This window comes from Saccopteryx leptura, chromosome 3 (assembly GCF_036850995.1).
Source record: "Saccopteryx leptura isolate mSacLep1 chromosome 3, mSacLep1_pri_phased_curated, whole genome shotgun sequence".
In the NCBI taxonomy this organism is placed as follows: domain Eukaryota; kingdom Metazoa; phylum Chordata; class Mammalia; order Chiroptera; family Emballonuridae; genus Saccopteryx; species Saccopteryx leptura.
This window is the reverse complement of record NC_089505.1, coordinates 73,172,568-73,428,734: the sequence shown is the minus strand read 5'-3', so window position 1 is coordinate 73,428,734 and position 256,167 is coordinate 73,172,568. Positions and strand designations below refer to the sequence as shown.

The window sequence follows — 256,167 nt, the reverse complement described above, 5'->3', positions numbered from 1 at the left end:
AACCCTGGGCTTGCCTGGTCAAGGCACATATGGGAGTTGATGCTTCCAGCTCCTCCCCCCTTCTCTCTCTCCTCTCTCTCCCTTTCTGTCTTTCTCTCTCTCCTCTCTAAAAATGAATAAATAAAATAAAAATAAAATTCATAATTGTAGGTTGATGGGCCGGCAATCTGTCCCTGTCCTGAACCCTTGCTGGACCAGAAAGGTAAGGAGTTTCTCTCTTCCCTTTCCGGGATGGCTTTAATCAACCCATAAATCCCTAATCCATCATCGGACAGCTTTCTCCGGTCAGCCTCACATTTTGAGGGGTTTGCCATTTTTCTGTCTCAGGAGACAGCACATTCCAAAAGTCTAAGCGCTTAGCCAAAGCCTTCCACACTCTCTTTGAGCTCCTTCTTGGGTGGTGACGACCCCTAAGTAGGACGACTTCACATTCCCAGGAGAACTTTCTCCTTTGAGATTGTGATTGGAGGTGGGGACGCCCTCTCTAGATCACTAATCTCCACAATGGGCTCTTTGGAGTCAAAGCCATCTGACCAAATCCCGTTGGGCTGTCTTCTAAAAAATCTTACTAAATTAAGTCTGTCTGACCTCAAGCCAAAGAAACTCATTTTTCTTTGCAACACAGCCTGGCCTCAATATAGACTCAACAATGACTCCCATTGGCCTGAAAATGGGACCTTTGATTTCAACATACTGAGAGAGCTAGGGTTTCTGAAATCCCTTACGTGCAGGCTTCCTTTTACTTTTGCTCCTGTCCTTAATTTCTGTGCTGCCTGTTCTACACGCAGGCCTTTTTTGGCCTGAAACCTCCACTCCAAATCTTTCCTTCTCCACGGACTCCCAACTCTCTCCCCCTCCTGCCTGACCCCTGGGGGCACCCCTTTCTCGGGTCCCTCTTTGGTCCCTCTGCAAATCTTTTCCATTTGAGTCTCTTCCCTCCAGAAAGCCCCCTCCCTTCACAAAATCCTGTTTCTCATTCACCTGCAAATACCAGTCTCCCTTTCTCCTCCCCTGCTGGCTAGGGGCCCCTCCCTTCTCCACTGTGTTCTTAAACCCCTTCTCCCTCCTTACAGATGGGCTGTCTCTTTTTCTTCTTTGACTCATCCCCCCCACCCCACCGGCTTCAGCTGTCTCTTTTTCTTCTTCGACCCATCCTTCCCCCTCCTCAGAGACTGACTGTGCCTTCCACTACCCCTCATCCTCTCCCCTCTCCTAAGAGCTCTAAATCTTTTGACTCCTCTGACCACGTGATGCCACCACCAGCATTTAAATTTTCTCCTCCTCCTCCTCCTCCTCCTCCTCCTGCAGATTCTGACCCTCCTTCTTTCCATCCACTGTTCACACTCCATCCATCTGCTTTTTCTCTTCCTCCCCTCTATGCTGACAACTCCCTGCCATCTTGAAAAGCTTAAAAAAGCAGAGCTGTCTATTGAGCTGTATGAGTGAGTAATCTGTTTTGTTTCTTTGTTTGTTAGAAAATATCTCTAGTATAATTTTAATTGAAACAAATAAAGCACACTCATTTAAATTCCTTAATTCATAATTTCTATGTGAAATCTTTTTTTTTTTTTTTTTTTTGCATTTTTCTGAAGCTGGAAACAGGGAGAGACAGTCAGACAGACTCCCGCATGCGCCCGACCGGGATCCACCCGGCATGCCCACCAGGGGGCGATGCTCTGCCCATCCTGGGGGTCGCCATGTTGCGACCAGAGCCACTCTAGCGCCTGAGGCAGAGGCCACAGAGCCATCCCCAGCGCCCGGGCCATCTTTGCTCCAATGGAGCCTTGGCTGCGGGAGGGGAAGAGAGAGACAGAGAGGAAGGCGCGGCGGAGGGGTGGAGAAGCAAATGAGCGCTTCTCCTGTGTGCCCTGGCCGGGAATCGAACCCCGGTCCTCCGCACGCTAGGCCGACGCTCTACCGCTGAGCCAACTGGCCAGGGCGAAATCTTTGTTTAACGTGTAACTGTGTCTGTTTCTAAGGCCTTAAACCAATAATTAGTTGCCTCTTAAACCAGGCTTACTCATCCTCACAGACTCTCTCTGCAATACCCCCATCTTTCCTGTTCCAAAACCTTCAGGGGCTTATCGCCTCATACAAGCCTTACACCTAATCAATGAGGCAGTAATTCCCCTGTTGGGCAGATAAAATATATTATGCTCACTTTGTTAAAGATGGTGCTGCCCACGTGGAAGCCCATCGCCCAGGTGATATTAATGTGTGTTGGGGGCGGGATGTGGGCAGGCAGGATCCTTGTAGCTTGGGGCTTGGTTTTAGGACTAAGCCTTTCCCACCCTTTTTTTTTTTTTTCATTTTTCTGAAGCTGGAAACAGGGAGAGACAGTCAGACAGACTCCCGCATGCGCCCGACCGGGATCCACCCGGCACACCCACCATGGGGCAACGCTCTGCCCACCAGGGGGGCGATGCTCTGCCCATCCTGGGTGTCGCCATATTGCGACCAGAGCCACTCTAGTGCCTGAGGCAGAGGCCACAGAGCCATGCCCAGCGCCCGGGCCATCTTTGCTCCAATGGAGCCTTGGCTGCGGGAGGGGAAGAGAGAGACAGAGAGGAAAGCACAGCGGAGGGGTGGAGAAGCAAATGGGCGCTTCTCCTGTGTGCCCTGGCTGGGAATCGAACCCGGGTCCTCCGCACGCTAGGCCGACGCTCTACCGCTGAGCCAACCGGCCAGGGCCAACCTTTCCCACCCTTTTTGTGGGGTAGTGCAATCCCATCATGCCTCAGATAAGTGACTTTGTATTAGAGACTTCTCTATTTTGTATATTGGATTAAAGTTTTTGATTTCTGCACTATAAAGTGGGGCAGACCAGGAGCTTGCTCTCTCAGTTCCTGAGATTAGCATTAGAACAGAGAGCAGGTTGGAGAGCAAAGAAAGGCCATGTGGAGGAGGCCAGAAGAAGCAGCCAAGATGGTGGAGTGTGGAGTGAGAAGCCAGTTTGTGCAGAGTTTGTTCAGGGAAAAGGAAGGACATAGGGAACAGAGGTGAATAAGGCTGGTGAGCTAGAAACCTTTGATTCTAGGAAACTTGGATAAGTCATAGCTTTGTGAGCACTGAATGAGTAGGTTTTGGAACCCAGTGTGTGTTTTTACTTGCCTGCTGGGTGCAAGCTAGGATTAAAGGTGATGGCCCACCAGTTCTTGGCTCCATTGTTTCATTACCATCTGTCTGAATCCAATGCGAACCTGCATGGGCCAGCAGCTGTGATGGTGGCCATGGCTACTGGGTTACATCCCCTCCATTCAGTAATCCCTAATCCCTACAGGTTACTGTCACATATCCCCTCAAACACCACTCACTTCATGGTTCTAGACCTCAAGAATGCCTTCCTTACCATTTCTCTACACCCTACTCTTATTTTGTGTTTGCCTTTACCCAGACACTAATGCAGCCCAGCAATTTAAGAGGACTGTCTTACCCCAGGGGTTCAAAAACAGCCCACACCTATTTGGGCAGGCACTAGCTCAAGATTCAGCAGCATGCAATCTCAAAACTAGTACTCTCTTATAATCTTTATTATATGCGGCTTAAATGTCTGTTTGTCGCTGATAGCTTATTGGTTGCTTGCGTAACTGTACTAGCCAATGGGGTGAAGTTGCCATGGCATTCAAATAGTCCTGCCTTCTGGCATGCCACCTCACAAATTGAGGTTAAAGATTGGAGCAATTGCCCTGGCCGGTTGGCTCAGCGGTAGAGCGTCGGCCTAGCGTACGGAGGACCCGGGTTCAATTCCCGGCCAGGGCACACAGGAGAAGTGCCCATTTGCTTCTCCACCCCTCCGCCGCGCTTTCCTCTCTGTCTCTCTCTTCCCCTCCCGCAGCCAAGGCTCCATTGGAGCAAAGATGGCCCAGGCGCTGGGCATGGCTCTGTGGCCTCTGCCTCAGGCGCTAGAGTGGCTCTGGTCGCAACATGGCAACGCCCAGGATGGGCAGAGCATCGCCCCCTGGTGGGCAGAGCGTCGCCCCTGGTGGGCGTGCCGGGTGGATCCCGGTCGGGCGCATGCGGGAGTCTGTCTGACTGTCTCTCCCTGTTTCCAGCTTCAGAAAAATGAAAAAAAAAAAGAAAGAAAGAAAGAAAGATTGGAGCAATTATTATGCTGTTAAGAAATCTTAACACCAGAAGGGGTCTTTGCAATGGTACAAGACTAGAGGTTCTCCAATTGAAAAATAATGTCATAGTAGCTAAGTCTTTGACTGGCTCCTCTAAAGGTGAAATACATGTCATTCCAAGAATTGATTTGGCTCCATCTCAAACAGGGTTGCCCTTTCAATTGAGACGTAGACAATTTCCTGTAAAACTTGCCTTTGCTATGACCATCAATAAGTCTCAGGGCCAAATACTTAAGCATGTTGGCATTTTTTTACCTGAGCTTGCATTTAGACACGGTCAACTTTATGTTGCCTGTTCAAGAGTTCATGAAAGAATGGACGTAAAATTAAAAATAATTGATGGTCCTCTGCAAGGCGAGCTTAAAAATGATGGAAAGATCTACACAAGAAATGTTGTGTACAAAGAGATCTTTGACATGTGAATTAACATTTTATTATTTAAATCACCTTTATTTATTGAGCTAGCGGTGGCTCTTAAGAAATGTACCACCAGTGGTTTCATTCATTGCACTCTACTTTAAGCAATTAAGCAAGTAGAAGGGGGAAACCCCGTGGGGCAATAAGCAAAGAGGCGTCCTCGCTGCCTGCCCTGGGTAATTCAGTTTGAATTAGCAGACACCTTTGCACAAATCATTTTAATTACAATTTATAATATCTAGAACAGTGGTCATTTTGTATGACCGCCGGGCTTTCTAGTATGTAAATGACCTACTCCTCTGCAGACCCTCCCTGCCTGCCTCAAGGAGACACCGCCACCCTTCTTAACTTCCTTGCTATGAAGTGATATCGTGTCTTCTCTGCTAAGGCTCAACTTAACTCTTAGTCTGTAGTCTATCTGAGCGTCACCTTAACCCCCACCATCTGGGGTCTCACCCTAGACCAAACTCAGACCCTCCGCAGTTTCCAACCACCTACCACTGCAAATCAAATCCTTTCTTTCCTCAGTCTAATAGGCTTCTTTAGACACTGGATTCCCAATTTTGCTCTCTTAGTCAAGCGCCTCAGTGAGATCTTCTGAGCATGGCTTTTAAGGTCTATAATGGCCAAGGAAGTAACAGAAAAGGCAATTAAGGCCCCAAAAGAAGTCAGGAAATATCAGCTTTTGGCATACACTCTTAAAGGCTCCAGCACCCTAAAGGGCTTCATATGATTCCATCAGGGCCCTGCTCCAGAGTGGAAAGAAAGGTCATTGAACTGAATGAAGCCTGCCAGGCTTCTCAGCCCCACCAAGGGACACATCTCTGCTGTGGAAAGAGGGACACAAGAATGTAAGCTGCCCCCTTGCTCCATGGAGGGAGTGTTCAGTCTCTTCTAGCCCTGCTCCAGTGACCTGTGACCTGACCTTGCCCAGTATGCTGGGAATTGCCACTGAAGGCCCAAGGACATCCTTCATGAGCCTTAGGTATTTCTTCCAAGTAGCAGATAAACTGATCTCATTTCTTAGAAACACAAGGGCCATCTACTATGCCTTGCCTGAATATTTGAATTTTATTTATCCCTTGAAGATCTCTACTGTGGGTATTGACAGTGTGATTTTGTTGCTTTATTTAATGTATAGTATCTCCTTTATTTCTCTTGTCTCAATGCCCCATGCCTATTGTAGGCTAGGACCTGCTGCTAATTTCAGGTAGAAGCAGTGGTCACTAGGACTTAAACTCTAATTGCAAAGTGTAGAAATGTAACCACCCTTTCCCTAAGTACTTACAGGATTTACAGGTTACTCATCAAACTGTTCAAAGACTGTCCAAGAGGCGCTTCCAGCATTACATCACCTAAGGACTGACTTTCAGGTGGACAGGCCCACACTCGGTGATCCTGAAAACTCCCACTGCTGCTAAAGTAGAAAAACAGCATGCCTTACTCCAACCACAAACCAGAAGCTGGTTGGTCTATGTATGGCAAATATATGAAGAAACTAAGTACTCTTTTAATCAGACTTTGGGAAAAGGGAAACTAGGGTAAAAAGAAAGTCAACTTAATTGTCACTAAAAGTTAAAGATTTTTAAATCAAGAATTCTGACTAGAAAGGAATTGTATGGTTTTTGTTTTTTTTAATTTTATTTTATTTATTCATTTTTAGAGAGGAGAGAGAGAGAGACAGAGAGGGAGAGAGAGGAGAGAGAGAAGGGGGAGGAGCAGGAAGCATCAACTTGACCAGGCAAGCCCAGGGTTTTGAACCGGCGACCTCAGCATTTCCAGGTCGACGCTTTATCCACTGCGCCACCACAGGTCAGGCCAGGAATTGTATGGTTTTGATAATAGAAGGTATAAGGTATGGAAATACTTTTGAAAGAAAAAGGAAAAAGCAAGTTGTTATGAAGGCCAGTTATTTCTGTATAAAAAAGTGCATGAAAGCTGAAGGTTTATGTAAATTGTAGAAGGTTTGTGGAGATTGTAGAAGGTTTGTACCGAGAAAAAAGAATTTGAAAAGTCAGAAAACTGGTTTTCAAAGATGTTTAATTAGTCACCCTAACTAACAATCCTCTACTCTCCCCACTTATTTGGGCGACTCTTTCCTTCACCTTGACCATATGGAGCTCAGAAACAGAGCAATAAATTGACTCCTTGTCCTTCTATTCTCTATTCAACTCTCAGCCTGCCTCACCCAATCAAGGACTTTCTACTTGTGTGGGACTAACACCTATATGTGTCTCCCTACTAATTAGACAGAAACCTGTACCCTAATCTATCTCACCCCAAATATCAACCTAGTGCCACCCCATGAGCCTCTTTCAATTCCTAGTACACTACCCATCAATCTAAGGACCAAACGAGCTGTACAAGTAATCCCTCTTCTTGTTGCTTTAGGAATCTCTATAAAAATAGGTCTAGGAGCAGGGGGACTGGCCACTTCCCTGTCTTATTTCCACTCTTTCTCTCTGAAGTCCAGCAAATTTGTAAAGAACAAACGAAGTCATGGAATTAGTGGTTTTGCACAAACTGGGTGTCTTAACTATTGCCTTTCATTGGTCCACACACTCTCATATTTATTTTTCTAACTTTTGAACCCTGCCTCTTACGTTTGTTCACTAGTTTCTTACAGAACCATATGCAGACCTTCACCAATCAGAAAATTGGGAAAATCTACCTAACCCTACACACCAACCCTGAAACATGCCCTCGTGAAACAGAATAATCTGGAACCCTATAAAAACACCCCTACTCCAAACAATGGTGGGAAAAAAACCTTATTCTCGATGCTAGCACCAATTATAGGACCAATCCTAATTTTGTACTTAATTTTTTTTTTTTTTTTGTATTTTTCTGAAGCCGGAAACGGGGAGGCAGTCAGACAGACTCCCGCATGCACCCAACTGGGATCCACCCGGCATGCCCACCAGGGGGCGATGCTATGCCCATCTGGGGCGTCACTCTGTCGCAACCAGAGCCATCCTCAGCGCCTGGGCCAACTTTGCTCCAATGGAGCCTTGGCTGCGGGAGAGGAAGAGAGAGACAGAGAGGAAGAAGAGGGGGAGGGGTGGAGAAGCAGATGGGCGGTTCTCCTCTGTGCCCTGGCTGGGAATCGAATCCGGGACTCCTGCACGCCAGGCAACGCTCTACCACTAAGCCAACCGGCCAGGGTTTGTACCTAATTTTAATGCTTGCCTCTTTCTTTACCAAGTTCCCACAGGCTCGAGTGAGAGAAATCTCCAGGATTACCTACAATCAAATGCTTTTACAACCCCTACTCCAACTACCCCAAGGGGGGGTTCATGAAGGAAGCCCCCAATAAGGATAACAGCAGGAAGTAGCTCCAGAAGATGGCCGGTCTGAAACAAACTTTCCTGAACCCCATACCCTTTTCTTCCCCCCACCTCTTTTATTTTTTATCATACCCTAGAGTTGATGAATGATGGACATATGAAATTCCAACTGCCCTTTTGTTGTTCCACCTGGCTGCCTGACCTCACCCTTACTTACTGGACAATTGCCCCTGAGGCAAAATTCCAGAAAGCTGAAATCGTAAAACCATAAAAGGGAACATACCAGAACTTTTGACTCAGTACCCCTCTAGCTCTCCCACACCCTATAAAATTCTCCCTAGTCTGTAACTGATGCCCTTCTCCCCAGAGAAGTTCCCGGCAGGGTTCCTTTCTTCCTTTCAATAAAGCCTGTTACTCTGGTCTTTTCGGACTCCCATGGATTCCAACACTAAGTGTCTTAAAAGGCATTTTATAATTTAGGCTATGCATACAGACAGATTTTTGTAAATATGATTTTTATACTTGTGTGTGATTTACACCAGCTCAAGATGGCCATCATATTCCTGCTTAGGAAGGGCTATTATATTGTAAATGGAGAGGTTTTGTACTAGGTTTTGAATGGAATGAGGAAGGAGACTTGGATCCCCTCCTTTCCCTACACCTGTGGGGAAGGAGGTAAATAGCTAGCCAAGTGTGGGGAGGAGGGGGAGGGAAGAAAGATTATGCAGACCTTTCTTCTTTCCCTTTTCTTTCTCCTTAATGGGCAATTTACAAACGCTTATCCTCTGACATCATGTAAGCCCCACACACACCCTGAAGTCGTGTGATTGATGTATGTACCTCTAAAATAAAGGGATGGCAGATAAATACTAAAAGGTTTGAAAATGTCTTTTAATATGTAAAACAACATTTTTTTGCTATTGTGTTACTTTATAAGCTTTAATATATAAGAATGTTTTTTTATAAATCCTATAAACAAATATTTTAAGCTTGTTAATGATTGTGTCATCTTCCCCTCCTCCTCCTTTTCCTGCTAACCTGTATGTATATAACCTGTATATAACCAGCCTCAGAGCTATATTGGGAATGGCACGATTTGGGTCAGCTATATCCCGTGTTTGTCATATGCAGCCGGCTTATTAATAAATCTCCTACTATTAATAAAACTCCTTAAAAATTCATTTGGACTTAATGTCTCTACATAAACCCAGCAAAACGCTACTTTACAACACTCTTCACATGGAGTTCTCCCCATTTTATAATAACACCATTGTAAGGTACCAAAAGGCTGAATATTGATATTGATATTCTGGGAGGAAAGGTCAGGCTTTCCTGTCCCATTCCTCCTTTGGGGAGGGGAGAGGAGGGAGAAGAATGTAGAAGTTTCTGGCTTGCAAGAACAATGGGTCATTTATTTTTAAATCTAAAATAAAGGTTAACCTAGAAACTTCTTCTCTTTCAATAGGAGACAGAATTTACATACCACCTTACATTGATTGTAGTTCCTCCCCCTCCCTGGAATCTTGAGAGTAAAATACCTCTAGGCTAGTGAGGGAAGATGGCCCCTAAAAGATTTGTAAACATCTTTGATTGTGTTACCTTGAAAGTCTTAATGTTTCTGTGTATCCCCTGAACAAATGTTGTCAGCTTGTGCCATGATGTCATGCTCTCCCCCGCCCATGCGTGATTAAGGGTATATAAACAGCTCCTGAACTATTTTTGGGGCTCACACACAATTTGGGTCTGTTGCCCTGTGTCAGCCATATGCGGCCAGCATATTTAATAAATCTCCTTTAATAAATCTCTTCAAAACTCAATCTGGCTTGGTGTCTCTACGAGAACCCGCGGAATTGAGGATTGGGCACTTTATAACAACACCAGGTATTTGAATTAGCTGGGCCTTATCTCAGTCAGCTAGTGCCACTATAACACAATTGTCCCTAAGGATAAACAACAAAAATTTTAAAAGACTTTATTCATTTTAGAGAAGAGAGAGAGAGAAAGAGAAGGCAACTATGGCCTATAAACACCTCGTCTCCAGGTACTTCCTTGGTCGTCCACGGCCTCCACAGGACTTGAACCCCGCCTCTCGGCTGTGGTAACTGCACTTCCTGCAATATGGCCGCCCCCATGGGCTCCTCAGGAAGGGATCATGGGTGCCGCCATATTCCCGTTTTCCCAAAACCCAAATAGACTACAGTCCGGTCCACCTTGGCCTTGGACAGGCTCCAGCCTCTGAACACACTTATCCAGCACAGTGTTGTTGACAAACGAGGAGACGACCACGTGCCCAAAAGCTGATTTCAATTTCTACCGCCTGCACTGAGACGTGAATGCCCTCTTGGCTGCCTGGTTCGGGTCTGGGAGGTGGGCGTGGCCGTGTGACGTCATAGAGCCACGTCCCGAACATGGAACATCCCGAAGCGTCGCTAGCGACAGCCAGAGAGAAGATTTGGTAGCCCGTCATGGGGGTTGTTCTGCGAGTGAGTCTTCCTGCTAGTGAAGAACCCTTGGATAGCGGCGGGAGTCTTGAGATCTCAGCATCAGATGGGTCGGGGTCTGTGCGGGGCTGCGGCCGGGGCTTGTGAGGCGAGAGAAGGCGGTTCGGTGACGTTTGGTCCCGTCGCTGGGGAGGGTTGGCTTTAGTGACCGGCCCTTGCCGGTCAGTGTTACGAAGAGCGTGAAGACGGCTCCGACTGTCGGGGTTTGTTGTCGGTGGGTGATGTCGTGGGGCTCCGTGACTGAGAACTGGAGCGGTAGGTGAGTGCCCGTGGGTGCGATGTCTCTGCCAGAATGGCGATTTCCTGGGGGCTCGGATACGGAAAAGCCCAGCGTGGGAGTGGCGGGTGGGGGCCGTGTTAATGATTGGGGTTTCTGGTTCAGGTTTTAGATTTAACTTGGAGTCAGGTTTTTGTTTTCCCTTTGCGGGGGGGAGTGCATTGTATGTCAGTGGAGACAGACGAGGCTGCAGCTTTGCAGACCCTTGACCCTGGACAGAAGGTAGGTTGAGGCTCAGAGGTTGACTGCTGGGAACAGAACAGAGGACACCTTCATCCAGCTGACCTGAATTGAGTACATTCCTTCCTCAACATACTAACCAAAAACTCTTTATCTTCTCGTGTAAATACTCTAGTTATGATCTTCCTAACAAGCAGTTATATATGATCTAGTGTGTGTCATAAAAGATGGCCTTTGCTTTTTGCCTCTAGGTTTCCTCCACAGTTGTTTTGGATATTTCTTGTCATGTTTATTCTACACAAGTTCAAAACATCTCCATTACCCTCAGCTCTGATCAGTGAAAACTATTGTGTGTGCGTGTGTTTTTTAAGAGTCTTTTTTGTGCTTTCTTCACAAAGCGAATGATCTGTATAACATAGATATCTTTTGATTTTATCATTTAATCTCTAATTATAAAAATTTCTATAGCATAAAATGATTACAGTTTTCCCTAATAGCTGCAATATTGTCACATACATTGGGTGAACTGGGGACAAGGTGAGTAGAATCACATTCATAGTGTACATTAATTTGACTTATATATTCATTATATTTTTCTGTAACACAGCGTGAGTCTCTGGTCATCCAAGTTCTCCCACCCACCTCTAGGTTGTGTTTAGCCTGACCTGTGGTGGCACAGTGGATGTGGTGTCAACCTGCAATGCTGAGGACACCAATTCCGAGCCCCGGCTTCTCCAGTTCGGGCACATATAAGAAGCAATTGCCAGTTAATACTTCCTGCTTTTTTTTTTTTTTTAAGGTTTGCTGTTTCTAATCAAGGTTTATATGATGATGTGTTTTTTGACAAAGGTGCATAGAAAGTTTTTCTTTATTATTTATGATTTTAATTTATTGTGTTTACATAGGTTCAAGTGTCCCACCGAATATATCTCCCCTTACCCCCGTTCTTTTGTTTTAAAATTTTTAATTCATTTTAGAGAGAGAGAGAGAGAGAGAGAAAGAGAAAGGGGGGAGGAACAGGAAGCATCAACTTCCGTATGTGCCTTGGCCAGGCAAGCCCAGGGTTTCGAACCGGTGACCTCAGCATTTCCAGGTTGACGCTTTATCCACTGCGCCACCACAGGTCAGGCCAATGTTTCCTGCTGTTATTACTGTCTTTCTCTCTCATTCCTCTCTCTAAACAACAAATTTTAAAATCTTTTTAAGAATAATGATAACAAAATAAAATAAAAATTTCCAGCTTTTAAATTTTATTCTCTAATAGAGAAATTGAATTGTTCTTGATATTAGCGAAAGTGAGCATTTCAGTGGATTTCTTTACATTTCCTAGTTGAGCAGTCTTATTATTTGCAAAAAGTGTTGGCTTAAGTGTTAGTGTCTTGCCCTGGCTAGACAGCTCGGTTGGTTAGAGCATCATCCCAAAGTGCAGAGGTTGCAGGTTCGGATCCCTCATCAAGACATGTATAGGAACAGCTGAATCTCTCTCTCTCTCTCTCTCTCTCTCTCTCCTTCTCTCTCCCCCTCTCTCCCTTTCTCTCTCCCTGAAATCAATAAATGAAAATTTTTTAAAAAGTAAGTGGCCTAAACAAATCTTTTTTGTGGCAACATAATCCAGCCTTTATTGGGCATTCTCCCTGTGTGCTTATGTCCCTTCAGATTTCTCTATAAGAACACTAGCCATTTGAATTAGGGGCCCACCTTAGCCCAGAAAGATTTTGTCTTTACTAGTTCTATTTGAAGTATTTCCAATAAGAACACGTTGTGACATAGTGGAAGTAGAGACTTCAACAAAGTAACATCAACAGCACTCTTCATCATGTGACAGAAGCACTATATTGATTCCAGAAAAAGGGCATATTCTTCAAATGTGGTTTTTCAAGATAATGTGAAAGATGCCTAGAGAACAGGAAAGAAGGGAAAATGTTTTTCTCATATACAGATTCTTTGTCATATGCTGTGACCTCACTCTTCCTGAAATGCCATTTTATGTAATTTGAATCTTCATTTGTCTAATTCTGAGATATTGAGTCAAGAGCAGAATATGTTAGTTTTATGTGTTTGTTTGTGTGTGTATAGTTCTACTTCAGATACAATTTCAGATCCATTCTCAGACTGCATTAGAAATAAGATAGACTGCCTGATCTGTGGTGGTGCAGTGGATAAAGCATCGATCTGGAACACTGAGGTTGCGGGTTCGAAACCCTGGACTTGCCTGGTCAAGGTACTTATGGGAGTTGATGCTTCCTGCTCCTCACCACCCTTCTCTCTCTCTCTCTTCTTCACTCTCCCTCCCTCCCTCTCTCTCTCCTCTATGAAATGAATAAATAAAATCTAAAAAAATAGGATAGACCTCAGCAATAAAAATTGTTACATCTGAAGTTTAAAATTTATTGGTCTTGGGTAATTCATGAAGACTTTGACCTTATATAATTGCTTCTTTTTTTTTTTCTTTTTTCTTTTTTTTTTTAATTCAGTGAGAGGAGGGGAGGCAGAGACAGACTCCTGCATGAGCCCAGACAGGGATCCACCCGGCAAGCCCATTAGGGGCAAGGCTGTGCCAATCTGGGGCCATTGCTCCGTTGTTCCAACTGAGCTTTTCTTAGCACCTGAGACGGAGGCCATGGAGCCATCCTCAGTGTCTGGGGCCAACTTGCTCCAATCAAGCCATGGCTGCAGGAAGGGGTAAAGATTGGGGGGGGGGGAGAGAGAGAGAGAGAGAGAGAGGGAGAGGTAGAGAGAGAGAAACGAGAAGGGGAGGGGTGGAGAAACAGATGGGCGCTTCTCTTGTGTGCCCTGACTGGAAACCGAATCCGGTACATCTACACACCGGACCAATGCTCCACCACTGAGCCAACTGGTCAGGGCCTATAATTGTTTAAAAATTTACTTTTAAATTTGTTCTCATATATTACTTTCATTATACTGATATACCAAAATACCAGATGTGAGGGCGATCTGGCTGCAACAGCTGTCACCCCATTGATCGCCAGGATTGATTCAGCTGATCTGGCTGGCTAGGCGGGTGTCCCCTTCCTCCCTCACTGCTCCATGTGCATCCCTCCCGAAGCTGCACTCTCAATCAAAGAGCACGGGCCTGACCTGTGGTGGCGCAGTGGATAAAGCGTCGACCTGGAAATGCTGAGGTCACCGGTTCGAAACCCTGGGCTTGCCTGGTCAAGGCACATATGGGAGTTGATGCTTCCAGCTCATCCCCCATCTCTCTCTCTCTCCTCTCTCTCTCTCTCTCTCCCCCTTCTCTCTCCTCTCTAAAATGAATTAAAAAAAAAAAAAAAGAGCACGGCCTTCCCCGACAGAGGAGAGGACCATTCTTCAGTCAAGGGTGCACGAGTAGCTGCTCCCCTGCTAGAACCTCCAAACAAGTCTCAAGCTCCAAAATACCACAAATTTAGCAGATGAATACAACACCCATTTTATTTTTAAAATTTTTATTTATTGATTTTTAGTAAGAGAGGAAGGGGGAGTGAGACACACAGAAAGAGAGATACAGGAACATCAATCTCTTCCTGTATGCGGCCTAACCTGGGATCGGACTGCCAACCTCTGCACTTTGGGATGATGCTCTCACCAACTGAGCTATCTGGCCAGGGCAACACCCATTTTATTTTCTTGTATTTCTTATATTGAAAATCTGGGTGTCTTGGCAGTCTTCCGATGAGCGTGTCACAAACCTACCTGCACCAGCCTGGGCTCTATTTTTGAAAATCTAGGAAGAATCCACTTCCAATATTTTAAAAATTTGAGCAGAACCCATTTCTTTCTTAATTTCCTCATGTGCCCACCCATGTCCCATCCTCAAAGCCAAATGATGTGTAAATTCTTTGTCATTTTTCAAATATCTACTCTTTTACCCTAATTGCCTTTTTTCTGCTCTTGTAATATGAGGGAGCCACCAGATAACAGAGAACAATTGGCCTATTTTAAGTTCAGCTGATTAGTAATATTAGTTTTAACCGAAAAATTCCTTTACTGTGTAAATATAACCACCCAGCTAGCGTCACACTTGCAGTTGGAGATTTGTCTATAGTATTATAAGATCAGTAAAGTTTTTGCAGTAAAAAATATTTTTAAACTATCAATATATCTGTTAAACTGTTAGCTTGGTTTAATTAACCCTTTTGATGTTTTCTTCTGTGAAAAAAGCAAAGGGTACTATATCCTTAAATTTTTTAGTTGTTTCATTATGTTTTTCATGGTAAAATTTATAAGCTATAATCAGAAGAACACATTAAGGTTAAAATAAAGTGTGATATTATAGCCATTCTACAATAAAGATATTTTCATCATGTTGGTCTTTGTGCACAAAAATCCTTATGGCACTAAAGTATTTCTGTGCATAAGATGGCATTTTGGCCCTGGCCGGTTGGCTCAGCGGTAGAGTGTTAGCCTGGTGTGTGAAAGTCCCGGGTTCGATTCCTGGTCAGGGCACACAGGAGAAGCGCCCATCTGTTTCTCCACCCCTCCCCCCTCTCCTCTCTCTCTCTCTCTCTCTCTCTCTCTCTCTCTCTCTCTCTTCCCCTCCTACAGCTAAGGCTCCATTGGAACAAAGTTGGCCCAGTGCTGAGGACAGCTCCATGGCCTCTGCCTCAGGCACTAGAATGCGTCGGCTGCAGCGGAGCAAAACCCCAGATGGGCAGAGCATCGCCCCCTAGTGGGCATGCCGGGTGGATCCTAGTCAGGCACATGCAGGAGTCTGTTTGACTGCCTCCCCGTTTCTAACTTCGGAAAAATACAAAAAAAAACACCGCAAAATGATAGTGTTTCAAACGGACAGACTGGCATCACTTCTGAGACTGCACACTGGACACTAGTGAACAGCATCTCCTGCCAGACTCTCTGTGTTTCATCCTGTAGTGTACACAGTACCCGAAAGAAAGAAAATACTATTGTTCACCGCACATTTTATCTGCTCTCCTTACTGTCAATTCAATTTAAGGGGTATACACAAGCATGTTATCTGAGCAAGATTGTTCCCTTGAACTGCAATCAAAAACCAAAGGGCCCTCAATTGTATGCCACAGTGGACTGAGCATTGGTCCCGGAACACTGAGGGCTCCTGTTGAAACCTCAAGGTTGCGGCTAGAGGTCAGGCTCCTCAGCTAGAGTGTGGGGTTGCCAGTTTGAGCTCAGGATCATTAACATGATCCCAAGGTCACTGGCTTGAGCAAGGGTCACTTGCTCACCTTGAGCCCCCCATCCCCTGTCAAGACACTATGAAAAGCAATCAATAAACAACTAAAGTAAAGCAACTATGAGTCAATGTCTCTCATCTTTCTACTCCCCCCTTTCTGTGTCTCTTTCTAAAAAGAACTATAGAAAATGAAACAGGTTATTGAAGCATTTCTGTACCCCTACATTCATTGCAGTATGATTTACAATAGCCAAATATGGAAACAACCTAAGTGTTTGTCAACACATGAACAGATATAGAAGATGTGAGATCCATAATGGGTTATTATTCACTCATGAGAAGGAAGGAAATTCTGTTACTTGTGCCTTGGCTGGTTGGCTCAGTTGAAGAGCATTGGCCTGGTGTGTGGATGTCTGGTTTGATTCCAGGTCAGGGCACAGAGGGGAAGTGACCATCTCTCTCTCTCTCTCTCTCCTGGAGCCATGGCTTGATTCGTTCAAGCGCATTGGCCCTGGGCACTGAGGATGGCTCCATAGAGCCTCCACCTCAGGTGCTAAAATAGCTCAGTTGCGAGCATGGCCCCAGATGGGCAGAGCATTGGCCCCAGATTGGGGTTACTGGGTAGATCCCAGTTGCGGCACATGTGGGAGTGGGAGTCTGTCTATCTCTCCTCCTCTTACTTGGGAAAGAAGGAAAAAAACCTTAATAAATATTTATATTTTCTGAAATTAGTAATGATTTTGATTGTAGTGTACACCGTTTATCAGGCATCAGTGTTTTCTATCGTTCTTGTGACTCATGTAGTTATACTTTTGTTCCTGGATAAAAACATAATGAGTATTTCTATGGCTGTCTTAACGGGCCTCATGAACTTGTGAGGGATAAATACTGCACGTGTGTCTTTGATAGCAATGATTCATATTTTGAAAGTGTTTTTTTTTTAAGTGAGAGGTGCGGAGATGTGAGACAGATTCCCTCATGCGCCCTGGCAACCCCTATCTGGGGTCGATGCTTAAATACAAGCTATTCTTAGTGCATAAGGCTGATGCTCAAACCAAAAAGGTATCCTCAGCACCCAGGGCCAACACTTGAATCAGTCAAGCCACTGGCTGCAGGAGAGTAAGAGGAAGAGAAGGGCAAGAGAGGCAGATGGTCATTTCTTTTGTGTGCCCTGACTGGGAACCGAACTCAGGACATCCATACATGAAGCCAAATCTCTCTCCACTGAGCCAACCAGCCAGGGCCAAGGTGTTTTTTATGGGTTACACATTCAACCCTTGGAAGCCACTAAATGGCAGAAGAACTTTGTCAGTAGTATTTCAGTAAAACTGTTGGTAAGTAGAGAATATTGGGGTTCAACTAACATGATGTTTGTGGCTTATGTCTCATATTCCCATGCAGGGTCCTCTGTAGCTCAGAAGAAAATATCATTTACTGGGAAATGACAGGCTGGCCACCAGGGATTTGGCAGTAGGAATGATCTTACTACAGACTACAACCGGAGTCCTGGGGAATTTCTCTCTGCTCTACCGTTTCCTATTCCTTTATTTTACTGGTTGGAGGCTGATTCCCTTAGATTTGACTATCAACAACCTGATTGTGGCCCCTTCTCAGTTCTATTTTCTAGTGGACTCACCTATACCATGTTATATTTTGGCTATGATGTTTTCACTGATTTTGGATGCAAATTTTTCTTGTACGTGGCGTGGGCAGGGAGGGGTGCGTCCATTGGCACCGCCTGCTTCCTGAGTGTCTTCCAGGCGCTCACCATCAGCCCCATGAACTCCAGGTGGGCAGAGCTTAAACTGAAGTCTCCCAAGTACTTCATCCCTTCAATTTTTCTGTACTGGCTCCTGCAAATGCTGGTAAGTGTCATTTTTCTAATGTGTATGTCTAGCAATTTGAGCAAAAAAAACATCACAAATATAAAATCTTTTGCATTCTGTTCTGTTTGTCATGACAAAACCAGTCCCTCATTACATGCAGTGTTAACATCCCCTGATTTTTATTTTTTACTTTTTATTTTAATTTTAATTTACTGATTTCAGTGAGAGAGGAAAGGAGAGAGAGAGAAACAGGAACATCAAGCTGTTCCTGTATGTGCCCTGACAAGGGATCAAACTGGCAACCTCTGTGCTTTGGGACGACGTTCTAACCAACTGAGCCATCCGGCCAGGGCTCCCCGGATGTTTTATGTTTCATACTCATGCTCTGGGCCAGCAGCTCCATGGTCTTCCTCCTGTACAGACACAACCGGGGGTCCAACACATTCACCGGACCCCAGTCTCTTCCCAGTCCTCCCCCGAGTCCAGAGCTACCCAATCCCTTCTTCTCCTGTTGAGCACCTTTGTCTTTTTAAATCTCCTCTCTTGCATCTTTCATATTCTAGCTGTTTTTTGTTTTGTTTTGTTTTGTGACAGAGACAGAGAGAGGGACAGATAGGGACAGACAGGAAGGGAGAGAGATGAGAAGCATCAATTATTCTTTGTGGCACCTTAGTTGTTCATTGATTACTTTCTCATATGTGCCTTGACCGTGGGGCTGCAGCAGACCAAGTGACCCCTTGCTCAAGCCAGTGACCTTGGGTCCAAGCTGGTGAGCCTTGCTCAAACCAGATGAGCCCACGCCCAAGCCAGTGACCTTGGGGTTTCGAACCTGGGTCTTCTACATCCCAGTACGATGCTCAATCCACTGCACCACCACCTGGGCAGGCTCTAGCTGTTTTTAATAATCCTAACTGGTTCATCTTGAACACCAGTTCCGTAATCAGTCTCTGTTTCCCAGCTGTCAGTCCCTTTCTCATCTTGAGCCACAAGACCAGTGTCTCCAGGTTCAGCTTTGCCTGGATAAGGAATACAAAATCCCCTAATCTCAGCAGAAATATGTAAATTGTGTTTGTCCACAATGTTCATTTGCTAATTCACTCATCCCCCACGGAGTCCTGACAATGATTATGAGTGGCCATGCAGCACGGTGAGCATCTTCTTCAAAGTAAACAATAAGTTTTAATAGTAATTGTATTGAAATATCAGATAGCCTGACCAGATGGTGGCACAGTGGATAGAGCGTCGGACTGGGATGTGGAAGGACCCAGGTTCGAGACCCCGAGGTCACCAGCTTGAGCGCGGGCTCATCTGGTTTGAGCAAGGCTCACCAGCTTGAGCCCAAGGTCGCTGGCTCAAGCAAGGGGTTACTCGGTCTGCTGAAGGTCCGCAGTCAAGGCACATATGAGAAAGCAATCAATGAACAACTAAGGTGTTGCAACACGCAACGAAAAACTAATAATTGATGCTTCTCATCTCTCCGTTCCTGTCTGTCTGTCCCTATTTAGCCCTCTCTCTGACTCTCTCTCTGTGTCTCTGTAAAAAAAAAAAAAAAAAAAGAGCTTAAAAAAAAAAGAAATATCAGATAACTGCCCTAGAAATACTTATGTAATTGAAGTGTTCCTAAGTGTTTGCCATGGAGGAGTTCAGAATGTGTGCAATAGTAAACATCAAGTCCTGAAAGAATCAATGTTATGGAGAAATTGTCGTTGTAATTTTTTTTTTAGATTTTATTTATTCATTTTTTAGAGGGAGAGAGACAGAGAGAAGGAGGGAGGAGCAGAAAGCATCAACTCCCATATGTGCCTTGACCAGGCGAGCCCAGGGTTTCAAACCAGTGACCTCAGTGTTACAGGTTGATGCGTTTACCCACTGAGCCACTGCAGGTCAGGCCAAGTTGCAATTTAAATATATCCTAGTATGTTTCTAGAAATGAACGAGGTATGGAATTGTAAGAAGAAGTGCATGGATGATGATCAGCATGGGGCAGGCCACTGCTGAACCTGAAGACGGTAGTGCTGGGGGGAAACTCAGTCCCCGAGGAAAGCTGTGGGAGCCAATTATGATCTCATACATGACACCCCTGGGGAGGTAGTGTTCATTTAGTTAAAATACTCTTATGAAGGGAGATGAGCCTGTTCAATACATCTTCAGGTAGAAATGGCCAGATTTATTTGGAATTGGGGCAGAGGAGAGCATAAGATTATATTTTACCTGCTTTTTCTACCACATGAGCTGAGTGTGACCATTTCAAAAGATGTGAACTGCATGGAATTGGAACCTGTAGGAGAAAGATGTTTTTCTTTGTTATGAAGAGGGTTTGGGCACACTGGTCAGAAGGAGACCTGGAGGTGCACCCTCTTGTCCCTAACGGATGATAACAGTTCATGGGGTGGGGGGATTTCCATTAAATCTGGAGCACTGTAGACAGAGCCATTTGAAAGAAAAGATGAGACCTGGCTGGGTAGATCAGTTGGTTGGAGTGTTGTCCTAATGCAACAAAGTTGTGGGTTCAATTCCCTGTCAGCAACATACAAGAATCAACCAGTGAATGCATAGATAAGTGGAACAACAAATTAATGTTTCTCTCTTTCTCTCCCCCTTCTGGTTGCTCTAAAATCAATCAATAAAAAATATACATCTTTTTAAATGGAAGACAGGTATTTGTCCTGTGTATATGGAGTTTGTGGTTCATTGATTTTCAAGAGGCGAAGTAGATCTCCCTTAATTCTAGTAGAGGTTTTCAGATAGTTTTCTCTATGTACATTTTGAAGCTGACAGAAAGTATTGAGAATTCAACATATTGAATTCTCATATAGAGCCCTAGCTGGTTCCCTCAGTGGATAGAGTGTCAGCCTGGTGTGCAGATGTCCTGGGTTCAAACCTCAGTCCAGGTACATATGAGAAGTGACCATCTGCTTCTCTTCCTCTCCCCCTTTTCTCTTTCTTCCCCTTTTTCAGCCAGTGGCTCAGTTGGTCTGACCATTGGCCCCAGATGGGGGTTGCCAGGTGCATCCTGGTAAGGGTGCATGTGGGAGTCTCTCTATCTCTCCTCCTCTCATTTAAAAAAAAAAAAAAAAGAAGTGAACATCTGCTTCTCTCTGCCGCCTTCTCCCCACTTCTCTCCCTCTTCATCTCCCGCAGCCAGTGGCTCAGTTGGTTCGAATGTGGCCCCAGGTGCTGAGGATAACTCAGTTGGTCCAAGCATTGGCCCTAGACAGGGTTGCTGGGCAAATCCTGGTCTAGGCGCATGCAGGAGTCTGCCTCACTATCTCCCCTCCTCTCACCTAAAAAGAAAAAGAAAGAAAAAAAATTATTTTAACCTAACAGGTGTATATATTGAATTTTTTAACACAATAAAAACCCTGTATTTTCAGCTTGTATGAAATACTGCACTACTTACATCACAAAGGAAGAAGAGGAAAAAGTTGTATAGAGATACACATACTTACAATTGTGTGTACAATATGTACATATGTGTAAATAAGCCTTGTGTGGTCTGTCTGTATGTATGTGCTATAAATACACATATACATATAAAGTCATTCAATATATTGGAAAGTTGTACATTAATAAAAATTTTATATTGTACTAATTAATACAATAATTTCAAATCTTAAAGTGTTAGTAACCTAATATGTCTATTGCTATTCTAGTTATTTAAATTTTGAAATTACATAAATAGTACTTAATTCTATTACTTGGCCGTATTCCTTGAAAAGAAATTTATAAACATAGTAAAAACAGTTTGATTTTTAAAGGAGTAATTTGTCTATTTAAATTTAATATAATATTTGATGCATTTTGGTATTGAGATCATTTTCTTATGTTTTATTTTTTTTATTTTTTGACAGAGACAGAGAGTCAGAGAGAGACAGACAGGAAAGGAGAGAGATGAGAAGCATCAATTTTTCATTGTGGTTTTTTACTCATTCATTGATTGGTTTCTCACATGTGCCTTGACCTGGGTGTTACAGCAGTACGAGTGACCCCTTGCTCAAGCCAGTGATCAGGGGTCATGTGTGATCCCATGCTCAAGCCAGCAACCCCGCATTCAATCTGGTGAGCTCGTGCTTAAGCTGGATGAGCCTGCGCTCAAGCTAGCGACTTTGGGGTTTCAAACCTGGGTCCTCCACATCCCAGTCCAATGCTCTATCCACTGTGCCACCACCTGGTCAGGCGAGATAATTTTCTTATTTTAAAATATATTTTGTAATTCTACCTTATAATTCTAAATTATAATTTATCATTTTTTTCCAAGTTGCATACTCATTTTTATTAGTTTCTAACCAGAAATTTTAGCATATACTCAAAAGCTAATTATGGTGTCATTTCATTTAATCTTATTAAATGCCACCTTTACATGAGGACATTACAACACTAATGTACTCACAAATCCCATCCTTAATATTTGTGATACATATTTAAAAATTTAAAGAATCACACACAAGTCATAAGCACACATCCGAATGACAGTTCAGAGTGAGCACATTCCCGTGCTGAGTACCGGATCAATGAATTGAATTTGGTCAGACCCCGAGAGTCCTCTGTGCTCTCTCCCTGTCCCTCCTCCTAAGCAGTCAGGGCATATGTCACTTCCCCATTCTGCACTTTATAAAGGAAATCAAAGCGCATTAACTCTTTTATATTTGTTATCTCTCAATCCTTATATTGTTGTTGTGATCATTCCATTGCATTGCTATACAGGATTCTATTGTGCGCATATCAAATTTAATCATTTTTCTATTCATTGGCTTATGGGTGATTTTCAGTGTGAGACTATTAAGAATAGTGCTGGTATATAAATTAGGGGCATGCTTTGATGACACAACACATTTTTGTCGGCGATATATGTGGTAGTGGAATTGCTGGGTGACAGGTTTATATCTCTCAGCTCTATGAGATAATGCCAGAAAGGTATAGAAAGTGTTTGTACCAGTTTCTCCATCAAACAGCAGTATAAGATATTTGGTTATTTGCATCCTTGTCAACACTTTTTAAAAATATATTTGTGATAGCCAAATTTTTACTTTATTGTATTTTTTAAAGATTTTATTTATTGATTAGAGAGAGAGAGACAGAAAGAGAGAAAGGGGTGGGGGAAAGCAGGAAGCATCAACTCATAGCAGTTGCTTCTCGTATGTGCCCTGGCCGGGCAAGCCCAGGGTTTTGAATCTGTGACTTCAGCATTCCAGGTAGGTGCTCTATCCTCTGTGCCACTACAGACAAGCCACACTTTTTTTTTCAGCTGTGAGATAGCACAGCCTCTACGCCAGGGGTCCCCAAACTACGGCCCCGCGGGCCGCATGCGGCCCCCTGAGGCCATTTATCCGGCCCCCACCGCACTTCCAGAAGGGGCACCTCTTTCATTGGTGGTCAGTGAGAGGAGCATAGTCCCCATTGAAATACTGGTCAGTTTGTTGATTTAAATTTACTTGTTATTTATTTTAAATATTGTATTTGTTCCCGTTTTGTTTTTTTACTTTAAAATAAGGTATGTGTAGTGTGCATAGGGATTTGTTCATAGTTTTTTTTATAGTCCGGCCCTCCAATGGTCTGAGGGACAGTGAACTGGCCCCCTGTGTAAAAAGTTTGGGGACCCCTGCTTTATGCTGTACCTCCGTGGTTAGTGAAGGGTGGTGATTGCCTTGGCCCATACCAAGATCAGCAGAGGCAATTGTCAGCTTTGTCACAATGACAAAAGTGCTCATGTGTGATTGGCTCAGGCATTTTTATTTTTTATTGAATTTATTGGGGTGACATTGGGTAATATTAGGTTTCAGGTGTACAGTTCTGTAATACATCATCTGTACATTGCGTGGTATGTTCACAATACAATGAAATTTTATTTCATTTTCATTTTAGACTTCTGGTTTGTGTGTGATGGTACCAAGTAATGCTTTTAATTGTATTTTTTTATTGTTATAAAATTTGAACTTATTTTCACATATTTATTAGACATTAAGCAACGTCTTTTTGAATGTTAGTTTACTGTGTTCATTTTTTATTGCTTTGTCTTTTATTTTTTGTCTGTTAGTTCTGTGTATCTGCTGACATGATTTTTTTCTTGGTCCTCATGCTTTTTCTCTGTGTGTGTGTGTGTGTGTGTGTGTGTGTGTGTGTGTGTGTGTGTGTGTGTGTTAATAAGGAGGATGTCTTCATTTTAACATAATTTGATATATCTTTTTCAAAATAATATCATTCTGTTTAAGAATTATTTCCCTACTGTAAGACTAAAGAAATATTCTCCTTTGTTTTATTATTTTAGAAATTATAGAGCTTTAGGCCTGACCTGTGGTGGCACAGTGGATAAAGTGTCAACCTAGAACTCTGAGGTCGCTGGTTCCAAACCTTAGGCTTGCTCGGTTCAAGGCACATATGGGAGTTGATGCTTCCTGCTCCGCCTCCCTTCTCTCTCTCTCTCTCTCTCTCTTTAAAATGAATAAATAAAATCTTTTAAAGAAAAGAAATTATAGAGCTTTCAAATTGAGATCAGCAATCCACCCAGAATTGATTTATTGTATCTGTGGATAGAGAACTCTGCTTTTTTCTGATAAAGTATCACATTTCAATCCATGGACAATATGTGATTATTCTGTCACTTTTTTTGGAGGGGGGATAAAATTATTTTAATGGAAAACAAATATACAACTTAGAATGCATCTGAAATGTCCTGGCTGGATAGCTTGTTTGGTTAGAGCACTGTCCTGAGGAGCAGGGGTTGCCAGTTTGATCCCTAGTCAGGGCACATACAGGAGCAGATCAATGTTCCTCTCTCTCTTTCTCTTTCTCTCTCTCTCAGTGTGTGTGTATGTTTTTTCTTTTTTAATTTAGTGAGAGGATGGGGAAGCCTGTGCCGGGACCAGATCCACCCAGCAAGCCCACCAGGGGACGATGCTCTGCCCATGTGGGCCCTTGCTCTGTTGAAACTGGAGCCTTTTTGTTTTTTAGCACCTGTGGCAGAGGCCATACAGCATCCTCAGCACCTGGGGCCAACTCAGTACAGTAGAGCCATGGCTGCAGGAGGGGAGAAGAGAGACAGAGAAAGAGATAGGGAGGAGCAAGATGGGGAGATAAAGAAGCAGATGGGCACTTCTCCTGTCTGCCCTGACCAGGAATCGAACCCAGCACATGCACACACAGGGCCATGCTCTACCACTGAGCCAACTGGCCAGAGCCTCTCTATCTAAAAAAAAAGAAAGAAAAAGAAAAGAACGCATCTGAGGCAAATTGTTCCACAAGCAGAGTTTTTTAAGTGGCTAAATAAAGTTTAAAAAGCACATAATAGTAAAAGAAAATGCTTCTGCTACAGGACCAGCAATACAAAAATAGTGTACTAGTATCTGGATAATACACCCATTTTTGCAATAGTGCAAATTTTAACTAAATTTTAACTACATGTTGTTGACTGTCCATTGTCCATGCAGAGCTACAACTCCACCCTTCAACAACAAATACTGATAGTTCCCGAAGAAAACTACTTCAGAAAAAGCATACCTGGATGTTCCCTCATTTAACCAAATCCATCGAAGTTTGGTGTGCATAAGGGCTTAGAAATATCCAGAGTAAGTCACATGCAACATGTTACTTGATCAATTTTCCAAAATAAAGAATGAGGACAATAACAGTATGATAAGGGAAGAAAACATGGAGGAATGAAGTCCTTATTACTATACATGCATATACAGCTAGTGCTTGACTTACAACCATGATTGGTTCCGACAGACCGGTTGTAACACGATTTGGTCGTAAGTTGAGTAGGCTACATGTACAGTACTGTGAAATGATGTTATAAAAATCTTTAAGTCATGCCTGACCAGGCAGTGGTGCAGTGGATAGAACATCGGACTGGGATGCAGAGGGCCCAGGTTCAAGACCCCAAGGTCGCCAGCTTGAACGCAGGCTCATCTGGTTTGAGCGAAAGCCCACCAGCTTGAACCCAAGGTCACTGGCTCCAGCAAGGGGTTACTTGGTCTCCTGAAGGCCTGCGGTCAAGGCACATATGAGAAAGCAATCAATGAACAACTAAGGTGTTGCAACGCGCAATGAAAAACTAATGATTGATGCTTCTCATCTCTCTCTGTTCCTGTCTGTCTGTCCCTGTCTATCCCTCTCTCTGACTCACTCTCTGTCTCTGTAAAAAATAAATAAAATTTAAAAAAAATCTTTAAGTCATATTTTATCATAATTTTCTTTCATTATTGTTATATATCATAATTTTCTTTGTTCATTTTATGTCATTTGTATCATCTCTACACCATTTTGTTTCTTATTTTTACATTCGTCAGGTTTAAGTAAAACACTGCATTACCAGTTCAACTGGTTTAATATTTGCAAAACATACAAAATTACAAAATACAAGTGCATACAAAAATACAGGTGTAAAAAATACCATAGGAAACATTTTCCCAGTTGCAAAACATATAAAAATATAATGTACGAAACATTTTATTGGCCGCTGGTGCTTGGCTGTGGATTGTTGATATCGTCATCTGACGCAGCAGTTGGGGTTACCAGAGTTGGCTTTTTTTTTTTTTTTCAGAGTTGTTTTTTTCATAAACGTGGTGAGCTTTGTCTGAATTGTATGTTTCTTTTTTTCTTCATAAATTTCACGATATGGACGAAACACATCGTGCGCCATCCATTCAATCTTTGCAAATCGTTTGATGTTTGGGTCCATTGCTTCAAAATGTATAAGAAGTGTATTCAGTAAAGATAAACCTTCTGATAATCCCTTAGTGAATTTTCTTTCTGGCTTCTCCTCTTCTTTCTCTGCTTTCAACATTGGAAATCTGTTCTGCTAGATATCCCTCATCTGTAATTAATTCATCCAAACTATCAACAAACTTACGCACTCCTTCCTCATACACACTCACTGCTTCTCCAGTCACTCGAACACTATGCATTTGGAATCTTTTCTTAAATCTCTGGAACCAGCCAGTGCTTGCTACAAATTCTTAACTGTAATCTTCCCCAGCACGCTCCTTCAGAGTCTGAAATAGACTTGTTGCCTTCATCTGCACAATAAAAAGACTTAATGGTACCCATTTTTGAATTTGATCTTCCATCCAAATATATAGCAATTTCTCCATTTCGTGGATGAGCCCGCTTCGTTGCTTTATTATAACTGTTGATCGCATGGGTGCAGAACCTTTCACAGCTTCACGAATTCTTTATCTTTCAAAATCGTCGACACAGTCTGCAGTCGAGTGTGATAACTTCATATCACATGCGATCACATTCACTTTCCTCCTTCGTACTGCTTAATTACCTTCATTTTCGTGTCGAGATCCTTTCTTCTTGGCAAGCTGAGGCATAGACAAAGACAATTTCCTCTTGGTAGACATCTTGGGAGGGGTTTGATGAAAAATATTCAAGACACAAAACACAAATTGCTGTACCGAGTCTGGGATAACAGTTGAAATGGTGCACACAGAGATGGTAGTGCTGCCGGAAGCTGGTCGGCACTGTCGTATGCCCACCTGGGCAACGCTTGCACTGCCAGACGCGGAGCAGTCGTGGCTAGCGATTGTGGGATTGTGGTCGTAAAGTAGAATGGCTGTAAGTTGCATAGGTCATAAATCGATCAACATCTGTATTTTAGACAGTAGGGGAGACCTTTTACAGGTAACTATTGGAATCCATGGGAGTCCGAAAGACCAGAGTAACAGGCTTTATTGAAAGGAAGAAAGGAACCCTGCCGGGCACTTCTCTTGGGGAGAAAAGCGCTGGTTACAGACTAGGGGCGAGTTATATAGTGTTTGGGAGAACCTGAGGGGATACTGAGGCAAAAGTCCTGGTATGTCGGGAATGCTCCTCCTTGGGGGGCTTCGAGCATGTGGGTGTTGAGCATGTGGGTGTTGAATCAAAAGTCCTGGTGTGTCCAGAGCCCCTCCTTGGGACGGCTTGTCAGCTTTTTGGAATTCCTCTGTCTCAGGGGTGATAGTCCAGTAAGGGTGAGGTCTGACAGATAAGCGGAACATCAAGAGGGCAGTTTGGAATACACATATCTATCAGTAACTTACAAAGGAAAGGCAAATAACAATTTTGTACAAAATATTTAACATATCCTGTAATGTCTTCACTTTGCTGTCATCATTTCTACAAACTCTTCATAGCTTACTTGACCATACCATCAATATCTGCTTCCCTGATCATTTCATTAACCTCTTCATTGGGATATTCCTTTTTTTTCTTTTGCTCTCATTTTCATGCCTCACTCAGGTTAGTAGTCCCTCCCCCTGGGTTTACCTGTCCTGTGAAGTCTCCTGGTAAACCTGTGTCCTTCCTGTCTCCTTGGGTTAGCAGTCCCCCCAGCACCACACAACAGTCAGTCTTGGTATCAGAAATCTTCAACAGATCTTTCTACTTAGTTATCCCAAATATTAAATGGAACAGTGCACCCTATTAAAAACCATTTCTTCAGAGCTTCTCAATTTTTATATTCACTCCTTGTACCATCCTGTTGTGGATAATCATAAAAGGATTTCATATAAATGGCCTTGTGTTGGGGACTGAAAGCTAACAGGGTTTTTGCAGTTTAGATTTTGGGGGGACACAGGTGTGGGGAACTGGCAATAAGCTGACAGTCTGCCCAACCCCCCACCTCACTTGTTCTGTGAAGTTGCTAAAGGCTATTTTGCTATGGTGCTAGGTTGTTTATACCAAGGGTAGTCAACCTCTTTATACCTACCACCCACTTTTGTATCTGTTAGTAGTAAAATTTGCTAACCGCCTACAGGTTCCACAGTAATGGTGATTTATAAAGTAGGGAAGTAACTTTACTTTATAAAATTTATAAAGTAGAGTTACAGCAAGTTAAAGCATATAATAATAATTACTTACCAAGTACTTTATGTCAGATTTTCGCTAAGTTTGGCAGAATAAATCTTTATAAAACAACTTAGTATAGTTAAATCTATCTTTTTATTTATACTTTGGTTGCTCTGCTACCACCCACCATGAAAGCTGGAACACCCACTAGTGGGCGGTAGGGACCAGGTTGACTACCACTGGTTTATACTCATCCTGCCCCCCCATGTCCCCTGGAAAGACTGGAGGCAAGTTTCTTTTATCTTTTGTTTTATGAAGTTAAGATGTTATGTATGGTGAGGATTCTCTGCACTTGGTAAAATTCTTGGATTGCCTTAGAAATGTGATCAGAGATCTCTGTGATTTGCTAATGGCCCACTTTGCCCTATAAATAAAGCAGGAAGTGGGTGTTGAGTGTGCTCTGTTCTTGCCATCAGCATTGCAGAGGCCTCCCAAGCCCATCCTTTTACTCTAAGCCTATTTTCTTAATTCTGCACCATTCCCACTCAGGACCTGGAATTACTAGCGGTGCTGGTTCGCGGCAGCCTTGGAATATGAAATAGTGTCTGTCTTGGACAAGAGCAGAAGAATCTCCTGACCAGTATAATAACGATAATGCCTACCTGTGAGACAAAGGTTGGGCAGCTGTACTTATAACCCAGGTGAAAGATTGGGGGTTTCTTAGGCTTAATGTTCTCCAGCTGTGACACGAGCCTACTGTGTGTAGAGTACCTTCCTGGACTGTATACGGCTCTGTGGGTCTGTAGGAGCCGTGGGAACAGATATGAATACAAAGCTCTTCTCTGAATAATAGCGTCTTTGTCTCAGTCCCGGGAGTTTCATGTCTTTTAAATTTTTTTATTAATTTTTTTTATTTTTTGTATTTTTCTGAAGCTGGAAACGGGGAGACAGTCAGACAGACTCCCGCATGCGCCCGACCGGGATCCACCTGGCACACCCACCAGGGGCGAAGCTCTGCCCACCAGGGGGCGATGCTCTGCCCCTCCGGGGCGTCGCTCTGCTGCTAGCCACTCTAGCACCTGGAGCAGAGGCCAAGGAGCCATCCCCAGCACCCGGGCCATCTTTGCTCCAATGGAGCCTTGGCTGCGGGAGGGGAAGAGAGAGACAGAGAGGAAGGAGGGGGGGTGGAGAAGCAAAATGGGCGCTTCTCCTATGTGCCCTGGCCGGGAATCGAACCCGGGTCCCCCGCACACCAGGCCGACGCTCTACCGCTGAGCCAACCGGCCAGGGCCAGTTTCATGTCTTTTTCAGCATCTCTGTAACAGGCAGGTTACTTTGTTGGTTTGCACATCTGGTAAAATACAGAGCGTCCTTGGGTTACGACAGTCTCGACATACCACATTTCGAGTTTATGACACTCACTTCCATAAAATCTTAAGAAAATTGAGACGTGAGTGTTTGGCTGTTATGGATGTCTTGCAGTGCTTTAGGTAAATTTTGGGAGAAAAGAAGTCATATATACCTTCCAGACTAGCCTGGAATAATTCTTTAAAAATCTAGAGAGGCCTGCCTCAGATTCTGTACCCTCTCCATCAGCTGCTTCTCGAGATGAAACACCTGTAGTCCAGGTAGAGTCATCTCCAGCGTCTCCTGCATGTTCCTTAGGCGATCCTGATTCACCTGACCCAGTATCTCCAGCACCTTCTGCAGGTTCTCCTGCCTCTCCAGCTTCCTCCTCCCAGTAGGTCACTCTCTCCCACCTTGCACTGCCCCTTCCAGTGTGCAAGCCAACCACAGGAATAAAGGGAAGGAATTTTTTTTACACTCATTTTTTGTCTTTGTTGTTGTTACTACAGTACAGTGTACAGCACAGTATATTTATGTCCTTTCTCTGTGGCTTAGTTGTGTTTTTATGTTCTAGATCAGTGGTCCCCAACCCCCAGGCCACAGACCAGGAGCGGTCCGTGGGCCATTTGGTACTGGTCCGCAGAGAAAGAATAAATAACTTACATTATTTCTGTTTTATTTATATTTGTCTGAACGATGTTTTATTTTTTAACAATGACCAGATTCCCTCTGTTACTTCCATCTAAGACTCACTCTTGATGCTTGTCTCGTAAGTTCGACAATTATATTTTAAAATACCACAGTTTTTACACTGGTTGCATAATTTTATTTTGTGCATTTATCCGTCCCACCCTAAAGGCCAGTCCATGAAAATATTTTCTGACATTAAACCGGTCCGTGGCCCAAAAAAGGTTGGGGAACCACTGTTCTAGATTATGATTTTACAACTGTGTTAGCATAGGTAAGTGAGGCTAGGCTGTGTCGCAACTTACACCAAAATTCGGGTTACGTCATTGTCATAGGAATGGAACTGTGTCATAACTTGAGGACCCCCTGTATTCTTCCCATTTCTGACAGCCTTGGCAATGAGGCTGGCTGGTGACTGAGCCCTCTATGAACAGCATTCGGGTTATGTCACCTGAGCAGCAAGAAGCTTGACACAGTGAGGTGGATAGGGCCAGTCTGCTTGGGCTGTTGTGACACAATTCCACACAGAGGGGCTGATCAACAGCCATTTCCAGGCCCTGGCCAGTTGGCTCAGCGGTAGAGCGTCAGCCTGGTGTGCAGGGGACCCGGGTTCGATTCCCGGCCAGGGCACATAGGAGAAGCGCCTATTTGCTTCTCCACCCCCCCCCTTCCTCTCTGTCTCTCTCTTCCCCTCCCGCAGCCAAGGCTCCATTGGAGCAAAGATGGCCCGGGCACTGGGGATGGCTCCTCGGCCTCTGCCCCAGGCGCTAGAGTGGCTCTGGTCTCGGCAGAGCGACGCCCGGAGGGGCAGAGCCTCGCCCCTGGTGGGCGTGCTGGGTGGATCCTGGTCGGGAGTCTGTCTGACTGTCTCTCCCCATTTCCAGCTTCAGAAAAATACAAAAAATAAATAAATAAATAAAAATAAAAAATAAAAACAGCCATTTCCATTTCCCAGTTCCGGAGACTGGAAGTCTGAGGTCAGGGTGCAGCAGGGTCGGGTGAGTGTTCCTTCCTAAGTGATAGACTTCTCCTGTATCTTCACAGAAAGGAGCTCTCAGGCCGCCTTCCCAAGGGCATCCATCAATCCTCTCCATGAGCACTCTGCCCTCATGACCTCATCACCTCCCAAAGGCTCCACCTCCTAATACCGTGACCTTGGGGATTAGGTTTCAGTATGGGAAGTTTGTGGGACACACACACATAGCAGGACCCCTTGTGAAAACGAAATATTGTTTTTATACAACAGAGTAGTAATTTTGTGTGGTATGCCTGCACTTCTTCATCCCATAAGAGCCAGAGGGGATTATCCCGGTCAGTGAGGTCAGGCAGAGAAGTGGTAATGGGACAAAGTACCCTGTGTCTTGTCACTGCAGGGTGAGTGAGGGTTCATTCAGATCAAGCGTCACTAACCTGATATATAGTGGTACCCTAACACACCAGCACTTTAAATCACGAGCAATTTGAGAGATGAGCAGTCACTTGTGGGATTTTTTGCTTTAAGTCACAACCTTCCGCCACCCTCCACTAGATGGCCTGCTGAACGTTCTGAAAGGGAAGAAGAAACAAACTTCCATGGAAAGGTTTTGGTTGAAACGGCCTCCAAGTGAAAGGGAAGAAAGTGTGGCAGAAAAGCCAAAAATCAGTGAAGAAAATGATGATTAAGCAATGTAAAAAAATAGCAATTAAGTTTAGTGATAAAGTTACGTATCATACGTAGTGTATAAGTTAAATTTTGCAATTAAATGTAGCGTTAAGCATGTAGAGTAGTAAGTTATGTTAAGTGATAGCACATGAAATGAAAGCCTCCTCTGCCAGTCTCCTCCCCCTCCGCCAGCATCTGTGCCTGACCTTGAAGGTAAATACACTATATAAACCAGTTTATTTCTTTACATTCTCTCTTATTATGTATATGTATATGTATTTGTTATTTACAAAGTAAATTTTCTTATTTAAAAGCATATAAAACAAAAAATTTGTGTGGTTTTTGGGGGCCAGAATGGAATAATTGCATTCCCAACTAATTTAAATGGGGAAATTCAATTTGACACATGAGCAAATTGAGTCATGAGCTCACCCATGAAACGAATTAACCTCGTGTGTCAAGGTACCACTGTACACAGTTCTTATTATATGAACAATATTCTCTTTGTTAGAGGGCTCAGACTCCATAGCCCTATGGTGTTATCACCTCTTTACCAGTGGGTATAGCTGATGTACCCTGACCATACTCAAAGTTCTGATTTCCAATGACAGTTGACTGGGACCCTACAGATGTATCAAGCTCAGTCCTTCCAGCAATGAAGGAACATGTCACTCTGGGTCTCCATCATCTGCAGGAGTCCTAGCCCTTACTAGGCTCCTGGGCGATGGGAGACGCACACATCTCTGTGAGTGATGATTTTGTCATTTAAAACCTCTGTGAAAGGGAGCAGCCTCCCTTAGGACCCATCTGGTGTATGAACTCAGGGCCACCCTGACACAACTACCAGTTACACCTCTGAAAGCAGAAATTAGCTCACTAGTCAGGCCTCTTCAAAACTGAAGTGTGGCTTTTAGGAATGTGTGATTCTCTAGCTTGTTAAATAACAAAAATTCAAACAAGTAAATTTAAAGATAAAATTGGCTTCATTCAATGATTCGTTAATTGGGTAACATCCAACCTGGCAAGTAGAACAGAGCTCTGCCAGGCGTCCCCAAACTACGGCCCGCGGGCCGCATGCAGCCCCCTAAGGCCATTTATCCGGGCCCCGCTGCACTTCCGGAAGGGGCACCTTTTTCATCGGTGGTCAGTGAGAGGAGCACTGTATGTGGCGGCCCTCCCGCGGTCTGAGGGACAGTGAACTGGCCCCCTGTGTAAAAAGTTTGGGGACCCCTGCAAGCCCTGACCGGGTAGCTCAGTAAGTTAACCACTAACTGAAGATTAGGTCTATAATCATTTGGTCTATCAACTTCATACATCACCAGAATGGCTAACTTTTGTGGACTGGCGTGAAATTTCTGGCAGAGAAGCACTGGTCCACGGACTGGCAGTTGAAAACCACTGAGAGCATTATCCTGATACGCCAAGGTTGCGGGTTCAATCCCTGGTTAAGGAATATACAAGAGTCAACCAATGAATGCATCAATAAGTGGAACAACAGATTGATGTTTCTCTCTAAAAAAATAGAAGAAAAAGGAACTCCAAAGGGCTACAGAAAAAGAATTTTAAAATTTTTACTTATTGATTTTAGTGAGAAAGGGGGGGAGAGAGAAAGACAGGAATGTAGATCTGTTCCTGACTGTGCCCTGACTGGGGATCCAACTGGCAACCTCTCCACTTTGGAACAATCCTCTAACTAACCAACCCAGCTATACAGCCAGGGCCAGAAAAATAATTTTAAAGGTGGGGGGGAGGAAAATTTTAGTAAAAAACATTGTTTCAGGCAAGGTCGCTCTTGTAAGGGGAATGGAAGGTGACAAATTTTACCTTATTGATGCTGTCCAGGTAGTTCCAGGTGGAGTGGTCAAAGGTTACATCCTGAGAGGCCTTGAAACTGCCATTAGGTTAGGTACTCTGTCTTGTTTTGCTGATGTATGGTTTCCTAGGCCCATTTTGGGCCTGCTGTCTCTTTTTTTGTTTTGTTTTTTTTGGTGATGGAGACAGAAACAGAGAGAAGGACAGACAGGAAGGGAGAGAGATAAGAAGCATCAATTCTTTGTTGCAGCACGTTAGTTGTTCATTAATTGCTTTCTCATATGTGCCTTGACGGGGGGGGGGGGGCTACAGCAGACCAAGTGACCCCTTGCTGAAGCCAGCGACCTTGGGCTCAAGCTGGTGAGACTTGCTCGAACCAGATGAGCCGGTGCTCAAGCTGTTGACCTCAGGGTTTCGAACCTGGGTCCTCCGCGTCCCAGTCAGGTGCTCTATCCACTGCGACACCGCCTGGTCAGGCTGCTGTCTCCTTTTTAACAAGGCTTGATATTCCAATCTTGAAATGAGTCAACTTGGAATGTACCACTCGCAAGATAGGAAGGGTCCAAACGTTTCCGAGTTTCATGCAAATTGCATATTCAAGAATGAAGCCAGACTGGGCTTTACAGGAACAAGGGGCACCTGTGTCCCTTATGGAGGAAATCTGAAGCTCCACACTGTAGCCAAAGCCACTGGCCCTAGGAACCCCAATCCTCTGAGATTCCCATACATGCAGGGCCCTGGTCCAGTAGTGGTTTAAGCTGAAACCTAGTGGAGTCCCCTGAGCCCTGTGGCTGTTTAGTCTCTGCGTCAGCTGTGCAGAACTGAAATCAGGTGTTGTTCCCTTCACTGGTCAGCTTTCAGGTACCTGGCCTGCTGCTAGTGGCCTAGCTGTTTATTGTGCCTCTTGGAACACTGCAGACTGGCAGGTTAAGGGCGCCCCACATTTGGGCTGTGAACTATGGAAACTAATTGCAGTGCTGAAATAACTGTTTGGGTCACTCATTTAGATGTTTATTGGAGAGGGTCTGTTCTTGAAGAGTCTGACTAGAATCTCTGATTGTTTCTGATGCAGAAGCTACCTCTGCATGGCACACTTGTAACTTTTTTGTTCAGCTTTTTTGGATATAACTGACAAAATTGTAAGATATATAAAGTGCACCCTTAGTTATGAAGAACCATAGTCTCAGTGAGCTGGGGTTAGGGTGGGGGAGTGATCCCGGGAATATGGAGGTCAGGGATTGAATTATACAAGCTCCCTCTCCCCTTTTTTGGGAGTTTCCGAACTAGACTGGGTAGGGGGGTTCTTTGGAGAAGATGCTTGGGTTAGTCAGACCTATCCAGGAGTCCAACTCAGGATTGCCCTTCAAGTGGCAGAGTAAAGGAGGAAAGAACACCCCAGGCCTCCCTGTCCCCATCCCCCAACTCCCTCAGGGTGGTCCTAAAATTTCAGTTGCGGGGAGCTGTGTTGAGTGAGGCTAGGAACAGCAATTAGCTCTGTCCCGTCCTTGCTTCCAGTTTGTGAGAGGAGACAGGATACAAGGTATAGACACAGCCACAGCTATGGGAATAGGGATTTTGAGAAAGACAAGAGAGAAGGCAGGCAGATTATTTGGCTCTGGGGGCTTGACAGCCAAGCCTGAAGTGAGCCAGGGAGATCTGACAGCTGAATAGGAAAAGCTCTCCAAGTAGGGAGGGTACAGCCTGGGCAAAGGCTTGTTGACATGAAAAAGCACGATATGCTTGGTGCTCAGATGGCTCTAATTTTCAAGGAGGGGTCACCTGGAACACGCAGGGAGTTAGAAGATAATGCCTAGACAGGGCTCAGGAATAAGATGCACAACGGTCTTGAAGACCAGCCCGACGGCCTCGACATTCAATTCAAACACTAAGGCAGGTCTCCATCCTTCGCTGGACCTCGGCATAATAAGACGTAAATAAACAACTCATGTTGGCCTCCTCTGGCACAAAGGCGCGGGGAAACCGCCGGCCAGCCGAACGAGCCAAGGCTTCACAACCCAAAACCTGTAGACTTGTTTCTCCACCTGACAGCCTCAGTCCCAGGGACGCACGCGCAGAAGCTTTCTGCAGGACTCGAAGGACAGGCTTCGACTCCTCCCAATCCTGCCATTTATTGGCTAGAAACAACTGCACGTCTTGGCTGTTGTTAGTAGCAACGTAGGCGGGTACAACGTTGGTCGCTGGGATATTACGCACTTCCGTTTCCTACACCACCTTTTTTGGCTCCGGCAAGGCTAACCGCGTCCCTCCGACCAATAGCAAATGGTCACTGGGCGGGACCTCGTGTCCGGACCAAAGAAACGCGGCTCGGCTAGACGTAGGGCGACCAATGACCACGGGGCAGCCCCTGTAGAGTGGCTCGGAAGCCCCCTCGCCGCCTTCCCTCCTCCCGCTCTGCCCCTCCCTAGCCGTATTCAGCACGGCGCTGGCCGCAGTCTGACAGGAACGGGACGGAGCCAAGATGGCGGCAGCCGACGGCGACGACTCTCTCTACCCCATCGCTGTGCTCATAGACGAGCTCCGCAATGAGGATGTTCAGGTCCGGAGACCACGGGAGACTTGGGGAAGGCGGGATGGAGGACCCCCAGGGGACACGGGCGGCCCTCGCGGAAAAGGCTCTGTGTTCGCTGGGAGTGGCGGAAGGTCGTGTCGGCCAATCAGCGTCCATCTCTCATCTCTCCGGCTCCCTGGACTGGATGAGAAGGCTCCCAGGATTGGGCGTCGATCCAGCGGAGGGCGGGAGCGAGGGCGAACCCGGAGGGTCCCAGGTCTGCCAAGTGCGCGCGGCCCCGGGGCCAGGGAGGCCGCGGCCAGGCCGGGAGTCGGCCGGCCGGCCGGCCAAATGGGGAGAGGAGGGCTCAGGCTTTCCTTGGGGCTGCGGCCGAGTAGGGGAGGGGCCGCCGGATTGGTGGCACCTGGGGAAGTTTTTCTCCTTTCTGGGTTTCGGTGGCTGGGTCTCAGCGCTCTGGGGTCGGCTTCCCCAATGGGAACTGAGAGGTGAAGTAAAGGCCGCCTTCCCATTTCCTTCCCTCCGTTCCGGTTCCGTTTGGGGGAGGGAGGCCAAGACATCCCACCTTTAAGGAGTTAATGTAGGAACAAATTAAGAGGTGGAACCCCACCCGTGTTCTGGGACCTTCCCTTGGTCCGGAGCTTGGGCAGCTTACTAAGCGGGCTGTCCCCGTTCTGGTGAGTGGGACAGGGAGGCTCGGGTCCCTGAGCCCGGCCCTCGAGGGATGGAGGAGTTAGGAGTGCACGGTATGCCCACCCAGCTACACCTCCTCACCTGCCGTGTGACCTTGGGCAGGTTACTTCACTGCTCTGGGCCTCGGCTTTCCATAAAATATAGACTGATGATAGTCCTGGCCTCTGGGGGTGGGGATTGCGGTTGTGAGGGACTGAACGAGTTAAACCAAGTATAATAGAACAGTGTATGGCCTCTTTTGAGAGCCTAATAAATGTTAGCTTTAATCACCGAATGGGCCCCATTTGCCCTTTGGGCCTCAGTTTCCCTATATGTAAAATGAAGTCGTCCTGGGCCCAGCCACGGAGGTTCTGGGTCTGTCAGTCTGGTTCCGGAGTCACAGGCTGTGGTTGCATGGCCCCCTCTTCCACTGGCGGATTGACACAGGCAGGTTGGTTCAGATCGGTGAGCTTTGGTTTCCTCTGCTCTCCAGTGCAGGTAGTTGTCTGGTTCATAGGGCTGCTTGTGAACTCATTTGCTCCTTGAACACCTGCCACAGGGCAGGTCTAGTGCTGAGGATATAGTGGTGACATCAGTTGCTACACCGGAGACAGATGTGAAACAGAGCTGAAGAGAGTAATAACACGTGTGAGAAGTGATGGTAGGGAAACAGCAGGATGTTGTGATAGTGACTCGGTAAATATTTTGGGGACCTCTACTTTCTGTCAGACACTGGTCTAGGGATGGGTATGCAGCAGGGAATCAGATAAACAAAACCACCTGGTCTGGAGGAGCTTACCTTGTAGTGAGGGGAAATGTAATACAAGACAATCAGTAAAGTGTGTTGTCTGTTAGATGGGGAGAAAGACTAAGGAGAAAAATGAAGACGGTTGGGGAGGGTAGTTTTCAAGAGTGATCAAGGAAGGCCTTGCTGAGAAGATGATGTTTGAGCCAAGACCTGAAGGAGGCCAGGGAAGCAACCCGGAGGCTGTCTGGGCAGAGTTCATCGCGGGCATGAAGTGGGCCAGTCAGGGGAGGCTCCTCTGAGGATGCAGTTGAAGCTGGGACCAGGAGAAGGACTCAGCCCCAGGAAGAAGCTGGGAAGAGCCTTCCAGGAAGAGAGAGCATACAGGTGATGGCAGTAGTTCTGCCCACCAGGGGACAGTTGGTATTGTCTGGAGACATTTTGGGTTGTCACACTGGGGAAGTGTGACTGGTATCCAGTGAATAGAGGTCAGGAAAGCTGCCAAACCTTCTACACTTCACAGGACAGCCCCCACAGCAAAGAATTATCTGCCCAAAATGTCCATTGTGATGAGATTGAGAGAGGCCCTGGTATGGGAAACTCCTGAGGCAAATTTAGTGGCTTAAAAGAATGCCAGGTGATCATCCTACAGTTCTGGGAGTCCAAACTCTGACGGGTCTCACTGGGCTAAATTCTAGGTGTTGACAAGGCTGCTTCCTTCTTAGAGTCTGTAAGGGAGAGTCTGTTTCCTTGCCTGTTCCACCTTCTGTAGGCTGCCTGTATTTCTGGGTTTGTGGTCCCTTGCTCCATCCTCAACGGAAAGCCTAGGCCTGAAAGAGACACACACCCAAGAGGCAGTGCTGTGGGAGGAGGTATGTCAGAGACTGCCGTGTTTCAAGTTACTCAACCCTTTTGGGCCTTTGTTTTCTTGTTAAGTGGAGAAAAAAGAATGGAAAACACACTGGGCCAGGTTATTGTGAGGATTAAATGAGATGTCAACTATGTAAAGACACAGTAGCTACTAAGACCTTGCAACAGCGTGCCTGTGTCCACATCTCAGAAGTAGGATGTGACAGGCTCCAGCTTCTTTTTTTTTTTTTTTTTTGTATTTTTCTGAAGCTGGAAACGGGGAGAGACAGTCAGACAGACTCCTGCATGCCCCGACCGGGATCCACCCGGCACGCCCACCAGGGGCGACGCTCTGCCCCTCCCGGGGGGGGGGGTCGCTCTGCCATGACCAGAGCCACTCTAGCGCCTGGGGCAGAGGCCAAGGAGCCATCCCCAGCGCCCGGGCCATCTTTGCTCCAATGGAGCCTTGGCTGCGGGAGGGGAAGAGAGAGACAGAGAGGAAGGAGGGGGCGGGGGTGGAGAAGCAAATAGGCGCTTCTCCTGTGTGCCCGGGCCGGGAATCGAACCCGGGTCCCCCGCACGCCAGGCCGACGCTCCACCGCTGAGCCAACCGGCCAGGGCCTCCAGCTTCTTTTTATAGGGTGCCTGGGGATGTGTTGAAGCAGAACTTAAAAATAAGTTTCCCTCTGAGTTTAAACCAGAAAAGAAGTTGTAGGATGCTGGTGAGGAACACGGGTTCAAGTTCCAGGCTCTATGACGAATTCACTAGGTGACCTGCATTTCCCTCTCTGTAAAATACATGCAAAGGTGGTATCTGCTTCATGGGTTTATTCCAAGAATTACAATGTGTGTTAAGTCCTAAGCTTCATAAATAGTAAGTACTCTTTGAATGGTAAGGTTTCTTACTGATTTTAATAACTGCTCTGTCAGAAATGTTACAGAGAACCCAAGCAGTAGTTACTTAAACAAGTAAAGGGAACATTTTTGCCTTGATTACTAACAAGGATATTACAGAATTGGGTCAGAGTCTACCCTTTTCTCCTGCTTCCTGTGGTCACAAGCTTGCTGCAGCATCTACTGTCCTGGTGTCCTTGCTAAAAGCAGGGGACATTCTAAGACAGAGGTTCTTGTCCTCCTTTTTGTCAAGGAGGAAAATCTTTCCTGGAAGCACTTCAGCTGACTTGCTCTTACATCTCTTTGTCCGGAACTAGGTCATGTCCAGAGTTAGCTGGGATTAGGTTTGGCTGTAAGTAATAGGAAAACTCTAAACAAATGAGGCTTAAATGATCTTGAAGTTTATTTCTGACTCATGATCAGAAAGTCTGGTGGTGGCCCTGGCCGTGTAGCTCAGTCGGTTAGAGCATTGTTCAGAAATGCCAAGGTTTGCAGGTTCGATCCCTGGCCAGGGCACATATGGGAAGCAGCCAGTGAATGCACAATTAAGTGGAACAACAAATGAATGCTTCCCCACCCTACCCCCTTTCCTCTTTCTGTTTCTCTAAAATCAAGCAATTAAAAAAAAAAAAAGTCTGGCAGTCCAATCTGGTATGGCACTCTGTGGTAGGGTCCCAGGCTTGTATGTCCTCCATTCTTCCATCCCCCAAGTTACCTCAAGGTTTTATGATGGCTGCTAAAGCCCCAGCAGTCACAGCCCCATTCCAGACAGAAAGGAGGGGACAAGGCTGTGACCTGATCTCCCCATAAGGACACTCCCTAGAAGTCACACGTGCCATTCCCACTTGGATTTTATTGGCCGGATGTTAGTCTCATAGTAACATTCAGATGCAAAGGTGATTTGGAAATACCTTTTCTTGGGGGTGGGTGAGGTGGGGTCATGAGCACAGCTGAAAGCCAAAAGTTAAGAAGCAGCAGTGCAGCCAGTGCAGGACCTCCTAACCAGGGCCCTTGTATATTTCCAGGGCAGGTCCATGAATATGGATGAGAAGAATCACATCTTTATTTTCACTAACCTCTAACTAAAATTTAACTTCCCTTCTGTTATAAACTCTAGTATTACAGGAGGACATTATAAGGTCTTGCTTTAAGACCTATCTCATTTCAGCCATTGCAGATACTTTGTGTATGCTCACCTCTTCACAATTTTAATATTGTGGTTGTTATTAAACCTGCCAAAAGAGTCCATGGCAGCCTCCCCAATAAAAACAAGTACAGCCTGACCAGGTGGTGGTGCAGTGGATAGAGTATTGGCCTGGGACACTGAGGACCAGGTCGCCAGCTTGAGCGTGGGGTCGCTGGTTTGAGCATGGGATCATAGACATGACCCATGGTCGTTGGCTTGAAGCCCAAGGTCACTGGCTTGAGTAAGGAAGGGGTCATTGGCTTGGCTGGAGTCCCCTATCTCCCCAGCAAGGTACATAAGAGCAATCAATGAAGGTGCTGCAATGAAGAATTGATGCTTCTCATATCTCTCCCTTCCTGTCTATTCCTGTCTATCTCCCTACCCTGTTCTCTCTGTCAAAAAAACAAGTACAGATTGCTAGTGGTGATTACTGGTTAAGAGCCACCTGGCTGGGGTTCAGATCCCAAGTCTGCCACCTACGCGTGTGTGAGGTTTCTTAATCTTCTGTATCTTTGTTTTCTCTGCCATAAAATGGGTGATCCTATATTCACCTCATGAGGTTGTTGTGAGGATCAAATGAGTTAAAACACTGACACACCGAGAACAGTGCCTGGTATACAGTATGTACCATGGAAATATTTGCTGTCTGTTCTGTCACTAGTATGGGAGAAGAGAAAAGCAATGGTGGACAGCTAGCCATCTATCACTCGTGCCTTTTTTGGTGGCCAAACAAAACCACGACACTTGTCAACAGGATGAGGTGGCTACAGTGCCATTATTTACTATATTTCCCCATGTATAAGACTTTCCCATGTATAAGACGCACTTTAATTTGGGGGCCTGAAATTTGAAAAAAAAAAGTATTACATAAAGTTACTGAACTCAAGTTTTATTCATCATAAAATTCATACAACTCCTTATCTCTGTCAGAATTCCCATCCATTAGCTTGTCCTCATCGGTGTCTGATGACGAATCACTATCTTCAACAATGAGCGCAAAAACAAACACACAAAAGCGGGAAATGCAAATTAAAAAATCTACAACCACTGTATAAGACGCACCTAGTTTTTAGATGCCAAACTTTTGGGGGGGAATGTGCATCTTCTACATGAAGGAATACAGTATCTACCTCTGGTGCTAGGGTATGCCCAGTATTGTCACTTTATACTGATAGTAACCTTATGAGAGTAGGGATTATAACCCCATTTCACAGAAAAATTAAATTGAGGCTCAGAAATATGCAAAACGTAGCCTCAGACCCCACAGCTAATATGTAAAGCAGCTCAGCCTTGAACACGGGCAGTGCGATCCAAAGCACCCGTGCTGCCTTTCTTAAGTGTTAATGGTGCCGTCTACACTGAAGAGACCAGCAGACAGTTTTAACACAACCGAAAGCGCATCTCCAAGGATGGCTGTGGAAGGAAGAGGGCTCTCCACCAGGGCAGAGACAGCCTGATTCTCGGGGGCCCACCCCTGGGGCATCCTCCCTACGTGACATTATGATGTGGAGGTTACAGTGCCAGCAAGTGACAGCTTCCCTGAATTAGTGTCCTTGCCTCTGAAAAGAGGATTCTGGGAATAACAGCTATCTCAGAGCAGAGTTCTGAGGATTAAATGTGCAAATTATCCATGTCAAGCCCTTGAATGCTGCCAAGCACAGTAAGCATCCGATAAACGTTAGCTGCTGTTGCCACTGACTTCGTGATCATGAGATTTTCTGTCACATCAGTCCTCAGGGCTGCTGCTCACCTGTTGTGGCCCTGGCCCGTGTATACATTTTCCCCTAGTCCAGCTGTCAGAAGAACCCACAGACCCAGCTTGGAGGTGACAAAGAGGAAAGAAATAGGTCACTAAGTCACTGCTTCCCCACCTCATATTTCATCATGGAAAACTGCAAACATACAGAACACTGAAAGACTAGAACAAGAGCCGGCAAACTGCTGCTTATGGGCCATATCCAGCCTGCTGTCTGCTTTTGCAAGTAGAAGTTGTTTTATTGGAACACAGTCATACCCATTTGTTTACATGTTGTCTGGTTCTGTGGCTGCTTTTGTGATGTAAGAACACAGTTGGGTGGTTGGGACAGACCTGGTGGTCCGCAAAGCTGAAAATACTATATGGTAATTTACAGAAGGGTGTGCTGACTCTTGAGCTAGTACAATGAGCATATATACACGCACACAAATACACACACACACTTAACAGTCCAGGTCCACTGTTAGTGTTCATCATGTTTAGTTTTTTGGGTTTTTTTATCTCTTTATACATTTTATTCTCTGGTTGAAAATAAGTTGCCGGTCTTGCAATACTTAAATCTCGTTAAGGTCTTTCTGTCGTCAGGAAGGTGAGTTTTTGGACCACTTCAAGCCCAGGTAGTCTAAAAACCTAGTGATGCTGTACGAAACTGGGTGTGGGGAAGGCCATGATAACATTTCATCAGATTGTCTTCATTTTCTGTGATCTCAAAGAGATTTTTAAACCCTTGGACGAGGGAACCTAATTGATGTATTGGACCCCAGTCACTGACACAACTCTTCACAGTAGCCTGAGGCCTGGGGAAAGGACAGGTTGAGGGGGGCCCCAGTCCTTTCTTGTTCTGCTTCTCCTTCCAGGCCCCACTGTCAAGGTAGAGAAACAAGGTCCGGGAAGCAGAGGTCACAGTCAGCCGTGCCGTCAGAGCTGGGTCAGGGTCCCCGCTCTCTCAGTGCTTACCTGGACAGGTCTCTGCCCCTCTGAGCCTCTTTGCACAGTGCTGAAAGGGGCTGTCAGTCGTGTTCACCTTTCTCACTTCCAGAGGATGTCATGAGGTCCCAACTGGAAGCTCTGAGAAAGGTTGTGCCCCTCTCCTAGCTTCTGGTGACTGCTGGCAGTTCTTGGTGTTCCTTGGCTTGTGGGTGCATCCCCTGATGTCTCCCTCCATTTTCATCTCGCCTTTCCCTCTGTGGGTCTCTGTCTTCTTTCTGTCTGAGGACACTCATTGGATTTACAGCTGTGTAGAGGAAACTCGTTCTTCTCTGTCTCCTTGACTCTCACACATGGCCACACACAATTTCTGACTCCCGATGTGGGGAGTTCTCCTCACCCAGCCATTCTCTGTGACACTGCCTGGGTGCCGTACAGTTCAGTTCTGACACTAACCAAAGTAGGCCACAAGCTAAGGGCTCAGTCCCACAGGCCTGCCCCTTCCCAACATGCACACACTTTAGATGCCAATGACAAGTCCTCAGGCTGCCCACAACTTCTGCCTGACTTGGCCACAATTTAAAGGTTTCCTGACCCCCTCCTTGGATTGGATGATTTGGTAGAACAACAGCATACAGAACTCAGGGAAATACATTTACCAGTTTCTTACACAGCAAGGGGTGCAGGTGAGCAGCCAGATAGAAGATAACAGGCTGAGGTCTATAATGTCTGGAGTGGAGCTTCTGTCCCTGTAGAGTCGGAGCATGTCCCCCTTCTGGTGCTTGGTCATGTTCACCCACTTGGATGCTCGCGAACCCCCTATCATTGGGGATTTTTATAGAGGCTTCATTGTGTAGGCTTGATCAACCAGTAACTCAGTCCCCAGCCCCTCTTTGGAGAATGGAGGATATGGCTGAAAGTTCCAAGCTTCTAATCATGGCCTGGGCTTTTAGGTGAGCGGCCCCATCCGGGAGCCCACCCACAGTCACCGCCCCAGAACAAAAGACATTCCTGTCACTCGGGGACTTAGAAGGACTTTGGGAGCTCTGTGCCAGCATCCGGAGATGTTTCTCTGTTACTTCACAAGATCCCCCCAAAATTTAGGAGGACCTCATCCTGAGATACTTATTGATTACATCTGCAAAGACCCTGTGTTCACATTCACAATTACTGGGTTTAGGACGGGGAAGTGTCTTTTTGGGGGCCACTATTCAACCTGTTACACTAGTGGCAGGGTTCTTTCTCTTCTTTCTCTTCACACTAGTGGTGTTACTACTACTGCTAACGCTACTCCTGTTTTTTATACCAGTGCTGTCATAATACTGTCTGTTCCATTATCATCACTATTAGCCCACTATTAGTTTCAATCCCTGCTTTGTACCATCTGAGCTGTGTGACCCTTAGAAGGTACTTGCTTCCTAGCCCGTTTCCTTCTCTGTAGAATGGGGCTTATAACACCATGGCCTCAGGCTTGTGAGAGTTAAAAGACCGTGTGAGGGAGCGCCCAGCCTAGGGACTGGCACAGAGTAGCTGTGCTGGCTGCCGCTGTTGGAGTGTGGTGTGCAGTGTATCCAGAGGTGCCAAGTACAAGAGGGAGGCGAGAGCAGTGGGCTAGGGAGTGGGGGAGTATGAGTTTCCACAGAATGGTCTTGGAAAGTGCTGCTGAGTAGGTGTTAATTAGCTCAGTGAGACCCTAAAGATGCTTAGCTGAGGCTGTCTCTCCCATGGTAACGTAATGACTCAAGGTCACAGAGTAACTTGATAGGTGTTTGCCAAGTTATTATTTGGCCTCTTCACACATACTTAGTTGTGGGTGCTGTTGGGTTTTCTTAAGTCAAGGCCTGCTAACATTCTCCCCTCCTTTTCTTGTTTTCGTTAGCTTCGCCTCAACAGCATCAAGAAGCTGTCCACAATCGCCTTGGCCCTCGGGGTGGACAGGACCCGTAGTGAGCTTCTGCCCTTTCTCACAGGTAACGAGATGCACTCACGGGGCCCAGGCGGGGTGCGGCAGAGCCTTCTGGGTGGGAGCCTCACTGTGGATGTAACAGGTCGCTTGCAAGTGTCTTCCCTGCACTAGGTACTGTGGGTTCTCAGGGTCTATGAGGAGATGTGCAATCCTTTGAGGGAATGATCTGGAATGGTAGGGGACATGCCCTTACCTGTGAGGAATTGGGGACAGGGGTCTGGAGGCAGGTGTGAATTGCAGCTCCGATCATTAGAAGCTGGTGACCTAGACTAGTTACTTCACTCTCATATAGTTTTTATGTACAAATGGGGATGAACACATAATAATAACAATAATCACTAATATTACTGTATGCCTGCCCATACCAGGCACTGTACTCAACCCTTTCTTGTGAGGATTGAGTTAATTCAGCTAGAGTCCCCAGAACAGTGCTTGTGCTCAGTGTAATTCACCATCATTATCCAAGTTAACCCCACAGCAATTCCTAAGGTAGGTAAGACTGCCCCCAATTTTTGGATGAAGAAACTGAGGCATGAAGAGATGAAGTCAGTTGCCCAACGTCATACAGGAGGTGACTTGGAGGGCATATTACCTAGTCATGCTGCCTCCAGACTCTCAGCTTTGATGAATGGCTTGGGGACCTGACTGCCTGGGTTCCAATCCAAGCTCTACCTCTTTCTGGTTGTGTGTCGTCAGGTGAGGTATTTCAGATCTGCCTCTGATTCTTCATGTGTGAAGTGGGCATAATAGTATAATGTAGTCTGGTGTGTGTTGGCGCAGTGAATAGAGCGTCAACCTGAAACGCTGAGGATGCCGGTTTGAAACCCTGGGCTTGCCTGGTCAAGGCACATTTTTTTTTTTTTTTTTTGTATTTTTCTGAAGCTGGAAACGGGGAGAGACAGTCAGACAGACTCCCGCATGCGCCCCACCGGGATCCACCCGACACGCCCACCAGGGGCGGCGCTCTGTCCCTCTGGGGCGTTGCTCTGCCGCGACCAGAGCCACTCTAGCGCCTGGGGCAGAGGCCAAGGAGCCATCCCCAGCGCCCGAGCCATCTTTGCTCCAATGGAGCCTCGCTGCCGGAGGGGAAGAGAGAGGCAGAGAGGAAGGAGAGGGGGAGGGGTGGAGAAGCAGATGGGCGCCTCTCCTGTGTGCCCTGGCCGGGAATCAAACCCGGGACTTCTGCACGCCAGGCCGACGCTCTACCACTGAGCCAACTTGCCAGGGCCTGGTCAAGGCACATTTAACAAACAGTCAATGAACTACTAAAGTGAAGCAACTGTGAAGTGATAGTACCTCTTCCTCCCAACTCTTCTCTCCTCTCTCCATAAAATCAATAAATAAAATTAAAAAATTAAAAAAAGAATACTATAACGTGCCAGGAAGAGTAAATACAGTGCCACATAGAATGCTGTCCCGGTGCCCAACCTGTGTGCATGCTGCTTACACGTTAGCGAGTACCCTGAGCGCTCTTGTGTTTGCAGTGTGGACGCAGCACTGAGGACGGTGTCTGACACCAACTGCTAGCAAGTCCTCTCTTCCTATTATTCATGTTACAACTTTATACTAATTAATACTGCAGCTAAAGCCACAAAGTCACACAGAGCTTTGTCCTTAATGAACTCCTTCTCATCCAGTCTTCTCTCTCAGACCTAGTGACAATCCTGGGGGGAAAAAGGGGACATGGCTTGTTGTCCCTTCCTCATTTTACACAGGAGAAAGTGAGGCATAAAGGACAGGGACTTGCCCACAGTGACACAGCTCTGACTCAGAATCACAGGCGTGTCTGTTCTAGGTGCCACGTGAGAAGTCAGCATCGGCACACATGACACTGAGCAGATGGCCCCTAACTAGGTGGCTTCACTGGTGAGCTGTTGGAGAGACTTGAGAGCCTTCAGATGCTGAGATAGGGATAACCTCTGAGACAGCAGGGGACGGGGGTGTGGCGCAGAAAAGCTAAAGTGGTTAAAAAGTTGTTCGGGTGATAAAAAGTTGGAAACCTAGCGGTGCTACCAACCTCGACTCTGTGAGGCAAAATTGGGTGAGCCACGCCACCTGCCTTCCTCCATGCCCTTACCTGTGAGAGTCCGACCCAACTCCTAGGGCCCTCGGGAGGATTAAGTGCTTCCCACATAGCCTGGTCCTAATGGGCTTGCAGAATTACAGCAAGGGGGCAGTGGACCAAAGAAGGCCCGAGGCAGGACGTGGACTTTAGAGACAGCAACTATGAGCAGAGTCCCCACAGGTGACCTGAGTCTCAGTCAGGGCTAGACAGCTGGCTTCTGTCCCACGCTGATGGGATCCAGTGCTTCCTCTGTACTGTGGGAATAGCCATGTAATATAAACTAGGGCCATTGTGAAGATTCAGGGAGTTTAATGGGTGTGTCATCTTTATTATATTGTAGAGTCACTTGTAAATTAATAATCTAGATGAGAGGGACTCTGGGAACCATAAACTTGAAGAGGAGCCAGTAATACAAAAGAAAGGTTTCTTTGGGCTGCTGTAATCCCAAGTGACAGATTTTCTTTACTTTGGGCTTCAAGAAATTGCAAAATGTTCAAAATGGTAAATAGATACACTGTGTCTTTCAGAAAAGCTGATACTTTTTCAGACAGAACAAGGTGAAAGTCTTCTCTGAGCTTCCAAGGCATTATGAGGAAAACTAGTTACAAAATGTCCCCTGTGTTAAAGAGACCAGTGTTGGTCATGTTTGGCCGTAATTTCTGAGGCGTGGGTAGGCTCCAAGGTGAGTCAGGTCACCTGTGTGTCTCTTACTGGGCTGCAAAGTAGCCTGCAACTTAAAGACTGAGACTCAGGTAAACACTAATGGAAAGTATGCTCAGAAATCCTAGGTCTGCCGTGAACATACACAATGGTTTTGTTGCAAAGACCTCAGAATGTAGGTTCCCTGAGACGGAGGAGAGGAGCTTGGTACTTGCCTTTAGGCATTTACATTTCAAGTTCAGAAAAGAGGATTAGTCCCACAAGAGGGGGGCAACGATGGTGACACCATAAGAAGGTTGTGCTGAGGAGGTGACCCTGAGCTCAAACCCACTACTCCCACTCCATTGTCCAGAGACTAGGCATGTGACCATGCCAGCTACAAGGGAACCTGGGAAATGTAGTCTGGCTGGATTGTCATAGGCCTGGCTTAAACTCAAGGTTTTTATGCTAGGCTAGCATAGACGCTAAGATTGTTAGCATCTTCTGCCATGGAGGTCAGTAGTTCCCACCCCTCAGGGAAGACGGGATGGAGCTGAAGAGGAAAGGCCTTTGGGTTCAACATCAGGACAGAGCGTTCTCTCCTTATACAGTTATTTGGTATTTTAGCAAACCCGGATTGGGCTCCCACTGTTCTGGTCGCTGGCAGGCACTGGGGCACAGGAGGGAGCCAGCCCTGGACTCCTATAACAAGGACTCTGGTGAAAGTAGCATGAGGGTGAGAGCCCAGAGAAAGGACCCACCCTGGTCTGGTCAGGAACTCTTGCAAGAAGCAATAGCTGAACTGAGTCTTGAAGGATGGAGAAGAATTTCTCGGGCCTAAGGGAGAGAAGTTCCTGGCAAAGAATACTGCTGAGGTTGGAAGCTGGACCAGATCAAAAAGCTCCGTTCAGTGGCTCTGCACTCACTCACGTGGGGAGTGGGCTGTCTGACTCTCACTGAGAGATGGAGACAATGAGCACCATTTTACAGGTGCAGAAATGGGCGTCGAGAGGTGGTCTCGCTCACCCTGTGGCCCACTCCTAGTTGGGCAGAAGTGGGACGTGAGCTCCCAGACATCTGACTCATGCCCATGCCTCGATCTCTGTGCCAGCTCTGGTGGAGGCAGGGGCTGTATGAGCCCACAGTTTGAGGAAGCAGAGCAAGGCTGCATCTCCCAGCTAGGGTTACTATGGGGCTGGGGTCAGACTTCAGGTGGTACTGGAGCAGAGTCTGTCTTGGTCCCACAGACACCATCTACGATGAGGACGAGGTCCTGCTGGCCCTGGCGGAGCAGCTGGGAACTTTCACCACCCTGGTGGGAGGCCCCGAGTACGTGCACTGCCTGCTGGTGAGTCTGGAAGGAGGGGACGTGCCCTTGCCTTCTCCCGGAGGGTCAGGGAGCGGGGAATGTTGGAGGGTCTGGGGTCACATACTCAGAACAGGTGGGCCTTGGGCATTCACTTAATCCAACACAGGGCTTTGCGTTAGGAGTTAGGCTGGCTTCTCCCACTCGTTTACTGTGTGACTTATAAAAACTACTTAGCTTCTCTGTGCTATCCTTTGCTCATCTGTAAATGGAAGTCATTAACACCAATCTTTATAATCGACTTTAGAAGCCCTTATCACAGTACTTGGCACATATTAAATGCTAACGGGTATTACTGTCATTGCCATATGTTACGTGGTCGTGTCCTCTTGGGATTGGAAGGGCTCCCTTTCTACAGATGAGCCACCAATATGCTGAGAGGCTGAGCACCTTGTCCAAGGTCACACGTCTAGTAAGGGGCAGAGCTGGGATTCCAGGTGTGTCCATTTGACTGTCCCCCAGACCCCACCTCACTGCCTCCCTGTCTGGCATTGTGCTTGTGACAGGGACACAGAGATCGGGCAGGTACTGACAGGAACGGCTGCTTGGGAAAGGGGAAGGGAGGATTCCCATTGTCCTCAGGGAAGGACTGCAGTCCTGTGATCTAAGAGGAAAGCACCCCTGAGGTGGTCCAGGCCCTCGGTTTTCTCTGCTCCTCAGACCGCTAGGCCATCGTGTCCCCAGTAATTCTATATTTCACGGTTTCTAAAAACAAAGTTTATATATACTTGGGCCTCTGTACTTGTTCCCGTCAGCAGCCTCTCTTCCTTTTAGTGGTGTGTAAAATACATGCTTGTAATCATCAGATCTTGAATTTCAGCAAATGTGGTCATTTGTTTTCTCTCAAGTCTAAGTAAATTTGATCATTGCCATTCAGTGCTGGTATCTGAACTTTCATCTGTGTGTATGTGTTTAATTTGTGTGGGCACACAGAAAATTGTGTGTGAGATTGCACACGTTCCAAGTGCCTGAGGCACAAGTAACCCATTCCATCCCACAGTGACCCTGGGAGACGTGCTTCAGTTCACAGGTGGCATACTGAGGCACAGGCGAGTTCAAGTGAATTGCCCAAGCTGGAAAGAGGAGGAGTCAGGATTTGAACTCAGGCCGCTGCCTCTTAACCACTCTGTCTCCTCTGTCCTTTCCTCAAAGGGCTCCTGCTTGCTTTCTAACTGCTCAGAGCTGGGAGGAAGGGACACTGGGGCCCTCAGGACCCAGAGGAGGCACCGAACCCAGTTTAGAAGGGACGGGGAGCTGTCAGGAAAGGCTTTCGGGAGGAGGAGACCGTGAACCTGGATTCCAACAAGTTATAAGAAATGGAGAATGATTATTGTGCAATTTGTTTATTCCACACCCGTGAGGAGGGACTGTGGGCCCTGGGAACGCAGAGGGTGTGGGAACCAGCCCGGCCCGGCCCTGATCTCTGCAGTGGTGAAGTGGAATGCATTTCACTGGGCTCTGCAGCTGCAGCACTAGGATTGTTCCTGTATTAATAACTCCTGGCCTTTCTGGAATGGCGGAGCCCTCTGAGAGTCTGGACCTCTCCTCAGGAGATAACAGAAGATTTTAGGAGTTGCATGTCCGCCCCCCCTCCCCCCCCTGCTGGTTCTCAGATCAGGAGCCTCGCCCTCTATTGTCCATAGACAGGCCCGTGACAGTGGGTCTTCATTGTGCCAGAGCATTGTTTGTCTTTTCCTGAACGTGCGCCTTCCTGGGCCCGGCCCTGGACTCTGATTCTTTAGCCCTGTGCTGGAGGCCGCCTCCTGGGTGACCCTGCTGGGGACAGTCTGGGAACCTATCCCTACAGTGACCCACTACCACTCAGCCCCGGTCCTCAGGCCACTGCTCTAACGACAGATGACTCTTAAGTTCCACTTCCGGTCCCTTAGTGAGCAGTGAGCACCGGCTGCCTCCTGTGCACCTGTCCCAGCAGCAGTCCAGTGACCTCCTGTCTCCCCGCAGCCCTGGGAGCCAGCCCTGCTCCCGAAACCCTGGCAGAGACAGCAGGACCTGCGTGCAGGCGTCACCGGTGTCCTGAGCCAGCCCAGCATCACCTTTTCCTCCTGAATGCCAGCCTTTATGCAAATGAGATTTAAAAAAAATTTTTTTTTTGTTTTCCCGTATTTTACTGTGGTAGAATGTACATAAATTTTGACCATTTTAATTGTTTTTAGTGTAGTGTTGTATACATTCACACTTCCGGATCTACAAACCTGCTTACTCTAGTCTAATGCCTCTTACAGGAATCATGCAATTTGTTGTCTTCTGTGACTGCTGCTTTCATTTACATAATGTCTTCAGGGTCCATCATGTTGTAACACGTATTAAGTGAATTTTTTTTATACTTAAACCCCGTCCTTTCTGGCTACTTTTGGAAACCAGGTTTGCTCTTCCAGCTGTGTTCTCGTTGTGATGGTTGGTGTGCCGGGAAGTGGCTGTCCTCCCTAGGCTACATGCCACAGTCTCTGCCTCTCTCTGTCATCCCCATCTGTCACCTTTGCTTGATGCTCCATTCTGTTACCTTCCTACGCCCTGGTCGCATTTTCCTTTGTGATTCTTTCTGCCTTCTTGTACCTGTCAGGCCACACTGGACTTCAGACTACAGACCTCTGCACCTTTATTTGAACAGATTAGGATAGGCTGAGTCTTCCTTCACTGGGTCAGTGATTACCAAGTTCCTGCCCTGTGTCGGGAGCTCTGCTGGGCTCTGGGCATGTAGAGGTGAGCCAATCGGGCATTGCGCCAGGCCTCCTACTGCCAACCGAGTGAGCCCCAGGGTCCCCCACCAACATCAGCGCCTGAGAGTCACTGGTCAGAAACCACAGCTGTATATTGTAGGCCTGAAGCCAAGTGGCCTGATTCAGAGCCTGGCTGTAGCTCTGACTAGCCTGCGTGTGCCTTGGGTCCCTCTTTTTTACCTGATTTGTAAGAGTCAGTGCGTGAGAACCAGTGTCCCTGGGGCTGGGTGGCACAGTGGCCTGCCTAGATCACATGGTAAATAGGCATTTCAGTCAACATCCTGAGGATTACTTCACTTTGTGAAGTTAATGACAGTTGTGGCCTCCTCCTCAGAAAGTGACGTATGTGATTTTGAGGTTCATGGACCCATCCCACTGAAGCCCCTTCAGGAGGTTGGTTGTGGTCCTTCAGGGATGGCACGCTGCATGAAGGCTGGGATAAGTGACACAAAGGTTCCTTGGAGGAAATGAACATGGAGAGGTTTGGGGTGGCGAGGAGGGAGCTGTCCCCTGATTCTGTGCTCTGTGCTGTAGCCACCCCTGGAGTCGCTGGCCACAGTGGAGGAGACAGTGGTTCGGGACAAGGCCGTGGAGTCCTTGCGGGCCATCTCTCACGAGCACTCGCCGTCTGACCTGGAGGCCCACTTCGTTCCACTGGTGAAGCGGCTGGCAGGTGGCGACTGGTTCACCTCACGCACTTCGGCCTGCGGCCTCTTCTCCGTCTGCTATCCCCGCGTGTCCAGCGCCGTCAAGGCGGAACTTCGACAGTGAGTCCCAGCCCGGGCTCCTGGGAAGCTCAGCCTCCCCTTCGGCCTGGTCCACTTCTCTCAATCCCAGCCCCTGTAGGCCTCCCCGGCTCCCAAACACCCCTGATCTCTCCTGGCCCCCTACCCCCATTCCCACTCTCAGGGAAGCTGTGTCACCAAGGACCTGCTCTCCACTCCCAAGTGCTGCCTCTTGACCATTTAGGAAATGGAACTATGACAGTTCTTTCCTCCCTTTGGTTCTTGTGAGAATTTAAAAGAATTACTGCATAAAGAACAGTCTAGCATGTCACAGGTGCTGTGTGATGCTGTCTGAGTGAGGCCTGTCCCCATTCCAGAACCTTTGGTAGATGCACCATCTCTCTAGGTTTGGCCTTCTCTGCTCTCCTGCCCCTGGGCCTGATACAGGGACTTCTTTGCAAGACTTGCCTTCCAGAAGAATGAATGAAAATTGTTTTATTTGGATGAAAGTTTCCTATTAATATGTGTTTTTTCTTCTCTGGATTTCGTCCACCCACCAACCCCCACATACTTGAGCAGCAAGCCCAGGTCATGAGCCCTGACTCCCCCAGAGTGCTGTTGGACAGCTGGCCACAGGTGTCTGGGGGACTGTGTTTGGCTCCCTGCATCTCCAGCAGGAGAAGTCACTGCTGAAAAAAACCTTTGGCCCCAGACTAGCATCTCAGCTACACAGTTTTATGTGGTCATTATAACGCAGGCAGCATCTGCCATTGTCTCCAGACTTATGTGCTGATAGGCTGCTATATGCTCATACTGTGAACCCGTTTAAACCTCCCAGTGACCCTGGGGAGTAGGTACTGTCACTATTAGGTTATTACACAGGTCAAGGAAGACTCAGGGGTGAGATCCCTTGCCCAAGGTTACCAGGCAAACCCAGGACCTGCGTGACTTCAGTCTGCTTGCTCCCCTCTGCCACATTGCCTGCTGCATTGGGATTCCAGGGACTCCTCCTGAGCCCCATTCTGACCCTCAGGTATTTCCGAAATCTGTGCTCCGATGACACCCCCATGGTGCGGCGGGCCGCAGCCTCCAAGCTGGGGGAGTTCGCCAAGGTGCTGGAGCTGGACAACGTCAAGAGTGAGATCATCCCCATGTTCTCCAACCTGGCCTCCGACGAGCAGGTGGGTCCCGCTCCTGCCCTCCCCCGGGGGGCCCTGCACAGCAGAGGGAAGTTCAGGGCTGACGGGGTCCCATGCTCTCCCCAGGACTCGGTGCGGCTGCTAGCGGTGGAGGCATGCGTGAACATTGCCCAGCTCCTGCCCCAGGAGGACTTGGAGGCCCTGGTGATGCCCACCCTGCGCCAGGCCGCTGAGGACAAGTCTTGGCGTGTCCGATACATGGTAGCTGACAAGTTCACAGAGGTGAGTGAGGGACTGTTGACAGTGTCTCGCACATGGGTAAACGGAGGCTCTCAGAGATGAAGGGGTGGGTTTGAGTTCATCACAGTAAATCTGGAGGTGTGTGAGCAGTGCTCTCTGCGCTCACTCTCCTGGACCTAGCCTAACATGCCAGCCTGGTTGGTTGGCAGCGGCAGCTCAAAGCACCGTGTTGAGAAGGGTTCTGGGTTCTGGTTCTGTGGGAGAGAGCACCACAGGACCTGAGACGGCTGGCACGTGTGCGTTCCTGACCTCATTAAACTTACTCTCCTTGGACAAAAGACGTGGCGTAGTCTGTGAGTTGGCCAAAACTGCTATCACAAAGTCCCCACACTAGCTCTGCTCCATTTCCTCACAGTTCCGAGGCTGCACAGCTGCAGTCAGGTGTCTGCTGGCTGGTTTTCCTGGCATTCTTTAGTTGGCCTGCAGACGGCTGTCTTCTCCCACTGTCCTCACAGGGCTGTCCTCTCGTCTGTGTCCTAAGGACTTAGCCATTTTGGATTAGGGCCCACACTGACGACTCAATGCACTTGAATTAACTCTTTAAAGACCCTATTTTCAAATACAGTCTCATTCTGAGGTACTAGTGGTGTAACATAGAAATCTTGGGGAGGGGAGCACAGGTTAGCACACTGCCCAAAAGTGACATCATCAGACAGCCAGAACAGGGACAAGAGCCCGCATCTCTGACTCCCGGAACAGTGCTCTTTCCACAGGACTCAGGTTTGCTTTGATCCCATCAGCAAGTTTGTCAAGCACCAGCTCTTTGCTGGACACTGGGGATGCCATGAATTCAGCAAATGCCCCTCTGTCCGGGAGCAGGCAGGCTGAAGAGGGGGGGTGTCCAGTGAAATAAACTTCAGAGTCCAGTGTTGCAGGCGCCAGCGCCTACACACATGTGGGCTGGACACACTGAGGAGCGGCGGAGGTGTGCCAGTGGTTCTAGAATGAGAGTGGGTGAGAGCTGGGATGGGAACCGACCTAGCAGCAGGGCAGCACGTGCAAAGTACCTGTGGAGTCAAGAGCAAGCGCAGATGGGAACCTTCAGGCCTGGCTGTTGGGGCACCCTTCACGAGGAAGCTGGAGGGACAGGCAGGGCCTGAGCAGAGGCCTCGGGGCCAGTCTTCCCTGTGGCTGCCTGTCCCTCAGTGTTTACTGGAAGGACTTGAGGCTAAGGATGACATTTTCCAGGGAGGGAGGGAAGGAAGGAGGAGGAAGTGCTTGGCACACAGTAGATACTCAGTATCTGTTATGTGACTACAAGGTGACATTTGCCCAAGGTGGTATTAGAGCCTTTTAGGTCTTTACTGGTTTGTTCCTGTCTTAGCCGCAAACCACCCTGCTTCCTACCAGGTCTTCCGGAGGCAGCTGTGCAGTTGGACCCGGTGCTAGGGGACAGGCAGGGCCCACCCAGCATGCCTTCTTCCCTTCGAATTACAGGAGTGCTTCTAATAACCAACCTTAAAAAAAATAACAGCCTGGCCTGTGGTGGCGCAGTAGATAAAGCATCAACCTGGAACGCTGAGGTCGCCAGTTCAAAATCCTGGGCTTGCCTGGTCAAGGCACATATGGGAGTTGATGCTTCCTGCTCCTCCCCCTTTCTCTCTCTCTCCCTCTCTCTCTTTCTCCCCTCTCTAAAATGAATAAAGTCTTTAAAAAGAACAGAAAGAAAGAAATAGAAGTATATAAATCAAACAGTGAGGCTGCTAGCTATATCATCAGAATGTTTTTGGATCAGGAAATAGAAAACCCAACCCCACTAAGCCTGCACAGTGTGGAGGCCTCTTGTTATTTTTCATGTAGCCACCACCACCATGTAGTAGGCACCCTGTAGTCTTCATTTTGCTTTTGAGGAAACAAGATCAGAGATGTATAGTGACTTATTCAAGTTCATGCAGTTGATAAGTGAGAGGACAAATTTGAGCCAGGCCCTGGTAGGGTAGCCTATTAGGTTAGAGCATCATCCCGATATGCCAGGGTGGTAGGTTCAATCTCCAGTCAGGGCACGTACAAAAAGCAACCAACAAAGGAATAAATAAGTGGAACAACAAGTTGGTGTTTCTCTTGCTCTATCTCTCTCCCTTTCTCTCTGTAAAATAAAAATTTTAAAAGCCTGACCTGTGGTGGCACAGTGGATAAAACATCCACCTGGAATGCTGAGGTCTCTGGTTTGAAACCCCGGGCTTGTCTGATCAAGGCACTTATGAGAAGCAACTGCTTCTTGCTTCCCCTCTCCATTCTCTCTCTATCTCTCCTCTCTCTAAAATTAATAAGTAATAATTTTTAAAAAAAAAAGAGTTTGAGCCAGGCAGTTGGACATCAGAACCACGCTCGTGACCAGTGTTGTGCCCAGCCCCACTCCCCCCACAGTGAGGAAACCGCAGCTCGGAGGCTCAGCCACCGGACTGGGGTCTCCTCGTGGCACGGGCGTTAGATCTTGGCAGTGATTCTAAGTCATCCTCTTGTCCCTCATTCTGGGTCCTTTAACTTTCATTCTGGTCTTATTTGCCCAGAGTACTTCAAGCCCGCTAACTTCTGCCCACCTTCCCTTCCTGCAGCTCCAGAAAGCTGTGGGGCCTGAGATCACCAAGACAGATCTGGTCCCAGCCTTCCAGAACCTGATGAAGGACTGTGAGGCCGAGGTGAGGGCCGCAGCCTCCCACAAGGTCAAAGGTTGGTGCTGGCGACCAGAACAGAGCAAGTGGGTGGGCACCTGAGGTGCTGGAGGTGAAACTAGGACGTTGGGTCTCACCTCCTCTGCCCTCCCCCGTCCACAGAATTCTGTGAAAATCTCTCAGCTGACTGTCAGGAGAATGTGATCATGACTCAGATCTTGCCCTGCATCAAGGTAACGGGGACTTAGTGGGAGGAGGAAAACATACCAAAGCCTGTTGAAAAGAAGGGGCGGAGACTGGGCTTTGGGGACAGCTGGATGTAAACCAAGTTCCCGGCCTTCCAGGACTAGGAGCCTTGGAGTTAAAGTAGTTAGGGACCCTGAGGGGAGGCCAAACCTGAGGCTGGGCCCAGCTTTAAGGTGGGAATGCTTCCCCTCAGAGGTTACCTAGTCCTCTCATCCAGAAAGCTTTGGGATCAGATGGGGGGCCACTGTGACTGGGGTCATTGATGTGAAAGTGGTGGGACACACAAGGAACTCTGTTTTGTTGTTGTTGTTGTTTTGTTTTTTGTATTTTTCTGAAGTGAGAAGCAGGGTGAGGGAGGCAGAGAGACAGACTCCTGCATGCGCCCAACCGGGATCCACCCGGCAAGCCCACTAGGGGGTGATGCTCGGCCCCTCTGGGGCATTGCTCTGCTGTGGCTGGAGCCATTCTAGCACCTGAGGCAGAGGCCATGGAGCCATCCTCAGCGCCCAGGCCAACTTTGCTCCCATGGAGCCTTGGCTGTGGGAGGGGAAGAGAGTATAGATAGAGAGAAAGGAGAGGGAGAGGGGTGGAAAAGCAGGTGGGTGCTTCTGTGTACCCTGGCCGGGCATCAAACCTGGGACTTCCACACGCCGGGCCGATGCTCTACTTCTGAGCCAACTGGCCAGGGCCACACAGGGAACTCTGATTGCCTCTGTAGCCTAAGCCTTTCCCTGCTCCGTGAGTGGCAAGCAAAAGCCGGCCACAGCTCAGACTTCATAGGAGTTGGAGTGTCCTTGGCCACTAACGCCATGGCTGCCCCTTTTTTCTCCTTGCCAGGAGCTAGTGTCAGATGCCAACCAACATGTCAAATCGGCCCTGGCCTCGGTCATCATGGGCCTATCCCCCATCCTGGGCAAAGACAACACCATCGAGCACCTTCTTCCCCTCTTCCTGGCTCAGCTGAAGGATGAGGTGAGGACATCGGGCAGGCTTCAAACTCTTTGAGTTTGCAGAGGTGACTGGTAGGTAGCTGTTTGCCCAGATTGGCCAAGGATCTCCTGGAGTCGCAACAGGCACCCCGGATTGCTGATGGCTGGATGTGGACCCGGTGTACTTAGTCACTCATTTGTTTATTAGGCCGCCGTCTTGCATGCCCTCACTCTGTGCTATTCCTTTTCCTGGGCACTGAGGGGACCAAAAAAAGAACAAGATGGTTTTGATTCCCAGAGACCTTCAGAGATTGACAGAGGAGAGAGACAGATGGGCAATCCCATGATTCCATGATCGTACACTTGTTGTGATGTGTTCATGTTTACTACTGGATAGGCTGAGACACTTAGAGACCCCAAAATACAGTGACCAAAATAAGATAGAGAACTATTTCTCTCAAGGAGTCCTTTGGTGGGTGGGTTTATGCGAGGTTTAACCCTGCTGACCTCCATGCCCTCTGAGTCGCAGTGGGCTGCTCTGAGTCTGACCACCTCCCAGCCAGCATGAAGGGAGGAGGCACGGGACAGCAGCAGGCCTAGCTCCCCAAGAGCAAGGCCCGGACAGCCTGCTCGCGCCCCATGCACCCCATTGCCCACACCGGTCCCTGAGCAACCCTGGCCGCCTCGCTGGCCTGGCGTACAGAAGACGAGAGTGTGCTGGGCGATGGCTGGGAGAGATCATGGGTTCCAGCCAGAGAAGGGATGTGGCCTGGAGTCTGGTCAGTGAAGAAGTGGAACAGATGGACCCTGAGACTATTGTCGGAGAAAGATAGAAGTGTAGCAGCCAGGGACAGGCAGGGCCACTAGCTTCCTCGTGTCTTCTGCCACTGGGGTCATGTGGTCAGAGCTTAAATCTCCCACCAGTGATGTTGACAGCACAGAGTACAGCCATTACAGGAGCTCACTTCAGCCTGGAATGGAGTCACTGGCAACTTTAGTTATTGTGTCCCCACCCCTTCAGAGTTCAAGCTGATCCTGCCTGGCCCCAGACCCCCACCATAAATCACATTGTCAGTATAGTCTGTCTGGCCTGGCCCAGGGCGCCTGGCTAAACAAAGGCGCCCTACCCTGGCAGGATACTCCACGGGTGTAGAGATTCTCTCCCGGGAACCAGACAAAGGGCAGTGTTTGGGAATGTGCCCTGTTCACCCAGCCTGCTGTGTATCCCTTCACTGCGCTGCACACTTGCTGACTTGCTTCACTGATTCACTTCTTAACTTGATTCAAGTTAGAAAGGATTAGCCAATGGTGTCTGCCATCCAGGAACATGTGCTCATCCAGAACAGTGATCTGGTAGGGCTCCTGTTTTAATTAACAAGAATTAATTGGCCTGATCAGGTGGTGGTACATTGGATAGAGTGTCGGCCTGGGATGCTGAGGACCCAAGTTAAAATCTGAGGTTGCCAGCTTGAGCATGGGGTCGCTGGCTTGAGTGTGGGATCATAGACATGACCCCATGGTCGCTGGCTTAAGCAAGGGGTCACTGGCTCAGCTAGAGCACCCTGGTCAAGGCACGTATGAGGAATCAATGAACAACTAAGGTGCTGTAAATATAAATTGATGCTTCTCATTTCTGTCTCTTCCTGTCTGTGTCTGTTTATCTTCTGTCTCTTACTAAAAAAGAAAAAAAGGATTAATTGTGTTTATGTGCCTTTTCTTATAAGTTGCTTCACATACTTCATGAAAGGTAAATGGGGTAGATATAGATACATATTTTATATATATAATATATACATTATATATTATATATGCACACACACATATTGTTAATCAGTACTCATAATATCGGTAGTCAACAGGCAATTTAAAAATTATTTATTTCATTGTTCATTCTTTTAGCGGAAATGTATTGAGCACCTGCTATGAACCAGAGACTACTGGTACTGGAGACAGGATGAATGAAATGTGCTCCTCACAGAGCTCAAAGACTAGCAGAGAGAATAAAAGTAATAGAAATGGGCATGATAACCTCCCACGGGTCAAGCTCTTTGGGATGAGTCTTATGGCGGACACCTGAGTAGTCTCACCCTCCCTTTGAGGCCATATGGATGTTTCCATGTCACAGATTGGTATCTGGGAAGGTTAAATCCTGTACCAAAGGGCTCCCGGCCTGCAAACAGCAGAGTGGGATTGTTACATGTGTTTTTCCCAGGGTTCCATATTTCTGCACTGTGATTCCCGCAAGTTCTTCACAGTGGCTGAACTTTCCTTGTGCTGCTAAGCTGCCTCACCTTAGTCCACGTTGCTTGCTTTCATGTGCTTCTAGTGTGTCCCCAGGGCAGGGAGCTGGGCCTGAGCAGCCACAGACCCTCGGTGAGGTCTATTAGATCAATGCAGTTGAGCTCTGTCCACTCTACGCTGGCTGCCTTGTTCAGCGCGTTCTCTCAGACCCCTCGCACCCTCCCCCAGTGCCCCGAGGTGCGGCTGAACATCATCTCCAACCTGGACTGCGTGAACGAGGTGATTGGCATCCGCCAGCTCTCCCAGTCCCTGCTCCCCGCCATTGTGGAGCTAGCGGAGGATGCCAAGTGGCGCGTGCGGCTGGCCATCATTGAGTACATGCCCCTGCTAGCTGGGCAGCTGGTGAGTGAGGACACCGGGGCTGGGCATGTGCCTTGGGGTGGGAGTGGCCCGGGGCCAGTGATGAGGCAGTGTGACTAGCTACAAGGACCGCCACTGAGTGGGAGCCAGAGACACAGGAAATAGGGCCCTAAGAGAGGCTTGGACTAGGAAGAGACGGGAGAGGAGCTGCTCAGATGACGCTGAGCAGTGTCTGTCGGTCTGTCCGGGCATGGGGGTGGTCTCCTTGGAGGGTTGCTGGACACTGCCTAGTCTTCCTCTGTCATTTACCTCCTTTTTTCCTGCAGGGCGTGGAGTTTTTTGATGAGAAACTCAACTCCTTGTGCATGGCCTGGCTCGTGGATCATGGTGAGGACCCCCAGAGGGCTGGAGAGGAGATGGGGCCCCAGGATGGTAGGTGACAGGTGGCTAGGGCCAGCGGGGGAGTGGGGACACTGGAGTCCCTCTCCCGGGCGTCACGTGCTCATCAAATCTGGACCGGTTCCCTTCCTTTTTAGAAGCCTGGAGAGAAGTGTAGGAAAGGAGGTGGCACATGACAGATCACCCAGGGGCTGCCTGGTTTTAGTGGAGAGTCCGAGGGCCACCAAGCAGACAGCCCTGGGTTTGAATCTTACTTCCTGGCTATTGCAGCTTAAGCAAGTCATCTACCTTACTCCTCTGAAACGTGAGGCTTCTCATCCCAGTGGTTTGTTGTTTTGGGGGGGGGGGGTTTGTATGCGTGTGACAGAGAGAGGGGCAGAGAGAGGAATAGATAGGGGCAGACAGGAAGGACAACGATGAGAAGCATCAATTCTTGTGGCACCTTAGTTGTTCATTGATTACTTTCTCATATTTGCCTTGACTGGGAAGGGGGGGCTACAACACACCAAGTGAACCCTTGCTCAAGCCAGTGACCTTGGACTCAAGCTGGTGAGCCTTGCTCAAACTAGATGAGCCCGTGCTCAAGCTGGTGACCTCGGGGTTTTGAACCTGGGTCCTCTGCATCCCAGTCCAACGCTTTATCCACTACGCCACCGCCTGGTCAGGCCCATCCTAGTATTTGAGAGCCAAGCCATCATGAGCATTGGTCATTTTCACCAGGACTGGTAAAAACCAGTCTGAATCAGGCAGCATTCCAAGCACTGGGTACTAAATCGTTTGCCTGTGGCATCACTTCCTGAAGCCTGTTCGTTGGCCCATCTGTAAAATGAGGCCAGTATGGAACCTGCGTCTTGGGGCTGCTGAGAGGAGACCACATGGAAGGAAAGCCCACATTTATCCCGCAGTGAGCCCTCCAGAGCTGTTGGCTCACCTGCAGCTGAAGGCCTGCAGGCATGCAGGAGGTGATAGTGGGCGTGGCTGGTACTCTCCTCCACATCCGTCCTTCAGCACCTGAAGCCCTGCCCTCCCCCCTTTCCCTCCTGCAGTCTATGCCATCCGGGAGGCCGCCACCAGCAACCTGAAGAAGCTAGTGGAGAAGTTTGGGAAGGAGTGGGCCCATGCCACTATCATCCCCAAGGTCTTGGCCATGTCTGGGGATCCCAACTACCTGCACCGCATGACCACACTCTTCTGCATCAATGTGAGCCCCCCACCTACCCACCGGCCTGTTTCCCTCTCCTGGAATTAGGCGTATGTGGGGGAGGGAGCGGGGACGGTCCTTGAGGGAGACACCAGGCTTGAGAGTGGGGAAGGGGGGGATCTGAGGTCACAGGGATGAGTCCCTGGGGACTTGGAAAACCCCCCCCCCCCCCATCAGAGTCACAGGGCCTCTGGTGTTAGGAACCTGGCTGGTGGGAAAGCCAGGACCAGGGAGACTTGACCTTTCTGAGCACAAATGTGCAGATATATTTATTTATGATAGCATGAGGCAGTGAGCAGGCTCTAGAGCAGGGGTCCCCAAACTTTTTACACAGGGGGCCAGTTCACTGTCCCTCAGACTGTTGGAGGGCCACCACATACAGTGCTCCTCTCACTGACCAATGAAAGAGGTGCCCCTTTTGGAAGTGTGGCAGGGGGCCGGATAAATGACCTCAGGGCCACATGTGGCCCGCGGGCCGTAGTTTGGGGACTCCTGCTCTAGAGTCAGAGCTAGTTTTTAGTTCTAGCTCTGTGATGTGTTGGCTGTGGACCTTGGGACAGGGACCTGATGGCTGAGTGCTTGGGTTGTCCCCCTGGAAAGGATCCGTGCTGCAGTCACAGTGCCGCTTTCATTAGGTCATGACGTAATCGAGTTGTACAGGCAACGGGCAGCTGCTTCTTTCTAATCATTTCAATAAACCATACAGACACCTAGCTTGGGATGAAAGAGTAACATTTAAAAACAATTAGACCTAAGTGCTCTGGTAATTTTCTGCCCACACCTCACCTTGGCTACCACTGAACTAAGACCGGGATCCTGGGGGTTCGAAATCAAGGCTCATCCCCAGGGGATGAAGGGGAGTGTGAGCTCAGGGAATGGGGTCTGGGACCGCCTGCACTGGGCATGTCCAGGGCAGGGAGACAGTGGTGTTAGGACAGAGTCTGGGGAGATGGAGGCTTCAGGAGAAAGAATTGTCCCCAGGTGGGCAGCTCTGGGCTCAGAGTCCCTGTACTGCACAGCTTTACCCTCAGGCCTGGGGGTCCCTGAGGAAGGGGAAGAGGGAGTGAGCCATGAACATGGGCCAACCACGTGTCTGCCACTCACCTCCAGGTGCTGTCTGAGGTCTGTGGGCAGGACATCACCACCAAGCACATGCTGCCTACTGTTCTGCGTATGGCTGGGGACCCTGTTGCCAATGTCCGCTTTAACGTGGCCAAGTCTCTGCAGAAGATAGGACCCATTCTGGACAACAGGTGAGGCTGGGACCGACCCTTACACAAGTTATGGTCATCTTCATTTTTGACCTTTGAAGCCAGAGGCTAGAGTTTGAGATCCAGCACTGTTCTTCACTTTCTGTGTGACTGGCTGGTGTCTTCTTCCCAGGTCTTACTTTCCTCAGATACAGAATGAGAATTCACATAGCCTACATCACATAGCAGTAGCGAGTGAGGTGGCAGTTCTGTATACTAGCGACAAATCATTAGAGAGTAGAATTAACAGATACAAATATCATTTACAATTATATATGTAAAGTGTAATGTATTCTGCATTACATGTAGAATGTGTAATGTACCTAATACATACATAACCATATATTATATATATAATATACTTGACATTATACGTATGTAAAATGTCTAATATAATTATGTACAATTTGTAGTTGCACCAAAACCATTAACTACCCAGGAATAAAGTTAATGAGAGATGTGTAACACTTCTGTGAAAACTATAAAACCATTGCTTTGAAAACTGAAAGACCAATATATTATTTCTGGATAGGATTGTTCCTCAAATTCATATATAGGTTCAATATAATCTCAGTCAATGTCAGCAACTTTTTTAATGAAAAATTGATAGGTTGGTTCTGGAATGGACTTGGAAATGCAAAGATCTGAAAAGCCAAGGCAGTCCTAAAGAAGAACAGAGTTGGAAGGCTTATACTTCCAGGTACCCAGTCTTACTGGTTGACGCTGCTGTCATTAAAAAGTGAGTTGTTGGCACAGTATTCAAATAGCCAGTGATACAGGGTGAAGGGCTCAGGAACAGCCACGTGGATATAGCTTGTGCCCCTGCAGTGCAGGGTGGAATGGAGGTATTTTCCCTATATGGCTGCATCAGTTTGATTTGTACGAGGGAAAAAAAACCTCCCATCTCAGGGCATAAAAAAATTAGATAACAGACCAGAATCAGAAAAATTGAAAAATGAAGATCCTAGAAGAAAGCATCAGAAACCATCCTCAAGACTTAAGGTAGGCACAGGTTTGTTAAGCAGCTCACCAGAGGAAAAGTTGACCTTCAGTAAAATAAACTTTATCAGCGGAACATTGTGAGAACAAGAGAGCAAGAAGCCACTGACCAGGAGGAGGTGTTTGTGATACGTGTTTCTGACAGGACACCTTATCCAGAATACTGTCCTGCAAGTCAATACGAGAAAGAAAACCCAAGAAAGAGGTGGGCAAAAAAAAAAAAGACCTGAGCAGGAGCTTAGAAAAGAGATCTCCAAATAGCCAGTGAGTGTGTGTGACCTGATGCTCAATATCTCTAACCATCGGGAAAATGCAAATGGAGACACCCCCAGAATGGCTAGACTTTGAAAAGCCCGGTCATTTGGTGTTGGTAAATGGGCTGGAATTCTCCTGCACTGCAGGTAGGGCTGTAGATGGGTACAATCTAACAAAAGTATGTTTGTGGTGGTTTTATTCATATTGTCCTGGAAATGGAAACAACCCAAGAGCCTATCACCAGTGCAGGGGGTAAATTGTGGTTCATTCATACAAAGAGGACTGTTCAGCAATGAAAAGACACCCGCTATACTCAACCACGTAGCTGATGGTCACAACTCATGCCATTATGTTGTGTGAAAATCCCACAAGAAAAGTATACTGCCCTGTCTGGTTGGCTCAGTGGTAGAGCATCAGCTAGGCTTGTGGAAGTCCCAGGTTTGATTCCCAAGCAGGGCACACAGGAGAAGCACCCATCTGCTTCTCCACCCTTCCCCCTTCTCCTTTCTATCTCTCTCTTCCCCTCCCGCAGCCAAGGCTCCATTGGAGCAAAGTTGGCCCTGGCGCTGAGGATGGCTCCATGGCCTCCACCTCAGCTGCTAGCATGGCTCTGGTTGCAACGGAGCAACGCCCCAGATGGGCAGAGCATCAGCCCCTGATGGACATGCCGGGTGGATTGCGGTTGGGCACATGCGGGAGTCTGTCTCTCTCCCTGTCTCTCACTTCAGAAAAATACAAAAAAACAACAACAAAAAATGTATACTGTGATTCTATTTATATCAAGTTCAAAAATAGATAAAACAGCCTGACCAGGCGGTGGCGCAGTGGATAAAGCGTCGGATTGGGATGCAGAGGACCCTGGGTTCGAGACCCCATGGTCGCCAGCTTGAGTGCAGGCTCATCTGGTTTGAAGAAAAGCCCACCAGCTTGAACCCAAGGTCGCTGGCTCCAGCAAGGGGTTACTCGGTCTGCTGAAGGCCCGTGGTCAAGGCACATATGAGAAAGCAATCAATGAACAACTAAGATGTTGCAACGCGCAATGAAAAACTAATGATTGATGCTTCTCATCTCTCTCCGTTCCTGTCTGTCTGTCCCTGTCTATCCCTCTCTCTGACTCACTCTGTAAAAAAAATAAATAAATAAAAATTAAAAAAAAAATAGATAAAACAGATCTAGATGACAGACATGAGTTGTCACCTGAAAGGGGACACATAATGCCTGCCCCTCTGATGTCTCTCCCTGCATTGGTTCCAGGATACAGCATTACAACCTTAGTGTGTCTCTGAATTCCACCTTCATTTCCCAAAACAGTGGACTGTCAATGCAGACAGATTTCCCTGGGCCCCCGAACCAGGAGCTCCTGTAGGGACTTCCCTTTCAGCAATTGCCCCTCCTCTCTTCCTTATCATCAGTTGGCTCTGTGTCTCCCTTCTCTCCCAAGCTCCTCATGAGCAAGCATCGAGGATGTTAGATTTACCTCTCTGTTCACATCCCACCCTTAGCAGGCCTCAGTAAACAGTTAAATGAATGAAAGACATCCATCTGCTGACCCTCGGAGACTTGTGGGTTCTGTGATTCTCTGGCCCACTTGCTGAGACTGTCTGACCTCCCTGTGCCTGTTCTGGGCCCGAGTCATCTTACTTTCCGTGCGTGCCTTTGTCTGCACCTCTCACCTGGGCCTTTGCTTGCCGCATGCCATCCCTGCCTGCCTCACCCTTTCCCTTGTCTTCCCCTTTTCCTTGCAGCACACTGCAGAGTGAAGTCAAGCCCATCTTAGAGAAACTGACCCAGGACCAGGACGTGGACGTCAAATACTTTGCCCAGGAGGCTCTGACCGGTGAGGCTTGGAGAACTCGGCCCCAGTGGGAGGGTGGCATGCAAGGCAGGGCCTGGGCCTGGGAGCCCGGCTCCTGGCAGGGGAGATGCAGGAGCAGTCGTGGGCAGGGGTTTACTGTGGTTCTGACTCCCGCCTGTTCCTGTTCCCCCCAGTTCTGTCTCTCGCCTGATGCTGGAAGAGGAGCCAACACCGGCCTCTGGTGTCCACCTCTCCCCCCAAGTTCCCTCCTCTGGGAGATAGTGGGGGACCTCTGGCTCTCACTCCCTGTGCATGGTCTGACCCCAGGTCCCTACCCCAGCACAGTTCCTCCTCTCCCCAGTCTGGGAATCCGACTTCTTACTGTCCACCTCCCAAGGAGCTGGAGGAACACAAGATGGGACAGGACAGGGACCCTGGGAGGAAGGGGCGGCCACTCCCACCCACAGTGGAGAGAGGTGAGCCTCCCTGGTCACTGGTTCCTACTGCTGTAATGGGGACCCCCCTGCCCCACCTTTTCCACCTCCCTGCCTTCCTCCTCCTTCAGTTTTATTTGTGTCAACTGTGCCGTTTTTATTTTATTCCTTGTTTTTCCCTTTTCACAGAGAAATAAAGGTCTAGAAACAGCTGGTCCTCTGGACTTAGTCACTAGCATGAAGGAAGGTTTCCATGTGAGGGCCATGGTCTCTGCCCTTCTGTCTGGGGAAGCCCTGATTACTGGGGGTAGGCTTTCTGTGGGAAGTGCAGCTGGCCTGTGGAATAGGGGGCCCGTGAGGTGTCGCAGCCGGCAGGGTCTTGGGACTGGCTCAGTCTTGTAGACATTGACTGAGTATATGGTGGTTAAGACCAAGTGCCTTGGAACCAGACTGCCTGGGTCCAAATCCCAGTTCTCTCAGTTAGTAGCTGTGTGACCATGCAGAGGTGACCAGTCTCTGAACTTAGTTTGTGCTGTGTAGGATGGGGATTACTAGAATGTAGAGCGCAGGGCTGGCTGTGAAGACAGAATGCGTTAATGCATGTCTGGTGGGCCACGGCCTGGCACTGAGCAGTGGTCCGGGCATTCTTTTTTTTATTATTATTTTTCTGAAGTGAGAAGTGGGGAGGACAGACTCCTGCATGCGCCCGACCAGCATCCACCGGCATGCCCACTGGGGGCGATGCTTTACTCTTCTGGGGCATTGCTCTGTTGCAACCGGAGCCATTCTAGCATCTGAGGCGGAGGCCATGGAGCCATCCTCAGCTCCCAGGCCAACTTTGCTTCTGTGGAGCCTTGGCTGCAGGAGAGGAAGAGAGAGATAGGAGAAAGGAGAGGGGGAAGGGTGGAGAAGCATATGGGCACTTCTCCTGTGTGCCCTGCCTGGGAATTGAACCCAGGACTTCCACATGTCGGGCCAATGTTCTACTCCTGAGCTAGCTGGCCAGGGTCTTGGGGCATCCTGTAATGGTGTCTGCACATTGGGCTGTGTGCGTACTGCCCCAAGGCAGGTCTCCCATCACCGCTTAGTCTGCCTTTCCCTTCTCGCTCCCCACACCCCCATCCTCCCACTTCTTTACCAATAGACTTGACTCTCTGAATTTCAGGCCTTTTCCCAGGTTTCTTGAATTTTGGTTTGGCACGGTAACTAAATTCTGGCTAATAATATGTGAACAGAAGTGGCATATGCAGCTTGTAAGGGAAGTGTTCCTGAGAGGAGATGTGTTCCCCTCCTTGCCTCCTTCCTGTGCCCTGGAATACAAACCCAGTGGCCAGAGTGGGAGCTGCCATCTTGGCCCAGAGACTGATCTTAGGAGTGTAGGCCCAGTAAGGCAGCAGAACAAGACGGGAAAAATATAGATCCTTCTGTGATGACTCACAAATCAGTATCAGTGACCTGGGCATGTTAAACTGTTTGAGTGACTGTTCGTTTGGGATTTCATCACTTGCAGGTCACCTGAATTCTAACTGATGCAAGGGCCAAAGAGTCCTGGAGAGAGGAGCAAGAGACTTAGTGGATGACGTGCGAGTAAGGTTTCACAGACGACGTGATACTTGAGTGAAATTTGGCTCAGCAGGGTGGAGTGGCATTCAGTATATTGGGTGGCAGGGTGATTTCACCAGCTCAGTCCTTACATTACTAAGTCTTACTGTTTGTTAGATTTGGCCCATTTGGACCCTAGAGGGTTGAGAGTAAAGGAAACCCTGCTCCTCCCATTATTAGCTTGTGTTATGTTATTTTCATAGGGCAAGGCCTATGGTTTAAACTCATTGTGACCACCCCTGGACCCATGACACAAATGTACCTGTCCTAGGATATAAATATTTAAAGGACTTGAGTGAGTGAAGAATTCACGAGGTGGGAAAGTTGAGGGGTGTTATGATTACTTTCAGCATGATGTTGAATGTTCTAGCTTAATAAGCAACAGGCAACCGACCAGTAATAGTTGAAGGGACATTGAAATGAGTGATCCGTGGTTTTTTAGTTATGTTTTCCTGCATAGCAACACATCCCCAAAGCTTAGAGACTTAAAACAATAAAGACATATTATTTCTCATAACTCTGTAGTCCGGGCTTGGCTCAGTCAAAAGGTCTTTGTGCTCCTTGTGGTGTCTCCTTGGGCCGACATGTTTGAGATGTCTTTTTCATTCCCATGGCTGACACCTGAGCTGGGAGGCCTGGGACAGCACCTTTCCCCACGGAGCCTGTCCAGGTTGGCCGGTCCTCTTGATCTGACAACATGCATCTCAAAAGCAGTTTCCAAGAGAAGGAGTTGACAAATGCTTTTCACACCTATGCTTGCACCACCAGCCGAAACCAGCCACAAGTCAAACTGAGAGTCAGTGTGACAAGGGCCAGCCAGGATGTGAAAGCCTGTAGGCACATATGGTGGCTGCCAGTGTGACAGTGCCCCACGCGGTGCGGTGACAACTTAGAGTTCAGCTGAGCTCCACTACTGATGTGCTGGGGTCAGCAGCATGAGGAGATGAGGCTGATAAGCATTTTGCAGCAAGCTGAAGGTTTGAGTGATCCTGCAAGGCAGCAGTAGCCATGGGGTGTTTTGGCAAAGGAGTGACAGCTTCATGAGGACAAGAGGCCTCTGAGGATTGTGGTCTAAGTGAGAGGAGTTGGAGCAGGTACTGTGGAGTAGGCAGAAATGGTGGGTAAAAAGGGGAATAGAAGAAGATCCCCAAGGAGACAGACTGGGACTTGGTAACTCCTGGATGGAGGAGTCAAGGGCAGGATGCAGTCACCTTGGCAACCAGGATGCAAGTCTGCCCAGCCTCAGCACTTCTCCCTGGAAAACATCCTGGGTTCCTGTAAACCCACATGCTTCAACATCCCTGACCCTTTGGTTGTAATGAGAACCTCTGCCTGCAAAGCTTCCCCTCCTCACTCTAGGGCACCAAGAGTTCAGTACGGAGAGCGGGCTAGGGGAGAAGTGGCATGGTACAGGTGAGCTCGGAGAAGAATGTAGGGGCCAGATCCCAGAGCCTCCAAATATCAGGGTGAAGGGCTTAAACTTGACCCTGAGGGACAGGGTCCAGGAAGGCATGCGAAGATCCTTCTGGATCAGACAAGGCCCGGAGAACAGGGGTGGCAGGCGTGATGGTCCTAGAGGGTAGGACAAGGCCTCAGCTGGGGCTGTGGCCAAGCAAAGAGGACAGAGATTCAAGTGGTAGATGTAATACTACTGTTTTTCAAACCAACAAAGTAACAGAAGGAGTGGCCTTCCTGTCTTCACATCTAATCAAAACATCTGAAGTCTCAGCACGTGCCTTGTTCTCGGCTCCCCTGACTGGAGGAAGGCCCCACTCCAAGCACTCTTCTTTAGTCCCCTGGTGCAGCTGTATTTTAGAGCTAGGGGAACAGACCCACAGTTTTGGGTGTGATGTGGGCTCATACAGACTGGCCAGTTTAGAACCCCACAAATCCAGAAGAAAAAATACTTTGGTAGCTTAAGATCCCCCAGGGCCCAGCCAAGGGGGGAAGCTAGCCCCACAAACTAGAGGAAGAAAAGCAGGGCGTGGCTGGCTTCTGGCACCGTAGGAAATGTGGGACCTGATCTCTTAGCCATGATGCACTTTGTAGAAATCCCTGTAGACTTTTTCATGAGTTACTGGGGGCAAAACACAGTCTGACCTCAGCTGCTATACTGACAAATCCTGACTTAGACTGCTGTTGAATTTTATTCTCTTACAGGGAATAGAAACCACAGCAGAAATATTTATGTTAAGAATATATTGAGTCTGACCGGGCGGTGGCTCGGTGAATAGAGCGTTGGACTTGACTGGGATGCGGAGGACCCAGGTTTGAGACCCCGAGGTTACCAGCTTGAGTGCGGGCTCATCTGGTTTGAACAAAGCTCACCAGATAGGACCCAAGGTCGCTGGCTAACTACAGGGTTACTTGGTCTGCTGAAGGCCCATGGTCAAGGCACATATGAGAAAGCAGTCAATGAACAACTAAGGTGTCGCAACGAAAAACTGATAATTGATGCTTCTCATCTCTCTTTCTGTCTGTCCCTATCTGTCCCTCTCTCTGTCTCTGTCACAGATAAACACACATGCAAAAAGAATATATTGAATTTGCAACCAAAGTAATATCCACAGAGAAAATCCCGGGCCCTGATGGTTTCACTAAATTCTACCAAAGCATTTAAAGAATACTAATTCTTCACAAGCTCTTTTAAGTAGAAAGGGACGGTACACTTCCCTACTCATTCTGAGGCCAGCATTACCCAGATGCTTAGACCAGGCAAAGACACCAAATGAAAGAAGTCTACAGACCATTGTCTCTTTGAACACATCGCCACCAAGGGGAATTTATCTGCAGCAAGTCTGTAGAGACCAAGTAGATTAGTGGCTGGGAAGCCACAGGTCAATGGTAAGTGACTGCTTAATGGTTATGGGGTTTCTTTTTGGGGTTATGGAATTGATTTTTTTTTGTTTGTTTTGGGGGGTTTTTTTTGGTGGAGATCTTTGCACACCTTTGTAAATATGCTAAAAAGCCAGTGAATTGTATACTACAGATTTATGATATGTGAATTACATCTCAATGAAAAACAATCACCACCAAGCCACAGATTAGGCCCATAGACTGTAGTTAACCAACCCTTGGTCCAGGTAAGTGCGTTTTCTAAGTAGAAAATGGAGTTTTCTTCTCTTCACAAAGTTATTGTAAATATGTTATTTGTTTTAAGTGCTGTTTAAAAGAGGATTTTCTAAACACGTTTGCTAGAATCAATTCCTAGCATCTTTGAATTATTTCCAGAGAATATATTTGATATATAAAAAAAATTGTAAAGCTGCTGAAATTTACGGACCCGGTATCTATCTCTCTCTCTCTCTTTTAGCGAGAGAGAGGGACAGAGAAGAAAGGAGAGAGATGAGAAGCATCAACTCATAGTTGCTGCACCTTAGTTGTTCATTGATTGCTTTCTCATATGTGTCTTGACTGCAGGGGTGCAGCAGACCAAGTGACCCCTTGCTGAAGCCAGTGACCATTGGATCATATCTATGATCCCACACTCCATCCCAGTGAGCACATGATCAAGTCAGCGACCTCGGGGTCCTGGCTTCTCAGCTTCCCAGTCGGACATTCTATCCACTGCGCAACCGCCTGGTCAGACTGTAAATCTCTGTATATCGTTGAATAGAATGTGTAATCTGCAGATGTTGGGAGCAGCATTCTGCAACATTTTACATTCAGTCCAAAGATCAAGTTTATTGTTTGTTGGTAGGCCAACCTGCTATTTGTGTGGCAATTATGCTTTTTAAAAGATAATGCTGAGGAACTTTCTGGCAGTGATGGCTGCCCCGCGACAACATGCCTCTCGCTAAGTAAGGATTTTCACTACCCTGGGGAAGAGCCCCTGTTTCTACTTAATGTATGAAGATACAGACCCACCCTTATGTTGTATGAGGATTATAGACTCAGCCTTATGTTGTATGAAGATCATAGACCCACCTTGATGTATGAAGATTATAGTCATTGGGTCTGTAATCTTCATACAGCATCGGAGTGGTTAACTCTCATGGACTGGCAGCGGTCAGTGGGCCCATAGTTGAGAAACACGGCTCTCCAGTGTGTACAGGGTGGGGACCACAGGGTGAGAGCTGCTGTGCGTGTTCATTTAGGCAAAGCCATGGGAGAGAGAGCATTCCTCTGGCTCCTTGGACTCCACTGGGAAAATCAGATGCTCTTGGTGGCTGGGGTCAGCCATTCCCCGGGAAGACATCCAGCATCAATTTCAGGCCACCTCTCTGAAGTCAGAGTCTAGTTTCTGACTTCCCAAGCTTTTAGTTCCTAATGGTGTGACAATTGTGGAGCTGCTGGTCTTTTTCCTCTCCTGGATGCTGAGGGGTAGAACCCAGGCCTTGTAAGCCTGGGCCTCACTCACCCACAGGTGTGGAATGTTCGGGGCACTGAGGGAGCTGGTGAAGGACTGCTTGAGCCAGGTTCTGGAGCCGTGTCTTTCCTGGATGTTCTCATTTTGACTGAATTTAAAAAAGAAATGTTTTGGGGTTTTTTTATTGTAAAATAATACATAACAAAGTTTACTATTTTAACTATTTTGGATTTTTTTAAACCATTTTGAAGTTACCATCCAGCTCTTCCACTCATTTAATCTTGTAAGACAAACTCTATACCCATTAAACAATAACTCAATAACTTCCTATTCTTCCCCTCAGTCCCTGGAAACCACCTCTCTACTGTCTGTCTCTGTGATTTTGATGATCTCTTAAGTAGAATCATCCGGTCTTTGTCCTCCTGTGACTGGCTTATTTCACTCAGCGTAATGTCCTCAAGATTCATCTGTGTTGTGTTACATTGCAGAATGTCCTTTCTTTTAAGGCTGAATTGTATCCCATTGTATATACATGCCATGTTTAACTTCACTTATACATCAACAGGCAATTGGGTTGCTTCCACATTAGCTATTGTGAGTAATGAAGATATATAAATCTTTCTTTGAGACCATGCTTCCAATATGATTCTATTTTTATGATAATTTTCTGAGGAAACACCATCCCGTTTTTCAGTGGCTGTGCCACACAGCTTTAATTCCTGTAGCTTTGTAGTAAGTTTTTTCAAGACCATTTTGGTTATTGGAATTCTGTAAGTTTAGGGTGGGTTTTTGTATTTCTATAGAAAGGCTCATGGGGGTTATGATGGCTGCTTGTATGTTCACTGAAACCTCTGTTCTCACTGGCCTCTGGGCGCTTAGAATATGCCAGAGCCAGCAGCCCTCTGGGACAGACAGGACAAGCCAATCCCTCGAGCAGCCTCATGTTTGCATTTGCTCCCCTTGTCCACCCCACGTGGCACAGAGGTGATACAAAGAGGCCCGGGTGGATCTGTACACATCCTAGGTTTGCATCATAACTAAAAAGTATAAAGGTTAAGAAATTTCCATCTTTTACCCTGGCCGGTTGGCTCAGTGGTAGAGCGTTGGCCTGGCGTGCAGAAGTCCCGGGTTCAATTCCCGGCCAGGGCACACAGGAGAAGCGCCCATCTGCTTCTCCAACCCTCCCCCTCTCCTTCCTCTCTGTCTCTCTCTTCCCCTCCCGCAGCCGAGGCTCCATTGGAGCAAAGATGGCCCGGGCGCTGGGGATGGCTCCTTGGCCTCTGCCCCAAGCGCTAGAGTGGCTCTGGTTGCAACAGAGTGATGCCCCAGAGGGGCAGAGCATCGCCCCCTGGTGGGCAGAGCATCGCCACCTGGTGGGCGTGCCGGGTGGATCCCGGTTGGGCGCAGGCGGGAGTCTGTCTGACTGTCTCTCCCTGTTTCCAGCTTCAGAAAAAAAAAAAAGAAGAAAAAAAAAAATTTCCATCTTTTCAAGTTGGTCACAAGCAAACCTGCCAAAATTTTGCCTCAGAAGGAGGCATTGTCTTTATTGTGTGGGTCAAGTAATCTGCCCTTTTTCCTGGACAGAGAGAAGACAGACCTTGGCTTGAAAAGACCATTCAGGACAGAGCTGATTGATAGAAGTTGTGAAAGCACTTACAGCAACTTGGCTGTTAAAGCATGGGAGTTGCCTTGGCCAGTGGTTAGTGTTGTCCCAATATGCAAAGGTGCAGGTCAATGTTTCTGTCTCTCCTCCTTCCTTTCTTCCTCAAAAAGAAGCATAGGAATAATCAGTCCCCTTCACAAAAAAAGTCTACTGCAGATTTTTTACATCAAGACTAACGATTATGTGTCATACTAAGGTTATAAAGATTGAAAGGTACGAGAAGGGACAGAATTAACAGGAGACATGACAGAAAGTCAATTCTGAGGATGGGGTGATATTAAACTCAATGAGGCAATGATAGGTGACAGCAAATAAAAAGGAGGCCAAATACATTTTTAGAATAAATTGAAATGTGTTATCTTGGCCCTGGCTGGTTGACTCAGTGGTAGAGTGTCAGCCTGGTGTGTGGATGTCCCAGGTTCGATTCCTGGTCAGGGCACACAGGAGAAGCGACCATCTGCTTTTCTTTCCCTTCTCTCTCTCTCCCTCTCCCTCCCTCCCTCCCTCCCTCTCTCTTTCTCTCTCTCTCTCTCTCTCTCTCTCTCTCTCTCTCTCTCTCTCTCCCTCTCCCCCTCCTGCAGCCGTACCTCAATTGTTTCAAGCTCATTTGCCCCAGGCGCTGGGGATAGCTCTGTGGATCTTCCACCTCAGGTGCTAATAATAGCTCAGTTGTGAGCATGGCCCTAGGTGGGCAGAAAATTGGCCTGAGACAGAGGTTGCCAGGTGGATCCTCGTTGGGGTGCATGTGGGTGTCTGTCTATTTTGGAAAAGAAAAAGAAATTTATTATCTAGACTGAAAAAAAAGATTTAAATCACTAACTACATATATAACAAACTGATTCTGAGTGATTTTGGAAGTAAATTTTAGAGGTAATAAATGACTTGTTTAGAAGAAAATGAAGGAGAACATCTCAGATTTATTTCTTTTTTTTAATTTTTATTTTTTACAGAGACAGAGAGAGGGATAGACAGGGACAGACAGGAACGGAGAGAGATGAGAAGCATCAATCATTAGTTTTTCATTGCGCATTGCAACACCTTAGTTGTTCATTGACTGCTCTCCCATACGTGCCGCGGGCCTTCAGCAGACGGAGTAACCCCCTGCTGGAGCCAGTGGCCTTGGGTTCAAGCTGGTGGGCTTTTCCTCAAACCAGATGAGCCTGCGCTCAAGCTGGCGACCTTGGGGTTACGAACCTGGGTCCCCTGCATCCCAGTCGGACGCTCCATCCACTGTGCCACCGCCTGGTCAGGCTCAGATTTATTTTTGAAGACTTTGTAGCTTGACCGGTGGTGGTGCAGTGGATAGAGCATTAACCTGGGTCAATGAGGTTGCAGGGCCGAAACCCTGAGGTTGCTGACTTGAGCGTGTGGTCATCCCAAGGTCACTAGCTTGAGCCCAAAGGTCACTGACTCACCTTGAGCTCCCCTGCAAAAGGGCACGTAAAAGAAGCAATCAGTGAACTAAAGTGACACAACTATTGTACAACTACGAGTTGATGCTTCTCATCTCCCTTTATCTTTTAAAAAAAAGTGGCTTTTTTAAAAAAGATTTTATTTTTGATTTTAGAGAAAGAAGAGAGAGAGAGAAGGGGGCGGGTAGCAGGAAGCATCAACTCGTAGTAACTACTTACTGTATGAGCATTGCCTGGGCAAGCCCAGGGTTTCGAACTGGTGACCTAAGCATTCCAGGTCAATGTTATATCCACTGCACCACAACAGGTCCACCAAAAAAACTTTTTAAATATTTTAAAAAATTTTTTCAGTTGCACTTCACATACAATATTGATTTCATGTGTGCAACATAGTGATTAGACATTTATATAACTTAGGAAGTGATACACCTATTAAATTTAGTAGCCCCCTGACACCATACAGTACACAGTTATTACAATATTATTTTTTTAATTTATTGATTTTAGAGACAGAAACATCACTCAGTATCTGTATGTGCTCCGACCAAGGATCAAACCGGCAACCTCTGTATATCTGAATGATGCTCTGATCAACCGGGCTGTCCATCCAAGACCCATTTATTTATATATTTATTTATTTATTTACTGATTTTTAGAGAGAAACATTGATTTGTTGTTCCACTTATTTATGCATTCATTGGTTGATTCCTGTATGTGCCCTGACCAAGGATCGAACCTGCAACCTTCTCATACAGGATAATGCTCTAAACAACTGAGCTACCTGGCCAGGGCAATAATCTTTTGTATAAAGTCTCTCTTTGCCAGAGTTGCACTTTGATTTGTGTATAGGTAAAATACATACTGTAAGGTATTTTTCCCTGCCGAGAAGGAAGGAAGGGGTCGGAGCCACAAAGTGTGGAATAATAAAAGGCTTTATTGACTACAGAGTGCATCCTGTCTGATGAAGTTTTCTGGTCCTGGGGGACAGAGGCCAGAGGAGTCACATGGGGTGACCCGTGTGAGAGATATTTAAAGGGTCCCTAGGGTGGTTGAGCTAATATGACGTGGTGAAATCTCACTGGCTGACGGACGGTCACTCTTTTCCCAAGGACCTCTGGGAAGTTTCTTTTGGCACACTTGGTTGTAGGCGGCTCTAGCCAAAATTCCCGGTTCTGGGCTCCTCACGTGGCCTTCCCTCATTATCCACTGATCTTACATTCCAATCTTTTTATGTTACTAGAGGTGCTGCATATCTGTCTGGCTACTTCCTGCTGATTAGGGGTGTTGTGGGGAGGGGGAGACCGGCAGGTGGTGGCTTTGAGGGGTGTCAGGAGGAACATCTGTTTGACCATGAGTCGAGAAACCTCGTGGATGCAGTTCTGTAAGGATTTTTTTAAAAACGAGGAGTAATAGGAGGATTTGCAGAGTCCAGCCTTTTGGTGAGCTGGAGATGGGTAGGGTTGAGTGGTTCCAAACTGCCAGTGATCCTGCAAGGGAGCAAGCTTGAGGCGAGAGACATGGTTAGAAATGAGGGTAGTATTGATTATGGGGGAGCCCTTGGTATTGAGGAATGGTAGGAGTAAGTGGGAAGATGCTGTCAGCTAGATAGTGGCTCCGAGACTATGTATAATGTCTCGACCCAGAAAGGGTACAGGGCATGATGGCATAACTAAGAAGGAGTGCGAAAAGGGGATTCCGTCCAAACTACATGTCAGGGGTGGCGTGTGAAGGGGAAAAGAAAGGGTCCCATCCATTCCCATAACCGAGACCTGTGAGGGAATTAGAGGTCTAGAATGTGGTGGCAAAACAGAGAAGGTAGCCTGACCTGTGGTGGCGCAGTGGATAAAGCGTAGACCTGGAAATGCTGAGGTCGCCGGTTCAAAACCCTGGGCTTGCCTGGTCAAGGCACATATGGGAGTTAATGCTTCCAGCTCCTCCCCCCTTCTCTCTCTCTGTCTCTCCTCTCTCTCTGTCTCTCTGTCTCTCACCCTCTCTCTCTCCTCTCTAAAAATGAATAAATAAATAATCAACAGACTTAAGTAAAAGTTTCAAATTTCTACACATGAAAAAAAAAAAATGACAGAAATAAAAGAGAAAACCAACCTTAAAAAAAAAATTTTTTTTTAAAAACAGAGAAGGTAGCTCCCGTGTCCACAAGAAATGAGATGGGCTTACTGTTTTTGCAGCATTACTCTGGGATTTGGTGAGTTTCATGGGGGTCTCCGAGTCCAGGGCGTCAGTCCTAGGAGTTCGAGCGATAGGCCCACCTGGCTGGATTGGCCTCCCATTTGGGTGGCTTGTCCTCCACATAGAGACACTGAGGAAAAGCCTGTTGCCCGAAGGGGCAATCACTCTGCCAGTGACTGGGCTGCTTGCAGTCAGGGCAGGTTTTAATGGGCAGCCGCGGGCAAGGGCACTGTCAGGCACAGTGGTCCTGCTTGCCATGCTTACAGCAAGCTCCTGGTGGGGATTCTCTTTGTGGTCCAGACTTGAGTCGGGCACTTCCTGTGCCTTGCCCCTGTTGCTCTGCAGGCCTCAGGGCTGCCACAAGAGCCTGGGTTTGGAGTGTTACCTTCTGCTGCATGTGGGCCTGGCGAACAGCCTTGGCCTTTTTCTACTAGCCATGATCATTGGAAACTTTAAATGCCATGTTCAGAGGTCCTGGATAGGGGTTTGAGGTTAGAATAAAAGGAGGAGGGCTCCTAGGAAGCCCACACCCAGATCCAGCTGGAAATGCTAGAGCCAGAGGCAGGACAGGGCCAGACCTTCCTTCAAGCAGATTGGGGTTGTGCATCCTGCAAACTGGTGTAAGGGGCCAATGACAGGCTGAGAATGGCCTGATGGAGGAGGGGCTTAAGAACACAGTGGAGAAGGGAGGGGCCCCTGGCCAACAAGGGAGGAGAAAGAGAGACGTAGTTGCAAGTGAATGAGAAACAGGATTCTGCAAAGGGAGGGGGCTTTCTGGAGGATAGAGACTTGAGTGGAATAGGTCCACAGAGGGACCAGAGAGGGGTCCCAAGAGAGGGGCGCCCCTGGGGGTCAGGCAGGAGGGGGGGAGAGTTGGGGGTCCACGGTGAAGGAAAGATTAGGAGCAGAGGTTTTAGGTGAGGTCTCTCTGGCCAAAAATGGCCTGCATGGTGGGACAGGTGGCACAGAAATTAAGGATGGGCATGCGAATAATTAGAAGCCCTGAATGTAAGGGATCTCCAATCAGTTCCCAGCTTTTTTGGCGATAGTTAAATTGGTGAGGGTGTTAAAACTCAAAGTCCCTTCAGGAGGCCTCCTGGTCTGATTATCCTGTGGTTTCTGTGGCCTGGCCACAGCGGAGAAGAACAGTTTCTTCTTTAGGGAGGGAGAGATTTCGGGTAAGGCAACTCCAGGAGTGTTTTTGGATTCCTGTGCCCCCACAGCCACCCTCAGTCCTCGGAGTGGTCAGAGTTGAGAACTGGCGTCCCAAAACTCAAGCTCTGGCCACGGATGGATACGGAAAGTGGATGTGCTCAGGACGTCTCCATGGGTACACACACACTGTGACGGAAATAGGTCCCTGATGTAGCTACGGTTTGGTGGAAAGAACTGAGCAGAAGGCTGGAGGCAGGGGACTTACCGCATCTTGCACCAAAGTGGGTGGAAGGTTGGAGATACTGGTTCTTTCTCAGAAGGGAAGGAAAGAGGAGCGGTCCTTGAGGACTTCAACTCCTCCCTGGTTTTGGCACCAAAATGTAAGGTATTTTTCCCTGCCAAGAAGGAAGGAAGGGGCCGGAGCCATGAAGTGTGGAATAATAAAAGGCTGTTTTGAGTACAGAGCGCATCCTGTCCAACAAGGTTCTCTGGTCCTGGGGGACAGAGGCCAGAGGAGTCGCATGGGGTAACCCGTGTTTTACTGGCTGACGGATGGTCGCTCTTTTCCCAAGGGCCTCTGGGAAGTTTCTTTTGGCACGCTTGGTTGTGGGCGGCCCTAGCCAAAATTTCTGGGTCTGGGCTCCTCACGTGGCTTTCCCCCATTATCCACCGATCTTACACGTGTGTGTGTGTGTGTATTTTTTCCTACCACCTTCTGAGTTCCAGCTGGGCTAATAATCAATTTAATAATGATAGATTAACAGGAGAAAATTGAACTTTTAATACATGTGCATGGGGAATTCACATAAGCATGAAAATTCCAAAGACAGTGTGGCAACATTGGGTGTATGTGCCATTTTTCGACAAGGAGAAAGGCTAGGGGGTGGGGTGTAAGATTTCAGAAGTGAGAAAGGGCTTGAACACATATGGCAGGAAAATCCCCCTAGGTGACATACTGGGACAAGAGTTTTGGGGATGTGTGGTATCTAGCTAACAGGCACCTGCCTGAAGGCCCCATTACTGTTACTAGAAACAAAGCTGGACTCAGGGTTACCTATCACCCCTTTTACCAATTTGAGGAGAGAGGAGGACCACAAGTAGGTATAAGGTGTGTCCTTTTTTTGTTTGTTTTTTTGTATTTCTCTGAAGCTGGAAATGGGGAGAGACAGTCAGACTCCCGCATGCGCCCGACCAGGATCCACCCGGTACGCCCACCGGGGGCAACGCTCTGCCCACCAGGGGGCGATGCTCTGCCCATCCTGGGCTTCACTATGCTGCGACCAGAGCCACTCTAGCGCCTGAGGCAGAGGCCACAGAGCCATCCCCAGCGCCCGGGCCATCTCTGCTCCAGTGGAGCCTTAGCTGCGGGAGGGGAAGAGAGAGACAGAGAGGAAGGAGAGGGGGAGGGGTGGAGAAGCAGATGGGCGCCTCTCCTGTGTGCCCTGGCCGGGAATCTAACCCGGGACTTCTGCACACCAGGCCGACGCTCTACCACTGAGCCAACCGGCCAGGGCGTAAGGTGTGTCTTTAATCAAGATTTACCGGTAGCCTGTGAAGGCAAGGGAATTCTGTCCACAAAGCTGCCTTGACATTCTCTTGGTGCTGGAGGTTTTTACAGAGTTCAGGGGCAAAAGAAAAAAAAAGATAGAAGTTCGTAGTTAGGTGACAGTGTGCAGGAGGTGGGGGTTCAGCTGCAGAAAGGTCTCTGCAAGTTCTATGGAGTGCAAGCCCAACCAGCATGCTCCTGTCTGGTGTCCTTGGCAAATCTAGGCAGTGCGGTGAGGTGTCTCCCAGGAACAGCTGGGACCTGGTGCCTCTGAATTATCTGAAAAGACTCCCTGTTTTCTTGGGATACAGGGTAAAAATGAAAGATTGGTGAAATGTTTCTAATTTATAGGCCTTGACCTTTCACAGTAAATGCTGTGGTTGGGCTTTTTTTTTTAATTTTTTATTTATTCATTTTAGAGAGGAGAGGGAGAGACACAGAGAGAGAGAGAGAGAGAAGAGACAGAGAGAGAGAAGGGGGGAGGAGCTGGAAGCATCAACTCCCATATGTGCCTTGACTAGGCAAGCCCAGGGTTTCGAACCGGCGACCTCAGCATTTTCAGGTCAACGCTTTATCCACTGCGCCACCACAGGTCAGGCATGTGGCTGGGCTTTTATAAACAACTATTGTGACTTAAACTCCCTTGTCAGGACCCTCCCTCCCCAATATAAGTTTCCCCAACATTCCTGCAAAGGTGAACTTTTTGCTGTATTTCAAAGTAAAAGCCAGGGAGCCATTAAGAGAGACTAGCAAACAGATTAACTACCTAACCCTTACATATCTATTTGTTACAACTAAAAGCCACTATTACAGAAGCCAAATTTCTCACTTTTGGGCTCCCCTATTATTTCCCCATTTGTTTTAACAATCTTAAATCAGTAAGATTAGTTTTATATGGAAATAATTATTTTGCTCTTTTTCTGGGTTTGGAACTGAAATGCAACTGAGGCCTAGATGTTATACCTAGGGGTTAACGCTTAAGCTCTATTTCCTGACCCCCCCTGGTTTATTTCTCTGCTGAGGGCTTTAGCTCCATGCCCAACAATATGCTGGTAGAAGAAGGGTTACCCTTTGGGTGAGGTTTTCCTTTTCCTATTTTTTCCTGTTGCTAGATATTCTGAACTCCCTTCCTGGGTGGCCTTCCGTGCCTTGCCCATAGTCCTTGCTCTGCTCATCTGTCTGTCTCTTACATTCCCCCTCGAGTATCCTGGCCCTGGATTCCTTCAGGAAAGGGGCGCAGAGTCACTTCTATAGCTGCTTCCTGCTAAAGAAGGGCGTCCTTTTCCTTCAGAGCCAAGAGATGCTTGAGTCTATCAGAGAGATGAGACCTGGGCACGGAAGGAGGTGGTGTCCCCTGAGGAGGAGTCAGGCTTGGAACCTGGTAGAGATAAGCCTTGTTACACATTTCAGTATGACTGAGGTAAAAGTCAGAATGACGGATCTCTGAAACAATGTTTCATTCTTAATATTTCTGAATCAAAGAATTGGAGAGAAAAAAAACAGTAGTTCAGAAGGTTGTAGCTAAACCATTCAAGAAAATCAGAAAAATTCAGGATCCAGTCTGCCTTCTGCTATTCATAACTGTATGCTAGTAGATTTTTTTAAATATTATTTTTCTCCCTAAATTTATCTTTCATTTTTTTTTTAGATTTTAGTTATTCATTTTAGAGAGAGGAGAGAGAGAGAAAGAGAGATAAAGGGGGGAGGAGCAGGAAGCATCAACTCCCATATGTGCCTTGACCAGGCAAGGACTGGGTTTCCAACCATGACCTCTGTTCCAGATCGACACTTTAACCCAGGGGCTGGGAACCTATGGCTCACGAGCCAGATGTGGCTCTTTTGATGGCTGCATCTGGCTCGCAGACAAATCTTTAATAAAAAATAATAACGTTAAAAATATAAAACGTTCTCATGTATTGATATTATAATCCATTCATTTCCTACTGCTCATGTTCATAGTTGCGGGTGGCCGGAGCCAATCCCAGCTGTCCTCTGGGCAACACCAAATTTTTATTGGATAATGCGTAACATACACGGTTCTCTGTATGGCTCTCAAAGAATTACATTTTAAAATATGTGGCGTTCATGGCTCTCTCAGCTAAAAAGGTTCCTGATCCCTGCTTTACCCTCTGTGCCACCACAGGTCAGGCCTATCCTTCATTTTTATTAAAGAGTCAAATTAAGATGAACATAGTTACATTATTCAGTCTTGTTTTAACTTGGCCTGGTAATTTGCATAAACACAAGAATAGCAATTGATCATATTGGATTTTTTTTAAATTCATTTTTAGAGAGGGAGGGGAAGCGGGGGAGGAGCAGGAAGCATCAGGTCCCCTATGTGCCTTGACCGAGCCAGCCCAGGGCTCTGAACCTGAGACACTCCATCCACTGCGCCACCACCAGTCAGGCCTCATATTGGCCTTTTATATCTGCTTTGCTGGAAGTTCAGAAGGAATTTTCAGATTGAGTTTTAATTAGCCCCTCAGAGCACACACATAAATAAAGCCAAGTCACACAGTGACCACCAGGCTCTGCCTGCATTACCTGTCAGTTTGGGTGAGTTCCTCAAGCTCCTGAAGCCCCCAAGAATGTCCCAGGGTTCCTTTTGCCACCTCCTAGGAGAGCAACCCTTGTTTCTGACCTGGAAATCCCATAAACCATGGATAAACAGGTAACAAACACGTTGTTTCTTAATTGGCTTTTATCAGCTTCAAAGTCAATCTCAATTCCTTAAATCTCTGTGACATCCACAGTCCAAACATGTTCTTTTCATACATGACATTCCAGTTAAAGCCTTGGTTAATAAAATTATAAAAAGAAACCAGTTCTGTATCTTATAAAGAGAGAAGATTCTTACTGGAATAATGCAAATAAATATATTACTACTACAATAGTAAATATTTATATTATTTAATGAGTAATGTATTTACTCATTGAGAGTTGCCAAATTCTGGAGGAATTAGGTAGGGAGAAAAATATGCCTTAATATTATTCATAAAGATATACTTTATTAAACTGCTTAAAGAAATAACCTTCCTTATATCTAGAAAACAAAACAATTTAAGTATCAACAATACTTTGAACAAAGTCAGAAAAATAATTTTTTGTTGTTTATTCAACTCTATAATTAATGCTTTTTTATCCTGGTTATTTGTCAGTATTTTCATGAATCTAGTTACTTTTCAGAGTTCTATAAATCTTCATCTGGTTCAAAGGAATGATCTGATCATTTAGTTTCAGAAACCTATATTTTAGAATAAACCCAAGTTCTTTTTCATGGACTGAAGATGTAATATATCTGCAAAATTCACCAGACCAAAACAGTGGCTCTTTCTAAATGACAAAATAATATATGGTTATAGGTCTAAATAATAGAATAACAAATGAAAGTATGTTAAAACCTTATTGACTTATAGATTTTCACAGAATTTCTAGAACACCTGTTCCTAGTCTAATACCCTTTTCCTTTCCATTTTCCTTTTCAAGTGAGGTTAGTACAATGGGGGCATGCAGTTAGTCATAAAACAGGATAGCTGGTTCCCAGCATTGTAAGAGTCATCAAGCAAGATGGCTGGTTCCCAGAATCGTCATTTCTTCTCCATGGTGTTCTGATCCAATCGCAGTCTTTATTGCTTTATGGGCACCAGTCATCTCCTCAGGGGGTATGGAAATGTCCTGCTTCAGTTCTCAGGGTATGGAAACTTCCAGCTTCAGTAGTTCTGCATTCCTGGGTGGGGGTCCTAAGACAATTTAGGAAATAGGTTACATATGGTACACTAGCTGTCATATATATATATAGTGTACAATCAATAATATATACCCTATCACTTTCAGGACAATCCTTCTTCTAAAGTCTTTCCTTCCTGTAATATGTATGTCCTTTTCCTTTATACCTCCTTTTCACCTTTCTTTTTGAACATTCTCAAGTCTTTCTCTTTTTGCTTCTTCCTTCAGCACAAACCTGCAACCTGCACAAACCATATGCAACTTAAACTGTCTTCATTATTCAGAAATAACTAGCTTTCAGAACACTTTAGTTTTTTTTCCTTTTTCTTTCAAAAACATCTCCATAACTTTTATACCTTTTATCAGTAAAACCATATAATTTCTGCCTGACCTGTGGTGGCGCAGTGGATGAAGCGTTGACCTGGAAAGCTGAGGTCGCCGGTTCAAAACCCTGGGCTTGCCTGGTCAAGGCACATAGAGAGTTGATGCTTCCTTCTCTTCCACCTTCTGTCTCTCTCTCTCTCTCTCTCTCTCTCTCTCCTTTAAAATGAATAAATAAAAATAATAAATAAATAAATAAAAATTAATAAAGCCATATAATTTTTTTTTCCAATTAGAACTCTCAATTTCCAAAAACCTTAACTTTCAGTGAGAACTAAGTCAGGAATTAGCAATTTTAGATTGATACTTTTATGAACATATTCCATGACCTTTAGAAACAGGTTCTTTCATTGGGAAACATATTTTCAAAAGATGCAACAGAAATAACAGGAGCCTTTTGTAAACCCAGGCAAAACAAACATTTTTCTGATAATTTTAAAAAACATTACTTAAATTTAAACCAGTAGTAGTATCAAATGCTTTTCTAGACCACCTGATTAAAAAAACTTTTGGAATAACTTTATATTTTACAGCAGGGGTCAGGAACCTTTTTGGCTGAGAGAACCATGAACACCACATATTTTAAAATGTAATTCCGTGAGAGCCATACAATATGTTTAACACGAAATACAAGTAAATGTGTGCATTTTATGTAAGACCAACACTGTTAAAGTACAAGAAGTCTCTGAATTCTTTTTAATAACGTTGTTATGCTGTTGCTAACCAATGATGAATAAAGTACTTCTTACCATTAATGCGACTTCTGGTGCAGCATGATTTTGCTGATGGCTTTGTAGTCTGGTTGATACGTGGTGAGGTTAAGCTTCATGCAGGCATTGAGACTTCCATATGTTAAACGTGATCATAGGTTGGTCTTAATGTTCTTTAGATGTGAGAAAGACTGCTCACATGCATACATAGAGCCAAACATTGTCAGTACAGCAATACTCACGCAGTATGTGGTATGTGACGGGAAGCGCGTTCCAAGTTTTGACAATCAGCTGGTCCGCGGGTTGAAGTTTTTTCATTTCTCCCTTCTTGTGTTTGCTCGCCAACTCTGCTTGATGTCGTGCAAGTCTTTCCAAATCTTCATTCAGTGACTTGAACTTATTCACCCACATGTCTGAGGCCTTCATGTCAGCAGCTTGTAGCTCAAAATCTCTAATGGAGACACCAGGGATGTAACTCAGGTCGGCGCTGTTCACTGCACACTTGTGTGGATGGGTGATGAACTTAAAAAGACGAGTATGGAGATACGTTTGTTAGATCTCTCCTTTTTGCTGGTGGACACCGCGGAGTGAGCATCGCTGAAGTCTATTCTCCTGCAGTCATCATGTCTAAGTCAGAGTCTCCCAAGGAACTAGAACAGCTGTGGAAGCTCTTTATTGGTGGTTTGAGCTTTGAAACAACTGATGAGAGTCTGAGGAGCTATTTTGAGCAATGGGGAACGCTCACAGACTGTGTGGTGATGAGAGATCCAAACACCAAGCACTCCAGAGGCTTTGGGTTTGTCACCTATGCCACTGTGGAGGAGGTGGATGCAGCCATGAATGCAAGGCCACACAAGGTGGATGGAAGAGTTGTGGAACCAAAGAGGGTTGTTTCGAGAGAAGATTCTCAAAGACCTGGTGCCCACTTAACTGAAAAAGATCTTTGTCGGTGGTATTAAAGAAGACACCGAAGAACACCACCTGAGAGATTACTTTGAACAGTATGGAAAAATTGAGTGATTGAAATTATGACTGACCGAGGCAGTGGCAAAAAAAGAGGCTTTGCTTTTGTAACCTTTGATGACCATGACTCTATAGACAAGATTGTCATTCAGAAATACCATACTGTGAATGGCCACAACTGTGAAGTAAGGAAAGCCCTATCTAGGCAAGAGATGGCTAGTGCTTCATCCAACCAAAGAGGTCGAAGTGGTTCTGGAAACTTTGGAGGTGGTCATGGAGGTGGTTTTGGTGGGAATGACAACTTTGGTCGTGGGGGAAATTTCAGTGGTCGAAGTGGCTTTGAAGGCAGTTATGGTGGAGGTGGATATGGTGGCAGTGGGGATGGCTCTAATGGATTTGGTAACGACGGAAGCAATTTTGGAGGTGGCGGAAGCTACAATGATTTTGGCAATTACAACAATCAGTCTTCAAATTTTGGACCCATGAAGGGAGGAAACTTTGGAGGAAGAAGCTCTGGTCCCTATGGTGGTGGAGGCCAGTACTTTGCCAAACCTCGAAACCAAGGTGGTTATGGTGGTTCCAGCAGCAGCAGTAGCTATGGCAGTGGCAGAAGGTTTTAATTACTGCCAGGAAACAAAACTTAACAGGAGAGGAGAGCCAGAGAAGTGACAGGGAAGCTACAGGTTACAACAGATTTGTGAACACAGCCAAGCACAGTGGTGGCAGGGCCTAGCTGCTACAAAGAAGACATGTTTTAGACAATACTCATGTGAATGGCAAAAAACCTCAAGGACTGTATTTGTGACTAATTGTATAGCAGGTTATTTTAGTTTCTGTTCTGTGGAAAGTGTAAAGCATTCCAACAAGAATTTTGTTTGTTTGTTTTATTTTTGTATTTTTCTGAAGTTAGAAATGGGGAGGCAGTCAGACAGACTCTCACATGCGCCCAACCGGGATCCACCCAGCATGCCCACCAGGGGCGATACTCTGCCCATCTGGGGCGTCGCTCTGTTGCGACCAGAGCCATTCTAGCGCCTGAGGCAGAGGCCATAGAGCCATCCTTAGCGCCCACGCCAACTTTGCTCCAATAGAGCCTTGGCTGCGGGAGGGGAAGAAAGAGACAGAGAGGAAGGAGAGGGGGAGGGGTGGAGAAGCAGATGGGCGCTGCTCCTGTGTGTCCTGGCCAGGAATCAAATCCAGGACTCCTGCACGCCAGGCTGATGCTCTACCACTGAGCCAACCGGCCAGGGCCTCAACAAGGGTTTTTAATGTAGTTTTTTTTTCTTTTTTTTTTCTTGCACCCATGCTGTTGATTGCTAAATGTAATAGTCTGATCATGACGCTGAATAAATGTGTCTTTAAAAAAAAAAAAAAAGATGAGTGCGCTCACAAAATTCTCCAAAGCATACTTTGAATGACTGCAGGAGATTAGATGTGAAGCCTGCTAGCTGCTGGAGATCAAGATATTGAGCAGGGTCACTTGCTGTGCATGCCTCTTTAAACTCTCCCAGTTTTTCAGAGTGTAGTAAATGACCTGTTTCAATGTCTGCAATGAAGAGTTTCAGCTTGTTTTCAAATGCAAACACTGCTTGTTGAAGGGATAAGACTGTATTTCTAATGCCTTGCATTTTCACATTGAGCTGGTTCAGTGTTCAGTCATGTCCACGAGACAGTAGAACTTCAGGAGCCACTCAATGTTAGCTAACTCAGGAAGCTCGACTTTTTCATTTCAAGAAAAGTCCGGATGTTGCTCAGAGAAGCCGTGAAACGGTTGAATACCTTCCCTCTTGACAACCAATGCAAAATGCTGTGCAGAAGCAGACCAGGATAATTATTCCCAACTTCATCCAGCAGTATTTTAAACAGGCAATCACTTAAAGCTCAGGCAACAGTAAAGTTGACCACCCGAATAACCAGCGACATCACCTCACCAAGCTGCTCGCCACACATCTGAGCACAAAGTGCCTCCTGATGTAGGATGCAGTGAAAACTTAGGATGGATCTCTTTTCATGTTCACGAAGAAGTACTACAAATCCTCTGTTTTTCCCCACCATGCATGGAGCACCATCAGTACACTTAGAAATAAGTTTATCCATCAGTAGATTTTTTTCTTTTGCGAACTCAGTGAAAGACTTGAATAAATCCTCCCCTCTTGCCTCTTTCACAGGCAAATCAGCAAGACTTTCCTCACGTAGTGTGTCACTGACAGCATACCTTGCAATCACGCTGAACTGAGATAAATGGCTTACGTCCTGTTGACTCATCCAAAGCGAGAGAAAAGAATGGTGCTACATTTATGTCTTTCACTTGTGTTGCCTCAATTTGATTTGCCATCATGATGGTACGATCATGAACAGTTCTTGCCGACAGAGGCATGTCTTTTATTCGTTTGATTATCTTGTCTTTATCCGAAGAGTCATCAAAAAGTTCATTGGCAACATCAAGCATGAATGTTTTGGCATGCTCCCCATCTGTGAATGGCTTTCTGTTTCTCACAATTGCTAAAGCACCAGCAAAGCTAACTGAATTCCAGTCACCTTGTTGGGTCCAAACACAGAGTTGCTGCTGACTAGCTTGCACTCTGCACAGTAGCTCTTGACATACTTTCTTCCTGCTGTCCCCTGCTGGATATTTTGATGCAAATATAGTATGGCATGTGTCGAAGTGCCACTTTATATTTGACCATCATCGATGCAATTTTATCATTGCATATTAGACACACTGCAGAAACTGCTTTCTCCACAAAGGCGAATTCCTCTGTCCATTCCTGCTGAAAAGTACGATACTTCTCATCTTTTTTTCTTTTAGCCATCTTCTTTGTCAAAGGGTTTCTGGAATTAGCTAGCTGACTACTTAATTAAAAGGAGAGAAGTTTACTTTCTGACCCCACAATGACCCGTGTATGTTATGCATTATCCAATAAAAATTTGGTGTTGTCCCGGAGGACAGCTGTGATTGGCTCCAGCCACCTGCAACCATGAACATGAGCATGTAGTAGAATAACCCATTGCATGGCCTTGGATGGGAACACAGCCAACAAGAAAAGAATGTTTTGCCAAGAGAATTGTTTTGTGACTTGAAGGCAGGTCACTGAAACAGATCTATGTGACTGAAAGCAGTTGCTGGGCTTTTCTCAGTAAAACATTCTCATAAGATTTCTATTCCTTTCAAGGTTACCCCTTGAGATAAAGAGAGGAATGTTGTGGGAACCATAGAAGCAATAGCAGTTAATGCCTTTTGATATTATATTGTTATTAAGCTATCATGCAGGTATACTCCATGTATCTTTAAGTAAAAGTTATGCTTGATGTTATGCCAATTTCTTAGTAAACAGGCTTTTTGAAATCTTGTAAATTAAAATAGGACACAGCGCAAACTCGGGGCCATTTGCCTGAGTGAGCAGTGGTCCTTTGCTAGTCCACGATGATTTCGTTTGCTGATCTCTCTCTCTGCGCCCCCGACTCACAACAACATATGGCGCCTACCATGGGGCCTTAAGAAGAGATTAGGAAAAAAATAAAAAAAAAAATAATAAAAAAATAAAAAGAAGAGATAAGGAACAGGCAGATCCCCGAAAGGGTAAGTTGGACGCACTGTGTACGCAAAACTTTCAGAAAAACTAGCAAAGTCATGGGAAATTCCCATTCATTATTGGACAGTTATGTACAAGTTTTAAAATCCCTTTTAAAAGGGTCTGGGATTCAGATAAAAGACAAGGTTTTGTTATGTCTTTTAAATGCTATTCAGAAACATTGTTATTGGTATACTCCTGAGCATCGTAATCTATTGAATTTGAATATTTGACAACGAGTAGGAAAATCTTTACACCATGCTCATCAGCACAAAGATCCGCTTGATGCTGAAATGTGGGCTGCTTATAATCTTACTGCTACAGCCCTTAGCCCTTTGCTATCAGATGGAGATTCTGTTAAAGACTTGAGTGAGGCCCTGGCCGGTTGGCTTAGTGGTAGAGCGTCGACCTGGCGTGCAGGAGTCCCGGGTTCGATTCCCGGCCAGGACACACAGGAGAAGCGCCCATCTGCATCTCCACCCCTCCCCCTCTTCTTCCTCTCTGTCTCTGTCTTCCCATCCCGCAGCCAAGGCTCCATTGGAGCAAAGATGGCCTGGGCGCTGAGGATGGCTCTGTGGCCTCTGCCTCAGGTGCTAGAATGGCTCTGGTCGCAACAGAGCGATGCCCCGGATGGGCAGAGCATTGCCCCCTGGTGGGCATGCCAGGTGGATTCCAGTCGGGTGCATGCGGGAGTCTGTCTGACTGCCTCCCCGTTTCCAGCTTCGGAAAAATGAAAAAAAAAAAAAAAGACTTAAGTGAGGTTATTTATGATATAATGAGCCTGAAGAATTTGATTCAGCACAGAATAAACAGAATGATGATTTGGACAATACTGTCTCTGCTTCTGAAGTTACTGATAATGTTAAAGAAATTCAGCCATCCACAGGCTTTCATCCCTCTTTCTTAAAAAATGAGGGAGTGGCCCTTGCCGGTTGGCTCAGTGGTAGAGCGTCGGCCTGGCGTGCAGAAGTCCCACGTTCAATTCCCGGCCAGGGCACACAGGAGAGGCGCCCATCCGCTTCTCCACCCCTCCCCCTCTCCTTCCTCTCTGTCTCTCTCTTCCCCTCCCGCAGCCAAGGCTCCATTGGAGCAGAGATGGCCCGGGCACTGGGGATAGCTCCATGGCCTCTGCCTCAGGCACTAGACTGGCTCTGTTCGCAGCAGAGCAACGCCCCGGATGGGCAGAGCATCGCCCCCTGGTGGGCATGCTGGGTGGATCCCAGTCAGGCGCATGCAGGGGTCTGACTGCCTCCCCATTTCCAGCTTCAGAAAAATACAAAAAAAAAAAAATTAGGGAGCCCCTATGGATGATGTTGCCTGTCTAAAACATTTATTAAATCAATTACAACTTACACTAGAACAACAGGAGAATGGAAATCAGTAAACTGCTTATAAAAAGCAAGATATATGTGAGCCTATGGCTCCTCCAATTCAAGGTCAAAAATTAATTGGTACTGGCAGGGATGGATTTTTCAATTCCCTGAAATCTCTGAAATGCAACAGATGCTTATGCGTCATGATGATTTAGAATCTAATTCTAGTAATTTTTCTGCATCTATTTTTTCAATTATTCAACAGCTTTTTCCTCTTAATGCTCCAGATTGTGGGGGAGGGCATAATATCCAATTTGACCGAACTGAATTTACTTTCTTAAAGCTAGTCAAACAATCTGTTGCTACGTATGGACCTCAGTCCTCATATGTTCAAGGTATTATCTCTTCCTATTGTAATGATCATTTAATCATTTCTTTGGATCGGGATTTACTTGCTAGTACAGTTTAGGAACCAGGACAATATTTACAATTCAAATCTTGGTGGAGAGAGGAGGCTCTTCTAATATCTCACATGAACGCCAGAAATAATCCCCCAGGAGCTAATTTTGAAATGCTCATTGCCATTGGTGCTTATGCAGCTGTGGGACAACAAACTGGTTATACTGATGCTGTTATAGCTCAAATTAAATCTACTTGTCTTAAAGCCTAGATGCAAATCACTAGAGTTAGAAACAAGGGAAAAGAGCTTCCAGCTTTACATCAGTTGATACAAACTCAATTAGAATTAAGACATATAGAAGAATCATGAATTCTTAGAATTCTCTGGTCTTTGTAATAATAAAATAAATAAATACTGATTTTCTTTGGTGTTTTAGCTACAATCCTCTGAGCTATCATTTTGTTTCTTTCTTACTCTTTGCCTGGAAACTGAGGTGGGGGACATGTGTTGGATCTGACTATAGAAAATATCTCAGCAGCTGCCAAGAGAATTTTCTTGGGGAAATTTTGTTTAGTCTCATCCATTGTCAGTCCCTCTGTCAGAAAATGCCCTGATTAAAATCAGGCAGGCATCTTTCTAGTTTGTGCTCTGAAATCCCGGGTTTCTCTTTGGTTTGTCTGGTCTGGTTTGTCTGATCATAATTTCTGTTTAGTTTTTGTTTGATGTTGTCTAAAATGTGATTTTTAAGGCCTGAATTAAGTGTTTACCTACAAAGATTAAAAATGCCGGCTTTTATATTGAAAAAATAGTTTCATCCATATATTTTTTGCTTTAAAATTAAAATTATAAGGAGCATTCATTTAAATTTAAATTGTATAGAATATGGATCCTTAAGACTTGCTAATTTGGTTAATACATTGTAAGGTATATACAAAGTTTGAAATCAAATAAGAATTCAAGTATTAGGATTAATTAAAGTTATATGTTATACTTGTGTTTCTGTGTTGAAAATTGTCTTATGTGTAAAATATGCTCAAATTTGTAAAACTAAGGAATTAAGTAAAATTAAGTCATTTTAAGAATTTACTTCAAGCTGCTTCAGACAGTTGGCTGCTTGTAAGGCAACATCCTGAAAAAGGAGGTACTGAGGAAAGCAGGAATTTAGTTCCTCTGATGCCCTATAATAGACTTAACAATACAAAAGACTTTTAGATGTAGAAGCTGATGCATCTCTTATTACTAAGCAACATTAGTTTTCTTTTTAGTCCACTTAGGCAGTAGTCACTAAGCTGCATGGCTTAGGGAAAGTCCCTAACAAAGCTCTAAGATTTCTTTTACAATAGGAAAATAACAAGGGTCATTTGGCCTTTGATAAAGAAAAACATTTATCTTATAAATAATTAAAAGAGCAACTTTTTAAATTACAGTCTAAACTTTCTGACAAGGAGGTTTTTATACTCACTATGACCAAATTTCTGTCAAAGCTCTTAAAGCAGGGGTCTCAAACTTGCGGCCCGCGGGCCGCATGTGGCCTGCTGAACAATTTTGTGCGGCCCGCAGACTAATCCACGAAGTTCAAAATGTAGGGGTGAGGATTTGCTCTTATCTCCACAGATACGGTAGACCAGTAAATACCTTCCAGAAGATTGAAGCCTTGGCATAAGTTGGAAATAGAAAAAAGGGAGATTTGACAAATAAATGTACCCAGGAGGCAAAAAATGTTTTAATTAAGACTACGACTTCAAAGACATCTTTGACTCTGTGTCTAGCAATGCTAGCTGTTGTGTCTATAACAATAAGCAGAACTAACTATTCTTACTAAATTTATATTATTTCCATAAGCAATGTTGAATAGCCCAACACTGTATCAACATTATGTAAATCAACCTTTAAAAAAATTCTTCAGAAATATCCTCAACCTTTAATAATCCATTATATAAATGACATATTAATAGCTTATAAAAATAATGCTGAACTTTCAGTCATCCTTAAAAATGCTTCTGAAACCTTAAATCAGTATACTTTAATTATAGCTGAAAACAAAATTCAAACTTCCTATTCTATTAACATTGTTACTGATTCACAATATGTAGAACATAGAGTTAAACTGGTAAAAACTGTTATATTGCAAATGATAGTTCTACATTGCACAAATTGTTTCAAGAGTTATAACTTTTATTATAAAAACAAAATTCACCTGTCTATATAACTCACATTCGTTCTTGTACAGCTTTACCAGGACCTATGTCTACTACAAATAATAAAATTAATCAATTACTCATTAAATCAATAGAAATAGCTACTAAATTTCATACAGAGACTCATACAAATAGAAAAGGTTCCCTGGCCGGTTGGCTCAGTGGTAGAGCGTCGGCCTGGTGTGCAGGAGTCCCGGGTTTGATTCCTGGCCAGGGCACACAGGAGAAGCGCCCATCTGCTTCTCCACCCCTCCCCCTCTCCTTCCTCTCTGTCTCTCTCTTCCCCTCCTGCAGCCAAGGCTCCATTGGAGCAAAGTTGGCCCGGGCGCTGAGGATGGCTCCATTGCTTCTGCCTCAGGCACTTGGGTGGTTCTGGTTGCAACAGAGCAATGCCCCAGATGGGCAGAGTGTCGCCCCCTGGTGGGCATGCCAGGTGGATCCCGGTCAGGCTCATGTCGGAGTCTGTCTGACTGCCTCCCCATTTCCAGTTTCAGAAAAATACAAAAAAAAAAAAGAAAGAAAAGGTTTAATGCAAAAATTTAGAATAACCAAGCAAGAAGCTCAGAATAATGTTGAAAACTCTCCTCAGTATAATATTATAAATGCTCCACCATTACCGAAAAGAATGAATCCTAGAGGACAACACAGTAATAACCTGTAGCAAATAGATATTGCTCATATTTCTTCTTTTAAAAAACTACCTTATGTACAGTTTTATTAATATTTATTCTTCCTTTCGATAGGCCACACCTTTTCCTAGAGTAAAGGCTAATTGTGTCATTCAACGTCTTATTGAAGCTTTTAATGTTATAGGCATTCCTAAAGCAATTAAAACTGACAATAGTCCTGCCTATACATCTACTAAATTTCAACAATTCTTAGCATTTTAGAATATTAAACATACTACTAGAATTCCATATAATCCACAAGAACAAGCAATTATTGAACACAGTAATTGCACTCTGAAAAATATGTTAAACAAAAGGGGGGAGAAAAAAAAAGATTATTCCCTAGAATTATGTTACACAAAGCTTTATTTACTTTAAATTTCTTAAATGTAGGAGAATATAATTTTTTGCAGACAGACATTGGACAAAAAATAACAGTTCTAAGATTAATCAACCTGTGCATTATAAAAGTGAGTTGGATCAATAGGTACCTAGTATAGTACAACATTAGGGAAGAGGGTTTGCTTGTGTCATTGCAGAATCTGGTGAAGTCCTTTGTAGTGCTGCTCGCAGAATTAAACTAACAACATGAATAAGAACAATAGATTCTTTCCATATCTACCCATTACTGAGATGGAAGAAATGAATTTCAAAGAAGAATCTTAAAGGTACTCGTACTTGGTATTGAAAAGGCTAAAATACCAAGTTGGGTCAACTTAAAAAACTGACCTTTTAGAGCCTCCTGGGCCGAGGACAGGTGAGGACGTCCTCGGGGGAGGATTGGGTGGCGGGGAAGAAAAAAAATAAAAATAAAAAAATAAAAAAAATAAAAATAAAAAACTGACCTTTAATAGTAAAAAAATGCTACCAACTACTAAAAAAGAAGAAAATGCTACTAACCTGTTTTTAGCAATAATTGCTTTGGTAACAATTCCAGTAAGTAGAGCTGAAAATTTTAGTTATTAGGCATATGTCCCTAATCCTCCATTAAGTAAAGCTATTCATTAGGAAAATAGTGCCTTTCCTATTTTAGTTAATGACTCTAATTGGCTTCCAGGACCTTTTAATGATAGGTCCCTTAGCACCTTCAGAAGAAGGCATGAAATTAGAAAATTATACAACAGGAGTTGAGGGATTACCTATATGTATAGGACATGAGCCACATTGTTTAAACATAGAAGTTCAAACTTGGCTCTCTATTATTGTCAAAATTAACAGTAAAGAAAAAAACATTTGTTACATGGATATAAATTTAAAAGTAATACATCTGTACATAAAACGTGATAGATTAAAACCCTCATAGCTCCGCCCAAGTTAAAGGGCAGGGTGCTGATTTAAGGTGGCCTAAGAACAATGGTTTAATTACAGCTGGTGGTCAAGGTAATTATACTATCATATAGCATAGAGGAGGCATGTCACCTCGAGCTCGTCATATAAAATTTGGTCCTGTACAATATCATTTGTGGAAAGTAGCCCCAGCACTTAAACATATGTCAGTGTAGAAAGGAAAAATCTGGAGAAATTATCCTTCTAATCATATTATGTTAATCTTTAAGAAGAATGAAACATTTCATATCTGCTTGTGTTAGATTGCCTTATATGTTTGTTATAGGTGAAACCAAATTGACAGCTGAAAATTATCCAATAACTTGCAATAAGTGTGCTTTTTTATACATTTATTAACTCTTCTATTCTTTTTAATAAAAATAGTCAGTCTTTACATTTTAAGAACCTGAACAGGACTCTAGATTCCAGTACAGATACATCGGATGTAGCAGGGTTCCCCTTCCATGATGCTGTTACAACATCTTATTAAGTCCTTTAAGTGAACCAAGAGACTGGTTGGACTAATCATCACCATTATTATGGGACTAATAGCTGTAACCACCATGGCTGCTGTATCTGGAGTTACATTACATCAAAGTATACAGACTGTGGACTTTGTACAAAAATGGCATGAAGATTCTGAACAACTGTGGACTTCTCAATAACATATAGATAGTAACATTAATACTAAAGTTAATGATTTAGAACAGACTGTGATTGTGTTAAGAGATCAAATTGTTAGCCTGCAAAGACAAATTAAGCTAAAATGTGATTAGAATGTAACTACTTTTTGTGTTACCCCTATTTTTAAAAATCATAATTTCCATTAGGAAAATGTTAAAAAAGCATTTGTTAAATCATGATAATGTAACTAAAGAAATCATTAAGTTACAAAAACATATTCATGAAGCTTTTCAAAGAAAATTAGAAATTCTTACATGCCAACCTATATTCTAACATGTCAACCTATATTGAAGCGATTAATATCGATAAATAATTTATCACAATTAAATCCTATTGAACATATTAAAGGATTTTTGGGATCCACTATGGGACTTTTTATAATAGTATTAATTCTATGTTTTCTTTTATATGTAGTCTGTCGACAAATCAAAGCAAGAGAAATAAGGGATGAATGACAGAAGGCTGTGTTTTCTGTGGTGCTTCATAACATTCAGCATAAACAAAAAGGGGGAAATGTAGTGGAATAACCCATTGCATGGCCTTGGATGGGAACACAGCCAACAAGAAAAGAATGTTTTGCCAAGAGAATTGTTTTGTGACTTCAAGGTGGGTCACTGAAACAGGTCTATGTGACTGAAGGCAGTTGCTGGGCTTTTCTCAGTAAAACATTCTCATAAGATTTCTGTTCCTTTCAAGGTTATCCCGTGAGATAAAGAGAGAAATGTTGTGGGAACCATAGAAGCAATAGCAATTAATGCTTTTGATATTATATTATTATTAAGCTATCATGCAGGTGTACTCCATGTATCTTTAAGTAAAAGTTATGCTTGATGTTATGCCAATTTCTCAGTAAACAGGCTTTTTGAAATCTTGTGAATAAAAATAGGACACAGCGCAAACTCGGGGCCATTTGCCTGAGCAAGCAGTGGTCCTTTGCTAGTCCACGATGATTTCGTCTACTGATCTCTCTCTCTGCACCCCCAACTCACAACAACATGAGTGGTAGGAAATGAATGAATTGTAATACAGGAGAATGTTTTATATTTTTAATATTATTTTTATTAAAGATTTGTCTGCGAGCCAGATGCAGCCATCAAAAGAGCCACATCTGGCTCGCGAGCCATTGGTCCCCAACCCGTTTTACAGTATTAATGAATAAAGTCCCCAAATTTTTTTTATTTTTTTATTTTTTTATTTTTTTTTTTTTTCATTTTTCTGAAGCTGGAAACAGGGAGAGACAGTCAGACAGACTCCCGCATGCGCCCGACCGGGATCCACCCGGCACGCCCACCATGGGGCGGCGCTCTGCCCACCAGGGGGCGATGCTCTGCCCATCCTGGGCGTCGCCATATTGCGACCAGAGCCACTCTAGCGCCTGGGGCAGAGGCCGAGGAGCCATCCCCAGCGCCCGGGCCATCCTTGCTCCAATGGAGCCTTGGCTGCGGGAGGGGAAGAGAGAGACAGAGAGGAAAGCGCGGCGGAGGGGTGGAGAAGCAAATGGGCGCTTCTCCTGTGTGCCCTGGCCGGGAATCGAACCCGGGTCCTCCGCACGCTAGGCCGACGCTCTACCGCTGAGCCAACCGGCCAGGGCCCCCAAATTTTTTTTAAATAGAATGAGCTAGATGTGATAGGGAAGAAACTAGCAATACCCATTTGTTCAATGTCTTCTCTGTGTCCCCTCCTTAAAGATGACCAGCAAACATTTATTTACCAAACATTTAGGTTTCATCTCCATGTGAACTGCCTCCTGTCCTTTGTTTTTGTATTTTTCTGAAGTGAGAAGCAGGGGGGCAAAGAGACACACGTCTGCATGTGCCCAACCAGGATCCACCTGGCATGCCCACTAGGAGGCAATGCTCTGCCCCTCTGGGTCATTGCTCTGTTGCAACTGGAGCCATTCTAGCACCTGAGGCGGAGGCCATGAAGCCATCCTCAGCACCCAGGCCAACTTTGCTCCAAAGAAGCCTTGGCTGCATGAGGGGAAGAGAGAGATAGAAATAGAAAGAAAGGAAGGTGGGGTGTGGAGAAGCAGATGGGCGCTTCTCCTGTGTGCCCTGGCTGGGAATTGATCCCTGGACGTCCACACGCCAGCCTCTGTCACTGAGCCAACCAGCCAGTGCCCTTGAGACTACTTTTGACATGATTCAGAGGATTCTACTTGGGCTAGCTCAGTTTTACTTCAGAAGAAAGACATGCACCGACAACAAGGTGCAGTTCAAAGTATAGGCAATATTTATTCACTCACAGATGCGGCGATGATGCCTAGGTACTTGCTTAAGAAGGGGTCCCATCGGTGTTGCTCCTCTTGGTGGCCTCTGGTTCAAGATCCAGTCCTATGTGGAAACGTGTCCGCTCTGCCTTGGAGTCAAGATGACAAACTGCATTCAGGGGCCCCCTGCCTAAGAACCTTCACATGCAGCACCTCTCGCCATATGCTTATTACAAATCCCATAAACATCTGGCTATTGCCAAAGTTCATTCTTATCACTTCTTTGCACTCCTTGCTTGGCCGTTTGCTGGACACATAAATATTTTTAGTTTTACTTTGTATTCATTTCTACTGTTTACAAGTTTTCCTATTAATATTTCCACAACTTATTTTCCTGTGTTTACTATAACACACTTCAAGTGTCCCTCCTTCACCATTTATCCCCTTTACCCTCTTCTCTCTCCCACTCAGCCTTTTTTCCCTCTGGTAATCAGCATATAGTTGGCTATGAGTTTATTTGTTTGTTTTGTTTGATCCCTAACCTTTTTCACACAGCCCTCAACCCCCCTTCCTACCCTAACCGCTGTCAGTCTGTTCTCTGTGACTGTTTCTATTTCATTCGTTTATTTTGTTCATTAGATTCCAAATATAAGTGAAATCTGATGGTATTTATCTTTATCTGAGAGGCTTATTTCACCTAGCATAATACTCTCTAGGTCCATTCATGCTATTGCAAATTGTAAAATTTCCTTTTTTTTTACAGCAGAGTAGTATTCCATTATGTGAATGTACACAGCTTTTTGTCCACTCATCTAATGATGGACACCTGAGCTGCTTCCAAATCTTGGCTATTATAAATAACGCTGCAATGAATTAAATTCTCATCGAAGGTGACCTGCGTGGATCCAACCTTCACCGCACCGTCGCAAAAATAGTTTTCACCTCTTAAAACGTAGAAATCTCAGCTTTGAACATATATGGCGCACACAGTTTACTTTAAACTGTATTAAAATATCAACTTACATTAGACAGGAAGACGCCCTGCTCCACAAGACACGAAAGAAATTCAACAGGTTCCAAAAATCTTAAGAGGAAACACTCTGAGAACAAAGCGAAGAGCCCAAGCCCCGCCCTTCCGCCCCGCCCCGCCCTTCCGCTGTCTACGCCTTGACCTGACAATTATTCACTCTCCACATTGCCCGGAGCGCTCCGCCCAGGACACGCCCCTGACCCCGCCTTTCAGACAGCGCGTCTGCGCAGTTCTTACAGACCCGGAAGGTGCTGAATGTCCAAGGTAAACGCTGCCTTTCTTGGTTGAGCTCGTTTTGATTTAAACCTGAGCATCGCGGCCCACATTCCGATGCACGTGAAGACTGAAGGGCGGTCGCTGCGGGCGAAGAAAACTCCGCACCTGCGCCTTCTACAGCGGTGAGTCCGGCGTCCTCGCGTGTCCACGTCGCTGCCCTAACCGCTGGGCTGCTGGGGGCGAGGTTCAGTGTTGGAATCTGGGGGAAAACTCTGAGACCATCCGACTCGTCTTTCCGCGGTCAGGCGTGGGACCCCCCTACCTCGGGACTTCCTGCGTCGGTCCCGAGGGGGCACCCCCCCACGCTATTTAAAGTCCCGGGAGACGGACAGTGTGCGCCCCTCCCCCCGCCCGGCCTCTCTCAGCCCGTAGACCCCGTACTGCCACACGCCCCTCCCCCCCCCCCCGGGGCCTGGAGACCTGCGGACCCCCTCCTGAGACCCCACCCCATTTAATAAGAGGCCCGGGCCCCGGAACAGCACACTCCATGGGGCGGGGATTCGGGCGACAACGCGGGGTCCCCAGAAGAGCCCCCGGCCCAAGGCGGGGAGGCTGTGTGGGAGCGGCGACAGCGAAGGGGCCCCGGGGACGCGCAGAGGGGCTGGGAGGGGTCAGAGGACGGAGAGAGACATGGGAGGGGGAGGAGAGGTCAGTGAGGGGCCATGAAGAGACGGCAACGTGGGGATGCGGGGAGAGGGGACCGCGATGGGGAGAGGGACAGTAACCGGAGAGAGGAGAGGGGAGAGGGGCTTGAGGGGAAGAAAGGGGAGAAACCCCGAGGAGAGGGAGGGGCCCGGAGAGAAGGGCGCAGGGAGGGGGCTGGGGAGCAGAAGTGGGGGCGCCGGACGGGGCACTTCAGAAGGAGGGAGTGGCTCAGAGGAGGAGAGGTGGGGGGCGAATAGGGACAGTAAAGGGGGTTTAGAGATGAGGCAGCCGGGGAGAAACTGCGCGGAGACTCAGCCAGGTTGGGGGGGGGGGTGTTGGTAAATAATGGGAAAGACGAAAAGGGGAAACAGAGGGGACACAGGTATGGGGAGGGGGAGAAAGACTTTCAAGAAATTTGCAAAAAAAATGTAGGTACAGGAATAGAGAAAAGGGGAGAAAGAGAAGGGGAGGGGAAGGGGAAACAGGACAGGACAGAGAAATACAATACACAGAAGCAGGGAAGGAAGGGAGCCCTGATGTATGTGATGAGTAGGGAGTTGACCGATGTGCATGATGAGGTTGTGATACATCGGCTTGTGGCTTTAGAACCTATTTAAGTTGAACATTTGCTGAATTGTTTCGGTTAAACAGTGAATGAGAATTACAAAACTCCAGTTTATAAGGTTTGTGTGTTTTATGATTTGCATCACCAGATCGCTTCCATTTACAACCCTTAACTAAGAGGTGACAAACATGTCTGTCACCCATGGGTCCCTTCTTACTTTCTGGGATGGCAAGAGGGAGGTGACCGGGGACAAGAAATGACTGAATCTGTAACTACATGATGCATTTTCAAGGAATACTATTGTAAAAGCGTTTATTCTTCTTTTCTCTCTCTATTGGATTTACCCTTCTCTTTCTGCCTCTCACAAGAAAAAAAGTGAGACAGGAACATTCATCTGTTCCTATATGTGCCCTGACCAGGGATAGAATCAGCAACCTCTGCACTTGAGAACGATGCTCTAACCAACAGGGCCATCTGACCAGGGCTTAATTCATCTTTTGTAAGTAGTCATTAATTTCTGAAATAAGCATTGGTGATATCTCATAACCAGCGCTTAATACTCTTTTCTAAATGTGAGATAGTGTGAACTTTTTAAAAACTTTGACTTAGGCATAATTACATTGCTGACCCGTGGTGGCGCAGTGGATAAAGTATCAACTTGGAATGATGGGGTCTTGGAACACTGAGGTCGCTGGTTTGAAACCCTGGGCTTGCCTAGTCAGGGCCCATATGGGGGTTGATACTTCCTGCTCCTTCCCGCTTCTCTCTTTTTTTCTCTCTCAAACACACACATTCTTCCCCTTTCTCTCTCTCTCTCTCTCTATCTTCTCTAAAACAAATAATTTTTTTTTTCTGTATTTTTCTGAAGCCGGAAACGGGGAGAGACAGTCAGACAGACTCCCGCATGTGCCCCACCGGGATCCACCCGGCAGGCCCACCAGGGGCGACGCTCTGCCCCTCGGGGGTGTCGGTATGTTGCGACCAGAGCCACTCTAGCGCCCGGGCCATTGAGAGAGGAAGGAGAGGGGGAGGGGTGGAGAAGCAGATGGGCGCTTCTCCTGTGTGCCCTGGCCAGGAATCGAACCCAGGACTTCTGCACACCAGGCCGACGCTCTACCACTGAGCCAACCGGCCAGGGCCAATAATTTTTATTTAAATCTAGAAAAAAATAAGAAGTCACTGCATTAAAAAAAATTCAAAATGCTCTGGCCCAGTGGCCAGCAAACTCATTAGTCAACAGAGCCAAATATCAACAGTACAACAATTGAAATTTCTTTTGAGAGCCAAATTTTTTAAACTTAAACTATATAGGTAGGTACATTCCTTATCGAGGTAGTGCCCGCACGTGGTATTTTGTGGAAGAGCAACACTCAAGGGGCCAAAGTACCGCATGTGGCTTGTGAGCCACAGTTTGCTGACCAGGGCCCTGGCCTGAAAGCTCAGTTGGATAGAGCATTGTCCCGAAGCACAAAGGTTGCTGGTTCGATCCCCGGTCAGGGCACATATGGGAGCAGATCTATATTCCTATTTCTCAAATCAATAAAATAAACATTAAAAAAGAAACTCCCCCTCATTTTTTATGGAAAATATATTGTGTCTAGTTTAGATTCTGAGTCCTACATCCTTTCTACTGTGTATCATATGTTGCTGCATCCACTGGCATTTAGTAAGCAACATTAGGCTATTTCAGTTTGTACTTGGTAAGGATGTCTGTGATCTTAGCAGTCAGAACCTAGTGTCATGAATTTGTCTAATGTTCAGCAGCTTTTTCCTTCCCATTATGTGCTTAGTTGGATTGGGGACTGTGAGCCCCCAATCCAGCTGTTCCCCTGTTTTCCATTTTCTGTAAATATTGAAGGACAGACTGGATTGACCTGAAACTTGGTTCCCACAAAGCTCACCAATTTATAGTGAAGTTCTTTGATCAGCGTATACCTAAAGTTAACCTTTTTTTAAAGTGTTCCAAATCAAAATCCGTGTTCATCAGTTTATATTCTTTATATTCAATAACTTGCTATCATTTTCTGCAAAAGAGGAAGGAAATGCTTGTTGCTTTGCTCTCAACCTGGCAACAGACAACTCTATGATGGAAGGGCTATTATTAGCATGTTTTTACTGAAAAGGAAACTAAGGCACAAGAGTGAATGGCCCAGCTATTGGAATCAGAAGGCCCAGAGTCAGAGCTTGGCTCTGTGACTATAAGCTGTGTGAGTTTTGGCAAATTACTTACATCTCTGTGCCTTGATTTCAACCTCTGTGAAACAGGTATAATAATGGCACCAGCCTGACCAGGCGGTGGCTCAGTGGATAGAGTGTCGGTCTGGGACACGGAAGGTCCAGGTTTGAAACCCTGAGGTCGCCAGCTTGAGCACAGGCTCATCTGGTTTGAGCAGGGCTCACCAACTTGAGCCTAAGGTCGCTGGCTTGAGCAAGGAAGGGGTCACTTGGTCTGCTGTAGCCTCCCTGTCAAGGCACATATGAGAAAGCAATCAATGAACAACTAAAGTGCCACAACAAATAATTAATGCTTCTCATCTCTCTCCCTTCCTGTTTGTCTGTCCCTATCTGTCCCCATCTGTGTCTCTGTCTCACACAATAATAATAATAATGGCACCTGTTTTTCAATTGAGTTAATTTGTAGAAACCTCAGTACAAGGCCTGTGTCACTGAGGTACTCTATGTGCAAGCAGTTACTACAAAATGTTTCTAGTTAGATCCCTTAAGGCCCATCTGGAGCTCACTGGAGCCTCCTTCCCAGCCCATCTGCCTTCTACCTTCACACCTGACCTAGGTTCTTTCCTCTATCACACATCCCATTTCTTTTTTCTTTTTTTTTTAATTGATTTTAGGGAGGAAGGGATGTATATATAGAGAAATACATTGATTTCTTCTTCCATCCACCCATGCATTCAGTGGTGGATTCCTGCGTGAGCCCCGAAGGACAATGGAACCCACTACCCTGGCACATCAGATGACACTCCACATCACTGAGCTTCCGGTCAGGACTCCACCATCACAGGTCCCCTTTCTTGCTGCTGCCCTGAGCCAGCAGTCTTGGCTCTCTTAATCCGCCATCCACAACTGCCCCAGGCGGGCCCAAGTTACTGGAACACCCTGAACTTTTTCATACTGGCTTTGCAAAGGCTGTCCCATCCCCTTGTTCCAGGAGACCCCTGTCCCCAGGCTTGCAGACTCCTGCATCCAGATTTCTCCATGGGGGCCTTCAAGGCCATAGGTCCCCACTGAGCTCACTTGCCGCAAACCAGCACGGCTCCTAAGAATGGTGTGGAATTAAGGAAACAGAGTTATTAAAAAAGATGAGACCTGGAGGACTCTTCAAATGCTGATGGCAATATCCGAGTGCCCCATAGCTCCAGTTTGCTTTATTATATGGCCATATGCAAATCAAAGAAGTCTACTTGTTACATAGTTACACATCTGAGGCTAAAACAAGAACTCTTCCAAGGCATAAACAGGAATCCCCCCACCATGCATAAGTGAAATCAACCAACATCTGAACAAAGAGTCAGAGGAAGGGCATGTAAATTGCTTCCAGCAACTTAGCAGCAAGTGAAGTGGGTGCAAATACTCAGCATATGGAGGTGGAGGGGGGGAGAACTTAGCCTTTTGCTAAGCCTCGAATCTACAAAGGTTTTTCGCCATTTATGGTCCACAACATATCCCCATTTTCTTTTTTATTTTTAATTTGTGTGCTGAGATTTGCACTCATCTGATTTCCTATTTTCCCAGATTCTAATTTGGAGGCAGACAAAAAATACAGAATAAACACAAAATTAATATAGCCAATGCTAACAGATACCCAAACAAGTATTCTAATACATTACAGGGATTAAAGCCTTTAAGCAAATTCTTAGACAATGTAATAAGAATCTATAAAAGAGTAATGTCTTTCACATGTTCACCAAGTCCAAGTTGGCACCAACACCATTCCAAATCCCTGAAAATGCAACCCAACCCCAGTTCAGTCCATTAGGAGCTGTTACAAGGAGCAGGAGTCCAGGAAAAGTCCACATGGCACTGAAATTGTTGTCATATTTCTATACTTTGCAGCTGGCGTCCAAGTCCCAATGACCACTGCTTCTAGCTGGTAATGATTCAGGTAGACTGGAAAAACCATCTGCAGCATGTGTGGAGATGGAGCTTCTATTCTCCTCAGCCTGGAGAGATGAGACCAGGGTGCTTTTCCCTGGAGCTTTGTAACCGTGGCATGGTGAAGAGAACCTTGGGATACACTATGCTAGGTGGCAGAGGTAAATTTGCAACAGAAGTTTGCAAAAAGGAGAAAGAGCTCTAAATTAGGAGTAGGTCCCAGCCTAAAATATGAATGGGGCATTGAGGCAAGAGGAATAAAGGAGATACTATATATTAAACAAAGCAGCAAAAAATAGGACTATCAACACTCACAACAGAGATCTTCGAGGGATGAATAAAAACCCAAATATTCAGACAGGGCATAGTAAATGGTCCTTGTGTCCATAAGAAATGAGATCAGTTTACCTGCTACTTGGAAGAAATACCCTAGGCTTGTCCACGTGAGATGGGGACCAATGGCCCTGGACACCTTTAGCCTTCAGTGGCAAGTCCCAGCAAGCTTGGCAAGGTTAGGTCACAGGTGGCTCGAGCAGGGCTGAAAGAGACTGAACCCTCCTCTAAAGGAGCAAGGGGGCAGCTTACCTTCCAGTGGCCCTTTTTCCCCAAAGTAAAGGCATGACCCTGGTGGGGGCCAAGAAGCCTGGCAGGCATTAGCTTAATGACCTTCCTTTCCACTATTGAAGCAGGGCCCCAATGGAGTCCTATGAGGCCCCTTCAGGGCGTTGGAGCCTTTAACGGCGTACGCCAAGAGCTGGAATTTCACCTGATCTCTTTTGGGCTTTTTCTGCCTGTTAGTCATTATAGACCTTAAAAGCCATGCTCAGAAGATCTCCGTGAGGGGTTTGAGGATCCCCATCCACCTATATAAACCTTTTCTGTATATCTGGAGCTATTTGGAAAAAGACAAAACAGTGTTATTAGCTGGATCAAATAAAAGAGGGTAGAAGTTTGCAGTAGAAAAAGATTTGGTGTCTCCTGTTCATCAGCATTCAAAATAATTTTTTTTTAATTAAATCAATGAGCTTTTTTTTTATTATTTTTTTTTTATTCATTTTAGAGAGGAGAGAGAGGGGAAGAGAGAGAGACAGAGAGAGAGGAGAGAGAGATAGGGGGGAGGAGCTGGAAGCATCAACTCCCATATGTGCCTTGACCAGGCAAGCCCAGGGTTTCGAACCGGCGACCTCAGCATTTCCAGGTCGACGCTTTATCCACTGCGCCACCACAGGTCAGGCTCAAAAGAAATTTTTTAAAGATAAGGTAGATTTGCAGGAGTTCCAGGATATGACTCAATATATATATATATATATGGGTTTTTTTTGGGTTTTTTTTTTTTGTATTTTTGTATTTTTCTGAAGCTGGAAACGGGGAGAGACAGTCAGACAGACTCCTGCATGCGCCCGACCAGGATCCACCCAGCACGCCCACCAGGGGGCAACGCTCTGCCCACGAGGGGGCGATGCTCTGCCCCTCCAGGGCGTCGCTCTGTTGCAACCAGAGCCACTCCATCACCTGAGGCAGAGGCCACAGAGCCATCCCCAGCGCCTGGGCCATCTTTGCTCCAATGGAGCCTCAGCTGCGGGAGAGGAAGAGAGACAGAGAGGAAGGAGAGGGGGAGGGGTGGAGAAGCAGATGGGCGCCTCTCCTGTGTGCCCTAGCCGGGAATCGAACCCGGGACTTCTGCACGCCAGGCCGACGCTCTACCACTGAGCCCCTTTTATATTTTTTAAAATTGACCTTAAATATTTGCTGGGTACACTTTAATAATACCTTGACTTTAAAGATTGTAAGAAATACCCATAATTCAAAAGGTTTGACAAAATATAGTAAATGCTTTTCCTACATATGTAGGAGCATTATCAGTTTTAATCAGTTTAGGAAGTCCAGTAACAGAAAATGCATACAAACAATGAGCTGTAACATGTTTAGCAGCCTCTCCTGTTCTGGCAGAGGCTACTATAAATCCAGAATAAGTATCCACTGTAACATGGATTAAGTAGAAAAAGATTTGGCGTCTCCTGTTCATCATCATTCCGAGTGTTTGCCAAATGAAGGTATATGAGTAACATCCATTTGCCAAAGTTGTCCTGATAGGAGTCCTCCAGGGTTAACTCCAAACCAAGGGACAGATTGTAGTATAGGACACCTTGGATAGGATTTAACAATCTGCCGTGCTGCTTCCCAAGAAAGTTGAAACTGTTTACGTAGGGCTGCAGCGTTCTGCTGATGAATAGTATGAGACTGAATTGCTTGACCTGTCATGGTTGCTCCAATAATTTTCTTTTGGGGTAGTGTGATCAACAAGGGCATTCCCTTGTGCTAATGCTCCAGGGAGCATGGAGTGAGCTTGATTATGTCCTATAAAACATGGATCTCTATGTTGACATATAATTCTTTGAAGAAGGAGAAATTGCCAAAATAGTTTATCAGCAGTTGTCCCTAAGACATCAGTCTCTATAGTGGAAACAACCATAAGTAAATATTTGCTTTCTGTATACAGACTAAAGGAGGAACATGGCAAATGCTAAAAAGCCATGATAATGGCATGTAATTCTACTCTTTGAGCTGATTTCAAGGTGAATTAGTTTAGTATAAACTTGTCCATCAATTATTAAGCCATCTGTTCCTGAGCCGGACCCATCAGTAAAGACTGTAGGTGCTTCAGGAATGGGCTCATTAACAATTGTTTTTAGGAAATACAAAGGTAGTAATTAATGAAAATTGAACTATTTTATCAGCTGGGTAGTGAGAATCAATATGGCCTGTAAAATTTGCAAAAGCGATTTGCCATTTAGTGGAAGTTTCCCAGAGCCATTGTTGTTGATCCTTTGAAAAAAACAACAATAATTTGAGGCTCAAAACCTATAAACTGTAAGTCACCTACGTCCCTTGATAATCAAGGAGGCGACAAGATCAAAATATGGAGATAAAACTTTCTTAGGAGTAATAACTAAATGAATCCATTCAATAGGACCTGAAGCTTGCCACAATAGTCCCGTTGGAGTGTAACTCGAGGGACAAATTAGTAAGGCAATCGATTCTTCAGGATTTATGCGTTTTAGTTGTGCTTGCTGCAAGGCCTTTTCTACAAGCTTTAAAGCTTGCTGTCCCACAGCTCTAAGTAACCGAGGAGAAGCTGGTTCAGCTGAGCCTCTAAGAATATCAAAAAGTGGTTTCAGTTACCCAGTAGTTAATTTCAAGGAAGGTCTAAGCCAATTAATATCTCCTAATAATTTCTGGAAATCATTTAAAGTTTGTAAATGATCTCTTCTGATTTCTAATTTTTGTGGACGAATTTGTTATCCCTCAATAATTTGTCCTAAATAAGAAAAAGATAAAGATTGCTGTACCTTTTCAGGAGCTATATAAAGTCCTGATTCTTTCAAAGAATATTCTAGTTACAAAATGGTCAGCACAGTGTCTTTATCTGGATGAGCAATAAGAATATCATCCATATAATGAATTATATACACTTTAGGGTGCTGCCTTCATACTGGAGATAGCTTGAGCAACATATTTTGGACACAAGGTAGGACTGTTAGCCATACCTTGAGGCAAAACTCTCCACTGGTATTGCTCCATTGGAGCCTGGAAATTAAGTGAAATAATACTGAATGCAAAAACGCTTGCAATCATGAAGGCTTAAAGGAATAGTAAAAAAACAATCCTTCAAGTCGATAATTACAAGGTGAAAATTCCATGGAATGGCAGTAGGAGAAGGGAGTCCTAGCTGGAGAGGACCCATAATTTCCAAAGTCTTATTTATTGCTCTCAAATCTTGTAATAGCCTCCAGTTTCCTGATTTCTTTTTAATGATAAATATAGGCACATTCATGCACTATTAGATGGTTCAATGTGCCCAAGCTGTAGCTGCTCTTGTACCAATCTAGCAGCTGCCTTAAGTTTCTCCTGAGAAAGGGGCCATTGGTCTACCCATACAGGATTATTGGGGTAGCAGGAGTTACCAAGGCCCCTATGCTAAATTTTGATATCCTAAACCACGCCTTATGGTATTGGGTGCCACTTCTATGGGGGTGAGAATTCCCCGCAGTTCTTTTCCTAATCCTTTAGTGGGAAAAAATTCCTGATTAAGCAGTTGAGTATTGACTACTGTTAGGACTGACAAGCAACACTCCTATAGTTTTCAAAACATTTCTACCCACAAATTAACTGGCAATCCAGGGAGCACATAAGGCTGAAAAAGTCCCGAATGACCTTCTTTATCTTCCTATTGTAAAAAACTAGAGCTTTGTTGAAGGAATTTACTCTGCTCTATACCTTGTAATTCTGTGGCTGCTGCATAAGTGGGCCAGGAAGGAGGCCAGTGTAGCTTAGCAATAACAGATACATTAGCCCCAGTATCTAAAAGTCCTTTAAATTTACTCCCTTGTGGTGTTAGTTTCATTTCAGGGTGTTCCTGACCTATCGTTTTAATCCAGTAGGCAAAATCAGAGGAGCGAAATCCTCGATTTTCTCGGGGTCACTTTTGCAGGGTTTGGCCCTGTCTTAAAAGAGGTAAAAGGAGCCTGACCAGGCGGTGGTGCAGTGGATAGAGCGTCGGACTGGAATGCAGAGGACCCAGGTTCGAGACCCCGAGGTCACCAGCTTGAGCACGGGCTCATCTGGTTTGAGCAAAGCTCACCAGCTTGGACCCAAGGTCGCTGGCTTGAGCAAAGGGTTACTCGGTCTGCTGAAGGCCCGTGGTCAAGGCACATATGAGAAAGCAATCAATGAACAACTAAGGTGTTACAACGCGCAACGAAAAACTAATGATTGATGCTTCTCATATCTCCGTTCCTGTCTGTCTGTCCCTGTCTATCCCTACCTCTGACTCTCTGGAAAAAAAAAAAAAAGAGGTAAAAGGATTAATTGAGCAATTTTCATGTCAGGGAAGATAGTGACTATATTCCTCAAAGTGTGAGCCATTACTTTAATTTCTCCTGTATGATCCGAGTCTATTACTCCAGGAAGGACAAAATATTCTCTCATAAACTATTGAATATTTCTGCCTAACAAGAGTCCTACTGTGTTACTGGGAAGTGGCCCCAGAATTCCAGTGGGTATAACTTGAGGTCCCATCTCTGGAGTTAATATGAATTGGGAGAGGGGACTGAGGTCCAGTCCTGCACTGTCTGTTGTTTCCTGGGATAGTTGGGCAATGTTTGGCCTGCTGGAATCAGAGTTTGCTGAGAAAACACCGACATCGCCCCTGTTGTTTGATGGGGCCAAGGAGGGCCCCACTGTCCGTTTCCCTGCCCTCCGGTAGTATATTTAGTCCTACACTTATTCACCCAATGTTTCCCTTTCCTACAAAATGGGCAGAGGTCTGGAGCCTTAAGGGCTGGCTGTCCTTGAGGGAGAGGTCGAGACTGATATCTGGGGGGAGCAGGCAGTTTCTAGCAAAATGCCCCAATCCCCGCATTGGAAACAGTATCCACGGGCAAAAGTACTTCCCTGTCCTTCCTTCTTTCATTTGTTCTGCCCTTTATCAAAGTATCGTCCTGGAAATCTTGCCTTAACATCTGTGGCAAAAGCAAGACCTTGCATGTATGAAGGCCCAATATCGGCGCATATTCTGAGATAGTCTTCTATATCTCCTTTCTTACAGTGAGGCCGAAGTGCAGCCTGACAAGCAGAATTAGTATTTTCATAGGCTAATTGTTTTATTGAAATCTTTCCCACATTTTTTTTTAATGAGAATCATCAATCATTAGTTATTCGTTGTGACACCTTAGTTGCTCATCGACTGCTTTCCCATACATGCCTCGACCGTGGGGCCACAGCAGACTGAGTAACCCCTTGCCTGAGCCAGCGACCCTGGGTCCAAGCTGGTGAGCCCTGCTCAAACCAGATGAGCCTGCGCTCAAGCTGGCCACCTTGGGGTCTCGAACCTGGGTCCTCCACATCCCAGTCCGACACTCCATCCACTGCGCCACCACCCAGTCAGGCTCTTTCCCACATTTTTATCTAATACTATTCTTTCGACTGCTTGAATTAGCTGTGAGACAAATTCTTGAAATGATTTATTAGGGCCCTCCTTAATTTTGCTCAATTCCTTTGTTTTGCCTACCTGAGAGTATAACCTTACACATAAACAAGACAATTTACGCACAAAAAAACACAAGTATAACATATAACTTTGATTAATCTTAATACTTGAATTGCTATTTGGCTTCTAACTCTGAACACACTTCACAATGCACTAACCAAATTAGTAAGTCTTAAGGATCTACATTCTATTATATTTAAATTTTTTGTTTTTTGGGGTTTTTTGTTTTGTTTTCTTCTTGTTTGTTTGTTTTTGTTTTTTTCTACAGAGCCAGAGAGAGAGCCAGAGAGAGGGATAGACAGTAACAGACATACAGGAACGGAGAGATGAGAAGCATCAATCATTAGTTTTTCGTTGCGCGTTGCAACACCTTAGTTGTTCATTGATTGCTTTCTCATATGTACCTTGACCGCGGGCCTTCAGCAGACCAAGTAACCCCTTGCTCGAGCCAGTGACCTTGGGTTCAAGCTGGTGAGCTTTTGCTCAAACCATATGAGCCTGCGCTCAAGCTGGCAATCCTGGGGTCTCGAACCTAGGTCCTCTGCCTCCCAGTCTGACACTCTATCCACTGCGCCACCGCCTGGCCAGGCTTTTGTTTTCTTCTGAAACTGGAAACGGGGAGGCAGTCAGACAGACTCCCTCATGCGCCCGACTGGGATCCACCCGGCACGCCCACCAGGGGGCGATGCTCTGCCCATCCGGGGCGTCGCTCTGTCGCGACCAGAGCCAGTCTAGTGCCTGAGGCAGAGTCCATGAAGCCATCCCCAGCGCCCGGGCCATCTTTGCTCCAATGGAGCCTTGGCTGCGGGAGGGGAAGAGAGAGACAGAGAGGAAGGAGAGGGGGAGGGGTGGAGAAGCAGATGGGCGCTTCTCCTGTGTGCCCTGGCCTGGAATCGAACCCGGGACTTCCACACACCAGGCCGATACACTACCACTGTCTATTTAAATTTAAATGAGCGCTCCTTACATGTTCTAAAATCATTTTATTTTTTCTAAATATTAGAACCAGCATTTCCAATTTTTACATGCAAAAGAAAAGAACTTAATTCAGGCCTTAAAAACAGACACTTTTTAGACAACATTAAACAAAGACTAAACAGAAACAAGAATTAGATGAACCAGACAAACCAGAGAGAAACCCGGGACTTCAGAGCACAACCAGATTAGAAAGCTGCCTGCCTGATTTTAGTCAGTGCATTTTCAGACAGAGGGACTGAAGGATGGGACTAAACAAATTCTCCCTGAGAAAATTTGCTCTTGGCAGCTGCTGGGATATTTTCTATAGTCAGATGCAACACAGGTCCCCTGCCTCAATTTCCAGGCAAAGAGTAAGAAAGAAACAAAATGATAGTTCAGAAGATTGTAGTTAGAACATTAAAGGATATCAGACCATAACAGGAAAAGCTGTAACTTGCCTAATACCTGAGTCTCCTATCCATTCTCAAATTCTGTGGTCACTTGAACCAGCGGCTCAGGTTCACTATGCTGAGATTTCTCCCCTACCTCAACAGCCCCTTCATAAAAGTCTGACTTCCACAGCAAATAATCACCCCTGGAGAGACAAGCATGAGCAGTTGCCTTCCAGTCATTTGAGGGAAGAGCCTTTGCACTAATACTATCTAATAAACCAAGTGAAAAAGGGGCAGTAGGCCCATACTGAACACAAGCAAGTTTAAGCTCTTTCAGAGCTCTAAAAGGTACAGGTTCATGTTCTCGCACTAGTCTCCCTGTATAGTCCTGTCTTTCTACAACAGGAAAACAGATAAAGCTATTTATTGTTTCCCCTATATTTTGAGCCTGGTCTATAGATTGTTGGAGAGGGGATTTCCCAGATTTTGAACTATAGATTCCGGAATCAGTTCGATGAAGGTACGGACAAGCAGAGGGTTGAACATAGGAAGGAGCCGAGGGCAGTGGAGGCCCTGCAGCTAAGGCAGCCATAGCCGCGAAATTTTTATCCCCCGAGTCATCCTCAGACTCCAAGTTATTTTCGTATTCACATCCCTCTGTTTCCAGCTCACCCTGATACAGTTCAGACAATGATTTGTCCTCATACGGAAACATTTCTATGAAAAAGTCTCTTATTTTTTACCCTGTCTCATAATTTTTTACTCTCAATTATACTTTCCCAAAAAACTTTCTTTACTCACTGTGTGCACTTCACTTGGGGAGTTCCGTCACCTGCCTTCAGTTTAGTTTCCTCGTACTCAAGTCTCTGTTCCGGCGCCACTTCCCGCGGACCAGCACGGCTCCTAAGAATGGTGCAGAAGTAAGGAAATAGACTTATTAAGAAAAAAAGGATGGGATTGGGAGGACTCTTCAAATGCTGATGCAATATCTGAGTGCCCCATAGCCCCAGTTTGCTTTATTATATAGCCATATGCAAATCAAGGAAGTCCTTGATACAAAGTTACACATCCAGGCTAAAACAGGAACTCTCCCAAGGCATAAACAGAAATCCACCCACTGTGCATAAGTGAAATCAACCAACATCTGAAGTAAGAGTAAGAGGAAGGGCATATAAATTGCTTTCAGCAACTTAGCAGCAAGTGAAGTGGGTGCAAATACTAAGCATCATAGCCAATACAGAGGGGGAGGGGGGAGAACTTAGCCTTTTGCTAAGCCTCAAGTCTACAAAGGCTTTTTGCCATTTACCGTCCACAACACTCACTCTCTTTCCTTCATGTCCCTCCTCCCCCAGCTTCTCACTGTCAACCCAGTCACTGGTCCCGACCCACGGTCGTCTGTGCCACCTCCCAAGCTTGTCAGTCTCCATCCCTGTCCCTTCTGTTCCCTGACGCCTGACTTGGCCTGTCTCCACTCTATCGCTGTGGTGGGCTCAGCCCCTGTCCTCTCTCCCTGGACCCTCACCCAGCCTCTTCTTTGGCCTCCAGTCTTTTATTTACAGTCTGTCCCCCTCATGGCCCCAGAAGGGTCTTCCTGCATCCAGAGTGGACCACCCCTCCCCTGTTCAAATGCCTCCCTGGCTCCCCATGTGAGCCCTCCCCCCAACAGAGTCTGTGGTCAGCCAGAGTTGGGTGACGGGGGCCTCTGGCCACCCTCCTGAATCTTCCCCAGCCCACTGCCCACCTGCTGGCTCACCCACACCCCAGGGGGAGGCGTCCTCTGCCTCATTTTGCCAGTGCGGGCTGGAGTAGCAGCAGAGCAGCCATCAGGGCTGTGCTGCTACTCCAAGGCAAGGCCCAGGCCTTCGTGAGGGGGCAGAGGACAGGAGGCTGAGGAAAGAGAGGACTGGGACCTGTCTGGAGAGGGAGAGAAAGGCCTGCCTGGTACTGGCTGCGTGGCCTTGGGCGGACTGCTGGCCTCGCTGTGCCTCAGGCCTCTCATCCATAATGGGGACAGTCATTATGTCTACCTCCCAAGGTTGTCACAAAAATTAAATGAGTGAATATGAAGAAAGAGCTTGGAACAGTGCCTGGCACATAGGAAGGTTACGTTTTATTTTATATTTGGACAGATTTTTTTTTAAATTTTTTTTTATTATTATTTTTTATTTATTTATTTTTATTCATTTTTAGAGAGGAGAGAGACAGAGAGGGAGAGAGAGGAGAGAGAGACAGAGAGAGAGAAGGGGGGAGGAGCTGGAAGCATCAACTCCCATATGTGCCTTGACCAGGCAAGCCCAGGGTTTCGAACCGGCGACCTCAGCATTTCCAGGTCGACGCTTTATCCACTGCGCCACCACAGGTCAGGCTGGACAGATTTTTTTATTTTTATATTTTGTCACAGAATCAGAGAGAAGGACAGATAGATAGGAAAGGAGAGAGACAAGAAGCATCAATTCTTCATTGTGACACTTTAGTTGTTCATTGATTGCTTTCCCATATGTGCCTTGACCAGGAGCTACAGCAGAACGAGTAACCCCTTGCTCAAGCCAGCGACCTTAGACTCAAGCTGGTGAGCCTATCTCAAACCAGATGAGCCTGTGCTTAAGCTGGTGACCTTAGGGTTTCGAACTTGGGTTCTCGGTGTCCCAGTCTGATGCCCTATCCACTGCGCCACCACCTGTCAGGCTGGACAGATCTTTCTTATGCTTCTTTCTCAATTTGTTTATTTCTCTGCTTTCTCTAATAGTCTGAGTTCTGTGGAGGTGACAGGACTCTTAGCTAATTTATTGGCAGCACCTATCCCTTAGTGCTCATTAAATAATACAGTAGCTTAAAATTTAAGCCTTAAATAAATCCAACTTTTGAATGAATTATCAGATAGATAATAAAATATAAATTTCATTGTGAAACTCCACAGCCACTGTAAGGTTTTATCCTAGTGAATGTTCCAATGATTTTGCTTTTTTATTTCTTTCATAATAATTTTGTTAGTTGCTATCAAATTTTGGGGCTTGACTGACCTGTGGTGGCACAGTGGATAAAATATCAGTCTTGGGTGTAGAGGACCCAAGTTCGAAACCTCAAGGTCAGTGGCTTGAGCGCCGGCTACTGTGGCTTGAATGTGATCTCACCAGCTTGAGTGCGGTGTCTCTGATTTGAGTGTGGGATCATAGACATGACCCCATGGTCACTGGCTTGAAGCCCAAGGTTGCTGGCTTGAGCCCAAGGTCACTGGCTGGAGCAAGGGGTCACTGACTTGGCTGGAGCCACCCCGGTCAAGACACACATGAGAAAGCAATCAATAAACAACTAAGGTGCTACAATGAAGAATTGATGCTTCTCATCTCTCTCCGTGTTGGTCTATCCCTATCTGTTCCTCTCTTTCTGTCTCTCTCGCTTAAAAAAAAAAAAAGTATCTTAATTGGTGCACTTTAAAGATGGAAGAAAATATAAGTACCAAAACCTAGAGCTGGGTACTACATTTGTAGTATCACAGTTTGTAAAACTTCTGTGCGTGCATACACACACAACAAGGAAAAGATGCAGATCTGTGAATTCAGTTATCTGCTCCATTAGGAAACATATATTATGATTTTCTTTGTGTATCATCAACTATGTGTTTATAATGCTATTTTCATAGGCTTCTGTTTCTTACTAGCACAAGTAGTTCATCTGTTCCCATTTCTTGCTTTGGTTTACCTGCTCAATGGCTGAAGACGTGGCCACGCCAATTGCAGGACAACCCTCATTCCTAGGAACTTGCCCTGAGCAGATTCTAGAAGTTCCACTCCAAGCTGTCAGAGTACCCTGAAGTCTGAGGTCTGGTATCTGTCAGCCAGTGCTGCTGAAAACAGCTCTGAGGGAGCAATGCAGGCACAACAGGTACCTAGATAAAGATGCCGTATCCTGGGCCAGCAGACCTGCAGAACCACAGCTTAGTGTGGAGCCCTCATCCCCAAGGGATCTGCATGCTTATTAAAGCTGAACTGTCCCCACCAAGGAGTCTATTAGATCAACTGAGGAGTTTTAAGAAATAACATTACCCCCTGATCAGGTGGTTGTGCAGTGGATAGAGAATCGGACTGGGACGCAGAGGACGCAGGTTCAAAACCCTGAGGTCTCCAGCTTGAACGAGGGCTCACCAGCTTGAGCACAGGGCCACTGCTTGAGTATGGGATTATAGACATGATCCACAGTCACTGGCTTGAGCCCAAAGGTTGCTGGCTTGAGCAAGGGGTCACTCACTCTGCTGGAGCTCTCCAGTCAAGGCACATATGAGAAAGCAATCAGTGAACAACTAACATGCACAATGAATAATTGATACTTCTCATCTCTTCCTTTCTGTCTGTCCCTATCTGTCCCTCTCTCTGTCTCTGTGACAATAAAAAAAAAAAAAGAGCATTACCTGCATCCTCCCCCTAGCATTGGATCACTGCCCTAGGGAAAGCAGCGTTGTTTTAATGAGCTGCTCCAGATGATTGTAAGGTGAGCCCAGAGAGTAGCAGGAGAGTTCTCAGGATGCACTTGTGAGAGTGGGGAGCAGGGACGGTCAGGGGAGGTGACAGGGTGTTTGTTGTGTTGGGTTTGGGCGTTCAGGAGAGCAGCGCCCGTTCTCATTGCTGTGGGAATGTGTGGACGTCTGAGGGACGACAGACAGGTGAAGACAGAAAATAATACCATGTGGTCTCCCTGTAGGAGCTCATTTTTTCTGGCTATCCAGTGAGGACGGACAGAGAACATGGCCTTCAACATTTCCAGGTCCTTCTGTCTGTGACTGTGGTGGAAGTGGATAGAGGGCTGTGTGGACACCTGTGGTGGCACATTCTCCAAATGCAGACTTGACTCCTGAACATATTGTCACCTGAGAGAAGAGGCCAGAGCTGGCTCAGATGCAGGACAGAATGGCTGCTTCTCAGGTAAAAACAATATCCCAGGTCAGAGGCTGTACCTGCTTTTTCTCTTAACATCCCCAGATTTAGAACCTGCAAGCTTTAATTCTCTACTTCAGTTGTTCCTACGTAGTGAGGTTATTTTCAGGTACTTTTTTTTTTGTTTACTTATGGTCGTGAAGGTCAGCACTTTAGAATACTCTCCCTTGTCCCAGGGCCTTCTGTGCATTCTCTCCATCCAGGCTCCTTGAGCACAGGAACAATTTTAGCCTATAATTAATGACCTTCAACTATGGAAAACATCCCCTCTGTGACAGATCAACCTGGGAGGGCACCATGTCCACCATCCCTGTGGGGATGGTCAGAGGCTCGGGCATCAGTGAAGAAGGGAGTGTAGGCTTTAGGTTCATGTGGCTGCAGTGTCACCTCTGTGGGACAGGATTAAGGAACTGCACCTTCTCCGGGTCAGAATAGCTCAGAAAGTTTTGACAAAGAAGAGTTAGAAGAGACTTGCTTACCAGATTAGTGAGAAAGACTTATGTTTAAAAATACTATTAGAGTTCAGAACATGGGAGTTATGTGTAAATTGACATTTGCAAACATTGATGTTTTCTTGTACAGTAAATCCCCAAGTTACAAACATCCCACTTGTACTTACAAATACAGTGTCATAAGGGCTATTGGTAGTCAACTGCTGTTGGACATCAATGAAAATAATATCATAGAGTTACTTGACTCCCATGGCAAAAAACTAACCAGGGAAGACCTTATGGAATGACAGCAGCAGATGACAACATTTAGGGAAGAAAACAAGGACCTAGGAACTCCAGAACAGAAAATCTTTTCTTTTCTTTTTTGTTTTTTGTATTTTTCTGAAGTCCGAAGTGGGGAGGCAGAGAGACAGACTCCTGCATGTGCCCGACCGGGATCCACCTGCCATGCCCATTAGGAGGCAATGCTACCCATCTGGGGCGTTGTTCCATTGCAACCGTAGCCATTCTAGCACCTGAGGTGGAGGCCATGGAGCTGTCCTCAGCTCCCGGGCCAGCTTTGCTCCAGTGGAGCCTTGGTTGCAGGAGGGAAAGAGAGAGATAGAGAGAAAGGGGAGGGGGAAGGGTGGAGAAGCAGATGGAAGCTTCTCCTGTGTGCCCTGACTGGGAAGCAAACTGGGGACTTCCACACGTTGGGCCGATGCTCTACCACTCAGCCAATTGTCCAGGGCCGAAAATCTTTTCTACAGAGGAGTTAGCTGATGCTTTTCTTCTCATTGAAGCAGGAATGGCAAAGTCAGAGGAGCAGGATCCTGACACAGGGAAGTTCACCAAAATTTACAGTTACCAAAGGCCTCAGATGCTATTGGGCCATTTACGATGGAAAAAAGAAAGAAAAGAAGAAAGAAAAGCTCTGTACAAAAACACTCCTGTATGCCGACTTCAAGAAACTGAATCCAGCAGCAGAACCAAACCCTGAGTCTCTAACCCCAGTCCCATCCTCTCCAACAAGTCTATCATCTTCCACATCATCCAGGATTGTTTAGGTTGTAGTTGAAAATGTTTAAGTATTTCTATGCACAGAAAAGTAGAAATAAATACTCTGTTAAGACAAATCTAAGTTGCATTTAATAGGTACCTGTTCCAACTGATATACAAATTCAACTTAAGAATAAACCTGCACTGTCTCGTTCGTAACCCAGGGACTGCCTGTAATCAGATTTAGATATGATTTTCTTATTTATTTTTGCTGGTAGTGTCACAGCAGTGATGGTGTGTTTTTCATTATGCCTCAGTCACCTGATGCCCACTGTCCCAGTGCACCTGATACTCACTTGGCTGAGATAATCTCTTCACTATAGAGCTGATTGTTTCCCCTTTATCATCAGCAAGGGTCTAGTAGGGATTTATGGAGAGATTTGCAAAAACTGGCACATTTCATCTGGAAAGTCACCTTTTTATTTTAGTTTTCTTTGCTTTGGAAAATAAAGGCCCTACTTCTACTTCATAGAGATCATTGGCTGTTGACGTGCAGACTTGAAACAGTCAGGCATTGCTCCTGAAAATTTTCGTTACATTCCACACTCATATCACAGACATACTCTTTATCACATTGTATTTTCAAGGAAGTTCACAAGAATCATATTATGAACGTATGTTCATGTCAGTTAAATTTCTAAGATACAGCTCTCCATAAATGGTACCAAAAATTTTCAAAGAATGAATAGACTAAGATACAATAGCTCTTATTCTGTTATTTTGTGTGTTCCTCTCCCTGTTCTGTTTATAAAACAAGAGTATCATGTGGAAAAAAATTGATCAGATTTACAGAATTGCAAAATAATATTACATAAATACAATGAACAACTAAGGTGTTGCAACAGGCACTGAAAAACTAGAGATTGATGCATCTCATCTCTCTCCGTTCCTGTCTGTCCCTGTCTATCCCTCTCTGACTCACTCTCTGTCTGTAAAAAATAAACAAATAAATAATAATAATATTATATAAAGCTATTGAACTCAAATTTTACTCATAAAATTCATACAACTCGCCTGACCTGTGGTGGCGCAGTGGATAAAGCACCAACCTGGAAATGCTGAGGTCGCCGGTTCGAAACCCTGGGCTTGCCTCGTCAAGGCACATGTGGGAGTTGATGCTTCCAGCTCCTCCCCCCTTCTCTCTCTCTGTCTCTCCTCTCTCTCTCTCTCTCTCTCTCTCTCTCTCTCTCTCTGTCTCTCCCTCTCCTCTCTAAAATGAATAAATAAAAAATTAAAAAAAAAATTCATACAACTCCTCATCACTGTCAAAACTCCCATCCATTAGCTTGTCCTCATCTGTGTCTGATGACGAATCACTGTAACAAGTGCGAAACAATGAACACAAAGACAAGTGTGAAGAAGCGGGAAATGCAAGTAAAAAAATCTACAGCCACTGTATAAGACGCACTCAGTTTTGCCTGACCAGGCTGGGATGCGGAGGACCCAGGTTCAAAACCCCAAGGTCGCCAGTTTGAGCACGGGCTCATCTGGTTTGAGTGCAAGCTTACCAGCTTGAGCCCAAGGTCGCTGGCTTGAGTGAGGGGTCACTCAGTCTGCTGTAGCCCCCCCCCACCACCACCCCTGGTCAAGGCACATATGAGAAAGTAATCAATGAACAACTAAGGTGCTGCAACAAAGAACTGATGCGTCTTATCTCTTTCCCTTCCTGTCTGTCTGGCCTTCTCTGTCCCTCTCTCTGTCTCTCTCTCTCTCTCTCTCTCTCTCACACACACACACACACACACACACACACACACACACACACACACACACACAAAGACGCATCCAGTTTTAGACCCCAGATTTTTTGTAAAAGGATGCATCTTATACACGGGAAATATGGTATGTGTGTGCATCAAATGGGAATGTTATTTGAGCTCTTCTTTCTCCTTACCTGCTTAAGTTGTTTCCATTCTTCTCAGTTACAAAAACTCTCAGAAACTTTCATGAGGGTTCCTTGTGCATGTTGGTATGTGTTTCTTCTGAAAAATTCCAGATGAAGTTTGGAGTAAAATTCAAGGTCTACCCTTTGCCAGATGTTCCATAAAATATTCTCTCTCTCTCTCTGCCGCGACCCACGTGACGAGTCTATTCCAGAGTCTTGAGCGGGAATGGTACGAAATTGAATGACAAATAGACTTAAAGACATATACAGGGTGGGTTCAGGAGGATGCCAGAGCTCCTTGCCAGCAGTTACTCCTGCCCTGGCCGACCCACAAAAATATGGCTGCCCCCAGAAAACATCCTTCTTTATTTACTGGATGAGGTGGACCATTAGCAATTCAATCACATTTCCAAGGCAACACAAGAATTCCACCAGGTGCAGAAAACCCCCCACCAATACTTAACATAGACAACCTTAGTAACTTCCTTCCAGTCCTTCCAGGGAACATGGGAGGTAGGATGAGTACTGAAGCACAGCCCTTTTGCAACTCAATCAGGCAGGTGAGGTGGGGGGTTGGGCAGAATGTCAGCTTACAGTCAGCTTCGTCCCCAAAATCCAAACTGCAAAGTACCCTGTTGATTTTTCAGTCCCCAACATCTCTCTTTCTTTTCCAAGTTGAGAGGAGGGAAGATAGAGAGACAGACTCCTGCATGCTTCTGAGCAGAATGCCCCAGCACCCCCATCTGGGGCCGATACTCAGTACCAGGCTATTTAGCACCTGAGGCTGAGGCTGGGACCAAGGAGCTATCCTTGGGGGCCGGGCCACGCTTGAACCAATCAAGCCACTGGCTGTGGGAGGGGAAAAGCGAGAAAGAGGGGAGAAGGAAGGGGGAGAAGCAGGTGGTCGCTTCTCCTGTGTACCCCGACCAGGAATCAAACCTGGGATGTCCATATGCTGGGCCAATGCTCGCTCTACTGAGCCACCAGCCAGGGCTCAAAATATTTTCATTACAGGAAGAATAATCTTGCTTTTAGATTACTTATGTGCATTATAAATTAATACGTACAAAACTCTTAGAATGATATTTAGTACAGAGTAAATTTACCAATAGGATTGTGGTCCCTATGCTTCCTGTTCTATGAGAACTGTAAATTCCACAAAAGTCTTTCAGCTCAAAGTCACATATGACTCTCCCTGTCATTTCTTTCTCTGTGCTCTTCAGAAGTATAGCATTGGCCTCAGTAGTAAAAAGCTTGTTAAGCTTGTGAATCACAGACCCCATTTCAAAACTCCTGAATGGGAATCTGCATTTTTATAAAACTCCAGTTCATTGGCATAAACATTAAAATTGAAGAAGTACTTACCCTTCAAACTCACCATGACTATCCCAGCTGAGAATTGCACACATTGATCCTGAGTGATAAAAATACAACACTTAAAAATCCTTGTGGCCCTGGCCGGTTGGCTCAGCGGTAGAGCGTCGGCCTGGCGTGCGGGGGACCCCGGTTCGATTCCCGGCCAGGGCACACAGGAGGAGCACCCATTTGCTTCTCCACCCCCCCCCCCTTCCTCTCTGTCTCTCTCTTCCCCTCCCGCAGCCAAGGCTCCATTGGAGCAAAGATGGCCCGGGCGCTGGGGATGGCTCCTTGGCCTCTGCCCCAGGCGCTAGAGTGGCTCTGGTCGCGGCAGAGCGACGCCCCGGAGGGGCAGAGCATCGCCCCCTGGTGGGCAGAGCGTCGCCCCTGGTGGGCGTGCCGGGTGGATCCCCGTCGGGCGCATGCGGGAGTCTGTCTGACTGTCTCTCCCCGTTTCCAGCTTCAGAAAAATACAAAAAAAAAAAAAAAATCCTTGTGGCTGGCCTGACCTGTGATAGCACAGTGGATAGTGTGTCAACCAGGGACGCTGAGGTTGCTGGTTCAAAACCCTGGGGTTGCCTGGTCAAGGCACATACAGGAAGCAACTACTGAGTCGATGCTTCCCAGTTCTCCTCCCACTTTCTCTCTCTCTCTTTGTCTCTCCTCTCTCTAAAATTCCATAAATAAAACTTTTAAAAGAAATAAAGAAAAGGGGCTCCGGCCAGTTGGCTCAGCAGTAGAGTGTCGGCCCAGCGTGTGGAAGTCCCAGGTTTGATTCCTGTTCACAGGAGAAGTGCCCATCTGCTTCTCCACCTTTCCCTCTCCCCCTTCTCCTTCTCTCTTTCTCTCCCCCTCCTACAGCCATGTCCCTAGTTGTTCAAGTAACTTGGCCCTGGGCACTGAGGATAGCTACATGGCCTTGCCTCAAGCACTGAAATAGCTTGGTTGCCGAGCAATGGAGTAGCAGCCCCAGATGGGCAGAGCATCACCCTGTAGGGGCTTGCTGAGTGGATCCTAGTCGAGGCACATGCGGGAGTCTGTCTCTCTGCTTCCCTGCTTCTCACTTAATAAAAAGAAGAAAAAAAGAAAATACATTAAAGAGTATTACTGGGTCAAAATGATCTTTCTGGATAATCCAGGATACTCTCCTAGTTCAAAATCATTTCTCCTAACACTTTTCATGTTGGGAGACATCATGAACTCTGCCCCCTGGTAAATATGTCTTTTTTTTCAGGGACTGTTGACGTTCAGGGATGTGGCTGTAGAGTTCTCTCAGGAGGAGTGGGAATGCCTGGACCCGGGTTGGCGAAAACTGTACACAGATGTGATGTTGGAGAACTACAGGAACCTGGTCTCCCTGGGTGAGGATGACTTCCTTCCAGAGCTTCTCCTCCACCCACAGGGTTTTGTGTCCTTCATTAGGAGAACGTCCCTGAGGGTTTCTGCTTTGGATGGTCGACTTTCAGACTTTCTTGTTCTAAAGGAACAAACTAGGGGTTTCTGGTATAGACAAAAAAGACTTGGTGAAGTACATGAAATAGGAACTCAGTATTTGGAAACTTTACAAATTGTCTAGAATAATCAAGGAGCTACCAGAAAATAGTAATTTTGAAATGTCATTTTCTAGAATATTATAGTATTCTGCCATGTCATTTCATCTGAACACAAACTGGATTCGTAATGAAAGACTATCAAAACTCATGTTGTTCTTTCTAATAAACAGGTCTTGCTGTCCCTAACCCGGTCCTGGTAACCATTTTAGATGGAATGAAGGAGCCCTGGGGTGTGAAGGGGAAAAAGACAATGACCTTTCACCCAGGTAGGTGGGATGAGGAGGCAGGTGACACAGGTGAGAGATCTAAAGGTCACGGAGGAGGGCAGACCTTACAGTGTGGTTGGGAAGCTGCTGCAGTGGAAAGGGCTGTGAGAGGCCCAGGTGTATCCCTGTTGTCATAGAGGGACAGCTGGTCTCCAACACGTCCTGTGCTCCTGCGTCCTCTCAGGACTCTGCTTTTGCTCCAGTGACCTCCATCATCACATTAGCAGTGGGGGCGGGGTCCTCCCCTTGGACTGTGAGGGTCACGGTGGTCTGTTTTCCATTGCTGTGGGGACCTGGGAAAACCTCGGTATGTAGCTGAGGGATTAAGTATTAAGCCTTATTTTTTAAAAATGTTTTTATTGATTTTAGGGAGAGATGGAGGGAGAGAGTGAAACATCAGCTTGTTCCACTTACCCATGTATTCATTGGTTCATTTTTATATGTGACCTGACCAGGGATTGATCCTGCAACCTTGGAGTTTTGGGACAATACTCAAACCTACTTAGGGGAAGCAGAGACAGACTTGCATGTGTGCCCCAACCAGATCCACCTGGGAAGCCCACTCGGGGGCGATTCTCTGCTCATCTGGGGCATTTCTCTGTTGCTCAGCATCTGAGTTCTTCTTTTTGTCTGAGGCAAGCCTGTGGAGCCATCCTCAGCACCTGGGGCCAACTCACTCCAGTCGAGCCATAGCTACAGGAGGGGTAAGAGAATGAGAGAGAGGGGGGCAAGGGCTGGAGAAACAGGTGGTCACTTCTCCTGTGAGACCTGACCGAGAATCGAACCTGGGACTTCCACACACTGGGCCGAACCTCTACCACTGAACCAGCCAGCCAGGGCCTACATTTATGATATATGTTAACCTGCCTTGACACATGGTTATCACCCAGAGTTTATAGTTTATCTTAGGGTTTGCTGCTAGGTTGTACATTCTATGGGTTTGGAAAAATTAGTGGCAACATGCATTTACCATTATAGTATCACATGGGCTAGCTTCTTTACCCTAAATATTCTCTCTCCTCTGCCTATTCATTTCTTTCTCCTCTAAACTTTGCAACCATTGATCTTTTTACTGTTTTTTTTCATTTTGCCTTTTCTAGAATGTCAGGTAGTCATTATCATATAGTATGTACCCTTTTCAGATTGAACTCTTTATTTTTTTACCTAGAGAGAGGGACAGACAGACAGGAAGGGAGAGACATGAGAAGCATCAACTGGTAGTTGTAGCAATTTAGTTGCTCATTGATTGCTTTCTCATATGTGCCTTGACCAAGGGGCTCAAGCCAGTGACCATGGGGTCATGTCTATGATGCCATGCTTGAGCCAGCGACCCTGCTCTCAAGCCAGGGACCTTGGAGTTTTGAACCTGGGTCCTCAGCATCCCAGGTCAGTGCTCTCTCTACTGTACCACCGCCTGGTCAGGATCAGATTGGATTCTTTCACTTAATTCTATGTATCTAGGTTTCCATCTTGTCTTTTCATGGCTTGATATATTCTTTATAGTGCTGAATAATATTCCACTGCATGTTCCAGTCCACTTACCCATTGATCTGTTGACAGACATCTTTATTGCTTTCAGTTTTTGGAAATTATAAAAAAAAAGCTGCTGTAAATAGCCACTTGTAGGCTTCTTTTGTGGATAAAAGTTTTTAGCTCTTTGGTTCAATACTAAGGAGCACAATTACTGGATCACATGGTAAGTGTATGTTTGGTTTTATAAGAGCCCCCAAACTTTCCTGCCACATGGCCATAGCATTTTGCATTCCCACCAGCAATGAATGAGAGTTCTGTTTGGATCAGAGAGCAACAAGTATCCTGTGATTTCACTTATATGCAGAATCTAATGAACAGAATAAACTAACAAAAAAGAATCAGACTCATAGATACGAAAAAAAAAGTGAGAGAGTTCCGGTTGCTCCATATCCACAGCAGCATTTGCTGTCGTCAGTGTTCTGGATTCTGGCCTTTCCCTCAGGGGTGCATTGTTTCTGGAATGTGCTGTTTGTTTAGTTTTCATTGTTTTCTCTTTTTTTTGTGTAACAGGACAGAGAGGGGGACAGATAGTGACAGACAGACAGGAAGGGATAGAGATGAGAAGCATCAATTATTCATTGCAGCACCTTAGTTGTTCATTGATTGCTTTCTCATATGTGCCTTGACTGGGGACTACAGCAGACCAAGTAACCCCTTGCTCAAGCCAGCGACCTTGGGCTCAAGCCTGTGAGCCTTGCTCAAACCAAATAAACCTTCACTCAAGCTGGCAACCTCAGGGTCTCGAATCTGGGTCCTCCACATCCCAGTCTGACGCTCTATCCACTGCGCCACTGCCTGTTCAGGCTAATTTTCATTGTTTTCATGTGCTTTTCCCTGATGATATAAAATGTGGAGCGTCTGTTTACATACCTGCTTTCCATCTATGTATCTTTTCTAGTGCGCTGTCTGTTAAGGTGTTTAGCCCATTCTTCAGCCAGGTTGTTTCTTTTGTCACTGTTGAGTTTGAAGTCTTCTTTGCATGTATCATGTTATGTAGTTGTAGGTTTTGTCTTATTTTCTACCTTTTTTTTCTAGATTTGGCTTTTATTTGTGTGTGTGTGTGTGTGTGTGTGTGTGTGTGTGTGTGTGTGACAGAGACAGAGAGAGGGACAGATAGAGACAGATAGACTAGACAGACAGGAAGGGAAAGATGAGAAGCATCAATTCTTTGTTGTGGTACCTTAGTTGTTCACTGGTACCACAGATTGCTTTCTTATATGCACCTTGACTGGGAAGCTGCAGCAGAGCAAGTGATCCCTTGCTCAAGCCAGCGACCTTGGGCTCAAGCTAGTGAGCCCACACTCAATCCAGATGAACCTGCGTTCAAGCCAGCAACCTCGAGGTTTCAAACCTGGATCCTCTATGCCCCAGTCTGACACTTTATCCACTGCGCCACTGCCTGGTCATTCAAATATTTTCTACTTTTAAGATGGTTATTTTCAATTCTTTATCAGGTAACTAATCTGTCTCCATTAATGTAGTGTCCATTTTTGTAGATTTATTTTGTTTTTATAGTTTGACATTATTTTTCTGTGTCTCTGAATGCCTTAATATCTTTTGTTGAGGTTTGGGAATTGTAAACAACCAGGCTTGATTAGCTTGCTTTCTTCAGGAGAACACGATAACAGTCAACAATGCTAGAAATTCTAATTCCTAGCAAATCTGTCTGGGGATATATATTCTCTGTTCTTTGTGTATATAAGTTCCCAGTTTAAAATGTTACCTGTATTGCCCTGGCCGGATGTCTCAGTTGGTTTGAGCCCCATCCCCAAATTCCAAGGTTGCTGTTTCTATCTCCAGTTAATGCACATACAGGAACAGATTTATGTTCCTGTTTCTCTCTCTTCCTTCCTCTCTCTTTAAAATCAAAGAAATTTAAAAATATTAAAACATTAATATGTTTCTTCTTTAGAGCCCAAGGTATCTTTCTAACCTTGATATGTCTTCAGTACTGCAGTCTCTGTGTGTTTGAACAAAGTGTTACTCACTTTTTTTAGTAGTCAGTACAGTGCATTCACCATGAGCTGCCATTCTCTTAGCACTCTATGTCATGCAGAACAGAAACAGGTCCCTCAAGAAGCTGTAAAAGTGAGATCATTGAAGGTAGTGAGTACCTTTATCACTGTCTCTCCAGAGAAGATACTCAGAATTGGGAGTTTTCTTATGTTACTGCTGTTGTGTGCAAGGGAGAGTGAACAGCTCTTGGCAGCAAATGTAAGCAGCTTTTCTTTATTGTTTGATGTGACTCTTATGCATTTTTACCTTTCTTGGGCATGCTGTGAACTAATACCTTGTTTCTGAAATACTCAGAAAGGTAACTGGGTCCTCAGTTGCTGGTAAGTTCATGTCACTGTGGAGGAGCAAAGCTTTGCTTCTTACTTTCTGCCATCAAATTAAAGTCCTGTGATTTGTATTAATTTTGTACATTGGAAAAGTATATTCACCTGAGTTTTATAAGTGCGATCACTTATTTGGTGTCTTTCAGCTATGTCCTCTGAAGACAACCAGGCCTTGTTTCAAAAGCCAGGAATAGAAGATTCATTTTATAAAATAATACAGGTAAGATATGGAAGGTATGGCTTTACGAATGTACATTTGATGAAACACTGAAATGGGAATGGAAATGTGAAGAGTTGATGTTAACATGGACAGAAGCAAACTGGTGCAGTTACTCATAATGAATACTTATTACCCGAAGAGGTGAAAGATACTACATATCGTGAGAAAACTGCCACTTTAACTTAATTCTGTTTGTAGAATAACGTGTCTCTAAAAAGAATAAAATATCTTAAGATATTTTATCTTGAGAGAGGGAGAGAGCCTGACCAGGTGGTGGTACAGTGGATAGAGTGTCAGACTGGGATGTGGAGGACCCAGGTTTGAGCCCCCGAGGTTGCCAGCTTGAGCACAGGCTTATCTGGTTTGAGCAAGGCTCACCAGTTTGAGCCCAAGGTTGCTGGCTTGAGCAAGGGGTCACTCAGTCTGCTGTAGCCCCCCAGTCAAGGCACATATGAGAAATCAATCAATGAACAACTAAGGAGCTGTAATGAAGAATTGATGTTTCTCATCTCTCTCCCTTCCTGTCTGTCTTTTCCTATCTGTCCCTCTCTCTGACTCTCTCATATGTGCCTTGGCCAGGAAAGTCCAGGGTTTCGAATTAGCAACCTCAGTGTTCCAGGTTGACGCTTTATCCTCTGTGCCACTGCTGATCAGGCAATATAAAGATTTTTTAAGAGAATGTATTCTTGGAAAAGAAATGTGGAAAATCTCAGGAATCACTGGATCTCTGGTGTGAATAATCATTTGAATTATTCAAAATGTCGAGTGGGATTAAATTTTTACTCATTTATTTCTTTTTACTTTGGTTTTTCCTTTTTTTTTTTAAATGAGAGGAGGGGAAATGGAGAGACAGACTTTTGCACAGGCCCAACTGGGATCTACGCAGCAAGCCCCATACTGGGTGTGCTCTGCCCATCTAGGGACGTTGCTTGGCAACTGAGCTATTTTTAACAGAGTCTTCACAGAGCCATCCTCAGCACCCAGGGCCAACTACCACAAATGAAGCCATGTCTGTGGGAGGAGAAGAGAGGGGAGAAAAGGGAGGGGTGAGAAGCAGATGGTTGCTTCTCCTGTGTGCTCTGACCAGGAATCGACCCCAGGACATCCACATACCAGGCAGATGCTCTACCACTGAGTCAACCAGTCAGGACCTAGTTATTCATATTTAAAAATTAGAGATTCATAATGCACATGGAAAATCTAAATGTGGTCAATTTGGCAGTCCCATAGAATTAATCTGTCTTTGTTTCTGTGTCTATTATTTTTATAAACTTGGGATTTTTTTTTTTAATGCAACCATCATGGTTTAATAGGTATCAGAGAATAGTTATTTGGGAATACGTGTACAGGTTTAATGAAATTACAAATGTCACTAAAGGTCTTTCTATCTTCAATGATTACCAGAGTGCAGATAGTGGAGACAGAAGTTATCAATGCAATGAACATTCAAAAATCTTGAACCAAGAGTCAAATCCTAATAAACAGATATCTCAGCTTCCAGAGAATCACTATAAAGATGGAAAAATCTTTGACCAAACATCAAATCACAATATACATCAAATTACTCATATTGTGGAGAAGACAAACAAACAAAATAAATGTGACAAATCGTTTAAGCAATCTTCAAATCATACTGAACAAGAGAATATTCATACCAGGGAAGAAGCATGCAAATGTAATCCGTGTGGGAGAGTCTGCAATCAGATATTCCATTTAAGTGGAAATAAGAAAATCCATGCAGGGGGAAAACCTTATAAATGTAATGAATGTGGTAAAACTTTTAATTGCACTTCAGATCTTACTCTCCATCAAATAACTCATACTGGAGAGAAGCCTTATAAATGTATAGAATGTGGCAAAGCCTTTAGTCAGTCATCAAAACTTACTGAACATCATAGAATTCATACTGGAGAGAAGCCTTATAACTGTAGAGAATGTGGTAAGTCCTATAGTCATCGCTCAACATTCACTCAACATCAGAGAATTCACACTGGTGAGAATCCCTATAAATGCAGAGAATGTAGTAAATCATTTGCCCGGGCTGCAAATCTTACCCGACATCAGAAAATTCATACTGGAGAGAAACCTTACAAATGTCAAGAATGTGGCAAAGCCTTTATTGAGCACTCAAAACTTACTGACCATCAAAGAACTCACAGTGGACAGAAGCCTTACAAATGTAAACAATGTGATAAAGCCTTTTCGCAGCGTACGTATCTTACTCGACACATGAAAATTCATAGTGGAGAGAAGCCTTACGAATGTGGACAATGTGGCAAAACCTTTACTTTCTTCTCAAGACTTACTCAACATCAGATCATTCACACTGGAGAGAAACCTTACAGATGTAAGGAGTGTGGTAAAGCCTATAATTGGAATTATAGGCTTACTGAACATCAGAGAAGTCATACTGGAGCGAAGCCTTTCAAATGTAGGGAATGTAGCAAAGCCTTTATCTACCACTCAGAACTTACTAAACATCAGCGAATTCATACTGGAGAGAAACCTTACAAATGTAAGGAATGTGGCAAAGCCTTCAGTCAGTCCTCAAACCTTTCTGGACATAGGAGAAATCATACTGGAGAGAAGCCTTACAAATGTGGACAATGTAGCAAAACCTTTAAACACTTCTCAAGACTTACTCAACATCAGATCATTCACACTGGAGAGAAATCTTACAGATGTAAGGAGTGTGGTAAAGCCTTTCTTTGTCTTTCGTATCTTACTAAACATCAGATAATAATTCATTCTCAAGACAAGCCTCACAAATGTGAAGAATGTGGTAAAACTTTTCATAATCGTTGGTATCTTGCAAAACATAAGAGAATTCATAGTCTTGAGAATAGTGAGAAGGCTTACAAATGTGGAGAATGTGGTAAAGCTTTTAATCATTCTGCAAAAGTTACTCGACACCAGATTATTCATACTAAAGAGAAACCTTACAGATGTGAGGAATGTGGTCAAGCCTTTTTTTGGCCTTCACATCTTACTCAACATCAGAGAACACACACTGGAGAGAAGCCTTATAAATGTGGAGAATGTGGCAAAACTTTTCATTTCCGTTGGTATCTCACGCAACATCAGAGAATCCATACTAGAGAGAAACCTTACAAATGTAGAGAATGTGGCAAAGCCTTTCTCTGGCTCTCAGATTGTACTAAACATCAGAAAATTCACACAGGTGAGAAACCATACAAGTGTAGAGAATGTGGCAAAGCTTTTAACCTGTACTTAAAGCTTACTCAACATCGGAGAATTCATGCTGGAGAAGAAAAGGGAAAATATAAAGAATGTGGCAAAATCTTTAACCGTTGATGAAGCCTCATTCAACATCAGGGAATTTATATTGAAGAACAGCCTTACAGATGTAACTACTATATGCGGCAGACTTTTGTCTACATTCTTATTTTATTCAACATGTGCTAATTCATACTGGATTGAAGCCTCATAAATATAATATAAAATGTGGAAAAGCTTTTCCCAGTATGCAAACCTTACTCAATATCAGAGACTTCATACTAGAGAGAAATAATATGAATGTAAAGAATATGGAAAAGTTTTATTCAGTGTTCACAGCTTAATCAACACATGAGAATTCACAGTAGAGAGAACCCTTGAAACTGAAGAATGTGGGAAACCACCTAGATGGACCTACAGCCTCAATATCAGGGAATGCACACTGGGGAGAATTTTTAAATTTGTAATAAAGGAGAAAAAACTTTTGTCCAAAATATATACTTCAGAAAATCCCAAAGAATTTATGCTTGTGACTTTAAAGATGTAAAAATTTTAGGAAAGCATGTAATTGAAAATGAATTTTAAAATGTCAGTGAGTTCACAGTAGAAATTTAGTCAAAATTAGTTTTCAGGTATTACTCTAAATCAGAAGAGTTCTAGAGAATAACCCAAAGTTTAAAAACTGAGATAGTTATTCTTTACTGTGCTTCAGAAATATCAAGGAGCTTAATGTTTGGATGTGTGTAATTACAGTATATTATATATTCATTAGCAAGAGAGAAACAGACAGGAAGAGAGAGAGATGAGAAGCATCAACTCATAGTCGCAGCCCCTTAGTTGTTCATTGATTGCTTTCTCGTATATACCTTGATGGGATGGGGGCTCCAGCTGAGCCATGACTCCTTGCTCAAGCCAGCAACCTTGCGCTTCAAGACAGCGACCATGGGGTCATGTCTGTGGTCCCATGCTCAAGCCAGGAACCTTGGGGTTTTGAATCTGGGTCCTCAGCATCCCAGACCAGTGTTCTATCCACTGTACCATCGTCTGGCCAGGCAAGAAGGCAATATTAATGTGATTCAACTCATATCAGCTGATGCTATTATGTTTTTATTCCTGATGTATATATGAAATTATGGGGCTGATTGATTGTTACTGCCTTAAAATCTGTGAGCTTCTGTATATTAAATAGGTTTCACTGATATCTACTTGTCCCTGGAAGACTGGACAAGTAAGTCACAGTGTTTGAAGAAAATCTAAATGGAGATGCTGTTTGTCGTTGACTTAGAACTTAGTTGTATGTCACCATGAAGAGCTTCTCTTTCTGTTGTTTTCCTTCGTTAATGTAAGACAGGAACACTATGAATTTTAACTAGTTTTTCCAATTAATCTTTAAGGAAAATATGGTAGCAATTTTAGTAAATTTATGAATTTATGAAATTCATTAAAATCCTGATGTATCTTCATACTAGTCATAGCTAGAAGTGATTAACATGAGTTTATAAGATTGATATAAAAAAGCAATCAGGAATATCTGAGAAACTATAGACAACTCATCCCTAAGTGTATAAAATTATTATACATCCATATTTACTAAATAATTTGCCTCCATCCTGAAAACCAAAGAAAGCACAGCTCTCAGATCATTATATCAGAACTGTTACCCTTAAACATAAGTAATGTGTGATTTGACAGATGGTCACACAAGTGGTTTCTCGTGCTTTATTTAGATATGTGTGAATTTAATACTGTTTCCATTAATAAAGCCAAATGAATTTGAATGTGTTCACTCTCTTACCTTATTTTAGATTATAACAAAATGTTTTGGCAAAATTTGGTTTATAGTTGTTCATATGGATTATTACAATAGCTTTATTAACTCTGTTTCTTGTACTAAAAACAGTAAACCTACATTTGCCCACTCCTGTATCCTATTTAAAAATGCAGCGAGATCTCGTTATTAGTAATCCCTTTCCCCAGTGGCCTTAAGCCTTAAATAATGTGAAAAGATTTTGCCATAATTTATAGAGTGTATATTGTGGTGGGGGGTGGGGTGCACCTACTGGGACATTCTCATGGTTATAATAAAGGTGATATAGAAATATAATTGAAAGTTTAGCTAAACTGCTTAATGATTGCTGTTGTGGCATTTATTTTCTGTAACTGGGATCCTTGAACTGACACTTTCTTCCACAATTGCATGCACTAGACCAGCGATTTTTAATCCATGTCCAGCAAGAATTTTTTTGTGTGTGTGTTTTTCCGAAGTTAGAAGTGGGGAGGCAGACAGATTCCCGCATGCGCCCAACCGGATTCCACCCGGCATACCCACCAGGGGGCGATGCTCTGCCCATCTGGGCCGTTGCTCCATTGTGGCCAAGCCATTCTAGCGCCTGAGACAGAGGTCACAGAGCCATCCTCAGCACCCAGGACAACTTTCCTCCAATGGAGCCTTGACTGTAGGAGGGGAAAAGAGAGACAGAGAAAGGAGAGGGGGAAGGGTGGAGAAGAAGATGGGTATTTCTCCTGTGCGCCCTGACCAGGAATCGAACCCGAGACTTCCACATGCCGGGTCGACGCTCTACCGCTGAGCAAACTGGCCAGGGCTGCCGCAAGAATTTTTAAAACTGTTAGTTGGGAGCACTGACATCTTTCCTCTTACATTTTCAAATATAAAAGAGTGACAGTAGCCATTCAATATGAATGAGTCAAAATTAGACCTATTCATTTTGTCAGATCAAAATATTTTTTGCTGTGCCACATGATTTTAGTAATTAGTTCATGTGTGCCATGAGATGATAAAGGTTGAAAACTGTTGCACTAGACAAGAGCTTGGAGAGTCACAAGTAAATGTAATTTCCTGACCTGAGTCTCCGGCAGACCCTGTGAGTGATAGTCTCCCTTGTCACTGGGCTTTCCCCATGCATGGCCGTTAGATAAGATCTCTACGTATACAACACAATCAACAGTTCAAATGCTATAGAAATGTTTACCTGAAACTTGTGTATGTACTCTTATTGATCAGTGTCACCCTGTTAAAGTTAATTTTCTAAATAAAAAAAGAAATCTATGTAGCTTCTCAAAACCTTGATCTTTTTGGTTCATTTTGAACAAGCTAAACTTAGCTTGAGAACCCCAAAGGACTCTGCACATGGACCCTAATAAAGTCATGTGCCCTGGGTTCTGCCATGGCCTCCACATGTAGATCCTCCAGGAGTGCTGTGTGCTTCCTCTAGGGCCTGTGCATTATAAACTTGTCTGATTCCATTTTCCTTGTGGTCCTTTGTGTAACTGCTGCTCACCATCCAATACCAGGGTCCTCTGCTCAAGAAACACTAATTTAACAAAATCCAAACTAATATAGTTAAGAAATTCTTTTTGCCCTGCCCAATTGACTCAGCGGATAGAGCTTTGGCTTGGCATACAGACGTCCTGGATTTGATCCCTGGTCAGGGCACACGAGAATCGGCCATCTGCTTCTTTCCCCTCCATCTCCCCCTTTTCTCCCTCTTCCTCTCATGCAGCCAGTGGCTCGATTGGTCCAAGCGTTGGCCCCAAGCACTAAGGATAGCTCAGTTGATTTAAACATCGGCCCCAGACAGGTTGCCAGGTGGATGCTGGTCAGGCCTCAATGTGGAGTTTAATTCACTATCTCCTTTCCTCTCACTTAAAAAAAAAAGTTATTTTGATCTTGTTAGCCTCTAAATATTTTAGCACATATTCTTTTCCATAGCCAACATAAATGGCTTTACATGTTCTGATACACAAGAAAGCAATAGGTACCTAAAGTAACCTAAAGATGTAATGTAGGAAGGAATAAGAGGACCAAGGAAAAACTGTATGTGTGTATAAATTTTTTCAGAAGGATAGAGAAGTAATGAATCAAAATAGGTAATTTATTGAATACAAAAAAAATTTTTTTTAACTGAGAGGCAGTGAGGCGAAAACAGACTCCTGCATGCACCCTGGCTGGGATCCACCAGGCAAGCACTCTACCACGCGATGCTCTGCCTGTCTGGACCGCTGCTCTGTTGCTCAGGCAACTAAGCTATTTTTTGTACCAGAGGTGAGGCCATAGGGGTGGGGGATAGAGAAGCAAATGGTCACTTCTCTTCAGTGACTGGGAATTGAACCCAGGAGTTCCACATGCCAGGCAGATGCTCTACCTCTGAGCAAAATGGCCAGGGCCTAATTTACAAATATTTAATGAATTATTAGCCAACTAGAAATCTTACTGATTTATAATGGAAATCATTTTCTGTACATTCCATTTCTGTGCATTTATTTCTTCCAAAACTCCTGACTCTTGATTTCAGGATCTCCCTGCTGCACTTTGTCCTCTTTACTTCCCTGTGTTTCATATGAAACCTACCAAATCTCTTGTTTCGTAGGTCATGAAATATTGCCTAATATGATTGGAATATTGCCTAATGTGATTGGCTCAGGGATTTTTTTTTTAAAGATTTTATTTATTCATTATAGAGAGGGGAGAGAGAGAAAGAGAGAAGGGGGGAGGAGCAGAAAGCATCAACTCCCATATGTGCCTTGACCAGGCAAGCCCAGGGTTTTTTGAACCGGCAACCTCAGAGTTTCTAGGTTGACACTTTATCCACTGCGCCACCACAGGTCAGGCTAGCTCAGGGATTTTAAGGATGGTTTTCATAGAATTTAGTGGTATGCAGAAATCTACCTGAAAACATGTCATTTCAAGAGCACATTAAGTTACAGTTTGTTTAGCATGTGCCATCGACTATTCGCTTAAGTAGAATAAAGTTGTACAAGCGTGGAAGTTAAATTTTTATGGAAAGCCAGAACTGGAGTGACCCCTGTTGCTGCCCTAACCTACCTAGATCCACCCCCTCTGCAGCTGTGTTCAGGTTTGGCCTCGCCCTGAGATCTCTCAGCACTAAACACCCTAGAAATAAGAATTTAGTTTGCTATTTTGTTTTGTTTTAGAGAGAGGCAGGGAGAGAGAGACAGACAGGAATATCAAACTGTTTCTATATGTGCCCTTACTGGGGCACTAGTTTTATTATTATTATTATTTTTAATCTTTCTAGGCCTGGTGTTTAAAATTTCCAAACACTGTACAATAGATCAATGAGAGCTAAGGCTTGTGTATTTTGGTGCTTTACTTTCCTCTTTCTGATTAAAATGTGTGCTGTAAGATCTTTCCTGTCCCACACCCTCTTTACCTGCAGGTTCAGGAGTTGCTCAAGGTCCAAATCAGTAAATATATGTATATGTTGTGAAATGGGTTCCCACAATTAAGGTAATTGACATGTCTGTCACCGCTCATAATTAGGACATTTTTGTGTTGAAAAATGTTACAATCTTCTCCCTTAACAAATTTTAAGTGTGTAATTTCACAAGGAAAATGCAAAGATATACAAATACAGATACTGATTTTATTTTATAATGTTTATTTTTATTGACTTTAGAGAGAGGAAGGGAGAGAGCAGGAGAGAGACAGGAACATCTATTCCTAAATATGCCCTGGCCAGAAATCGAACCCGCAACTTCTGCACTTCCAGTGCAACTTCTGCACTCCAACCAACTGAACTATCCAACCAGGGCCAGATACTGATTTTTAGAGTAGAACAGTTTCCTATAGTTGTCCAACATAATGTTTCTGAACAAACTCTTTAAGCAGGATCCAGGTATTCACAGGATCCAGGTATTCCCACTCTAGAGAATTCTATGGCCACATCCTTGAATGTCAACTATGATTAAAAAGATTTCATCCAGTAAAAAGGGAGTTTTTTGTTTGTGTATTTGTTTGTTTTGACAGACAGGAAGGTAGAGAGATGAGAAGCATCAACTCCTAGTTTTCGCACTTTAGTTGTTCACTGATTGCTTTCTCATACATTCCTTGACTAGGGGGCTCCAGCCGAGCCAGGGACCCCTTGCTCAAGCCAGTGACCTTGAGCTGAAGCCAGTGATCATGAAGTCATGTTAATGATCCCATTCTCAAGCCAGCGAGCCTGTGCTCAATCCAGTTAAGCCCCCACTCAAGTTGGAGACCTTGGGGTTTTGAACCTGGGACCTCAGAGTCTGAGGTCGACATTCTATATTCCCTATGCCACCATCAGTCAGGCAAAAAATATTTTTTATGCTCTGGCTGGTTGGCTCAGTGGTAGAGCATCAGCCTGGCGTGTAGGAGTCCCGGGTTCGATTCCTGGCCAGGGCACACAGGAGAAGCGCCCATCTGCTTCTCCACCCCTCCCCCTCTCCTTTTTTCTGTCTCTCTCTTCCCCTCCCATAGCCAAGGCTCCATTGGAGCAAAGTTGGCCCAGCACTGAGGATGGCTCCATGGCCTCTGCCTCAGGCGCTAGAATGGCCCTGGTTGCAACAGAGCAACACCCCAGATGGGCAGAGCATCGCCCCCTGGTGGGCATGCCGGGTGGATCCCGGTTGGGCGCATGCGAGTGTCTGTCTAACTGCCTCCCCGTTTCCAACCTCAGAAAAATACAAAAAAAAAAATATATATATATATATATATTTTATTATTATTGACTTTAGAGAGAGGAAGGGAGAGAGAGAAACTGACTTTGTTGTTCCAATTATTTATGCATTCATTGGTTGATTCTTTTTTTTATTTTTTTTTATTTTTTTTATTTTTATTTTTTTATTTTTTACAGAAACAGAGAGTGGGATAGATAGGGACAGACAGACAGGAACGGAGAAAGATGAGAAGCATCAATCATCAGTTTTTTGTTGTGACACCTTAGTTGTTCATTGATTGCTTTCTCATATGTGCCTTGACCGCGGGCCTTCAGCAGACTGAGAAACCCCTTGCTGGAGCCAGCTACCTTGGGTCCAAGCTGGTGAGCTTTTTGTTCAAGCCAGATGAGCCCGCGCTCAAGCTGGCGACCTCGGGGTCTCGAACCTGGGTCCTCTGCATCCCAGTCCGATGCTCTATCCACTGCGCCACCGCCTGGTCAGGCTCATTGGTTGATTCTTGTATGTGTCCTGACCAGGACTGAAGCTGCAACCTTGGCTATTGTAAATCACGCTGCAGTGAACATAGGATTACATAGATCTTTTCAAATTAATGTTTTGGACTTCTTAGAATAAATACTCAGAAGAGGAATTGCTAGGTCATAATGTAATTATATTTTTAATATTTGAGGTACCTCCGTAGTGTTTTCTATAGTCACTGCCCAAATTTGCACTCTTAACCAAGAGTGTAGAAGGTTTCCTTTTCCCATATCCTCACCAACACTTGTTCATTGCTTTATTGATGGGAGCCATTTTGGCAGGCATGAAGTGTTATCTTACTGTGGATTTAATTTGCATTTCTTTGAAGATTAATTACTTTGAGCATCTTTTTACATGTCTATTTTTGTATGTCCGTTTTGCAGAAAGTGTTCAGGTCTTCTGCCTATTTTTTACTTGAATTGTTTGAGAATTTATAGATGGCTCAGCAGTTGAGAGAACATTCTATTGACGCCTGACCTGTGATGGCACAGTGGATAAAGTGTCGACCTGGCATACTGAGGTCTCCAGTTTGAATCCCTGGGCTTGCCCTAGCAAGGCACATACATGCAACAACTACAAGTTAATGCTTCCGGCTCCTCCCCTGCCTCTCTCTCCTCTCTCTAAAATGAATAAATAAAATCTTTTAAAAAGTTGAGAATTTAGGAATAGGTATTACCATATTAAAACTTCCAGAAAGCTACTGGTATCCTTTAATTTGCATTTTTAATACTTTTTTTCTTATTTCTTTTATTTTTCTGTTTTTCTTTTTTTTTAAGCAAGAGAAAGACAGACCAACTGGAAGGGAAAGAGATGAGAAGGATCAACTCATAGTTTCGGTACCTTAGCTATTCATTGATTGCTTTTTTATACATGCTTGACAGGGGCGGGGTGTTCTTGCCAAGCCAGTGACACCTTGCTCAAGCTAACAACCTTGGGCTTCAAGCCTGTGGCCTTTGGACTCAAGCCAGCCACCATCAGTTCATGTCTATGATCCATCCCACGCTCAAGCTGTTAAGCCCCTGCTCAAGCTTGTGAGTCCTTGCTCCAGTTGGCGAGCTCGGAGTTTCGAGCCTAGGTCCTTAGCAACCCAGATCAATGCTCTGTTCACTGTGCCACCACCTGGTCAAGCTTGTTTCTTCTTTTCAATGACATTTAGTTTTTTTTCTTACCCAACTAAACCTCCCAAGGTCAAGGTTACAGAAGGGAGCACTTTATCTCCAGTAATTGTGCCTCCTTTGATCCTGATTTGAAGAATTCCCTTTTTTTAACCCTCATTTCTTCCATTTTGTGTTTTCTATCCATTGGATTACTCTTTTTTTTTTTTTTTTTTTTTAATTTAGTGAGAGGAGGGGAGGCAAAGACAGACTCCTGCATGTGCCCTGCCCGGATCCACCTGGTAAGCCCACTACGGGGCGATTTTCCACCCTTCTGGGGCGTTGCTTTGTTCTGAGCAATTCTTAGCATCTGAGGCGGAGACCTAGAGCCATCCTCAGCGTCTGGGGCCAACTTTGTTCCAATCGAGCCATAGCTGCAGGAGGATCAAAGAGAGAGAGAAGTGAGAGGGTGGGAGGGGTGGAGAAGCAGACGGGCACTTCTCCTATGTTCCCTGACCAGGAATCGAACCTGGGACATCCACATACTGGGCCGATGCTCTACCACTGAGCCAACTGGCCAGGGCTAGTCATTTATTTTTAATTCATCTTGAAATACATGGCCTTTCATTGTCTAATTGTCCTCAATGGACAGTATTTCCAACTGATTTGTCATGATGACATGTTTGTAAGTATCCTCAAGCGCCTTGGCCCCTTGCACCTGCTGCCTGGGCCTCAGGAAGCCTCAGAACCAGGTGAAGTGTTGTCAGCTTAGGTCCCTTTATGGTCAGGAACTTGTGAATGATGTATGGAAACCAAAGCAAACAAAATGAAAATAAAACAACCTTTATGCTCATGGGTGTTCTGTTAAATTGTTATGTCTTTTTTTTTTGCATTTTTTTTCTGAAGCTGGAAACAGGGAGAGACAGTCAGACAGATTCCCGCATGCGCCGGACCGGGATCCACCCGGCACGCCCACCATGGGGTGACGCTCTGCCCACCAGGGGGCGACGCTCTGCCCATCCTGGGCGTCGCCATGTTGCGACCAGAGCCACTCTAGCGCCTGGGGCAGAGGCCACAGAGCCATCCCCAGTGCCCGGGCCATCTTTGCTCCAATGGAGCCTCGGCTGCGGGAGGGGAAGAGAGAGACAGAGAGGAAGGCGCGGCGGAGGGGTGGAGAAGCAAATGGGCGCTTCTCCTGTGTGCCCTGGCCGGGAATCGAACCCGGGTCCTCCGCACGCTAGGCCGACGCTCTACCACTGAGCCAACCAGCCAGGGCCAAATTGTTATGTCTTGATGGGTGCTATTTTAAATTTTTCCTGACATAGGGGCAAATTATAAATGTTGATAAGTTTTGTTTCTGTTTTCATTGAATTCAGAATGCATTCGAATTTCTACTTTAATTTCTTCTTTGTTCCATGGTTAGTCACAAGCACAATATTATTTTGCCAATATTTGAGGATTTACAAGAGGTTTTTTCTGTTAGTGATTTCTTTTTTATGTTGAAATTCTATTTGCTATTGATTTCTCCCTGTTGCAGTCATAGGCACATTTTGTATGACCTGAATTCTTTTAAAGTTGATCAGAAATTGATAACCCAGAAAATTATTTGTCTTGGTATAATACTATATGCATATTTAAAGTACTATGTGCATATTGTGTATAATTTGCTTGGTAGGTAAATTGTTCTTATGCCCAAAACTACACTTTCCTCCTTTCCTGTATGGAGAAAAATCCAGTTCTTGTGTGGTTTTCTCAATGTAAGCAGGTAGCTAGATATTGATGGAGAAAGAGAGCAAAGGGAGTTGGACATTATATTTTATAAAACTGGGAAGCGTGCTTCATTAGGAAGCTGCAACATGCTATTTAGCTTAATTTGCTAGAAGGGTAAAGCACTCATAAGCTTATGTGCACATTTCAGGAACCCACTGTGCTCTGAGTCTGTGTCTTCAGCCCTTTGGGCTCAGGTTTGAGAGCAATCACCAAAACCACTGCCTGTCCAGTGTTCCGGTACATAGTGGAAGCCAGAATGGTGACCATAAAGCCTTGTCAGTCTAGCCTAGAAGAAGGATCTGATTGGTTAGTAGGAGAAACTAACACAAGCCCATAATATTTTAGAGAAAGTGATTGGTTAGAGATGAAAAGAAAGTTTGTCCTTCCCAGCCTGGAAGTATAAACATGGGCTTAGCAAAGCTCTCTCTTCTTCCTGCTTGGAAACATTCTTGGACGTTCATTTGTTTCTACGCAGCAGCCAAGCTGCCTGGGCTGGTAGGTGGATAGTCGCCCAAGTACAGGCTTTGAGCAGTGTCTGGACTGGACTTGGTGGTGGTGGTGGTTGTTTTTTCAAAGCATAAGTTTAATTTTTAAAATTTTATTTATTTATTTTTAGCGAGAGAGGGAGGGAGAGAGAGAGAAACATCAATCTGTTCCTGTATGTGCCCTGACCAGGGATCAAACCCTCAACTGCTCTAGCCAACCAAGTTACCCTGCCAGGCTAGACTGTGTTCGTTCCTTCCTTCCTTCCTTCCCTCCCTCCTTCCCGTTTTCCCTTCTTTCCTTCCCTACCTCCTCCCTCCCTCCCTTTCTTCCTTCCTCCCTCCCTTTTTTCCTAACAGGTTTATTCAACACAAAATAATCCCTCCAACTTTACTAAGGTGGTTGACCACGTCCACAACCCAATCTGCCTCTAAACTTTAGTTACTGACGCAGCTCTGGCCTGGCTTTCTTGTAGCCTGCCCTGTGGTTTTCTGCTGAAATGTCTTCCCTGGGCAGCTCGCCCAGCCTGTGCGATTTCAGGTCTCCAGAGATGGAAGCTCCAGCGGATAGCTAGAGCACTGGCCAGTAAGGCAAGGTTGCAGTTTGATCCGCAGGCAGAGCACATACAAGAATCAAACAATGAATGCATAAATAAGTGTAACAGCAAATCGATGTTCGTCTTGCTCACTCCCTCGCTCTAAAAATCAATTTAAAAAGTTAAAAATACATAAAGTCTTGGGAGATGACTGCAGTGGTGGAGTCAAAATACCACACACACACACACACACACACACACACACACACACACACATACATAAGGTCTTGGGAGATGACTGCAGTGGTGGAGTCAAAATACCACACACACACACACACACACACACACACACACACCCATACATAAAGTCTTGGGAGATGACTGCAGTGGTGGAGTCAAATACTACACACACACACACACACACACACACACCCATACATAAGGTCTTGGGAGATGACTGCAGTGGTGGAGTCAAATACTACACACACACACACACACACACACACACACACCACCAGCTCCCAGGACTGCTCCCTAGCCTGAGGATCAGCAGACCACCCCTTTTTCTCAGCTTTCCCCCCAATTTATTGAAAGGTCTGGAGGGCGCATTTGAGATCTTGGTTCCCTGCATGTGGTCAGTTTATTTCAAATAAACTCATACAAACTCTCCAAATAAAAAAAAAAGAGGCCCCTCTCCCAGGAAGAGTGCACTTTTCATAGGGTGGGGAGTCCTTTCCCAGGAAGAGCAGCACACTATCCTTGGGACGAGAACACGGCGTCTCCAGAAGAGCTACGGCCCCGTGCAGGGAGGGCTGTGTGTGAGCGGCGACTGCGAAGGGGCCCTGGGGACGCGCAGAGCGGGGCTGGGAGGGGTCGGGACGGAGAGAGACACGGGAAGGGAGGAGAGGTCAGTGAGGGGCCGTAAAGAGACGGCAACGTGGGGGTGCGGGGGGACGAGAGCGCGAGGGGAAGAAAGGGGAGAAACCCGAGGAGAGGGAGGGGCCCGGAGAGAAGGCGCGCAGGGAGGGGGGCTGGTGAGCAGAAGTGGGGCGCAGGACGGGGCACTTCAGAAGGAAGGAGCGGCTTAGAAGAGCTGGGGGGGGTGAGGAGGGATAGAAAGGGGGTTGAGGGATGAGGGAGCCGAGGGGGAAACAGCTCAGAGTCAGCCTGCTGTGGGAAAGACTAACAGGGGAGCACAGGGACGCAGCCATCGGGAGAGGGAAGACCTAGAAATGTATTGAGCCGGCCCTTAGCTCAGGAGCTTAGATCCTTGTCCGGAAACACTAAGGTTGGGGTTTGATCCCAGGACAGGACACATAAAGGAAGCCACCAAAGATTGCAGAGGTAAGTAGAATAACTAATGAATACCTCTCTTTCTGCCTTCCTCTCGCTGTTTCTTTAAAATCAATCAAATTTTAAAAGGTAATTTTTTGTTTTGTTTTGTTTTTAGCGAGTGAGAGAGAGAGAGAGCGATGAGAAGCACCAGCTCATAGTTGTGCAACTTATTTGTTCATTGCTTGCTTTCTTATATGTGCCTTGATGTGGGGTTCTAGCTGAGCCAGTGACCTTTGGGCTCAAACAAAGGACGATGGGGTCATGTCTATGATCCCACACTCCAGCTGGCAAACCCGTGCTAAAAGCTGCGGGAGCCCGTACTGAAGTGAGTGACCACAAGGTTTCTTACCTGGTTCCTCAGCGTCCCAAGTGGACACTCTATCCACTGTGCCACTGCCTGGTCAGGCCATGTCCTATTTCTTTAAAAAATGACATTGGGCTTGACCTGTGGTGGCGCAGTGGATAAAGCGTCGACCTGGAATGCTGAGGCCACCGGTTCGAAACCCTGGGCTTGCCTGGTCAAGGCACATATGGGAGTTGATGCTTCCAGCTCCTCCCCCCTTCTCTCTCTCTGTCTCTCTCTCCTCTCTCTCCCTCTCTCTCTGTCTCTCTCTCCTCTCTAAAAATGAATAAATAAAATAAAAAAAAAATTAAAAAAAAAATGACATTGGGGTCCGACCTGTAGTTGCGCAGTGGATAAACCATCCACCTAGAACACTAAAGTCACCAGTAAGAAACCCTGGGCTTGCCTGGTTAAGGCACCTGTGGGAGTTGATGCTTCCTTCTCCTCCCTGCCTCCTTTTCTCTCTCTCTCTCTCTCTCTCTCTCTCTCTTCTCTAAAATGAATAAATAAAAAATAAATGACAGTGGGATTTAAATATTTTTATTTTACAGAGAGAGGAAGGAGGGTGGCGGGAACAAGAAGTATCAACTGACAGTTGCCTCACTGTAGCTGTTCATCAACTGCTTATCTCCTGTGCCTTACTGGACAAGCCCAGGTCTTCAACACAGTGACCTCAGCACTCCATGGAGATGCTTTATCCACTCCACCGCCACAGGCTAGACATTGGGATTTTAATGGAGATTGCATTAAATTTGTGTATTGCTTTGGATAATATGGCTGTATTAACTATGTTGATTCTTCCAGTCCATGAACATGGAATATTTTTCCATGTCATTGTGTCTTTTTTAATTCCTTTTAGTAATGCTTTGTAATTTTCAGTATATAGGTCCTTCACATCCTTTGTTAAGTTTATTCCTAGGTAGTTTATTTTACTTTTTGTGGGCCTGACCTCTGGTGGCTCAGTGGATACAGTGTTGATGTGGAATTTTTTTTGTTGCAATTGTAAAAGGAATTTTTTTTTTAATTTCTGAAGTTTCATTGTTGGCATATAGTAAAGCAGTTGACTTTTCTTTTTTTTTTTTTTTTTCTGAAGCTGGAAACGGGGAGAGACAGTCAGACAGACTCCCGCATGCGCCCTACTGGGATCCACCCGGCACGCCCACCAGGGGCTACGCTCTGCCCACCAGGGGGCGATGCTCTGCCCCTCCGGGGCGTCGCTCTACCACGACCAGAGCCACTCTAGCGCCTGGGGCAGAGGCCAAGGAGCCATCCCCAGCGCCCAGGCCATCTTTGCTCCAATGGAGCCTTGGCTGTGGGAGGGGAAGAGAGAGACAGAGAGGAAGGAGGCGGGGGTGGAGAAGCAAATGGGCGCTTCTCCTATGTGCCCTGGCCAGGAATCGAACCCGGGTCCCCCGCACACCAGGCCGACACTCTACCGCTGAGCCAACCAGCCAGGGCCACAGTTGACTTTTGTATATTGATTTTGTATCCTGTGATTTCATCATATTTGTTTATTGTTTATAATAGTTTATCAGTGCTGGTCTTGGCGGTTTTCTACATACAAAATCATGTCATCTGCAAAAATGTGATACCTTTACTTTTTATTTCCCAACATGGATGCCTTTTATTTCCTTCTCTTGCCTGATTGCTCTGGCTATAACTTCCAGAACTATGTTGAATAACAGTAGAGAGAGTGGGCGGCCTTGTCTTGTTCCTGGATTTAGAGGAAAAGCTTTCAGTTTTTCACCATTTAGTATGATACTGGCTGACGGTTTGTCATATATGGCCTTTATTATGTTGAGGTACTTTCCTTCTATACACATTTTATTGAGTGTTTTAAACATAAATGGATGCTGTGTCTTTTCTTTAAGAGAGAGAGAGGGACAGACAAAGACAGACAGACCGCAAGGGAGAGAGATGAGAAGCATCAATTCTTCGTTGCAGCTCCTTAGTTGTTCATTGATTGATTTTTCTTATGTGCCTTGACAGGGGAGGGGCAGAGGGGGGTCTACAGCAGAACGAGTGACCCCTTGCTCGAGCCAGCGACCTTGGGCTCAAGTCGGTGAGCCTTGCTCAAACGAGATGAGCCCGCACTCAAGCTGGCAACTTCGGGGTCTCGAAACTGGGTCCTCTACATCCCAGTCCAATGCTCTATCCACTGTGCCACCGCCTGGTGAGGCCACATCTTTGTCCTTTACATCTCATCTTCCAAGACATGAATGACCCTCTGAAAGACCCTGGGACTCAGCCCTGTTGAGAGTTGGCCTCCCTGGGGTGTGGAGGATGGAAAAGGAAATGCTGCTGGTTGTCGGTACGAAGCTGCCTGTTCTCCCCTCAGAGAGTTGTGCATTTCATGTCCTAGTTCTCAACCCTTACACAGACCCTTGCAGTTCTTGTTTAATAAAGCTGCTTCCATTAATTATAATTGCAGAAATGCCCTGGATCCACCACCACCCCCCACATCCACCCGCTCACGGAGATCCCAGTGGCCACAGCCTTGCTTCAGCCACATTAGCAGTGTCTGCATGTAGTCTGTGGCCAATATAGCTTTTGACTTAAAACTTTTTAACTGTTAGAGGAAAACAACTTAGTCCCAAACAAATGTGGCTGACAAAACTCTAAGCTTCAAGCTTAAAAATTATTGACAGTGTAACTTAAAATGAGTAGGAAGCAACACTATTGCACGAATGCAAAAGATGCAGTATCACTTCCCTTATTTTATTTTCAATTACTGTATAAAAAATTATTATTTTTTTTAATGACAGACAGAGTCAGAGAGAGGGACAGACAGGAAGGGAGAGAGATGAGAAGCATCAATTCTTCATTGCAGCATCTTAGTTGTTCATTGATTGCTTTCTCATATGTGCCCTGACTGGGGGGCTACAGCAGACTGAGTGACCCTTTGCTCGAGCCAGCGATCTTGGGCTCAAGCTGGTGAGCTTTTGCTCAAACCAGATGAGCCTGCACTCAAGCTGGTGACCTCGGGGTCTTGAACCTGGGTCCTCCGCATCCCAGTTCGACACTCTATCCACTGCGCCACCACCCCGTCAGACTCAATTACTGTTTACATTTAATATTATTCTGCATTAGTGTCAAGTATAGAGTACAGTGGTTAGATAATCATATACTTTACAAAATGTTCCCACTGATATTTCCAGTACCCACCATTTAGAGTTATTACAGTATTATCGACTAGGTTCCCTACACTGTACTTTACATCCTTGTCACTATTTTATAACTATCAATTTCCATTTCCTAATCCCTTCACCACCTCTCTGCCCCCAAACACCCTCTACTCTGGCAACCCTCAGTCTGGTCTTTGTGAGTCTATTTCAATTTTACCTGTTCATTAATTTTGTTCTTTAGAATATAGGTATAAGTGAAATCATATGGTATTTGTCTTTCTCTGACTGACTTATTTCAATAGCATAATACAGAAGAGCATTTCTACACCTAAAAACAAACTTTTATGGGCTCAGCTGGTTTGAGCAAGGCTCACCAGCTTGAGCCCAAGGTTGCTGGCTTGAGCAAGGGGTCACTCGGTCTGCTGTAGCCCCCCCCCAGTCAAGGCACATATGAGAAAGCAATCAATGAACAACTAAGATGCCGCAAGGAAGAATTGATGCTTCTCATCTTTCTCCCTTCCTGTCTGTTTGCTCCTATTTGTCCCTCTCTCTGACTCTGTCTTTTTTTTAAAAAAAATTTCTTATAATTGATTGATTTTAGAGAAAATAGAAAGGGAAAAGAAACATCAATTCGTTGTTCCACTTATTTATGAATTTATTGGTTGTTATTTGTATGTGCCTTGACCAGGAATTGAACCTACCACGTTGGTGTATCAGGACGATGCAGTAACCCACTGAGTTACCAGGCCAGGGTGAACTGTATTAAAATTTATTTCGTATTTAATATATTTTTCCTTAGCATTTTTTCTTCTCCATACTGTGACCTAGATTATATGTTTCATATAATTGATTGAATAAATCTTTTTTTTAATAGTTATGGATTTTGGAGAGGGCAAGGGAGAGAGCAGGAAAGAGACAGGAACATCTGTTCCTGTCTGCTCCCTGACTGGGGATCAAACCGGCAACCACTGTGCTTCAGGACGATGCTCTAACCAGCTGAGCTATCTTGCAGTCTGTGAAATAAAAACTGATGTAATTTTCCTTCCACAGATGAAGAAATTTAAGACAAAGTCAGGTTGAAACAATCACATTCCCGCAAGTAGCCGAATCAAGATTTGAATTCTTGTCTGGCTGCAAAGACCAGTCTTTTAACATGGTGCTTGCTACCCTTACAAGATTAATTTTTGTTTTCAACTACTAAACCTGTGTACTTAATTTCAGGGGTATCTCTTGTCATAAGATTTTATTTATTGATTTTACAGCGAGAGGAGAGAGGAGGGGATATGCAGGGAGAAGTATCGACTCATAGTTGCTTCACTTTAGTTGTTCCTTGCTTGCTTTTTGCATGTGCCTTGATTGGGCAAGCCCAGGGTTTTGAAGTGGCAACCTCAGCATTCGAGGTGGATGCTTTATCCACTGCACCATGACAGGCCAGACTCTTGTCATATTAAAATGGGTTATCAACCCTGGTTGGTTAGAATGTTGCCCCAATATGCCAAGCTTATGGATTCAATCCCCAGTCAGGACATACACAAGAATCAACCAATGACTGCACAGATAATTGGAACAACTATTTCTCCTTTCCTCTCTCTTTCAAATCAATTTTAAAAAATAAATAAGTAATCATCATACAGAGTTGTGGTTATGGCAACTATATTCTATCTGTACTTTTATTGGTGAATATTGGCAATTCATGATTATTTAAATAAGATGGAGATACACTATTACTACATCATCTTTATTTTTAAATTAAAAATTTTTTTCTTTTCTTAAGTGAGAGGAAGGGAGATAGTGAGTTAGACTCCTGCATCTGCCCAGCAACCCATCTTGGGCTGTTGCTTGAATTAGGTAAGCTATTTTTTAGCACCTGAGGCTGACACTAATAATTTGCATATATATTATAATTATATTACAGGGATATGTATGTCAGAACTTTCCATTCATTGAGGACATAGTCTTTTTTCTTGTGAATATGTTAATTTTACTCCCTTGTAAAATTTACAAGCAACGAAAGGAGTTCTTGAGTTTCACCTATAATAGGCCATGTCTGAAGTATTTTGAATTTGATGAGAAGTTCCACCAGCCAAGTATTATATTTATTTGCTTGTGAACATGGGTGTTCACATTGAAATTCCTTTAATTGAAAAATGAGTTGTAATATTACATAACAATGTATTATGTTTAGAAGTTCCAAATACTTCCAAAACTATTCCCAATATTTTATTTAAAAGAAGATAAACATTTAGGAAACATTTTAGTAAACACATTTTAGGAAACAAATGCATGAAATGATTTGATAAAAATATTGGATTAAGCCTGACCAGGTGGTTGCACAGTGGATAGAGCATCAGACTGGGGTATGGAGGGCCCAGGTTCAAAATCTCGAGGTCCAAGGTTCAAAACCTCGAGGTCCCCAGCTTGAGCAGGGCTCATCTGGTTTGAGCAAGGCTCACCAGCTTGACCCCAAGGTCGCTGGCTTGAGCAAGGGGTCACTCAGTCTGCTGTGGCGCCCTGGGCAAGACACATATGAGAAAGCAATCAAGGAGCAAGTAAGGTGCTGCAGCAGAGTTGATGCTTCTCATCTCTCTCCTTCCTGTCTGTCCTTATCTGTCCCTCTTTCTGTCTCTCTCTCTGTCACACACAAAGAAAATATTGGATTAAGCTTTCAATCACATGAGGGTCTACGCGGGAGATATTAAAAATTAGGATAACTGGCCCTGGCTGGTTGGCTCAGTGGTAGAGCATCGGCCTGGGGTGCAGAGGTCCCGGGTTCGATTCCTGGCCAGGGCACACAGGGGAAGCGCCCATCTGCTTCTTCACCCCTCCCCCTCTCCTTCCTCTCTGTCTCTCTCTTCCCCTCCCGCAGCCAAGGCTCCATTGGAGCAAAGATGGCCCGGGCGCTGGGGATGGCTCCTTGGCCTCTGCCCCAGGCGCTAGAGTGGCTCTGGTCGCGACAGAGTGACCGCCCCGGAGGGGCAGAGCATCGCCCCCTGGTGGGCGTGCCGGGTGGATCCAGGTCCAGCGCATGCGGGATTCTGACTGTCCCCATTTCTAGCTTCAGAAAAATACACACACACACAAAAAAAATTAGGATAACTATTCTAAGTGTATTCAAGAAATCTATCAAAACATTTTTTCGTTTTCACTAGAATAAATCCTGCCTAGTGTGAAAAGCAACCTTTACAATAAAGACGGCACAGTTTTGATTAAGTCTTTATAGATAAATGTCACCCTTATACTCATTAGAGAAACACTGCATATGACTTTGGAAGGACTTTAGGCAGTATGAATCTTCACTGAAAATCAGAAATTCATCCTGGGTAAGATGTTAAAATATAACGAATTGGGCAATGTATTTAACCGAGAGTGAAACATTACTAAATATGTCAATATATATCTAAAGTTTTTAAAATCTATAATATAAATCGTATTCAAAATTGAATCCTTGTAGGGTCAGCATAATGATTTTGTAAAGAAATCTGACATATTTTAGTAATAATCACGTGGGAAGACAAACACAGGAAGGAAAGGCTATAACGAAAGACGGAGGGGAGCCGAAGCCACGCTCCGGATCTGCGCACAGGCCTGGCCGCTTCTCTCGCCCGCCCACTGCGGAGGCGCTCAGGCCCCGGCTTAGCCCGGCTTTGGAGGTGGTGCGCATGCGCGGTTTCTTCCAGACGCGGAAGCAGCTGTGGAGGAGCGATTGTCCCACTGCTCTTTCGCAAGAAGGTCTTTAAGCTTTAAACCCGATCTCCGTCCGCATTCCGACCCACGTGATCTCTCAGGGCCACTACGAGCTTTGAAGTCTCGGCTCCGGAGCCTTCTGTAGCGGTGAGTCCGCGGTCCCCTTGACACGCGGCCAACTGGAGGCTTCTTGTTGTTTTCCGGGGAGTCTGCGGCCCTTTCGCCGGGGTGGGGGTGGGGGGTCACCTCCCGCCCGGGCCGCTGGACACCGCCTGCTGCGAGGGTCTCCTGCGTGTCACCTTCCTGGGGGCTCGCGCATTCAAGGTCTCGGGAGATTGACTCAGACCCTTTGTACGCCATCTATCCTCTCCCCTCCCCCGGCCTGGGGACCTGCAGACCCCTTCCTGAGACCCCACCCCATTTAATAAGAGGCCTGGGTCCAGGAAGAGCACACTCTCCATGGGGCGGGGATTCGGGGCGAGAACTCGAGGTCCCCAGAAGAGCCCCCGGCCCCGCGCGGGGAGGCTGTGTGGGAGCGGCGACAGCGAAGGGGCCCCGGGGACGCGCAGACCGGGGCTGGGAGGGGTCGGGACGGAGAGAGACACGGGAGGGGGAGGGGAGGTCAGTGAGGGGCCATGAAGAGACGGCCACGTGGGGGGGACGGGACCGCGACGGGGAGAGTGACAGTAACCGGGGAGAGGAGCGCGAGGGGAAGAAAGGGGAGAAACCCCGAGGAGAGGGAAGGGCCCAGAGAGAAGGGCACAGGGAGGGGGCTGGTGAGCAGAAGTGGGGGCGCAGGACGGGGCACTTGAGAAGGAGGGAGTGGCTCAGAGGAGGAGAGCTGGGGGGGCGAGTAGGGAGAGAAAGGGGGATTTAGGGATGAGGCGGGGAGGAGGGCAGGAAAGACAAACGGGACGCAGGCACGGGCGGGAGGAAGAAACAGACCTGTATAGAGATGGGAGCTCTCAGATCAGGAAGATAGAGCAACTAAAGGTGAATTAAGTTTCTAGAGTTTCAGGGAACAGGTGTAGGGACAGGAATAGAGAAAGGAGAGAAATAGCGGGGAGGGGGGGAAGGGAAACAGGGAAGGACGACGGTGCAGAGAAGCAGGGAAAAGAGAAATAGATCCACAGACAGAAGTACAAAGAAGCGGGAAGAAGGGGAACCCCGATCTGCTGAGTGGGGAGCTGAAGAGATGTGCCTGATTAAGTTGAGAGATACCAGTTTCGGGCTGATTTGTTGAATTGTTTCAGGTAAACAGTTGAATTGAAATTACAAAAGTCCGATTTATAAGGTTTGTGCGTCTTATAATGATTTGCATCACCAGATAGCTTCCATTTACAACCCTTACTCACTCAAAGGGGAGAAACATGTCTGTCAGCCATGGGTCCCTTCTCATTTCCTGGAATGGCAAGAGGGAGGCTAATGGGAACAAGAGATGAAATATCTGCTGCCATGGAATTATTTTTTTCTTTTCTCTTTTATTTTTAGTTTTTAATATTGATTTGAGAGAGAGAGAAAGAGAGAGAGACAAACATCGATTTGTTACTCCACTTATTCATGCAGTCATTGGTTGATTTTTTTTTTTTTAATGTATTTCATTGGTTTGAGAGAGACGAAGGAGGAGAGAGAGAGACAGGAACATCAGTCTGTTCCTGTAAGTAACCTGACCCGGGATGGACCACTAACTAACCTCTGCTCTCCTGGACAGTGCTCTAACCAACTTAGCTATCCAGACAGGGCAATTAATTGGTTGATTCTTATATGTACCCTGCCTGACCTGGGATCGAAGCTGTGACCTTTGTGTATTGGGAGGACGCATAATCAGCTGAGCTACCCGGCCAAAGCTGAATTTACTTTTTCTCTCTCTCTCACATTTATTTCATTATAAAACCTTTTTCTGGTTTGATTGATTTTTATTTTTTTAGAGAGAGAGGAAGAGAGAGAGTGAGAGACAGAAACATTGGTCTTTTCCTGTATGTGCCCTGACAAGAGTTTTAACCAGCAACTTTGTTTTTTTAAGACTTTATTTATTTTAGAGAGGAAAGAGAGAGAGATAGAGACAGAAGGGAGGAGGAGCAGGAAGCATCGATTCCTGACTCCTGTATGTGCCTTGACCAGACAAGCCCCGGGTTTTAAACTGGTGACCTCAGTATTCCAGGTTGACACTTTAACCACTGCGCGACCACAGATCTAACCAGCAGCTTCTGATCATCAGGATGATATTGTAACCAACCAAGCCATGTGGCCAGAACTCTCACTTTTAATTCACTTTTCAAAAAACATACTGAAATAAGTCCTGCTCTGTTAAATAACTGCTTTTTGTAAATAGTTATTAACTTCTGGAATAAGTTTTGATGATAGCTCATAATCAGCTCTAGCAGTTATTTTCTAAATATAATGTAGTCTCAACCTTTTTAAAACTTTAAACCTATCAGCCATTACATTAAGAACAAAAACCAAATTGTTTTTTCTTTTAAATATATTATGTCGCTCCAGCCAGGTATATCAGAGACAGTATAATCCCACCATGCCAAGGATGTAGGTTAGATCCCGGTTCAGGGCACATACAAAAATCAGCCAGTGAAAGAATAATTGAAACAACTAATTGGTGTTTCTCTTTCTCTTTTTCTCTTCCTCTTTTTTTCCTCTCTCTTCCTCAAATCAATTTTTTTCAAGTGAATTTTAAAAATACATAAATATATATATATATATTTGGTATTTAGATTCTTTTTTTTTCTTTTCTTTTTTTTGTATTTTTCTGAAGCTAGAAACGGGCAGAGACAGTCAGACAGACTCCCGCATGCGCCCTACCGGGATCCACCCAGCACGCCCACCAGGGGGCGACGCTCTGCCCACCAGGGGGCAATGCTCTGCCCCTCCGGGGCGTCGCTCTGCCGCGACCAGAGCCACTCTAGCGCCTGGGGCAGAGGCCAAGGAGCCATCCTCAGCACCCGGGCCATCTTTGCTCCAATGGAGCCTTGGCTGCGGGAGGGGAAGAGAGAGACAGAGAGGAAGGAGGGGGTGAGGGTGGAGAAGCAAATGGGTGCTTCTCCTATGTGCCCTGGCTGGGAATCGAACCCGGGTCCCCCACACGCCAGGCCGACGCTCTACCGCTGAGCCAACCGGCCAGGGCCGGTATTTAGATTCTGAGCCTTGCATCCTTTCTACTGTCTTATATGTTGAAGTATCCACTGGTACTTAGTAAACAATATTAGGCTATTTGTGTGTGCACTCAGAAGGATATCTATGATCTAAGTCTGAGGTCCCCAAACTAAGGCCCGCGGGCCACATGCGGCCCCCTGAGGCCATTTATCTGGCCCCCGCCACACTTCCGGAAGGGGCACCTCTTTCAATGGTGGTCAGTGAGAGGAGCACTGTATGTGGCAGCACCGCAAAGCGTGGCATCACTCACGTACAGTACTACTTCCGGTGACGCGGGACGCACGCTTCACGGCTCTGGAAGCGCGTCATATCACTTGTTATGGCTAGCAGTGACAAATATGGAACCGGACATTGACCATCTCATTAGCCAAAAGCAGGCCCATAGTTCCCATTGAAATACTGGTCAGTTTGTTGATTTAAATTTACTTGTTCTTTATTTTAAATATTGTATTTGTTCCCATTTTGTTTTTTTACTTTAAAATAAGATATGTGCAGTGTGCATAGGGATTTGTTCAGTTTTTTTATAGTCTGGCCCTCCAATGGTCTGAGGGACAGTAACTGGCCCCCTGTGTAAAAAGTTTGGGGACCCCTGATCTAAGGAGTCAGAATCCAGTGTTATGAGTCCATCTAATGTTCTGCAGCTTTTTCCTTCGCTTTACGTGATTTGTTGAATTAGTGACTATGAGCCACCAAGGAACTGTTCCCTCAAGTCTCACTTGAAAATATTGAAGGGCCTGACCAGGTGATGGTGCAGTGGATAGAGCGTCGGACTGGGACGCAAAGGACCCAGGTTTGAGACTCCAAGGTCACCAGCTTGAGTGCGGACTCATCTAGTTTGAGCAAAACTCACCAGCTTGAGCCCAAGGTCGCTGGCTTGAGCAAGGGATTACTCAGTCTTCTGTAGCCCCCCAGTCAAGGCACATATGAGAAAGCAATCAGTGAACAACTAAGGTGCTGCAATAAAGAACTGATGCTTCTCATCTCTTTCCATTCCTGTCTGCCTGTCCCTCTCTCTGACTCTGTCTCTGTCACACACACACACACACACACACACACACACACACACACACAAAATATATATATATATATATTTATATTTAGATGGATGGGCTGGATTGACCTGAAATTGGGTTCCCACAGGGTCCATCTATTCATGGTGAAGGGATTTGATCAACATATTTTAATGGCTAACTTTTTTCAAAGTTTTTAGCATGAAGCTCTGTGTTCTCTGTAATTTCCAGGGAGTTTGCACTTGTAGAAGTTCTTGCTTGAACCCCTCATTCTACCCAGAGGTCCCAGGAGTGCTTGTTGGGATATCTGTCAGCCAGTGCTGCTGAAAACAGCTCTGGGGAAGCAATGCAGGCACCACAGGGACCTAGATAAAGATGCCGTATCCTGGGCCCCACTGTAGACCTGCAGAACCGCCACTTAGAGTGAGGCCCTCATCCCCAAGGGATCTGCATGCTTATTAAAGCTAAACTGTTCCCCAAGGGTTTCCATTAGCTCTCTTGAGGTGTTTTATGAAATGGTATCACCTGTGCCCTCCCCCACAGAGTTGGACAAATGCTCTGATTAGACCATGATTGTTGTTTTAATGACTGCTTCAAGTGATTCTCTGGTGAGCCTGGGGGTTAGCAAAGAGTTTCTGGGACTCTCTTTTGAGAGTGGGGAGCAGGGATGGTCAGGGGAGGTGACAGGGTGTTGTGTTGGGTTTGGGCGTTCAGGAGAGCAGCGCCCATTTTCATCGCTGTGGGAATGATGTGTGTGGGAGGAGAGAGCACATGAGACAGGAAAGAAAAAAACTCAAAAGAGTTTGGTCTTAATGCAGGAGCTCATTTTACGTGACTCTCCTGTGAAGGACAGGAGAGGGTGCTCTTTCCAACATTTCCAGGTCCTTCTGTCTGTGACTGAGGTGGAAGTGGATAGAGGGGCTGTGTGGACACCTGTGGTGACACATTCTCCAAATGAAGACTTGACTCCTCAACATACTGTCCCCTGAGAGAACAAGCAGGAGCCGGACCAGGACAGAATGGCTGCTTCTCAGGTAAGCGATGTGTCCTGGGCAGAGGCTGTGTTTGCTTTTCCTCCTAACTTCAGTGGATTTAGGACCTGAAACCTTTAATTCTCTACTTTTGATATTCCTGCCTAGTGAGGTTCTTTTCATCTAATTATTTTCCTCTTATGATTGTCAAGGTCAACAGTTTATATACTTCTTGCCTTTGCCCAACAGCCTTCTGTGGATACTCTTTTTTTTTTTTTTCTTTTCATTTTTCTGAAGTTGGAAACAGGGAGAGACAGTCAGACAGACTCCCGCATGCGCCCGACCGGGATCCACCTGGCACGCCCACCAGGGGCCACGCTCTGCCCACCAGGGGGCGATGCTCTGGCCCATCCTGGGCGTCGCCATGTTGCAACCAGAGCCACTCTAGCGCCTGGGGCAGAGGCCACAGAGCCATCCCCAGCGCCCGGGCCATCTTTGCTCCAATGGAGCCTTGGCTGCGGGAGGGGAAGAGAGAGACAGAGAGGGAAAGCGCGGCAGAGGGGTGGAGAAGCAAATGGGCGCTTCTCCTGTGTGCCCTGGCCGGGAATCGAACCCGGGTCCTCCGCATGCTAGGCCGACGCTCTACCGCTGAGCCAACCGGCCAGGGCCTGTGGATACTCTTTATCCAGGCTCCTGAGGGCATGAAGAATGCCTACCTGGAATTAATGACCTTCAGCTATTGAGAACATCCCCTTTTGTGACAGATCAACTTGGGAAGGCACCATGTCCAATATCCCTATGGGGATGGGTCAGAGGCCCAGGTATCAGTGACAGTGAAGAAGTGAAATGTAGGCTCACGGTTTATATGCCTACAGCATCAGCTCTGTAGATCGGGATTAAGGAATGGCACATTTAACTAGAATGGCATTAGTGATAAGAATAGCTCAGGTCTGACCTGTGGTGGCATAGTAGTGCGGAGGTTGCTGGTTCAAAATCCTGGGCTTGCCTGGTCAAGGCACATATGGGAGTTGATGCTTTCTACTCCTCCCCCCTTCTCTCTCTCTCCCTTTCTCCCTCTCTACTCTCTAAAATAAATAAATTAAAATTTAAAAAAATTCCTTAATAAAAAAAAAGAGTAGCTCAGAAAAAAATTTTTTAATTTATTTAGTGAGAGCAGGGGAAGCAGAGACAAACTCTCACATGTGCCTGGACTGGGATCCACCTGGCAAGCCCACCAGGGGGCGATGCTCTGCCCATTTGGGCCCTTGCTCCATTGCAGTGGGAGCCATTTTTTAGTGCCCGAGGCAGAGGCCATGGAGCCAACCTCAGCGTCTGGGGCCAACTCTCTCCAATCAAGCTATGGCTGCAGGAGGAGAGGAGGAGAGAGAGAGAGAGAGAGAGACAGAGAAGCGAGAGGGGGAGGGTGGAGAAGCACATGGGCGCCTCCCCTGTGTGCTCTGAGAATTGAACCTAGGACTTCCACACTCGGGGCCGAGACTCTACTGCTGAGCCAGCCGGCCAACGTCCTGTTTTCATTTTGGATCACATTATGAACTCGACCTGTGGTCCCTTGATAAATATGTCGTTTCTTTCAGAGACTGTTGAACTTCATGGATGTGGCTGTAGATTTCTCTCAAGAGGAGTGGGAATGCCTGGACCCAGCTCAGCGGAAACTGTACACAGATGTGATGTTGGAGAACTGCAGGAACATGGTCTCCCTGGGTGAGGATGACTTCCTTCCAGAGCTTCTCCTCTACCCACAGGGTTTGTTTCCTTCATTAGGAGACCTTCTCCTTGAACCTTCTACTCTGAGTGGTCGACTTTCAGAGTCCAGCCCTCAGGGAACTAATTGGAGATATACTGGTGTAGAAAAGAAAGGCTTCATGCATGGTATACTTGAACTGGAAACTCAGGATCTGAATACTATATGTTGTCTCTAAAGAGTAAAGGTGCTATCAGAAAACAGTAGTTTGGGAGGTTTTTTCTAGAATACTTTGATATTCTCTAATTATTCTCACCTGAGCAAAAACTGCATTGGAAATTGTAGAGTCTCTATCAAACTTCATGTTGTTATCATTATTATTATCTTTAAAGATTTTATTGATTAATTTTATTTTTTAATTTATTTTTATTTATTTGTTTTTTTATTTAAGAGAGAGGAAGAGAGAGAGAGAGAGAGACAGCCTCCTGCATGTGCCCCAAGTTAGATCCACCTGGTATCTCCTTTCTGGGGCCAGTGCTCTGCTCATCTGGGGTCATGCTTGCAACTGAGCTATTTTTGGCACCTGAGGCAGAGGCTCCACAGACCTATCCTCAGTGCTCGGGGCTGCTGCATTCAAATCAATCAAGCTACTGCTGCAGGAAGAGGAGAGAGAAGGGAGAGGGGAGGAGAAGCAGATGATTACTTCTCTTGTGTGCCCTGACCAGGAATCGAACCCAGGACTTCCATATGCCGAGTCAACACTTGACTACTGAGCCAACTAGTCAGGGCCTTGATTGATTTTAGAGAGAAGAGAGAGAAAAAGAGAGGCAGGGTGTGGGAGGAGCAGGAAGCATCAACTCTCCTAGTTGCTTCTCATATGTGCCTTGATCGGGCAAGCCTGCTATTTTGAACCAGCGACCTCTGTGTCCCAGGTGGATGCTTTATCCACTGCGCCATCGCAGGTCTGGCAAAACTCATATTATTTTTTTCTAATAAACAGGTCCTTCTGTCTCTAAACCAATCCTGGTCATGTTTTTGGAGCAAATGAAGGATCACTGGGATGTGGCGAGAAGAAAGACACTATCCTCCCACCCGGGTAGGTGGGATGAGGAAGCAAATGACACAGGTGAGAGATCTAAAGGTCAGGGAGGAGGGCAGACCTTACAGTGTGGTTGGGAAGCTGCTGCAGTGGAAAGGGCTGTGAGAGGCCCAGGTGTATCCCTGTTGTCATGAGGGACAGCTGGTCTCCAACACGTCCCGTGCTCCTGCGTCTTCTCGGGACTCTGCTTTTGCTCCAGTGACCTCCGTCATCACATTAGCAGTGGGGGCGGGGTCCTCCCCTTTGATGGTGAGGGCCGCCATGGTCTGACTCCTCTTCCATTGCTTTGGGGACCTGGGAATATTTGTACATGTTGCTGAGGAATGGTTTTTTAAACTTTAAAGAGTTGGTTTTATCTCATGTGAAGGGTTTATGAAAGAAATGGTTGATATTCTAGAATTTGTTGCATAAATCCCAGGAACAGTAGAGATAGTTGTCATGTTCTCTGCTTTATAATTTCTAATCCTGTGGAGGTTTCCACCATGACCCTACCATGTTTAGACTGATTCCATCACAGCACAATGTACCTCCCCAAAGTGAAAAACTCTTAATTTTGTTTCACTTCAAAATGTCTTTGCTTTGTATGGACTAACAAATTTCTATTTTCTATTCCACAGTTTGTCTGTGTTAGAATACTTTAATATTTTCAAGTATCTCTTAGGGTCCTTCAGTAGGGTACTGCCATAGGTGACCTTAGAGTGTTGCCCAGCAAGTAGGAAAGTGTCCACTGTCACCTGCTTTCATCATCACTGTCATTCTGTACTTCTCTCCTGTCCAGTTCAGAGCTGCCGGGACTGTCCTGTGTGTTTTCACTTTCTTGTTAGATCTTTGTCATAGTTGTGCTTTGGGATTCACAAGTGCTGATACAACATACTGGAATGTTCTCCTTTGGTAAGAAGTGAGATTCAGAATTTTGGGGCACTTCATATTTAGGAAAATGTTTTCTTCCTCAGTTTAAACTTACTTCAGGCAAAAGCAATAGTTAGGTTTTTCATTTGATTTTCTCAGCAGTTTTTTTTTTTTTTTTTTTTAATAATTTTATTTTTTTAATGGGGTGACATCAATAAATCAGGATACATATATTCAAAGATAACAAGTCCAGGTTATCTTGTCGTTCAATTATGTTGCATACCCACCACCCAAAGTCAGATTGTCCTCTGTCACTTTCTATCTTGTTTTCTTTGTGCCCCTCCCCACCCCCTTTCCCTCTCCCATTCCCCCCCTCCCCCCCCATAACCACCACACTCTTATCAATGTCTCTTAGTTTCACTATTATGTCCCACCTACGTATGGAATAATACAGTTCCTGGTTTTTTCTGATTTACTTATTTCGCTTCATATCATGTTATCAAGATCCCACCATTTTGCTGTAAATGTTCCGATGTCATCATTTCTTATGGCTGAGTAGTATTCCATAGTGTATATGTGCCACATCTTCTTTATCCAGTCATCTATTGATGGGCTTTTTGGTTGTTTCCATGTCCTGGCCACTGTGAACAATGCTGCAATAAACATGGGGCTGCATGTGTCTTTACGTATCAATGTTTCTGAGTTTTGGGGGTATATACCCAGTAGAGGGATTGCTGGGTCATAAGGTAGTTCTATTTTCAGTTTTTTGAGGAACCACCATACTTTCTTCCATAATGGTTGTACTACTTTACATTCCCACCAACAGTGTATGAGGGTTCCTTTTTCTCCACAGCCTCTCCAACATTTGCTATTACCTGTCTTGCTAATGACAGCTAATCGAACAGGTGTGAGGTGGTATCTCATTGCCGTTTTGATTTGCATTTCTCTAATAGCTAAAGAAGATGAGCATCTTTTCATATATCTGTTGGCCATTTGTATTTCTTCCTGGGAGAAGTGTCTATTCATATCCTCTTCCCATTTTTTTATTGGATTGTTTGTTTGTTTGTTGTTGAGTTTTATGAGTTCTTTGTATATTTGGGATATTAGGCCCTTATCTGAGCTGTTGTTTGGAAATATCATTTCCCATTTAGTTGGCTTTCTGTTTATTTTGTTATCAGTTTCTCTTGCTGAGCAAAAACTTCTTAGTCTGATGTAGTCCCATTCATTAATTTTTGCCTTCACTTCTCTTGCCTGTGGAGTCAAATTCATAAAATGTTCTTTAAAACCCAGGTCCATGAGTTGAGTACCTATGTCTTCTTCTATGTACTTAATTGTTTCAGGTCTTATGTTTAGATCTTTGATCCATTTTGAGTTAATTTTTGTACAGGGGGAGAGACTGTAGTCCACTTTCATTCTTTTGCATGTGGCTTTCCAGTTTTCCCAGCACCATTTATTGAAGAGGCTTTCTTTTCTCAGCAGTTTTTAAAAGTATGGCATAAGTAGTCTCAACTGTTTTTTTTAAAGATCAGTTAGTTAGGGTTCTTTTATTTAGAAATAAGGTTTGTTTTTCCATAGGATGGATTACAGCAGGGGTCCCCAAACTTTTTACACAGGGGGCCAGTTCACTGTCCCTCAGACCATTGGAGGGCCGCCACATACAGTGCTCCTCTCACTGACCACCAATGAAAGAGGTGCCCCTTCCAGAAGTGCGGCAGGGGGCCAGATAAATGGCCTCAGGAGGCCACATGCGGCCCACAGGCCATAGTTTGGGGACGCCTGGATTACAGCCTACATATTTTGTGTAAAAATTGTGAAATATGTGAAAAAATTTCATGATTTATATGCTTCTTATTAAAAATTTTGTAGGTCTAATTTTGAATGATTATAACGCACGTCTTGTGAAAATTTTCTGCCATATAACAGATGTCATGATGAAAATGCTTGCTTTTCATGGGGGCACACTCACAGTTGGAATTTATAGTTTTATATAGAGGCTTTCTTTTCTTAAAGAGAAAGACAGGAAGGGAGAGAGTTGTGGCACCTTAGTTGTTCATTGATTGCTTTCTCCTATGTGCCTTGACCAGAGGGCTACAGCAGAGCCAGTGCTCAAGCCAGTGACTATGGGGTCATGTCTATGATCCCATGCTCAAGCCGGCAACCTTGGGGGTTTCGAACCTGAGTCCTCAGTATCCCAGGCAGACACTATATTCACTGTGCCACCACCTCCTGGTCATGAGATTTTTTAAAAAAAATTATTTATTTATTTTAGAGAGGAAGGGGTGGGGGGGAGAGAGAGGAACATAGCTCTATCTGTTCCTGTATGTACCCTGTGATCAGGGATGGAACTGGCAACTTCTGCACTTTGGGACAATACTCTAATCCAGGGGTGGTCAACCTTATTATACCTACTGCCCACTCTTGTATCTCTGTTAGTAGTAAAATTTTCTAACCACCCACCGGTTCCACAGTAATGGTGATTTATAAAGTAGGAAAGTAACTTTACTTTATAAAATTTATAAAGCAGAGTTACAGCAAGTTAAAGCATATAATAATAATTACTTACCCAAGTACTTTATGTAGGATTTTCACTAAGTTTGGCAGAATAAATCTTTATAAAACAACTTAGTATAGTTAAATCTATCTTTTTATTTACATTTGGTTGCTCTGCTACTGCCCACCATGAAAGCTGGAATGCCCACTAGTGGGCGGTAGGGACCAGGTTGACTACCACTCTGCTAATCAGTTGCGCTATCCAGTCAGAGTTCTTTCCCCATTTTAAATTGGATTGTTTGCTTGTTTGTTGCTGAGCTTTGTGAACTCTTTATATAGTTTCAGATACTAACCTTTTATCAGAGCTGTTGTTTGTGAATATCATCTCCTATTTCGTTGGCTCTCTTTTTGTTGTCACTTTCTTTTTTTTTAAATTTATTGATTTTAGAGAGAGAAGAAAGGAGAGACTAATAGAAACATCAGTCTGTTCCTGTATGTGCCCTTACCTGGAATTGAACTCACAACCTTGGTGTATTGGGACGATGCTCTCACCAACCAAGCTATCTGGCGAGGGCTGTTGTCAGTTTCTTTTGCTGTGCAGAAGCTTTTTAGTTTGATATAGTCCCTTTCATTTATTTTTGCCTTTATTTCTCTTGCTTTTGGGGTCAAATTTATGAAATGTTGTCTATGTCTAAGATTTATAAGTTTAGTACCTATGTTTTCTTCTATGTAATTTATTGTTTCAGATATTTATTTTTATTTATTTATTTATGTTTCGTATTTTTCCAAAGTGAGAAGCAGAGGGGTGGGTGTAGACTGGCAAACAGATTCCCACATGCACCTGACCAGGAATCACCTGGCATGCCCACCAGGGGGCAATGCTCGGCCCATCTGAGGCACTGCTCCCTTGCAGCCGGAGCCAACCTAGTGCCTGAGGCAGAGACCACAGAGCCATCCTCAGCGCCCTGGCCAATTTTGCTCTAATGGAGCTTTGGCTGCAGGAGGGGAAGACAGAGACAGAGAGGAAGGAGAGGGAGAGGGGTGGAGAAGCAGATGGGTGCTTCTCCTGTGTGCCCTGGCCGTGATCGAACCCGGGACTTCCACACACCGGACCAATGTCCTACTGCTGATCCAACTGGCCAGGGCCTTTAATTTTTTTTTTTTAATTGATTTTTAGTGGGAAGGGAAGTGGGGAGCATCAACTCATAGTAGTTGCTTCCTGTATGTGCCTTGACTGGGCAATCCCAGGGTTTCGAACCAGTGACATCAGCATTCCAGGTCAACGCTTTATCCACTGCACCACCACAGGTCAGGCTAGACAAACAATTTTTGACGAAGGAGCCAAAAACATACAATGGAGAAAAGAAAGCTCTTTAATAAATGATACTGGGGAATTCGGAAAGCCATAACCACTTTTTTTATTGCAGAAACAACACACATTTATTTCTCACAGTTGAAAGCTGGAATGTCCAAAATCAATGTGCCAGCCCATTTTGTTCCCAGGTGATGGGCCCTGTTTCTCGCTTGCAGATGGCTGCCTTCTTTGTATCCTCAAATGGTGGAAAAAGTTTTCATAACTTTTTAAAGGCAATTAAGAGGTGTTGATGTGTTTTATCTTTTATTCAGCTGAGGCAGTGATCCCTTGCTCAAGCCAGCAACCTTGGGCTTCAAGCCAGTGATCTTTGGGCTAAAGCCAGCGACCATGGGGTCATGTTTATGATCCCATGCTCAAGCCGGCAGCACTGCACTCAAGCTGGTGAACCCGTGCTCAAGCCAGTAACCTCAGGGTTTCAAACCTGGGTCTTCGGTGTTCCAGGCCAATGCTCTATCCGCTGTGCCACCATACGATCAGGTGTATCTTTTCTTCATTTTGATTTCATATTGTATATGGTGTTAAATAAGAGTCCAAGTTTTCTAATTCTCTTACATGTGAACATGCAATTTTCTCAACATTATTTGTTTATGAGAATATTTTTTCTTATTGTATGGTATAGGCTGCCTTTTTGAAAATCATTTGGACATATTCGTAAGAAGTTCTATGCAGGCTTCTTATTGTATGCTGCTTCATTATTCTCTTTCTCTCTCAATGTCTGTATTACACATTTGATAACAGTAACTTTAGAAATTTTTTTTGACAGGCAGAGAGAGAGAGGGATAGACAGACAGGAATGGAGAGAGATGAGAACCATCAATTCTTTGTTGCAGCACCTTAGTTGTTCATTGATTGCTTTCTCATATGTGCCTTGACTGAGGGGTTACAACAGAGTAAATGACCCCTTGTTCAAGCCAGCGACCTTGGGCCTCAAGGCAGCGGCCATGGGGTCACATCTGTGATCCCACGCTCAAGCCAGTGACCTGCACTCAATCTGGTGAGCCCGTGCTCAAGCGAGAGGAGCCTGGCGACCTCGGGGATTCGAACCTGGGTTCTCCTCATCCCAATCCGAAGCTCTATTTACTGCACCACCGCCTGGTTATGCTGGAATAGGTTTTAAAATCAGGCAGTGTGAATCCTCTGTCTTTAGACTTTCTGTGATTGTTTTGGTTACCAGGTGTCCTGTGACATTTCATATTAATTTTATTTTAAAGTAAGTTTTTGTATTTTTGCCATAAGTGTCATTGCAATTTTGATAAGGATTGCTTTGAATCTTCAGATCACCTTGGGTAAACATTCCGATTGAGGATCATGGGATGAGTTTTTTCATTTATTGATTTCTTTTATAATTACACCCAGCTATATTTTATATGTTTTTTTCATGCAAGTTTTCTACCTCCTTCATGAAATGAACACTGAAGTATTTTATTCTCCTTTATGCTATTATTAAGGAAATTACATTCTTAATTTTTTTTTCCTTTTTATTTGTATTTTTCTACAGAAAGACCACTACCATCATGGGTTGGTTTTGTAGCCAGCATTCTGAGAAATTAGTTTGATTTCTTTTTTTTAAAATGTGGATTCTGTATTTTTGTAAGACACAATTTGGTTACCTGTTAACAAGGATTATTTTATTTCCTTTGTTGTTATTATTGAGGTGTACTTAAAACATTTTAAAGTTATAACAATATACTTTAAGCTGATAACATCAACTGCATACAAAAACTTTACTATTTCTCATTTTTACCGCTTGTAGCCACTTAGGTTATTTATCACTTTACATATTTTTCTTGCACATATCTTTTATGTTGCATACCTTATCCGTTTAAGATTTTAATTGCTTTTCATTTCTTTTAAGATTTTATTAATTGACTTTACCGAGAGAGAGGAGAGAGAGGAGTGGGGAACAAGAAGTATGAACTCATAGTTGATTCACTTTTAGTTGTTCATGGCTTGCTTGTCATATGTGCCTTGACTGAGCAAGCCCAGGGCAAGGAACTGGTGACCTCTGGGCTCCAGGTCACACTGCAACCACTCTACCACCGCAGGCCAGCCTAATTGCTTTTATTTTTTAAAGTTCTATAGGAGAAACCAAAGTGATTTGTGTTTCATCATTAGACCACTATGGAATTTAATATTTGTGTATATATGTACATGTATCAGAGATCTTTATACATTTTGTGTTGTTTAGAATTGAGAGAGACAGGAATATCGAGCTGCTCCTGCATATGCTCTGATCGGAGAATCGAACTACCAACCTCTGCACTCTGGGACAGTGCTCCAACCAACCGAGCCATCTGGCCAGGGATTAATTTTTATTGATTTTTAGAGAGACAGAGAGAGGAAAGGAGAGAGAGGAAGGGAACAAGAGGGGAGGGGGAAGGGAATCAATCGTGTGTTGTAGAAGAAATTTGTTATGCATTTTTCATGGGGCAGGTTTAATGATGAGAGAGATCTCATGGTTTTATAGCTTGAAAAGTCTTCATTTCTTTATTGTTGAAGATCAGTTTTGTCAGATGTAACATTCTTGGTTGGTAGTTTTTTTTTTCTTTTATCAGTTTAAATGTTTTCTCCCATGCTTGCTCTTTCATGAAGTTTTTGTTGAGAAACACACTGATAATCTTAGAGAAGCTTTTCCATCACAAGTAATTTTTTTAGTCCTTTCAGCATAGTTGTTTATGATTTATGATATTTTGATTGTCTTTCTGTTGACGTTTTTATATTCATCCTATTTAGAATTTCGTGAACTGGTTGAATTGGTGTGTCTGTCCAAATCTTAAACTGTTAATTTTTTATGTAAGCTATCTGCCCCTTTTCTCTGTCGTCTTACATGGGGTCCACTTAATGTGCAGATTGGTCAACTTGTTTATGTCCCATGAGTCCCTTATGCTGACTCTACTTTTCCACATTTTTGTTGGTCTCCCTGTTTTGAAGTTTATAGTGAACTGTGTACAAGTTGTCTCATTTTTCTTCAGTGTAATCAGATCTGGTTGAGGATTCTGCTGGTTTGCTAAATCAGGAATTGTGTTTTCAGCTTCTAATTTCTATTCAGCTTATTTTTATACTATTTTTCTTTTTGTAATTTTATGTATGTCATGCAGTTTTCCTGATATTATGTAGTAGTTGGTCTTGTTTACTCTTTTAGCTTTAAGATAAGTCTTTGTAATTCTTTGTCACGTAACTAATATATCTCCATTAACATAGTCACAATTTCTATATTTATTTTGTTTTTCTGTTGCTCTGTATGTGCTTATATCGTTTATTGTGGTTCAGGAATTGTAAACCAGGCTTTTATCATCTTGCTTTCTAGAGGTGAAAACTAACAATTAGCTGTTCTAAAAGTTGTAGTTTCTGTCAGACCTGTTCATGGGATGTATATCCTCTCTTTTATGTTTGTTTGTTTGTTTGTTTTAAGAGAGACAGGGAGACAGGAATGTCAAGCTGTTCCTGTATGTACACTGACCAGAGACTGAAACAGCAACTTCTGAACTTTGGGATGATGCTCTACTAAGCTGTCTGGCCAGAGATTAATTTTTTATTTATTAATTGATTTTTAGAGAGATGGATCAAGGAAGGGAGAGAGAAGGAGGGGGAAGAGAAGCATTCATTTTTGTTCCACTCATTCATGCATTCATCGGTTGTATCCTGTGTGTGCCCTGACCAGAATCGAACCCACAACCTTGTCATTTTGGGATGATGCTCTAACCAACCGACTAACTGGCCAGGACCTATTCTCTGTTCCTTGTCTGTATAAATACCCTGTTTAACATATTCTGTTTTTTTGTTAGAGCCCATGGTATCTCTCTAACCTTGATATCTGACTTTAGTCCCTTTGGTGTTTGAACAATTACCTACTTTTTTTTTTTTTTTTTTTTTTTTCATTTTTCTGAAGCTGGAAACAGGGAGAGACAGTCAGACAGACTCCCGCATGCGCCCAACCGGGATCCACCCGGCACGCCCACCAGGGGCGATGCTCTGCCCACCAGGGGGCGATGCTCTGCCCATCCTGGGCGTCGCCATGTTGCGACCAGAGCCACTCTAGCGCCTGGGGCAGAGGCCACAGAGCCATCCCCAGCGCCCGGGCCATCTTTGCTCCAATGGAGCCTTGGCTGCGGGAGGGGAAGAGAGAGACAGAGAGGGAAAGCGTGGCAGAGGGGTGGAGAAGCAAATGGGCGCTTCTCCTGTGTGCCCTGGCCGGGAATCGAACCCGGGTCCTCCGCACGCTAGGCCGACGCTCTACCGCTGAGCCAACTGGCCAGGGCTTACCTACTTTTTTTTTTGGTAACCACTATAGTGCATTCACTGTATGCTGCCATTCTCTTAGCACTCTGTGTCATACAAAGCAAAAACAGGCCTCTCAAGAAGCAGTAAAGCAGCCTGACTGGGCAGTAGCGCAATGGATAGAGAACCAGACTGGGACACAGAGGACCCAGGTTTGAAACCCTGAGGTCACCAGCTTGAGCACGGGCTCGCCAGGTTGAGCACGGGGTTGCTGGCTTCAGCAGGGGATCTTAGACATGACCCTTGGCCACTGGCTTGAGCCCAAAATTCGCTGACTTGAGGGCCAAGGTTGCTAGCTAGAGCAAGGGGTCACTTGCTCTGCTGTAGTCCCCCAGTCAAGGGACATATGAAAAAGCAATCAGTGAATAACTAAGGAGCTGCAACAAAGAGCCACAATGAAGAATTGATGCTTCTCATCTTTCCTTTTCTGTCTGTCCCTCTCTGTCTCTGTCACACACAAAAAATAAGAAAATAAAGCAGCCATATCATTGAATACACAGTACCATAATTTCTTTCTCTTCCAAGAAGAAACTGGGAATTGGGAGTTTTCTTACAGTATTGCCATGGCCTGTAGGGTGGTTGAGCAGCTGTCTTTAGCAAATGTAAGCAACTTGTTATTCCTCTTTAATGTGAGTCTTTCTCATTTTCACCTTCTTGTGCGTGCTGTAAACTTCTAACTCAAGCCTGACCTGTGGTGCTACAGTGGATAAAGCATTGACCTGGAATGCTGAGGTTACTGGTTCAAAACCCTGGGCTTGCCTGGTCAAGGCACATACAGGAAGCAACTATCATGAGTTGATGCTTCCTGCTTCTCCTCCCTCTTTTCCTCTCGCTCTCTCTTTCCTCTCCTCTCTCTAAAAGTCAATAAATAAAAATTTTAAAATATATTTATTCTGATCAGGAGGTGGAGCAGTAGATAAAGCATCGGACTGGGATGCAGAGGACCCAGGTTCAAAACTCCAAGAACGCCACCTTGAGTGCAGGCTCATCCAGCTTGAGCATGGGCTCGCTGGCTTGAACACAGAGTTGCTGGCTTGAGCATGGGATCATAGACATGACTCCATGGTCACAGGCTTGAGCCCAAAGGTTGTTGGCTTGAAGTCCAAATTCACTGGCTTGAGCAAGGGGTTACTCTGTCTGCTGTAGCCCTACAGTCAAGGCACATATGAGAAAGCAATCAATGAACAGCTAAGGTGCCACAATGAATAATTGATGCTTCTCATCACTCTCCATTCCTGTCTGTCTGTCCTTATCTGTCGCTCTCTCTGTCTCTTTGTCTCTGTCTCTCCCCCAAATATATATATATATATATTTATAATATATATATTTTATTAATATATATTATATATATATATTATATATATATATTTATTTTTAAAAAGTACAAAAAAACTTCTAACTCAGTCTTGGAGTACTCAGAAAGGTATTTGGGTCAGCAGTACTGGTAAGTTCATGTCTCCTTGGAAGAGTGAAGCTTTGGTAGTTTCTTTTCTAGCATTATGTTTAAATCCTCTGATTAGGATTAGTTTTTATACTTTACAATGTATAGTCTATTTACCTATTGTAGGTGTGATAATTTATTTTGTATCTTTCAGTTCCGTTATCTGAAGACAACCAGGTTTTGTTGCAAAACCCAGGAATCGATTTATTTCATAAAGTAATACCGGTAAGATATGGAAGGTGTGGCTTTGTGAATATATATTTAATAAAGAACAGTAATTTGAGGGGGAATGTAAAGAGAAGAAACTATGTTAATGTGGACAGAACTAAATTAGGACCCTTATTTATAGTAAAATTTTTGTTACCTAAAGAGGTAAAAGGTAATGTTACACGTCTTAAGAAAACACTTACTAATAGTCAGATACATTTGCAGAACAATGTGTTTCTGAATGTAAAGACTGAAAACAATTTTTAAAGGTATATATTCTGTGAATGAAAATGCACACACTCTAGAAATTTACCTAATTCGTGGTGTGAATAATCATTTTACTTGTTTAAAATGTAGGGTGGAACTAAGCTTTCAGTCAGTCATTTCTAAAGTAAGTGAATTATAATGCACATAAAAAATATAAATGTGATCCAGTTGGCAATTTCTCTAACAAGAACTCATTATTCTTTCACTGAGATAAATTTCCCCCCAATCTCTATAATTTTAATAAAATTGGGAGTGTTTTTTATTGGCTGACCTGTGGTGGCACAGTGGATAAAGCATCGACCTGGAATGCTGAGGTCGCCGGTTCAATACCCTGCACTTGCCTGGTCTAAGGCACATATGGGAGTTGATGCTTCCTGCTCCTCTCCCTTTTCCCTCTCTCTCTCTCTCTGCCTCTGTCTCTCTCTCTCTCTCTCTCTCTTTTTCTCTCTTTCTCTCTCCCCCCTTTATAAAATGAATAAATTTTTTTAAAAAAAATCTTGGACCTGACCTGTGATGGCTCAGTGGATAAAGCATCAACCTGGAACACTGAAGTAGCCAGTTCAAAACCTTGCACTTGGCCCTGGCTGGTTGGCTCAGCGGTAGAGCGTCGGCCTGGCGTGCGGGGGACCCGGGTTCGATTCCCGGCTAGGGCACATAGGAGAAGCGCCCATTTGCTTCTCCACCCCCACCCCCCTCCTTCCTCTCTGTCTCTCTCTTCCCCTCCCGCAGCCAAGGCTCCACTGGAGCAAAGATGACCCGGGCGCTGGGGATGGCTCCTTGGCCTCTGCCCCAGGCGCTAGAGTGGCTCTGGTCGCGGCAGAGCAACGCCCCGAAGGGGCAGAGCATCACCCCCTGGTGGGCAGAGCTTCGGCCCTGGTGGGCGTGCCGGGTAGATCCTGGTCAGGCGCATGCGGGAGTCTGTCTGACTGTCTCTCCCCGTTTCCAGCTTCAGAAAAAAAAAAAAAGCCTTGCGCTTGCCTGGTCAAGGCACATGTGGGAATTGATGCTTCCTGCTCCTCCCCCCTTTCTCTCTCTCTCTTTCTCCTCTCTCTCTAAAAATGAATAAATAAAATCTAAAAAAAAAATCTTAAAGAATTTTATTTTGGTCACAGTGGTTAATCTAATTATACAGGTTCAGGTGCCTAATTTTACAACACATCTCTGCACCGTATTGTACGTATATCACTCCCCTCCAGCAGGCACCTTTTTTTATATAGCCATCATGTTTTAATTGGTATCACAGAATAGTTATTTGGGGACAAGTTACATGTCTAATAAATTATAGCTGGCAATAAAGGCCTTTCTATCTTTATTGATTACCAGAGTATATATTATGGAGATAGAAGTTATCAGTACGGTGAACATTGGAAAAACTTGAATGAAGAGTCAAATCCTAATATACATCGGACAACTCACCTTCCAGAAAACCATTATAAATGTGGAAGAGGCATTATTCAAAGGTCAAATCACAGTATACATCAGGTTATTCATATTGAAGAGACGACAAACAACTATAATCAATGTGACAACTCTTTTAAGCAGTCTTCAAATCATACTGAACAAGAGAATATTCACACTGGGGAGGAAGCTTATAAATGCAATCCTTGTGAAAGCGTCTTCAGTCAGATATTTAATCTAAGTGGACACAAAAAAATTCATACTGGAGAAAAACCTTTCAGATGTAAAGAATGTGGTAAAACTTTTAATAGGCCTTCAGGTCTTATTCAGCATGAGAAAATTCATACTGGGGAGAGACCTTACAAATGTAGAGAATGTGGCAAAGCTTTTAGCCGATCTTCAAACCTCATTGTACATCTAAGAATTCATACTGGAGAGAAGCCTTACATATGTGGAGAATGTGGCAAAACCTTTAATTACTGCTGGGGTCTTACCCAACATGAGAGAATTCATACTGGGGAAAAGCCTTACAAATGTAAAGCATGTGGCAAAGCCTTTAAATGGCGTTCATGTCTTCCTCTACATGAGAAAATTCATACTGGGGAGAGACCTTACAAATGTAAAGAATGTGGTAAAGCCTTTATCCGGTCCTCAAACCTTACTGTACATGAGAGAATTCATACTGGAGAGAAGCCTTATAAATGTAGAGAATGTGGCAAAGCCTTTACACAATCCACAAAACTTACTGATCATCAGAGAATTCATACTGGAGAGAAGCCTTACAAATGTAGAGAATGTGGCAAAGCCTTTAGACGGTCCTCAACCCTTACTGAACATCAAAGAGTTCATACTGGAGAGAAGCCTTACAAATGTGGAGAATGTGACAAAACCTTTAACTATTGTTGGGGCCTTACCCAACACAAGAGAACTCATACTGGAGAGAAACCTTACAAATGTAGAGAATGTGGCAAAACCTTTGTACAGTTTTCAAAATTTACTGACCATCAAAGAATTCATACTGGAGAGAAACCTTACCAGTGTGGAAAAGCCTTTAGACAGTTCTCAACCTTTACTGAACATCAGGAAATGCATGCTGGAGAGCAGCTGTACAAATGTGGAGAATGTGACAAAACCTTCAGAAGGCCCTCAACCCTTACTGAACATCAGAGAATTCATACCGGAGTGAAAGCCTTATAAATGATTTAATCATGGAGATGTATATTTGGATATGTATACTTAACATGTATTTTAAAGTCTTTTTGTTTTCTTAAGGTTTTATTTATTGATTTTACAGAGGGAGGAATGAGTAGTATCAACAAATAGTGGCTTCACTTTAGTTGTTTATTGATTGCTTGTCATTTGTGCCTTGAATGGGGTTTCAAACTGCAACCTCAGCATTTCAGGTAGACACTCCATCCGTTGCACCACCACAGGCCAGGACAAAATTTATTTTATATTGATAGTTTTTGAGATATTTTGAGAAGAAAAGATTCATTTGCATATCAGTTGATGCTACCATGTTTTTATTCCTAGTGTGTATGAAATCATGAGGTTGAACATTGCTTCTTTAAAGATCTGTGAGCTCTTATATATTAGGTGGGTTTCAATCATACCTACTTTTTCATTGATGATAGAGGACATCTTAATGCACAATGTATGAATAAAATCTTATTGAAGACATAGTTTGTGGTTGACTTAGAATATTGTAGTATGTCACCATGGAAAGTATCTTTTAGGGATTAATGTAAGACCTAGGAACATTATGCATTTTACCTACTTTTCCCAAATTCTCTTTAAGGAGTGTATAGTGGTAGTTGATCAAAATCCTGAGGTATCTTTATAATAGTTATAGAAAGAAGTGATGAATATTAATTGATGTGGTTAAAATTAAAAAGGGTATCTGAGAAAGTATAGACAACTATTCATAAGTGCATAAAGTTATCATTCATTCATTCATGTTTGCTAAATAATTAGCCTGCATTTTGAAAACCAAAGAAAGTCCAGCTATGAATTTATTATATCAGGACCACAAGCATTATTACTTCTCAAGTGATTGTGATATGTGTTTTGACTAATGGTCACACAGTTGGTTTGTCATACTTTATTCAGACTATGTGTGAACATACTATTCTCACTAATAAAGCTGAGTGAATTTGAGTGTATTCATGTGTCCGACTCTATTCAAGTTGTTGTTAATGATATAGTATTTGGTGATGCAGTGCAATTACTTTATTAGCAATCTCTTTCCCCATTATTTAATTATTTTAAGTTATTTTTACATTATTTAAACATAAAGTAATATGAAAAGATTTCTCTATTGATACAATTTTTTTTTTTACCTACTGGGACATTATGACAGTTGTTATAGAGATCACCTGAGAGTTTCTGGGAGTTCAGCTAAGCTACTTCATGATATTTATTTTCTATAGTAAGGAGTCTTGAACTGACAGTGCCTTCTCCCAAAATTTCATGCCCTAGACAAGACCTCAAAGTGGCACAGTTAAATGTAAGTTCCTGGCATGACATGACATGACTCTCCAGCTTTCACCGTGAATAGCCCTTAGATAAAATCTCTGCACAGCTTACCAAAACCTTGCTCCTTTTGATTTAGTGCATACAATCTACACTTAGCTCGAGAATCCCAAAGAGTCTGCCTAAGAACCCTAAGAAAGGCACAGGTCCTGTTTCTGGCTGCTCCCTGGCATCCTGCTGTGGCCTCCACATGTAGTTTCTCCAGGCATGGTGTGTAGTTCCTCCAGGAACAACTCACCTTGTGAGTTTTGTTTCTGTTTTGTTTAGTATTTGTGACAGACAGAGAGAGGAAGGGAGAGAGATGAGAAGCATCAATTCTCCTTTGTGGCACCCTAGTTTCTCATTGATTGCTTTCTCATACGTGCCTTGACCCAGGCGGCTATAGCAGAGCAAGTGACCCCTTGCTCAAGTCAGCAGCCTTGGGTCCAAGCTGGTGAGCCTTGCTCAGACCAGATGAGCCCACGCTCAAGCTGACGACCTCCGGGTTTTGAACCTGGATCATCTGTGTCTCAGTTCGATGTTCAATCCACTGCACCTCCACCTGGTCAGGCAAGGCTTGTGAGTTTTAAACTTGTTTCAATTTTCCTCATGGTCTTTTCTGTAACTGCTGCTCACCATCTAATAAAAGTGTTGCTCTGCTTAACAAATATTAATTTGTTAAAAAGTTCACACAAGGCCTGACCTGTGATGGCGCAGTAGATGAAGCATCGACCTGGAACGCTGAGGTCGCCAGTTCAAAATCCCAGGCTTGCCTGGTCAATGCGTGTACAGGAGTTGATGCTTCATGCTTCTCCCCACCTTCTCGCTCTCTCTCTAAAATGAATAAAGTCTTAAAAAAATTTTTTTAAGTCCACACAAGTGTAATTAGAAGTTCTTTTTAACTTTTGAGCCTATATATTTTTCTGCACATGTCCTTTTATTGAACCCACATAAATGGATTGACATGAATTGAAGCACAATGAATGTATTATGTACATATACTAACCTATGATGTAATGAGGAATAAGACTGAGGAAGAAGTGTGTGTGTATGTGTGTACACATATCTTCAGAGAGGGAAAGTAATAGATCAAAATAGGTAATTTAAAAATAAATAATGATTGACTAGCCAACTAGAAATTTTACAGGTTTATATTGTAAGTCATTTTCCCTACATACTTTATTGTGCGTTTATTTTCCCCAATCTCATGACTTGGTTTGAGAAAGTCACATTGCACGTGTCTTTACTTTCCTGTGTTTCTTTCAAAACCTACCATGTGATTTACTTATTTTATAGATCCTGAAATACTGCTTATGTAACCTGCACAGGGATTTTTTGAATGGTTTTCAGAAAATTTAGTGGAATACAGAGATCACCTGGGAAGTGAAGGTAGCTTCACAGAGAGTACATGAAGTTTTAGTTTATTTAGTATGTTTCCTCTTCTCCTTGTATTAGCGACTATTAAATTAACATTGTCAAATTATAAATATTATCACTTTTTAAAAATTCTCACTTCTTTTAAGTGATGTCATCAACGTTACTTCCTCTTCCCTGCCAATGTGGTCAGCTGAATTCTTGGTGATGTGATGTTAACTTGTTCTTCTGACATTTACATGAAGTGCACACACACAGGACAGTGCTGACACTCCAACAGAGGCTCCGTAATGAAGAGACCTGAGTCCCAGTAGCAGTGAGGCTGCAGGGCCAGGTGGGAGATGACTAACACCCAGGGTGCCGAGTTGGCATGAACGCAGCATGTGGAGCGAGGACACCTGTTACCAGGCTGCACAACTGGCTCAACTCAGAGAACCAAGTTAGTTTGTTTCATTTTTCATTTCCTGTTTCTACTCATTTTTATCCTCAGCTGCAGAGACATCACAGTCAATCTCCTTTGAACTGGTACTGCCACAGTGTCTCACTGCTGTTCCCCTCCTACATCAGCCACACAAGCCCTTGTCAGTTCTGATCAATAGTTTGGAATATTTCTAATGCAATGACTCACATCAGAATCTGGGGAATAATTTGCATTGTATTTTTTTTTTTACCAAGTATGGAGCCCGCCACTTACGTTTTCATGCTAAATACTTTTGAGTGTGAATATTGATTTTTAGAAAGGAAGAAATTGGTGTCTGCCTGACCAGGTGGTGGTGCAGTGGAGAGAGCCTCGGACTGGGATGCAGAGGACCCAGGTCCAAAAACCCGAAGTTGCTGACTTGAGCATGGGATCATGAACATGACTCCATGGTTGCTAGCTTGAGCCCAGAGGTTGCAGGCTTGAGCCCAAGGTCACTGGCTTGGATGTAGTCCCCCCCTTCCCCATCAAGGCACATATGAGAAAGCAGTCAATGACCAACAAAGGTGCTGCAATGAAGAATTGATGCTTCTCATCTCTCTCCCTGTCTCTATCTGTTCCTCTCTCTCTGTTTCTGTCTCACAAAAAAAGAAATTAGTGTCTGTATTTGATAATTGGGATGTATCTGGTCCCAATATTAACTGTCCTTATCTGTCCCTCTCTTTGTTTCTGTCACACACCAAAAAAATTGGTGTCTATGCATTTGATAATTGGGATGTTTCTGGTCCCTATATTAATTTGAACACTGAAGAATTTCTCAGGGATACATCATTATCTTCATGTTCACTGAAGTGTAACCGGGCCAAGTTCAACATGGTTTATGCTTTCATATGAATGTAGCCAACTGTTGGTCATTCTTTCCAGAGGAATCCCAGTGAGCCTGGCTGATACTTGTTTGAAAGCTTTTCTTCATTTTGGGAGCAAACCTATTTTCTATGTTCCCCACATTGCCAGTGATATGTTTACTTGCACCACTTGTACCTCGAGTGTATTTCCAGCCCTCACCGCTGGTTCCAGGGACTCACAAGTGCACAGATTTAAATGGAAAAATCCAAAGTCAATTAGCTTTTTTAGTATACTATGCTGGAGGTGTACAAGCTGATAAATAGCAGGGTTTTTTGCATGTGCCCGTTTGAAGGGTCAACACAACCATTATAGAAAGTAGATATTCGATACTGTTCTATACTTTCTGACACAGGTATAACTCACTATATGCAGTATTTGTGTCTACGGACATTGATTGATGTTTTGATGGTTTCATGTTTGTTTTTTCTGTTATAGGCAAAACTTCAGGGCCCAGAACAGTCATAGAAATAGCGTTTCAGCTCAATGGAAGTTGTTCCTTTTGCGGGGTTCAGGACCTTGATGAAGTGTATGTAGCATCCACCGGGTACAAGAACAAACGTCGGAGACTTTCAGGAGTATAGATGTAACTTTATTGGCCAGTTTTACCTGCGCAGGGGCAAATTCCCGAGGTGTCCAGAGACACCGTGCTCACAAGGAGCTACAGATGGGAATCGCACCTAGCGCTCACAGCTAAATCTTTTTATAAGCTAAGCAAGCAAGCCTAATACAGAAGCAGATGTGGCGGTAACCTATTTGCTAAGGGGGCTGCACATAGCATAGCAACAGGGGCTGGGGTCTAGCTCATTGGCGAATTCCAAACCTAAACTTCTGATAAGGGTCTTTTAACCAATAGAATGCAAACGTTTGTCTCTTTTTCTTTTTTTTTTCTTCTCTCTCAGCTTCCCAGAGTCCCTGTCTCTGCTTCTTGAATGACCTTGGGCATGTTACTCCTTACAAAACAGGAGCAGGACCTGCCTGTAACCCTTAAGTTCCCTGTTCCATTAGTGCCCTGCTTATTTTCTGATCTTCTCTTGGTCCTTACAGTGTACTTTTTTTTTTTTTGAAAGGCAGGAGAGAGTAACATGAAGCTGCTCCTATATGTGCCCTGACTGGGAAATTGAACCTGCAATCTCCATGCTCCAGGATGACGCTCCAACCAACTAAGTTATCTGGCCAGGGCTTAATTTGTATTGATTTTTAAAGAGACAGAGGAATGAAGAGAGAGGAGAAAGGGAAGAGAAGCATTTATTGTTCCACTCAGACGTGCATTTCTTTTTTTCAGTTGCTTCCTGTGTGTGCCCTGACTGAGGATCAGACTGCAACTTTGTTGTTCTGGGTCAACATTCTTTTTTTTTTTTTTTGAAACAATATTTATTGATTTCAGAGAGAGAGAGACAGAGAGAGAGACAGAGAGAGAGAGAGAGGAACACTGCACTGCTCCTGTATGTGCCCTGACCAGGGATCGAACCAGAAACCTTTGTGCTTCCAGATGATGCTCTAACCAACCAAGCTATCCGGCCAGGGCCAGGTCAACATTCTTAATTGACTGAGCTAACTGGCCAGGGCCTTGATGAAGTGTATTGATGCAGATTATACATTAGTTGATTTTTTAATGTTATTGTTCATTAGAAAAACAAGTGATACAAACACTGCCCCGAAGTTTAAAGGGCATTCTGTGTTCATTTTTGCCAGTTTTCTTTATTGTGAGATGTCAATTGTGACCTGTAAAAAGGCAAAACAGGTGTTTATTAGTAATAATAGTTTTTATATATGTATTTCATTGACCTGCTTATGAAAAAAGTATTTTCTCATGTAATAGTCTCAGAGAACTCTAAGGATGCATATTCAGTTGCTTATTTAATGTAATTTGCAATTAGGTTAAATATAATTATACAAGGCCCTGGCCGGTTGGCTCAGCGGTGGAGCGTCGGCCTGGCGTGCGGGGGACCCGGGTTCGATTCCGGCCAGGGCACATGGGAGAGGCGCCCATTTGCTTCTCCCCCCTCCCCCCTCCTTCCTCTCTGTCTCTCTCTTCCCCTCCCGCAGCCGGGGCTCCATTGGAGCGGGGATGGCCCAGGCGCTGGGGATGGCTCCTTAGCCTCTGCCCCGGGCGCTGGAGTGGCTCTGGTCGTGGCGGAGCGACGCCCTGGCGGGGCAGAGCATCGCCCCCTGGTGGGCAGGGTGTCACCCCTGGTGGGCGTGCCGGGTGGATCCCGGTCGGGCGCATGCGGGAGTCTGTCTGACTGTCTCTCCCCGTTTCCAAAAAAAAAAAAAAAAAAAAAAAAAAAAAATATATATATATATATATATATATATATATATATATATAATTATACAAGCCTGATAATTAAATTTTTATGGAAAGCCAGAGCTGCAAGGAACACAGATACATGGAGATAAGAACGTGAGTACCCACTCTCCTTCCCAGAGAGCTGTGTTTTAGGTCTGGCTCCAAACTGGAATTTCTTCACAATGAGCAGTTCAGAGATGATAATATATTTTTGCTGAGTTATTTTTTTATGTCTCTAGGTTTGGTGTTGAAGGTAGGCAAATGAGGGTAAAGTTGTTCATGTTTGGGTTCCTTCTTTATGTCTATGTTTTTTGTTTGTTTGTTTGTTTTTTAGGTGAGAGGAGGGGAGAGAGTGAAGTAGACTCCTGTAAGCGCCCTGACCAGGATCTACCTGGCAACCCCATCAAGGACTGGTGCTCGAGTACCGAGCTATTATTAGTGGCTGAGTCTGATGTGCTCCAGTGGAGCTATCCTCAGTGCCCAGGACCATGCTTGAACCAATGGAGCCACTAGCTTTAGGAGGGGAAGAGGGGGAGAAGAGGGAGAAGTAGATGTGTGCCCTGACCAGGAATTGCACCCAGGATGTTCATATGCTGGGCTGACGCTTTATGTACTGAGCCACCAGCCAGGGCCTCTCCATATCTTTTTAAACTTGTTATTTTCTCTTTTATTGTAGTCTTATTAGAGGGAATTAATTGATATCCCATAGTTTTGATTTTTAATTTTCCAAATAACTTATTTTGTTAAACATCTTTGTTTTTGGTCATTTATGATCTTGTATGAAAATTCTATTAAAGTTCATTTTACTTTTCCAATGACATTTGATATTTACTATTATATCATATTGGTTTACAGTATACAGCATATTGGCTAGACTTTTATATAATTTTCTTTTTTTTTTTTTTTTTTTTTTTTTTTTTTTTTTTTTTTTTCATTTTTCTGAAGCTGGAAACAGGGAGAGACAGTCAGACAGACTCCCGCATGCGCCCGACCGGGATCCACCCGGCACGCCCACCATGGGGCGACGCTCTGCCCACCAGGGGGCGATGCTCTGCCCATCCTGGGCGTCGCCATGTTGCGACCAGAGCCACTCTAGCGCCTGAGGCAGAGGCCACAGAGCCATGCCCAGCGCCCGGGCCATCTTTGCTCCAATGGAGCCTTGGCTGCGGGAGGGGAAGAGAGAGACAGAGAGGAAAGCGCGGTGGAGGGGTGGAGAAGCAAATGGGCGCTTCTCCTGTGTGCCCTGGCCGGGAATCGAACCCGGGTCCTCCGCACGCTAGGCCGACGCTCTACCGCTGAGCCAACCGGCCAGGGCCAACTTTTATATAATTTTCTTTTTTTTACAGAGACAGAGAGAGTCAGAGAGAGGGATAGATAGGGACAGACAGACAGGAACGGAGAGAGATGAGAAGCATCAATCATCAGTTTTTCATTGTGCACCTTAGCTGTTCATTGATTACTTTCTCATATGTGCCTTGACCGCAGGCCTTCAGCAGACCGAGTAACCCCTTGCTTGAGCCAGCAACCTAGGGTCCAAGCTGGTGAGCTTTTGCTCAAACCAGATGAGCCCACACTCAAGCTGGCGACCTCGGGGTCTCAAACCTGGGTCTTCCGCATCCCAGTCTGACGCTCTATCCACTGCGCCACTGTCTGGTCAGGCACTTTTATATAATTTATAAAGTGATTTTCTCAATAATTCTAGTACCCAGTTGGCACTGTACATAGTTATTACAATATTATTGACTATATTCTTTAGGCTGTACTTTTCATCCCCATAACTATTTTTTAAGTACCATATTAGGTTTTTTGTTTGTTTTTTACCATATTAGTTTTTTGTTTGTTTGAGAGAAAGAGAGAGATAGGAAGTATCAACTAGTAGTTGTGTTGCCTTAGTTGTTCATTGATTGCTGCTTTTTTTTTCTTTTTTAAAAAATTTTTTTAAGTGAGAAGCAAGGAGGCAGAGAGACAGATTTCCACATGCGCCTGACCGGGATCCACCTGGCAAGCCCTCTAGGGGGTGATGCTCTGCCCATATGGGCCATTGCTTCGTTGCAACCAGAGCCATTCTAGCGCCTGAGGCAGAGGCCATGGAGCCATCCTCAGTGCCCGGGCCAACTTTGCTCCTTTGGAGCCTTGGCTGCGGGAGGGGAAGAAAGAGACAGACAGAAGGAGAGGGGGAAGGGTGGAAAAGTGATGGATGCTTTTCCTGTGTTCCCTGGCCGGGAATCAAACCTGGGACATCTACACACTGGGCTGACACTCTACACTGTGCCAACTGGCCAGGGCCTGATTGCTTCTTATACGTGCTTTCACCAGGGGGCTCAGTGTGAACCAGTGACCTTGGGCTTCAAGCCAGCAACCATATAGGATCAGGTCGATGATCCCACGTTCAAATTGGTGACCCCACACTCAAGCTGGTGAACCTTTGCTCAAGCCGGATGAGTCAGTGCTGAAGCCAACGACCTTGGGGTTTCAAACCTGGGACATCAGTCCCCCAGGCCTCCAATATCCCTCCAATGTGGCAATTACCAGTTCTCTGTATTTATGAGCTTGTTTTGTTTTGTTTGTTCATTTATTTTGTTCTTTACATTTCACATATAAGTGAGATGGTATGGTATCTGTTTTTCTCTGACTTCACTTAGTTCAGGGGTCTGGAACCTTTTTGGCTGAGAGAGCCATGAACACCACATATTTTAAAATGTAATTCCGTGAGAGCCATACAACGACCCGTGTACATTACGCATTATCCAATAAAAATTTCGTGTTGTCCGGAGGACAGCTGTGATTGGCTCTAGCCACCCGCAACCATGAACATGAGCGGTAGGAAATGAATAGATTGTAATATGAGAAAGTTTTATATTTTTAACATTATTTTTTATTAAAGATTTGTCTGCAAGCCAGATGCAGCCATCAAAAGAGCCACATCTGGCTTGCAAGCCATAGGTTCCTGACCTGTAGTGGAATAACCCATTGCATGGCCTTGGATGGGAACACAGCCAACAAGAAATGAATGTTTTGCCAAGAAAGTTGTTTTGTGACTTGAAGGCGGGTCACTGAAACAGGTCTATGTGACTGAAGGCAGTTGCTGGGCTTTTCTCAGTAAAACATTCTCATAAGATTTCTGTACTTTCTAAGGTTATCCCTTAAGATAAGGAGAGGAATGTTATGGGATCCATAGAAGCAATAGCAATTAATGCCTTCTGATATTATGTTGTTACTAAGCTATCTTGCAGGTGCACTCCATGTATCTTTAAGTAAAAGTTATGCTTGCTGTTATGCCAATTTCTCAGTAAACAAGCTTTTTGAAGTCTTGTGAATAAAATTAGGACACAGCGTGAACTCGGGGCCATTTGCCTGAGCGAGCAGTGGTCCTTTGCTAGTCCTTGATGAATCCGTCTGCTGATCTCTCTCTCTCTGCGCCCCCGACTCACAACAACACTGACCCCTGACTTAGTGTAATACATGGTAGGTCCATCCATGTTGTCCCAAATTACAATATTTTTTTTATTGCTGAGTACTATTTCATTGTGTATATGTACCAAATCTTTTTTATCTGATTGTCTATCAATGGAGACTTAGGTGCTTCCATATTTTTGCTATTGTAAAAAAGGCAGTAATAAACATAAGGATGCATATATCTTTTTGAATTAATGTTTTTGATTTTTTTTAGATAAATACCCAGAAGTTGAATTGCTGGGTCACAAGGTAGTTCTACTTTTTATTTAGCATTGATTTTAGAGGCAGGAAAGGGGAAAGAGATAAACATTGATTTTCCACTTATTTAGGCATTCTTCATTTGTTTTTTCTTTCAGTTGATTTTAGAGAAAGATCAAGAGAGAAATTATTTGCTGCTTCACCTAGTTGTGCGTTCATTGATTGCCTCTTGTATGTGCTCTGATCTGGGATCAAATTCACAACTTAGGTGCATTGGGATGATGCTTCAACCCAGTGGTAGTCAACCTGGTCTCTACCCCCCACTAGTGGGCGTTCCAGCTTTCATGGTGGGCGGTAGCAGAGCAACCAAAGTATAAATAAAAAGATAGATTTAACTATAGTAACTTGTTTTATAAAGATTTATTCTGCCACACTTAGCAAAAATCTGACATAAAGTACTTGGTAAGTAATTATACGCTTTAACTTGCTGTAACTCTGCTTTATAAATTTTATAAGGTAAAGTTACTTCCCTACTTTATAAATCACCATTACTGTGGAACCAGTGGGCAGTTAGAAAATTTCACTACTAACAGAGATACAAAAGTGGGTGGTAGGTATAAAAAGGTTGACTACCCCTGCTCCAACCAACTGAGCTATATGGCCAGGGTCATTGGTTAATTCTTATATATGTCCTGACTAGGGATTGAACCCAGAATCTTGGCATATCAGAATGACACTGTAACCAACTGAGCTACCTGGCCAAGGCCGTTTTTAATTTTTGAAGAACCTCCACGTTGTTTCTATAGTGGCTGCACAAATGTAGTCTTACCAATAGTGCAGAAGGTCCCCTTTACCCTCATCCTCCCCAATACTTGGTTTTTGCTTTATTGGTGAGAGGCATTTTGACAGATGTGAGGTGTTATCTGATTGTAGTTGAATTTGCATCTCTATGAGGATTAGTTACTTTGAGCATTTTTTTACATGTCTGTTGGCCATATGTATGTCTTTTTTTGGAGAAGTGTCTATTCAGGTCCTCTGCCCATTTTTTACTTGAACTGTTTGACTTTTTTTAGTGTTAAAGTGTATAAGCTTATATAAATTTTGGGTATTAACTATTATCACATGTATCATTGGCAAATATCTTCCCTCACTCAATAGTTTTTCTCTTTGTTTTGAAAATTTTTAGTTTGCCCCGGCCAGTTGGCTCAGAAGATAGAGCGTAAGCCTAGCATACAGGCATCCCAGGTTGGATTCTTGGTCAGGGCACACATGAGAAGTGACCATCTGCTTCTCTCCTTCTCCCCCTTCTCCCCTCTTTCCCTCCTGCGGCCTGTGGCTCAATTTGTCTGAGCATCAGTCCCAGGCGCGAGGATAGCTCAGTTGATTCGAGCATCGGCCCCAGACAGGAGTTGCTGGGTGGATCCTGGTCAAGGTGCATACAGGAGTCTGTCTATCTCACCTCCTTTAACTTAAAAAAAGAAAGAAAGAAAACCTTTACTTTGAGGTAGTCTTGTATGTTTACATTTTCTTTTCTTTTTCTCACAGAGGGGATTGACTAAGAGAGCAAAATTGGGAATCCAGTGTCTAAAGAAGCCTATTAGACCGAGGAAAGAAAGGATTTGATATGCGATGATAGGTGGTTGGAGACTGCAGAGGCTCTGAGTTCAATCTAGGGTGAGACCTCAGATGGTGGGGGTTAAGGCGATGCCCAGATAGACTACGGATTAAGAGTGAAGTGGAGCCTTAGCAGAGAAGACACGATATCACTTCATGGTGAGGAGGTTAAGAAGGGTGGCGTTGTGTCTCCTTGAGGCAGGCAGGGAGGGGCTTCAGAGGAGTAGGTTATTTACATATTGTAAGAGAGTACTAGTTTTGAGATTACATGGTGCTAAATCCTGAGCTAGTGCCTGCCCAAACAGGTGTGGGCTGTTTCTGAACCCCTGGGTTAAGACAGTCCATGTAAGTTTCTGGGCTGTTTAGTGTCCAGGTCAGTTTAAATAAAGGTAAACAGAAAGTAAGAATCAGGGTGTAGAGGAATGGTAAAGAAGGCATTCTTGAGGTCTAGGACCATGAAATGAGTGGTGTTTAAGGGAATGTGTGACAGTAACCTGTAGAGATTAGGGACTACTGGATGGAGGGGAACTACCGCCTCATTGATTAGGTGTAAATCTTGTATGAGCTGATAAGACCCAGAAGGTTTTCGAACAGGAAGGATGAGGGTATTGCAGGGAGAGTCCATGGGGATGAGTAAGCCTTGATTTAAGAGGTGGGTAATTATTGGTTTAAGGCCTTAGAAACAGACACAGTTACACATTAAACAAAGACTTCACATACAAATTATGAATTAAGGAATTTTTTTTTCTTCAATTTTTTTATTTATTTATTCATTTTTAGAGAGGAGAGAGAGAGAGACAGAGAGAGAGAAAGGGGGGAGGAGCTGGAAGCATCAACTCCCATATGTGCCTTGACCAGGCAAGCCCAGGGTTTCGAACCAGCAACCTCAGCATTTCCAGATCAACGCTTTATCCACTGCACCACCACAGGTCAGGCGAATTAAGGAATTTAAATGAGTGTGCTTTACTTGTTTCAATTAAAATTATACTAGAGATACTTTCTGACAAACAAAGAGACAAGACAGATTACTTACACAGCTTAATAGACAACTCTGCCTTTTTAAGCTTTTCGAGATGGCAGGGAGTTGTCAGCATAGAGGGGAGGAAGAGAGAAAGCAGACGGATGGACAGTGTGAACAGCTGGATAGATAGAAGGAGGGTCAGAATTTGCAGGAGGAGCAGGAGGAGGATGAGGTGGTTAAAGTGCTGGTGGTGGTGCCACGTGGTTAGAGGAGTTAAAAAGATTTAGAGCTCTGAGAAGAGGGGAGAGGATGAGGGGGGAAAGGGCATAGCTGTAGCCAAAGCCTGTGGGGAGGGGGAATGGGTTAAATAAGAAAAAGAGACAGAGCCACCCTTCTGTAAGGAGGGAGGAGGGTTTAAAAACACAGTGGAAAAGGGAGGGGCCCCTGGCCCGCAGGGGAGGAGAAAGAAAGACTGGTATTTGTAAGTGAATGAGAAACAGGATCCTGTGAAGGGAGGGGGCTTTCTGGAGGGAAGAGACTTGAGTGGAAGAGGTCCGCAGAGGGACCAGAGAGGGGTCCAAAGAGAGGGGCGCCCCTGGGGGTCAAGCAGGAAGAGGAGAGAGTTGGGAGTCTGTGGAGAAGGAAAGATTAGGAGCGGAGGCTTTAGGTGAGGTTTCTTTGGCCAAAAATGTCCTGTGTGCAGAACAAGCAGCACAGAAATTAAGGACAGGGGCGAAGGTAGAAGGAAGCCTGAATGTAAGGAATCTCTGAGACCTTCCCAGTCCGATGGCAGAAATTGTCAAGATCTCTTTGGATATTATTATCAAAGGTTCCATTCTCTGGCCAATGGGAGTCATTGTCTAATTTATATTGTGGCCAGGCAGTATTAGTGTGTTTTTGTTTTGTTTTGTTTTGTTTTTGGCTTGAAGTCAGATTTTTTAAGAGGCATCCCGAAGGAGTAATCCCAAAGGAGTAGAGGAGTAGTACACAGCCGAGGGGAGCCTGGCTGAACAGTTTGGACTTAGAGGAGCCCACAGTAGAGGAGATTGGTGAGAGAAGGGGTCGTCCCTGCCTTCAGTCACAGTTCCTAGGGGAGAAAATCTCCATAGAAAGAGAGTCTCAGACAGGAGGTCGTCACTCCAAGGCTGAGATCCCAGGATGTCGGAGAGGGGCCTGGCTAGGCACGCCTAGACTTTCGTAGAAGTCTAGTAAAGGAGTAGAGGCAGACCACTCATAGATATGGGGTGCAAAGTCAAACCGTCTGGCCTGACCTGTGGTGGCGCAGTGGATAAAGTGTTGACCTGGAATGCTGAGGTCACCGGTTCAAAACCCTGGGCTTGCCTGGTCAAGGCATATATGGGAGTTGATGCTTCCTGCTCCTCCCCCCTTTCTCTCTCTCTCTCTCTCTCTAACTCTCTCTCCTCTCTAAAATGAATAAATTAAAAAAAAAAAACCCTAAGCTTTAAAAAAAAAAACAACTGTCTGACCAGGAAGAGGTGTTTTGAGAGAGAAATTTGGAGGCCAACCAGGGAAGGGGAAGGAGAAACTCCTTACCTTCTGGTCTGGCAGGGGTTCGGGACAGGGACAGATTGCTGGCCAATCAACCTACAATTACATGTCCAGACAGAATCAGGGAGTAAGCCCAGGACGAGCTGCCGATGCCCATTGCTTCCCTGGTTGTAAGTTTGGACGGCAAAGAGGGATCGTCCAGGCAGTTAGTACCCTGTCCTGGGTTTCGGCACCAAATGTTGGAATCCATGGGAGTCCGAAAGACCAGAGTAACAGGCTTTATTGAAAGAAAGAAAGGAACCCTGCTGGGCACTTCTCCAGGGAGAAGGCACTGGTTACAGACTATGAGGTGAATTTTATAGGGTTTGGGAGAACCTGAGGGGGTACTGAATCAGAAGTTCTGGTATGTTCCCTTCTGCGGTTTTAAGGTTTCAGCTTTCTGGAATGCTCTTTCTTGGGGCAGTTGATCAGCTTCCTGGAACTCTTCTGCCTCAGGGGCGATTTTCCATTAAGTAAGGGTGAGGTCGGGCAGCCAGGCAGAACAACCAAAGAGCAGTTGGAATTTCTGGTAAATTCATGTATCTATCAGTTTGTGTTTGTATAAATCCTTTGTTTAATGTTTAAATGTGTCTGTTTTTAAGGCCTGGCTTGAGTCTTTTGTGTCAAAATTAGAAGCTTCTGACTAAAAAGCAATCTTAAGTGGTTCTCTTTGTTCTCGAATTCTAGCTTCAGGGTGCTCTGTCTGGTTCCTCCCCTGAAGAAATTATTCTCTTCTGTAGGCTTCTTCCCTTCGTTTAGTGTAATAATTAATACCTCTATAGCTAAACACCCTTTTATTCCGGGTGCTAGTTAACTATCTCTCTTATCTTTCTTGTTTTTATTAGACACTAATTTCTGGAGTTTTCTGAAGTAGTTTTAATTTTGTAATTAGCAGCCTTAGCTATTAAATATGGGAGGAGGGGCCAGTTCACAGAAGACCCCATTAGGTTGTCTTTCAAAGCACTTTCAAGAAGCTTATGAAGACAACCGTGGGTATGGAATTAAATGGTCCAAGAGAAGAGTCCTAGTCAGGCCAGATTTAAGTTTACATCAAGAAGAGAATATAAAAAATGCCCCAGGGGCCCTGGCCGGTTGGCTCAGCTTTGCACTCTCTGTGAATCAGAATGGCCTAGTTTTGGGTTTAAGTGGCCATTGATTGGAACCTTTAATCCCCAGATAATAAGGGCAGTCTGGAATATCGTGACTGGGAATCCAGGCTGTCCTGGTCAGTTTCTATACATTGATCAATAGCCAAATTTAACTTTAAATCTGCCACAATGGCCTGACCTGTGGTGGCGCAGTGGATAAAGCGTCGACCTGGAAATGCTGAGGTTGCCGGTTCGAAACCCTGGGCTTGCCTGGTCAAGGCACATATGGGAGTTGATGCTTCCAGCTCCTCCCCCCTTCTCTCTCTTTGTCTCTCCTCTCTCTCTCTCTCTCTCTCTCTCTGTCTCTCCCTCTCCTCTCTAAAATGAATAAATAAATAAAAAATTAAAGAAAAAATGTAAATCTGCCACAATGGCTAAAGGCTTGCTCAATACAGAGAGAGTGCCACGTTTTCCTAGTCAGGCCAGATTTAAGTTTACATCAAGAAGAGAATATAAAAAATGCCCCAGGGGCCCTGGCTGGTTGGCTCAGCGGTAGAGCGTCGACCTAGCGTGCGGAGGACCCGGGTTCGATTCCCGGCCAGGGCACACAGGAGAAGCGCCCATTTGCTTCTCCACCCCTCTGCCGCGCTTTCCTCTCTGTCTCTCTCTTCCCCTCCCGCAGCCGGGGCTCCATTGGAGCAAGGATGGCCCGGGTGCTGGGGATGGCTCTGTGGCCTCTGCCTCGGGCGCTAGAGTGGCTCTGGTCGCAACATGGCGACGCCCAGGATGGGCAGAGCATTGCCCCTGGTGGGCGTGCGGGGTGGATCCCAGATGGGCGCATGCGGGAGTCTGTCTGACTGTCTCTCCCTGTTTCCAGCTTCAGAAAAATAAAAAAAATCAAAAAATGCCCCAGGACTTCCCGTTCTTACAGAGCCTCCTGAGGAAACTGAACTGTCACCCTCCATTATGTTAAAAGCTAGAGCCCCTGAGTCTACACAGCAGCTACAAGAGGAGGCTATAACTTCCACTGCTACATCCCCTCCCCACACCCGGAGTGGATCGGAGTACAGGCAGGGAAGGGATCCTATCCTGCCACTCAGGGAAGCCCCCCCTTTGGGAACTGATCCCGACTATGAGGAACGGCCCTTCCTTCCTTGTGTATGTCCCATTCTCCACCAGTGATCTATATAATTGGAAAAGCCAAAATCCCCCATTATCGGAGAAGCCTCAAGTTCTGATAGGGCTTATAGAATCTGTCCTGAAAACTCATAGACCTACCTGGAAAGACTGCCAGCAACTATTAAATACCCTGTTCACTTCAGAAGAGAGGGGCAGAATTAGACAGGAAGGTGAAAAGGCAGTCCTAGGGCCAAAAGGAGGATCAATAGGGGAAAATAGGGACCGCATCGAAGCGGCTTTCCCCTCCACTAGACCTAAATGGGGTCACAACTCCCAGGAGGAAAAAACCTCATTGGCCGCTTTTCACCAGTATCTTTTTTTTTTTTTTTTTTGTATTTTTCTGAAGCTGGAAACGGGGAGAGACAGTCAGACAGACTCCCGCATGCGCCCAACCGGGATCCACCCGGCACGCCCACCAGGACAACGCTCTGCCCACCAGGGGGCGATGCTCTGCTCCTCCGGGGCGTCGCTCTGTCACGACCAGAGCCACTCTAGCACCTGGGGCAGAGGCCAAGGAGCCATCCCCAGTGCCCGGGCCATCTTTGCTCCAATGGAGCCTTGGCTGCAGGAGGGGAAGAGAGAGACAGAGAGGAAGGAGAGGGGGAGGGGTGGAGAAGCAAATGGGCGCTTCTCCTGTGTGCCCTGGCCGGAAATCGAACCCAGGACTTCTGCATGCCAGGCCAACGCTCTACCACTGAGCCAACCGGCCAGGGCTCACCAGTATCTCTTAGTGGCTGCAGCCACTAAAGCCCACCAACCTCTTGAAGGTTGCTGGAATTATCCAGGATCCGCAGAAATCCCCCGCCGCATTTTTTGAACGCTTTTGTGAAGCATACCGGGTGTATATCCCCATAGACCTGGATGCTGCCAAAAACAGCGTGGCTATTAATTTGGATTTCGTGACTTAGTCAGCCCCAGATATTAAAAAGAAATTTCAAAGCCTAGAAGGGTTTGAGGGCATGAGTAAGTCCCAGTTAATTTCAATAGCTCAGAAAGTTTTTCATAATAGGGAGACAATTGAGGTAAAACAGGATAAAAGGATAGCTGAAGTAGTAGTAGCAGCACTCCAAGAGGCAAACTATTTTAAGGATAAGGGGCCCCATGGGAGCAAAATACAGAACAAGAGGAAGGAAGCGATTCGAGGGGAACTAGGGCTCCCTTGGGAAGAAATCAATGTGCGTATTGCAAGAAAGAAGGACATTGGAAAATTAAATGTCCCATACTAAGAGCAGCCAAGGGAAGTTCTAGGTCCTAAATCTTGAGGACTAAAGGGGCCAAGGCTCATTTTCATTAAACCTCCAGAAGCCTATAGTAACAGCAGAAATAAGGAAGACCCACTGCATTAGCCACAGTAATAAAAATTGTAAAAAGAATTTTCAGGGACTTGCAGGAAAATTGGAAACCTCATAGGCTAAAGCAGCCCACTCTTAAGAGGGTAAATTTGTAAAAATTATATTTTAATCTGTTGCTTTTGTTTTAAGAAATAAAGCTAGACAGCTGCCGAGAGAAGGGAATAAAAATTGGCTTGGCTTTTGGAAATGCTAGGTCCAAATGCCCGCCTGTCCGCGCTACCTCTCTCATGGCAACTGTGTCCCTAAACTGGCTGTGGAGAAAGAGAGAACAGGAGCCCTGGGAAGGTGAGGCGCTGCTTTGGAACTAAGCCCGAAGCCTCACTGCCACTGTCATCTTGCGCTTGGCCAGGCTGGGGTTCAGCTAGCCTCGGGTCATGCAAAAGGGACAGGCACGTCGGAGGCCTCTTCCTCTTCCCCCTTTCCTAAGAACCCTGGTTGGCAAACTGCTACCCGTAAACAGCTAGTGGACCACATAAGGCCTTTTGCCCTTTGAGTATAGCTCTCCAATGGAGTGCCACATGTAGGCGCTGCCTCAGTAGGGAATGTGCCTACCTATATAGTTTAAATTTAAAATTTGGCTCTCAGAAGAAATTTCAGTTATTGTACTGTTAATAATTGGCTCTATTAACTAATAGGTTTTCCAACCACTGGGTTAGGAGTGGTACTTATGGTTCCCCCACTATTGTGGAAAAGTATTTTCCATGTTAGAAATATATATATGTTATTTCAAAGGCCTTTTGTTAATCCTTTTTATTTAAGGTTTTATAGCTCTGTAATATTGAAGTCTTGGTTTAAATATTAGGAACTGTTAATGTCTTTTTATGTAATGTTTAGTTTATTACCATTTTGAAACAATATTGTTCAGTGCTAAGTAATATAAGAAAAGGAGTCATATCCTGGAACTCCTGCAAATCTATTTTTATCATGCTCTTTGTTTGAAATTTCTTTTGAATACTAATGTACTGAGTTATTCAGCAGTGGAGAGACTCTGGAATTCTAAAGGAGACACCAAACTAACCTGTTTCTCTTGTAAGCTTTTGCCCCCTTTTATTTGATCCAGCTAATAACATTGTTTTTGTCTTTTTCCAAGAGTTTATATAAACAGATAAGGACCCTCAAGCCCCTCAGTGAGATCTTCTGAGCATGGCTTTTAAGATCTATAATGACCAACATAATAACAGGAAAGGCAAATAGAGCCCAAAAGAGATTAGGAAAATACCAGTTCTTGGCATATACCCTAAAGGCTCCAGCACCCTGAAGGGGCTTCATAGGATTCCATCAGGGCCCTGCTTCAAGAATGGAAAGGAAGGTCATCGAGCTAAAGCCTGCCAGGCTTCTTGGCCCCACCAGAGGACATGCCTTTGCTGTGGGAGAAAACAGGACATGAGAAGGTAAGCTTCCCCCTTGCTCCACAGAGGGAGGGTTTAGTCTCTTCCAGCCCTAATCCAGCTACCTGTGACCTGACCTTGCCCAGCCTGCTTGCCACAGAAGGCTAAAGGTACCCAAAGTCGTTGGCCCCATCTCATGTCACCATTTACGAGCCTAAGTTATATTTCTTCCAAATAGCAGGTAAACTAATCTAATTTCTTGTAAACACGAGGGCCATTTACTATGCCTTGCTTAATATTCGAGTTTTATTTATCCCTCGAAGATCTCTACTGTGGGTATTGACAGTCTGATTTCTGATACTTTGTTTAATGTATAGTGTCACCTTTATTCCTCTTGTCTCAATGCCCCCATGCCTATTGTAGGCTGGGACCTGCTCCTAATTCCAGTTAAGAGCAGTGGTCATTAGAACTTAGACTCTAGCTGCAAAGTGTAGAAATATGACCACAGTTCCAGTGCCTTATAAACTTTTCCTGGATATATGTGACTCCTGCTCTTTGGGACATTTCTCAGACTAAAGTAAAATTAAGTTACATTTGCAAATAATATGAAGCAGTAGTAGTGTCAACATAGACTTAGTGCAATTACATTAACATGTTAAGAACATTTGTGACTGTAAGAATTTTATTTTGAATCCTATTCTATTGTTAGAACTTTGTTTTTGTTTAATAATCTAATAGGCTTTAGTCACTTTATTGTATTAGGACACTTGGTATAGTATTTGTTAACATTAGCTATTTTAATTTTATTGTTTATTATGTATATATTTCCAGTCTGCCTGAAAATTGGAAAATAGTAATTCAAATTAGTAAGATGCCACCAAAACTAGTGGGGTTTTGGGACCCTTATTGCCAAAGATTTATTCAAAACCAATTAGAAAAAGATTTTGCCAACAGGAAAAGGGTAATTAGAGAAGCCAAACTTAGAATCTATTACAGAAGGCATAATATCTGAGTATTTAATTTGTGTCCAAGTGAATAATAAGCAAAATAAGGAAATTATAAAAAGAAACAGGGGAAAGGAATTTTCCCAGGTAAACATTTAAAAATAGACTAATAAAATAATTGAAAAATAAATAAAAGCTTTTCCTTCTAAAACAGGCTACAGTGACAGTTGTTAGGAAGTTGCTATATAGAATTCTTTCCAGGTTTAGTTTGCCCATTCTAGTATTAGGCCTGCATTTATATCCACAGTCTCAAAGCTGGTAGGAAAGGAATCCAATATTAATTAGGAACTAATTTGACGTTACATTGGGCCCACAGGCCCCAAAGTCTCAGGGCAAGAAAAATGGATAAATCAAATAATAAAGGAAATATAACCACTCCTTCCTTAAGTACTTGCAGAATTTACAGGTTACTCAGCAAACTGTTCAAAAGACTTCTGAGAGGTGATTCCAGTATTGCAAGGAGATCCAGTACATCACCCAAGGACTGACTCTCACATGGACGGGTCCACACACCGTACTCCTGACAACTTTCACTGCTGCCAAGGTAGGATAGTGTGCCCTACTCCAACCACAAACTGGAAGCTGGTTGGTCTACGTACAGCTATAGAATAAAGAAACTCACTAAGGACTCCTTTTTTAATCACACTTTAGGGAAAAGGGAACCTAGGGTAAAATGAAAACCAACTTAATTGTCACTAAAGGTTAAAGGTTTTAAAATTAAGAGTTCTGACTAAAAGTAAATTGTTATAAAAGCCAGTTAATTTTATGTAAGTTGCAAAAGGTTTGTACAGTTTATAGGAAATTAATCAGTAATATTTGTTTCTTTAGTGAACTGTATTGCTATTAATGCTGTCTGTTAAATATCTGTTATATGTTATAAGTTAATATTTCTACAAAATAGCCTTATGCTCTTCAGTAAATTAAGTCAAGGATCTGACTTAGGAAATAAAACCAGTGGAGATTGTTGTAAGGTACCAAAAAGCTAAAAATTTGGATGTGAGGGCGATCTGGCTGCGACATCTGTCACCCCATTGATCACCAGGGTTGATTGGGCTGATCTGGCTGGCGAGGCAGGTGTCCACTTGCTCCCTCACCGCTCCATGTGCATCCCTCCCAAAGCTGCATGCTCGGTCGAAGAGGACAACTTTCCCCAATAAAGGAGAGGACTGTTCTTCGGTCAAGGGTATACAAATAGCTGTGCTCCCCTGCTAGAACCTCCAAACAAGTCTCAAAAAGCTGAAAAATTAATATTGATATTCTGGGAGGAAAGGTCAGGCTTTCCTGTCAGGCCTTCCTGTCCCGTCCTTCCTTTGAGGAGGGGAGGGAGAAGAATGTAGAAGTTTCTTGCTTGCAAGAACAATGGGCCACTTAGTTTTAAATCTAAAATAAAGGTTAACCGAGAAACCACCTTGCATTGATTGTAGTTCCTCCCCCTTCCTGGAATCTTGAGAGTAAAATACCTCTAGGCTAGTGAGGGAAGATGAACCCTGAAAGATTTGTAAACACCTTTGATTGTGTTACCTTGAAAGTCTTAATGTTTCTGTGTATCCCCTGAACAAATGTTGTCAGCTTGTGCCATGACGTGATGCTCTCCCCCGCCCATGTATGATCAAGGGTATGTAAACCGGCCCCTGAGATATATTGGAAACTGCACGATTTGGGTCTGCTGCCCCATGTCAGCCATATGCAGCCAGCATATTTAATAAATCTCCTTCTTTAATAAAACTCTTCAAAATTCATCTGGACTGGGTGTCTCTACATAAACCCGATGGAGTGAGGTACGGTGCCTTTCAGAATCTGGGGTATGGTACTTTATAACATTTCAAGGGGAGTGGGCTCATGATCCCTTTGTCACTCTGAGGACTCCAGGAGGGAATGAAGAGTTAGAATTAGTGTAGGAATTTTTAATTAAGATATGTAAAGATTGTCTCCTAAAGGATCTTAAGGATGGGGAAGAGGAAGTTTTCAGATGTTTTACCCTCTTTGCTGTCTAGCGAGTAGTGGCCTCAGTCCTTCCAGAGAACTATAGTTAGTTACTAACTTTTGCCCCTTTAATCTCTTTTTTGTTTCTTGTTATTCTTTTCAGAGAGGAGGGGTAAGGAGGCCTGACTCTTCCTTTTAAAATACTGTTAACAATTTTTGCAATTCCTTGGCACCTTATCACATCACAACTGGAAAGAATCCTTTCTAGTGTGAAAAGCAACCTTTGCAATAAGGATGGGACAGTTTTGATCCATTCTTCATTAATAAATGTCACAACTATACTCAGAGAAAAATTACATAATTAATTTGGAAGGATTTTAGGAAGGATGTATCTTCATTGAGCATCACAATTCATACTAGATGTTAGAATATAATAAACAGGGCAATGTATTTAACTTTCAGTGAAACATTACTAAACATCAGTCAATATACATCTAAGAGAAAACAAATATATATATATATTATATATATATATATTTTTTGTTGTTGTTGTTGTATTTTTCTGTAGTTGGAAACGGGGAGGCAGTCAAACTCCCGCATGCACCTGACTGGGATCCATCTGGCACGCGCACCAGGGGGCAATGCTCTGCCCATCGGGGCGTTGCTCTGTTGCAACCAGAGCCATTCTAGCGCCTGAGGCAGAGGCCACAGAGCCATCCCCAGCGCCCGGGCCAACCTTGCTCCAATGGAGCCTTGGCTGTGGGAGGGTTAGAGAGAGACAGAGAGGAAGGAGAGGGGGAGGGGTGGAGAAGCAGATGGGAGCTTCTCCTGTGTGCCCTGGCCAGCAATCGAACCCGGGACTCCTGCACACCAGGCTGACGCTTTACCACTGAGCCAACCAGCCAGGGCCTTAAATATATTATGTGTGTGGCCAAGATCTTATCCAAAATTGAATCCTTATAGGATCAACAAAATATTGGTTTTGTAAAAAAAAAAAATCATACAGATTTTAGGAGTAATCATGTCCTTAAGACAAACACAAGGAAAAAGGAAAGGCTATAATGAATGAGAGCAAGGGAGAGGGGAGCCCAGGCCACAGTCCTGCCTTCCCAGTCTGAGCTCCATTCATCCCTCCATTCCGCTTGCTCGCCCACAGTTCTGGTCAGTTTGCCCTTCCCGCCCATTGCGTAAGCGCTCACGCCCTGGCCCGCCCAGCTTTTGAGGTGGTGCGCATGCGCAGATTTTTACAGACCCGGAAGCGGCTGTGAAGAAACAGAGGTCACGGGGCATTCTCGGATGACCATCTTTCTGGATTAAACTAGATGTCCCGCCACATTCCTACCCACGTGAACCCTCAGGGTCACTTCAGACTTTGAAATTCCGGCTCTCGAGCCTCCTACAGCGGTGAGTGCGCGGTCCCCGTGACACGCTGCCGTACAGAGGCTCCGTGTTGTTTTCCGGGGAGAGTCTGTGGCCCTTTCGCCAGGGTGGTCACCTCCCGCCTGGGACGCTGGACACTGCCTGCCGCCGGGTCTCCTGCGTGTCACCTTCCCGGGGCTCGCGCCATTTAAAATGTTAGGATGTAGAGACTCAGACCCTTTGTGCGCCATCCTGCCTTCCCCCCTCCCGCCCAGCCTGGGGACCTGCGGGCCACCTCCTGAGACCCCCCCCCCCCCATTTAATAAGAGGCCCAGGAACAGCACACTCTCCGTGGGGCGGGGATTCGGGCAAGAATGAGGGTCCCCAGAAGAGCCCCCGGCCCCGTGCGGGGAGGCTGCGTGGGAGCGGCGACAGCGAAGGGGCCCCGGGGAAGCGCAGAGCGGGGCTGGGAGGGGTCAGGGGACAGAGAGACACGGGAAGGGAGGAGAGGTCAGTGAGGGGCCATGAAAAGACGGCAACGTGGGGGTGCGGGGGGGGGGGGACGGGACGGGACCGCGACGGGGAGAGTGACAGTAACCCAGGAGAGGAGCGCGAGGGGAAGAAAGGGGAGAAACCCCCGAACAGAGGGAGGAGCCGGGAGAGAAGGGCGCAGGGAGGGGGCTGGGGAGCAGAAGTGGGGGCGCAGGACGGGGCACTTCAGAAAGAGGGAGTGGCTCAGAGGAGGAGAGCTGAGGGGGCGAGTAGGGACAGAAAGGGGGTTTAGGGATGAGGCGGGGGGGGGGGGGGGGCGCGGGGGCAGGGAAGACGAACGGGACGCAGGCATGGGCGGGAGGAAGAAACAGACCTGTATAGAGATGGGAGCCCTCAGATCAGGAAGATAGAGCAACTAAAGGTGAATTAAGTTTCAAGAGTTTCAGGGAACAGGTGTAGGGACAGGAATAGAGAAAAGGGAGAAAGAGCAGGTGAGGGGGGAATGACAGGGAAGGACGACGGTGCAGAGAAGCAGGGAAAAGAGAAACAGATCCACAGACAGAAGTACATACAAACGGGAAGAAGGGGAACCCCCGGTTTGCTGAGTGGGGAGCTGATGAATGTGCATGATTAAATGGTGACACATTGGCTTGTAGCTTTATAACCTATTTAACAGTTGCCAAAGTTGTTTCAGTTCAAACTATTTGAATGAGAATTACAAATGTTCAGTTTATAAGGTTTGTGAATTTTATAATTATTTCAAGTGAAATCCATATTAACTCAGAATTGAGAGACTTGTCTGTCAGTCTTGGGTTCCTTTTTGTTCCCTGGGATGGCAAGAGGAAGGTAACCTATGACAAGAAATGACTGAATATGTCACTAAGGGATGCTTTTTAAAGGAATGTTAAAAGCATTGCCTCATTTTTTTTTTTTTATTTTTTGTCTAATGCGTTTAGATTTTTTCTTATACATCTCACATTTAATTCACTTTTTAAAACATTGAGATAACTTAGTCTGTTGAATATCTGCTTATCTGTAAATAGTCATTAACTGGGAAATAACTTGGTGATATCTCATAACCATACCTTTTCTAAAAATAAAGCAGTTTGAACATTAAAAATATTGTGCCCAGTTTAGATTCTGAGCCCTGCATCCTTTCTGGTGGTTATCATAGGTTGAAGCATCCATTGGTACTTAGTAAACAATAGTAGTATATTTCAGTATACACTTGGTAAGTATGGCTATGATCTTAACAGAGAACCTGGTTTCATGAGTTAATCTGATGTTCACCAACTTTTTCCTTCCCTTCCTGTAATTTGTTGAAGTAGGGACTGTGAGCCACCAAGGAGCTGTTCCCCTCAAGTCCCTCTTGTCCACTCTGAAAATATTGAAGGATGGACTGGATTGACATGAAACTTGATTGTTACAAGCTATCTCTTTTTGTGTGTGTGTATGACAGAGACACAGAGAGTGACAGATAGGGACAGACAGGAAGGAAGACATATGAGAAGCATCAGTTCTTTGTTGTGACACCTTAGTTGTTCATTGATTGCTTTCTCATATGTGCCTTGACAGTGGGGGGGGGACAGCTACAGCAGGCTTCAAGGCAGCGACCATGGAGTCATGTCTATGATCCCTCACTCAATCTGGTGAGCCCGCACTCAGGCTGGCGACCTCAGAGTTTCGAACCTGGGTCCTCTTCATCCCAGTCCGACGCTCTATCCACTGTGCCACCACCTGGTCAGGCATAAACTACCTCTTCATTGTGTAATTTTATGAGGTTTTTTTTATAGCTAACCTTTTTTTTTTTTTTTAAGTTTTCAGCATGAAAATGAGTGTTCATCATTTTATGTTTCTTTGCATAATTCTCTGTAATTTCCTGGAAAAGAATCAGGAATTCTGCCCAGGGAGTCTGTCGTAGAAGTTCCTGCTCCAAGTACTCAGTTTTGCAGATGTCTGAGGGGTGCTGTGTCTGATCCCCATCAGCCAGTGCTGCTGAAAACAGCTCTGGGGGAGCAATGCAGGCACCGCAGGGACTTAGATAAAGATGCCGTATCCTGGGCCCCACTGCAGACCTGCAGAACCACAGCTTAGAGTGGAGCCCTCATCATCCCCATGGGATCTGCATGCTCATGAAAGCTGAAACTGTTCCCCTTTGGGTTTCGATTAGAATTGCATGAGTTTTAAGAAATGACATCACCTATGCTCTTCCCCAGAGTTGGACAACTGGTTAGGGTAGAGCATCTTTGTTTTAATGAGGTGCTCCAGGTGATTCTAAACAAAGCCCAGGGATTAGCAGGAAGGTTCTGATGCATTAGTGGTTTTTGTTTGTATTTTGTTTGTTTGGTTTGGTTTTTGTTTTTTAGAGAGAGAGACAGGAAGGGAGAGAAATGAGAAGCATCGTACTTGGGTCACTTTTGTTGTTCATTGATTGCTTCTCATACATGCCTTATTGGGAGTGGGTGACAGCCGAGTCAGTGACCCCTTGCTCAATCCAGTGACCTTGAGCTTCAAGCCAGTGACGTTGGGGCTCAGGCCAGTGACCATGAGAGCATGTCTGTAATCCCATGCTCAAGCCAGCAACGTGGGGCTTTCGAACCTGGGTACTCAGTGTCCCAGGTTGACCCCCCATCCTCTGCGCCACCACCAGTCAGGCTGTTTAGTTTTATATGAGAAATTTTATTTAGAAAGTCTCAAAGGTAGAAGTGGACTAAGAAAATAAGTTATAGAGGCAAAAGAAGGGCTCTTAGAGTATAGGAGAGAAATGGCAAAGGTAAAGGTAACACAGACTGGGGGCCTGGGAAAGATGAGGGGGATGGGAAGGGCCCACCCAGGATGCATTTGTGAATTGGGAGCAGGCTTTTGTCAGGGCAGGTGATAGGATTTTGTGTTGTTTTTGTTGTTGTTGTTGTTTTGTTTTTTACAGAGACAGAGAGAGAGTCAGAGAGAGGGATAGACAGGGATAAACAGACAGAAACGGAGAGATGAGAAGCATCAACCATTAGTTTTTCATTGCGCATTGCGACACCTTAGTTGTTCATTGATTGCCTTCTCATATGTGCCTTGATGGCGGCCTTCAGCAGACCGAGCAACCTCTTGCTGGAGCCAGCGACCTTGGGTCCATGCTGGTGAGCTTTTGCTCAAACCAAATGAGCCTGCACTCAAGCTGGCGACCTTAGGGTCTCGAACCTGGGTCCTTCCGCATCCCAGTCCGACGCTCTATCCACTGCGCCACCAACTGGTCAGGATGTGTTGGGTTTTGGGGTTCAGGAGAGCAGTGCCCGTTCTCATTGCTGTAGGTGTTTGTGGAACTCTCTGGGAGGGGAGAGTGCCTGAAAATGGAATAGAAAAACTCAGTTTGTTCTTTCTGTAGGAGTTTATTTGTCCTGACTCCATTGAGGAAGGACAGGAGAGGGTGTCTTCTTCAGCCTTTCCAGGTCCTTCTGTCTGTGACTGAGGTGGAAGTGGATAGAGGGGCTGTGTGGACACCTGTGGCAGCACATTCTCAAAATGCAGACTTGACTCCTCAACATATTGTCGCCTGAGAAAACAAGCAGGAGCAGGACCAGGACAGAATGGCTGCTTCTCAGGTAAGCGATGTGTCCTGGGCAGAGGCTGTGTTTGCTTTTCCTCCTAACTTCAGTGGGTTTAGGACCCACAACTTTGAATTCTCTACTTTTGAGGTTCCTGCCTAGCGAGGATGTTTTTACCTTGTGGTTTTGTCTTTATTTTTACAGAGATAGAGTCAGAGAGAGGAACAGATAGGGACAGACAGACAGGAAGGGAAAGAGATGAGAAGCATCAGTTCTTCGTTGCAGCATCTTAGTTGTTCGTTGATTGCTTATTCATTGATTGCTTTCTCTGATTGGGAGACTACAGCAGAGCGAGTGACCCCTTTCTTGTTCAAGCCAGCAACCTTTGGCCTCAAGCCAGCTACCATGGGGACATGTCTATGAGACCACACTCAAGCCAGTGACCTCGGGGTTTCAAAGCTAGGTCCTCCGTTTCCCAGTCCTACACTCTATCCACTACTCCACTGCCTGGTCAGGCTTACCTTATTTACCTATTTTCTCTTCTTATGATTGTCACAATCAGCAGCTTGTATATTTCTCTTCTTACCCCCAGAGCCTTCTGTGTGTTCTCTCTATATGGGCTCCCTGAGGGCATGAACAATTCCTGTCTGGAATTAATGACCTTCCACTACTGGAAACATCCCCTCTGTGACAGATCAACCTGGGAGGGCACTGTGTCCACCATCCCTGTGGGGATGGTCAGAGGCTCAGTCATCAGTAAAGAAGGGAGTGTAGGCTTTAGGTTCATGTGGCTGCAGCGTCAGCTCTGGGGGTCAGGATTAAGGAAATGCACCTTTTACTAGTCAGAATACCTCTGAAAATTATGACAAAGAAGAGTAGTTAGCAGAGATTTACTAACTAGATTTATAATAAAGACTTGCTATTTGGTTCTTTATTTACTAAAAAAAATTTAGCTCAAAGTCAGTTTTTAAGTTTATTTCAAGATTTTATTTATTGATTTTATATAGAGAGGAGAAAGTGGGATGGGGAGCTAGAAGTGTCAATTCATAGTTGCTTCACTCTATTTGTTCATTCATTGCTTGTGGAGTGTGCCTTGATGGAGCAAGCCCAATGTTTCCAACTGGCAACTACAACATTCCAGGTCCAAACTATCCAGGGTGCCACCACAGGCCAGGCTTTTAAAATTGATTTTTAAGAATAGGTTAGGGAGAGAGAGAAAGAGAAATATCTATGTTTTACCACTTATTTATGGATGCATTGCTTGATTCTTGCATGTGCCCTGACCGGGGATCAACTCCTCGCAACCTTGGTATATGGAGATGATGCTATAATCAATGAGGACTAGGCCAGAACAAGAGTTCTTATCTATCTGTTTTTAGAGGGAGAGAGATAGAAAGAGGTGTGGGAGGAGCGGGAAGCATCAACTCATAGTTGCTTCTCGTGTGTGCCTTGTCTGGGTTTTGATCCAGTGACCTCAGCACTCTAGGTCAATGCTTTTACCACTGCAGCACCACAGGTCAGGCAAGACTTGCTATTTAAATTCACTATTAGAGTACAGAACATGGGAGGTATGTGTGGCTTGACATTTGCAAAATTAATTTTTTTGAGGTCAGATTTCAAGTAATGGTTGCTTTTTTATTTTATTTTATATTTTTGGATTTTTCTGAAGTGAGAAGTGGGGAGACAGAGAGACAGACTCCTGCATGCACCTGACTGGGATCCATCCGGCAAGCCCACTAGGGGACGATGTTCTGCCCATCTGGGGCATTGCTCAACTAGAGCCATTCTAGTGCCCTGAGGTGGAGGCCATGGAGCCATCCTCAGCACCCAGGCCAACTTTGCTCCCATGGAGCCTTGGCTGCAGGAGGGGAAGAGAGAGACAGAGAGGAAGGAGAGGGGTAGGGGTGGGGTGGAGAAGCAGGTGGGCGCTTCTCCTGTGTGCCCTGGCTGGGTATCGAACCCAGGATCTCCACACGCTGGGCTAATGATCTACCATCGAGTGAACCTGCCAGAGCTATCTAGAAAACTTAGTCAATGTATGAAATGTTTCTTATGTTTTATTTATTTTTAATTTTTTAAGACTTTATTCATTTTAGAGAGGAGAGAGAGAGGGAGGGGGTGGAGGATCAGGAAGCATCAACTCCTATATGTACCTTGTCCAGGCAAGCCCAGAGTTTCAAACCAGCAACCTCAGAATTCCATGTTGATGCTTTATCCATCACAACACCACAGGTCAGGTCTACTTGCGTTTTCTTTATCTATGCTATTCAGAAGTATGGCACATGGATGGAGACATTGGTGTCACTAGTGAAAAATAGGTCCTGTCCCAGAACTCCTGAGTGAGAATCAGCTGTTTTAGAAAACTAAAATCCATTGTTTTCCAGTCAAAATTTAATAAGTATTTTCAAATCGACCTCACCATGATTTTTGTAGCTAAGAAATATACACAGTTGCCTGACCAGGCAGTGGTGCAGCGGATAGAGCATTGGCCTGGGACACTGAGGACCCAGGTTTGAAACCCCAAGGTCGCCGGCTTGAGCGTGGGATTATAGGCATGATTGTATGGTTACTGGCTTGAGTCCAAAAGTCACTAGCTTGAGCCCAAGGTCCCTGGCTTGAACAAGGGGTCTCTAGCTCAGCTGTAGCCCCTGTGGTCAAGGCACATATGAGAAAGCAATCAATGAACAACTAAGGAGCCGCAACGAAGAATTGATGCTTCTCATCTCTCTACCGTCTCATCTATCCCTGTCTGTCTCTTTCTCTCTAAAAAAAAAGAAATATACTGAGGTTGCCGGTTCGAAACCCTGGGCTTGCCTGGTCAAGGCACATATGGGAGTTGATGCTTCCAGCTCCTCCCGTCTGTCTGTGTCTGTCTGTCTGTCTCTCTCTCTCTGTCTCTCTCTCTCCCTCTCTCTCTCCTCTCTAAAATGAATAAGTAAAAAATAAAAAATAGAAAAAAAAAAAAGAAATACACATCATTAATCCTCAATTGTACAAATACAATACTCCAAGATCGGTATACCTGTATCAATGTCTTAATTTTAAAGCTTATTTTTCTAAGAAGTGAAGTCTGCACAGTGCATTTGTAGACACATATCATCCTCATTTCTCAGTGTTAGAAAATACATAGAGGAGGCCTGGCCTGTGGTGGCGCAGTGGATAAAACATCGACCTGGAACGCTGAGGTCGCCGGTTTGAAACCCTGGGCTTGCCTGGTCAAGGCACATATGGGAGTTGATGCTTCCTGCTCCTCTCTGCCTTCTCTCTCTCTTTCTTTCTCTCTGTCTCTGTCTCTTCTCTCTGAAATGAATAAATAAATAAAAAATACATAGAGGATATTGCTAAGTCAAAATGATCTTACTAGATAATTCAGGATACTCTCCCTTGGTCAAAACCATTTCTAACACTGTTTTTATACTGAGTGACATCATGAACACTGCCTCTGCCCTTGGTGAATGTGTCTTATTTTTAGGGACCATTGGCCTTCAGAGATGTGGCCGTAGAGTTCTCTCAGGAGGAGTGGGAATGCCTGGACCCAGCTCAGCGGAAACTGTACATGGATGTGATGTTGGAGAACTACAGGAACCTGGTCTCCCTGGGTGAGGATGACTTCCTTCCTGAGCTTATTCTCCATCTGTAGGGTTTTGGTTCTTTTTTTATTTTATTTTATTTTTTTCTTTACAGGGATAGAGAGAGAGAGTCAGAGAGAGAGAGAGAGATAGAGACAGACAGAAACGGAGAGAGATGAGAAGCATCAATCATCAGTTTTTTGTTGCAACACCTTAGTTGTTCATTGATTGCTTTCTCATATGTGCCTTAACCGCGGGCCTTCAGCAGACCGAGTAACCCCTTGCTTGAGCCAGAGACCTTGGGTCCAAGCTGGTGAGCATTTTTTTTTTTATTTTGCTCAAGCCAGATGAACCCGCACTCAAGCTGGCAACCTCGGGGTCTCGAACCTGGGTCCTTCTGCATCCCAGTCCAACGCTCTATCCACTGCGCCACCGCCTGGTCAGGCAGGTTTTGGTTCTTTATTAGTTTAACATCCTTTGGAAGATTCTGGTTTGGATGGTTGACTTTCAGATTCTTGTTCTCAAGGAACAAAGTTGGGAGTTTCTGCTGTAGAAAAGGAAGGCTTTGTGATATACATGACAAAGGAACTCAGTGTCTGAAAACTTTACATGTGTTTTGGTGGGGATTTTTTTTTGACAGAGACAGAAAGAGAGTCAGAGAGAGGGACAGATAGGGACAGACAGACAGGAAGGGAGAGAGATGAGAAACATCCATTCTTTGTTACGGTTCCTTAGTTGTTCAGTGATTGCTTCCTCATATATACCTTGACTGGGGGCTCTAGCAGAGCGAGTGACTCCTTGATCAAGACAGTGATCTTACGCTGGCCAGTTGGCTCAGTGGTAGAGTGTCGGCCTGGCGTGCAGGAGTCCCGGGTTTGATTCCCGGCCCGGGCTCACAGGAGAAGCGCCCATCTGCTTCTCCACCCTTCCCCCTCTCCTTCCTCTCTGTCTCTCTCTTCCCCTCCCGCAGCCAAGGCTCCACTGGAGCAAAGTTGGTCTGGGTGCTGAGAATGGCTCTGTGGCCTCTGCCTCAGGCGCTAGAGTGGCTCTGGTTGCAACAGTGATGCCCCAGATGGGCGGAGCATCGCCCCCTGGTGGGCGTGCCAGGTGGATCCCGGTCGGGCGCATGCGGGAGTCTGTCTGACTGCCTCCCCGTTTCCAACTTCAGAAAAATTAAAAAAAATAAAATAAAATTTAAAAAAGACAATGATCTTGGGTTCAATCCAGGAACCATGGGGACATATCTGATTCCACGCTCAAGCCAGAGATCCTTGCTCCTCGTGAACCTGCATTCAAGCCGGCTACCTTGGAGTTTCGAACCTGGGTCCTCCACGTCACAGTCTAACATTCTACCCACTGTGCCACTGCCTGATCAGGCAAAACTTTACATGTTTTCTAGAATAATTAAGGTGCTATCAGAAAACAGTATTTTGGAAAATAATTTTCTAGACTACTTTAATATTCTGCAGTGTCTTCTCACCTGAGAACAAATGGTTAAAAGTTGAAGAGTCTCTTTTAAATCTCATGTTCCTTTTTCTAATCAACAGAGCATTCTCTCTCTAAGCCAGTCCTGGTCATCTTTTTGGAGCAAATGAAGGAGCGCTGGGATGTGACCATAAAAAAGACACCACTACCCTTCCACCCAGGTAGGTGGGATGAGGAGGCAGATGACACAGGTGAGAGATCTAAAGGTCAGGGAGGAGGCCAGACCTTACAGTGTGGTTGGGAAGCTGCTGCAGTGGAAAGGGCTGTGAGAGGCCCAGGTGTATCCCTGTTGTCATAGAGGGACAGCTGGTCTCCAACACGTCCTGTGCTCCTGCGTCCTCTCAGGACTCTGCTTTTGGTCCAGTGACCTCCATCATCACACTAGCAGTGGGGGTGGGGTCCTCCCCGTGGACTGTGAGGGCCGCTGTGATCTGGTCCCATTTCTGTTGCTTTGGGGACCTGGGAAAATCTGAAGCACATTGATAAGGAATTGTATTGAAGCTTTTTTTATTTTTTAAGTTTTGTGTTTTTCTTGTGAAAAGACTTTTATGAAGGAAGTGGTTCAAATCCTGAAATTTTTGCAGTAATCCCAGAAACACTGGGGATAAGTGTCATATTATCATTTTTAATCTTGAGGAGGTTTCCAACAGGACCCTACAGCATTTGGACTCAGTAATTTCATCACAGCACAATTTACTTCCCAGACATGACAAAATTAATTTTTCTGTTTTACTCGATAATGTTCTCTTGCTTTGTCTGAACTAACTTAAGAAATTTGTAGCTTGACCAGGCAGTGGTGCAATGAATATGACATTGGCCTGCGACGCTAAGGACCCTGGTTCAAAACCGTGAGATAGCTGGCTTGAGTGTGGGCTCATCTGGCTTGAGCACAGGGTCGTCGGCTTGAGCGTAGGATCATAAACGTGACCCCATGGATGCTGGCTTGAAGCCCAGGGTTGCTGGCTTGAGCCCAAGGTTGGTTGCTTGAGCAAGAGGCAAGTCAAGGCACATATGAGAAGCAATCAATGAACAACTAAAGTGCCAAAACTACAAGTTGATGCTTCTCATCTCTCTCCCTTCCTGTCTGTCCCGTCTCTCTCTTTCTTTCTCTCTCTCTGTTTTTCTCTCTTGCTAAAAAACAAAACAAACAAAATGATTAAAAGAAATTTCTAGTTTGCCTTCTCCAAACTCTCTGTGTTAGAATGGCATACTGTATCTGTTTACCTCTTTTTTTTTTTTTTGTATTTTTCTGAAGCTGGAAACGGGGAGAGACAGTCAGACAGATTCCCGCATGCGCCCAACCGGGATCCACCCGGCACGCCCACCAGGGGCGAGGCTCTGCCCACCAGGGGGCGATGCTCTGCCCCTCCGGGGCGTCGCTCTGCCGTGACCAGAGCCACTCTAATGCCTGGGGCAGAGGCCAAGGAGCCATCCCCAGCACCCAGCCATCCTTGCTCCAATGGAGCCTTGGCTGCGGGAGGGGAAGAGAGAGACAGAGAGGAAGGGGGGGGGGAGGTGGAGAAGCAAATGGGCGCTTCTCTATGTGCCCTGGCCGGGAATCGAACCCGGGTCCCCCGCACGCCAGGCCAACGCTCTACCGCTAAGCCAACCGGCCAGGGTTCTGTTTACCTCTTAAGAGTCCTTCACTGAGTTATTGCATATATGATGTTAGGACAGTGCCCATCATTTAGAAAAGTCTCTATTGTTACCTGTTATTTTCATCACTGTTATTCTGTAATTCAGTCCAGAGCTGCCTGGGATTGTGTCCTATGTGATTTCATGTTTTGATTAGATCTTTATCAAATTCATGGTCTTATTTATTTTAAAAATTTTTTGGCCCTGACTGGTTGTTTCAGCAATAGAGCGTCAGCCCAGCATTTAGAAGTTCTGGGTTAGATTTCCAGCCAGGGCACACAGAAGTGACCATCTGCTTCTCCACCTTTGCCCCTCCCCCTTCTCTTTTTTTCTCTTCTTCTCTTCCTCTCCTGCAGCCACAGGCTTGAATAGTTCGAGCAAGTTGGCCCTGGGTGCTAATGATGGCTTCATGAACTGGCCTCAGGCACTGAAATAGCTCAGTTGTCTAGCAGTTGTGCAGTGGCCCCAGAGGGGCAGAGCATTGCCCTGTAGGGAGCTTGCTGAGTGGATCCCGGGGAGGGGCACATGTGGGTGTCTTGTCTCTCTGCCTCCCTGCCTCCCCACCTCCCCACCTCTCAATAAAAAAAGAAAGAAAAGAAAATTATTTTGGAGTGTTTAAAAATTTTTTTTTATTGGTTGATTCTTATGTGTGCCCTGACTGGAGTTTGAACCTGTAACCCTGACTTACTGGGACGGTGCTCCAACCAAGTGAGCTACTCGTCCAGGGCTCAAAATTTTGCTTTTGGTTTCTCACACGATGATATAGAAGTTCTCCTTTGGTAAATTGGAGTTACAGAATTATCGGGCACTGCATATTTAGGAAAATGTCTTGTTTCTCAATTTAAATTCATTGCAGGCATAAGCAGTGATTATTTTTTTCATTTGCTTTCTCGGCATGCTTTTTAAAAATTTTTTATTTTGTAAACTGAGTTAGAAATTATTTTTGCCTGACCTGTGGTGGCGCAGTGGATAAAGCGTTGACCTGGAAATGCTGAGGTTGCCAGTTCGAAACCCTGGGCTTGCCTGGTCAAGGCACATAAGGGAGTTGATGCTTCCAGCTCCTCCCCCTTCTCTCTCTCTGTCTCTTCTCTCTCTCTCTCTCTCTGTCTCTCCCTCTCCTCTCTAAAAAAAAAAAAAAAAAAAAAAAAAAAAAAAAAAAAAAAAAAATTTAAAAAAAAAAAAAAAAAAAAAAAAGAAATTATTTTCATTTAAAAAATTTATTTATTGATTTTATTAGAGAGAGAGAGAGGTTGGTTTGTTGTTCCACTCTTTTATGCATTAATTGGTTGATTCTTGTATGTGCTGAGTCCTGTGATTGAACCCACAACCTTGGCATGATGGATGACTATAACCAACTGAACCTACCCAGCCAGAGCTCTCAGCATGTTTCTTTTTAAATTTTTTTTTACGATTTTTTAAGACTTTATTTATTTTAGAGAGAGAGAAAGCACATGAGAGAGAGAGAAGGGGGGAGGAGCAGGAATCATCAACTCCCATATGTGCCTTGACCAGACTAGCCCAGCGTTTTGAACCAGCGACCTCAGCATTCCAGGTTGACGCTTTATCCACTGCGCCACCACAGGTCAGGCTCAGCATGCTTCTTAATCATGGTATACTTAATTTGAAATGTTCAGTTTATTTTTTTTTAAACTCATTCATTGATTTTTTTTTCTTTTAAGTGAGAGGAAGGGAGAGAGAAGAAAGAGACAGAAACAGATCTGCTCCTTTATGTTTCCTGACAGGGATTTAATCCACAACCTTTGTATCTGGACCATGCTGTAACCAGCTGAGGTATACAGCTAAGTCTGAAATGTTTAGTTTAAAGATCGGTCTTTCTCTACATATTTTACAATTTTCTAGTAGTTTTGTTATTCAGAAACTAAGGTTTTTTTCTGTGAACTAGATTCCAACCCACACATTTTGTATAAGAAAAACAGAAATATGTTAAACCTGAAAAAAATACTGCATATCATTAAATTATACTTTAATACTGTTTTTGAATGAGTGCATTCTCTATGAAATTTTCTGGTTGTATATATAACACATGCTGTGATGCATAATTTTTGCTAGTTTTTTGTGTGTGTTTTTTTGACAGAGACAGAGAGTCAGAGAGGGACAGATAAGGACAAACAGGAAGGGAGAGAGTTGAGAAGCATCAGTTCTTCGTTGTGGCTCCCTAGTTGTTCATTGATTGCTTTCCTGTATATGCCTTGAAGGGAGGGGAGGAAATACAGCAGAGCTAGTGACTTGTTGCTCAAACCATTGACCTTGGGCTCAAGCCAGTGACTTTTCGACTCAAGCCAGCGACCATGGGGTCATGTCTGATCTCACGTTCAAGCCAGCAACCCCTTGTTCAAGCTGGTGAGCTATGCTCAAGCTGATGAGCCCGCACTCAAGCCACAACCTTGGAGTTTCTAACCTGGGTCCTCCTCATCCCAGTCTGACGCTCTATCCATTGCACCACCGCCTGATCAGGCAATTTTTGCTGTCTGTCGGGGCACACTCACAGAATTTTTAGTTATATACAAGGGTTCTTTTTCAATAGTACTTGTATATAGTATTTAGAATTCTGGGGGTAAATTTTCTATTCTTGTTTTCCATTTTCTTTTTTCTTTTTTTCTTTTTACTATGTGCCATTACTGGGGATCGAACTCCCAACATCGGTGTTTTAGGATGGGGTTCTAACCAACTGAGTATCTGAATATTCTTTCTTTTTCTTTTTTTCTTTCAGTATTATTTTGTATTAGTTTCAGGCATGCCACAGTCATTAGACAATTACACACTTTACAGATTCTTAAAGTGTTTCCTCTGATTTTTCCAGTACCCACTTGTACCATGCACAGCTATTGCAATAGTATTTACTGTATTTCCTATTCTGTACTTTACTTCCCATGACTATTTTGTAAGTACCAGTGTGTACTACTTAGTCATTTCCCCCCTTTAAAATATTTTTATGTTTAATTTATTGTGTTGACATGGCTTCAAGCTTCCCACTCAATATGACACCCTACTCCCTGCCTCATGTCCCCCTACCCTGTGCAGAGGCTTTCACTCCCATTTTACCCACTTTGCCGTCCTCTCTGCCACCACCCATCCCCATCCCCCCTTTCCTTTTGGGAATTGCTACCTGTTGTCTCTGTGTTATTTATTTATTTTTTTTAATAAATTTTTATTTTAATGGGGTGACATCAATAAATCAGGGTACATACATTCAAAGAAAACATTTCCAGGTTATCTTGTCATTTAGTTCTGTTGCATACCCATCACCCGAAGAGAGATCGTCCTCCGCCACCCTCCATCCAGTTCTCTCAGTACCCCTCCCCCTCTCCCTCCTTCCCTCCCCCCACCCCCCGTAACCACCACACTCCCGTCCATGCCTCTTAGTCTCACTTCTATGTCCCACCAATGTATGGAATCCTGCAGTTCCTGTTTTTTTCTGATTTGCCCATTTCACCCCACACAATGCTACCAAGACTCCACCATTCCACTGCAAGTGATCTGATGTCATCATTTCTCCTAGCTGAATAGTATACCATGGTGTATATGTGCCCCATCTTCTTCATCCAGTCCTCTATTTTTTTTTTACAGTGATTAAAAGCCTTTAAGCAAACTCTTGGCCAATACAGCAAGAATCCCTAAAAGAGTAGTGTCCTTAACATGTTCACCAAGTCCAAGTTGGCCCCATCACCATGCCAAATCCCTGAAAAATGCAACCCAACCACAGTTCAGTCTGTTAGGAGCTGTCACAGGGAGCAGGAGTCCAGGAAAGTTCCCCACAGGAAAAGTCCACATGGCACTGGAATTGTTGTCACCATTCTATACTTTGCAGCTCATGACCAAGTCCCAATGACCGCTGCTTCTAGCTGGTAATGATTTAGGTAGACTGGAAAAAGCCATTTGCAGCATGCGTGGATATGGAGCTTCTGTTCTCCTCTGCCTGGAGAGTTGAGACCAGGTTGCTTTTCCCTGGAGCTCTGTGACTGTGGCCTGGTAAAGAAAACCTTGGGATACACTAAGCTGGGTGGCAAAGGTAAATTCATAATACAAGTTGGCAAAAGGAGGAAAGAGAGCTCTAAATTAGGAGTAGGTCCCAGCCTGAAATATGAGTGGGGCATTGAGGTAGGAGGGATAAAGGAAACACTATATATTAAGCAAAGCAGCAGAAAATAGGACTATCAACACCCACAACAGAGATCTTTGAGGGAAGAATAAAAAACCTGACTATTCAGGCAAAACATAGTTAAGTGGCCCTTGTGCGAATGAGATCAGTTTACCTGCTTCTTGGAAGAAATACCCTAGGCTTGTCCACAGTGTCATAGATGGGGCTGACGGCCCTGGGCACCTTCAGCCTTCAGTGGCAAGCCCCAGCTTTCTGGGCAAGGTTAGGTCATAGGTGGCTGGAGCAGGGCTGGAAGAGACTGAACCCTCCCTTAGAGTAGCGAGGGGGAAGCCCTGGACACCTTCTAGTGTCCCTGTTTCCTCACAGCAGAGGCGTGTAGGCCTGGCAGGCTTTAGCTCAATGACCTTCCTTTCCACTATTGAAGCAGGACCCAGATGGCATCCTATGAGACCCCTTTGGGGCATTGGAGCCTTTAAGGGTGTATCCTAAAAGCTGGTAGTTCCCCTGATCTCTATTGGGCTTTTTCTGCCTCTAGGTATCTTAAAAGCCATTCTCAGAAGATCTCGCTGAGGGGTTTGAGGATCCCCATCCGCCTATATAAATCTTTTCCATATATCTGGAGCTATTTGGAAAAAAGACAGAACAGTGTTATTAGCTAGATCTAATAAAGAAGGTAGTAGTTTGCAGGTGAAAAAGATTTGGTGTCTCCTGTTCATCAGCATTCTAAAGAAATGTAAATTTTTTTTTTTTTAAGTAAAAAGCATGATATGGTAGACCCGTCGGAGTCATTGGCCTGGTGTGCAGGATTCCTGGGTTCAATTCCTGGCCAGAACACACAGGAGAAGCGCCCATCTACCTCTCCACCCCTCCCCCTCTCCTTCCTCTTCGTCTCTCTCCTCCCGCCCGCAGCCAAGGCTCCACCGGAGCAAAGCCACCCTGGGCACTAAGGATGGCCCCATGGCCTCCGCCCCAGTCGCTAGAATGGCTCTGGTTGTAACAGAGCAACACCCCAGATGGGCAGAGCATTCCCCCCTGGTAGGCATGCCAGGTGGATCCCAGTTAGGCGCATGCAGGAGTCTGTCTGACTGCCTCCCCATCCCCATCCTCAGAAAAATACAAAAAATAAATAAATAAAAGAAAAAATAATTTAAAAGGGGGGGGGGACATTCCCTTGTGCTAAAGCTCCAGGGAGCATGGAGTGAGCTTGAGTATGTCCTATGAAACATGGAGCTCTATGTTGACATATAAGTCTTTGAAGAAGGAGGAACTGCTGAAATAGTTCATCAGCATTTGTTCCTAAGACAGCAGTCTTTATAGTGGGAACACCATATGTAAATATTTGCTGTCTGTCTATAGATTAAGGGGGGAATATGGCAAATGCTGAAAAGCCATGATCTTTGTGCCCCTCCCCTCCCCCAACCCCCTCCCTCTCCTCCCCACACCCTGTAACCCCAACACTGTTGTTCATGTCTCTGAGTCTCATCTTTATGTCCCACCTATGTATGGAAACATATAGTTCTTAGTTTTTTCTGATTTGTCTCTGTGTTATGTATATATAACTTGCCTAATCCTTTCACCTTCTTTGATCCTGTTCTCTCGGACAGCTGTCCATCTGTGCCCTGTGACCCCTCTTCTGTTTCTATTTTGTTCCTAAGTTTATTGTGTTCATTAGATTCCACATATAAGTGAGATCATATGATATTTGTCTTTGTCTACTTGGCTTATTTCACTCAGCATAATAAGCCGCAGGTCCATCCATGCCATCAAAAAGGTAAGATTTCTTTCTTTTGTATGGCCACGTAGTATTCCATTGTGTACATGTACCACCGCTCTTTCATCCAGGCATCCACTGACAGACACTTGGGCTGTTTCCAGATCTTGGCTATTGTAAGCAATGTTGCAGTGAACATGGGGGTACATATCTTTTTTTGAATTAATCGTTTTGGAATTCTTAGGATATATTCCTCTAAGTGGGATATCTGGGTAATAAGGCAGTTCCATTTTTAATTTTTTGAGGAAACTCCGTACTGTTTTCCACAGACTCAAGGCTGCACCAGTCTGCATTCCCACCAGCAGCAGGAGGGTTCTCTTTTCTCCACATCCTCACACTTGTTTGTTGATTTGTTAATGAAAGCCATTCTGGCAGGTGTGAGGTGATACCTAATTGTGGTTTTAATTTGTATTTCTTTAATGTTTAGTGACATTGAGCATTTTTTCATATGTTCTTGGCCATTGTATGTCCTCTTTGGAGAAATTTCTACTTAGGTCCTTGGCCCATTTGTTTTTTTCAAAGATTGTATTTATTGATTTTAGAGGGAAGGGAAATAGAGAAAGGATGGGGGAGAGGGACAGGAAGCATCAACTTGCTTCTCATATGTGCCTTGACTAGGCAAAGCCAGGATCTCGAACTGGCGACCTCAGCATTCCAAGTCAGCATTTTATCCACTGTGCCACCATACATCAGGCCCTTTGCCCATTTTTAAATTGGGTTGTATACCTTACTGATGTTGACTTTTAGAAGTTCTTTATAAATTGTCGTTAATAACACCTTATCAGAAATATCAGTGAATATGTTCTTTTGAGTGGATTTTCTTTTTATTTTGTTAATGGTGTTTTTTGCTGTGCAAAAGCTTTTTAGTTTGATATAGTCCCATTGTTTAGTTTGTCCTTTATTTCACTTGCCTGCAGAGATATATAGACAAAAATATTGCTACAAGAGATATCAGAGATATTCTAAGATTTTTATGGTTTTGAGACTTAGATTTAAGTCTTTTATCCATTTTGAGTTTATTTATGTGACTGTTGTAAGTTGGTGGTCAAGTTTCATATTTTGCAGGTACCTGTCCAATTTTCTCAACACCATTTATTAAAGAGACTGTTGCCTGACCAGGGGGTGGCGCAGTGGATAGAGCATCGGACTGGGATGCTGGAGGACCCAGGTTCAAAACCCTGAGGTCGCCAGCTTGAGCGCGGGCTCATCTGGTTTGAGCAAAGCTCACCAGCTTGGACCCAAGGTCGCTGGCTCAAGCAAGGGGTTGCTCGGTCTGCTGAAGGCCCACAGGGCACATATGAGAGAGCAATCAATGAACAACTAAGGTGTTGCAACGAAAAAACGAATGATTGATGCTTCTCATCTCTCTCCGTTCCTGTCTGTCTGTTCCTATCCCTCTCTCTGACTCTCTCTGTCTCTGTAAAAAATTAAATAAATAAATTAAATAAATAAATAAATAAATGTATTAAAGAGACTGTCCTTACTCCACTGTATACTCTTGCCTCCTTTGTCAAATATCAATTGGCCATAAAAGCATGGGGTTTATTTCTGGGTTCTTTGTTCTGTTGCATTGATCTATATGCCTGCTCTTATGCCAGTACCAAGCAGTTTTGATTACAATGGCCTTATAATATAACTTGATATCAGGAAGTGGGATAACTTCCCTTTGTTCTTTTTTAAGATTAACGAGGTTATTTGGGGTTCGTTTTTGGTTCCATATAAATTTTTGAAATATTTGTTCTAAATATGTGAAGTCTGCCATTGGTATTTTAATAGGTATTACATTGAATCTGCAGATTGCTTTGGGCAATATGGACATTTTAATGATGTTTATTCTTCCTAGCCATGAACACGGTATATGCTTCCACTTGTTTGTATCTTCCTTGATTTCTTTTATCAATGTCTTATAATTTTCCAAGTACAAGTCTTTTACCTCCTTGGTTAAATTTATTCCTAGATACTTTATTTTTTGTTGTTGTAATAGTGAAGGGGATTGTTTCCTTAATTTCTCTTTCTGTCAGTTCATTATTGGTGTATAAAAATATCTCTGATTTCTAAATATTTTATATCCTGCCACCTTGCCACATTCACTTATTGGGTCTAGTAGATTTTTGGCTGAGACCTTACATTTTTCTATGAACAGTATCATGTCATCAGCAAATAATGTCCATTTTACTTCTTTCCCAGTTTGGATGCCTTTTATTTCTTCTTCTTGTCTGATTGCTGTGGCTAGGACTTCCAGTACTACATTGAATAAGAGTGGTGAAAGGGGGCACCCCTGCCTTGTTCCTGATCTTAAGGGGATTGCTTTTAATTTTTACCCATTGAGTATGCTGTTGGCTGTGGGTCTGTCATAGATGGCCTTTATCATGTTGAGGTATGTTTCTGTGTTCCCACTTTGCTGAGAGTTTTGATCATAAATGGGTGCTGGATTTTACCTAATATGTTTTCTGCATCTATTGATATGATCATGTAATTTTTATCCTTTAAAAAAATTTTTTTTTAATGTATTTTTCTGAAGTGAGAAGTGAGGAGGCAGAGAGACAGACTCCCACATGCTCCCGACCGTGATCTATCCAGCATGCCCACCAGGGGGTGATGCTCCGTGCAGCCAAAGCCATTCTAGCGACTGAGGCGGAAGCCATGGAGCCATCCTCAGCGCCTGGGCCAACTTTGCTCCAATGAAACCTTGGCTGCAGGAGGGGAAGAGAGAGATAGAAAGGAGAGGGGAAGGGTGGAGAAGCAGATGGGCACTTCTCCTGTGTGCCCTGGCTGGGAATCGAACCCAGGACATCCACACATCAGGCCAATGTTCTGTTACTGAGCCAATCGGCCAGGGTTTATCGTTCTTTTGTTTATGTGATGGATCACGTTTATTGATTTGCAAATATTGTACCAGCCTTGCATCCCAGAATAAATCCCACTTGATCATGATGTACGATCATTTTAATATATTGCTGGATCTGGCTTGCTAATATTTGATTGAATATTTTGGCATCTATATTCATCAAGGATATTGGCCTATAGTTTTCTTTCATTGTAGTGTTTTTACCTGGTTTTGGAATTGGGATCATGCTTGCTTCATAAAATGAGCTTGGAAGTCTTCCCTCCTCATGAATTTTTGGAATAGTTTGAGGATAGGTGTTAATTTTTCTTTGAATGTTTGGTAAAATTTGCCTGTGAAGCCATTTGGTCCAGGACTTTTGTTAACTGGGAGTTTTTTGATAACTGTTTCAATTTCGTTTATTGTAATCAGTCAGCTTAGGTTTTCTGATTCTTCCAGATTCAGATTGGAAGATTGTACGGAACTTACCCATTTCACCCAGGTTGTCCAATTTTTTGGCATATAGTTCTTCATAGTATTTTCTAAAAATCCTTTATATTTCTGATGTCAGTTATTACTTCTCTTTCATCTTTAATTTTATATATTTAGGTTCTCTCTCCTTTTTCTTGATGAATCTGGTTAAAGGTTTTTCAACCTTATTTACCTTTTCAAAGAACTAGCTCTTGGTTTGATTGATCTTTTGTATTAGTTTTTTTTTTTAGCCTCTATGTCATATATTTCCACTCCGATTTTGATTATTTTTTTTTCTTCTACTTCCTCTGGGCTTTATTTGTTGTTCTTTTTCTAGTTCTTTTAGGTACAGGGTTAGATTGTTTATTTGAGCTTTTTCTTGCTGCTTTGGGTATGCCTGTAATGCTATGAACTTCCCTCTCAGGACTGCTTTCAATGTGTCCCATAGATTTGGGGTTGTTCATTTTCATTTGTTTCAGGGAAATTTTTATTTCTTCCTTGATCTCATTGTTAACCCATTTGTTCTTTATTAACATCCTATTTAGCCTCCAAATGTTTGACTGTTTTTCAGGTGTGGTGTTTTTTTGTTTGTTTGTTTTTTGTGGGGTTTTTTTTTGTGGCAGAGACAAGGAGAATCAGAGAGAAGGACAGACAGACAGGAAGGGAGAGAGATGAGAAACTTCCAATTCTTCGTTGCGGTTCTTTAGTTGTTCATAGATTGATTTCTCATATGTGCCTTGACCGGAGTGCTACAGCAGACCAAGTAACCCCTTGCTCAAAACAGCGACCTTGGGTTCAAGACGACCTCGGGGTCTTGAACCTGGGTCCTCTACATCCTAGTTCAACGTTCTATCCACTGCACCACCACCTGGTCAGGCCAGGTTTGTTTATTTTTTATTATTATTTTATTTTTATTTTTTGTATTTTTCTGAAGCTGGAAACGAGGAGAGACAGTAAGACAGACTCCTGCATGCGCCCGACCGGGATCCACCCGGCACGCCCACCAGGGGCGAAGCTCTGCCCACCAGGGGGTGATGCTCTGCCCCTCCGGGGGGGTCGCTCTGCCGCAACCAGAGCCACTCTAGCGCCTGGGGCAGAGGCCAAGGAGCCATCCTCAGCGCCCGGGCCATCTTTGCTCCAATGGAGCCTTGGCTGCGGGAGGGGAAGAGAGAGACAGAGAGGAAGGACGGGGGGTGGAGAAGCAAATGGGCGCTTCTCCTATGTGCCCTGGCCGGGAATCGAACCCGGGTCCCCCGCACGCCAGGCCGACGCTCTACCGCTGAGCCAACCGGCCAGGGCAAGAACAGAAATCTTGAAAGGAACAGAAATCTTAGGAGAATGTTTTACTGAGAAAAGCCCAGCAACTGCCTTCAGTCACATAGACCTGTTTCAGTGATCCGCCTTCAAGTCACAAAACAATTCTCTTGGCAAAACATTCTTTTCTTGTTGACTGTGTTCCCATCCAAGGCCATGCAGTGGGTTATTCCACTACATCTGTTTCTCTGCCTCCCCTGCTCTCACTTCATTAAAAATAAAACATTAAGAAGCATGGTGCCAAAAAAAAAAAAAAAAAAAAAAAAGCATGGTACCTTTAACTTGACACTTCCTTTCCATGATTATTTTGGTTATCTGGTGTTCTATGATATTCCATATTAATTTTAGAATGAGCTTTTTAAATTTCTGCCAGAGGTGTCATTGGGATTTTGATAGGGATTGCTTTGAATGCTTAGATCACCTTGTAGACTATTGACAGCTTATACTATTAGCATTTCAATTTAAGATTATGGCATGGGTTGTTCATTTATTGATTTCATTCCACCCAGCAATATTTTATACTTATCATAGATGGTGTACACCTCCTTCATTAAGGGAACTCCTAAGTATTTTATTCTTCTCTATGCTATTGTTCATGTAATGACATAATTTGTTTTTTGTTTTAATTTGTATTACTGTATAGGAGCACAAATAATTTCATGGGTTATTTTTATATCCTGACTTTTAAGAACCAACCAACCTACTTACCTACCTACCTTCCTTCATTCTTTCCTTCCTTCCTCCTTCCTTCCTCCTTCCCTCCCCCCCTCCCTTTCTTCCTTCATTTTTATTTTTGAGAGAGAGAGGGAAGGGGGGGAGATAAGCACCAAATTGTTTTTCCTCACTTTACTTTCTATGCCCATTGATTGCTTATCATATATGCCCTGATGGGCTTGAGCCAGTGACCTCAGTGCTCTGGGATGACACTATATCCACTGCACCCCTGGCCAGGGCTCTTGAGAAGTTCTTTTGATTTTTGTTGTTTAAAAAATATTCATTTTGCCTCTTGGCTGGTAACTCAGTAAGAGCATTGTCTTGAAACACCAAGGTAGCTGGTTTTATCCCTGGTCAGGCACATATGGGAAGCAACCAATGTATGCAAACCTAGCTGAAACGGGAAATATGCTTCCCTTTCTCTATCTCTCCCTTCTTTTCTCAAAAACATAAAAGTGTGTTTATGAGATTTCCAGTACACAATTTTGTAACCTGTTAACAGAGATCGTTTTATTTTATATTATTGTTGTTTCTTTAACAACAGGAGGTATTCAAAACATTTGAAAGTTGTAAGAATACACTTTATATCTTTTCTTTTCTTTTCTAGAGAGAGGCAGGGAGAGATAGAAAGACATGGACATCGAACTGTTCCTCTTTCTGCCTTGACCGGGAATTGAACAACAATACACTTTAAAACTGATAGCATCAGTTGCATACAAAAACTCTTCTACTTGTCATTTTTAACCCTGTACTCACTTATTTTATTGATATCACATTATATATTTTATGCTGTGTGTTGTGAACCAGCGGGACTTGTAATTTTGCAGGTCTCAGGTGGGAACGGTGGAGGATTAAAAAATAAACACAGAAAGAGAAAGGACGGGAGGAGGTTTCTGCAAGCTGATGGCAAGCCAGAGCAGAGCAAAGCCCCAGGTTTGCTTTATTAGATAGTGCAGAGCCCTATGCAAATAAGGAAGTCTCCGATACAAAGTCACACATCTGAGGCATAAACAGGAATCCCCCCCCCCACCATGCCTAACTGAAATCAACAGTTGAACAAAGGGTGAGAGGGAGGTCATGTAAATTGCCTCTAGCAACTTCATCAAGCAAGTGAGGTGAGGAGATGGGACAAGTGGAAACAGTCGGCTTCACAGCCAACATGGAGGTGTGGGGAAGGCTTCCTTAGCCTTTAGCTTAAGCCTTAAAGTGCGAGGACTTGGTCAGCTTTCAGCCTCCCACAGTTGTGTATCTATTTTATAACTAAAGTTTAGGATCTTATTGCTTTTATTTTTTAAAGTTCTATAGGAGAAATCAAAGTGATTTCTGCTTTATCATTAGACTGCTATGGAATTTTATATTTGTGTGTATATTTACACATAAGAAATCGTTATGTTTATAGTATTGTTTAGAATTTTTTTGTAACATAGAAGGATTTTTTTCATCATTTTTTCTGGCCTGACCTGTGGTGGCGCAGTAGATAAAGCGTCAACCTGGAAATGCTGAGGTCGCCGGTTCAAAACCCTGGGCTTGCCTGGTCAAGGCACATATGGGAGTTGATGCTTCCAGCTCCTCCCCCCTGTTTCTCTCTTTCTCTCTAAAATGAATAAATTAAAAAAAATTTTTAATCATTTTTTCTGGGGTAGATCTAATAGTGAGAAAGTCTTTGGTGTTTTTGAGCTGGGAAAATCATTCTTTCTCAATTTTTGTTAATCTCTTATCAGATATAGTATTTTTGGTTGACAGTTTTTTGGGTGGTTTTTTTTTTAGTATTTTATTTCATGCTCTTTTTCTGCTGAGAAACCTGATATTCTGAGAGGAGCTATTCTTTTCTTGACAAATATTTTTTAATGCTTTTAAGATAGTTGTTCTAGATGAATATTTTGATTATAATATGTTCTGTTGACATTTTTATATTTATCCATCCCATTTAGAATTCTGTGAGCTGCTTGAATTTGTACATCTCTTTCTCCAAATGTCAAAATATTAAACTATTAATTATTCATGTAAGCTGTTAACCCCTTTCCACTCTCCTATCTTTCTGGGTCCCCTTTCTGTGCAAAGCGTGGTCGTTTCATTGGTGTCCTGTGAGTCCTTTAGGCCAGTGTTGATCAACTGCCAGTCTGCAGACTGGTCCTCTGGAAATTTCATGCCAGTCCCTGAAAGAGTTTACCCTGATGTTGTATGAAGATCTTAGTGAATTAATTTATGCTCGGGGTGATTTCTGTGTTAGGAGTGTCCAAAATTATTCTCCCATTTTCACTGGTCCCCCAGTGTAAAAGGTTAAGAACTGCCACATTTTTCTATATTTTTTAGCTTCCCTGTATTGAAATTTTTAATGAACTATGTACAAATGTTTTGATTCTTTCCTTACCTTAGTCACAGCTTTCACTAATTCTACTGTATTTTTTACTGTGGGTATTGTGATTTTCAGCTTCCCATTTCTATTTGTTTTATACTGCCTTTGTTTATGTGTTATCATTTACGGTCATGCAGTTTCCCTGATATTATGTAGTTGTCAGTGTTGTCTACTTTTCCATTTTAAGGTGGTTATTTGCAATTTTTTTTTCAAGTAAATAATATATATCTGTTAATGTGCCGATTTCTGGAGATTTATTTTGTTTTCTGATTGGAACTTGGTACTCTGTTTCTCTGTACACCTTCATATCAGTTGTGAGGTTTGGAATTATAATGAACCAGGTTTAATCAACTTGCATTTTACAGCAGAAAACAAATAATAACCTGTGGGAGAAATTTGAATTTCTGTCAGAACCATCTGGAGATGTGCATTCTTTGTTCTTTTGTTTGTGTAAGTTGTGTGTTAAAAATGTGTTCCGTTTATTTCTCGGTACCCATGACATCCGTCTGTCTTTGACATCTGTCTTCAGTCCTGCCATCTCGGAGGTGCTGGAACAGTGACTCCCCTGTCTTTTCAGTAGCCGCTGCAGCGCACTCACTGTTACCGCATTCTTTCAGCACTCAGTCGTGCAAAACAGAAACAGTCCTCAAGAAGCTGCAAAACAGCGCGATCACTGAACACACAGTGCCCCATCTCTGTCTCTCTGAGAAGAACCTGGGAGTTGGGGATTTTCTTATAATATTGTTGTTGTGTGCAGGGGGTTTGAGCAGGTCTTGTTGGCAAATGTGACCAACTTGTCTTGTGTGAAGTGACTTGTCCTCGTTGTTACCTTTCTTGCTTTGATCTCTTAACTTGCTTTTGGAGCCCTCAGAAGTGGAATGTGGTCAGTCCCTGCAGGTGAGTTCAAAGTAGATTCACCTAAGTGTTGTAACTGAACATTTATTTTGTCTTGATTTCAGCTGTGCCATCTGAAGATGACCAGACCTTATTGTGGAATCCAGGAATAGAGTTCTTCTCTGAAATGCTGGTAAGGTTTGGAGGGTGGGGCTTTGATAATGGACACTTATGAAAATGGACACTTTGGAATCTGAGGGAAAGTGTGAGGAGAAGAAAGGGTGTTCTTGTGGACAGAACTAACCTGGTGCAATTATTCATAATAAAAATCTTTGTTTTCTAAAGATGTCAAACGTATTACACACTTGGGAAACCTCCCACTGGAAGTCAGTTACATTTGCACATCAGTGTGTTTCTAATGGTAGAGTCCCAAAATAATTTTTTTTTTTTTCCCTGAAGCTGGAAACGGGGAGAGACAGACAGACTCCCGCATGCGCCCAACCGGGATCCACCCGGCACGCCCACCAGGGGCGACGCTCTGCCCACCAGGGGGCGATGCTCTGCCCCTTCGGGGCATCGCTCTGTCGCAACCAGAGCCACTCTAGCTCCTGGGGCAGAGGCCAAGGAGCCATCCCCAGTGCCCGGGCCATCTTTGCTCCAATGGAGCCTTGGCTGCGGGAGGGGAAGAGAGAGACAGAGAGGAAGGAGAGGGGGAGGGGTGGAGAAGCAGATGGGCGCTTCTCCTGTGTGCCCTGGCCGGAAATCAAACCCGGGACCTCTGCACACCAGGCCGATGCTCTGCCACTGAGCCAGCCGGCCTGGGCCCCAAAAGAATTAAAAAAAATTTTTTTCCTTCTTTTCCAAGTGAAAGGAGGGGAATTAGATTCTTGTGTGCACCCCAACTAGGATCTACCTGGAAATCCCTGTCTGGCCATGCTTGCAACCGAGCTTTTTTTTTTTTTTTTTACCAGCTGAGGCAGAGGCTTCACTGAGCCAACCTCAGGACCCAGGGCCAATGTGCTCGAACCAGTCGAGCCATGGTTCTGGGAAGGAATGAGAAAAAGAGAAGCTGATGATCACTTCTCCTGTGTGCCCTGACCAGGAATTGATCCTGTGACACCTGCATGCTGGGCCAATGCTCCACCACTGAGCCTACTGGCCAGAGCCAAGAGATTTCTAATGCCCATAAAATATTTAAGTGTGGGAAACCTAGAGCTAAAGCTGGGAGGTGATTCAGTCACCTTGAGCCAGGCAAGAGCCGTGGTCAGAGCAAAGGCAGCAGGGCAGTGGGAGTACAGACTGAAAAACTGCAGACCACCGGGACACTGCTCATTCCTTCAGCTCAGATCCGCTGTTGTACCAGGGGTCCAATCAGGCCTGCATCGCCCTCATTCCTGAGTAGGCCGGAGATCCCATCTGAACAGCCTTCCTACAGCAGCTCCCCATTCCAGGTGGCCAGGAGGGAGTTCCAGACCAGTGCTGTATCCTGGGCCATTGACACGGCATCCAAGTTTATTGGTGCTGGGGCTGTAACAGTGGGTGTGGCTGGTCCAGGGGCTGGAATAGGAATGGTGTTGGGCAGTTTGATGATTGGCTATGCCAGAAAGCCGTCTCTCAATCAGCAGCTCTTCTCCTACGCCATTCTGGGCTTTGCCATGTCTGAGGCCATGAGGCTCTTCTGTTTGATGGTTGTCTTCCTCATCCTCTTTGCCATGTGAGGCTCCGTGGGGGTCATCTATCTATCCCTGCTGCTTCGCCTCCAAGCTGTGCCCAGAGCTGAAACGTGCTAAGCTTTACCATTAAACACAACATTTCTCTAAAAAAAAAAAAAAAAAAAAAAGAAGTCTGCACAATTTGGCATTCCCTTTAATAAGGAATTATTTTTCTGCTGTGAAGTAATGGTCTTTTTATTGCAATGTCCTAATTTCATAAACTTGGGTGCATTCTTTTATATAATCAGCTAGGTTTAATATGTATCACTGAATAACTATTTGTAAATAGTATATGTGGTTAATGAAATTATACCTGTCACTAAAGGCTTTTCTGTCTTCAATGATTACCAGAGTCCATATAATGGAGACAGAAGTTATCAATGCAATGAACATTCAAAAAACTTTAACCAAGAGTCAAGTTCCCATAAACTTTATAGAAATGAACTTCCAGAGAACTATTTTAAAGGTGGAAAAGTCTTTGAACAAATTTCAGACCAAAATAGTCATCAGGTTATTCATATTCTGGAGAAGACAAAGAAAGAAAGTAAATGTGATAGATCTTCAAGTCATATTGATCAAGAAAGTATTCATTCTGAGGAGAAAGCTTATAAATGTAACCCGTGTGGGAGAGTCGTCAGTGAAAATCTAAATAGACTTAAGAAAATCCATACTGGAGAAAAGCCTTACAAATGTAAAGAATGTGGCAAAGCCTTTAAATGGCTTGCATGTCTTACTGGACATGAGAGAAGAATTCATACTGGGGAGAAACCTTACAAATGCAGAGAATGTGGCAGAACCTTTATGCAGCGTTCAAAACTTTCTCAACATCTTAGAATTCATACTGGAGAGAAGTCTTATAAATGTTCAGTTTGTGGCAAAGCCTTTATCTGCCGTTCAGAACTTACCAAACATCAAAGAGTTCATACTGGAGAGAAACCATACAAATGTAAAGAGTGTGGCAAAGCCTTTAGCCAATCATCAAACCTTACTGAACATCGCAGAATTCATACCGGAGAGAAACCGTATAAATGTATAGAATGTGGCAAAGCCTTTAGCCAGCGCTCAGCACTCACTCAACACCAGAGAATTCATACTGGAGAGAAGCCTTATAAATGTAAAGAATGTGGCAAAGCCTTTAGCCAGTTCTCAACCTTTACTGACCATCAGAGAAATCACACTGGAGAAAAGCCTTACAAGTGTGGACAATGTGGCAAGGCCTTCAATCGTTCCTCCAAACTTACTCATCATCAGATCATTCATAGTGGAGAGAAATCTTACAGATGTAAGGTGTGTGGAAAAGCCTTTTCTTTGCATTCATACCTTACTAAACATCAAAAAACTCATTCTCGAGAAAAGCCTTACAGATGTGGACAATGTGGCAAAACTTTTTATTACCGTTGGTGTCTTAAGCAACATGAGAGAAATCATAGTGGAGAAAAGCCTTACATATGTAAAGTGTGTGGCAAATCCTTTAAATGGCATTCATGTCTTACTGAACATGAGAGAAGAATTCATACTGGGGAGAAACCTTACAAATGCAGAGAATGTGGGAAAGCCTTCTATGAACACTCAAACCTTACTCAACATCGCAGAATTCACACTGGAGAAAAGCCTTATGAATGTGGAAAATGTGGCAAAGCCTTTAAACGCCATTCATGTCTTACTGTACATGTGAGAATTCACACTGGAGAGAGACCTTACAAATGTAGAGAATGCGGCAGAGCATTTATTCAGTGCTCCAAACTTACTCAACATCAGAGAATTCATACTGGAGAAAAGCCTTATAAATGTAGCGTATGTGCCAAAGCTTTTAGTCAGCAGTGGTGTCTTACCCAACATGAGCGAATTCATACTGGAGAAAAACCTTATAAATGTAGAGAGTGTGGCAAAGCCTTTACCCATTCCTCAACCCTTACTGAACATCATAGAATTCATACTGGAGAGAAGCCTTATAAATGTAGAAAATGTCACAAGTCCTTTATCCGGTGTTCCAAACTTAATGTACATCAGAGAGTTCATACTGGAGAGAAACCTTACAGTTGCAAGCAGTGTGGTAAAGACTTTGCTTGGCAAGGGAATCTTACTAAACATCAGGTAATTCATTGTCATGAGAAGCCTTATATATGTGGAGAATGTGGCAAAACCTTTAATGACCATTGGCGTCTTACTCGACATGAGAGAATTCATACCAGAGAGAAGCCTTACAAATGTACTGTGTGTGCTAAATCCTTTAATCAGCAGTGGGGTGTTACTAGACATGAGAGAATTCATGCTGGAGACAAACCCTACAAATACAGAGAATGTGGCAAAACCTTTAATGTGTGCTCAAAACTTAACGTTTGAGAATTCATGATGGAGAGAAACAGTAAACGTAGATATTCTGGCAAAACATTTAACCATATGGAATAATCCAAAGTTAAAAGAGAAATGAAAAGAAAGCCTGACCTGGTGGTGGTGCAGTTGATGGAGTGTCAGACTGAGCTGTGGAGGACGCAGGTTCGAAACCCTGAGGTCACCGGCTTGAGTGCGGGTTCATCTGGTTTGAGCAAGATCTCCAGCTTGAGCCCAAGGTCGCTGGCTTGAGCAAGGGGTCACTTGGTCTGCTGTAGCCCCCAGGTCAAGGTACATATGAGAAATCAATCAATGAACAACTGAGGAGGTGCAAAAAGAATTGATGCTTCTTATCTCTCTCCCTTCCTGTTTGTCCCTATCTGTCTCTTTATGTTTGTCACCAAAAAAAAACCAAAAAAAACAACTGAGATAAGTACTTTTTAGTATGTTTCAAAATACTGAGGGTGTGGATGGTTCCTTATGTGTAATTTCAGTAAATTCTATTTTATTTTTCCAGTACAGATATTTGACATTTTAAAAAGGAAATATTATTTTGATTATATTCATATTAGTTGATGCTACTGTTTTTATTCCTGATGTGTGTGTGACACCGTGAAGTTGAATGTTGCTATCATAACCGTTTGAGTAGTACGAACATTCATGTACATCCTCGTGCCTCCTGACCATCCAGAGTACGATGGTACAAAAAATTTTATTTTAAAAATATGTAAGGCAACCTCAAAAAAAGGCAAATGTATGTTCTTGTTTCCATAAATTGTTTATCAAACAAACATGATTTTAAGTTAATAAAACTGATTTTATTTTTTGAAAAAAAAAACTCACTCCTGGGGGGGATCAGCAAGCATGAAAAAAACTCACTACTCAAAGGGTTAAAGATCTGTGAGCTGTTGTATATTAGGTGGGTTTCATGCATATCTACTTTTCCAATGGTACTGTAATGCAGAGTGTACAAAGAACATCTAAATAGAGATGCTGTTTGTGGTTGATTTAGAATGTTATATGTCACAATAAAGGGCATCTTTTATTTCCATTAATGTAAGACAGAGGAACATTATGAATTTTAAGTACTTTTACCAGTACTCTAAAGAAAGCATGGTAGTAGGTCATTAAAATCTTGGTGTACCTTCGCAATATTCAGAGATAAAAATGATGAACATTGCCTGACCTGTGGTAGCACAGTGGATAGAGCATCAACCTGGAATGCTGAGGTTGCCAGTTTGAAACACTGGGTTTGCCTGGTCAAGGCACATATGGGAGTTGATGCTTCCTGCTCCTCCCCCCTTTCTTCCTCTTTCTCCTTCCCCCTCTCTCTCTGCCTCTCTGCCCTCTTTAAAAAAGATGAATAAATAGCCTGACCAGGCAGTGGTGCAGTGGATAGACTGCTGGCCTGGGATGCTGAGGACCCAGATTCAAAATCCTGACGTTGTGGGCTTGAGCATGGGCTCACCAGATTGAGTGCAGGGTGGCTGGCTTGAGCCAAAGGTCTCTGGCTTGAGCAAGGGATCACTGGGTTGTCTGGAGCTGTCCCCCCTCCATCAAGGCACATAAGAGACAGCAATCAATGAACACCTAAGGTGCCGCAACAAAGAATTGATGCTTCTCATCTCTCTCCCTTCCTGTCTGTCCCTCCCTCTCTCTCCTTAACTAAAAAATTAAAAAATATATATATATATATTTTTGTATTTTTCTGACATTAGAATCAAACAGACTCCTGCATGCACCTGACCAGGATCCACCTGGCATGACCACCAGGGGGCGATCTTCTGCCCATCTGGGCACTACTCCATTGCAGCCAGAGCCATTCTAGCACCTGAGGCAGAGGCCATGGAGCCATCCTCAGCACTCGGGCCAACTTTGCTCCAGTAGAGCCTTGGCTGTGGGAGGGGAAGAGAGAGACAAAGATGGGAAGGGTGGAGAAGCAGATGGGTGCTTCTTCTGTGTGTCCTGACCAGGAATTGAATCCAGGACTTCCACACACCGGGCTCACGCTCTACCACTGAGCCAACATGCCAGGGCCAAAAAATAATAATAAAATGTTTTAAAAAAGAAAGGGATGAACATTAGTTGATTTTTTTAAAAGATTTTATTTATTGATTTTACAGAGAGAGGAGGTGAGGGAACAAGAAGTTATCAATTCATAGTTGCTTCACTTTATAGTTGTTCACTGATTGCTTGTCGTGTCTTTACCTGGCAAGCCCAGGGTTGAACTAGTGTCCTTGGCGTTTCCAGGTCAACAGTCTATCCACTGTGCCACCACCAGCCAGGCAGTTGAGGTATTGAAATAAAAAAACCTTATTGCGATATCTGAGAAAGTATAGATAACACATTCCTTAATGCATAAAATTATTGTACATCTGTATCTATAATTAGCCTCCAATCTGGATAAGAAAGAAAGCGCTGTTGTCAGATCATAATATCAGAAGAATGAGTGCTTCTCATTGATGCTTCTCATCTCTCTCCCTTCCTGTCTGTCCCTCCCTACCTCTCCTTAACTGAAAAATTTTAAAAAATGAAATCTTTTTTTTTTTTTTTTAGAAATGCTCTGGAGTATTTGTAATGTGTATTTTGACACATTACACATCTATTTGGAGCATTGTCTTGATGTGCTGGGATGACATGTTCTATCCTCAATCAGGGCACATACTAGAATCAACCAGTGAATGCATAAATGGGTTGAAGAACAAATTGATGTTTCTTTTTCTCTCTCTTTCATTTTCTAAAATAAGTAAGTAAGCAAAAAATTTTAAATATATTCTTTTCATTAATAAAGCTGAATGAGTTTGAATGTGTTCCCATATCCAGCCCTAGTCAAGGTTGTATGAAAATGAAATGCACCTGGGGGTTGGTACGAAGCGGCCTGTTCTCCCCTCGGAGAGTTGTGCATTTCACCTCCTAGTTCTTGCAGTTCTTTTATTTTATTAAAAATCCTTATATTGATTATAATTCAAGAAATGTTCCTGGTTTTATCACTCTCCTAAAATCCTCCCCTTCATCAAAATCCCAGTTCGTACAGAGTTGCTTCAGCGTCATTAGCAAGACCTGCAAGCCACTGCAAAAATAGCTTTTTGACCCTCCGCAAAAAAAAAAGAAGCTTTTGACATCAACCTTTCCTACTGTTAAGAACAAAACAACTTAGGTTTCCAACACAAGTGGCTCACCTAACTCAACTCTTAAGCTTTTACTTTAAAGCTGGTAGACCCTATAACTTAAAATGGGTAACACCTGACCTGTGGTGGTGCGATGGATAAAGCGTTGACCTGAAATGCTGGGGTCACCAGTTCGAAACCCCCGGGCTTGCTCAGTCAAGGCACATACAGGAAGCAACTACAGTACTGAATTAATGCTTCCTGCTTTTTAAAAAAATTATTTTTATTTATTTATTCATTTTAGAGGAGAGAGAGAGAGAGAAGGGGGGAGGAGCAGGAAGCTTCAACTCCCATATGTGCCTTGACCAGGCAAGCCCAGGGTTTTGAACTGGCAACCTCAGCATTCCAGGTCAATGCTTTATCCACTGCGCCACCACAGGTCAGGCCAATGCTTCTTGCTTCTACCTGCACTCTCTCTCCCTCATCTCTCTCAAAATTAGGCAATAAAATCTAAAAGAATGAAATGGGTAGGAACAAATGTTCCTGCACAGATGGTATACAGGACAATTGTAATTTTTTTTTCAATTGGTGTTTACATTCAATATTTTGTATTCGTTTCAGATGAACAGCAATCATGGTTAGACAATTATACTTTAAAAAGTGTTCCCATTGATATTTCTAGTTCCCACTATACAAAATTATTACAGTATTAACTATATCACTACACTGTACTTTACACCCCTCTGACTATTTTGTAACTATTACTTTATCTTTTTTTTTTTTTTAAGAGAGAGGCAGGAGCGTTGAATGGGGCTGCTTCTGTATGTGCCCTGGCTGGGGAATTGTACTGGCAACCTCTGTGCTCCAGGGTGATGCTCCAACCAACCGAGTTGTCTGGTCAGGCCTTTTTTATTTTTAAAGAGAGAGGAAAGGAGAGAGAGAGAAGGGGCAAGGGAAGCATTCATTTGTTCCACTAAGTAGTGCATCCATTCGTTGCTTCCCAAATGTGCCCTGACTGGCGATCAAACGCTCAACCTTGTCGTTTCGGGACAACACTTAACCAAGTGAGCTACCTGGCCAAGGTCTTATTTATACTTCTTAATCCCATTACCTTTTTCACTCCACCCTCATTTTCTCCATCCCCCTGGCAATCCTCAGAGTGTTTTCTTCTTGAGTCTTAAAAATTTTTTGTTGTCTTTAGATTCCAGATAGAAGTGAAATCATACGGTATTTGTTTTTTCTGGCTGACTTAGGTTCACTTAGCATCATACATAGTAGTACTGTATGTCTAAACTGGAAAAAATAAAACTTCAGCAGTGAACTGGGAAGCAGCTGAGTTCCATTCTTACTGACTTCTCCCCCTCTTCTTTGGGCGCCCTTGAGGTCCTGCAGGGTGGATTCGGGCCCTCCACCCTTGCTCACCATGCCTCTGGGGAGTAGCCCCCTCCCCACAAGAAGAGAGGTCCCGTCCTGTCCCCATTCCTGCAATTCTGACCGCCTAATCCCTGCCCTCCCCATTCCCAATCCACGGGTCTCCTAGCCTTGTCCTTGGGTTTTTCAAATTTCCCCTCGGTAGTCACTGCTCTGGGTGGAGTTTGATCAGGCCCAGGCCTGTAACCTGCAATGGAGTGCCAGGCTAGCTAAAGTTCCTGCTGCTGGGGTGTGTGTGTAGGCATTAACAAGAAGGGACCAGGAACCCTGGTTGATTGGCTCAGTGGTAGAGCCTCGGTCTGGCATGTGAATGTCCCAGGTTTAATTCCCAGTCAGGGTGCACGGGACAAGTGACCATCTGCTTCTCCACCACTACCCCTTCTCTTTCTCATTTCCCTACTTAGCTATGGCTGGATTCAAGCCTCAGCGTCAGGCACTAAAAATAGCTTGCTTGCCAAGGAATGGCCCTGAAGCAGGGGTCTCAAACTCGTGGCCCACGGGCCGCATGCGGCCCGCCGAACAATTTTGTGCGGCCTGCAGACTAATCCACGAACTACAGTTTCTGGTCGTTTTGTGACACTGAAAAGTGTTGCGTAACAGTTGCCTTTTGTAGACCTAGTGCGGCCCGCCAAACGGCTGTGATCTTGCTCTGCGGCCCACATGCTGAGTTGAGTTTGAGACCCCTGCCCTAGATGAACAGAGAATCCCCCTGGGTGGGTGGATCCTGGTCAAGGGTACATGGCTGAGTCAGTCTCTCTGCCTCCCTGCCTCTCAATAATAAAATAAGGTAACGAGGTAAGGTAAGTCAAATGCAATGAACAACGAAAGGCTATAACCAATGAGAGTGACATAGAGCAACCCTTGGCCACACTCCTGCCTGGCTGCTTTGCACGCAGCACCCGCACGTTTCCTAAGCGCTCGGTCTCAGCTCTCCGCCATCTTTGAAGGTGGTGCGCATGCGGAGTTTAATCCAGATGCGGAAGCGGCTGTGGAGTAACAAGTCACGCGGTTCTGTCGCATGACAGTCTCTCTGGCTAAACAAGATGTCCCTCCACATTCCTACCCACGTGATCTCTCGGGGCCACTACAAGCTTTGAAGTCTCCGCTCCGGAGCCTCCCGTAGCGGTGAGTCCGCGGTCCCGGTTAGACGCGGCCAACTGGAGGCTCCGCATTGTTTCCCGAGGAGAATTTGCGGCCCTTTCGCGCGCGCAGGGGGGGGGGGGGGGGGATTTGTCACTGGACACCGCCTGCCGCGGGGTCTCCTGCGTGTCACCTTCCCGGGGACCCGGGGGACGGCCTCAGACCCTTTGTGCGCCATCCTGCCCCCCACCCCACCCCCGCCTGGGGACCTGCGGACCCCCTCCTGAGACCCCACCATTTAATAAGAGGCCCGGGTCCAGGAGGAGCACACTCACCATGGGGCGGGGATTCGGGGCGAGAAGGCGGGGTCCCCAGGAGAGCCCCCGGCCCTGCGGGGAGGGCTGTGTGGGAGCGGCGACAGCGAAGGGGCCCCAGGGACGCGCAGAGCGGGGCTGGGAGGGGTCGGGACAGAGAGAGACACGGGAGGAGAGGAGAGGTCAGTGAGGGGCCATGAAGAGACGGCAACGTGGGGGTGCGGGAGACGGGACTGCGACGGGGAGAGTGACAGTAACCGGGGAGAGGAGCGCGAGGGGAAGAAAGGGGAGAAACCCGAGGAGAGGGAGGGGCCCGGAGAGAAGGGCGCAGGGAGGGGGCTGGGGAGCAAAAGTGGGGGCGCAGGACGGGGCACTTCAGAAGGAGGGAGTGGCTCAGAGGAGGAGAGCTGGGGGGGCGAGTAGGGACAGAAAAGGGGTTTAGGGATGAGGGAGCCGAGGGAGAAACAGCTCTGGGAGCTGGAGGGGATGGAACAGGATAAAAAAAGCATTGCTTTTTTGTGTGTGTGCCATAGATTTACTTTTATCCTTACACGTCGCACATTAAATTCGTATTTTAAAAACATTGTGATAACTTTTAGCCTATTAAATATCTGCTTTTCTATAGTCATTAACATGAGTAACAAGTATTGATGATCTCTCATAACCACCTCTTAATATTCTTTATTTTTATTTATTTCGTTTTTATTAAGTGAGAGGTGGAGAGACAGACTCCTGCATGTGCCACCTCTGGGATCCACCTGGCAAGCCCACTAGGGGGCGATGCTCTGCCCCTCTGGGGCATTGCTCTGTTGCAACCTGAGCCATTCTAGCACCTGAGCGAGCTGGAGGGGATGGAACAGGAAAGAATAACGGAGAAACAGAGGAGACACAGGTATTGGGGGGGGGGGAGAAAAACGCAGACAGGCATGGAGATAGGAGCACTCAGAATGATCGGGGAGAAACATTAGGGGAGGCAGGAGGGAAACACAGGGAAGGACGTCGGTGCAGCCAAACGAGGAAGAGACAGAAACAGATCTACAGACAGAAATACATTTAAGCCAGAAGGGGAACCCGGCCCTGCTGAGTGGTGACCCTATGGGATGTGCTTGGTTAAATTGTGATATGCCGGGCTTGTGGCATTATAATCTATTTAACAGTTGAATTGTTTTACTTAAAAAAATTAAAATGCAAATTACAAATCTCCAGTTTTCAAGGCTTGTTTATAATTACATTATTTGTTTTCCAACTGCAATTCTTATCACTCAGAGGGAACAGACTTGTCAGTCATGGGTCCCTTTTCATTTCCTGGGATGGGAAGTGGGAGGTGACCTGGGATAAGAATTAACTCAATTTGTCACCGTGACGCTTTTTCAAGGAATATTAAAAGCATTGGTTTTTGTGTGTGTGTGCCATAGATTTACTTTTATCCTTATACGTCGCACATTAAATTCATATTTTAAAAACATTGTGATAGGCCCTGGCCGGTTGGCTCAGCGGTAGAGCGTTGGCCTGGCGTGCGGGGGACCCGGGTTCGATTCCCGGCCAGGGCACATAGGAGAAGCGCCCATTTGCTTCTCCACACCAACCCCCTCCTTCCTCTCTGTCTCTCTCTTCCCCTCCCGCAGCCAAGGCTCCATTGGAGCAAAGACGGCCCGGGCGCTGGGGATGGCTCCTTGGCCTCTGCCCCAGGCACTAGAGTGGCTCTGGTCACGGCAGAGCAACGCCCCGGAGGGGCAGAGCATCGCCCCTGGTGGGCGTGCCGGGTGGATCCCGGTCGGGCGCATGCGGGAGTCTGTCTGACTGTCTCTCCCCGTTTCCAGCTTCAGAAAAAAAAACACAAAAAAAACAAAAAAACATTGTGATAACTTTTAGCCTATTGAATATCTGCTTTTCTGTAGTCATTAACATGAGTAACAAGTATTGATGATCTCTCATAACCACCTCTTAATATTCTTTATTTTTATTTATTTCGTTTTTATTAAGTGAGAGGTGGAGAGACAGACTCCTGCATGTGCCACCTCTGGGATCCACCTGGCAAGCCCACTAGGGGGCGATGCTCTGCCCCTCTGGGGCATTGCTCTGTTGCAACCTGAGCCATTCTAGCACATGAGGCAGAAGCCATGGAGCCATCCTCAGCACCTGGGCCAAATTGCTTGAACCATTAGAGCCATGGCTGCAGGGGCTAGAGGAAGGTGAAGCGAGAGAGGAGGGGAAGGGTGGAGAAGCAGATGGTCATTTTTGTGTGCACTGAGTGCCCAGTGGGAATCGAACCAGGGACTAACACACACTGGCTGATGCCCTACAACTGAGATAACTGGCCAGGGCCAATATTCTCCCCCCCCCCCATTTTTCCAAAGCTGGAAACGGGGAGGCAGTCAGACTCCCGCATGCGTCCGACAGGGATCCACCCGGCATGCCCACCAGGGGGTGATGCTTTGCCCCTCTGGGGCGTTGCTCTGCTGCGTCCAGAGCCATTCTAGCGCCTGAGGCAGAGGCCACAGAGCCATCCCCAGCGCCCGGGCCATCTTTGCTCCAATGGAGCCTGGGCTGCAGGAGGGGAAGAGAGAGACAGAGAGGAAGGAGAGGGGGAAGGGTGGAGAAGCAAATGGGCGCCTCTCCTGTGTGCCCTGGCCGGGAATCAAACCCCGGACTCCTGCACGCCAGGCCAACACTCTACCGCTGAGCCAACCGGCCAGGACCCAGGGCCAATATTCTTTTGTAAGTATGAGGTAGTCTCAGCATTTTTAAGCTTTGACCCATAGATGTCATTACCTTTTTATTTTATTAATTTTTTTTTTTTTTTTACAGAGACAGAGAGGGATAGATAGGGACAGACAGACAGGAACATAGAGAGATGAGAAGCATCAATCATCAGTTTTTCTTTTTTTTTTTTTTTGTATTTTTCTGAAGCTGGAAACAGGGAGAGACAGACAGATTCCCGCATGCGCCCGACCGGGATCCACCCGGCACACCCACCAGGGGCGACGCTCTGCCCACCAGGGGGCAATGCTCTGCCCCTCTGGGGTGTTGCTCTGCCGCAACCAGAGCCACTCTAGCTCCTGGGGCAGAGGCTAAGGAGCCATCCCCAGCGCCCGGGCCATCTTTGCTCCAATGGAGCCTTGGCTGCGGGAGGGGAAGAGAGAGACAGAGAGGAAGGAGGGGGGGGGTGGAGAAGCAAATGGGCACTTCTCCTATGTGCCCTGGCCGGGAATCGAACCCGGGTCCCCTGCATGCCAGGCCGACGCTCTACCGCTGAGCCAACCGGCCAGGGCCAATCATCAGTTTTTCATTGTGACACTTTAGTTGTTCATTGATTGCTTTCTCATATGTGCCTTGACCACAGGCCTTCAGCAGACCGACTAGCCCCTTGCTCGAGCCAGCGACCTTGGACTCAAGCTGGTAAGCTTGGCTCAAACCAGATGAGCCCGTGCTGAAGCTGGAGACCTCAGGGTCTTGAACCTGGGTCCTCCACATCCCAGTCCGACGCACTATTCACTGTGCCACTGCCGGGTCAGGCAGATGTCATTACATTTTAAAAATTCTAATTTGTTTTTTCTTTTAAATATATTGTGTCTAATTTAAATTCTGAGTCCTGCATCCATTTTACTGTTAATCATATGTTGAAACATCCATTGGTACTCATTAGGTCACCAAAGGATGGGTGCACAAGGCCTGATGAGTTTTATACAAAATTTACTTATGTACCTGCGAACCGATGGGCTGAGACCGTATAGTCTTGCTTCAGCAGCAAGAGGATGACAAGCTTCATTCTATTCTGCTCACAAAAATTAGGGGATATTGTATTGCTGCATATTCATTTTGAAATATCCCCTAATTTTTGTGAGAAGTATATACAGGACAGGGTTTGGCTGTAGGGAGAAAAACCTGTGTTGCCTGTGGCGGTTAAACATGGAGGAGGTGGTGGTGACTGATGACCTAGCAAGGGAAAGTCCAGATAAGTAAAAAGGGGGATGACGAACTGGCAGGATGTCCGAGGGTCAGGCAGAGGTGAAACATCAGCCAGGACTGCTCAGGTGGAGAGCTATGGGAACTGCCAGGTGCCGGGTCCCCTAAAGTTCAACCTGACTACTTGAAGCTTTTGGTAAGGGGCCTGGACCCGGACCTGACAGTACTTAATAAACAATATTAGGCTATTTCAGTGCACACTTGGTAAGGAGGATGTTTGTGGTCATAACAGTCTGAACTAGTGTTGTGAGTTTCTCTAATGTTTATTTAGCATTTTCATTCCCTGTCTGTGATTTGTTTGTGATAGGGACTGTGAGCCACCAAGGAGCTGTTCCCCTAGAGTCCCTCTTGTGGACTCTGAAAATATTGGAGGATGGACTGGACTGACCTGAAACTTAGTTGTTACAAACTACCTCTTCATTGTGTAATTTTATAGCTAACTTTTTTTCAAAATTTTCAGTATGAAAATGTGTGTTCATCATTTTATGTTTTTTACATAATTTTCTGTAAGTTCCTGGAAAAGATGGAGGAATTCTGCCCTGTGAGCCTGATCTTCTAAAAGTTCTAGCCCCAAGCCCTCTCAGTACCCAGAGATCTGAGGGTGCTGGGTCTGGTACCCGTCAGCCAGTGCTGCTGCAAACAGCTCTGGGGGAGCAATGCAGGCACCGCAGGGACCTAGACAAAGATGCCGTATCCTGGGCCCCACTGCAGACCTGCAGAACCACAGCTTAGCGTGGAGCCCTAATCCCCAAGGGATCTGCATGCTAATGAAAGCTAAACTGTTCCCCTGTGGGTTCCTATTAAAATCACTTTTTAAAAAAGACTTTATGTATTGATTTTAGAGAGAGGAGAGACAGAGAGAGTAGTTTCTTCTCCTATATGCCTTTACTAGGCAAGCCAGGGTTTTGAACCAGCAACCCCAGCATTCCAAGTAGACATTTTTTGCACTACGCCAGGTCCCTTCAGAAAAAAAATTTTTTTTTGTATTTTTCCGAAGTTAGTAGTGGGGAGGCAGACAGACTCCCGCATGCGCCCGACCAGGATCCACCTGGCATGCCCACCAGGGGGCAATGCTCTCACCATTTGGGGTGTTGCTCTGTTGCAGCTGGAGCCATTCTAACGCCTGAGGTGGAGGCCACGGAGCCATTTGCAGCGCCAGGGCCAACTTTGCTCCAATGAAGCCTTGGCTGTGAGAGGGGAAGAGAGAGATAGAGAGAAAGGAGAGGGGGAAGGGTGGAGAAGCAGATAGGTGCTTCTCCTGTGTGCCCTGACCTGGAATCGAACCCGGGACTTGCACACGCCCAGCCAATGCTCTACTGCTGAACCGACTAGCCAGGGCCACCCTTGAGGAGTTTTAAGAAATGACATCACCTGCACTGTTCCCCCCAGAGTTGGACAACTGCTCTGGGTGGAACATCGTCGTTGTTTTAATGAGGTTCTCCAGGTGATTCTAAAGTTAGCCAAAAGGTTAGCCAAAAGGTTCCCGGAATCATTTGTTTAGTTTTGTAAGAGAATTTTTATTTAGAAAGTCTTCAGTGGTAGAAGTGGACTAAGGAAATAAGTTAGAGGCAAAAGATGGGGTCTCTGAGCTTAGAGAAATGGCAAAGGTAACATGGCTGTGGGTGAGAGGCAGGGAGGGAGAGGGTGTTGGGAAAGGCCCACATGGGATGCATTTGTGAGAGTGGGGAACAGGCTTCCATCAGGGCAGGTTACAGGTGCCTTGTTGTGTTTGGGGGCTCAGGAGAGCAGCTCACGTCTCATTGCTGTAGTTTTTGGAACTTTCTGGGAGGGGAGAGCCCCTGAAACTGAAAAGAAAATTGAAAGGCAGAAACTGTGGGCCAAACCGAACACAAGACTACTGTGTTCCAAAAGGAACATTTACAGCAGGGGTCTCAAACTCGCGGCCCGCCGAACAATTTTGTGCGGCCCGCAGACTAATCCACGAAGTTCAAAATATTTTGGATAAAATTAAGTAAGCCTAGGGGCCTACTTGTATTTTTCATTTCTCTAGATATTAGCTTAGTTAACTGCAGTTGTGATGCGAACTACAGTTTCTGGTCGTTTTGTGACACTGAGTAAACTGCATGTACGATTGTGCTTGTTGTACTGATTTTTTTTTGTTTTCAACTGCAGTGCGTAACAGTTGCCTTTTGTAGACCTAGTGTGGCCCGCCAAACGGCTGTGATCTTGCTCTGCGGCCCACATGCTGAGTTGAGTTTGAGACCTCTGATTTACAGTATTTTAAAAGCACCTGGGTGCAGGTGGGCTGAGACCAGCAAAGGGTGTCAGCCTCAAGCTGCAGGAGGGAATGTTAGATACAGGAGCTAGGAGTGGATTAGCGTATCTTGGTTTATGGCCTGGTCACTGCTTGATGAGTAGGAGGTGGGGGGTTCAGCTGCAGAAACACCTCTGCAAGTTCTTCTGATACAGCACAGGCCTCATCAGCTGGTTTTATCTAGTGTCCTTGGCAAATCTCCAAGACAGCTGGGGTCAGGTGTCTCCCAGGAACAGCCGGGTCCTGACTCCTCTGAGCCTATGGCGAAGCTTTTATAAACAACTATAGTGATTTAAATTCCACTAATTGTCAGGTCCCCTCCCCAGCGTAACCTTTTCCTGACATTTCTGCAAAGGTAACGTTTTTGCTATATTTAAAACTAAAGGTTAAGAAGCCATTAAGAGAGAAAAGCAAGCAAATGAACTATAACCTTACAGTGGGGGGTGAGAACGTTCTGTTTTGAGCCCTTCCTCCTCTTCGTTCCGGGCCTGCACTGTTCTCGGGTTGGCAGCTGAGTAGCCATTTTATCAAAAATCAGAGTTTGGTCTCTCTGTAGAAGCTCATTTGACAAAGGACAGGAAAGGGTGGCTTTTTCAGCATTTCCAGGTCCTTTTGCTTGAGAGTGGAATCGGATTAAGGAGCTGTGTGGACACCTGTGGCGGCACATTCTCCAAATGCAGACTTGACTCCTCAACATACTGTCCCCTGAGAGAACAAGCAGGACCAGGACAGAATGGCTGCTTCTCAGGTAAGCGATGTGTCCTGGGCAGAGGCTGTGTTTGCTTTTCCTCCTAACTTCAGTGGGTTTAGGACCGTTAATTCTCTACTTCTGAGGTTCCTGCCTAGTGAGGATGTTTTTTTATCTTGTTTATTTTCTCTTCTTAAGATTGTCAAGGTGAGCAGCTTATGTACTTCTCTACTTTGTCCAGGCTCCCTGAGGGCATGAACAATTCCCACCATGAATTAATGCCCTTCAACTACTGAAAACATCCCCTCTGTGACAGATCAACCTGGGAGGGCACCGTGTCCACCATCCCTGTGGGGATGGTCAGAGGCTCGGGCATCAGTGAAGAAGGGAGTGTAGGCTTTAGGTTCATGTGGCTGCAGCGTCAGCTCTGGGGGTCAGGATTAAGAATATGCATCTTTTACCGATCAGAATAGCTCTGGAAATTATGACAAAGAAGAGTAGTTAGGGCCTGGCCCGTAGTGGCACAGTGTATAGTGTCGACCTGGAACACTGAGATTGCCCTGCTCTTGCCCTGTGGAGACACATACAACAAGGAAGCAATGAATAATAAAGTGAAGCAACTGTGAGTTGATACTTCTCACCCTACCCTTATAAAATCAATAAATAGAATCTATTTTTTTTTAAAAGAGAGAAAGGCAGGGGAAAGGAGCGGGAAGCAACTCATAGTTGCTTCTCGCATGTGCCTTGACCGGGCAAAACTGGGGCCTCAAACTGACGGCCTCAGCGTTCCAGGTTGATGCTTTTACCCACTGCTCCACCTCAGGTCAGGCAGTAAATAAAATCTTCAAAACCAAACAGTAGTTAGAATAGACTTGTCAACTAGATTGATGAGAAAGACTTGCTATTTTTTGTTTGTTTAGCTTATTTTTACAAAATTTTAGCCCAAAGTCAAGTCAGTTTAAAAAAAAAAATTGATTTTAGAGAGAAAGGTAGGGAGAGAAAGAGAAACAGAGTGAAATACCTATGCATTGTTCTATTTATTTATGCATTCACATTGGTCGATTCTTTGTTGTTATTGTTGTTTTGTTTGTTTGTTTGTATTTTTCTGAAGTGAGAGGCAGGGAGGCAGAGAGACAGACTCCCACATATGCCTGACCAAGATCCACCCAGAATGCCCACCAGGGGGCAATGCTCTGCCCATCCAGGGCATTGCTCTGTTGCAACTGGAGCCATTCTAGCACCTGAGGTGGAGGCCATGGAGCTGTCCTCAGTGCCTGGTCCAGCTTTGCTCCCATGGAGCCTTGGCTGCAGGAGGGGAAGAGAGTATAGATAGAGAGAAAGGAGAGGGGGAAGATGTGGAGAAGCAGATGGGCGCTTCTCCTGTGTGCCCTGGCTGGGAATCGAACCTGGGACTTCCACACGCTGGGCCAGTGCTCTACCACTGAACCAACCAGTCAGGGCCCACATTGGTTGATTCTTGCATGTGCCCCGACTGGGAATCGAATTCTTAACCTTGCTTTATTGAGATGATGTTTTAATGAACTGAGTCCCAGGCTGTTCGGTTGCCAAAGGAGGGATGCATAAGACCTGATAAGTTTTAAACAAAATTTATGGCCGTTTATGGCTATTTGTCTCAGTGATAGAGTGTCGGCCCGGTATATGGATGTCCTGGGTTGTTGTGGTGACAATAAACTACTCAGAAATCAGCTCATGCTCTGAGGAGCTCAGGGGAGGCAACAGCCCTGGTCAGCAGACTGAAGGCCTGAAGCCCTGTCCCCAGCCTTACTCAGGTATTTATTAGCTAGTACAAATAACTCAAGGAAACAGCCAGAAAGTTTTCAGGGGGTGAGGTAAAGGACAAGGAACATGCTGACTTCTAATCTCCGTTTTGAGAGCCTAAGATTCTTGTTTCTGAATCTTATCCTGCTGTTTTGCTGTTTCCAGCACAGGGTCAGCGAGGCCCCTGGACTCTCATCCACTCAGGGCTTTTGCCCTACGGCGCCTTGCTGTCTCTAATTGTTGTCCTAACTCTGCATGTCTTCATAGCTGTAGCATATCCTACAGCAGGTTTGATCCCCTGTCAGGGCATGCAAGAGAAGCGACCATCTGCTTCTCTCCCCTGGTGCCTCCCCCTTCTCTTCCTCTTCCCCTCTCACAGCAAGTGACTCAGTTGGTTTAGATGTGGGCTCCAGGCACTGAGGATGGTTTGGTTGGTTCTAGCATCAGACTCAGGCTCTAAAAATAGCTTGGTTGATTTGAGCATCGTGCATCGGCCCCTGATGGCGGCTGCTGAGTGGATGGGTGGATCCTGGTTGGGGCACATGCAGAAGTCTGTCTCATTATGTTCCCTCCTCTCACTTTAGAAAAAAAAAAAAAGGCCCTGGCCGGTTGGCTCAGCAGTAGAGCATTGGCCTGGCGTGCAGGAGTCCCGGGTTCGATTCCCGGCCAGGGCACACAGGAGAGGTGCCCATTTGCTTCTCCACCCCTCCCCCTCTCCTTCCTCTCTGTCTTTCTCTTCCCCTCCCGCAGTGAGGCTCCATTGGAGCAGAGATGGCCCGGGTGCTGGGGATGGCTCTGTAGCCTCTGCCTCAGGCACTAGAATGGCTCTGGACGCAATAGAGCGACACCCCGGATGGGCAGAGCATTGCCCCCTGGTAGACGTGCCGGGTGGATCCCAGTCAGGCGCATGCGGGAGTCTGTCTGACTGCCTCCCCGTTTCCAGCTTCGTAAAAATGAAAAGAAAAAAAAAAGAGAAATTTACTTACGCATCTGCGAACAGATGGGCCAAGTCCAAAAATGGCAGCAGCTCTGAGGGCCTGGGGTTTTAAGCTTTAACAGGGTTAGTGAGCAAAGCTAATTACAGGTTAGCTTTGGAGCGGAATTTTGGGGCAGGGTGATGGCTAATCACTAAGTAACAGAATATTTAGGTAAGTGATAGGAAGTGATTAACTGGCAGGAGGTCTGAGGATCAGAGAATAACAGCTGAATAAGAGTGGGTTTTTTATTTTTTTTTATTTTTTTATTTTTTTACAGAGACAGAGTGAGTCAAAGAGAGGGATAGACAGGGACAGACAGACAGGAACGAAGAGAGACGAGAAGCATCAATCATTAGTTTTTCATTGCGCGTTGCAACACCTTAGTTGTTCATTGATTGCTTTCTCATATGTGCCTTGACCGCGGGCCTTCAGCAGACCGAGTAACCCCTTGCTGGAGCCAGCGACCTTGGGTTCAAGCTAGTGTGCTTTTGCTCAAACCAGATGAGCCTGCACTCAAGCTGGCGACCTCAGAGTCTCGAACCTCGGTCCTCCGCATCCCAGTCTGATGCTCTATCCACTGCGCCACCGCTTGGTCAGGCAAGAGTGTGTTTTGATAAGTGGTGGGAGGCGATTTACTGGTGGAGAGTTATGAGAGATCCCTGGGCGTGGAGAACTGTCTTAGCTCTGTGTCACCTAAAGTTTAACTTGGCTACTTGAGGCTTTTGGTAGGGGCCCTGGACCCGAACCTAACAGAGGTCAGGGCAAGATTTGCTATTAAAATACCCAATTAGAGTACAGAATGGTAGGTATGTGTGCATTGACAATTGCAAAGATTAATGTTTTTTGAGATCAGATTCAGATCATTTCCTCATTCATATATTTTTGTCCTTCCATGGACCACAGTCACCTGATACCCATTGTTCCAATCCACCTGGTAGGCACTTCGCTGAGGTGCTCTTTTCATGATAGAGTTCATAGTTTCCCTTTATCATTAACCCTTTGAGTGGTGAGTTTTTTTCATGCTCGCTGACCCCCAGTAGTGAGTTTAAAAAAAAAAAAAGGGAAATTAGTTCCAGTTCCAGTTTTATTAACTTAAAATCATGTTTGTTTGATAACCAATTTATGGAAACAAGAAGAACATACATTTGCCTTTTTTTCATGTTGTCTTACACATTTTTAAAATAAAATTTTTTGTACGATCGTACTCTGGATGGTCAGGAGGCACAAGGACGTACATGAATGTTCCTACTACTCAAAGGGTTAATAAAGGTCTAGTAGGGATGTATTGAGGATGTGTATAAACCATCACATTTCATCTGGAAACTCATCTTTTTTTTAGAGAGAGAGACAGACAGACAGGAAGGCAGAGAGATGAGAAGTATCAACTTGTAGTTGCAGCACATTAGTTGTTCATTGACTACTTCTCATAAATGCCCTGGGCGTGCTCTAGCCAAGCCAGTGACCCCTTGCTCAAGCAAGTGATGTTGGGCTTGAAGCCAGTGACCTTGGGATCATGTAGATGACTCTATGCTCAAGCCAGCAACTCCACACTCAAGGGTTTCCAACCTGGGAATCCAGGTTGATGCTCTATCCACTGTACAACCACAGTTCAGGGTGGAAACTCACCTTTCCTTCTGTTATGTTTGGTTTGCGAAATGAAGGCCCTACTTTTATTTCCTAGAGATTACTGGCTTTTGATGTGGAGGATTTAATTAGTCAGGCCTTGTTCCAGAAATTTTTTGTCATTTTTCACTGTCATCTCACAGACATACTTTACATTATTACTTTCTATATTTTCAACAAAGTTTTCACGAATCATATTATTATTATTATTATTATTATTATTATTATTATTATTTTAAGTGAAAGGAGGAGAGATAGAGAGACAGGCTCCTGCATATACCCTAACCAATATTCACCTGGCAACCCCTATCTGGGGCTGATGCTTGAATCAACTGAGCTATTCTCAGTGCCTGAGGCCAACGCTTAAATCCGTTGAGCCACTGGCTGCAACAGGGGAAGAGAGAGAAAAAGGGGAGAAGGAGGGGAAGAGAAGGAGATGGTCACTTCTTGTCTGTACCACCTGACTGGGGATCAAACCTGAGACCTCCACATGCCAGGCTAGCACTCTATCCACTGAGCCAACCAGCCAGGGCCAGAAATCAAGAATCATGTTATTAATATATGTTCATGTAAGTTAAATTTCTAAGATATAGCTGTCCAGCAGTGATACACAAAAATTTTCAAAGAATGAAGGAGTTAAAAACAAGAGCTGTAACTTCTTTTGTATCATTATGTATGTTTCTCTCCCTATTGTCTTTATAAAACACAAGGGTTATCAACAAATAGATTCATGAGAGAGAACTGCAAACTAACTTTGATTTCAATGAAGGGAAAAATCTTATTTTCTGTCAGTTTTCATGTATACCTGGTTCCTGTGTTTCTCTGTGTACATAAAATGTTAACAGTAATTTGAGGTTGTTTTTTTTTCTTCTTGCTTAAAATGTTTTTGTTACTCCTGTCAGTTACAGAAACTACTATAAACATTCATGAGGTTTCTTTATTCACACTGGCCTGTGTTTTTTTGAAAAATTTTAGATCATGTTTGGAGTAAAACTCAAGGTCTGCCATTTACTGGATGTTTCACAACATAATCTCATAACATAGGATGTAAAATAATAGTCTGATTATGTATAGTACATTTTAAAATAGGATTGTGGTTCCTATATTTCTCTTTTCATGAGAACTATAAATTCCGGAAAATTCTTTTAGTCAGTCATGTATGAATTTTTGCTCTGTGGATTCTTTCTCTGTGCTGTTTAGAAATATGGTACTTGGCTAGTAAAAGGGAAGCTTGTTAAACGTGGAAACACAGGCTCCACTCCAGAACTCCTGAATGGGAATCAGCATTTTTATAAAACTGCAGTTTACTGTTGTCCACATCAGAATGGAAGAAGTACTTACACTTCCAACTCACCGTGACTTTTTCAGCTGAGAAATATATAGTTGCTTGACTTGTGGTGGAGCAGTGGATAAAGTGTCAACCTGGAACTCTGAGGTCGCTGGTTCAAAACCCTGGGCTTGCCTGGTCAAGGCACATATGGGAGTTGATGCTTCCTGCTCCCCCCTCCCACTTTCTCTCTAAAAGGAATAAATAAAATCTTTAAAAAAAAAGAAATATACAGAGTTGATTCTGGATGATACAAATACAACACTTAAGTCAGACCAGGTGGTAGCACAATGGATGGAGCATCACCTGGGATTTAAGGATCCTGGTTTGAAATCCCAGCGTTGCCAGCTTGAGTGCAGGCTCATCCAGCTTGAGCGTATGGTCACTGGCTTGAGCGTGGGGTCATAGACATGACCCTGTGGTCACTGACTTGAGCCCAAGGTCACTAGCTCATCTGGAGCCCCCCCCCCCCCCCCGGTCAAGGCACATATAAGAAAGCAATCAATGAACAACTAAGGAGCTGCAACAAAGAATTGATGCGCCTCATCCCTCTCCCTTCCTGTCTGTCTGTCCCTATCTGTTTCTCTCCCCCTGCCCCCAGGTCAAAACAAAACAAATACAACACTTAAAAATCCATGTGCCTGTGTGGGTGCTTTTATTTATTTATTTTTAATTCAATGCCTTAATTTTAATGCTTGTTTTCCTGAAAAGTCAAGTCTGTGCAGTACATTTATGGACGTGTGTCATTCTCATTTCTCAATGTTAGAAAGTACATTAGAGAATATTACTGCGTCAAAATGATCTTACTGGATAATCCAGGATACTCTCTTAGTTCAAAACCATTTCTCCTAACACTGTTTTTATGTTGGGTGACATTATGAACTCTGCCCATGGTCACTTGGTGAATATGTCTTTTCTTTCAGAAGCCATTAACCTTCAGGGATGTGGCCGTGGATTTATCTCGGGAGGAGTGGGAATGCCTGGTCCCAGCTCAGCGGAAACTGTACACGGATGTGATGTTGGAGAACTACAGGAACCTGGTCTCCCTGGGTGAGGATGACTTCCTTCCAGAGCTTATCCTCCACCCACAGGGTTTTGTTTCCTTCATTAGGAGACTGTCTCCTGGGGGCTTCTGCTTTGGATGGTAGACTTTTAGATTCTTTTTTCCCCCCTAATTTATTGATTGACTTTAGAGAGAGAGAAAGGGAAAGAGACAGGAACATAGATCTGCTCCTGCATGTTCCTGACCAGGGATCAAACTGGCAACCTCTGCTCTTTGGGACAATGCTCTAACCAACTGAGCTATCTGGCCAGGGCCACTTTTAGATTCTTGCTCTCAAGGAACAAACTGGGGGTTTCTGGTACAGAAAAGAAAGGCTTCATGAAGTTCATCAAATCATAACACAGTGTCTGAAAACTTTACACATTGCCTAAAATAAGATGCTATCAGAAAACAGTAGTTTGGAAAATCATTTCCTAGAGTATTATATTCTACCATGTCGTCTCACTTGAGCACAAACTGGATTGGAAATTGGAGAATCTCTATCAAAACTAATGTTCCTTTTCCTTTTTTTTTCTTTTAAAGATTTTATTTATTTGAGAGAGAGGAGAGAAAGTGGGGGATGAGCAAGAAGCATCAACTCATAGTTGCTTCCTGTAAGTGCCTTGACTGGCAAGCCCAGGATTTCAAACCAGCGACCTCAGGGGTGTAGGCTGATGCTTCATTCACTGCACCACCACCAGTCAGGCTTTCTTTTCTAATAAACAGGTCTTGCTGTCCCTAAGTCTGTCCTGGTCATCTTTTTGGAGCAAATGAAGGAGCGCTGGGATGTGACGGGAAGAAAGACACTACCCTTCCAGCCAGGTAGGTGGGATGAGGAGGCAGGTGACACAGGTGAGAGATCTAAAGGTCACGGAGGAGGGCAGACCTTACAGTGTGGTTGGGAAGCTGCTGCAGTGGAAAGGGCTGTGAGAGGCCCAGGTGTATCCCTGTTGTCATAGAGGGACACTGGTCTCCAACACGTCCCGTGCTCCTGCGTCCTCTCGGGACTCTGCTTTTGGTCCAGTGACCTCCGTCATCACATTAGCAGTGGGGGCGGGGCCCTCCCCATGGACTGTGAAGGCCGCCTTGGTCTGACTCCTCTTCCATTGCTTTGGGGACCTGGGGAAATCTGAACACGTTTCTGAGGAGTTACATGTTAAGCCATTTTTTTTGTTTGGTTTGTTTGTTTTGTCTCATGTTTTTGTTTTATGAGGAAAATGGTTGAGATCCTGAAATTTGGTGCACTAATTCCAGCAATGCTTGGGACAGGTGTCATGTTTTTAGGTTTATAATTTTTTCTTTTTTTATACTAGAGAAAGAGATGAGAAGCATCAACTCAAACTTTCATCACTTTAGTTGCTCATTGATTTCTTTTCATACGGGCCTTGACTGGAGGGATCCAGCAGAGCCAGTGACCCTTGCTCAAGCCAGCGACCTTGGGCTCAAGCCAGCGGCCATGGGGTCATGTCTAGGATCCTACGCTTAAGCTGTCAACCTGGGGTTTTGAACATGGGTCCTTGGCATGCCAGGTCGATGCTCTGCCCACTGACCCACTGCCTGTTCAGGCATCCTGTAATTTGCTTTTCATTTTAGTTACTCTATCTTTCATTTCTGATTGGTTGTTTTTGATGGTCTCCACGTCCTTTTCTATATTGAAATTCTCACTAAATTCATTGAGCAGCCTTATAACCATTGTTTTGAACTCTGTATCTGGTAGTTTGCCTCCATTTCTTTCAGTCCTTTTTTTTTTGTGTGTGTGTGTGTGTGTGTGTGTGATTTTTCCTTTTCTTTCATTTGAAATCTCTTTCTGTCTCCTCATTTTGGCTGCTGCTTTGTGTTTGTTTGTGGGTATTAGGTAGAGCTGAATCACCTGGACCCGGTAGAGTGGGCTTACGTATTAGGTGCTATAGGGCGTTGGCAGCCTCCTCAGTGACCAGTGCTGCGTGCTTATGGCGTGTCCGTGTGCGGACTTGGAAGCGCCCAGGAGAGACCAAGATGCAGTCCAGGGCCAGATGCTGCTGGTGCTGGGCCTAAGGCCTCGTAGTGAGAGGTACAGGCATGCAGAGGCCAGATGTGGCTTGTTGGAAGTATTTTGGAAAGTCTTAAGCATGAGGCAAGAGAGGCCATTTGTATGGAAAAGCCACTAGAATTGACTTGGGTGGGGATGAGGTCTCTTGGACTCACCAGGGTGGGGCCGCAGTGTTCGCCAGGATGATGGAAACTCAGATATGATGCCCACCTGTTGGCTCTTTGCAGGGAGGTCTCAGCAAGGGAACAAGGCTTATAACAGCACTTCTGTCTGAGAGAAAGCTGCCCCTCCAACCTTTGCCTTGAAGCCAGACAGTTCAGTTTTTCCCTGTATATCCCTGGCACCCTCCGATCTGTTACCCCAGTGAAGGGTAGTTTTCACTCAGTACATTTAAGACATTGTGAGGCTTAATTCAGATGTGATTCAGGCATGCATCTATTGCTATTAAAATTATGGGCATGTATGTCTGGTAAACTTACCCCTACTTTGTTCATGACTTATCTTGCTTATTTCTGTGCTTGCTTAAGGGTCAATGGTTATTTTGTCCTGTGTAGTTACAGAGTTATATTTATATATAGTCTTTTTTTTTTTCTTTTCATGGTGAGAGAGTTAGGGAGAGAGAGAGAGACAGGAACACTGATCTGCTCCTGTATGCTCCCTGACTGGGGATCAAACCGACAACCTGTGCACTTCAGGATAATGCTCTAACCAACCAAGCTATTCGGCCAGGGCTATAGTCTTAATTTTATATCTGTTTATGGATGAAGTTATATTCTCTTTAAGTGAGAGGGGAAACTTTATAAAGTGAAGGTTGTTTTGAATAGTTCAATCTATTTTTTATGTTATTTTTACATTAAATTTTGATTTTAAAAAAATGACTAAAAATTTATCCTCTTAACCTTCTGAAACTGTACTGTCCAGTCGTATTAAGTATACTACTCACTTTGGCCTTGGCTGGTTTGCTCAGTGGTAGAGCATCAGCCCGGCGTGTGAATGTCCCGGGTTGGATTCCCGTTAGGGCACACAGGAGAAGCATCCATCTGCTTTTCCACCATTCCTCCTGTCCCCCCCTCTCTTTTCCTCCAGCAGCCATGGCTCCATTGGAGCAAGTTGGCCCTGGGTGCTGAGGTTGGCTCCATGGCTTCCGCCTCAGGCACAAAAAAATGGCTCCAGGCCCTGGCCGGTTGGCTCAGCGGTAGAGCGTCGGCCTGGCGTGCGGGGGACCCGGGTTCGATTCCCGGCCAGGGCACATAGGAGAAGCGCCCATTTGCTTCTCCACCCCCCGTCCTTCCTCTCTGTCTCTCTCTTCCCCTCCCGCAGCCGAGGCTCCATTGGAGCAAAGATGGCCCGGGCGCTGGGGATGGCTCCTTGGCCTCTGCCCCAGGTGCTAGAGTGGCTCTGGTCGCTGCAGAGTGATGCCCCGGAGGGGCAGAGCATCGCCCCCTGGTGGGCAGAGCTTTGCCCCTGGTGGGTGTGCCGGGTGGATCCGGTCGGGCGCATGCGGGAGTCTGTCTGTCTCTCCCCGTTTCCAGCTTCAGAAAAAAAAAAAAAAAGAAAAAGAAAAAAAAATGGCTCCAGTTGCAGTGGAGGAGCACCCAGATGGGCAGAGCATCATCTCCTAGTGGGCTTGCCGGGTGGATCCCGATCTGGCGCATGTGGGATTCTATCTCTGCCTCTCCTCACTTAAGAAAAATACAAAAAAAAAGTATACTCACTTTGATGTTTCTGGAATTTATTTTGTTTTCTGATTGGAGCTTGGTACTCTGTTTCTCTGTACGCCTTCATATCAGTGTGAGGTTTGGAATTGTAACGGACCAGGTTTTGTCAGCTTGAGTTCTACAGCAGAAAACAAATAACCTGTGGGAGAAATTTGAATTTCTGTCAAAACCATCTGGAGATGTGCATTCTTTGTTCTTTTGTTTGTGTAAGTTGTGTGTTAAAAATGTGTTCCGTTTATTTCTCGGTACCCATGACATCCGTCTGTCTTCAGTCCTGCCATCTCGGAGGTGCTGGAACAGTGACTCCCCTGTCTTTTCAGTAGCCGCTGCAGCGCACTCACTGTTACCGCATTCTTTCAGCACTCAGTCGTGCAAAACAGACACAGTCCTCAAGAAGCTGCAAAACAGCACAATCACTGAACACACAGTGCCCCATCTCTGTCTCTCTGAGAAGAACCTGGGAGTTGGGGATTTTCTTATAATATTGTTGTGTGCAGGGGGTTTGAGCAGGTCTTGTTGGCAAATGTGACCAACTTGTCTTGTGTGAAGTGACTTGTCCTCATTGTTACCTTTCTTGCTCTGATCTCTTAACTTGCTTTTGGAGCCCTCAGAAGTGGAATGTGGTCAGTCCCTGCAGGTGAGTTCAAAGTAGATTCACCTAAGTGTTGTAACTGAACATTTATTTTGTCTTGATTTCAGCTGTGCCATCTGAAGACGACCAGACCTTATTGTGGAATCCAGGAATAGAGTTCTTCTCTGAAATGCTGGTAAGGTCTGGAGGGTGTGGCTTTGATAATGGACACTTATGAAAATGGACACTTTGGAATCTGAGGGAAAGTGTGAGGAGAAGAAAGGGTATTCATGTGGACAGAACTAACCTGGTGCAATTATTCATAATAAAATCCTTGTTTCCTAAAGAGCACAAAGGCATTATACACTTGGGAAACCTCCCACTGGAAGTCAGTTACATTTGCAGATCTGTGTTTCTAAAGGTCAAGCCCCAAAATAATTTTTAACATTTTATATTCTTAGAAAAGAACTCTGGAAAGTCTAGGAACTCACCTAACTCATGGTGTGAATGATCATTTGAATTGTTTAAACCAGGGGTCTCAAACTCGCGGCCCGCGCACCGCATGCGGCCCACCCAACAATTTTGTGCGGCCGCAGACTGGCCCGCAGACTAATCCATGAAGTTTGATTAGTCTGCGGGCCGCACAAAATTGTTGGGCGGGGCCCGCGGGCCGTGAGTTTGAGACCCCTGGTTTAAACTCTAGGGTGGGGTTATACTTTCAGTCGATCATTTCTAAAATGTAGAGATTTACCTGGCTGATAGCTCGGGCAATTGGAGCGTCTTCCCGGAGTGTAGAGGTTGCCGGTGTTCAGTCTCCAGTCACAGCAAGTACAGGAGCAGTTTGATGTTCCTGTCTCTCTCTCACTATATCCCTGCCTCTCTCTAAAAAAATAAATAAATTAGAGATTTATAATGCACATATAAAATTCAATTGTGGCCCTAGCTGGTTAGCTTAGTGGTAGAGCATTGGCCTGGCATGCAGGAGTCCCGGGTTCGATTCCCAGCCAGGGCACACAGGAGAGGCACCCATCTGCTTCTCCACCCCTCCCCCTCTCCTTTCTCTCTGTCTCTCTCTTCCCCTCCCGCAGCCAAGACTCCACTGGAGCAAAGTTTGCCCGGGCGCTGAGGATGGTTCTGTGGCCTCTGCCTCAGGCACTAGAATGGCTCTGGTTGTGGCAGAGCAACGCCCTAAGATGGGCAGAGCATCACCCCCTGGTGGGCATGCCGGGTGGATCTCGGTTAGGCACATGCAGGAGTCTGTCTGACTGCCTCCCTGTTTCCAGCTTCGGGGAAAAAAAAAAAAAAAATTCAATTGTGGCCTGACCTGTGGTGGCGCAGTGGATAAAGCATTGACCTGGAATGCTGAGGTCACCGGTTCAAAACCCTGGGCTTGCCTGGTCAAGGCACATATGGGAGTTGATGCTTCCTGCTCCTCCCCTCTTTCTTTCTCTCTTTCTCTCTGTCTCTCTTCTCTAAAATGAATAAATTTAAAAAAAAATTCAATTGTGATCAATTTGGCATTCTCTTAATTAGGAATGATTTTTCTACTGAGAAGTAAGGATTTTTTTACTCCCATGTTTTTATCTTTATAAACTTTGGAGCATTTTTTTTATTAAACCATCATGGTTTAATGAGTATCACATAGTAGTTATTTGTGAATAAGTATACATGTTTAATGAAATTTTAACTGTCAATAAAGCTTTTTCTGTTTTTAATGATTACCAGAGTGCATGCAATGGAGACAGAAGTTATGGATGCAATGAATCTTCAAAAAACTTGAACCAAGAGTCATTTCCTGATAATCTTCAGAGAACTGAACTTCCAGAGAAACATTATAGAGGTGGAAAAGTCTTTGAACAAATTTCAGATCACAGTATCCATCAGGTTGTTCATATTGTAGGGAAGACAAAAAAACAAAGTAAATGTGACAAATCTTTTAAGCAATCTTCAAATCATAACAAGCAAGAGAATATGCACACCAGGGAGGAAGGTTACAAATGTAACCCGTGTGGGAGAGTCTTCAGTGAAATAGTCAATCTAAATACACTTAAGAAAATCAATACCGGAGAAAGGCTTTACAAATGTAAAGAATGTGGCAAAGCCTTTAAATGGCGTTCATGCCTTACTGGACATGAGAGAATTCACACGGGAGAGAAACCTTACAAATGTACAGAATGTGGCAAAGCCTTTAGCCGCTCCTCAAACCTTACTGGCCATTTAAGAATTCATACAGGAGAAAAGCCCTATAAATGTATAGAATGTGGTAAAGCCTTTCGCCAGCACTCAGCACTTACTCAGCATCAGAGACTTCATACTGGTGAGAAGCCTTATAAATGCAGAGAATGTGGCAAAGCCTTCAGGCATATCTCAAACTTTACTGACCATCAGAGAAATCACACCGGAGAGAAGCCTTACAAATGTGGACAATGTGGCAAGGCCTTCAATCGCTCCTCAAAATTTACTCGACATCAGATCATTCATAGTGGAGAGAAACCTCACAGATGTAAAGAGTGTGGGAAAGCCTTTACTTTGCATTCATACCTTACTAAACATCAAAGAACTCATTCTCAAGAGAAGCGTTACAAATGTGGAGAATGTGACAAAAGTTTTTATTACCGTCGCTCACTTAAGCAGCATGAGAGGAATCATAATGGAGAGAAGCCTTACATATGTAAAGCATGTGGCAAAGCTTTCAAATGGCATTCATGTCTTACTGAACATGAGAGAAGAATTCATACCGGGGAGAAACCTTACAAATGCAAAGAATGTGGGAAAGCTTTTTATGTGCACTCAAAACTTACTCAACATCACAGAGTTCACACTGGAGAGAAGCCTTATGTATGTGGAAAATGTGGCAAAACTTTTAAAACTTCTTCACATTGTACCGTACATGAGAAAATTCACAGTGGAGAGAGACCTTACAAATGTAGAGAATGTGGCAGAGCATTTATTGAGCACTCAAAACTCACTGAACATCAGAGAATTCATACTGGAGAAAAACCTTGTAAATGTAGAGAATGTGGGAAAGCCTTTAGCCACTCCTCTAACCTTACTCTACATAAGAGAATTCATACTGGAGAGAAGCCTTACAAATGCAGAGATTGTGGCAAAGCCTTTAACCACTGTTCAAGCCTTACTGTACATCAGAGAGTTCATACTGGAGAGAAACCTTACAGTTGTAAGCAATGTGGTAAAGCCTTTGCTTTGCAAGGTAATCTTACTAAACATCAGGTAATTCATTCTGAAAAGAAGCCTTACAAATGTGGAAAACGTGGCAAAATCTTCTAGAGAGAGAAGCCTTATAAATGTACTGTATGTACCAAAGCCTGTAATCAGCAGTGATGTTTTATACAATACAACAGTTCATGCTGGAGACAAACCTTACAAATGTAGAAAATGTGCTAAAACTTTTAGCATGTGCTCAAAACTTGCTCAACATTAGAGAATTCATGATGGAAACAATAAAAATGTAAATCATTTGGAAAAAACATTTTATCATACAGAACAACCCAAAGTTTCAGAACTGAGATAAGTAATTTCTAGTATGCTTTAAAACATCAAGGTTGTGGATGGTTCCACATGTATGAGTACTTACCGTGAATTGTTTTGCTGGTATTTGACATATTTTGAGAGGAAATATTAATATTAATTTCACTGTCTTTCTAGTGCATGCTACTATGATTTTATTCCTCGCGTGAGTGTGAAATTATGAAGTTGAATGTTTCTGCCTTAGGATCTATGAGATTGTATATTAGGTGGTGAATGGTTTTCACTCATATCTACATTGTAATGCATAATGTTTGAAAAACATCCAAATATAGATGCTGTTTTTGGTTGACTTTGAACATTGCATGTCACAATGAAGAGCATCTTTTTTATTCCCATTAATATAAGACAAAGGAACATTATGAATTTTAACTACTTTTACCAATTAATCTCTAAGGGGAGTATTGTGGCAGTTCATTAAAACCCTGACGTATCTTCATAGTAGCCAGAGATAAAAGTGACGAATATTAGTTGTAGTTGAATTAAAAAAACTGATCAGGGAGCTGGACCTGTGGTGGCGCAGTGGATAAAGCCATTGACCTGGAAACACTGAGGTTGCCAGTTCAAAACCCTGGGCTTGCCTGGTCACAGCACATAAGGAGTTGATGCTTTCAGCTCCTCCCCCTTCTCTCTCTCTCTCTCTCCTCTCCAAAATGAATAAATTTTAAAAACCTGATCAGGGAGGTCCTGGCCGGTTGGCTCAGTGATAGAGTGTCGGCCCAGCATGTGGAAGTCCTGGGTTCAATTCCCAGTCAGGGCACACAGGAGAAACACCCATCTGTTTCTCCACCCTTCCCCCTCTCCTTTCTCTCTCTCTCTCTCTCTTCCCCTCCTGCAGCCAGGGTTCCATTGGAGCAAAGTTGGCCCGAGTGCTGAAGATGTCTCCATGGCCTCGCCTCAGGTGCTAGAATGGCTCTGGTTGCAATAGAGCAACGCCTCAGATGGGCAGAGCATCGCCCAGTGGTGGGCATGCCGGGTGGATCCTGGTTGGGCACATGTGGGAGTCTGTCTCTCTGCCTCTCCGCTTCATTCTTCAGAAAAATAAGAAAAAAAAACAAACAAAAAGAAACTGATCAGGGATATCTGAGAAAGTATAAACAATTCTAAGGGCATAAAATTATTGTATATCTATGTTTACTAATTAGCCTCCATTCTGGAAACCAAAAAAGACATAGCTATCAGATCATTATATCAGAAAGACAGGAGTGCTTCTTGAATATTTGTACTGTTTATTTTGACAGATGGTTACACAAAGAGTTTTTCTTGCCTGACCAGGCAGTGGCGCAGTGAATAGAGTGTCGGACTGGGATGCCAAGGACCCAGGTTTAAGACCCCAAGGTCGCCAGCTTGAGCACTCACCAGCTTGGACCCAAGGTCGCTGGCTCGAGCAAGGGGTTACTCGGTCTGCTGGAGGCCCGCAGTCAAGGCACATGTGAGAAAGCAATCAATGAACAACTAAGGTGTCGCAGTGCGCAACGAAAAACATGATTGATGCTTCTCATCTCTCCGTTCCTGTCTGTCCCTGTCTATCTCTCTCTCTGTCTCTGTAAAAAAAAAAAAAAAGTTTTTCTTGCTTTATTTGGACTATGTATGAACTATATATAATATATATGTAGTTTTTTTACTAAGGTCCTGGTGGGTTTACTCAGAGCATCGTTTGGATGTGCTAGGGGTTGGTTCAGTCCCTGGTCAGGGCACCTACAAGAATCAACCAATTACCCTGGCTAGATAGCTTGGTTGGTTAAAGCATCATCCCCAGCGACAGAGGTTACCGGTTTGATTCCTGGTCAGGGCACATACAGGAACAGCTCAATGTACCTGTGTCTCTCTCTCCCTTACTGTCTTGCCAAAATTGATAAATAAAAATTTAAAAAGAACAATTCAAAAAAAAAAAAAGAACAATTCAGTGCATAAGTGGTTGGAAGAACAAATTGATGTTTCTCTTTTCTCTCTAAAATCAATAAATAAGCAAAATTTCAAACATATTATTTTCATTAATAAGGCTCAACAAATTTGAATGTGTTCATGTAACCAGCCTTACTCAAAGTTGTATGTATGGGAATAGAAAAGTAAATGCACCTGGGTGTTGGTATGAAATTCTGTTCTCTTGGAGAGTAGTGCAGTAATAAATAAGGAAATGCTGTTAGCTAATCAGGTTCTTTATACACTTTTTTTTAAGTCAGAGGAGGTGGGGCGTTAGGCAGATTCCCACATGGACTCTGACCAGGATCCACCCAGCAACCCTATGTGAGACCGATGCTCCAGTACTGAGCTATTTTTAGCACCTGAGGCTGACACACATGAACCAACAGAGCTATCTTCAGTGCCTGAGGTCAATCTCAAACCAATCAAGCCACTGGCTAAGGGAGGGGAGAGGGAGGGGAAAAGAAGAAGGTGGTCACTTCTCTTGTGTGCCCTGATTCCTGGGACATCCATTCACCATGCTGATGTTCTATCTGCTGAGCCAGTGGCCAGGGACTCTATACTATTTTATTTTATTTTATTCTTTTCTATTTTATTTATTTTACTGTGAGAGAGAGAAAGAGAGACAACAGGAAGGGAGAGACATGTGAAGCATCAACTCATAGTTGCAGCACCTTAGTTATTAATTGATTGCTTTCTCATATGTGCCTTAACTGGGGGCTCTAGCCAAGCCAGTGTCCCCTTGTCAAGCCAGCAACCACGAGGTCATGTCTATGATCCGATGCTCAAGCTGGTGAGCCCACACTCAAGCCAGCAACCTTGGGGTTTTGAACCTGGGTTCTCTGCATCCCAGGCTAATGCTCTATCCACTGTTCCACCGCTTTGTCAGGGCTCTTTATATTTTTAAACTATGTTAATAAAACCATATTTCTTAGTTTCAAAACTGACCTTTCCATTCTATTTCAAATTATTAATATTTTTCTGTAAGAGGATACTGACTTCTTTAACTTCAAATGCATTGATAAAATAAGGCAAAGCCAGTTTCCCCTACCAGTCTTCTTTTCCAGAGGTTCTTGGACATTTGTGCCCATTAATTCATCACCACATATGTAGTCTCTTTAATTCTGAATTATACGGAGCTGAAAGGGCATCCCTAAGTGCCCCTAAGCACTCTGTACTGAACAACCTTGCTGACTGTACAGCCAATTCCTCATCTTAATCCATGCCTGTTGTTATGAGTCGGGCGCAGAGAGAGAGATCAGCAGACGAAATCATCGTGGACTAGCAAAGGACCACCGCTCACTCAGGCGCCGAGTTCTCGCTGTGTCCTATTTTTAATCACAAGATTTCAAAAAGCTTGTTTACTGAAAAATTGGCATAGCATCAAGCATAACTTTTACTTAAAGATACATG

General features: G+C 44.8%; 5 protein-coding genes, 1 non-coding gene and 1 pseudogene across 11 annotated transcripts; all 7 read left to right on the top strand.

Annotated features, from left to right (window-relative positions):
- Positions 1–17,299: 17,299 nt before the first annotated feature.
- On the top strand, positions 17,300–25,482 carry LOC136397441 (vomeronasal type-1 receptor 2-like; annotated as a pseudogene).
- A 10,918-nt stretch (positions 25,483–36,400) lies between these two features.
- Positions 36,401–68,995, top strand: PPP2R1A (protein phosphatase 2 scaffold subunit Aalpha). 2 transcript variants are annotated; one of them, XM_066374178.1, is made up of 15 exons: positions 36,401–36,576; positions 45,455–45,545; positions 49,493–49,593; positions 52,884–53,116; positions 54,108–54,255; positions 54,340–54,495; positions 57,069–57,183; positions 57,288–57,358; positions 58,209–58,343; positions 60,770–60,943; positions 61,228–61,288; positions 62,347–62,501; positions 63,612–63,754; positions 66,751–66,842; positions 68,745–68,995. In XM_066374178.1, exons 1-15 carry the CDS (start codon positions 36,499–36,501, stop codon positions 68,762–68,764), a joined length of 1,773 nt encoding a protein of 590 aa, XP_066230275.1. In that variant the 5' UTR covers positions 36,401–36,498; the 3' UTR covers positions 68,765–68,995. The 2 variants fall into 2 exon arrangements, with proteins under 2 accessions (XP_066230275.1, XP_066230276.1); XM_066374179.1 differs by lacking the exon at positions 68,745–68,995 and adding an exon at positions 66,995–67,444.
- A 17,489-nt stretch (positions 68,996–86,484) lies between these two features.
- On the top strand, positions 86,485–87,527 carry LOC136397440 (heterogeneous nuclear ribonucleoprotein A1-like). The gene is given in 3 exon segments (XM_066371945.1): positions 86,485–86,856; positions 86,858–86,940; positions 86,943–87,527. Coding segments are annotated over 3 exon segments (957 nt in total). The 5' UTR covers positions 86,485–86,548; the 3' UTR covers positions 87,509–87,527.
- Positions 87,528–100,530: 13,003 nt separating this feature from the next.
- On the top strand, positions 100,531–135,080 carry LOC136399233 (zinc finger protein 420-like). The gene is made up of 6 exons (XM_066374230.1): positions 100,531–100,686; positions 117,978–118,198; positions 124,176–124,302; positions 124,665–124,760; positions 128,779–128,852; positions 130,257–135,080. The coding sequence occupies exons 2-6, from the start codon at positions 118,172–118,174 to the stop codon at positions 132,165–132,167; spliced, it is 2,235 nt and encodes a 744-aa protein (XP_066230327.1). The 5' UTR covers positions 100,531–100,686; positions 117,978–118,171; the 3' UTR covers positions 132,168–135,080.
- Positions 135,081–150,466: 15,386 nt separating this feature from the next.
- TRNAP-GGG (transfer RNA proline (anticodon GGG)) lies at positions 150,467–150,542 on the top strand. The gene has a single exon. It is a non-coding gene; the product is annotated as a tRNA-Pro (tRNA).
- A 5,964-nt stretch (positions 150,543–156,506) lies between these two features.
- LOC136399258 (zinc finger protein 708-like) lies at positions 156,507–173,850 on the top strand. 2 transcript variants are annotated; one of them, XM_066374288.1, is made up of 5 exons: positions 156,507–156,645; positions 158,178–158,304; positions 159,285–159,410; positions 169,971–170,041; positions 171,614–173,850. In XM_066374288.1, the coding sequence occupies exons 1-5, from the start codon at positions 156,631–156,633 to the stop codon at positions 172,883–172,885; spliced, it is 1,611 nt and encodes a 536-aa protein (XP_066230385.1). In that variant the 5' UTR covers positions 156,507–156,630; the 3' UTR covers positions 172,886–173,850. The 2 variants fall into 2 exon arrangements, with proteins under 2 accessions (XP_066230385.1, XP_066230384.1); XM_066374287.1 differs by having other exon boundaries at positions 158,178–158,346.
- Positions 156,563–253,130, top strand: LOC136399232 (zinc finger protein 420-like). Of its 4 annotated transcripts, XM_066374229.1 has the most exons (9): positions 196,104–196,242; positions 200,063–200,279; positions 203,695–203,821; positions 205,339–205,467; positions 221,441–221,508; positions 223,379–225,346; position 225,497; positions 227,496–227,519; positions 251,252–253,130. In XM_066374229.1, exons 2-9 carry the CDS (start codon positions 200,265–200,267, stop codon positions 252,571–252,573), a joined length of 3,654 nt encoding a protein of 1,217 aa, XP_066230326.1. In that variant the 5' UTR covers positions 196,104–196,242; positions 200,063–200,264; the 3' UTR covers positions 252,574–253,130. The 4 variants fall into 4 exon arrangements, with proteins under 4 accessions (XP_066230324.1, XP_066230326.1, XP_066230323.1 ...); XM_066374226.1 differs by lacking the exon at positions 251,252–253,130 and having other exon boundaries at positions 200,118–200,279; positions 223,379–228,424; XM_066374228.1 differs by lacking the exon at positions 251,252–253,130 and having other exon boundaries at positions 205,339–205,437; positions 223,379–228,424.
- Positions 253,131–256,167: the final 3,037 nt, after the last annotated feature.

Bases quoted from the DNA above. Each gene is read 5' to 3' on its own strand.
- PPP2R1A (XM_066374178.1), top strand. From the start codon at position 36,499: ATGGCGGCAGCCGACGGCGACGACTCTCTCTACCCCATCGCTGTGCTC. The intron at 49,594-52,883 runs GTGAGTCTGGAA...TCTGTGCTGTAG, and splicing joins AGTACGTGCACTGCCTGCTG to CCACCCCTGGAGTCGCTGGC. The intron at 63,755-66,750 runs GTGAGGCTGGGA...TTTTCCTTGCAG, and splicing joins GGACCCATTCTGGACAACAG to CACACTGCAGAGTGAAGTCA.
- LOC136399233 (XM_066374230.1), top strand. From the start codon at position 118,172: ATGCAGGACAGAATGGCTGCTTCTCAG. The intron at 124,761-128,778 runs GTAGGTGGGATG...GGTGTCTTTCAG, and splicing joins GACAATGACCTTTCACCCAG to CTATGTCCTCTGAAGACAAC. The intron at 128,853-130,256 runs GTAAGATATGGA...AATGATTACCAG, and splicing joins CATTTTATAAAATAATACAG to AGTGCAGATAGTGGAGACAG.
- LOC136399258 (XM_066374287.1), top strand. The intron at 158,347-159,284 runs GTTTGTTTCCTT...TCTAATAAACAG, and splicing joins GCTTCTCCTCTACCCACAGG to GTCCTTCTGTCTCTAAACCA. The intron at 159,411-169,970 runs GTGAGAGATCTA...TGTATCTTTCAG, and splicing joins TGAGGAAGCAAATGACACAG to TTCCGTTATCTGAAGACAAC.
- LOC136399232 (XM_066374229.1), top strand. The intron at 205,468-221,440 runs GTGAGAGATCTA...TCTTGATTTCAG, and splicing joins TGAGGAGGCAGATGACACAG to CTGTGCCATCTGAAGATGAC. The intron at 221,509-223,378 runs GTAAGGTTTGGA...AATGATTACCAG, and splicing joins AGTTCTTCTCTGAAATGCTG to AGTCCATATAATGGAGACAG.